The following is a 230,525-nucleotide window of genomic DNA, read 5'->3' on the forward strand; positions in this document are numbered from 1 at the left end:
CCTTTATTCACAACGGTCTGCTTGGCATGAAATGATGGGATGCAAGTTACAGCCTCTAAGGCGTGAGGCTTATTTCCAGAAAATGCTCAGTCAGAATCTTGGGCTTGGCACTGGGTGGTAAATGAGCCGTTGTGAAAGACAGCAGAAACCGGGGATCCATTTCTCAAAGTGCAAATGGCAAGTGGATGGAGTTCCAGGTGGGATAGAAGGCTTCAGGTTAGGCCACAAACCCATTAAGCCCTGTTGGGTTTTCAGTGGGGTTTCAAGGCAGGACAGATGACCCAAGGGTTCCCCTGGTCAATGCGAGGAAGCATGGTTGGAACTGCCATTGTGCACGACTCCAGAGCACATGATTCAGTTCATCATCCATGGAGGAACAGAAATGCCAAAAATGTGAGGTTTCCCCGGAGCCACCGGGCTGAGGGATGGGATGCGTTAAGTCTGAAAACTCGCTGGGGTGGATACTGCTGATGGGGGCTGAAGGAGGGTATCCCCCACACTCCTGGCCCACCCTCTAAAGAGGAAGGGAGGGCGTTCCTTCATGCTGGAGGCGGCCAGGATAATGATGAATACTACTAAAGAAAACCATGCACAACACCCATCCCAAGGACACCAGCCAGCAAAGGCCAATGTCCACACCAAAGTTGGGGACCGCTCCTTCAGCCCAGAGTGCTGCCCTGTTGGTCTTACTTGTAGGGCTCGAGAGGAGAGTGAAGTTCCCAAGAATTTGGGCAGATGGAGGAGGGGCGGGGAAGGAAGTTCAGGGAGAACTTGGATGTCTGATTCTAGTTATGATAAAACATGAATTTGCTGCTATGGACGAGTCGTGTCCTCTCCCAAATTCCTGTGTGGAAGCTCTCGTCCCTCAGTGTGATGGTATTTGGAGATGGGGCCTTGGGAAGATACTTAGGTTTAGAGGTCATGAGGGGCCCCCATGATGGGATGCAAGCCCTTATAAAAAGAGACACCAAGAATCACTCTCTCCATCATGTGAGGACGCCGCGAGAAGGCACAAAGAGAAGCCAGGAAGAGAACTCTCACCAGGAACCACATCTGCTGGCACCTTGATCTTGGACTTCTCTGGATCTGGAACCGTGAGAAATAAATGTCTGCTGTTTAAAGCCACCCAGTCAATGGTGTTTTGTTATTACAGCCCGAGGAGACTCAGACAACTGCACATTCAGCCCAGTGAGCTCTTTTAATAACTGGATTTGATTACAGAAATCACTTGAATGGATTAAAATGTAAACAAGAATAGCAGAGAAGATATGTATTGTTGTTGTTTGGAGTGCTCAGGACCCAGAAATGTCTACACCATCTTTTTTTTTTTTTCCTTTTGTCCTTTTATGGCTACACTCGTGGCATATGGAGGTTCCCAGGCTAGGGGTCTAATCAGAGCTGTTGCTGCCAGCCTACACACAGCCACAGCAACGCCAGATCCAAGCCACATCTGTGAGCTACAGCACAGCTCACAGCAATGCCAGATCCTTAACCCACTGATCGAGGCCAGGGATCGAACCTGCAACCTCATGGTTCCTAGTCAGAGTCGTTAACCACTGAGCCACAAAGGGAACTCCTACACCATCTTTAAGAATAAACTTTCATGGGAGTTCCCATCATGGCTCAGTGGTAACAAACCCTACTAATATCCATGAGGACGCGGTTTTGATCCCTGGTCTTGCTCAGTAGGTTAAGGATCCAGCATTGAGTGAGCTGTGGTGTGGGTCGTGGATGCGGTTGGGATCCTGCATTGCTGTGGCTGCGGCTGTGGCTGTGGCTGTGGCTGGCAGCTGCAGCCCAGATTTTACCCCTAGCCTGGGAACTTCCATATGCCACAGGCACCACTCCCCCGCCCCCCAAAAAAGAATAAACTTCAGCGTTCAGATATAGCCATGTGGGACTCCTCAGACTGGTTACACGGTGTCCCTAATGTTAGATCTCAGACCCAAAGGACAATCTTGTTATCTTCTACACCTAGTTTTGTTTGCAGCCTCAAATCTCAAATCCCCACCCACACCCACCCAGTTGCCCAAACATGAAATTGCCTGCATCATTGGCTCCTCCCTTGGCACACCCACCAGTTATCAAGCCATACTTCTTCCTCTTAAACATGTTTGGGTTATGACCACTTACCTTGTCTTAAAGGTCACCATCCCTCCCCAGACCTTTGCTATCATGTCTCAACAGATCTTCTGCTTTTCCTCTGGTTTGGACAAGGATGTTGGAAGCCCTGGGGTGGCCCAAGGTGAAATTCTGGAGTCTTCCTCAACAAGAGGAATCCAGAGGATTAGGAACAAACCAGCAAAGGATAAAAGGGTGGCCATAGAAGAAGACTAACCTGTATAATTTAAGGGTGGGGTGTGGGTGGGGATTTGGAGTTTCTAGAAAAGAGGTTAAGTGTGGGTTATCAGTCTATTCTTATTCAAATGATGTATGTATGTGATGGATGAGTGCTGATCATGTTAGGAGCTGTCAGTGCCACTCAAGATGGTGGGTCAGTTCAGCTTAAGTGACACAATGGCATCTATTCCTGTGTACCAGGTCTTGAGCAGTGTAACTTCTCATAAATCAGTAGACCTGAAGTCACAGAATCTGCAGGGGAGGCTGCTAATTGTGCTCTAATAATTATTTCCCCTTCTTGAATAATAAAACTCCTGAATTCTGGGTAGAGTGCCATTCAGAGTAAAGACTACATGTCTTATCCCTCTTTCAGCTAGGTGTGTCCATATGATCAAGTGGTGGCAAACTCTGTTAATCAGAGTAGGCTATGTAATTTTAGGAATTATCTTTAAAGGGAAGGGGCATTCCCTTTTTCTCCCTTTTCCTCTTTCCTACTTCTAGAATACGGATGTGATGGCTGGAGCTGGAGCAGCCATTTTGGTCTGTGAGGTGAAGGTGTACATTGAGGATAGTACCATGACCATGCTGAAGGAGCATGGGTCCCAATGAATGGCGAGCTACTGTACCAGCTCTGGACTCCTATGTTTATGTGAGAATAAACTTTTATTCTTCTACAACCACCTTTACTTTGGGTTTTGAATTCAGAATTTGATACATAAAAATGGGATGCTGCAAGTAACATCTAAAACGTGGCATTGGCTTAGTGGAACTGGTTAGGCAGTGGATGGCAAGGATAGCCTTTTATATAATGGCTAAATATTTGATGAAACTGGATAGACCACATGCTGACTGAGATCATGGCAACAGAGGAAATGGTGAGAGAGTGCCAAAAGTGTGAATGTTGTTCCTTGTTGCTCTTCACAAAGTCATAGAAGAGTGAGATGAACTGGGGCTAGCGCCAGACAGACTGCAGCAGAAATGGAAGGCAATCTTGCTTTCCTAAGGGAAGCAATCTCTGCAGCCCGTGCTCAAAATTGATTTAAGTCTTAAAGCAAAGAAAATGCCAGCTGCCTCTGTTCTCCAAACTGCAGCTACTAAGAGCAGTAGCAGCCTCAGCAGGAGGCAAATCTGGGGGCAGCAAGCCGTTTTTCAAGACTTTTCTATCCAAAAATGCAAGCCACTAGCTCCAAAGATCAGACTGATGGTCTTGCCTTCCTACCCAAATTTTTCTGACAGGTGGCCTCAAGCCTGCTACCTTTAAGTTAAGAAGAGGCAAGGGCAGAGCACAGGACACCGGTCTAGACCAGATCTTTGGCTGTGGGTACTTGGCGGAACTGTATTGGTAGAGAAACCACAACCCTAGGCAGCCCTAAACTGCCCCAGAAGTAAGCAGACTGCAAAAGCTGTGCTGTCCCTAAAAAGGCCGCCACTTTGGATGTGACCATGGAGGTCAATAGACAGGGAGTCCCTCCCGGAGAGGGGGACTGGGCTGTCAGGTGGCTGTCCAGGGGACTCACTGGCTGACCAGAGGTGTCCTCACTCTTCCTGCAGCAGAGCTTGGAAACTGCTTGCAGTGGTGTTTTCTGCTCCTTCCTCTTACGAATGAGTTTTCAGTGGCTGTTTTCCTGTTCTTACCTCACTACTGTTTAAGGACTTGTGTTGGGAGAAGATAGCTTGTTTTGAGTTTATGGGTCATTAGGCCACAAGAAGCCACCCAGAGCTGACGGAGAAGACCACAGACCACCCAAACGTGATTTTAGCTTGTGCTCCACGCTGTCACCAGATGGAGTCTGGGCTGTCTGTCCACCTTGGGGAGAGGAGGAATGGGCTCTACATGAGGCAAGATAGGTGACACCAAAGGGTGAGCCATAGCAGAGACCACTAATTGTCCCTCCCACCCATTCTCTCCTTGTTTCGCAGAACCAGAACTCCTGAATTTTAGTGAGGCATGTGGCTTCCTGGACTAAAAACCTTTCCCAGACTCCCTTGCAGTAGGTATGGCCCTGTAAGTTTGGATCAAGGAGATGGACAACATCCAGATGACATGGCCTAAGGGAAGGGTCTTGCTTCTCTCCTCCCCGCTCTTCCATTCCACCTGCTGGAAAGTGCGCATGGGTGGAGCCACCCTCGTGAACCTCAATGTAGATGCCACACACTGGGAAGGGCAGAGCAACAAGTTGGAAGGAACCTGGGACCCCATGGATCATGGGGTCACCTGGCAGCACTGCATGGTAGAGGGTAAAGAAACTCATGCTGCTGTCATGACAGCTGAACCTAATTCTTTGTTTGTTTTGTCTTCTTAGGGCAGCATCCATGGAATATGGAAGTTCCCAGGCTAGGGGGTGAATTGGAGCTGCAGCTGCCGGCCTACACTATAGCCACAGCAACACAGGATCCGAGCCACATCTGTGACCTGCACAACTCATGGCAATGCCAGATCCTTAACCCACTGAGTGAGGCCAGGGATCGAACCCGCATCCTCATGGATACCATGTTGGATTCTTAACCCGCTGAGCTACAACGCTGAACCTAATTCTGATCTAGAACTTGCCACATAAGGTCAAGGCTCTCCATGGCCATGCTTCTGATCAGAGAGAAGTGGAGATGGGCAGAAGAACACTCTCTTCCAAGAGGGTTAACATTTACTTAAAAAAAAAAGGAAACAAAATGAGAAACCATGTCCACAAATCAAGACATTAGAATAAAAATGTCAACACACAATGATAGTGTTGCATAGCTTGAATGTTTTTATATTGATCAAACCAGTTTTCAGTAGACTCACTGAAAGTACAGGTCAGAATGAAAAACATTCCAAATTTACAGACAAAATATTGCTGATCAATTAAAATACCTTTTAACACTACATGACAACACCAATCCCTTGGTTGCTCCAGACAGAAGGTGAATGAATTATACAGACACTGGGCAGCCCGGCCATCAGACTCCCCCAGGCTGAGGTCAGAGTCTTTGCCCTCTTTATCGAGACGGTTCTTGGTTTAGGATGCAAGAACCAGAGAGCAGCAACCCTTGCCTTTGCATTCAACAGCGCCAGGGTCTGAGGAACCAGTTCTTGGGGACAAGTCCCAGAAATACGATACATCTCCAATAGCTTGCTGGGGGCTTTGGTTTAGGATTAATCTTGATGCTCTGGAATATACACTCCCAGAACTGTAAGCGCTGAAAGAACCTGTGAGCTCATCTAGTCCAGCCCAACCTCCTCCTTTGACCTGAAAGTGAGGCCGAGGGGGGCACACCTTGTGTAAGTCTAGTCTAAACCCAAGCTCTGCCTCTTACCGCCTTTCCTCAAGGATGCTGCCTCTGCCTCTCTGATAACTTCTGAGGAAGAAATAACATCAACCGGCCACTTAGCAGTAATAGCATCTAAGCTAATCTCAAAGCAAGAGTCAGCATCAATTACCGTGATAGGAACTAAAGGCCAGCACACGTTTGTGATCCAACCAACCAAACGGAGTTGAATCTCTTTTTCTGGAAAGTCTAGACAGCAAGTGCAGGAGGGATCTCCATCTTGATTACGTCTGCACACCACCACGTCTAATTAGATCTTCTGAGAGTGCCAGAATAGAGGATGGGAGTCTCTTCTCCATTTCACACCCAAATTTCCCAGGAAAAATATTTATCCTGATTTTGATGAGGTTCTTCACTTTAGGCAAAAAAAAAAAAAAAAAAAAAAAAGAGGCTTCTTAGGTATAATTAGTTAAGTGTATAATAAGGTGGTGAAGCAAGAATCTTGAGCTCCAGAATTTAATCGGCAGAATCTAAGTTATCTACTTGCATATTCTGTTCCTTTAGATAATTCTCTTGCCTTGTTCTTCCCCAGGATTTTATGGGTTTTGTTCCTGGTAACATCTGCTGAGTCTGAACCACTGACCTGCACAGTGGCAGAAAAAAAGGCTGGTCGTAACCTTTGGTAAACTTTTTTAGAAGTTGACATAATGATACTGGCAGCATTTTTGGAACCATATTAAATAATGTGTTTCTTAAAAAATAATAAAACACAAGTCTCCAAACACATTTAGACTTCATGAACTTTTTGCACACAAGGTGATAATGCCTTTTTAAATCAAATGGCAATGATCCGCTCAGTATCTTGATGGCAGTTAAATTTATGTCAGCCTTCGCTCTTTTTTGGTGGTTGGCTGATTGAATTTTCGGAGTCCAGATTGAGAAGTACTTGTGTACTATTGCTTTGTCCCCTTGGTTCTTTCTAGAAGAAAAGTGATTTTCTCTTACAAAAACCCAGGTGATTCTCTCCTGTTTCCTGGCTCTCTGGGTCAGTCATTGATAAATTAACTTTTCAAAGTAATCCATCCAGAGCAGTTGCAGATTCCAGTTGAAAATTCACTTTAATAGCATGATCTTTCAACCTAAAATCCTCAGTATTATTACTTTTTCTATTTTACAGATGAGGAAATGGGCGTAAAGCCTAAGTGACTAGACCCAGGGCTAGATGGTGAGGGAGATCAGAAACCAAATCCCCCTCTAAACTCTGCTGCTACACTTCCCGAGCCTGGCATGATGCTGACAAGGCTGTGGCCTCTGTGGCTCCTATTGCACCGTGGGGGTTACGACCCTGCATAACACCTCCCTCCCGCCCCTGCCACTTAGTCATAAAACATCAGTGGGGAAAAGACAGGAAGAATGCAGTAACTATGCTAGGTCTGGAGACAAAGAACCTTTAGAAACGTGGCCACTACTGAAAAGGTCTTCCTTACCCCTCTTGCAACCATGAAACTACTCAATTGGTCCAGAGTTTTCTAAATACCAAAAAAATGGCTTCATTTTCGTGCACTTATACGTGAAACCATCCTTTTTCTATAAATCCTGTTCAAGAAATTGGGTATTTAGTTAGCTGCTGCTCCTGGATACATAAAACCACTATTTAAAAATACCACATTAGAATTTTTATGCAATTTATTTTCCTTAAATAATAATTTGCTACAGTCCTGTCACAAATTTTTTAAAAAATTTAACACAGTATTAACAAAGGCAGAATTCTTTAGGACAATCAAAATCATGGGGTACTTAGAATAAATTAACATCAAATTGTGTTTATATTCAGATAGTCTGATCCTCTCCTTTGAAATGAAATGGAGACCATTGTAACTAAGAGTGAATGCACACATTTGTTCTTCTATACAGAGACTCATTCTTTATATAAACTCAACTGTAATTTGAATCAACTTAGGGATCCTGAGAAACACTCACCCATGGGCACACGCACAAAACACACACACACACACAACACATATCCATAGGCCACCCTCTAGAAGCTGGGTTTCCCATGGTTCAATGACTAGATCTTTCCTCAGAAGGGCCAAAGATTCTGAATGTTTAGATGAGATCCCATCTCCCCTCAGGAAATCGTAATGTTTCAAGTGTAAAAAGCTCGAAGTAGCAGCAATCCATGTATTATTCAGTAGTCGATGATTCCTGGGTTCTGAGAGTACAGCAGGAGGCAAGCAGAGGCAAGAGGCACCTGCTCCGCAAACTGACGTGTGGGACGCCACCGGGAGTCCTTGTTCTCAGAGTCTCAACTGAACACTCGCGCGAGACCTGCGCCGCGCATCCGGTTCAGGCACCGCGTGGGAACCCGAGGAGGGTCGCCAGGGCAGGGAAAAGCAGGGCATCTGGACTCGAGTCTCAGAAACGCGGATACGTGAAGTGGCAGGGAGATGGGACAAAGGAAGGGAGGGCAGAAAAGGCACTGCTCTTTTCGGCCTGATGCCCCACCCCCTGCCGCTGACCACATTCACGGGGTTCCCTTGGCATCGGGGCCGGTGACCGCTGAGTGTTCCAGCTCCGCCCAGATAACCCGGAGAACTCAGCCCTTGTCCTCTACGCATATACACACAACGCATCCAAGCAACGCCAAACAGCCACACCGTCTTGCTTCTGGGAGGTCAACCGCGTTGCTGGAGTCCCCTCTCCACTGCCCCAGGATGGTTTACAGGAACGCGGTGACACAGAGGGAGGAAGGCATTAGGACAGGCCCCAAACTGAGATCCCCTTCTGCTTCTTTCTCTCCGGAGGAGCCGCGGGCCTAAATGACGCTTTAACCGCATGCATTATCTACACAGTTCTTATGTACACGATACCTTTTTCTCTCTTTTTTCCGCTTATAGAAATTTAAAGTGCCTGGGTTCAAAGGTGCTCATTTCTTCCCCACAGCCTGCAAAGGCCTCTTGCTGCTTCCAGAGGAGCTTCCCTTGGGAAAGAGGAATGAACGTCTTCACAGTTGTCCTAACTGGGATCCAGCATTTGGACTAGGCCTTCTTCATAAACACGAAGAATCGCTTCACACACAAACTTGTACTGGCTCTGGGAAGGAAAAGAAAGTCAGCAAACGGGCCCGCAGGCCCACAAACCCTGCCTCACCCCACAGACACGGCCATTCTTTCACCTCGTTCATCAACACCCTGAGCTCCAGCACAGGCCAGGCCAGGCCCCGGGCTGTATCAGGGACAGGGTGGAGAGGACACACTTGTGAACTCATTATTCTAAGTGCTGAGGGCTGGGGGGACACGTGGCATGGAACACAGCTGAGGGAGGGGCCGGCAGCCCGGAAGAGTTAGGGAGGAGGCGAAGGTTGCTGCACGTGGCCATTGCGGTGTACATGCCAGTGCGGAGGTTCCAACAAGGATGACCCATGCGGAGGAGCGAAGTCAGAGCTCGAGGTCTGGCCTGGGACACCTGGGTGGAGTGTAGTGTGGAGGGGGGCACAGGTGGGCTGGGACCTGGTTTTGGAGGGCTCTGCTCAGGGGTGAGGAGTCTGGATTCTGCCTTCAAAAGGAGAGCCACCAAGGAGTTCCCGTCGTGGCGCAGCGGAAACGAATCCGATAGGAACCACAAGGTTGCGGGTTCAATCCCTGGCTTGCTCAGTGGGTTAAGGATCCAGCATTGCCGTGAGCTGTGGTGTAGGTCGCAGAATTGGCTTGGATCCCGCGTTGCTGTGGCTGTGGCATAGGCTGGCAGCAACAGCTCCCATTAGACCCCTAGCCTGGGAACCTCCATATGCCATGGGTGCAGCCCTCAAAAGACAAAAGACAAAAAAAAAAAAAAAAAAAAGAGAGAGCCACCAAAAGCTGCCCTGCAGGATACGGTTCTTTACGTTACCAAGTACCTAAGAGATTTATTTTAATGATGGGTACAGGGTGAGTTAAAGCAGCTGGGCTGATCTACACCAGCAAGGAAGAAGTGTCAAGAAGAGGCACTTTAAACACCTTCTAACTAGGAGTTCCCTTTGTGGCTCAGTGGTTAATGATTCCGACTAGGATCCATGAGGATGCAGGTTTGACCCCTGGCCTCGCTCAGTGGGTTAAGGATCCGGCGTTGCCATGAGCTGTGATGTTGGTCACAGATGAGGTTTGGATCCTGTGTGGCTGTGGCTGTGGTGTAGGACGGCAGCTGTAGCTCTGATTCGACCCCTAGCCTGGGAACTTCCATATGCTGTGGGTCCAGCCCTAAAAAGCAAAACAAACAAAAAACTTCTAACTAGCAATGAGGTTCTCCATACTACAAAAGAGGGCAGAGAATAGCCTTCATAACCTGTTTTTTTCCATCTCTTACCTAGATTTCCTGGGTAAGCATGAATTTCAAACAATCATTAGAGAAATCTTATGAACTCTGTATACAAGCCTGTGAGGATACAGAGCTGAGTGCAAGCCCCACTCCTTGTGTGGCTCAGGCCTCCTCATCTCTCAGGGGACATGGCCTTGGAGGCCATGCCTTCAGGAAGCCTTGATGTTCCCAATTCAGCTTCTGATGCCCTGCCGGAGTTCCGAGACTCCCCTTGAACTTCTCCCACTGCTGCTGAGACTTAGAGTTGAATGGATGAATGGAGGAATATGGGATGGTCCTCATTTTGCAGATGCGGCTTAGCGGGAGGTTAAAGAACCATTCAAAGGTTGCCCAACATGCAGGTGAGTGTGAATCATGCACTTTCCACACCACACCTCGGTCCCTCTTGTAGCTCTGGGGAAACCACAAGATTGCCTCTTGAGGACACCTGCAGTGCAGGGTCCCCAGGTGTGATGCACACGGGAGCAGGTGGGGTGAAACCCTCCAGGGACCTTGCTTACTTTTGATGAACACATGATGGGTCAGGGGCTCGACAACGCACAGTGCAACCAGGTGCTCCCTGGCCAGGTGGCTGGCAGGAAACAAACTGTGAGGCCGCAGAAGTGGAGAGCAGCGAGAGGTAGTGGTCAGAGCGGGTGGGCATTGGAACCGCTCAGCCCCTAACAAGCTCTGTGACTGTGGGCAGGTCACTTGGTTCCCTGGTTCTTGCTTTCTTGACCTGCAAAGCCCTTTGTGAAGGCCCGGCCATTATGAGGATTTTTATTACTGGATTTCTACTCACTGATGTCTGCACCATCATGGCGCGCTGGTCTCGCATTTTCCGAACAATATCCAGTGGGTAAACGGGCAGGTTCCTCTCAATTAGGCACATGGCTGTTTCCATGGTGACCAACACACCGGTGCGACCTATCCCAGCACTGAGGGGAGAGGAGCAGAGACGGGATTTGCTCAGACAGCATTTCTGCACAGCCCGGCTCAGCTCCTCACCAGTTCTCATGTTTACTCAGCCAGAGCTTTCGTCCCCTGACCTTCAAAGAACACAAAACAAATGCTCAGGGTGCCCTCCAACAGGCCGGGGGCTTACAAACCAATGGGAAGAAACCCACCTTTCTGTGCAAACACCCCCCCCCCCCATCTTATTCATGTCTGCTGTGAAGGTCAGTTGACGTGAAACAGAGGGAAAGGCGAGGGAGGGACTGGTTCTCCAGCTCTGCGCTGCACTCAGAAGTTTGCGCTTTCGTAAGATGCCAAACCTTTTGCCAGAGTGAAGAAAGAAAGTGAATTGAGCTTTGTGAAAGCGTGGTGTGGCTTGCAGGGTTAGGAGGGTTGGATGCCTATCAATGTTCTCCAGGTCTTTCCCAAAGAGTGTATCAGAAACCCAAAGCCAACAAGCCATAGTACCTGCAGTGAACGACCACGGGCTCGCCATCCACTCTCAGGGACCTCACGTAGTTTACAAATTCCAGAAAATCCGAGGAGTCATCAGGAACGCCATGGTCAGGCCATGCCACGTACTGGAGATGCGTCACCGTGTGCTCTTCTCCGGTCTATGGGAGATGCAGAGTGGCCTTTCTGAGTCTATCTGGATGGCCTCTGGCAGGTGGGCAGGAGGACCCTGGCCTGGGCCTGGCCCTCCAGCCAGGTAGCTCCTGTCTCCAAACTTTCTTCCACCTGCAGAGCACTGCCCTGCCACGGCCCCTGCCAGCTCTTGCCTGCCCGCCACACCCACGCTCCTGGACACCTGCTCGCTAGGCCACCTCCTGCCCACTGGCTTCCCCACCACTTCTGCCCACAGCAGTTTCTTCCATTTACTCCTACGGTACTCGTGATCAGGGCCCCCTCAGACGGGCTCTTTTTAAAAATTAATTAATTATTTTTGCTTTTTAGGGCTGCACTCACGGCATATGGAGGTTCCCAGGCTAGGAGTTGAATTGGAGCTACAGCTACCGGCCTACGCCCCAAGCCACGGCAACTCAGGATCCGAGCCACGTCTGTGACCTACACCACAGCTGATAGCAATGCCGGATCCTTAACCCAGTGGGCAGGGCCAGGGATTGAATCCTCATGGATCCTAGTCAGGTTTGTTAACCGCAGATCCACAAAGGGAACTCCTGGATCTTTTTTTTTAATGGGCAAAATATCCTCAACAAGAAGTTTACCATTTGAGACATCACTCAGTGCACAGTGCAGTGGCATTAAGTACCTTGGCCATGCCTTACAACCATCGCCGCTCTTCCCTGGTCCTTTTCATCTTCCCAGGCTGAAACACTGTGCCCATTAAACACTAACTCTTCTTTCCCCTTCCCTGCAGCCCTGGCAACTGCCATCCTCCTCTCTGTCTCTGTGAATTGACTGCTCCAGGTTCCTCACACAAGAGGAGTCATACAGCATTTGTCCCTTTGTGTCTGGCTTCTTTCACTCAGCATAGTATCTTCGAGGTTCAACCAGGCTGCAGCATGTGTCAGAATTTCCTTCTTTGTAAAGGGGGAGAGGATGCCATTGTGTGAATACACCGTATGCTGTTTCTCCACTTATCTGTCAATGGACACTTGGGCTGGTTCCACCTGTCGGCTCTTGTGAACAGGGTGGCCGTGAACACAGGCGCTGGCCCTTTTCCAGGCAGTAACGCTCTCCAGGCGAAAGCTCAGCGCAGACCTAGGGCTAGAGCCCTATCTGGGACTGAGGTGGATGCTGACTGAGCACCAGCCCCTCGCCCACCCCGCCCGGCCAGGACCTTTCTCCACATGGGTGCGGCTCACCTCGGTGTTGGTGACCAGCATTTCCCGGAACACGTAAGCGATGGTGCAGTCCTCTGACCGACACCGGATGTGAAAGCTGCCGTGTTCCATGACGTCGGGAGGGTTGGGCCAGTACTGGTGGCATTTGGTCTGCAAGGGAACCAGTGGGTGTGATTTAGCCTTGGCCGTGGGCGGTGCACATGAGAGGTGTACTGGACAGACGGGTTGGCCATTCGGCCTGAGCCCTGTCACTCACACCAGACGCTCCGAGAGCTGCTGGGAGAAAAGAAACTCGGGCCAGGCTGATCTGCCAGAGCCTGTTTCCTGAGGGGTGGGCAGAGGAACCTCCCTGCCTCTTCTGAAGAAGGCAGTGGAGGTGGGGGGCAGCCTGCCAGGAGCCAAGCCACAGCTCTCACACCAGCTGAGGCTGGAGGATGAGTGCCCAGACCTTTCCTTGTCATCACCAGGGTCCCAGGGCCAGAAGAACGTTCGCGAGAGGCCTCAGACATGGGGCCTTGACTTAGGAGCCACCTCTGCACCCCACCCTCCATCACCCCTTCCAAACCAGGCCCACTCCAGTCCCTCAGCCCCTTCTGTGCTCTCAACAACCCCCTCTGCCTCACCCCTCCTTCACCCTCCACTCCTTACCCCCTTGAAGTGGAAGGCCTCAAGGCACAGCCCTTAAGAACACACATTTGGGAGCCAGATTGAAATCCACAGCTACGTAGAATCATTTTCTCCTCCACTGTAAGCCCCGGGACCTTGAGCCTACCGCGACTTAACCTCTCTGACTTTCTTCCCTTTTTAAAACGTTTTTTAATTTTATTTATTTTTTGGGCCACACCCACCACATGTGGAAATGCCCTGGCCAAGGCCTGAACCCACACCACGGTTGCAGCCTGGGCCATAGCTGTGGCCATGCCGGATCCATAACCTGCTGTGCCACAAGGGAACTTCCAACCTCTCTGATTTTCACATTCTTCTGCTGAAAGACAGGGCGGCACCTGCTTCCCACACAGATGATGGGTGAGCAGCACCAGGCTCACTGTGGGGGGGCAGGTCAACAGTGGCCATGACTACTGTTGTTGCTACGGGCCCCACAAAGGCCTCCCCATGTATGACTCATACAGAGCAGACAGTCAGCAGACAGCAGGAGAGGAAACCTGGGCTCAGTGGGATTAAGCGACCTGCCCCAGGTCACGGCGGCTGTGGCTCCCTGCAGGTTGAATGAGCTACTGCTCCACCCATTTTCTGCTCCCCCTTCCAGATCCTGGATCATGCTCCATAGCAGTGTCACTCCTGCCTCTGGCCTCGAAGCAAAGTTCAGGGCCAAGCTGTCCATCCCATCATAGATCCATCAGTCAAATTCTGACTCATTCAAGTAGCCTGTAGTTACATCAGCTTGGGTAAAAATTACATCCACTTACTGCTGAGGGGGGTCCAAGCCAAAAGGAGCACATACTTGGAAAGAGTTTTCTTATTTTCAAACGTCACAGTGAATATGTGAAATTAAAGCATGCCACTGGAAAAGTGGAGTTAAGAATTTACTTGTAAACCTTTAACACGGATATTCTGGGGAGAGGCCACTTCCCAGCTCCTCTGGAACATGCAGGATCACTGTATCCACAGAGGCCGAGGCACAGTCGACACCCACCGGGCCTGCATCTGCCTCCTGATCTCTGGGGGGCGTAGCTCTCTCTGTTACAGGCTCCCAAGGGTCCGGCCCACAGGACAACTGATGAGACGCTTCTCGCTGAAGTGACCAGCCCCTGCAGGGCAGAGCCACAGAGATCTCTACTTCCAGAGACTCCCAGTGACTCTGACCAGAACTGGATTCTCTTTACCCCTTGATCAAATTTAGACTTTAGGTCTATTTGGATCTCAAAGAATTGGGGGTACAGTGGAGAGTGCAAGAAGTTAGTGGAAATCCTGAGTTTCAATCCTGGTGAGTAAGTTCCACTAACCCATTGTGTGATCCTGGGCAAGTTACTTAACTTCTTTAAGCTTCCATTTCCCCATGAACGCTGCTGCCCTGAAGCGCGATGACTCAAAAGCCTATTATCTTTTGAACAGTATATTATATGCCAAGCACTAAAAGGTGCTTTCTTTCCTTCTTTTGTTTTTTTAGGGCCACACCTGTAGCATATGGAGGGTCCCAGGCTAGGGGGTCAAATCAGTGCTGCAACTGCAGGCCTACACCACAGCCACAGCAATGCCAGATCCAAGCCACACCTGTGACCTACTCCACAGCTCACGGCAACGCTGGATCCTTAAGGCACTGAGCAAGGCCAGGGATTGAATCTGCATCTGCATGGATACTAGTTGGGCTCTTAACCCACTGAGCCACAATGGGAACTCCTAAATGGTGCTGTTTATGGATGTGATTTTATCTGGGCTTCAAAATAACCTTATGAGGTTGATACTGTCACTGTCTCTGTTTTGCATATGAGTAAACTGAGGCTCCGAGAGTGAATTTACTTATGGGGCATATACAGATGCAAAACATAATAATCCCCTCCCCCCAAAAAAGTCCTTGATGGAAGGTGAAGGAGAACGACTTTTTCAATGGAAAGGCTACTCCTCTCTAGCTGTGTTTCCTCTTGGAGGAAACCCACGGACTTGAAGGGAGAACAGAATGAAAAATGTTCTCGGGGGGAATGAAGAGGGAGAAATGAAAGCAATTTTGTGGTGGGAGCGCCTCACTGACCACGTGAACGCAGCACAGAGCGGCAACAGGGACCCCGCCAGCCCTATGTCCGCGTGAGGCCTGCTCTGCTTATGGCACAACAGAGGACACGTCAAGAACGTCAGCTCTCAGAAAAAGCAGGGGGAATTCCTGTCATGGCTTAGTGATTAACAAATCCGACTAGGAACCATGAGGTTGTGAGTTCGATCCCTGGCCTTGCTCAGTGGGTTAAGGATACGGTGTTGCCGTGAGCTGTGGTGTAGGTGGCAGACGCAGCTTGGATCCTGTGTTGCGGTGGCTCTGGCGTAGGCCTGCGGCTACAGCTCCAATTGGACCCCTAGCCTGGGAACTTCCATATGCTGTGGGAGTGGCCCAAGAAATGGCAAAAGAACAACAACAACAACAAAAAAGCAGGGGACACAACTGCTGGCAGCAGTGACTGACTCCTAATCAGGAGGAACTCATGGGTGGTGACGAGGCCCAGAGAAGGGACCTCAGGATAAAGGGCTTGGGTCACCTGAGCGTGTAACAGGAGAGAGAGGAGACACGTAGCCTGGATTTGAGAAAAGGTTTGCAATCATCGATAAACAAAGAAGAATACATTCCCAGGGCCAGAGATTGCGCAGGGAACGCTCTGACTCACGGGAGACGGGCATCTCTGGTGCAAGAACTCGACAGAACCAGTCCGAAGGGGTTCAATGAGGAAGACAGAGCTGGGAAACTAACAAACCCAGAGGGTCACGCAGAGACCCTGGAGGAGCTCAGGTTTGGAGCGGACTCCAACCAAAGAGAGGAGGGCACGTCATCAGGACAGAGACCTGGGAGGAGGAGCAGGACATGAAAGAGCAGCCAGAGGGAGTAGGGCCTCCGATGGAAGAAAGGGCCTTTTCTCCAGAACTGGAGCAGGCAGAACGAGGGATAGAAGGGGCTGCCACTGGGACAGGCTGATCCTCTGTCACTAACCACGCCTGCTGGTGTTCCCTTTTCTCTGTGGAAAACAAGGGAAGGGCAGAGCCAGCTCTGAAGGGCCAGGAGCAGCCCAACACAGACGAGGAGGTGGCACCCGGCTGCCCCAGCCCTGGGTTCAGGCGTCGGCTCTAAGGGCCTGCAGCACCACTGCAAAACCTTATGGGCAGGGAGAGTGGCCCCTCCGTGGACAGTTTCTGAGAAGAATTCCAGGCCCCAAAAGTCACGGAACAGGCAGGCAAACACGGTACGGTTACATATGGGGAGATTTTGGAAACGACAACGCCATAAACTTGAGGTCTGCCATCTATAAAATACCAGAATGGCCCAGAACGAAGTCCTGCAAAGAGTGGGGTTTGGTAGTAGGTTAGGAGGAGGTCGAGCCTGTATTAAAGGGCACAGAACCACGTGGTGGGCAAGTGGTTTTTTCCACGTGTGCCATGGAGAGTGTCTTGATTTGGGTCGAGGGTTGCTTTAACATATCTCCCTCAAGGAAAGAACTTTAACTTCCTTTAGGAGAGAGCAAGCAGGGGTGGGGGCAAGTAGGCCTCTAGTTCAGAGCCTGGAAGTCAAGAATATTTATTTAGACTTTTTTTTTTTTTCTTTTTAGGGCTGTACCCGCAGCATAGGAAAGTCCCCAGGCTAGGGGCTGAGTCAGAGCCACAGCCACTGGCGTACATCACAGCCACAACAACACAAGATCCAAGCTGCATTCTGGACCTACGCTGCAGTTCACGGCAAGGCTGGATCCTTAGCCCACTGAGTGAGGCCAGGGATTGAACTCATATCCTCATGGATACTAATCAGGTTCTTAACCCCCTAGGCCACAATGGGAACTCCAGGAGATTTTTTTAAAGCAAGAAAAGGTGAGCCAATTTGAAGAAAAATAATAAGTAGTACTGCAGTTAAAAAAAAAAAATATATATATATATAGTTCAGTCCTGGCAATAACTAAGGTGATACCCAAACTACTATTACTGCTAGCCAACATCTGTGTATTTACTGCATTAACTCATTCAGTTCCCCCACAAGCCCACAACAGATGCCATTATTATCATTTTATGTAGAGGTTCCTAGCTTTCCTAAGCCACACAGGTAGGAAGGGACAGAGCAGGGATGTGAGCTCTGGAAGCGTGGCCCTAGCATCTGCTTTCTTATCCTGGACACCGCAGAACAAGATGGGTGCAGGTGCTCCAGAAAAACAGATGGATGGAGAGGATGGGATGAGACTGTGAGCCAACCGGGGTTCCCTAAGTTCCAAAAAGGTCCCAGTAACTTTCTTGCCTATTCAAAACAGGATCAGAAAATCACACACACATACAAAAATACAATATAAACAAAAACGTAAAATAGGCAGAAATGAGACCTCCAGACGAGGAGATCAGGTGATGCCATGGACCTGCTGCCTTGGGATTTCAGGAAAGCCTCCAAGAGGTCTCATGGCAACCGGGCAGACAAGAGGGAGGAGAGATGGCCGGGGCCGTGACCAGAGCAGGGAGAATTCACAACTGTTCCCCAAAGAGTGCCCTCAGCACCTCTGCTGCACAGCTCTCTAGGAGCTCTGTACTGCCCCTGGAGGACCTTTACAGTTTTATTTATTTATTCATTTATTATTTATTTACTTACCAATTTACTTATTTAGTCTTTTGTCTTTTTAGGGCTGTGCGCATGGCACATAGAGGTTCCCAGGCTAGGGGTCGAATCAGAGCTACAGCTGCCAGCCTACGCCACAGCCACAGCAACGCAGGATCCAAGCCACATGTTCAACCTACACTACAGCTCATGGCAATGCCAGATCCTTAGTCCACTGAGCAAGGCCAGGGATCGAACCTGCGTCCACATGGATACTAGTCGGGTTCATTAACCACTGAGCCACGACGGGAATTCTGACCTTTACATTTTGAAACAGTGGCTTAGGTGATGATTCTCATCAAGACTGTGGGTGACAAGAGGCTGAGAGTGACAGCCAACACAAGAAGGACAGACAGGAAACCCAAGGAGCCTGAGAGCACTGGAAAGGTCAGATCTGATGAAATCCTCCCACGGATGAAAATGATGATGATAATGATGGCCACGCACACAAACAACAGCTAACATTTCCCCATTTCCCCGATGCCTACAACCTGCAGCTCTCTAAGCTATGCATGTGTTTTCTCAGTCTTCACAAACCCTCCACGGTGGGCACAATGATCTGTGGTATATACCCAGGAAAGCTGAGGTCAGAGAGGTTAAGTAACTTGCTCAAGAGGAACCAGCCCTGCCATTGTGCTGCATGTGGGTTTCAGGAGTCAAATGCATGAGTACAAAATGGGGAGAATGGTTCGACAGCAACAGTGAGACAAAGACCAGACAACACCTGCTGATCATAAGCTTAATGGACGTCGAAGATTATTTTCAGCTATCTGAAAGGGCGAAGAAGAGACGGGGAACTTATTACTGTGTCTTCCAGGTGAGAGAAGCAGCTGGGGTGGAGCGTCAAAGCAATATGGATTTCAGCTTGTTGTGAGGAGGGGTTTTTTAAAACCCAGAGCTGAACAGCCACGGATGGATCCTGGAAGTGTTTTAGGCAAGGTGGGAGCCATCTGCCGGGACAACCCATGTGAAAGCCCTATGCAATCTACGGGGCTCTCTAGAATGAGCAGGAATCCTTATTTTGCTACTTGGAGTGAGAGGATGGACTGATCTCGTCGAACAGGCTCTCCATTCCAACCCTGTATTCTGAATTTCAGCACAGGTCGGTTTGGCATTCTGAACCACCTACCAAGGAGAGGCTTGGGAAGAAGTGTCACATCGACTGTTCAGAGGAGGTGGGTTGATTTTGGAATGCATTTCTGGATAAAAGTTTCCGAATGAAGATACCCAGCTGCACACAGAAGTTGGAGAACTCATGACACACAGTGTCCCTTGCACACTGACTTCGGCTGTATAACTAGTGATCTGTTCCTATGGAAAACGCACCTCAGCCTGAGCACTGCACGGTGCTTATCACTGTCCTAATTAAGCCCTTACCTTTTTTTTTTTTTTTGCATTGGGTTTTGCTGCAACACAAGCAGAGGCTGACAGAGGTAACTTCCCCTAATTTTCTTTTTTTTTGTCTTTTTTTGTTGTTGTTGTTATTGTTGTTGTTGTTGCTATTTCTTGGGCCGCTCCCGCGGCATATGGAGGTTCCCTGGCTAGGGGTCGAATCGGAGCTGTAGCCACCGGCCTATGCCAGAGCCACAGCAATTCGGGATCCGAGCTGCGTCTGCAACCTACACCACAGCTCACGGCAACGCCGGATCGTTAACCCACTGAGCAAGGGCAGGGACCGAACCCGCAACCTCATGGTTCCTAGTCAGATTCGTTAACCACTGCACCATGACGGGAACTCCTTCCCCTACTTTTTATGGTCACTGTGAGCCTGGCCCTCATGCTGCTCTTCTTAGGACCAGCCCTCCTTGTCTTGGATGGATGAGGCCACAGCTAAGGCAGGGGTTCTGAGGCAGGTGAGGCAAGGGGAAGCGCCTTGTAGCTGGTTCTAATGGACCTAGCCAGCAGTGGCAGGGGCTGTCTGATCATTCCTTAGCTTAGGAAGGCCAGGGAGTGGCAGGAAGAGGGCTGAGCTTCCAGTCACTGGGGTTGTCCATCTGTAGCTCTGCACGGATTTATGGGTCAGGTAGGGGCTGGACTGGGGGATATCTCATGAAGACCTTTTCCGGCACTGAAATTCACACTCCGCAGAGCTCAGTGTGACACGCACATGTTTGAATTGGAAATCAAGCCACTTACCCGCCCTCGCTCCGTGAGAGTTGTCAACATGACGATGAGTGATAACTTCTGATCCCAGACTACTTGCCAAAATTGCGCACAGGTATGTGGCAGGGGTCCCTGAGCAGCAATGTACTTATTCACAAGGTGAGCAGCAGGAATTTCCATCTGACAAGAGATGTTAAGGCATCAGAAGCTGTTACTGTCACAAGGAGGACAGGGAACTGGGTCTCAGACTCTTCTAGCTGGTGACTGTCACCACCACAGAATAACATCTCTATCAATTTATGGCCAACAAGGAAAATCGAAGAAAAATCTATTTAAAAATGCTTCAAAGATATTTGACAATAATACTAGCATTAGATATTTAAGACGAGGCTCTGTGATAGCCAGGAGGCAATAATCAGAAGTGAACTTATAAAATGACAGGAGATTTAAATGACCTTCACGGCTCTATCCTAAATATAATCAATACTGAGTATCTGCATTTTCAGCAACACATGCCAATCCTCATGCCTACATCTTTCCCTATGCAGGGTTTTCTATCAAAATATTTATTTTCTTTGAAGCATAAACCAAATTGGCTTCTACCACCAACTGTTGTCATACTTTGCTTTCTGCAGGGCTGCCAATGTTTGTGCCACTGAGTTGATCGATCTTCCCCCCCGCCCCAGCCTTACTAGGTATAAATGACAAATAATAACTGTATATTTAAGGTGTACAACATGATGGTCTGATATATGCATTGTGATATATGATTGTGAAATGATTACCACAGTCAAGTTAATGAACACACCAGCTCACAGAGTTACCGTCTGAGTTGATTTATGCTAAATGTTAAAATGCTTTCAACTATCCTCAGGGTCCCTTTCTGACCCTGCTCCGCTTCTATTTCTGTCTTTTTTTTTTCCTAGGGCTGCACCCTTGGCATATGGAAGTTCCCAGGCTAGGGTCTGAACTGGAGGTGTAGCCATCTACCTACGCCACAGCCACAGTGATGCCAGATCTGAGCCATGTCTGCAACCTACACCATAGCTCATGGCAACGTAGGATCCTTAACCCACTGGGTGAGGCCAGGGATTGAACTAGCATCATTATGGATACTAGTTGAGTTCATTACCACTGAGCCACAATGGAAACTCTCTACTTTTATTTCTAAACTAAGCCTTTTCTATGAAAGAACACTCAGACCTGGCTCAGCTTTGGAGTGGCACTGTGATTCACTCCTTCTTCGGTGGGGAAGGTAAATGGAGGTGCCTGGTTCATGGTTTGCTTGGCACTTGGGTTAATGGCTTCCTCAGCCTTGTTCTCAGCCACTCTCCACCACCCCCTGGAACTGCATGGTCTTACCCACCCCCATCGTTTCTGATGCTCTGCTTTCAATAACCCAGGAATGTTGAAGTGAGGGTCAATGAATCCCACAGATGCTCTGGAATAGGTGGAATCAGACCCACTCTTACTGGTAGTTCTTGATATCATGCTATAACCTGAGAACCTGAGAAGTCATCTGTTTATTCAGATCAGAGATTGATAAACTTTAGGCTAAAGGTCAGATTCAACTGCTGCTTTACAAGTGAAAGCGTTTTGTTTTCTTTTTGGCTGAAGTGTGCAGTGACCTGATACGGGCTCTCAGGTCCTTGACTAGGAACGGACCCAGGCCACAGCAGTGAAAGGACCAGATCATAACTACGGGGCCGTCAGCAAACTTCCCTGAAAAGTGTTTTTTTTTTTTTTTTTTTAATATTTCCACATGGTTGCATTTTAAATGGATATATAAGTACCTAATCAATATCCTCAACTTTGTCTTGTGGCTCGAAAAGACCAAAGTATTTACTGCCTGGCTCTCTACAGCAAAAAGTGCTGACTGATCCCTGATTTAGATGAAGAAACTGAGGTTCAGAGAGGCTCAGGTGCCCAAGAGGTATTTTCAGAGTGAAATGAATGCTTTTCCCACAACATGTGAAATCTTTTTACCTTTTGTTTTGGGGTAATTTGCCCAGAGGTGGTTTTACTTTTATTTTTAGGCAGGATGTAACAGTATAAACATGGGGGGAAAAAAACACAGAAGGTTACAAACATACCACTGGCCCAAACAACAAAACACCTCAATGTCAGCAGTTGAGGACAGAAGGCAGGTGGATGATGGAGTCAGAGAGACACAGAATGCGAGTTTTAGCCTCACCTTCTGTTAGCTTTGTGACTTTTCAAATTTAATCTCTCTGAACCTGAGTTTCGTCCTCTGTAAAATGAGACTACGCTGCCTTCCCTCAACGGCTGCTGCTGCGGGGCCGAAATGAGGGAGGGAACGGGAGAGCACTTCGTCGACCGCAAAGCACCACACAGACCGTTGGCCATGCTTGGTGACAAGGATTAATGTGCTTTTTTTCCTATGATCCAGATTTCTAACTTACGTTCACATAACTGGCATTAATATAATCTTCGTTTCCCTGCAATAAGACCCGGGTAGTGTCATCTGTGGGGGAGAAAGACATTCACCGATTATTCCGAGTGTTATTTTTATCACACCAAGTAAACAAGAGTGCAGTTCCCAGCCCCATCTGCAGCTCGCGCCTCATTAGCATAAACACTATTCCCCAACTGTTCAGAGTTTGAAATGGCTGCAATAAAGACGGTGGTGTTTACAGACACACTGAAAATCGTTCCAGAATACCAGACAATCTGTTTTAAAAAGGGAAACATTATCTCAGGATGTGCGGGGGTGGGGGGGCGGGGCTCCGGGAGGAGGCATTCACGACACCACCGGATACTCACAAGGCAGTACGTCTTTATATCGGTTTTTGTCCAAATTTTGAGGCAGCTTTGCAAACGTGATGGCCAAACCCGGCTTCTTTCTGTAGAGTTGCTGTAGGACAAATACAGAAGTTAAAAAAAAATTGCAAAAAACAGCTAGGAAGAGCGCGTGAAAACATACTTTAACAGTAAAGTTTGCCATTCACAGCACCAAAATCTTAACATTTACAAGTGATTATGTATTATATATTAAGAGAAGAATCTTCCCAATAAGGAATTCTACAATCTCATGAGAAACTGACTAAACTCTCCAATAATTTTTTTTTTTTTTAACATGAGGATCTTTGGGGATAAAAGTCACAGGAAGAGGTATGAGTCACAGATAATGGATCACGGTAAGTAAAACCTCATCTTTATAACAATTATTTGACAAGAGCTAAAAGCAAGTAGGGAAAAAAAGAAGAATTCTGACTAAAAATTAAATGCAAATCGTTTACATTAGTCTAAAAACATTTTCCTCCAGTTTAATGAAGTGAACCATATTTTCTGCTAAGAACAAGAGCATTTCATTCATCATTTCAGAAATATTCTTCCACAGTAAAAACATTTATTCCAATAGAGATAGTAAACTAGCAAATCACTAGCAAAATTTCAGTTCGAACCATTTTTGCATAGCTCCAAGCACGTATTAGACACATCTGTACTGTACCTGATGTGATGTTGACAACAGCTCTGTGAGAGGTATTAGCAGTATTATTTTGTATGCAAGAGGCAGAGATTAAATGCTTTGCTCAAGGAGTTCCCCTTGTGGTGCAGCGGAAATGAATCTGACTAGGAACCATGAGGTTTCGGGTTCGATCCCTGATCTCTCGCAGTGGGTTAAGGATCCGGCGTTGCCGTGAGCTGTGGTGTAGGTCGCAGATGTGGCTTGGATCTGGCGTTGCTGTGGCTGTGGCATAGGCCGGCAGCAATAGCTCTGATTAGACCCCTAGCCTGAGAACCTCCATATGCTGTGGATGGGGCCCTAAAAGGACCAAAAAAAAAAAAAAAAGCTTTGCTCAAGATTACAAACTAGGGGTTGAACTCAGATTTGACTCCAATGCTTGAGTTTTTGTCTTTGAAGCCTCATTTTATTGAGGTATGACTGACATGTAAAAAGTGGTATATATTTAACATATGACTCGATGAGTTTGGGAATAAGTATACACCCATGGAATCATCACCACCATAAAACCCTAAGACACATCCATCCTCTCTTAAAGTTTCCTCCTGCCCTTTTGAGTTTTCTTTTCCACACAACAGTATTCTCTACTTTGAACTAGAGAGTGAAATACTAGTCACCAGTGGTTTTAGTTAACTTTATGAGAATTTTTTTTTTGTCTTTTTGTTATTTCTTGGGCCGCTCCAGCGGCATATGGAGGTTCCCAGGCTAGGGGTCCAATTGGAGCTGTAGCCACCGGCCTACGCCAGAGCCATAGCAACTCAGGATCCGAGTCGAGTCTGCAACCTACACCACAGCTCATGGCAACGCCGGATCGTTAACCCACTGAGCAAGGGCAGGGACCGAACCCACAACCTCATGGTTCCTAGTCGGATTCGTTAACCACTGCACCACAAAGGGAACTTCCACGAGAATTTAAAAACAGTTTTTTTTCAGTGTTGGAAGTGATTTTTTTTTTTTTTTTGCAGAAAACTTGAGAAATTCAGACTAATATAAAGAAAAAAATTACCCTGACTCTTTTCATTTATTTTCTCCTGTTTTTTTATGCACACATGTATACAGACATGTGTAGTTATATATAAACACATATAATACACAGATACACCAAGTTTTTAAAAACAAAAAATGAGATTGAATTATGTATTACCACTTTCCATGTTATGTTCTACGGTACCCTAATATTTTGAAAGATGCTTATAGGTATTGCTCAGAAAAAGTTTCAAGATCAAACAAATTTGGGAAATACAACAAGTCATCTTATGTTTTATGAAGCCTTAAGATGGCAAGTGCTATAATGCATAAGCTTACTTAATTCTGATTAGCTAGGCATTTCTCAAGCTATTTTGGCCATGGAGGATCTCATGTCTCACAAGAAGTATTCTGGGAAATACCACCATAACTTTAAAGGCTGTTTTTCCTACTTATTATATAGTGCTTAGTTCCTGGTGTGATTTAAATACTCGAAATATTCTCTATACACATGATTTTTACCGGCTCAATAATCTACAGGTTTTCGTAGCTTAACTTTTATTCTACTTCTTGATTAGCTATTTTCAAATTTTTACTATTATAAACTCAGGAACAGAATGATTGCATCAAAGTGCATTTTTGAGGACTTTGATATCTATCCACACATATATGGTCATACAACTCTGGAAGTAACTTTTTGTTGCTGTTGTTGTCTTTTGAGGGTTGTACCTGAGGCATATGGACATTCCCAGGCTAGGGGTTGAATCGCAGCTGTAGCTGTTGGCCTACACCACAGCCACAGCAACGCCAGATCCAAGCTGCATCTGCAACCTACATTATGCCTCTCAACAATGCTGGATCCTTAAACCACTGAGTAGGGCCAGGGATCGAACCCACATCCTTATGGATGATGATGATAATAGTAATAATAATAATCCTCAGATTCGTTTCTGCTGAGCCATGACAGGAACTCCTGGAGGGCAACTTTGTATGAGAATGGTTAGTCTGCCAAATTGCAGCTGACATGGTCAACTAAAATGCGTTTGCCATTTGAATAGGGAGGCAGAACCATATTTTTCCCTGTATATTTTTGCAAATTATATTTCTTGCTTTATAAACCAGCCTGTTAGTCTGTTTTTCTCTTATTCTTTTATTAAGCAAACAAACTGTACAGAAATCATCAGGAAAGAATTAGCATAGAAATTTTTGGTAATTATGTTACATCTTATATAGTTACCAAACGTTTAGAATTTTTAATCTCTCCCTAAGTTCAACTACTAATCACCTTTACAATTTCAGTTCCTAACAATCAAGGAGCCACCGAGCAACTTCTTAAATAGCTGTGAGCTTTAACAGACTCTCTGGGCTACTTCTAGAGACAAATGCATGATTTATTGGAAGTTCTGTTTGATTCTGGGAGGAGGAGACTTATCTGAGTCAGTCAAATTCCCCTAAACGACATTTTGGTTCTAAGTGACTAACTGCATAGATGTGAAATCCAATTAAGTGAATATAATCAGCACGCTAACCTGGGATAAAACATTTTTCTTTTCCAAATAACAAAAATGTAAATGTAATCAACTTGAGATGGTCTAGCAGAAAAGCACAGCTCTAGTGAAAGGCTTTAATCCCGAGTACATGACTATATCTAAGCAGTAATGATCTATTGATAGGATTGGAAAGTAGCAACGGAAAATAAAAAATAAAGCTCTATGGCAGTATCTTAAAATTTTTAAATGTGCACACTCTGGGCTTTATCTGACAGAAGTGCATAAAGATACATATTGAAGAAATTTAACTGCAGCAAAACATTTTTTTTAGCACACAAGTATGCAAGGATACAAACCAAATTATTATTTGTAAATTATAACAGCAAGAAGGAGTCTAAGAGTTCTTGCTGTGGTGCAGTGGGTTAGGAATCTGACTGCAGTGTCTCAGGTTGCTGAGGAGGTTTGGGTTCAATCCACAGCCTGGTGCAGTGGGTTAAAGGACCCAGCAGCTGTGGCTCAGAATTCAGTCCCTAGTCCGGGAATTTCCACATGCCTCGGGTGAGGCCATTTGAAAAAAAAAAAGAAAGGAGATGGGGGTCAGGAGACTATTAATTTTACTTTGGTTATTTCTTAATTACTTGAATTATTGCAATGTGAATTTTTTTTTTTGGTCTTTTGTCTTTTTAGGGCTGCACCCCTGCATATGGAGGTTCCCAGGCTAGGGGTCTAATTAGAGCTGTTGCTGCCGGCCTATGCCACAGCCACAGCCACAGCCACGCCAGATCCGAGCCATGTCTGTGACCTACACCATAGCTCATGGCAACGCTGGATCCTTAACCCACTGGTCGGGACCAGGGATTGAACCCACAACCTCATGGTTTCCGCTGTGCCTCGACAGAAAACTCCCCAAATGACTGAAGTGAGAAAAAGAACAACAAAAGAAATCTATATATAAAATTTAAAAATATTTTCACAAAACACTGGGTAAACAAAGCTAAGATTTGGGTGGGGGGGGGGGCTGTATAAGGACGGACAACACACTCATTTTTCTGCCAGCCGTGCCAAGGCTAACATTGAATCCTATCCCCACTGACCTTCCTCCGTCCTATTCACACACTTAAGTTTCTGAAGGCGTTAGCAGTTGTTTTTCAAGTTCTTTAAATTCACTGACTCGTCTCCAGAGCTCGCGAGGTGCTCTGCGAGCTGGGTGTGAAAATTCTGCCCAGAGAAGGGTGGCCTGGGGGGGGGGGGCAGTGATGTGTTGGAAACACAGGTGTGTCTTTCTGGAAGGATCAGGATTGGGGGGATATGATTGGAAGGCTACTAGCCAGAACTTGAGACAAGGCTCTTTCAAGAACTACTCATTGGAGAAACACAGTTTGCTTTGTTCATTCCCTGGCTGAAGGTGTGTGAGGCAGGCCAGAGCTCCCGGTCTTTGGGATCCCTTTAATTTTGCCCTAGAATGGGAGCTATCAGGAGGCTGGAGACAGAGTCCCAGGGATGGAGGGTTATAAGACACTCCATTTTATTAAAATCTAAATTTTTATGTCCTTAAGTGCTTTGGTCTCATCATTATCAGAGTGTCATTCTAAGCAGCTCTGAATCTAAGGGTAAATTATAAGATCAGCTGAGAGGGTTTAATATGGAACAACTGTATTTAAATTACAGCATCATTAGCACCTCCAAAAACAGGAAACTGAACGGTGGGAGCTGGATTGTCCAGCGCGGTACAGGTAGGATGGATAAGACAGTATGTTTTTCCAGTTTAAACATTCCTCATTTGAAAAAAAATCATCTAATAGTAGAGGGAAGGCATCAGAGATGACTGTGCTCTCCTCAGCCTGCTGGCCCACGTCTCCCATAAAAAGCCCTCGGACATCCGATTGGCTCCAACCTGCGGATGCTGGCAAGGCCCAGCAAGGGGAAGCAAGCACCCCACCGACTGTATCGCCAGTGAAGGGGGATTTCTCAATGGAATTCCTGAAGGGCTGAGAACCCGAGAAGGGGAAAGAAAAAAGGGAAAAGTGGAGGGAGCTGAAGGGACAATGGATAAGGAGAGCAAATAGGAGAAACATGCCTTTTCATGCCCTTGGCAATGACCCAGACTCTCCTGCAGGGCAACAACTTCCAAAACAGCCATTTACTGTGCTTTCTGTTTCAAGCACTAAACTGTGGTCTCCAAGAAGGTGAGTATCTTGTTTGTTCCGTTCACCACCATGAAGTCTAGGCCAGAGTTGTATCTGGCACATAGTAGGTGCTCAACAAAAATGTGCGGTGTGGAGGAATGATCGGCTCTGCTGCTTTGTCTTTTTTTGCCTTAGGGCCACACACAGCATATGGAGGCTCCCAGGCTAGAGGTTGAATCGGAGGTGGAACCGCTGGCCTACGCCAGAGCCACAGCAACACAGGATCCAGGCTGTATCTGCGACCTACACCACAGCTCATAGCAACATCAATCCTTAATCCACTGAGTGAGGCCAGGGATTGAACCTGTGTCCTCATGGATGCTGGTCAGATCTGTTTCCACTGAGCCATGACGGGAACTCCTCTGCTGCCTTGAACAAAGGGCACAAACCACTTGAATAAAGCAGGACAAGAGGCCCCACGGAGCCATATAATTAAGCTAAGGGGAACCCGTATTTCACGAAGGCCCCAAGAGCTTGTTCTCCACTTTCACTGCTCATGGACAACTTGCCTACACTGGGGACTTCCAATCTCCCTTGGACTTGACCCAGTCAGAGGTCAAGGACACTGCCTTGGGGTGGGGGTAGGGGGGAACTCACGAGTCTCTATCTTTCCGTAAAGTTTTGCTGAAATGAACTGACATTGTTGCTGGCAATTTGAGGACTTGAAATGCACAGCCCCAGATGCAGATCCCAATGCTGGCATACTTAAGTGCTCTTGCAGGTCCCGTTCACAGATAAACACTTGGCAATAAACTTATTGGGGTGGCACGTGAGTCCCTGGCACTTGAAATGTAAAGGCCCCACACATAGCCATCCCAAAGCCTGCAGCTGGCTCCCTGTATTCCATGTGTTATACTTGATAATGTTTTCCTTTTTAAAGAGAAATAATATTTAGAAAATGGAAAAAAACTGTGGTAAGAATTCTGATCTTGAAGGTACACCTACATGTGTCAATTTAAACTTCTCATTAAGTCTTCAGCTACCTTTGTCTCTTACAATGTTCATAGGAGCCACTAAGTCACTTGTTTTGATACTAATGGATGTTTCCTATAATGGATGATACAGGAGTGAATTCAGGAAAAACAGGGGTCAGAAGAGAGAAAAGGGGATGGCTTCTGGGTTTGGTAAAGGAGGAAGATACCCAGGTGGGAGGGGTGGGCATCTGAGTTTGACATGACCTGTGGTGGAGCCTCTGCTGTAACCTGTCAGTCCTGCGAGGCAGGAGGATAGATGTTTCTCATTTTCTATCAACTGCATCCCACAAGTCTCCAAGAGGCTCCAAGGCCACTGGATGAGGATGGGCACAAGGGGCCTTTGTTTGCTGAGAAGCTGCTTCTCAGAGGAGTCAGCATCCTCACTTAGCCTTTATCCAGGGCCGTCTGTGCTGAATGCAGACCTGTTCCCTCGCCTACATGGAAAGCACCACTCTGGGAAAAAGCATAAAATGAGCCACAAGTTACTCTCAGGAAGGAATGGCCTTGGGGCTGAGTCAGCAAATTCCATAGAGGAGGAGAGCGTCCTGGAGGTGGTAATGGACTTGGAGCCGTGTGAACCCCAAGTCTGGGCTCCTTTACCCGAGAGACAGAGGGAACGCCCTACTTTGTCTGAACACAGTATTTAAGCAGGCTGAGCCGCTCACAAATGCTGGCAAAGCGCTCACGCCCAGGAGCTCACACAGCCTTAGCTCCTGGTGGGGTGGGAGGAAGGGCTCCAGTTGGAGGTTGGGTGAGGAACTAGGTCACACCTGGTGAGTTCTGACAATGGACTTTCAACACAGATTCTAATCCTGGCTCTATCTCTCATCAGCTGCAAGACACTGGCCAAGACCTTTAGCCTCTGAGCCTAGGTCTCCCTACCTATAAAGGAATGAGCCTACTGACTGTGGCCACATCTGTCTCACAGAATGGGCTGTGAGAGTCAACCGAGACAACATATGTGAAACACACTTGGTAGATTCCAACGTGCTAGAGAAATGCTAATTATTAAGTGTGGTTTTATTACAGCTGGGACCAAATGCTTTCTGGAACACATGTATAATTGTTTACTGAAAGCCATGGGAGGGACAGGGAATTCCGCTGATGAAAAAAATGCTTCAAAGCAAACTTTGCTGAAAACCCGGCTTATCGGGATCCAGCCCATGGCCCAGCGACCCCAGGGCAGGCCCTCTGTGCCTGGAGCGGGTGGCGTGGGCACCTGGAGGAACTGGCCCCACTTCCCGTCCCCCGCCAGAGCGCAGCCTCAACAGCCAGGCCGCCCACCTGCCGACGGCACTGGAAGAGCAGGTGGGGAAACCGGAAAAGCCAAGACTCTGGAGTCAGTCAGCCCTGGGCTCCACTCCTTGTGTGGAGACTGGGCAGGTTCTTTAGGCTCTTAGAGCCTCTAATTATAAATAAGAGTTGTTACTTTTTATTGTACTCTGACCGTGCGCCAGACAATGTATTAAGTATTTATCTTATCTGACCTGTACAACCAGCCTGTGAAATACCCAATTTATAGATGGGGAAGTAGAGGCCAGGGAGGTTAAGGGACACGCCTGAGGGCATACAGGAAGTGAGTGGTAGAACCAGGACTGAAAGTCTGCTTCGTTCCATGTGGCTGGACAGCATCTTAGATCTTTTCTAGCTCCGATGGCGTGCTGTTCTAACAACTCTCAGGTGGAAACTGTGTTTTGCTGTTCCCTGTATAACTACATAAAGCTGTTGAGAGAATAAACTCTGGGTTAAGCCTGCCTGGGTTCCAACCAAGTTGTGCCATTTACCCTGAGACAACCTCTCCGAGACTGATCCTTGAACTAGACAGAGGTGACATGACAGCACCAAGCACAGGCTGCTTTGGGCGTCCTGTGAGATGACTATAAAGCGCGGGGCACACAGTAAATGCTCACTAAAGGCTTCCCTGTGTATTAGGTTCTAGGTTAATCCTTCTTCCTTTAGGATTCCCCTGCTCTAGCAGCTGTATCAGACACTGTCCACTGCCTACACAGTGGTTGTTCAATTGTGTTCCACAGTCTAGGGACCCAGGGTTGTAGTATGGAGAGACTAAAAGGCCGGGAGGACTCTGTGGATCCCACCAGCTCCATCACAGAGCAGCTCTGCTGTTATCTGCTCTGCATTCTGGAATTCTGCAAAAGATGTTATTTAGAAAGAGGGTTTTCCTACTTACTTTCTAGGAAATGTTTAGATTTCATGAAGGAAATGTGTGTACAGAGCAAAAATTAACCCTAAAAAACTCTATGTTTTCCATTTCTTGTTTTTTCTGTGGTCCTGTAAGTCTTCTGTAAGCTCAAAAGGCAGGACTTAGGAGGGACAGTGGCGGGACAACACTTCTGGTACAATCTTTACTCTCTCTCCTTTGGATCAGCCAATACATCAAAACCTCCTGGAGATCTTGTTAAGGGCCAATATCCAGGGCCCGTCCCAGCACAGCTGATTCAGTAGCTGAGGGCTGGGTCCTTTTAACAGGCTCCTCTGGTGTGTTCCATACAGTGGTCAGGGTGTCCCTTTTTTTTTTTTTTTTTTTTTTGTCTTTTTGCTGTTTCTTGGGCTGCTCCCTCGGCATATGGAGGTTCCCTGGCTAGGGGTCCAATCAGAGCCATAGCCACTGGCCTACGCCAGAGCCACAGCACCGCAGGATCCGAGCCGCGTCTGCAACCTACACCACAGTTCACGGCAACGCCGGATCGTTAACCCACTGAGCAAGGGCAGGGACCGAACCCGCAACCTCATGGTTCCTAGTCGGCTTCGTTAACCACTGTGCCACGGCGGGAACGCCTTTTTTTTTTTTGTTTTTTTGTTTTTAGGGTGTCCCTTTTTGAGAACTACTACTCAAAAGCACAGGGGGCTAGGTGGGTACTTCTTTCTTTTTTTCTTTCTTTCTTTCACTCTTTAAGGCTGCACTTGCAGCATATGGAAGTTTCTAGGCTAGGGGCTGAATCAGAGCTGTAGCTGCTGGCCTACACCACAGCCACAGCAACACAGGATCCCAGCCACATCTGCGATCTATACCACAACTCAGGCAATGCCGGATCCCCAACCCACTGAGCAAGGCCAGGGATGGATCGCGTGTGCATCCTCATGCATACTAGTTGGGTTTGCTTCCACTGAGCCACAACAGGAACTCTTTGGGTACTTCTTTCTTAAGCATTTTTTATCATCCTGATGGATTTCAGTGCACATTGTTCAAGGAACATCTGAAGTGGGCTTCCCAGAGATACATCATGAAAGTGGAGCCACCCAAATGGAGGGGATTTTCTGGAGTACTGTTCAAGACCAGGTGAGGTCTGACCAGACTCACCAAAAGCCCACAGCGCCTCCTTGTGGACAATCTGATCAAAGAGACCTGGTTCACCCTCGGCTGAAGGACTTCCAGCACCTGGGGATGTCATCCAGGACCCCTTGCTGTGCTGCTCACCTAGAAGGGCCTGTTTTCCTACCCGACACCGGCTGGGCTTAGTCTGCTTCAGGCTGTGGCCCTCCTGGAATACCCCTTCCCTGCACACGCAAGCTCATCCACTCTCTACATTTCACCTCTGGTTCCTACGGAACATAGATTCTGGGTCATGAAATCTTGTCCTATCTTGGTCCTGAGCTGTTTCTAGGACTCAGGATGCATCTTACAAATATAATTTGCAAAACTAGACTGTAAGCTCCTTGGGGCCAGAAACCCTTCTCCTTCCCTCCCTGGGTTCCTGACCCAGTGTTTGGCACATCGTAAATACCTAATACACAGTGAATGAATGAATGAATGATTCCACGGTGCCGTTCCCCTGCAATTCCTCCCCTCCCCACCAAAAAGAATAAAACCGATATATTCTGTAGCTGGCTTTTCAGTGTTCCTTGTTTCAATTATTTTGGAGAGTACTTAAAAAATACTGAGTTTTAATGTTCAAAATGTATGTTTCAATTGTGGACTTTTTTTGCAATGCAAAGCCAGAGAAGGCACCCTCTCCATTTTCATCTTTTAAAAATCTTAAGCCTATAAAAAAATTTTTTTAAGTGAAAAAAATAAAACAAATAAAAGAATAAAGGAAAAAAAAAATCCTAAGCCTATACGAAGCCTCTTTCAGGCCACTGGAAAAAAGGGCCATTCCTCTTTCTAGATATTCAGTATATATTTATCAATTTTACCCAAGTAATTCTAGTATTTCTACCCTCTTATCCTGGTATCTTTATTTCCACAAGATACAGACTTATTTTTTATCTAATTATCTATGAAAGCTGTTGAGTTTAAAATCCCCTCTTGATTTTTTTGGGTGGGGTCCGTTACTTTCACCTTGAATTCACTTGTTGGTTTTACTTTCTATTATTTAACGCACATTACTCTACTAATGTATTTTTACCCTCTATTCGTTACACCATCACAAATGAACCCTTCCATCACTGAAGACCCCCTGCATCTTTCTTTTTAATAGTCACATTACTCATCCATTCCTGAATCAAAACGCAGTCACATGTATTTGACAAATTTCCTAGCTTTGCTTCTGATTTTTTTCCTTTACATGGCTTTCTAATGATGCAATGCAGATGTCTGCCTTTGCATCCTATCTGACACTCTCTTTCCTAATTTATGAATCCAGACTGTGTAAGCTGTCATTAATCATGATCCATTTTCTTTAATCGGCCTACTTGATGCTTCTTCTCTGTGCTCTTCTGTTATCTTTACTGCTTGAACTACTCTGTTTTCTACCACCTTTAAGAAATGTAGATGATAAACACAATCTATTTTCATTCTGTTAGGGGTCAGTAAAACTGACTCGAAAATCAAGTCTCCTCGGGTCCTACCTTGTTTTGTAAAGTCTCTGGGTGTGCTGTTGTCAACAGTCTCAATGCTGTGATTGGAGGTCCCTCCTGGGGAAGGGAGGCGGGGCCTGACCTTGGTTTCTGCTTGTGTTCTGATTCTCTGGGGCACTTGGGAAGCCGAGCCCCTGTGCCCTCATGGGATGATACGGATAATAAGTGGTCGCAATTGCAAAGTGTGCTTGGTGGGGTCAGGACCCGGCTCCTCCATCAGCCCTTCTCCCTCACCCACGCTGCCTCTCCACTACTTTTGACGGATGAGTGCTTCGAGCCTTTGCGTTGGCAGCAAAATATGCTCAGAGTCCCGCCTCCTTGATTTCTGACATGCTTCTCCATGACTACTGATCGTTACTAGAACAGGCAGGTCAGACAGAGTTCAGCCCCCGCCTTCTCTGAGGCCCCGAGCCCCTCCATGGTCCCTGGATGAGCACGGCCAGCTGGTGAGTTGAATAATCCGGCAGTAGCCAGGCAGCCCACGGAGGCACTGGGGGGTCAGCCCTGAGGTCTCTTACCTCAAACTGGATCAGCACCGTCCCGCTTTCGAGGCCCTTCTTTAGCTGTTCCATGGATCCCTCCAGCGTGTCCCCACCCTCCGGACACATGGGGAAAATGGCCTCTGGGAAGAGCTGGTTCAGTTCGTCTTCAGATTTGATATCAGCAAATGAGTGGACCGCTGCAGTGGACGAGAAGGAGCGTGTCGGGCCTGTGCAGCCACGCGCTGGGGGATCGGTTTCCTCCCCCCCAATTACACTTATGACACCTGAATGCAGATGGTTTAAAACATCTTATTAAATGATTAAGCACATGGTAATCATTTTCACCAACGACACTTCTTGTTGAATGATTCAATATGTGCTAATTATACAAAATGACATACTAATCTTTCTGGTTAGTTTTAAATGATGGTGTTTAGTACTCAGAGGCCTTTGCCAAAGGTATGAGAAAGGGAATGACTGTTTTTAAAGAACAGAGATCAGAATTCCTGTTGTGGTGCAGCGGAAACAAATGTGACCAGTATCCATAAAGATAAGGATTCAATTCCTGGCCCTGCTCAGTGGGTTAAGGATCCGGTGTTGCTGTCAGCTGTGGTGCAGGTTGCAGACATGGCTCGGATCCCAAGTTGCTGTGGCTGTGGTCGGCAGCTGTGAGTCCTCAACCCCTAGCCTGAGAACTTCCATATGCCCTATGGGTGCGGCCCTAAAAAGCCAAAAAAAAAAAAAAAAGAACGGAGATCTTCTCCTGTTACTCTCTCTGAGCTGGTTATTCTTCTACCCCTGTTCTTCCTGAACCGTGTCTTCGGCCTGACAGCTCATGGCAATGCCAGATCCTTAACCCACTGAGCGAGGTCATGAACCAAACCCGCAACCTCATGGTTCCCAGTTGGACTTGCTTCTGCTGCGCCACGATGGGAAGTCCCATGGGTCCCTTTTATCTGCTCCTTTAAAACAGGCATTTTCCCAGAAACTGGTGTGGGGTCTGGTGCTCTCTCCACAATGCCACTGTCCCACAGAGCTCAGGTGGTGTCTCTAACTCAGGCCACTGTTAGGAGGGAGGCCCCCAGGTAAACATCTCTAGTCTGTGTTTCCTCTTTGGAACAAATTCTCCCTTCACGCAGACTCAATATGAGTTTAAAAAAAAAAAAAAAAAAAAAAGGCCAAGGGCCCTTCCTTCCCCACCATACACAATATGTCCCGGCCTCATATGCTTCTTTCTATGTCACTTCTTTCTCCACTCTCTCAAAGGGAAGACTTTGAGCTCATCTCTGAATTTTTCCCTTTCTACCCAGAAACAGAAGTCACTCCCTTTTGCAAAAGCCTTCAATGGCTCCCTACTGCCTTCAAGATAACAGGAAAGAAGGAGGCAACAACTTTTGGTTTTCCCGCACAGTTGAACTGAATCCTCACAGTGCTGAAGCAGTTGTCATTATCCCCATTTTGCAGATGAGGAAACTGATTCAAAGGGCAAGAGTTTTAAGTCCACATCTGGCTGACCCAAAAGACCACATTCTTTTCACTGACCATAGAAGCTCAGTTCTTCTACTTATTTTTGTGCGTTTTGTCATATGTGCTATCCCCCCCCCCCCCATTACTATTTACTTGTTTTTCTTTCAATCATTTTTTACTTAAATGTTTATTTTAAAAATGAACTCACTGGAGTTCCCATCCCGTGGCTCAGGAGTAACAAACCTGACTCACATCCATGAGGATGAGGGTTTGATCCCTGGTCTTGCTCAGTGGGTTAAGGATCCAGCGTTTCTGTGAGCTATGGTGTAGGTTACAGACATGGTTTGGCTCTGGTGTGGCTGTGGCATAGGCTGGCAGCTTCAGCTCCAGTTTGACCTCTAGCCTGGGAACTTCCATATGCTGCAGGTGTGGCCCTAAAAAGACAAAAAAAAAAAAAAAGAACTTACTTTCATTACAGTTACAGGAAACCTTTTAGGCACTTCCCTTTAGGCTCTACTAGTCTACAAGTATCTGTTTTTCTCACCTCAAAGCGTATTCTACATTAAAGCCTGATACAAGTTCTGATTCTCCTTCTGTAAGGTCGAATGGGGCTCCGTTAGTTTCTGCTACAGACACCAGCCCCTTGCCATGGGCTGGTGGTGGGCCCCCTCCCTGGCTTGGCCAGGGTGCTCCTGGGCAGAACCCCAGATTGGCCAGCAGGTCACAGGGCACTGCATGTGATAGAGAGGTCTGCTCCCAACTGCTGGATTCCTTCCATCCCTATTATCATGGGGCCTCACCAGACACATGGCAGCAGGGCAACTTCACCTCTCCGTGACTGCTGTTCCCACTTAGAGATAATAACACTAACCTACGAGAACATTTTAGGAATTGAATGGGATAATTAGTAAAGCAGTTGACACGGTGTAGGCACTCTGCTGGTGCTGCAGAGACATCAGCCACTGTCACGAGTGATACCTACTGTGTGCCCAGCATGGAGCTGGGTTTGGAGGGGATGGGGTGAGACGAGGTGGGGAGGGTTTTGGAGAGATCAGGTGGGGCCCTCACGGAGGAGGTGGGATGAGAGCTGGCACTGGGAGCATCACCGGGCACAGAGAGGGCAGGTACGTGCCGATGACGGTGAGGCCACAACAGGGATGCAGGGCCAGGGCCTGAGCCACGTGCTTCATTTACCTTCAGTATTTGAAGCCGGGCAGGAGGATCCAAGGCTAACTGCTTTGTAACAACCACCACCACCACCACCACAACAGTAATAGTATTCAACAGAGGCTGCCCTTCAAATGCCCACCAAGTACAGGGCAGCATCCTTGTTGCTTTTCAGTATGAGTATTACTGAATCTTCACAGGAATCCAGAGGCAGCAACTGTGTTATCCTCATTTTACTTTAGTGGAAACGGAGACAGACTGGGCAAGAAACTTGCCCAAGGTCCCTGGGCCCAGTAGGAGGCAGGGTTAGAACAGCCCCAAGGCAGTCAGCCTCCTGCCCTACTCAGCTTACTGTCTCTGCAACAAATCCAAATGCACATGAATAAAATATAACCTGATCTGCTGAGATGGGGATGATTATGCAAAGGCAGACGGGGCCAGGCAGCTAAGCGGGGTGCGCGATGTGGGCTGAGTCGGGCTGGGAGGAACGGGGGGCTCGTGCCCTGTATAAAAGGGGGTGGGTGCTGCCTACCTGCCGAGCACTGGCCATGAGGGGTAGGGTGTTGGGTGGGCAAGTCTCCACATTTTTCAAGTGAAAAGTCAGCCAGCAGGTTGTCATGGGAAAGGTCTGGCTTGTCCGATGTTGGCTACGAGCTCAACATCTCAACACCTCGGAAGGGGCCGGAGAAGGCTCTCTTCGCCTAGGCGCCTCTCCGTGGGTGGCCCTTACCTTTCCTCCGGATCACCAGGACCAGCTCCCGCGTGTGTGACTCCCGGCTGGCTTTGATGAACATCACCACTTGGTCATGGGTGTGTTCGGAGATGTCCCGGCCGTTGATCAGCACGATTTGATCCCCTTCGTTCAGCTTAGGAATGCAGGTGTCCGCCTGCGTGCGGGGAAAGAGAGAGGCGAGTTTCTTCCGTTACCATAGCGCACGCCTCAGGGGATGAACCCGATGCTTTCTGAGCCCGGACACTTGGGACCGTGACCAAGTGCTCCTTCTCTCCCTCAGGCATTCCCTTCTTTATTCTTACAGCCACTGCTGTGTTGACATGGTAGCTGGTTGTGGGGTTTTAAAGAAGGACCTCAGGTATGAACCACTGCAGAATAAGGCTAAGAAAGAGACGGAGGTCATTTCTCTACAGTAGCCAGTCTGCACTTACTACTGTAATGTCGTAACGGCAATGAGGCCTCCATCCTTCGTTTTCTAGATGTGCTGTTAGAAAATGATCTGTCGGTTGAACATGAGAATTTTCTACCTGGTGATGGAGAAAACCTTTGCAAGCACAACCCCAAGGGCAGAAACCATTTTGGAGAGAAGTGATGCTCTGAACCGTGTGGGAATAAAAGCCTTCTTAACATGCAGAGGCCACACGCAGTTAGGAAAAAGTCGACCACAAGCTTAAAGGCTACTTAAGAGCAAAACCTTCAAACGGGTACCTTCTTAGGAAGCACAGGGTCTCTCTGGTGCTCACTGCTTTAAAAAGGCCAATCAGGAGTTCCTGTCGTGGCACAGTGGTTAACGAATCTGACTAGAAACCATGAGGTTGCAGGTTCAGTCCCTGGCCTTGCTCAGTGGGTTAAGGATCCGGTGTTGCCGTGAGCTGTGGTGTAGGTTGCAGATGTGGCTCGGATCCCGCGTTGCTGTGGCTCTGGCGTAGGCCGGCGGCTGCAGCTCCGATTCGACCCCTAGCCTGGGAACCTCCATATGTCACGGGAGTGGCCCTAGAAAAGGCAAAAAGACAAAAAAAAAAAAAAAGGCTAATCATCTCTTAGCTGCCTAGAGGCCCAGACACAGGAAGGGGCACAAGGGCTGAGTGACCCACGAGCCCACTCAGAGCGAGCAGAACACCAAACTCTAGGCCCCAGTTTCCATCTCTTGCGGGGCCTTCTACATTTTAACCTGCACACCGATCACCTGGAGATCTTGTTAAAAATGTAGATTCTGGTCCAGGAGGTCGGGGGTGGGGCCCGAGAGTCTGCATTTCTAATGAGCTCTCAGGTGACGGTGCTGCAGCTTCGGGGACCACCCTGAGCAGCGAGGTGCTGGAAAACACGGGTGCCATTCTTTCTTCCCATCTACATGTGTGAGCTTACACACACTCTCTGCTGCGGGTAAGAAAGAAGCAGGACACAGAAAACGGAAATCTTTTACATCTAGGGGAAAGCAAACTTGGGAAATAATGGAACACATTTACTTACAGGTGACTCTGGGTTTATCCTTGATACCACAAGAGGCATTTTTTGATCCACTCCTCCCTGTAAATATGTACATTAAAAAGAAAAAAAAAACACTTGGGTCGTTCACAGCAACAAAGACAGGCAGATATCTCTAACACAAGGGAGGGCTCAAATCTTCACCTTAACCCATTCTAATCCCAGGGGTTGGCGCCTTTCAGAATGACACGGTTTCTGACCCCCTGGTCTACTGGACTAGCCAGAAGGCTGCTCAGAAGCTTCCCACTGCCATCCCCACCTTCCCCCGACTAAAGATGCACTTGGAAGAACAAGGCTCCTTGCAAAAACTGCACATATCCCTGGGAGAAGGACTCTGAGAGCAAAGCTTCTAAGTGCTGCTGGAAAGGGAGTCTTCAGGGGAGGAGAGAGAAGCCGTAGAAAGGTGTCAAGCTGTGAGGGCTTCTGACTGCTGAGAACAGGTCGCCAGCAGGGCTGCTACGGTATCAGAAAGGAGTGTGTGATGACAGCTGCAGGGTGGGCAGCAAAGGCCACCTGCCCTCACTGTGCTCTAAGGAGGGGCTGGTAAACCTTTTCTGCAAAGGGCCAACCTTTGTGGGACAAAGGGCTCTGTCACATCTCCTCCACTCTGCTACCCAAGTCCCAAGGGAGTCATAAACCATTTGTGAGTAAATGGGTGTGGCTGTGTTCTAATAAAACTTTATTTATAAAAACAGATGGGACTTGGTCCACAGGCCACAGTTTGCAGAGATACAGAAGAGGGAGATGGCTCTGGACTTGAACCACGGCTCTCTCCTGGCAATGCTGAGGGGGTCCCATCTCTCTGAGCCTTAGTGGGTTTTAAAATAGGCTTAAACACACCAACTTCTGCGCTTAATAGAAGAATTCAATAAGGTGATTTAATAAGTACATGGCAGACACCAAGCACAGAGCAGGCAGTTGATAGGAGGCAGCTGCCGTGGCCACATAAAGAGCCTCCAGTTCTGAGGGCTGAGCCGATTTCCTCACGCAGCCTGAGGAGGTGGGTGGTACATTTCTGATAGAAGTTCGAAAGCCACCTAGAGGGGGCTTCAGAGCACAAAACGTTCTTTGAAATCACACACAACGTACCTTTAGATTAAATCCAAATTTCCCCTCTTCATCAGGCGTGATGCGGATCAAGACTAAGTAGCCGTCACCGTCGTCCTGGAAAATGATGGAAAATCATCCATTAGGTGATTTCCCTCTCCCGTGGGTGGTTGGAAGCTACTTTCTTGGAGTCACAACCACTCACTGGCCCATGAGCCCCCCACCCCCACCCCAGGAAGCCCGAGGGGTTGGCTGGCACACCTTATCACAGTAGTACTGGCTGGAGTCCTCAGTGGAGCCGCCTTTGGTCACCCTGTGGAAGTCCTCTAAGAACTGCTGATCGACGCCATCCGGGGAGCAGGAGCCTGGAGCGTTGGAAGATGGAGATGCAGAACTGGATGACTTCTGGGTCAGGCAGCCGTGTGCTGCGTTGTTCTCGGATATGCTCCTTCGTTGTGGGGAAGGAAGGGATGTATTAATAACTGGATGACTATTTTATCAGGGCAAACATTTCTGACTGTGGGTCCTAGCATCTCATGGCTGTCATCAATCCTTGGAACCTCAGAAGCGCTGCAAAGGTCAAGCCTACAGCTCGGGGACACCAAGAGTCCACGGGCTACTCGTGCCCCCATCTGGCCTAAATATCATCACTGTTAGTTTGGGGGAAAGGAGGCAGGAGGGCAGGGCAGTGCCAGGAACTGCTGAAAACTCAGCTGCCTCAGAAGGGTCATGGGAAAACATGCCCAGCTAGTCTGGTGCTTATTTTTTTATTTTTTTATTTTTTTGGTCTTTTGTTTTCATAGGGCTGCAACCGTGGCATATGGAGGTTCCCAAGTTAGGGATCTAATTGGAGCTGTTGCTGCCGGCCTACGCCAGAACCACAACAAAGCCAGATCAGAGACGCGTCTGTGACCTACAACCACAGCTCACGGTGGTTAATTTTTGACTCACTCCATGCCCTCTAAAAGCTTTTCCTTGTGGCATATGGAAGTTCCCAGGCTAGGGGTTAAAGCAGAGCCATAGGTGCCAGCCACAGCCACAGCCACAGCCACACCAGATCTGAGCCGGTGTGTGACCTGCACCACAGCTCACAGTAACACCAGGTCCCTGACCCACTGGTGAGGCCAGGGATGGAACCTGCATCCTCATGGATACTACTCAGATTCATTTCCACTGCACCACAACAAGAACGCCTAACAGCGCAGTTAGAGAACACGTCCATCATTGCAGGAAGTTCTACTGGGTGGTGTTGTCTTCAAGAATTATGGACTATTAGAACTGAACAGACCTCTGTGGTCATCTGGTCCAGCTCCCATTTCGCAGATGGAGAAATTGGTCAAGAGGCACTGAGTGGGGGAGTTCCCCTTGTGGTACAGCGGAAACAAATCTGACTAGGAACCATGAGGTTGCAGGTTTGATCCCTGTCCTCGCTCAGTGGATTAAGGATCTGGCGTTGCCGTGTAGGTCACAGATGCGGCTCAGATCTGGTGCTGCTGTGGCTGTGGCGTAGGCTGGTGGTTATAGCTCTGATTCGAACCCTAGCCTGGGAACTTCCATGTGCCGTGGGTTATAGCTCTGATTCGAACCCTAGCCTGGGAACTTCCATGTGCCGTGGGTGTGGCCCTAAAAAGCCAAAAAAAAAAAAAAAGAGAGATGCCGGGTGACTTGCCCAAGGTCACACGGCTTTCCCCTCACCTGACAAACAGAAGTCTGAAGACCATGAGTACCTGAGGACCCCTCTCCTCTCCAGGCCATCTACATGTGCTCCGAAGACCCTTTTTTCTAACCTCACAGGGCCTGACCGTACAGGACACGCAGCTTCTCTGCATCACGCACACCCACGCTGGACCCCCTCCAGAGCCACGGGCCTCACAAAAGATGCCTTAAACCGCCTACAGAATAAGGGCTGGCCTTGAGTTCCACATTCTCATCTCATTCAAGGTTAAGTGATGAGAAAGGTAAGTAGACAAGACATTCAGTGAAACAAACAGAGAAAAGACAAACCTTTATTTCAGGTACTTATCCATGGAGTGTTCATTAAAACAGTGCTCCTCTGTCTCTTAGTAAGTTCAAATTAGCTTTTTTTTTTTTTTGCTTTTTAGGGCTGCACTTGCAGCATATGGAGGTTCCCAGGCTAGGGGCTGAATTGGAGCTATAGCTGCCGGCCTACGCCACAGCCACAGCCACAGCAACTTGGGATCCGAGCTGCGCCTGCGACCTACACCACAGCTCATGGCAACGTTGGATCCTTAACCCACTGAGCGAGGCCAGGGATGAAACCTGCATCTTCATGGGTCCTAGTCGGGTTCGTCATAAAAGGAGCTCCAAAATTAGCTTACTTTAGATGTAAAACCCCTATCATAGTCACACAGAATGATTCACAAGCTCCATTCATTTGAATACAAACATTCAGTGACAGACTAGTGTAGAAACAGAGCACTTCTTGCAAGAGATGAGATTGGCCTTAAGGTTTTCAAGTTACCAGTCAAGGGGTGTTGTATATGGGAAGGCATTACAGAGGGCATTACATTACAGAAGGCATTACCTTTTGGAATGGAAGCTATATGCTAGTCTAAATAAGACTTTAATTTACTAAAACGAAGCTTAAAAAAGTCTCCCCAAGGGAGTTCCCGTCGTGGCGCAGTGGTTAACGAATCCGACTAGGAACCATGAGGTTGTGGGTTCGGTCCCTGCCCTTGCTCAGTGGGTTAACGATCCGGCGTTGCCGTGAGCTGTGGTGTAGGTTGCAGACGCGGCTCGGATCCCGCGTTGCTGTGGCTCTGGCATAGGCCGGTGGCTACAGCTCCGATTAGACCCCTAACCTGAGAACCTCCATATGCCGTGGGAGCGGCCCAAGAAATAGCAACAACAACAACAACAACAATAACAACAACAAAAAGACAAAAAAAAAAAAAAGTCTCCCCAAGAAGAGCAGCTTTGCTGTTTTGATGTTTACAAGAGCGCCTCCCAGTGGCATAAAGGGAAACTTGGCAGTTGCTAAACAAGATAAAGCCAAAGGGGTTTAGGAAATGCTATTTCTAGCACTAGAGGTGGACCTGAGCCTTTAACCTGAAGCTGCAAATAGCATTCATACTTCAAACATTTGAAAGAATCTGGAGATGGGAGCCACGGAAAGAGTGATGATCTGTAAACAGAAGAGCAAGGTGACAAAGCAGAAGAGGACAGACTTTTCAGTAAACTGCAATATATTTTTGTATGCATTATATTTACTTAATTTCTAAATCATGAATTTAGAATTACATGATACAGCATTATAATGTAATTAAACATCATATAAGGTTTTAGTTTTCTTTTTTAGTATAAAACGTAACGGTCGATCCAAAACAGCTCATGGCACTAAAAACCACATATTCACAGTCATTATGTGCCCAATCCTATATTCTATGTAGGGGTGGAGAGGTTACTTTTAGATGGTAATTTATTAAACATGACAATATTTTTTTTGGCTGATCAACCGTGTCCAGACGTGCCCTGCAGGCTGCAGTAGCGTTCTGCTCAGCGTGGAGGATGGACAGACAGATGCTGAGGAGGACATCAAATGACAAGAAGCAAGGAGAAGGTGGCAGCTGGACGCAGCTCAGGAATGCTGGGAGTGAAGATGGCAAAACCAGGTGGCCTTCCTCCTGCCTTGGGGCCCTTGGGATGGGATGTGAGGCATGACTGAGGGAGAACCTAGTGGGTGAGGAGAGAGAGGCACCCCCAGGGTCCCTGGTGGGGGGCGGGGGTAACTGTGCAAAGAGTGAAGAAAAGGGGAGAAGGAGGGATCAGAAGCAAGTGGTCTGCCCCTGAGAGGGGATGGGGGAAAAGAGAGACTGACGGACGGGCAGACAGATGCGCGTCCTCAGATCCCTGTAAGGGGGGTGGGCACTGGGAACATAAGCCAGGGCACAGCTCGTTTCTCTGAAGAAAAGCAAGGTTAAGGAAAGTTAAAGTGGCAGGATTTCCCGTGTGATGCTTTTCATACCACTGGTTCTTACACCCCAGAAAATTACAAAGACCCTGAGGACTTCACAGCTCTCACTGAGAGCCCGTGAAGAGGCACTTGTCATGCTGGCGACAGAATAGGGGCCATTCCAGGTGGCATTTCTCTCTTGAGCCTGTGAGCTTCTCAAGGCCAGGAGAGACCCAGTCCTCTGGCTATTCCTCTCCTAGTGCACTTAACACGCAGCCAGACAGGTGACGCGGATCCTTATGAAAGGATTGTGTCTTCGTGGTATGGGTTTTTATGATGAGGAGACGTTCTGGAGGTGATGGTCTTATCTCTGCCATAAATGCCAAGGGCCTGAGATCAAAACTTAACTCAGCAAGTTGCGGAGGTGGCTGAGGGAATGTGGGTCAGAAAGGCTGCTTTCTGCCTCTCTGTCTCATCACGAATGGAATCATGTGTCATCCATCTGGCCCCCGGGCGGCCCCTCAGACGTTAAGATACCTCAATGGCAAGAGAGTACTTGCTAAAGTTTCTTCAATTCTTGCTTGAGATCTCTGATGAGAGTTTCTCATGGACACATGTCCTGCAGCAGCACCTACCATGGGGCCCGGCTCACAGAGGACCATGTGCAGATGAGACAGACACCGTGCAATGGTGCTCCTGTGACATGGGTACCTGCCAGGGAGTCACGGGGCAGGCGCACCCTCTGGGATAACTTGGGACCTTGTTTGTACTTTATCTGAGGGCTGCATCCTACTTCACATGCCCATCTATCCATCTGCCTGTCCATCCATCTGAGTTGTCACTGAATATCTACTAAGCGCCAAGCGCCAGGTTCTGGGAGGAGGAGAAGTGAAGAGGGGACTCTCCCTGCCTTCAACGAGCTTGCTGTCTAGTTTAGGGTACAAAAGTCATCAGGTACCATCATCATGCTGTAGTGGAGATGCTCAGATGTCTGGGGTATGGTGAGAGGCTAGGAGAGGCTTCACAGAGGAGGAGACACTTGAGTTTGAAAGATAAATCAGTAGAAGTTTAAACAGGTAATCAAAAGGGAAGAAGAAAGTATTTTTGGCAAAATTCTAACAATGAAAAACCAAAACAGTGTCATGGACAGAGGCAAGAAACCTTGAAAAAGCACAGAAAAGGCATTTTAAGCAAGGGAGTGATGATGGGTACGGATTTCAGAAAGATAAGCCTGTTACTCTTGTTAAGGGTGGTCTGGAAGGAACAGAGACCAAAGACTGGAGGACAGGGAGTTCCCTTCGTGCCTCAGCAGTTAATGAATCCGACTAGGATCCATGAGGATGTGGGTTCGATCCCTGGCCTTGCTCAGTGGGTTAAGGATCCAGCGTCGCTGTGAGCTGTGGTTTAGGTTCAGAGATGCAGCTTGGATCCTGTGTTGCTATGGCTGTAATGTAGGCCAGCAGCTCTAGCTCCGATTCAACCCCCAGCGTGGGACCCTCCATATGCCACGGGTGCAGCCCTAAATAAAACAAAACAAAAAAACAAAAGACAGGAGGACACTCAGGACACCACTGCAGCTGTCCCTGCAAGAGCTTGTTTGGGAGAGAGAATCAACAAGGTGAGAAAGCAGCTAAGGAAGGTGGAAGAAGAGGGGGAGTCGGGGATGCCTCGAGTGCCAACAGGTGCCAACTGGGTGGTTCTGAAATGCGGCTGTGCTCACCAGGACACAGGAGGAGCCACAGGCTGGATGTGAAGAGGATGAGTTGAGATCGGGCCAGGCTGGGTTTAAGGTATTTGTTAGGCGTCCACAGACAAGTGGCCGGAGACCAAGCGAAGGACAGGCAAGGTGCAGGAAGAATAAACACAAAAACTCGTAATGAAACCTGGTCACTGTTGGTCTCCTCCGAGGAGCCAGTTTAGCCACCAGCAGGGGGACTGGTGACAGGGCTAAGGGAATTCTGACACTGGTGATGCAGTTGAAGAGGGGGATTCCCAAAGTTCCTTCCAGTGCACGGAAGCTATTAAATTAAAAAAAAAAATAGTGGTAAACTATACATAATGTAAAATTTACCATCGTAACCATGTTTAAGGTACCATTCAGTAGCATGACATGTATTCACACTGTCGTGTGTAGAGAAGTTTGGAAATAAACACCGACAGCTGCCTGTGTCCTTGGAACAAGGCAGGCTCTAAAGAAAGAGGAAAGCAAATAGCAAAGGCATCACGATGGCACCAAGCCCCGCCACTCGCTCCGAGGAGGAGAAGTTCTTCAGACGCAGCCCTCATCCGCCCTACAGCTTGTTTTCCTCCAGCTTCTGCTCTGCAAAGTCATGCTTCCTTTGGGACCCTGCCCCTTCTGATTTTTCTGGGTGGTGGGTTGCTTGTTTTTGGAAATTTCCTCTCTGCAGATTTTGGCCTTGGCTCTGAAGCAAGGAAAGGAACCCAGGATGACTGAGAGAGTGACAAGAGGGCAGCCGACTCGGGCACAGAGCAAACTGCCAAGGGTACCTCGTAACTATCATCATAAACGTGGCTGTGCTGCTATAAATACGGAACAAACCACGGTGACTCATCTGCTCGGGTGATGTTCAGAGAGGCTGAGCTGCACCGCTGGGTTTAGAGCCAACGTGGAACCAACCGCTCCTTCTCCTCCTTTCTCTCTTTCCTCCTCTTGTGTACATGGGTACAGAATGGTATGCTTCACTCTTCTTTCTCAAAGGAACCCGCCTTGCTGTCTGCGACGTTATTCATCTGATTTCCCTGACAGGATACTCCTTTTTGCCTCTTAACACACTCATTTGCTGTATAAAATACAGCCAACATTCCTTAAACATTTGTGCAAATAGTGTAGCCGACCCTCAGTATCTATAGATTCAACCAAGGTAGGATCGAATTAAATCCTTGGATACAAAGGACCAACCGTACTTGGCCATTTTACATAAGGGACCTTAGCATCTGTGGACTCTGGTATCTTCAAGGGTCCTGGAACCAGGACCCCACAGATACCAAGTGGGGACAGTACTCCCTGAAGAAACTACCATGGTTTTTTCACCGAGTACAGACCAACCTTCCCTTCTTGGCTTGGGCAGTGGAGGCACACCCCCTACTGCCTCCACCGCCCCGACTCTCAGAGAGGCCAGCAGCCTCTGAAGACCCAGCAGAAGGTGGCTTCCTGCCAGCAGGAAGGGGGTCCCCTACCTAAGGGAGGTGGCAGGGGCTGCACCTTTTCAACTGTTCACCCCACTTGTAAAGCACAGCCGCTAACTTGACTCCGTGAGCCGTCTATGGCTGCCTCACCTGGCAAAGCCCTGGCAAGGAAGTTGCCTTTGAATCACCATTATTGTCTACTTTTAACATTTTGCTGCAAAATAAAAAGTGCCCCAGGATGATGACATTTTTTTAGGTCTCACGGAAGAATTTCAGAAAGAACTGATGGGTAATGTTTAGGGGTGAGGAGGGCCAGAAATTACATAAAACCCAAAGGGCTTGGGGAAGTACATTTTCAATTCATTTTTAACAAACTGATATTTAAAGAGCCGTGTGTGTGTGGTGGCCTATGAAGGTCTAGGGGCTCTAGAATTCCCTGATGGGGGTGCACACCAGAAGATCTGCTGTAGGACATATAACCAGGCTTCTCAGGACCCTCGGTCCCCCAAACTCTCTTCTCCTTTCAGCAAAGTGACAGCCTACAGTGTGACGATGATGGCTGACAATGTGCTGCTGGCCCAGCTGGCCTGGAGGGCTCTGACGGCACAGACTCATCTAATTCGTCTTCCCATCCCTTCAATGAGCAGCCAAGGGTGTATAACGTGCGCTGCAGGACTCGGCAATGAGTGTAGCCCTTTAAGATGTCCACATACGACTGGACGGAATTCATCTCTCCTCCACCAGCATCTGGACACGTACTGGATCCGGCGCTGTCCGATATGGCAACCACTACCTACATGTGGTTCCTGACCCCCTGACATAAGGCTTGTGTGAGTGAGGGACTGAGCTTAGCTTTATTTTAAAGAATTTCAATCTGAAGAGCCACACGTGGCTGGTGGCTACTGGACCGCACAGGGAAGGTCCAGAAGCTCCAAAATTCCACGAAGGCATTGCAAACCACAGCAGGAGAAGCTGACACGGAGGGTGTGACTGAGCATCCCTGAGCCTGGGGCCAGTTCCCTAAATGGTCTTCCCCCTTCCACCAAAACGACACAGCAAAAGGGCTCAAGTCATGCCTGCCTGCGTTCCTGCCTGGCACACCAAGATCTGCTAAACCACCGTGTCACACAAAAGGAACTCACACCCTTCTACTGTCGCCTCGACAGGGCTGCAAGCTGGAGCAAGAGATGGTGATCATTTCAACAAAATGTTATCCAAGCTCAGGTCACAAAGAGATAATGACCAGAGGATTACTTAAGCAGAGGTGCTAAGAGCGGAGATAAGCTGGAAACGGTGTTTGCTGCTGCGGTCAGGGATGGCAGAGAGGCAGCAACCTCATGCAGAAATGGTTCACCTGTGATGCCCAGAGGACAGTCAGGATGCGTTTAATGCTTTAAGCCTCATGGCTAGAGTGGGAAAGATTTACAGATTAACTGAAGTGCCTTCTTGCTAATCCTTTGCTGTTAGGGGAGACATCATAGATTTCTGTCCTTTGGGCACAGTATGGGACTTAACAGAATGGACACTCAATGACTGTGGTTGACTTCCTAATAGACGGTCGTTTCCACACTTTATGTCATTTAATTTATGATCTATGTCTTGTCTATTTAAAAAATGATTTGAGATGCCTTATGCTAAAATGTGCTGATATGGCAGAACAGTGAATTCATGAAAACGAGAGGGGGGGGAAAAAAGACCCATTAATAAGGCAAGAAAGGAAGAGTAGGGGCTCTATCAGAAACCAGGGCTGTGGGAAGCTAATGCAACTGAGCATAACATGCAGCTCTAAGCTCCCTGGTAATCAAGTCAAAAAGGGAAGAAGTGGATTAGATATTACCTTACTGAATAGCAAAAGGACTCAAGCCAGTATTTTAGGAGAGAGATATTTTTTCCTGACCTTGAAATAGGAAGAGTTTGTCACATTAAAAAAAAAAAAAGAAAGAAAGAAAGGTGAGGACATAAAAGAATTTGCTGCAAACTGTCCTGACAAAAATTTAACAAAGAAAATCAGAGATGTTCTTGGCCTGTTTTTCCTTTATGCTAACTATTCATTAAGAACAAAAGGAGGAAAAAAACCCTGAGAGCATCTATGGTTCTGAGAAGGATTTCTGTGGACAGCTAAGAACATAAGCACATCTCCAGGGATGGGGAACCCTGCAGTGGTCAAGGTCTGACAATCTAGAGAAATCCTGCTTCAGTTAACAGGTCTGCAACCTCCAGAGCGGGAGAGAGTTTACACCAGGCTTTGCTCTTGAACCGCAGAGGACAAGATTCAAGAGTGCGAACAAGCATGTGGACAGGTGATCACTGTCATTGACAAAAAGCAGTGCCTGGAGTTCCCATCGTGGCTCAGCGGTAACAAATCTGACTAGTATCCATGAGGATACAGGTTCGATCCCTGGCCTCGCTCAGTGGGTTAAGGATCTGGCGTTGCCGTGAGCTGTGGTGTAGGCCAGACATGACTCAGATCTGGTGTTGCTGTGCTGTGGTATAGGCCAGCAGCTGCAGCTCTGACTGGACCCCTAGTCTGGGGACCTCCATATGCTGCAGGTGCAGCACTAAAAAAGTCCAAAATGAATACAAAAACAAAAACAATAAGCAGCACCCAGCTCCTGATTCCAGGCACAGAGACAGTCTTCCTGTGGTGGAAGGGAGAGGCTGATTTCTGCTCTCAGTCTGGCAGAAGGCACCCTGGGAGCTGGCTGCAGGCTCTGGCCCTTGTGGCCTCTCTTTTTGGTCTTTTTAGGGCTGCACCCATGGCATATGGAGGTTCCCAGGCTAGGGGTCAAATGAGAGCTGTAGCTGCCAGCCTATGCCACAGCCACAGCAATGCCAGATCTGAGCCATGTCTGCAACCTACACCACAGCTCACGGCAACGCCAGATCCTTAACCCACTGAAGCCAGGGATCGAAGTGGCATCTTCATGGATACTTCATGGATAGTTGGGTTTGTTACCGCTGCGCCACAGTGGGAACTCCCCTTGCCCCCTCTTAACTGCCCACTGAGACTGAGCATATTTCTCAACAGCCCAAACAAGCAGAGACAGAGACAGAGAGGAATAACATAAGTTTCTTACTCCCGGTGTGGGCTTCGGTTTTGAGAAACCTCAGAATCGCTGTCTTTAGGGGACATGGAGCCCTTGTAGGTGTAAAACACATCTTCGGTTTCTGTGATGTATGTCATTTCATTCGCAAGGTTGTCGGCAGAGGAGTGCCGGGGCTTTCGGATTTCGTGCCGGAGCCGAGGACTGCGCCTGGCGGGGAAAAGGTTCAGTGTCAAAGGCTGAAAAGCACATTCTACTTAGGAATTTTAGCAGACATCAGTGATTTAACTTTGTGTCCTGACCTTTCTAAGGATGGCTTCGCTGATGCTGCTGGAACTTCAGAGCCAGCTGGCCCTTTACTACACCAGAATCCGCCGAAGGCCACACGGTCCCAGATGGTCTTAGCCCTGTGGTACAGCCCCTCAGCTTTACAAAGAGGCAGATGAGACTGGGTTTTTGCCCTTTTGAGAAGATGGTGACTGCTGATTTGGAGAGAGTTACTCTTCCAGGAGGACTCAAGCTCTCAGTGGCATAAACAGGCCATACTGACTCCTCATCAGACAATTTTTCTTATGCATTTGGACAGCATAAATAAAGGATTTAGAAGCCAAAATAAGGGGTTTTTTGTTGTTGTTGTTTGTTTGTTTGTTTGTTTTTTTGCCAAAACTCAAACCTTATTTCGGATACATCCTCTCACCTGACTTTCACTTGACCCAAGAAAAAATGTTCTGCTATTAAAAACACATCCATAATGTAGTATCGGATGTGCATAGCAGCACCTTCCTGTCCTTTCAACAGCAGCCATAGCTGTGTGACATGAGGCAAGCCACACAACCTCTCTGGGCCTCGGCTGTACCTCCCTGGATCCTGGAACTGACTCAAAAAATGAGGCGATGTTCGCAGGATCCCTAGGGTGACATCAGGGGCCCACCTGGACCTTGGCTCCTTGCAGTGGGTGATCCCAAGCTGCTGAGCTTTCTGTTTTTTTTGTTTGTTTGTTTGTTTGTCTTTTTGTTTTTTTAGGGCTGCGCCCACAGTATACGGAAGTTATAGGCTAGGGGTCGAATTGGAACTGCAGCTGCTGGCCTATGCCACAGCCACAGCCACAGCCATGTGGGACCCAAGCAGCATCTGTGACCTACACCACAGCTCATAGCAATGCTGGATCCTTAACCCACTAAGAAAGGCCAGGGATTGAACCTGCATCCTCATGGATACTAGTTGAGTGGGTTACCGTGGAGCCACAATGGGAACTCCTGAGCTTTCTAAGTTTTATTTTCCGTTTTTCCATCTTCCCCTTCTCTGTTAGCTAGTTCTCCTTGGGACTGTCAGGGCCACCACCATGTGCAATCCCCTTGGGCCCAGATAATCAATAACACTCTGTCCCAAGTCGAGTGGAAAGGCTCCGGTGACCCTGCAGGAGAGGACCTATAAATAGCAGCAAGAGCTTCAGCCCAGGGGTGTGGCAACTCCAATCCTGCTGCTCTCCTGGATGCTGTCCTGGCCTCTGCTCTGGGGCCCTGGCATCACTACCTTAGAGACTTCCGGGCAGTTTAAACTGCAATTTTTTGGCATACATTTACCACTATACAAGGGGTGCCTAAATCCTGGAAACTAAGAAACCGATCTTCTCAGTCATGTTAAGATATCCAGCACTAAATACCAGCATCCTCTCTGCCCTGAGTATTTGGCCCTGGTGGAGGCTCCTTGTCCAGTGGCCCTGCACAGCATCTCCTTTTTCTGCCTTCCTGAGAATACTCCTTAGTCCTGGTAGATCGCTCCTAGAGATTTTACAGGTCCACTCAGTCTATCATGAAATGAACAGAAAGCCATACTCTTATTTCAGGGTGGAGGAGGGGCAATGTTTCTGGCTTGGTTCCCCTTCAGATGATGCCCGGTTGTTTCGGAGGCATTTACAAAAATGGCCTGATGTCTTTGAGGAACATTATAATAAAATACTATTCTTATTCCTCTACTTGGTCCTTTTCGTATAGCCTACAAGCACCTGTACATCATTATTTCATTCCACCCCTTTACACAGGGAAAGACTCAGGCCAGAGAAGTCGAGAAACTTGTTAATGAACAGAAAAGCCAAGATCTGAGTCCGGGTCTTCAGCTACAAACCCAGCACCCCTCCCACTTTGCCAAACTGCCACGTTCTTCCTCGTAAGCCAAGTCCATCATCTGAAAAGTCGTCAGGCGACTTTCCTATGTGCGTTTGCTGGTGGTGCCAAGGGTAACGATTTACAGCAGTTATATTACATACCTTGACTACATTTTCCCAAAGGTGTGTGACGTGATATTAATGGGAAACATGAGATGGACACGCTTCTTCATTACAGGACCTCTCAAAACATGAAGATGCTAATGCATCCCATAATTTCAGGAGGGTCATTTCAGTAGGCTGCAGGGCTCAAATTTATCTAGATCAAATAACTTTTTTTAAAAAGGACATCCTGGAATTATACATTAAGGAAAATGTTTAGCCAGACTTGTACATGTCACACAAACTAAAACCTCTGCAACAGTCAAACATGGAAACGTAAGCTCTGATCATAGGACGCCCAGAGTCAGGGATTTACCAAGCTGAGCTTTTTGTCTTTAGAAGAGATAAAGCGTTGACTGGTGGGTAGCACCAACAAGGGAAGACATACCAGTTGGGAGTTATGGGAGGAGACCGAGAAGGTAGACTCTTGGTTTCTAAATGTTCCACTGATAAAGATCTCCGCATGGCTGGATTCCAGACCATCCCTCCAATCACCTTTTTGCAATACTGGTTATTTACAGACCTGAAAAACCAGACGCAGGTTCACTTTCTACACTGACATGTTCAACAAGAAAGAAGTGACAGCCTAAGTGAAACGGTGTACATGTGGTCCCTCCCTGACCGATGGCTGGGTAACCCTTGCTGACCCCAGGCGAGGCTACCGGGAGCGGAGCGGGGGTCCACCGGTCAGAAGAGATTCCTTTCTGTCCTGGCTTTGCCTTATCCTTTCCTTTCGCATCCTTACTACGGCAAGTAACAAAACTGCTTTCAGAATATGACCAAACCTTATCAGATGAGAAGGAATTTTAGGATTAATGTAGAAACACAGCTCAAGTGGCTTCAAGGGATTCTCACTTTACTCACACTGGCGTGAGTACAGGCACTAACTATCCTTCCCGGTGTTGCCTGTCATCCTGGCTGGCAGAAGCCCGCACCGTAAATCACCAAGAACTCTTTAAGAGCAGACTGAGAAAATATGCTTAGACAGCACAGTTTCAGGCCATGTTCTTTGAACGGGCCACCTTGGGGGTTACTTCTGAATTTTATTTTTACCTAGAGCATTTATTTATTTATTTATTTGTCTTTTGAGGGCTGCACCTGAGGCATATGGGGGTTCCCGGGCTAGGGGTCCAATTGGAGCTGTAGCCACTGGCCTACACTACAGCCACAGCAACACGGGATCCGAGCCGCATCTTCGACCTACATACACCACAGCTCACGGCAACGCCGGATCCTTAACCCACCGAGTGAGGCCAGGGATCGAACCTGCCACCTCATGGTTCCTACTTGGATTCATTTCCGCTGTGCCACGATGGGAACTCCTACCTAGAGCCTTTAAATCTCAGCTATCTTGACCCTTCAGAGAATGCATTGTTTGAAAGGATGGAGGTTGAATCCAGTTTCGGAGAAACTCAGTTCTGGTCTTTCTAAATTTTAAACAATGTTTTCATGTCTTATTAAAAACATTCCACACATTTCCTTGCAGCCCCAAACCGGCAAACCAACAAAAAACAGGACAAAAAAGGTCAAAGAACACAGGTAACACAGGACACACCCTCTAGACTATCCAGGCACTAATTCACAATGGGAAATTCGGCGGGCACCCTGATCAAAATGCTCACAGCAGCAGCACCAGAAGAATCTTACATCAGAAACCAAGTGACTGCTGATCGAGAACACAGCACTGGAACCAGAGGGGCAAGTGGGATGATTCAAAGGTTTAATGCAGCAGTTCCCCAAAGGATGCAGGCGTCACAGGTTATTAAGAGGCACTCTTTGGAAAAAGAAGTGTTCTACTGTCCTGCAAGCATGGAAAATACTGAAAAAGTTTCTTTTACGTGGAAGCTTTCAGGGGGCCCAATTTGCAAATATATAACTGTATCTCTAGGGCTTGGACAAATCACATACCCTAAGCCTCAGTTTCTCCATCTATGAAATGGGGATAATGAGGGATGAGATTTGCCAGGATGCTGAAGCTGGTACTGGTGGTCAAGGACTGCTGACCTGTGGCCACGAGTCACCCCCAATGTCCCAAGTGACCTCCCCCAACCCTGCCCCCAGCGGCAGATTCAAGTTGGCTACAAACTCTCTGACTCTGGAATCCAGGCTACTGCTTTGACCAAGAGTAGCTGTGCTGGGTCTGGACCTAGCCTTTAAGATGACCGGCCGCTTCTGCCTTAGGCTCTTGCAGTCCTGAGCCTCTGTGTAAGAAATCCAATACCCTGTGAGAGTCCACACGTGGAGGCCCTGAGAACACACAGAGAGGATGAGGGGCCCAGATGAGCCCAGCCATCTGACTGTTCCATCAACACAGCAGGTGCGTGAGAGAAGAGGTCCCGGACCCTCAGATCAACCCAGCCACCAACTGCATCTCACTGAGAGTCCCCAATCTGTACATACTGTGTGGAACAGAAGAATAATCCAGCCATGCTTTTCTTGAGTGCCTGACCCACATAATCTTGAGACATAATAGAATGGTTATTGCTTTATGCCACCAAAATAGGGGTAGTTTTTGTTTTTTGGTTTTTTTTTTTTGTCTTTTTAGGGCCGCACCCACGGCATACGGAGGTTCCCAGGCTAGGGAGAGCCACAGCAGTGACAGATCCGAGCCGCATCTGCAAGCTACATCACAGCTCATGGCAATGCCGGATTCCCAACTCACCAAGTGAGGCCAGGGATCAAACCCGCAACCTCATGGTTCCCAGTTGGACTGGCTCTGCTGTGCCAAGACAGGAACTCCCAAAACAGGGGTAGTTTTTTATGCCACAAATGTAACCCCCCCCCCCCCAAAAAAAATCCTCTGTGTTGGCTGCATTTTACAGATGAAGAAAGTGCAGAAGCAAATTAAATTAAAACGGATGTAGATGGTGCTGTACAGCAGAAATTGACAGAACATTGTAAATCAACTATAATCAAAAAAACTAAAAAACTAAAAAAAAAAAAAAAACTGATGTAGGTGGGATTTAAAGCCAGGTTCTCAGTAAGAGTCCAAGCTTTCAGTTGCTTACTATGCTGCTTCTCAGCTGGCACCCAAAGTAAATGCTACATTCTGATAAGTTATGTTTCCAGTGTGTTTAGAAATACAGATATTGAGTGTATATAAAAAAAAGACAGTATTATCAGCTAAAAACTAGGAAAATATATTTGCTCCTGGTTCATCAGAAGGTGAGAGTGAGCATTTAGCCCCCAAAATACTATCACGGATCCTAACAGATACTTGCTACCTATTCAATCTAGAAAGCTACTGACTGACTACCAATGTAATAGGAAAAGCACTGCAACAGTCTGATACAATCCCCACATATTAGATAATGCGTCAGACAGGGGCATCATTTAGTCTGTAACAGCCACATTAATAAAAACAATCACAAAAATAACTTTTCAAACTAAAAAATTTAGACAATAATGTGTAAGCAATTTCTGCTACATCTTGTATTTAAAAGGCAGTTTTAGAATAAAAACATATACAAAGATAGAAATTACATGGTTGGTTTAGAAACTACACTTTATTTATTTGTTTTGCTTTTTAGGGCTGCACCTGCGCCATATGGAAGTTTCCCAGGCTTGGGGCTGAATCAGAACTGCAGCCGCCAGCCTATGCCACAGCCACAGCCATGCAGGATCCAAGCGACCTATACCACAGCTTAGGGCAACGCTGGATCCCCGATCCACTGAGCGAGGCCAGGGATTGAACCCGCATCCTCAAGGGTACTAGTCAGATCTGTTGCCGCTGTGCTACAATGGGAACTCCCCAGAGACTGCATTTTAATCTAAAAATTTTAAATGTAGATTTCTTCTACATACTTGCCATTGAATATTTAAAAATATCATTCCTACGGATAACAGTACTCATGGAATTGCTGTAAGAATGAACTAGAGTGAAGTATATGCATGTGCAAAGTAAGCACCCAACAACTGCCAGCTTAATTATTACTCTCTTGTGACTGCTGTACGGAGTACATGCCAAAGTCCTTTGACTCTGGAAATCTTTATTTCTGTTCATTCATTCATGCATTATTACAGAGCATTTTATGGAATTAACGTTCAGTAGGAGAGGCTGTCTTAGTGACATCAAGATGACCCTGAGTCATGGCCCTGTGCTTCCCTAATAGTGGAGCTGCTGCAGTTCTGGCTGCTGGGGAGCTCTGAGTGCTTCGGAAGTGAGGACATGGAAGTGAGCAACAGGGTTAGGAGAGGTACCTGCATGTGTGTGGAGACTTTTGTCCGTGGTCCTGAGGTCCACCAGCAGCTCTGGTCCCAGTGCTGGGGACCGTGGGCAAAGTCATCCCCTCCCTTGAGGATGTCCACGCTCCAGTGGGGACCGGGACATGCTGACATCCCAGGCTAGCGTGGCGACTGCCCCTACAGCATACTCACTTTTTGGGGTTCCTAGAGCCCATTGTCCAGTACTGAGACAGAACATTCTTTTCCTGAGGTAGTAGCTTCTTTGCCTGAAAGAATGTGTGGTGCTCGACACAGGATTTCCACAAGTTTTTGCAGGATCGGTAATTTAACATGTTGAAGGCCACTATATGTTCCCTGGATTCAGTCTGGGAGGAAAAACACAGTAGAGATTTCATCTGTACCATTGCAGGAGCGGGGGTCTCGAGCATTTTACGCCCACATCAGTGGTAATTAGGTTAAGATATAACAGACGGCAGAGAACTGGCTTCAAAATGCCCTGGGCCACAAACCAGGGTCATGAGAATATTCAACCCTGTTTGAGAAGAGCATCCTAGGAACTCTTTGGGAAACAAGAGATTTCAGAAGAATGCACTAACCATTCTGTGTCTAGACCTGCTCTGATCTAAGGAACCCGGACTTGATCCTGTTGCTGTTTGTCCTGAAGTCGGTGGTTTTTGTGTATTGACACCCCTCCTGGTTTGTCTCAAGTCTGAAGTCAAGGGGAGATTCCATCAGCAACCAACGAACCAAGGACCTCTCTGTTCAGTCCTGAGCTTTTCCTCCAAATGCAGGGCTTGTCCCTACATTTGCGTACAAAAGTAGAGTTACATCACCCATGAGATTTTCTGTTAGTATATTATTGCTGTGTTTAATTAACATTGCATCCTTAAAGCTCTCTGTCCATTTGTCTTCATTTCCAGAATCTGAACAATACGGCATGGCCAGCATTGTTCGTGAAAAAGTGATAAATAAAATAATACATCCCTCCCTGCAAAAAAGAAGAATATTCAAGAGCAGGATTTGCTATCCATCTTTGTGACTGTGGTAAAAGAGATGCCCAGAATCTGCTCTTTGTCTGCATCTGTGTGTCTTTCATGAATGCTTTTGTCTCACATCTGCCTACCTTTCCAGGTCGGATATATTTGGAGCAACCAGATAAGGGCTGTCTGGTACATTCCTTTTAAAATTTAGCTCTGGGCAAAAATCTCTCCCCTGAAGAAATAATCTTTCATCTATCAAACAGCAAGCATCTTATAACGCTTTGGATTTCTCTATTTGCTGTCCACAAAGCAGAGTTAAATCTGGCGCTCACTTACAATAGTGCTGCTCATTTGCTTTGCCTCCATCCGACCTGAGTTTGGGTTTTCTGTTCTCGTGTTAAGTTATTTGTGCTTTTTTTGTGGCACTTTAAATCTGGAGACTGGGAGATGCAGACTCCAGTCCTAGCTTGTTCTGAGCTTTGGTGTTCTCATTTCTAGGATTTCGCTGTGATGCGGAGCCATTTTAAGTATACATTATCTTGAAAAAACTGGGAGATGATGTAGTGACAGTAAGCAATAAATATTCGGCATAACAAGGCAGAGGGTAGTATCATGGGAAGGGCGGGCACCTCAGATTCATAATGGGCTCAAATTCCAGCCCCTCCACTACACACTGTGGGTTCTATCACCTCTAAGGCACACTTCTCCATGTGGAAAAGCAAACTGAGTTATCAGGAGAGCTGTGGACTCCTCCTATGAGACATATATGTAAGGCCACTGTGCATTTTTTTTTTTTTTCCTTTTCAAAGCTGCATTTGTGGCACATGGAAGTTCCTGGGCTAGGGGCTGAATCAGAGCCACAGCTGCTGACCTACGCCACAGCCACAGCAACGTGGGATCTGAGCTGCATCTCCGACCTACCCAGCAGCTTGTGGTAATTCCAGATCCTCAACCCACTGATCAAGGATCCAACCCGCGTCCTCACAGACACTATGGCGGTTTCTTAACCTGCTGAGTCACCACAGGAACTCCCCACCATGCATTTTAGACACGTCAAAGGTCATAGCAGACCTTTATGGCTGCTTTGCGGTGGGCTCTGCCAGGTGCTCTGACCCATGGCGCTTCTATCTAATCCTCACGATTCCCTGAGAGGTGGGTCTTGCTGCATTTCTATAAACAAGATAACTTGGACTAGGGGAAATTAAGTAACCTGACCAGCTGGTAACTGGAAGAGCTAGGATCTGAACTCAGCGTCTCCGACTCCAAAGCAAGTTACAGCTCCAGCCAGATAAATAGAGTGATTTTCAAAGAGAACTGCTGGGCCCTCCAGACCTGGTATCCACTTTCTTTCCACCCTATGCCATGCTCTTTCTTCCCCGTTATATGTACGGCAAATCCCTTCACCTGCGGAAGGACTAAGAGCCGAAGTGCCTAAGAACACAAGAACCAAAACAGCACAGGTACAACTCACCTGTTTTTGTCGCTGATGTATAAAGAATTTCTTCCTTTTGAAAGAAATTTTTAGAATGTTCACCCTGCAAAAAAATAAAACACAGCACACAAAAAGCACATCAGGGATCAGCCGGGTTGCAGCGGACGCCTCTCAATGTGTGTCGTCTAGACTGTGATCCTGATGGTTGCAGGCTCTCGGCTTTCTAGAGCTCTCAGTGCAGAAAGGATTGCGGCCCCATCACCTCAGCCAAACACCAAGTAGCTGACTGAAGCTGAGCAGCGCATAAGGGCCACTGGATTATGATGCAGCTCTTAAATGACAAGGACCATGGGCAATGCCCTCTCTTTGCTGTCAGCTGCTTCTGTGACACTGAAGCTCTGCGTGAGCTGGTGTGTACCTGGGGAAGACAGCTGAGGGCAGTGTGGAGCAGCAGCAGGACAGACAGACCTGGGTCCACACCCCAGCTCTTCCGCAACTTAATAGCCCTGTGTCCAAGCAGCCTCTCTACTGTTTGCGTAGTAACATATTTATAGCTACCATTAACCGAACATTTTTTTATATACAAGGTCCCCTACTTAAAGCTTTACAAGCAGCCCGTCTACGAAGCCTTGCAACCATCCTGATGTACATATATTATTCCTAGACTTCAGACGAGGAAACTGAGGCTGGGAGACATTCCTAAGGGCTCAAAATCACCCAACCAGGATGCTTGGAGCCAAGATCTGAGCCTGTGTTCTGAAGTCCTCCACCACGAAGCCCTCAGAACTGCCTTTCTCAGACTTGTGAGGATTTAAGTCTGCTGGATCTCCTTAGCTTTTAGACCAGAACTGGGTACCTGATGAACCTTCAATTAATAACTAAGGAATTGCACTGACAATTCAGCTCCTGCCCAGAAGAAGTTCTCTAAATCGTGGCTAATGGGTTGCCCAAGAAGGATGTCTTAACTCCAAACTTGCCTCCTGCCTTTTTGCTTATTTGTCTGTTTTTGTTTGTTTGTTTGTCTTTTTAGGGCCGCTCCCTAGGCATATGGAGGTTCCCAGGCGAGGGGTCGAATTAGAACTGTAGCCGCCGGCCTACGCCAGAGCCACAGCAATGTGGGATCTGAGCCGTGTCTGTGTCCTACACCACAGCTCATGGCAATGTTGGATCCTTAACCCACTGAGAGAGGCCAGGGATTGAACCCGTGTCCTCATGGATGCTAGCCGGGTTCATTAACTGCTGAGCCGCAATGGGAACTCCTTGCCTTGTGCCGTTTTATCCACATTTCACAGAACACCCCAAACCAGAAGGTGACTGAGCCGGAAGGGGATGCCCATAAAAACTGAACGAATTTTCCCAAGTACTGAATCTGGATTAATTGCAGAGATCAGAGGTAAAAACTTGGGAGGCAGTCTCTGTCCCTTTTTTAAGAAATAAAAGCTCAACATTAGAGGTACCATTACTTTTGTTCAGCATATTTTAAAAGCATGATTCAGAAAATAATTAGAACTGGTTTGCACTTACCAAGGATAGAAACTTGTGCAAATATATTTTCGGTACACGGCGATGCCCGCGGAAGCAATTCCAATCATTAGATCTAAATTGTGCAGATCCTGCAAAAAGGAAGATCTCAGATTCACAGTGTGTTACTGTCATGCTTATGCCCTCTGGGAACTCAAGCACCTACGCTTTTATAAATAGCACTATGTATAAGCTCCAAAGGGAAGATATTACAGAAAACAGGCAAAAATCTCCTCTTAAATACTTAAGATCCAAGTACTTTGCTCCAAATCCTTTTAAGTGCAGGTACATTGCCTGACAGCCACACCTGGGTTCCACTGGTTTAGAAACTTACAGGCAAGCTCGTTTATTCCACAGAATCATGGAAATGAGCATTTGCCATTACATTTTCAATAATTAGTATCAGATCCCATATTAAATCAGAGAATCCTCACCCCCCTGCACAGCTTTAACCAAATCTCAACTCACATCACTGAAAAGCCTTTAACTATTAAAATGAAGCGTAGAACTACTGATCTTAAATCCAACGAAGAAATAAATATGGCTTGCACATCCAGTCCAGTCAACATTTCCTAAGAGCCTGTGTGCTAGGCACTGCTACAGATAATGAAGATAAAAAAGTAAAGATACAGTGACTACAAGCTGTTTTAAATCCATTAGAGGACAAGTAATGAACATTTTATTCTTCTTTTTAGTGTATTCTTCGACGTGCATACCTGCAGCATATCGAAGCTCCTGGGCCAGTGGTTGAATTGGAGCTGCAGCTGAGGCCTACACCACTGGAGCCGGATCCGAACCACATCTGTGACCTGTGTCACGGCTTGTGGCAATATCGGATCCTTAACCCACTGAGTGAGGCCAGGGATTGAACCCAAAATCTCACAGAGACAATATCAGGGCCTTAACTCACTGAGCCACAATGGGAACTCCAAGTAATGAGAATTTTACAGGACAACTGTTTCTTCTCTTAAGTCATCTATATTGCTATTTACCCAATGAGATACTCGTGATTTTAAAGAAGGGGCAGAGTAAGCACTGAGTGTGAACCTTACTTAGGATTGCCACTTACTAGCTGTGTGGGTTTGAGATACTGAGCTTCAATTTTTCCTTCTGTACAATAAGGATTATCAAACCCACCTCTAAAGGTTTTATCAGGCTGAACTTAGAGAATGTAAGTACAGAAGGTAGACCAGGGCTTGGCATGTGGTAGGTTTATAATAAAGGTTCATCCCTTTCACCTCTCAGGAGGTAGTAGGACAAATCGTTTATGAATATGGGGAGTTGGAGAACCGGGCCAAAGAAAACCCTGCTGATACCGTGGAAAGTCCAGAGAATAAGCACCATGGGGCACCCAACTGAAGGCACACACTTAAAGCAAAACCACACGTGCAAGGTGAAAACCAGGGAGGCACTGAAACATGATACTTGGGATCAGAACAGAGGGAAATATTAAACAAGTGGGACAGAAAATTAGCAAACAAAATCAAAATCGAGCGCAGAATAAAGAATTTAAAAAATGCTTGGAGTGGGCCAGTGACGTGGATCAAACCTCCTGGCTCTGTGGTCTTCCAGTCTGCATGCCAGCCACGGCCACATGGACAGCTCTTGTTCACTAAGTCCCCGTGCCCCTCTCCACACATTGCAGCTCCTGCAGCTAGACCATTTGACTAGTTCTGGCTGATGAGCCACAAGATAGGAGCAGCCTAGGCTGCTGAGTCACTGTACAGAGGAGGGCTGCCCTGGACAGCCACCGGGACCCAGGCAGACTCTGAGCCACTGAGGAATAAGCTTTGTGAACCAAGATATTGATATTCAGAGGGTTTTGGCTGGTGCAGCCTAGCCAAGGGTAATCCAACTCCCTCTGATATATTGGGGGTGTCAGGCACGCAAGTGATCAACTGGCCTCAAGACCCTCGTGGGAGCCACGTGGTTACAGATCAACTTGGGCAGATTTAAAGCCCATTTCACCACTGAAGAAAGGGCTCCACAGCATTCTACCGGGCAAAATTGTATTTGCAAATGGAATAAAAATTAACAGGCAAATCACAAAGTTGATTTTTGTAATCTGTTTCCTACTTTATTATCTATGTCATATGCTCTCCACGGCATAGACTGAAGTGAGACAAGAGAAATGGAAGTGTTTCTATGAACTGCAAAAATACTACATAAATGTAAAGTTTGGTCATTCACTCCATCACCCTGAGCCTCAGTTTTCTCACCTGCAAAATGGGATGATTAGAACACTGATTTCCCAAGGTTGCTATAATCTTTAAGTGAGACATTATGGTCTCACATTAAAGAACCCGGACCAATGGCTAGTAAGCACTAGGTGTTCAACCAATATTTGCTTCCTTTGGATATGATGTGGGCTGATTATAGGTAGAATACATAAAAGGCCATTACTTATGTGCTGAGTAACCTTTGCTAAGTTCCTGAGTTTCAGTTTCTCCATCTATAAAGTGGGGGTGATGACAACACTTACCTCATGCCATTACAGTAGGAAATAAATAAGCTACTCTATTTGGCAGAGAGAAATTGCTCAGTAGATGACAGACATTAGTCAGTTTTATTTAAAAAGTTACGACTGATTCAAAATATTTGATTTCCATAATCATACCATCATAATAAAAAAACTATCATATTTGAGTACATAATCAGCTCCAATTTAAGCAGCAGCACTGAGATTAAATAGTAGAAACCTTGGCTCATTAATGGGTCACTTGGAAAATGGATTTCTATACATTTTTCGCTTCTTTAACCATGAGATCGTCTTACAAAAATTACTTGTTTCTACCCCCCTGATTCCACAAAGTAAAAAGTCTTCAAGTACAAAGGCAGACATGAAAAAACCCATTGGATAAGCAACTAGCTAAACTTAATGTTACTTTATAAACCTTTCTAGTGTCTTTTTAAAAAAGTGGTTTTTTTTATTATACTGGAAAAGAGGTAATTTCAAAGAAGCTTTCAGACTTTCAGGAATTAAAATGGAAGTAATTTTTGAATGACAGTGTGCCCAAGGTACATACCCTGCCGCTGTGCAGCTCCACTCCATAGAAGTCGAGGGTCCGTGCTATGTTGATAAAGCAAGATTCAGCTTCTGATTGCTTTAGCCCACTAAGAAGAAGAGAGAAGATGCAGAGTTCACTCAATAAACAGAACATGAACTCCAATTTTTACAAGTACTAAACATCTAAAAAACTGGACATTACTATAGTTATTAAATGCCTTGTTAAAATAAATAAATAAGGAGTTCCTGCTGTGGCTCAGTGGATTAAGAACCGGACTAGTATCCATGAGGATGCAGGTTTGATCCCTGGCCTTGCTCAGAGGGTTAAGGACCTGGCGTTGCCGTGAGCTGCGGGGTAGGTCGCAGACGAAGCGTGGATCTGGCCTTGCTCTGGCTGTGGTGTAGGCCGGCAGCTGCAGCTCCGATTGGACCCCTAGTCTGGGAACTTCCATATGCTGCAGGTGTGGCTCTAAAAAGAAAAGCAAGAGGAAGAAAAAAAAAAAAGCCTTGTCAAAACAACTGAACCCTAAATGTTACTAAACCAGGATTTTCTTCTTGTCCACTGAATATGACTTCATCAAGCCTTCTTACTCTTTCATTAAATAGTATCTCCCATTTAATGGGTTCTTAATACCCAGAGATAAAGACTGTCACCTTCCAGAATTCCTGCCCTACTTTTTCCCAGTGGCTAAATTAGTCTGTGCTCTTTAGGTCTTTCTGCCTTTCTCTATCCTTTTAGCAGCCACCTCACACTCCAGACGTCACCCTACTATTTTAGGATGCTGGCTCCTGCCTGGGGAGCAATTCTGGGTGAAAGGATTGGCGGTGCCTTTTTGAAGGGACCCTGGCTGCTTGGGCCTTTGTTTTTATGGCTTTTCTGAGAATGGGAGGCCCCTTTAGAGACTGGGCCTTCTCGGGCAGCGTGGTCCTTATTTGACATGAACTGAACAGAGCCCTTGTGGCTTTAAGTGAAAGGGGACAAGGGAAGTGGAGGCCAGAACAGACAGAATTTGCTGGAGTGGAGGCTTGGCCCGAGGCAGCTGTGGAAGGCTGGTGCTTCCTTCTGGAAGGAAGGCAGCCTTGGGGTTCCCAGACTGAACCCAGAGAGAGCTCCGCATGGACGTCCATCTGCCTGTCTATTCAACAGCACCTGAAGGAATGGTCACTGCATTAAATGCGGGAACCTGTTAAAAGGTTTGTCTGCTAGAGTCAATCTGCAGGGCAGTCACATTTAAAATGGGTATTTCCTTCAGGAATTAACAGATTTCAATGATATCCTGAAAGGGAACATAGTCAATCATCCTGGATTCTCACCGGATTTCACGCTTTACAGAAAGGCTAGTGATGCCAAATATATCTGCCATCATAAAAGCTCAAAGGTTCACAAACCCCCGACATCTTGAAAGAGGATTCATGAGCAAAAGCAAGAGGAGACGACATCAAACACAAGAGGATAGGAGATCTGACAGTGCCCACCCTGAGTTCCCAAAGTAGGCCACCTGGCCCTCCTCTCACCTGTGCTGCTCATGCAGCGACTCCACCTTTGTTAAAAAGTCATCGTTCTGATCCGGTATGAACTGACTATCAGAAAGATAGCCTGGAGGATGAATGGAAGAATCATGGTCTCCAAAATGAGCTGTCAAGACAGAATTGGGGGGAAAGCACCTTTTTCAATATGGTCTATATTTACAGCACCTGCAGCATCGCAAGAAAAACATTAATAGGAGAAACTCTCCCGAGACATTCTGGCCACCACCTGAACCTGAGCTTCTTGTAGCTCCAGAGTCCACCTTTGTCACCTGAAGCTTCACCAGAGATCAAGGACCATCATGCATGCTCCAGCGGGATCCTCTCTCCCCAAGGGCACACCAGGAGGAAACAGGGTGGCCTATTCCAACCTAGGTCCTATTCTAATCCCACACCTGGTTCCATACTCTATGGTCAGGATAGCATTTGTGCTCATACCCCTGGATACAGAAAAACAAGAGAAATCACTCAGAAAAATGCCATGCGCCTATGGCGGGTACTGTGCTGGCTCACTCTACAGTACTCCAAGGTTATTACAACACTGGACTACCGGCTCTAAAAAAAAAAAAAAAAAAGGATATGGGCAGAAGAGAGGTCACCATGACCCAACCACAGTCTGCATCTTGACCTATTTCCCTGGCATTCAGGGAAGTATGGGAGAAAGGGAACCAAGGATGTGTTCAGAGGCCACTTTGTGTGTGTGTGTGTGTGTGTGTGTGTGTGTGTGTGTGTGGAGGGGGGGATGGGAATGCACAAGGCTGAAGAGTCTGGAGTCAGGGAAATCATGCTGGGGGCCTGCAACTGCAGAAGGATAAGAAGAGGAGGGCTTTCAGAGGGACTCTCAGGCTGGTCCCTGGTCCTTCTCTTTTGACATCTGGGACTGCCATCTGCAGGCATGACTCATTTGATGTGTATGATGTGACAGGTATCCCTGAGAATTGTGCAGTGCCCAACGTGTACAAGTGCACCTAGCTACCCTAAGGACTCAAACCACCTGCGTATCTGGATTCCTGAGGAGACTAAGAAAAAGGACCCAAGGTGGGCAGCCAAGAATCTAGCTTGTGGAACCCAAGGATTCTTGCTATCCTTCTCCAAGACTGCTTTTCCATCTGCTATAAAAACTGGAGTGAGGTACCACCTTACACCAGCCAGAATGGCCATCATCCAAAAGTCTACAAACAGTAAGTGCTGGAGAGGGTGTGGAAGAAAAAGGAACCCTATTACACTGTTTGTTGATGGGACTGTAAATTGGTGCAACCACTGTGGAAAACAGTATGGAGAGTCCTCAGAAAACTAAAAACAGAACTACCATTTGATCCAGAAATCCCATTCTTGGGCATCCATCCAGAGAAAACCATGACTTGAAAAGACACATGTACTCCAATGTTCACTGCAGCACTATATACAATAGACAAGACATGGAAACAACCTAAATGTCCATCGACAAAGGAGTGGATAAAGAAGATGTGGTACATATACACAATGGAATATTACTTAGCCACTAAAAGAAACGAAATAATGGCATTTTTAGCAACATGGATGGACCTAGAAATTATGCTAAGTGAAGTCAGTCAGTCAGTGAGACACCAACATCAAATGCTTTCACTGACATGTGGAATCTAAAAAAGGACACAATGAACTTCTTTGCAGAACAGATAATGACTCACAGACTTTGAAAAACTTATGGTTTCCAAAGGAGACAGGTTGGGGGGTGGGGGGATGCGCTGGGGGTTTGGGATGGAAATGCCATAAAATTGGGTTGTGATGATCATTGTACAACTATAAATGTAATAAATTCACTGAGTAATATAAAAAAACTGGAGAGAGGCAGACAATTTCTAGCTCTGGTGTGCACTTAATCTAGTATTGTTTTCTTGACAAATTAAAAAAAAAAACCCTATTCCATCTTTTTCTTGAAATGTAACCTTGATCTTTCCAAAAGTTTTAATAAATTCTTCCTGCAGTTGGCTTCAATGCCAGGAAGCTTTCCAAGGACTCCTGATTGTTTCAGTATCCACTCAAAACAGAAGATTTCTGAATCAAACAACTCCTTCTCTGTCTCAAGGACAGGGGTTGGGAAAAGCCTCCGTGATGCTTTATGTCCAATCCCAGAAGGAAAGGACATGAGTGAGGTGGCTGCTGCTCAGGTGAATTTCATCCTGAAGTTGAAAAGTCAGAGGCAAGGGGATCTTTCTTGACATCCACTTGGCCTGGCTTGCCTTCAACTGCCATCATACACAAGCGCTGCTCCCTGAGATTCACACTGTACAGAAGGGATCTGTGTCCTCCTTACACTGTTCCTTGAGGGCTGGGAGCGGGTCAGACTCATCTTGAAGGCCTAGCATGAGGCGTGGCACACAAGAGGTGACCTGTGCAGAGGCTATTGCCAAGTTCAATTCTGGAAGGGGAAAAGGGCAGAAAGCCAAGTGAGCAACGCAGGCAGACTTGGTCAAGGGTAGACCACAGGCCATGAAGGCCAGCCAAATGCGTGTGGCTAAGCTGTGGACAGGAGTGTCAAGGCTATGTGATGTAAGCACAAGTGTGGCTCGTACGTGAGTCTGTGCATGAAGTGTATGACAGTGAATTTACGGGAAGTAATTTAGATGCCCTGATGCTGTTTCCCCAGTGAAGAAAGCTCAAGAAAACCTTGAGACTCGCCTCATCCAAACCCACACGGTAAGGGGGAAGAAACTTGAGGTCCAGAGATGAGAACGGGTCTACCCCATCACAGAGCCACTTTTAAGCAGTCAACACCAGAACCCAGCTGTGGCTCCTACCATTCCACCAGCCTGGCTGCCAGGCCTGCGAGCTGCTGCTGGATGTGCGCCAAGGACAGCGGCCATGTCCCCAGAGAGCCGCCAACCAAATGCTGCCAGTGACTTTCCTGACCTCAAGGCAGAGTCCTATTCAACGTTGGTCTCATCAGCTCATGGAGAGCCTCTTGGATCTTGATTTGGTCATCCAGCACATCAATGAACAGTCCCAACCCGTGCCTTTCTGCACACAGGAACAGCAAGCAAGGTTCTCACTTTCGTCAAGTCACTGACAAATGTCTGAACTTAACGCATGACCAATGCAGTTTCCCCATAGGATGGGTTCCTCTTGCAGGCTTAGTCAGCTGTGCAATGTCCTGGGCTAACCAGTAGGGGGAAACAAAGTTAAAGTCTTTGGAAACCATCTGTGAAGCACGGGGCCGTTTCGACCTTGAATTCAGTGATCAAGGACATCATCCCACTAGATGCTCTTGACAGCCTAGTGAAAGGCATTAGGTTTTTGCCCCCATTAAACAGAGAAGGGGACTGAGACTCAAGGAAGGGAACGATGGGCACACTGCTGCTCAGGCTGGTAACTTGGGGCCGAGACTCTGATCACAGTCCATATGCTTCATCTACTTACCACACGCCCTAAATGTCCCCTGTGTTGTGGGGAAGCAACACATGTGAAAGCTCACTATAGGAGAAAGAGAAGGAAATAAAAACTTAACTGGGAAACCCATGCATTCTTCTGGCTAGCATTTTATGTTTGGGGGGAAAGAGAGCATATCCCAGGTGCTCCGATGTATGGCATGCCAAGCTGTTCTGCTGGGAAAGCCCTTTACTTGCTATTCATCCAACCCCAACTTGATCTTGCAGGGTCTTCTCAGGGGTCATCCCTAGGAAGCTTTTCCACACTGCCTCCTCTTTCCCCACCCTCAGGAGAACAAGGTGCATCCTCTATGCTGTTCCTACCGCCAGCATCAGCTGGTCCATCTCTGCACCTGCCCCCCCACCAGGCTGCAGACCCCTTGAGGGGAACAGCTGAACTCTGTCAGTGCAACCCGAGGCTACTGCGGAATCCACGCATGGCACAGGTTCAGAGGACGTGACAGGGTCTGTATTTTCAAAAACTTCATTCTGTGACCTTCAGAGACCCTTGCCAGGCCACCAGCAATCTCCTCCCATCAAGTTCTTTCAGGTTCTGTACCCGCAGGTCACTTTACTTTTTATCTAGTAAGGAAACGTGCTTTTGATTGGCTGATTGGCTGACCACTGGGAGGCTTGTCTTCATATCAGCTGTCCCTTTGGGACAATCTGGCAAAGCATATGAGATAAAATTTAGGCTTACTGTTGGCTCCAGTAATTTCATATCCAAGAATTTAATCTTATAGAAATGTATGCACAGAAGTATGGAAAAATATGTGTATGTATCTATCTAATGAGGGTGGAGGAATAAGAAACTTGAACTTAAAACTGCTCGCCTGAGAACATATACTGTTATTAGCATGACGGTCACGCTAATATTTCCAGGGCAGCTAGTCCGGACTTTTTAGGTGCTCATAGTTTTCTCCTGTCCCCATTCTATCAGTTCTTTGCTGAAGGTAAGCTGACTACTGAAGCTTTGAATTTTTATTTGATGCTCTATTACAAAGAGTTTGTTTACAACAGGCTGGTTGATAGACAGCTTTCTTCTGGGCAGACAGGAAAATACAGTATGAGTTAAATACTACTTGCCAGGCACTATTCTAAGAGCTTTATGTATATTCAGGCATTTCATCTTCATTATAACCTCATGAAGTAGATACTGTTATCATTCCCCCCTGGACAGATGAAGCTGAGGCCTGAAGAGGCTGGAGATCATGAAGCTTTAAGTGGAAGGGAGAAGACCCAGGGGATCTGGCTCTAGCCTGTGTTCTCACTCACTCGGTTACTAGTAATGGTCCAGCTCTAGAGAGCATCTAGTTTTCAACTTCAGAGGTGATTTTTGAACCAAGCTGTCATAATCACCATCATCGCCTTCATCTTACAGGTGAGAAAGCTGAGATTCAGGGAGGTGACAGCACATTAGAAGTAGATGGAGCGCCAGATTTAAATGGAGTCTGGGAATTCCCATTGCAGCTCAACAGTAAATGAATCTGATAGCATCCATGAGGATGTAGGTTCAATCCCTGGCTTTGCTCAGTGGGTTAAGGATCCTGCATTGCTGTGGCTATGGTGTAGGCCAGTGGCTATAGCTCCGATTCGACCCCTAGCCTGGGAACCTCCATATGCCACGGATGCGGCCCTAAAAAGAATAAATGAATGAATGAATGAATGAGTGTCACTGCATCCAAAGCAACACGCTTCCTGGTCTTCCCGCCCTTCAAACCCTAAGCTCTAGCTGTGAGCCCCCAACCTGCTCTGAGATGTGGGCAAACCCAGTCTCCTCAGCTGGTCAGTCTGGCAGAGATGGAGTCCACTGGGTCCAGTGACCATAAGAATACAGGCTGACTGGTGACTGTGCTGTTTCCCATGTGGACCTGGCTGGGTCTGTTCTAGGGCTGTGGTTGGGGGAGAGGAACTTTCATCCGCCCAGGCTCAACCCTATGCCACCTCTTCTACGTCTCCCAGGGGGAAAGGAAGTGCGGGCTATGTGGGGAGATGGACACCAAGTCTGGCCTCACTAGTGAGCACAGTCACGGCTACCAGCCTCTCTTCTGCTTCCTGGTATCGTTCTCTCCCATGTCTGGTCTTTGCGGTTGGGGAGGCAGACCTAAGGCCACCTCAGGGGTCCCCATCAGCCCTCTCTTGCTTTTTGCCTCTTCTGAGAGCAAGGCAGGGTGAGCAGCTCAGCCAGTGCCTGCCGAGGCCGGTCTGCCCTGCCCTCTAAACTCCCCACCACGCAGTCAGCCAAGAGGGGAACAGGCCCAGGTGGCCTGGGCTCATGGGAAGGTGGAGGGGCCTTCAAGCTACCCTGCAGCCCTATACAAGGTCCAGCTGGTTACTGCACTGGCCCCACATAGCCAGCCAAGGACCAAGTAGTAGTTCATCTTCCACCTGGCTGTGCCCCTTCCCTCGCACACACCCAGCATCTAGCACAGGCCCTACATGGAAAAGAAGCTCAATCATCTTTTTTCTGTTTTGTTTTTGCTCTTGTTTTCTTTTTTTTTTTTTTGTCTGTACCTGAAGCATGTGGAGGTTCCCGTGCCAGGGATGGAACCTGTGCCACAGCAGCAACCCAATCTACTGCAGTGACAATACCGGATCCAACTGAGCCACAAGGGAACTCCTGATCCACGATGTTTTGCTGATTGAATAAGTGGATTCCTACCTGATGAAAAATTCCACCTGGACGTTCCATCCCACATGGCAGCCCGGAGCCACATGTGGCTACTTAGCATCTGACATGAGGCCAAGTCCAAACTGCGATGTGCTGGAAGTGTATGATCTGGGCTGGTTTCCAAAGACTTAGCACGAAAAAAATGTAAACTGTCTTAATTTTTTACATGGATCACACATTAAAATAACGTTTGGGGAGTTCTCTTGTGGTGCGGTAGGTTAAAGATCCAATGTTTGGTCACTGACCCGTGGTGGGGCTTGATTCCTGGCTGGGGAATTTCCACATGCTGTGGGTACGGCCAAAAACAAAACAACAAAAACAAACAAACCTCTACCCCCCACATTCTGAATATTCTGAGCAAAATAAAATATGTTAACTAATATGACCCATTTTACTTTCATATGGCTACCAGAAAACTTGAAACTACACAGGCAGCTCCCGTTCTGTGTCTATGGGCTCTAGGCTACTCTCTAACCCATCACTCTACTGAAATGGAAAACAAATTCCTACGATCCCAGCAGTATCTTAGAGTAGCAGGAACAAGCAGCGGGAGTGACCTCCAGCAAATTCCTGAACCTGTCTAGGTCTTGGTTTCCACGTCTACAAGAGGGGACCGGGAGAAATATCTGCCCCCACTGGGATTCGTTATAGAGTCAAATCCAATTGCGAATGAGGCCTCTGGAGAATGTAACATGTGATGAGTGTCTTTGCTTTGTGGGCTCCCCTGGGAGAAAATCCCGCTTTGCCTAAGGCAACATCCCTGAGGCGGAAGAGAGGAAGTCAGGATGAAAGAGCAACTATCCAGACAGACAGACATACTGCCAGAAAAGATTCCTGTCCTGGGGAAGAGGGTGAAGAGACTTGGTCAAACAGGGGGAGCCGGTGAGTTTCTTGATACACGGGTCAGAGCAACCTGTCCATCTGTGAAACGCTCCTTTGTGACTTACATTGTACTGCATAAGATGCTAGAACCACCGCTGAGTTAAGAGGGCAGGTTAACCTGTCAGGAGAAAAACACGTTAGGAAAGTCGCAACAACCCACAACAGCCTCACACACACATCGATCATGGGTAACATGCATTTTTTTTGTGGATTAACCACTAAAAAATATCACAGATACTAGGAAAGAATTTTATACCAACTCAAATGGCAAAGATAAATGTAACACATTAAAGAGTTTTTGAAAATTTTTTTCTTTTTTTTGCCTTTTAGGGCTGGACCTGTAGCATACGGAAGTTCCTGGGCTAGGGGTTGAATCAGAGCTACAGCTGCGGGCCTATGCCACAGCCACAGCCACAGCCACATGAGATCCCAGGCACGTCTGCGACCTACACCACAGCTCACGGCAACGCCAGATCCTGACCCCACTGAGCAAGGCCTGGGATCAAACCCGCATCTTCATGGATACTAGTCGGGTTTGTTTCCGCTGAGACACAATGGGAACTTGAAGAGTTTTTGAAATTAAGAGAGAACGTTTCCATATTTAAAATAATACCTATGAATACAAATACCAGAAGCTACAGGTCTAATGTTCACCAGGGTCTGGCTGGTCAAGAAAGGGCAGGCTCGTGTCACTAAGAGGACAAGTGAGAAAAGTGCACTCTTAGATCAAGAGGGCAGGCAGCTTTCGTCTCTTTCTGGTAAAGAGGTGAGACTTCCCTAGGGCTAACTGAATTCTTGAGTTCTGCTGACTCTGCTTCCTAATTACTGGCTTTCTAGAAGGGTGACATCCTCTTAGAAGGAAAACATAGGAAAGTATTCTGGATTTTAAAGCTCCGGTGAGCTTTATATCACCTAATTAAATTAGTTACAATGCCTTAAGATTCCTAAATCTATTCACCCTCCTGAAACGTTCCCTCTAGAGGAAATGGTCTGTCCACCTCTTACTTTCCTGCCGCCCCCCTGGAAACTCGTGACCCCAAGGCTCCACTTGTTCTCCATCTTTCCTCTTAAGCTCACCGCCTTCCCAAACACCCTGCTTGGACCACCTCTGCCTCGACCATATTCTGAATCATCTGGCTGCTCCCCTCTCTCCATTCAACCAGGGATTTCACGGTCTGCCTAGGAGCTCGGCCAGCAGATCTAGGGCAGGGATTGCTGCCAGGTGGAGGAACACACAGGGAAAAGGCTGAAGAGAAGCAGCAGGAGTGAGGGCTTGCTGGGCCGGGGTGGGCGGGGCGGGGAGGGACGGGACCACAGATTTTAAAAGTGTTCTTCCCAGCAACCCTGTGGGACGTGGAGAAAACATGCAGTTTCCATGGCAACCCATGAAGTTCCCAAGATATGAGTCACCCCCACCTCTCTGACTAATCTGGCTGGCTCACCAGTGTTCCCCTTCCGGTCTACCGTGCTGTTTGTTGGTCCTGAAGCTGCACATGAAGATGAAGGCAGCCTTCCCTGGGGGGGGCCCCATCTTTCAGGTAACTATGTGCTCCTGCTAGGACGTCTAAAGACAGATACCCCGCCATCTCTTCAATCCTCTGGAGACCCAGACAGACCGTGGGGAGGGCACACACCAGCATTCACTTTCCCACCAAGATGGGCTTCAATGAAACCTAAGCTGGAGTCCTTGCTCCAGGAAGAGCAGGTGCATGAGGTCTGGGGAACAGCTGAGGAGAGAAGCTGAGGGGACTCAGTCTAGAGGGAAGAAAGAACCCTAGGAAGAAGCCAGAAAGAACAACATCTCCAAAGAACAGGGGAGGATGAACAAGCCAAGCCCTTCCAGATCCGGGAGCAACGCTAACCAGATCGACCGAGTCTGTCAAGAGATCCACGGCCATCAAGGGCCAGATGCCATTCTGACTCACACCCCGAGAGAGGTGAGGGCCACACACAGGCCTGACAAGGATGCCATGGATCTAAGCCAGGACGTGGCCCTTAATATATTTCTACTGATTCACGTAACACTAGCGGCATATTGTTTGGAGAGGAAAAAATCAGGATGACCAAATTCTATTATCTGGAGAGCTAGACTTAGAAGCTCCCAGGGCGGCGGGGGAGCGGGTGGTGAGGTGGGAGGCAAGGAACCTCCTCTGACCAGCACAATCAGTGCCTGCCTCATAACAGGGGCTTGCAAAATATTGTGGGGCAACAAGTCAGCATGTAGAAGAGAGAGACACAACAAGGCCTACTGCCACTGAGGGCAACCTGGACCCAGGACAGGGGTGGATAGTTCCAACCTAGAGTCACCCTGAAATATGAGAATTTCCTGCCTCAGGAAAGGGTGGGCACCTGGTTCCCAGGGGTGTTCAAGCAGAGGCCCAGAGACCCGTGGGTTGTGCTGGAGAAGAGACTCGTTCCTCCCTTCAATGGGAAGATGAGCCAAATTACAAAAACTCTCTCATGCTATGGCTGCTAAACAAACTGCCAAGTTCTGGCAATCCTTCCCTCAAGGTGGCTCTCGTTTCTAACCATTCCTCCTCCTTCCCACTCCTGCCTCCACTGCTTTGCCTCTGCATCTCTGGCTTGGACGTTGGCAAAGGCTTCCTCAAGGGCTGAGCCTTTCCTTCCATGCAGACCAAAGCCCCTCGGCCTCGTTCATCTGACATCTTTGTAGATGCTGCTCTCGTCAAAGCCCTCCTGCTTAAAAACCTTCAGCAGCACTCCTCGGGCTGCTGGATCCAGGATACGTGCCTATGTTGGACGTGAAGAGCTCCCTCTTTTGTCTCCCGCAAGGCCCCAGCACATGGTCTCTGACCGGGACTGTTGCGGGGTGGGGGGCAGGTGTCCTCACTGCCCAGGGAAACTTAACTCCTCACTTCTCTGTCAACCCTGGCTCAACAGAGCAAAGCACAAAGACACTCCCAGCCCCCACTGGCATGTGCTTCTCCTGAAACCTGTGATGGCTGTGGTCTCCGCTGCCCACATTGGTCCCAACTGCTCCATGGGCTCATTTCCCCACCCAGACTGCAAGCTCCTGCATGGAAGCACAGTGGTGGCTTCTGAAGACCCTCCCGGGTAGAAGGAAAGAGGAGATCGGGAGGTTGGGAGTGAGATGGGGCTGTTCCCACCTGCTGACCTGCTGCAGTGTCTCCTATAAGTCAGGAAAAACCCCAGATCTGGAGGAGGTGGCTCAGGGACCCCTGGCTTGGAATGTTCCCGCCCTTCCTGAGCCTCTTGGACACCCTGCAGCCACTCAGACGGTCCTGACGCACCAGAGGTGCTGGACCAATGGTGGATGCTCCTGTCTGCCAGCAACGTTCCCTGGAAGAAACCGGTCACCTCGAGGCACTAAGGGGCTTAGAGGGCACCTAGCCTGGGTCTGACTTGCCTTCCTGAACGAAGCCTGTTTTACGCTCTGGGTCTCCCCCGCCCTCCCTTTAAAGTCTCTCAGGTCTTTACCAGAAAGATAGCCGTGCCTTTTGCAATAAAATCAAAACATGATTTATGAACCCTTAGAGTCTCTGAATCCAGACCGAGCTAGAAACAGATGTCCCAAGCATAATGTTGCACAGGAAGCTGCTTTCAACATCCATTCTTTGTTTACATTTAATACTGTTACCAGAAATGCATGCTCATTCGATTAAATCGAGGAATTTGCGTAGTCTGGGGCAACTGACAGGAAAAGAAGAATGCAAAATTCTCATTACCTTCCTTCACAAATATCCATCTTCAGTTGTAAGAAATACAGATGCCTATGAAATAATTGTTTTCATTAATTCATAATACTCAAAATAAGCAAAAAAAAAAAAAATTGATGAGTCAAGGACAAGACCCACACATTTGAAAAACAAAACACATAAAACCCTATTTTTGCCACCTAAGTCTCAACGGGCAGGTGGTGGGAGGTGCTTCCAGGACAACTGAGCAGGGATGGACAGGGGAGGTTCAGCCCACTAACGGCCGGCTGGCTGGTGCCACTACCAGGGAGCGCCCCCCGCCCTGGATCTTCCCAATCAAACACGGGGTAACGAGAACATCAGGACCCACAGGCAGCCCCCGCACACCAACAGGCTGCTGTTCTGAACATGGCATTTGGACACCCACGTTCCCTCTGTGTGAAGTTACTGAGAGGAGATGGGCTGATGAAGACGCCTCCTTGGCTGGGGTGCAAACAGCCAGCTGGGCTTTCACCTGTGTCCCAGGTGAAAAAGCATACACTTCAGTCGACTACAGGCTTCCAGGCCTCCAGGCTGAATTCTGCCCTTGTCTATGAGCTCTCAGCAATGTCACCTCAAAAGCTGGGGCTTGATTTCTAGGAAGAACTTGGTGAGTTCTTGATACGTCACAGGACCCTGCATCCAGGGAGCAGGGATCAGAAGGTGTCAACAGTGCTATCTATGCAGGCTGGGAAGGGTCCCGGAGAGGGTTATATTTTAGGGACGTGGCATACATGTGACACTTGGCCTCGGGCTCCCACTCTTTTTTTTAAAGCCTGGATTCACATGGGATAGACATTCCAGCGTCTGGCCAAGATGACAAAAGGGAAACCTCTTGAAACATAATACAGATGGAGCAGAAGAGGGATAATTTGGGGGCAGGAGAGGGATAATTGCGGCAATTTAAACAAATCGGTCTCAATATTCCTTCTAATTTCTACGGTTAAAGTCAAGGGGCTGGTGGTCTGAGATGGGGCTGCTTCAGATGGTGTCACAACCTCCTGTGTGCACAGCTCTGGGCTGCGTGTGGTACTTGATAACTGATCGCCTCATTTCAACCTCATAATACCCGTGAGGTGGGTACCGCGACCTCCACTTTTTACTGATGAGAACACAGATGTTCAGATAGGTTACATGGGGAACGCTATGTCTTATTTTAACCCGGGCACTCATGCCATGAAAAAAAATCTGACTATGCCACAAATTTCTTATGGGTCTAATGACTACAAAGCTTAGGATCTGATAGTACTCTGACTATATTGTTGCCAACAACTCGGTGAACACGAAAGCACTGAGAGACAGTGGGACACACTGATTTTGCTGATCCATGCTTATTCCATACGGGAATCTCATCTTTTCCACCTAGGAGAACGCAATCAGTCCTTTCTAGTCTGTGTCTATGTTTATCCAAGCTGACATTCAACTGGAATTAAGTGTTCTCTCCTCCCATAATGCTACTGAGAGAAAGAAGAGAAGGGAGAGAATTAGAGATAATCCAGTGGTGAATCTGGACTCTCAGGGATGAACCCAACTAATCAGTAGGTCTCCCTTGGGCTGGAAAGGAGGACGTGAACCTGGAGAGACCCCCACCCATCAAATGCTTTCTTGTCATATACTTAGCAGCATTTCTGAGTCACCCTCCAGGACCTCAGCCACAAAGAGATCAGAATAGTGGAATGATGCCCCAATTTAGGAGACCCCCTAGGAATCCTGAAGGAGCCCGATTCTGAGAGTGCCCGTGCGGGACGTCTGTTTATAATGGTCTAAATTTATCAGAAACACCCATTCTGGAGGCTCACAATCAGGGAGGCAGTTAGCAATGAGAACAAAGGAAGTCATTTAGAGAGATGCTCGGTGTGCCTGACTTCAGAAAAGTAAAGATCCTTCCCGCAGTGGACCTCATCCAAGACCTCAATCCCAGGAAAAAAAAAAAAAAGTGTATGCCTCCCTGCCTAGATCCTTTGTAAACAGGAAGCAACAAACACCACCTCTATACTCCTTCTCCGACCCCTGAGAGCTAAATTTTTCTAAAGGGGAACTTACTTTTGGATAGGCTACAGAGATGGGGCTTAAAAAAAGATACAATGTGTAATACTGTACATCAACTCTACCTCAATAAAAAATAAAAATGCTATGCGCCAGGAGTAGAGGTAAAATGCTTCATTTAAGTAAAAACGAAACAAAACAGTATCTTTTGAATTAATGGTGGAACCCTGGCCCAGCCTAAGAAGTTCTGGCAGTCCTGGCTGTTCCCCAGCTGTGTAGCAGCCACAGGAGTGGGTGTTGGCATGGTTCCTGCTGCATGAAGAGAAGTCTAAAGCCTGGTACCCACATCCTGGAAGGTGACAGCTATACTTGACTCTACACTGAGGATATCACCCATCTTAAATGGGAGACGTGGTGGTGGGGGTTGGATGTCAGTCCCGACTTTTAGGAGGGGCACAAACAAACTGAATTTTATCTGGGACATATAGGTAAGAAGAAAATTTAGTCTATTATTTGTCTTGAGCCAAAAATCTGCCTCCACCCACTGGCTGTAACTCTACCACCAAGCACATCTAATTCCTTTTTCCTATGACAGCCCTTTGAAGATCTGAAGGCAGCTTTCATTTCTCTGAGTCTTCTTTCTATCCTGAACTCCCTACCTTTCCTCAGAGGTCCCTCAGATGACAGGGAGGCTCAGCAGGAAGATTCTTTCCTGTGGGTATGAAAGTGGAATCCAGCAACCACAAAGGGCCCTGGAGAGGGGCTCCTGGATTGGGCTGGTGCCAGCAGTCCCCTCCCTTAAGCACCCTGGGCAGCCACACCCCTGTGGCTCTAGTATCTCAGGGATGAGATGGGGCGATGGGTGATAACCACTGGTTCAGGCAGTGCAGCTCACACCTGGGGTGGGAACCCTGTAGTAAAATCAATGTAATGAGCCACAACTGGCATTTTGAAAGAAAGAAAGAGAAAACTTAAGCGTGGGAGTACCCGTTGTGGCTCAGCGGAAACCAATCTGACTAGCATCCATGAGGACGCAGGTTCGATCTCTGGCCTCATTCAGTGGGTGAAGGATCCGGTGTTGCCGTGAGCTGTGGTGTAAGTCGAAGACGCAGCTCGGATCTGGCCTGGCTATGGCTGTGGCGTAGACCAGGAGCTACAGCTCCCATTGGACCCCTAGCCTGGGAACTTCCATATGCCGCAGATGTGGCCCTAAAAAAAAAAAAAAAAAAAAAAAGCCCAAAAAAAGAGTGCTTTATACCTACTATTGTTTTCTGAAACATATGCTTCAGCAATTTATATATATATTTGTATCTATATATGTATATCTGTGTGATGCATTATAAAGCAAAATACACATGTACTGTGGGGTTGTGATTTAAAAAAGGCCCCCTGCTTAAACCCGTCATAACATTTTTCGAGCATCCTTTGAACAGAACCTGATATTTAGTAATAGCCTGGGGAAATCCTAGCAGGGTCATTTCAAACATATTCTCTCAGCTCTCACCACCACTTTGCGTCTGCTGGCTTAGGAGCTGACCTGCAGGGCTGAGCGTGCCTACGCCACCCCTTAGTCCACCAGCATAACAAGCTGCTACGGGGACAACTCAAAGCACCAAGTGTACTTCCCGTGGTTACCCAACGGGTCACGTGGAACATCTTACATGGGCTTAAAATTTAACTTAATGGTAAACACAAGTCAAACCTCCAATGTCTTCTATCGCAGAGAGAAAAGGTGCACAAAGAAGACGAAACAGTAACAGACTAATATTTGGCCTTTACACAGATTACAAGTTAAAATGCGATCATGTGATTACCATTTTTTAAAAAAGGAGTTCCCGTCGTGGCTCAGTGGTTAACAAATCCAACTAGGAACCATGAGGGTGCGGGTTCAATCCCCTGGCCTTGCTCAGTGGGTAAAGGATCTGGCGTTGCCATGAGCTGTGTAGGTTGCAGACACGGCTCGGATCCCATGTTGCTGTGGCTGTGGCGTAGGCCGGGGGCTACAGCTCCGATTAGACCCCTAGCCTGGGGACCTCCATGTGCCACAGGAGTGGCTCAAGACAAGACAAAAAAAAAAAAAGGAAAAAAAATACAAAACAGCACGCTCTGTCCAAGTTAATGTCACCTCCTTGGTGATGGTCTCAATGGCCACAGTGAACACAGGATGGGATTCACTAATCCTAACATTCACTGCTTTTTTTTTTTTTTTTCCTTCTGGTGGAAGAGTTTCCCTCCTGAGCTAGGAAAAATAAACGTTTCAATAATAAAAGGGCTGGACACGTTGCCTGGGGGAGGGGAAGCAGAGGCCTGGGAGAGAGTTTGCCGAATCCGTGTTCAAACAGCAACAACTTCCCCGTGCCCGCCCCTCCATTCCAAACACGGGTCCCCACCCAGAAAACCCACGTGCCAGTGAAACACCAGAGCCAGGACCCAAGCCAAGCCCAGAGGGGTAAACAAGTCTCGCAGTCCTCTCTCCCTTATCTGGTTCACAGACTGCCTGCACCGCTGATTCACGGGGCGAGAAGCTGGCCCAGGCTGCTTTCCTTTGCAGCTCCTATCAACTGGGGATCTGAGAGAAAGTTCTTGGTTCAGAGGCCCCTTGTTCTCCTAATGAGCTTAATTCCAGCCCTTCAGGGACCCTGTGCTATTTGCCCAGCAGATGACTGTCTTACAAACTCCCCACCTGCAGGAGCAGAAAATCACTGCACACTCTGAACACAGGGGCTCAATACGCAGGAGAGGCTGGTGGAGGGGAGGGGAGGGGAGGGGAGGTGGTGGGTGGCAGTGTGCGGGGAACAGCACCCAGTCAGGAGGGGAGAGGAGCCCAGAGACTGAAAACAAACTCGCCGATGAAAATGTCAATATGTGTACCCCCACTTTTTACAGGGATCGTAACTCTTGGTGCGGTTATACCCACATGAAGTGTTTGGCCACAGTGATAAAGAGTACATTGTTAGTGGTTACTCATTTTTACCGACTAAATAGAAAACTTAAAAAAAAAAATGTGATTACCTGGTTTGTTCTTGCTGCAGTGTGTTGGGGTCAGGTATAAAAAATCTTACTCGAAAATGCAGGGTACAGGGGAAACCTCCTACAACATTTTTCAAAAACAAATTACATTTTTTCCCTTTAAAGAAAAGTCAATGTACGTAAGTGGCTACTCTTTCATAAGTGACACATTTTTTTCACTAAACCACGGCTTTTTCCATCAATAAAACGACTAATTTCAAAACAGGAGTGCAGAAGTTAGTTAACTGTTCAGAAATCACCAAGTCCACAAGAAGTATGATATTTTTTTGCAACCTCAGCACAGAATGAGATATGATCTACTTCCTATTACATGTTTAACTTTGGGATGTGTTCCAACAAGGCACTCCATTATCTGTACGAGGAACTTAAAAAATCCTTACTTCAGCAGATTACACAAAACTCACAAAGAAATAATCTCTCACATACAGAATGACTTCACACTTTCCAAATGTTTGCATGTACCTTCTTAAACACTGCCATGACTAGGAGCAGGCCAGGCTCCTGTCAGCTGCACAGTTGAACCAGTACGCCAACAGCGTTGGAGACGTGTTAAATGACATGCTTTAGGTCACACAGGTGGTGACAATACCAGAAGCACAGCACGGAGCCTTTTGATTCTGCATTGCCACATTTCAAAACCATTTTTATACTGAAAGACATTTCATGCTTTTCATGCAAAATGAATTCTAAAAATGATTAATACAGTAGCAAATATTACATGGCTAATACACACAATAATGGCTTTATGCAACGATACCAAGAGTCCATTCGCTTATAAAGATAAAATTAGCACATTTCTTTTGCTGGATATGGCAAATGGGGAAGATCAGATTGTGTTGCTAAGATCCCATGCTCTTCTTCATGTCAATTTCACTCCTCTCTCTTACTCAGGGAATCTTCACTGGCCCTTTCTAGCACTTCCTTGCTCTCAGAAACTCGAGCCTTTTCCACCCTGCTCTCCTCAGTGACTGCCTACTCTACGTTAGCTCTTTCTGGGCTCTACTCTGTATTCTCAATAGTACCTTGTGTCTTTATCTCTGCCTTGTATCAAAGATTCTACTGGGGTGTATGCACCCATGAATGTACCTCTGCACGGGTACCTGGGTACGAGTGGGCGGCTCTGTAACTCAGGGAGCAGGCTGACTACCTATCCATCAGGAGATAGTTTCATCCTCCCCCCGCCTTGGGATATCCTTCTGGCTTCCCTCCCCTGCTCTGTAACTTGTTATTTCCATGTCTCAGGCAGGCCTCCTTGCCTTTCCTGATCTCCTCAGTGCACCCAGAGCATCCTAGTCTGGGCTCAGGGCTACCCCAGAATGGCCTCATCTGTTGTCTACATGCCCCCACATGGTTGGGAGCTCCTTAAGGGCAGGGTGCAGATCTGATCTGAAATTGATTCCCAGAGCTCAGCCAGGTGCCCTGCCAGAGTCCGAGCTTGGGACATGTTTGCTGAAAGAGTGGGTGAGTGAATGAATGACAGCATCTGTCCAGCCTGTGTACGCTCACTCGTCTGTCAATTCATTCCCATAAAAAGAAGTGCAGGTTCCTGTGCTCCTGGCTGCTTTCTTTCACCTCTCCCTTCCTTGCCCACAGCTTGTGAGAACCCTTGGGCGCTGATCTGGAAGCATCTCTGCTAACTCGGAAGTCAGACCGGGAGAAGCCAGCTTACTCACGTCTCCTGGACCACCTGGAATCCAGGAACCAGCTGCTGCAGGTACGCTGAGGAGTGGAGGAGAGAAACAGGCCGAGCTACACTAACACCAAGGGTTCAACTGAAATGAGAAGGTCAGACCCACCTTTGAGCTGCTTCCTGATGGGTTTGCTTGCTTCAAGCCATCTCTGTGGGGTAAGAAAACATAAGATATAAAACCAAACCTTGCAGGAGCCCAGCACGTCTTCAGGGGTGGGTACTCACGGGAGAGTCCAGGGAGTCATCGCCGTGCTGCAAGCCAAAGTATTCCTTTTCGGTCACGCCCAAATAGTTGTACGCCATGTCCAGGAGAACCTGACCAGTATCTTGTTTCTAGGGAGAAAAAAAAAAAAAAAAAACCCTGAGTGGGTAGACATTTAAAGCAAATTAAGAACTGGTGCATAAAAGTCATTTATCAGGAGCAAGAAGGTATTAAAATGTGCAGGGAGATTTTAGGCACACATGTACCCCATAGTAAGAAATGCCTTAATAAATTTCAAGTTAAGAAACCACATGGTGCATATGGAAAGTAGGGCTAAGGTAAACTATGTAAATATGGTTTAAGACACTGAGATTAATTTAATTTTCTAAGATTTCTTCCTTCCCCGTGGCTGAGATTCCCAAGTCATACTGTCTCCATTGGAAAACTCGGATATCCCAAAGACAGGAAAGTCTCCAGGACCTACCCACGGATTAGCCACAGCAAAATGCTAATCCCACATCGGTTTGTGTTGCACAGGAAGAAAACTCTACTAACAGCATGAAGGACGATGGCTGAGAACCCTCGAATGATGCCATTCAAAATGCCCTCGAAGGGACTTGGCAGGGGACACTCAGGAGGATTATCTACATCCCCAGGCCCCGTCACCTAAAGTGAGAAGCCGGTGAGGACATTCAACCACATGTCACGTCCAGAACAGGGCTTGGTGTTTACAGAGCAGGCATGGTGCTGGGCGTGGGGACAGCCGGGGAAGCAGCGACTGTAACACGGTGTGTCAAGGGCCGTGAAACACTCGAGTGCTTGGCGAACGCACGGACATGGCACAAACGGGCAACTCAGCCCAGAAAAAGGACAGCAGCCCCTGACCTGGGTCAGGGAGGTGATGGGGCTGAGAGCCACGTCTTCCCTCCTCCAGGCGCCGGAGCTAAGAAAGCACAAAGGCACAGGGTGGGGGATCCGAATTCGAATGCAACAGGCAGGCTTCTGGGGAATTCTTTGAACCAAACCATTTTAACTTCAGGGCAGTGTGAGTCAGAGACAGACCATGTAGAGACCCAGCAAAGGTGGCTTTGATGAGCACCCGAGAGCAGATAATGTACCTGAAAACAGGTCACTGTGACCAGGAGGAAGAGGATGAGATAACTGTCAGCTGTTTCTGCAGCCACTTCTCGGGCAGTCTCACCTTATCTGGCCTATAGTGTGGGAACACGAGACACGCCTCTGTCCTGAACACAGCCCCTTCCTGCCCCAGGGCCCTGGGACCCACTTCCCCTCGCTTGCCAGGTCAGCTCCCATCCCAGGGGAAATCAGGACAGGGTGGAAAGGCTGACCCGGGCCTCGTACTCCAAATCATGAGGCAGCCTCCCCGCAAATGACAATTTATTCTTGATGCAAAGAGCTATCTGCTCCCCTGTTGAAATTGTTATCTGTACGGTTTTGTATCATGTTTCACAGTATATGTTATGAGTAACTATAAGCTATTGGGCATCTACAAGGAGCCAGTCACCATACGGTGCACTTTTCACATATGATCTCCGATCTTCTTCGCAGCAATGTTCCATTGCTGTCACCACCGCCCCCTGTGCTGACAAGCAGATGACAGTCCTGGAGGCTCTGTGTCCTGTGTCATCAGCCGGTGGATGGTCTGACCAATGCTCTGCCTGCCTGACTCAGGTACGCTTGTGGCCAGAGCCTGCACGTCCGTCCCCGCCACAGGGCCATCTCCCGACTCCGGACTGCCCAGTTCACCCATCACTGTATCCACACCACTCACCCAGTTCTCCAAGGGGATTGAAGAACAGTATAATAAAGGGCAATTTTAATAAGAACAGGCTTCCCAGCCAGGCTCCTGCCCTACAGGAGGTCATCAAGATGGGCTTGCTCTGGGGGCTGAGCTTAAAAACAGCAAAGGCCTGGGCCAGCTTCCCAGAGAAGGCCCGCTCCTGGACATGAGACGGTCTGGGCTGAAGAATCTGAACGAGACGGTGCGAACTATCCCCAGGAACAGAAATAGAGCGAGGAGATTTCCTGCTGCAACCAGGCCGTTGAATTTGAGTTCAGTGCAAGTCAGCCTTGACCAGGCTGCTGGAAGCTCGGGGAGCAGCAGGGCAGGCAGCAGCGTACTGACAATGACATTCATTACTGAGGATGCCCACTGAGCGCCAGGCTCTGCACTGAGGCTTTCTTGGGGGGGTGCCTGCCTCACCAGTTTACTGGGCTCATCATTCCTCCTCCTCCTCAAAGCCCACTCTCACCTGGGACTCCCTCCTGGTCTCCTCTCAGCCCCCAGGACAGTGCTGCTTGTTCCCTACCTTCCAGCCCTCAAACACCGAACCTCATCTGCATCTTCTGTCTCTTCACTTCTCAGGTGATCCTGAAACATCATCTCTGCCTGGCAGCGCCCACGGGGAACCCCAGCCGAGACCCTTTCCTTACGCTCCTCATTTGTACACCTAGTGCCATTTCCACGTGGATGAGCAACAGGCATCTCAAACTCAAGGTGTCCAAACCAGGACCGGTTCCCCCTGCCCACAAGCCTGCTCCTCTCTCAGCTTCTCCCATTTCCATAAACTGCATCTCCATCTTGCCTGCTCCTCTGGCCAAAGACCTGGGGAGTCACCATGAGCCGTCATCGTTCACATCCCAAATCCCACTGGTGCCACCCTCAAAGTGTTTCTAGACTTGGTTTGCTCTTGGCCACGTTACCACCCTGTTCAGTGATCCTCGTCTCTCCCGCAGACTAACCGTCTCTTGGCCCTTGTCGCCTCGCCCACCCTCCTCCCCAGTCTGATAGTGACAGAGCATCCACAGTGACACTTGCATTGGATCACGTCAGGTCTCTGCCCAAACCCACCAAAGCTCTCTGCCCCGTTCAGAACTGAGCCGGTGCCCTGGGAATGACCTATGAGGCTCTGTACAACCCCCGTCCCCCCAAATGGAAAAAAGCTACAAAAGTAATAAGCAAAAACAACCCACCTATTTTATTACCGAAAAAGTTTTCGTTTCCCTTCAGACTTAAACGGAAAAGGAGGGGAAAATGAGCTCTTTGCCCCGAAATGTTTTGTTTGGTTGCGACGTAGGAAAACAACCAAGCACAACGTTATATTCTTGTCGAGGTTCTCCCTTATCTGTACCATCTGCTGTGTGCATTCCTCTGGCCTCAGGGCCACCCTGATGTGGGAGTAGGGGACAGCTTGTCAAAAGGCACATGGGTGCATGTGTCTGCTAGCTCACTTGTCCGAGCAAATGTTTTACGATATTAAGCAACTTTTGAAATAGCTGTTAGGAAAAAAACAAAACAAACAAACAAAAAAACCAAAAAAAGTCGCCTGCCATCTCTCCGACCTCATCTCTTGCTACCCAACCCCTCCCTCATTTGGCTTTAGAGGCACTGGCTTCCTGCCTGTTCCGAAACCACACAAAGGGGATGCTGCCTCAGGGCCTGTGCTCCGCTGTTTCCTCAGCCTGGAAGGCACTTCCTCCAGAGGAACTACATGGTTCCCTCCCCTTCCCTCCTTCAGGTCACCCCTGAAATGTCACTGTATGAATGATGTCCTCCCTAATTGCTTCTATAAAATGACACATGACAAACCCACCCCCATCCTGTCCTGAACGCTCCATCCTCTGCATCCTGATTTTCCTTCTAAGTACATGACGCCCCCTGGACACCCTGCACCCCTTTCCTCCCTCTAGGAGGTAAGCTTTAAAGAGGCAGGGGTTTTGCTCTGTTTTGTGCATCGCTGTGTTCTTTGTACCCAGAACAAAGGCTGGCACGTCGTAGGTACTTAGTAAACATTTGCTAAATGGACATTCACGTTCATGTCAGGAAGAAGATATATGGCTGAGGAAGAGACAGATAATGTACATCTTTTTGTTATTGCTTTGCTTTTGAGGGCCACACCCACGGCATATGGAAGTTCCCAGGCTGGGGTCTAATTGGAGCTGTAGTCACCGGCCTACACCACAGCCACAGCCACAGCCACAGGTATCTGCAACCATACACCATAGCTCACTGCAATGCCAGATCCCTGACCCACTGAGTGAGGCCAGGGATTGAACCTGAGTCCTCATGGATCCTAGTTGGATTTGTTTCCACTGAGCCACGATGGGAACTTCAGATGATATGCATCTTAATGAGGGAGCTAGGTTGGAACTAAGCTGTGAGTTTACAGCAACTGGAAGACACTTCAGGAATCTCACAGAGCACCCACCGTGCGGTGACATCGTGCAAATGCCCTCATCTCTTGCCTGCTCAGCCATCCAGGTCCACAGCAGCCACCTGGGATCAGCGGGAGGCAAACTCGTGGGTCAGGGAAGACCCCAGCAGGGGCCAGCTTTTGTTACCCTTTAAATGCCGGTGGCCTTCTCTCATCCCCCAGTTGCTCTCCCTACCCTCTCTTCTGACACCTTCCCTTGCACGCTGGCCTTTCCAGGCTGGGGCAGAGGCTGGCTGCCAGTCTGGGGTTGGAGGTGACCCCCAGGACTGGCCAGAGGCTGAAAGAGTAGGACAAAGGTCATGAATGCTGGGTGAGTGGGGTGGGTGAGGCAGCAGGGACAGCTACTATTTAAGCATCTTACTGCTGAGGTCGGACTGGAGACCGAGTTTTTAGCCTTGCCTCTGCCACAGATTGGAGGTGGGAAAAGCCAGGCCCTCTGGGAAGCTAACCATCTCACTGTCCTCCACATAGGACTCACCATTTGCCATCTGCACATTTTCTAAAAAGATTTTTATTTTATTTGTCTTTTGTCTTTTTAGGGCCACGGCTGTGGCATATGGAGGGCTCCAGGGTAGGGGTCCAATCGGAGCTGAAGCTGCTGGCCAGCCTACGCCAGAGCCACAGCAATTAGGGATCCAAGTGGGGTCTGTGACCTATACCACAGCTCACGGCAACTCGGGATCCTTAACCCACTGAGCAAGGCCAGGGATTGAACCCTCATCCTCATGGATCCTAGTTGGGTTTGTTAACCACTGTGCCATGACGGGAACTCCCACCATCTATCTGCACATTTAATGAGCACCTGCTATGTGCCAGGCCCAGGGGGAAGGACACTATGCCCGTTCTCCAGGAGCTCACAGTTGAAAGAGTGACATGTAACCTGATAAGAGTAACTACTGTTAGCGCAATGTGACAGGGGCTCTAGTAAACACATACAGGACCCCATTACTGGAGAATTAGTTCAGGAAGTCAAAGACGTCATAAAAGCAGTGACATCCAAGAATCATACAGTTCGTGTCACAAAGAAGAGGGGGAAAGACACACCAGGTAGAGGCAAGAATGTGGGCCAAGTTTTTAAGGGTATTTCCAGTTCAATCTCAACATATAAGATCTGAGATATCAAGCTTTTTTTAAAAAATTGTTTCTCTTCATTTTATAAACCAAGAGATGAAAAACATTTTTCTTTCTTTTTTTCTTTTTACAGTTGCCCCTGCAGCTTATGGAGGTTCCCAGGCTGGGGGCTGAATTGGAGCTGCAGCTGCCGGCCACAGCAACACCAGATCCAAGCTGCATCTATGACCTTACCTACACAGCTTGCAGCAATGCCAGATCCTTAACCCACCGAGCAAGGCCAGGGATCCAACCTGCATCCTCACGGATACTATGTCAGGATCTTAACCTGCTGAATCATAAAAGGAACTCTGAAAAACATTTCTCAGGGAGATAAATTCAGAAAGAAATTAAATGTGGAGAACTTACATTAACTTTAAAGGTCTGTACCAAGCCATCTAGAAAGCGGATGCTGCAGACAACTTCTGATCGAGTTTTTTCTTTGGGTAATTCTGAGGTGCGTATGTTATTAATTCTTCCACCCAACGCACGTAACCGGGAGGTCATAACTATCGCTGAATAACCTGCAACAGAAGAGACATCTGTTAGCTCTGATATGCAAATGACGGGTTCCACGTGAGTGCACATCCCTTACTCGTCTGCCTTGATCCTCACAAAACTGCCTAAGAGCGCAGATAAATGAGAGCCAGATAACAGACCATGTTTCCATTTGAGGGTTTTTTTTTGTCTTTTTTTTTTTTTAGGGACGCACCTGCAGCACATGGAGATTCCCAGGCTAGGAGTTGAATCAGAGCTGTAGCTGCCAGCCTACACTACAGCCACAGCAACGCTAGACCCGAGCTGGTCTACAACCTACACCACAGCTCATGGCAATGCTGGAGCCTTAACCCAGTGAGTGAGGCCAGGGATCGAACCTGAGCCCTCGTGGATACTAGTCAGGTTTGTTACCACTGAGCCACAGTGGGAACTCCCCATTTGAGTTCTGACTTCTAAGTGGCTTTAAACAATAGTTACTGCTCAATTATAACATGTTTATAAGGATTGTACGGCTTATTTGTGTATCTCTCTGGTCTAAATCTTCTAATTTATATTCCTGAGGCTTTTAATTTTTTATGTTTTACTATGTTTCTATATTTGTGTAATTTACCCCCTAAGGTTTTACAGAACAAAATGTGATGCAAAAATGATTTAAAATATGAAGATATTTACTGATCAATTAGACTATATTAAGAACATTGATTCATTAAAAGTCTATTGAAAAGAAAAAGCAACCCACAGAAATATTTGCAATATAGATCTATAAAGAATATATAAGGAGCTTCTACAAATCAATAAGAGGCAACAACCAAACAATTATGCAGAAAATGGGAACATTCATTGTCAAAGAATGCAAACTAAAACCTCAAAGCAACAGTACCACACCCACCCACCAGAACGGCTAACAATGAAATCTGATAAAACCAAGGGTTGGCCAAGGTGTGGAGCAGCTGGAACTCTCAGGCGCTGCTGGAAAGACTGTAAATTAGTGCAACTACTCTGGAAAACCATTTGGCAGTTATCTACTAGAGCTGAACATATGCATATTTTGTGATATAATTCCACTCCTGGGCATATTCCCAACAGAAAGTATACATTTATCCACTAAAAGGCAGGCAGAAGAATTTTCATAATAGCTCCAAACTGGAAAAGACCCAAATGCCCATCAATAGACCGGATAAACTGTGGTGCAGTCACATCATACATGACTATGCAGCCAAGGAAATAAATGAACTACTGTGACACACAATGCAAATTTCTGCAAAAGCAGCCAGACTCAGTAACTGAGGGGTGCAGTAACTGAGGGGGTGTATGGGGTTTTCTGGGATACTTACAATCCATCTCTTGAATGGGGTGCTAACAACACTGGTATACGCACTTTGAAAACTCATCAAGCTCTACACTTAACGATTCGTACTCTTTTTTCATATGGACATTTCCATAAAGTTTACTTAAAAAATACATGAAGAGAGGAGTTCCCATTGTAGTGCGGCAGAAATGAATCCAACTAGGAACTATGAGGTTGTGGGTTCGATCCCTGGCCTCGCTCGGTGGGTTAAGGATCCAGCATTGCCATAAGCTGTGGTGTAGGTCACAGAGGCGGCTCGGATCTGGTGTTGCTGTGGCTCTGGCGTAGGCCGGCGGCTACAGCTCCAATTCCACCCCTAGCCTGGGAACCTCCATATGCCGCAGGTGCAGCCTTCAAAAGACAAATAAATAAATAATAAATCAAGAGGGAATTAGCGGTTTAAAATCTAACCATGGTGTATTCAGGGAACAATAGGGAAGTGGTCTTACTAGTGAACGTAGTTGAGGAGTATTAGACTAACAGACTAAAGAGGTAGGCAACCAAGCATATGGTCACGTGGTACAGGAAGCAGGGAAAAGGGTCCAGGCCAGCTCCTCAGCTTAGGCACAGAGGTGTAAATCTGACACGATTGGGTGAAAGAGCAGATAAGGATGAAGGACTTCAGAGCAATTTAATGTTCTTTTAAAAGTTAATTCTCTGCAAACTTTCTATGATGAGCCAGGCCTTTGCACATGCTAGCCCTTCTGCCTGGAAAGGTCTTTCTGCTCCCCTTCACCTGATTAACGCCTCTCCGGCCTCGGGGTTCAGCACGAGGATCACTTCCTCAGGGAAGCCTTTCCGGGCTGCCTTAACTACTCACATATTTGTGCTATAGGCCTTCCACAGTGCTTCATCATAATTTACAATTAATGATGTAGTTAATATCTGCTTTTGCCACTGGAAGCTGAGCTTCATGAGGGTCTGGTGTGGCTCACGGCATACACCTCGCTCTGGTAGGCAGTCAACAAATGTGAATGAATCAATGAATAAAATGAAAAAGGAAACCAAGACTCAGAGTCTGGGAAAAAAGAGTACAACCTGATAGACAAAGCTGGGTTGGTGGGAACAGGCAGGGGAAAAGGATGGGAGGAGAGTGGGGGCTTCGATGAGAACGCAGCGTGGGGATGTCCCCTAGGCCAGTGCCCTCACACTGTGACGCGCACACACGTGGCTTGGGGGTCTTGGTAACATGCAGACTCGGATTCAAGCAGGTCTTGGTGGGGCCCGAGAACCTGCATTTCCCAGACTCCTGGGTGACACCCACCGAAGCTGCAGATCCAGGGTCCACATTGTCAGGGGCAGTCACACAACCAGAAAAGCGGCACCAAAATGTCTGGGTGGGGCTAGAGACCAAGATTTGAAAATCGTTCACCAGGAGAGGAGGAGGACCAAGCTGACCAGAGGCTGAGCCTCAAGGAACCACAGAAGCACAGCGTAGTTGGGGGGTGGGGAGCAAAACCAGAGGAGGTGAACGCTGGAAGGAAGGTACATCCAGGACAGAAGGGTGACTTTGGACCCAACCCTATTGCAGAAGCTCCAGGAAAACCTCCACTCTTCCATAGATGGCGATAGGAAATTTCAAATATTAATTTCAAAAAAAGAAAGACTCTTGGGACCAGCAGTGGAAGGGAACTTGTTGTCACTTACAAAATTCCACCTACCCCACCACCTCCACCTTGCCCTTTCCAAGGAAAATGTCACCAGAAGCAGAGAGGCATTTTCTGAGTGACACCGAAAGTTATCAAAAGACAACAAATGTGTTCCATAATGCTTTCACTGTGATGAATTTTAAATGTCAAATTTACTGTTTAGTCCTGGTCTCAGAATTTCAGGTGGGTTATAAACTCACTTTTTTAAAGATACAATAGAACCATTATAACGGTGGTTCTTAGTGGGAGCTGCACATCAGAAGTACCTGGGGAGCTTTCAGAAAATACGCCTGTCCCTGCCCCTCCCACAGAGGGTGATTCAGCATCCTGGGGTGTGGTGCAGAATGACATTCCTTTTGGGAAGTCCTCAAAGGAAGGGCCAGGCTGGTGACGGCTAGAGGGACATGTTTTCAAGGAATCGCAGGGTGTGTTTCTGATGGTCAGACTTAGAAGAGGTCAACTCTCCATATCTAGGAGCTTGGCATCCTCAGATTCAACCAGCCGTGGATCAAAAAATATTCAGGAAAAAAAAAAAATTCCAGAATGTGGAGAACGCCAAACTTGAATTTGCCACAAGCGCCAACTATTTACACAGCATTTATGTCTTACTTAGAGCTATTTACGTAGCTTTTACTTTGCATCAGGTATGATAAGTAATCTAGAGATGATTTTAAGGATACAGTAGGTTACAGGCCAATATATAAGCCACTTAAACACCCTCGGATTTGGGTGTCCAAGGCGGGGGCAGTCCTGGGACACCCCTGGCAGACACCGAGGGACAAGTGCATAGGTTCGACTGGCCATTCATTGGGGGTACACATGTGAAAGACTTGGGCAGCTCCCCAGAGCAGCTAAAACTGAGAGCAAATCACACCATGATGCCGGACAGAGAGAAACCAAAGGTGGTTTCAAACAGGAGCCTCCAAATGAAAGTCACATGGGCTGACACAGCCATGGCCGGGCCCTCACCTGAGTCCAACACCAGCCTGTGACCCGTGAGACTTACTACCTAAGCCAGGGTTAACAGTGCTCCCAGCATGATCACGGAGCCAGCTGCTGAGAGACTCAAGTAGCCTAGCGACACAGAGGAGACCTGCTTTTTCTTCCTTGCATTGACCTCCCATTGTTACATAAAGGGCTTGGGACCCACCAACAACATCATCATAAGGTATTTCATGAAGGCTGCAGAAATGTTCCCTCCACAATTACTCGCAAAGCAAACCTTGGTAAGAGCGAGCCTGGTGGTGAATAACCACACAACTGGGCCATGCGGTGTTTCCCAATTGTCTTGAAATTATATCTTAAGCCGCTCAGGACAATGGACGCTGACTAACAGCCCTGTTTCCTGTATACCACAGCAATTGGGGAACTCGGGGTTTCTATGGCTTCCTTTATAAGCCTCTTAATTCTAAACAAAGCCACAACCTACCCAGGAACACACTGGCCTCTCCAACCACAGATGACGACAGCGGCAGCGGGTGCATTTTACAACATGGAGGCCAAGCTGGTTCTTTGGATAAAAATTAAAAAAAAAAAAAAAAATTCAATCATGGGGCTTTAGAAACTGTTTTGCACAATTAACAATAGAGGTTCTACTGAGACTATCGTTTTTAACAAAGATTATATTTGCAAAACAGTGTAGACTGAGTTGACATCTCGCTTGGGGTGGGGTGGGGCTGGACAAACACTGTGAGCCCCAGGGTCAGCATGTGTTAAGTGCCTACACGATGTGTGACTCGTCCCAGGCACTCAAGAGATGACATTTCACTAACAACCTATTGTGTACTGACTAACCCTTTGAAAAGCGCGTTTTTGGACAAAGCTGTTTGTGGTTTGAACTTGTTTTGAATAGCCTGTTTTGACTGTGGCTTTGAAGTTAGACATTAGGACTTTCTTATCCAACTCTCGTACTTGGAGTGGAGGGACCATCACACCCCAGACACCACAGTAATGGCAGTGGTGCCCTTCCATGATGGACTAAACACCAAGAGGTTGACTGGCCACTGGAGAGGGTTCGGACTGGGCAAGGGTACGCTTTGCTGATCTAAATAGCTCTCCAAAGGCCTTAAGACACTTGCTTCTGCCGAGACCAGGCTACTCTTGGTCGGTAGTGGTGTTAAACCTCGCAGTGGCGCCAGCCCTGTAATGGTTCCTGGAGTAATAACCTATGGAGCAGTGCACCTTGCCTGCCAACACTGGCGCAGTCGCCTGGAAACTACATGCCCGGTTAGCGAAGGACCCAAACCAGCAGCTTTTAGTTGGAAGGACAGAATCTACCAAGAACCACCTTGTAGAAACGTCTGTCTCAGATCCTCTAGACAGAAAACCAATAAAGCAACAGAGATCCTAAGGGAAACAATAGAAAAGTTAGACTTAATTGATATCTTCAGGACACCTCATCCAAAAACATAAGAATACACATTCTTCTCAAATGCACATCGAACATTCTCAAGAATCGACCACATATTGGGACAAAAAGTTAACCTCAACAAATTTAGGAGCATAGAAATTATCTCAAGTATCTTCTCTGACCACAACGCCATGAAATTAGAAATCAACCATGGGAAAAGAAATGAGAAAAAACCTACTACATGGAGACTAAACAACATGCTACTAAAAAACCAATGGGTCAATGAGGAAATCAAGAAGGAAATTAAAAACTACCTTGAAAAAATGATAATGAAGACACAACCTCTCAAAATCTATGGGATGCTGCAAAAGCAGTGCTCAGAGGAAAATTTATAGCGATACAGGCCTCTCTCAAAAAAGAAGATCCCAAATTGACAACTTAACCCTCCACATAAACGAATTAGAAAAAGAAGAAAAAAGACCTAAAGTCAGCAGAAGGAAAGCAATTATAAAGATCAAAGAAGAAATCAATAAAATAGAGATTCAAAAAACAATAGAGAAAATTAATAAAACCAAGAGCTGGTTCTTTGAAAAGGTAAACAAAATTAACAAACCCCTGGCCAGACTCACTAAAAAGAGGAGAGAAAGAACCCAAATAACCAAAATTATAAATGAAAAAGGAGAAATCACAACAGATACTGCAGAAATACAAAAAAACCATAAGAGAATACTATGAACAACTATATGCCAACAAATTTGACAATCTGGAAGAAATGGACAATTTTCCAGAATCTTACAGCCTGCCAAAACTGAATCAAGAAGAAACAGACCAACTGAACAGACCGATCACTAGAAATGAAACTGAAGAGGTCATAAAACACTCCCTACAAATAAAAGTCCAGGACCAGATGGCTTCACAGATGAATTCTATCAAACATATAAAGAGGAATTGGTGCCCATCCTCCTTAAACTCTTTCAAAAGGTTGAAGAAGAAGGAATATTCCCAAAGACATTCTATGATGCCACCATCACCCTAATTCCAAAACCAGAAAAATATACCACCAAAAAAGAAAACTATCAACCAATATCTGTAATGAATATAGAAGTAAAAATACTCAACAAAATCTTAGCCAACCAAATCCAACAACATATCAAAAAAATCATACACCATGACCAGGTAGGGTTCATCCCAGGTTCACAAGGATGGTTCAACATACGCAAATCAATCAACGTCATACACCACATTAACAAAAAAAAAGTCAAAAATCATATGATCATCTCAATAGACACAGAAAAAGCATTTGACAAAGTCCAACATCCATTCATGATCAAGACCCTCGCCAAAGTGGGTATAGAGGGAACATTCCTGAATATAATCAAAGCCATTTATGATAAACCCACAGCAAATATAATACTCAATGGGGAAAAACTGAAAGCCTTCTCACTCAAATCTGGAATAAGACAGGGATGCCCACTCTCACCACTGCTATTCAACATAGTTTCGGAACTCCTAGCCACAGCAATTAGACAAACAAACAAAAAAAAAAAATAAAAGGCGTCCAAATAGGAAGAGAAGAGATAAAACTGTCACTGTATGCAGATGACATGATACTATACATAGAAAACCCTAAGGACTCAACACAAAAACTACTTGAACTGATTAATAAATTCAGCAAAGTAGCAGGATATAAGATTAACATTCAGAACTCAGTTGCATTTCTGTATACCAGCAATGAAATATTAGAAAAAGATACAAAAATACAATACCTTTTAAAATTGCACCTCACAAAATCAAATACCTCGGAATGCACCTGACCAAGGAGGTAAAGGACTTATATGCTGAGAACTATAAAACTTTAATCAAAGAAATCAAAGAAGATGTAAAGAAATGGAAAGATATTCCATGTTTCTGTATTGGGAAAATCAATATTGTAAAAATGGCCATACTACCCAAAGCAATCGACAGAGTCAATGCAATCCCTATCAAATTACCAAGGACATTTTTCACAGAACTGCAACAAACAATCCAAAAATTTATAGGGAACCACAAAGGACCCAGAATCACCAAAGCAATCCTGAGAAACAAAAACCCAGCAGCAGGCATAACTCTCCCAGACTTTCAAGCAATATTACAAAGCCACAGTCATCAAAACAGTGTGGTACTGGGATCAAAACAGACAGACCAATGGAACAGAAGAGAGAACCCAGAAATAAACCCTGACACCTATGGTCAGTTAATCTTTGACAAGGGAGGCAAGAACATCAAATGGGAAAAAGAACGTCTATTCAGCAAGCATTGCTGGGAAACCTGGACAGCTGCATGCAAAGCAATGAAACTAGAACACACCCTCACACCATGCACAAAAATAAACTCAACATGGCTGAAAGACTTAATATAAGACAGGACACCATCAAACTCCTGGAAGAGAACATAGGCAAAACACTCTCTCACATCAACCTCATGAATATTTTCTCAGCCCAGTCTCCCAAAGCAATAGAAATAAGAGCAAAAATAAACCCATGGGACCTAATCAAACTGACAAGCTTTTGCACAGCAAAGGAAACCAAAAAGAAAACAAGACAACTTTCAGAATGGGAGAAAATAGTTTCAAACGATGCAATGGACAAGGGCTTAATCTCTAGAATATACAAGCAACTTATACAACTCAACAGCAAGAAAGCTAACCACCCAATGGAAAAATGGGCAAAAGACCTGAATAGACTGTTCTCCAAGGAAGATATACACATGGCCAGCAAACACATGAAAAAATGCTCAACATCACTGAGTATAAGAGAAATGCAAATCAAAAGTACCATGAGATACCACCTCACATCAGTCAGAATGGCCCTCATTCATAAGTCCACAAATAACAAGCGCTGGAGGGGCTGTGGAGAAAAAAGAACCCTCCTGCACTGTTGGTGGGAATGTAAACTGGTACAGCCACTATGGACAACAGTTGGGAGATACCTTAGAAATCTATCCATAGAACTTCCATATGATGCCACAATCCCACTCTTGGGCATATATCTGGACAAAACTCTACTTAAAAGAGACACATGTACCCACATGTTCATTGCAGCACTATTCACAATAGCCAAGACATGGAAACAACCCAAATGTCCATCAACAGATGATTGGATTAGGAAGATGTGGTATTTATATACAATGGAATACTACTCAGCCATAAAAAAGAATGACATAATGCCATTTGCAGCAACATGGATGCAACTAGAGACTCTCATACAGAGTGCAATGAGTCAGAAAGACAAAGACAAATACCATATGACATCCCTTATAACTGGAATCTAATATCCAGCACAAATGAACATTTCCACAGAAAAGAAAATCATGAACTTGGAAAATAGACTTGTGGCTGCCCAGGGGGAGAGGGAGGGAGTGGGAGGGATCGGGAGCTTGGGCTTATCAGACACAACTTAGAATAGATTTACAAGGAGATCCTGCTGAGTAGCATTGAGAACTACGTCTAGATACTCATATTGCAACAGAACAAAGGGTGGGGGAAAAATGTATACATGTAAGGATAACTTGATCCCCTTGCTGTACAGTGGGAAAAAATAATAAAAAAAAAGAAATGTAACAACAATAAAAAAGATAAATGACAAAAAAAAAAAAGAAACGTCTGTCTCAACTAAACCTAGACCCTTTCACCTCCCCATTGCCTGAAACAGTAGTGCAATGAATGTGTCATTGGTTTGGGGTATGTTATTTCTTTACTGGCTTATTAAGAGATGTTATCCTGTATGCTACTGGCTTGCAAAATATTATAAATTACAATTCCTGCAGTGAACCTGAGTTAAATAAATTATCAGCAAAGACAATCTCAGTCTCTGAACATGATTTGCCCAAAGCAAAAACAATGCTAAGCTTCTAATGCTATTGGGTGCTGACTGAAGATTCTTGATGTTGCAGAAACATCCTGGTTTTAAACACTTACAGACACACTAGTGTTCCCTGCAGTTGCAGAGGTGATGTAGCTTTAGCTGCTCTACAAAGTCAATGGACCCGGAAGCAGAAGCCCATTGCCCTGGGGAAGCTGAGGCACCATAGCCTTCGTGGCCAGGGCTGGGTAACAGGGCTTCTATCAACTATCCTGGAGCCCAAGACGGGGAAGAGGTGATGCTTTACTTCCTAAGGGTCTACATGCTGATCTGGGGATATTTGTTTTTCACAAGTCACTGAACCACAGGCAGGAAGAAGGGAAAGAGGCAACTCTTCTCCATTAAAAGTTAGAAAGCAACCCAATTCTGAGTATTTTAAAAGGACGGATTGAAATTATTTCACACCCTTGTTTTTATTTTTATTTTTTTAATATTTTTAGGGTTGTACCTGAGGCATATGGGGGTTCCCAGGCTAGGGACTGAATCGGAGCTGCAGTTGCCAGCCTACACCACAGCTATAGCAACGCCAGATCCAAGCCGCATCTATGACCTAAACCACAGCTCATGGCAACGCTGGATCATTTAACCCACCAAGCGAGGCCAGGGATCAAACCTGCATCCTCATGGATGCTAGTCAGATTTGTTTCCGCTGAGCCATGACAGGAACTCCCATACCCTTGTTTTTAAAAATAAGAACCAGACCTCTAATTTAAAAGCACAAAGATGTCAGAAAAAAGAAAGCAAGAAGTCCTGATTTACACACACTTAATTTGTGAATAAAGGGCACAAATGAACCACAGGTGGCTTAACCTGGAGCATCCTCAGGCTGACCTAGGCCAATGCCACCACCTAGTGGCCACCAGAGGAACACACCTCACCTCGTACCAGGACTTGGTACTTTCTTCCCTCTTCCTCAAGGGAAACGTGGACCTTTCTCATTTATCACCACAGTTCAGCTCATTTAAAACTGTCTCCTAGAATATATAAGGCCTTCTCTGTCACCCAGTTCCCTTCCTTTCCCTAGTGAACTTAGGATAATTCTCCTTTATTTAAAAAATTTTTAATTTTTTGGCTATTTATGAGCCCCAACAGATCAGCAGATGACGAAAAGTAACAAACACTCATACAATCAGCCATGTGAGATGGATGACTCAAACTGTATGCTTCTCAAATACCATGGAATGTATGTAAGATAAATGTTTAATTTGTTTAGCTGCTAATACCAATATTGCTTCCTCTCCCTTCCCACTGTAAACACAGCAGTTGGGTTGCTAAATTATGGGTTACCCGAATCTTCAGGGGGCAAACCGCAGCCTTAATAATCACTTGCATCACTCCCAACTATACCGCATACAGATAGGAAAACAACCACTTTCTGGTTCTTGGCTGCACCTCCCACAGGACAGCCTCTAAGCCTGGGCCTAAGAGCTCCTTACGTGCCTCTGAAGCAAATGGGGTACTCCCTCCTAAAGATAAAACTTACAAACATCTGGATGGGGATTCATCATTTATCAAGCACTAGATCAAGATGAGATCAAATGAAGAACGTATACTTAATATCTAAATTGCTAAAAAAGAAACAGGGATTAAAAGCAGACTCTTTTTAGCCAGAGACTTAAACAAAACTTCAGTGTTCTTAAGATTCATCTGGGGAGCTTGATAAAATACAGATTCTTGGGTACCACTCCCAAAGATGCTGGTTGAGTAAGGACCCAGGAAACTGCATTTTAAAATGCAAAAAATGGGAGTTCCTGTCGTGGCACAGTGGTTAACGAATTCGACTAGGAACCACGAGGTTGCAGGTTTGATCCCTGGCCTTGCTCAGTGGGTTAAGGATCCAGCGTTGCCGTGAGCTGTGGTGTAGGCTGCAGATGCAGCTCGGATCCCGCATTGCTGTGGCTCTGGCGCAGGCCGGTGGCTACAGCTCTGATTAGACCCCTTGCCTGGAAAGCTCCATATGCTGTGGGAGCGGCCCTAGGAAAGGCAAACAGACAAAAATAAATAAATAAATAAAATGCGAAAAATGTTTTGAGCTTCTAGAAAAGTTCCAAGAAAAAAGAGAATTCCTGTACATCCCTATTGGCCTGGATTCAACTTAACATTTTGCCACATATGCTTTCTCTCTCTCCTGCACACCCCTCCCCCATGCTTTTTACTGAACACTCAAAAGTGGTAGAGATCATGCCCTTTTACCTCTAAATATTTTAACAGGTACCTCCTGAGAACACGGACTTTTCACAGCCACAGGACAATGATCACACAGAGGAAATTTAACATCAGAAAAACACATACTGCCCATAAGAAAATGTTGCAAGCTATTCAGATGCTGTCTCTTTACTGCCTTCCTCCTGATCTAGCATTCAAACAAGGACCTCGCCTTGCTTTAGCTGTCAAGTAGAAGCTACATTTGTCATAAGCACCCCAATGCGACACTAATGCAGGGGGTCTGAGCACCAAGGCAGTGGAAAACCCTCAACCAGTTATCCCCTTTCAGTTCTGTGTGCCTACCGTGAAAGGCTTGGTTAGGTTGGCACCCCATGTCAGTTCTCCTGTCATACTGTAAGCTGCTTCCTAGAGCCAAAAAGGGTTTCTAGAGCTTGGCTGCCCCATCACTCAGTCTGGAGAAGCGCTTCTTAAGGCAATGCTGAAGTAACAGACCTTGCAGTCTGTGTGTAAGTGCTGGAGTTAATGCTGTAGTCATAACAGAGGAAGGAAGCCACAAGAAAATAAGTGCGGCTCAAAAAGGACTCTACTACGTGCTGCTTCGTAACCAGAGGTCTTGACTTGTTCGAATTAGTTCACATCTTTTAGAGACAGCAATTCTTAATTTATAACATCCAATATATAAACAATTCAGGAGTTCCCGTCGTGGCGCAGTGGTTAACGAATCCGACTAGGAACCACGAGGTTGCGGGTTCAGTCCCTGCCCTTGCTCAGTGGGTTAATGATCCGGCGTTGCCGTGAGCTGTGGTGTAGGTTGCAGATGCAGCTCGGATCCCGAGTTGCTGTGGCTCTGGCGTAGGCCGGTGGCTACAGCTCCGATTCAACCCCTAGCCTGGGAACCTCCATATGCCGAGGGAGCGGCCCAAGAAATAGCAACAACAACAACAACAACGAAAGACAAAAGACAAAAAAAAAAAAAAAACAATTCATCATATCCATAGGGCCATAGGGCCTTCTGTTGGGCGCTCTTTCACAGAATGGGTCAACCACCCATTCTGTCATAAGGAAGAAAAGAAAAAGAGATGCATGCATTCTGATTTATTAGGCTTTGCAGATGTTAACAAACTCACTCCAACTCATTAAAAACTAGTGATTTTAGCTCATCTGTGACATGCCCATATCTTAGAAAAGCCTTCACTTTATTAATTTTCAATTAGGTGCAGCTGAAAACCATATTACAACTTGCACATGGAATTTAATATTCCTCACAACTATCACTTTCATGAATTTATCAACACTGCATTCTCCCCCCGTTTACCTGGTTTTAATTTCCAAAATACACATTGCATCATAATACAAAGATAAATATACTAACTTATTTCAAAGATGAGCTTAGGATGTAAACATCATCACCGATGGATACTTACTAAATTAGAAAAATTTATTCATTAGGGGAGGCAGTTTCATGTTGTTAATCCAATGGTAAAACTAATTTGTTCTGGACCTATGCCACCCAAATTTTTATGTATTTATTTAGTCTTTTTTTTTTTTTGGTCTTTTTGCCTTTTTCTAGGGCCGCATGCACGGCATATGGAGGTTCCCAGGCTAGGGGTCGAATCGGAGCTGTAGCCGCCGGCGTACGCCACAGCCACAGCAACGTGGGATCTGAGCCGCGTCTGTGACCTACACCACATCTCAGGGCAATGTTGGATCCTTAACCCACTGAGCGAGGCCAGGGATCAAACCCGAATCTTCATGGTTCCTAGTCAGATTCGTTAACCACTGAGCCATGACGGGAACTCCCATGGTCATTTTTTTTTTTTTTTTTTAAGGGCAGCACCCACGGCATATGGAAGTTTCCAGGCTAGGGATTGAAATGGAGCCAGCCACAGCCACAGCCACACCAGATCCGAGCCACGTCGGTGACTTACACTGCAGCTCACCGCAACCCTGGATCCTTAACCCACGGATGGAGGCCAGGGATCGAACCCATGTCCTCATGGATACTAATTGGGTTCCTTACCACTGAGCCGCAACGGGAACTCCACCACAAAATTCTAAAGTACTATCTTTTAAGGCTTTATGCCTGTTAATGAATAAAATAATCATAGCTGACAATGGAACTAGTGGTGCACAGATTTAATTTGGGTATGCATGTGTGAGAGTACTTCGTACCTTTTACTTAGATGCTTCTGTGAGCACATACACAGTTTTCAACACTGACTTTACATTCATTATTCACCACATGGGAGAAAATACACAAGTCACCTTAATGCCACAGCTCAAGACTCAGATTATCTCACAATTATTCATCCTAACACTCCAGAAGTACCGTCGTGGGAGCAATCAAATCCTTCACTCCACAGATCCTGTAACTTGCTCAGGGAGTGGCTCTCCAACTGGGAACCCCACCCCAGCCCCTCCTCTCTGCCACCTCCCGCCCTGGGAAGCAGGGTGGAGTCATTTGTAGGATCAGTTGTGTTCCAACGGAGACCTGTAACTGGTGCCCTTGTTCTCATACAGCTTCAAAATGTCAAATAGTTTTCTTATTATGGAGCCTCGTTTATTTATAGGTTCGACACCATGACACTTGCAAAACTAACCAAATAAAAGTTATACTTGATACTGGGTGGACAACAAGAAGGAGTTTTAAGCTCCCTGAAGGGCAAGACAAAGAACGCTGTGGGAGCTGCAGGCAGTTTGGGGACCGAGGTAATGCTGCTATAAAGGGAAACCAACCTCTGATGTCCCTGGAGCCAGCGTCCAGGGCCGTGATGAGAGGCCGGCCACCTGGAACAGGCCGCTTGCTGCTAAGTGACCAGAAAACACGTTCCACCTGCGAGGACATTAAATGAAGTCATCGCCTTCTTTTTCCCCTTTTTGTGAAGCATCCCAGAGGGAAAAAGCACAAATCCCGGGTGTGTCGATGTCAAGAAGGCCAGCGGGGGCCCCCTCCTGCCCTTTCCAAACGTGACTCCCCCACCCCACCCTGGTGACCACACTCCCACACCTTAACACCATTTTCACGAGATTTTGTAAGTGAGAATTTTAGAAGTTTTTTAAAAATCTGTTTGAGGAAAGGCTGTCATCGTGCAGTGCTAAACCACACGTTCTGCGGGTCGCTCGCTCCCAGGGCCATTTTTCCATGCATGTGGGTGCCTCATGGGTGGCGTGGGCTGCAGAGAAATGAGAAAGGCTGCAACTCGGTCTCCCCGCCCCCAGCATGTCTGAACAGTGACTGGTCACCCAGAAACTTCAGAGGCCACAAGCCTGCCTTCTGGAAGAAAAGGGGGGCACCTGAAAGCCATGCAGGGACTGAAGCAAACCAGGCTGGGGAAGGGGACCCGTGGGCACTGCCACCAGACAGCCTCTGGGCCACCTCCTTACCCAGGACCGTAGTCTCACAGACCCCTCCACCCTGCTGGGGATGATTTCTGGCCTTGGTGATGACCTGGGCGGAGGAGTTCTGCATCATTTACTCACTCAATGTTCACTTGCTGGGCACCGGCTCTGCACCAGGCCAGCCGGTGGGGTGGGGAGGGGGTAGGCAGGGGTGCCTGGAGTTCCAAGTTTCAAGAGGGGTGGAAGCCGAGGTGCCAGATGAACAGCAAGGAGTGAAGCGGGCAGGATAAAGGGAACCTGGCCGGGTGGAGGCAGCACCAGTCCAGAAACTGTACACCTGTGGTTACACAACACGCTTACACAACTGAGTGTGCAAAGGCCAGGAGGGGAGAACACATGCACACTTTAGGAAGCCCACAGAAACAGATGCATTAGTAGGAGTGTCTGAGGAATAACTGAAATCTCAGAGAAATCTCAGGGAGGAGATGAGGTTCTTCAAAAATCCAAGAGGCTGTCGCACCAAAGAGGAACTGGGATGCAGTGGGAGGCTGTGGGAAGGTCAGCATCCATAGAATCAGGGGGAGATGTGTACTGGAACCCCAGCTAAGCACTTATCAGCTGTGTGAACTTACAAAGATCACTCACCCTCCCTGAGACTCGTTTCTTTATCTGTACAAGGGGGACATTCTGTTTTCCCAGAGTGTTTTTGTGGTTTTGTTTTGTTTTGTTGTCTTTTGAGGGCCACACCCGAAGCATATGGAGGTTCCCAGGCTAGGGGTCCATCAGAGCTGCTGGTGCTTCTGGCCTACACCACAGCCACAGCAACATGGGATCTGAGCTGTGTCTGTGGACTACACCGCAGCTCAAGGCAACGCCGGATTCCCAACCCACTGAGCGAGGCCAAGGATGGAACCTACGTCCTCATGGATGCTAGTCAGATTCATTCCTGCTGAGCCATGACGGGAACTCTCCAGGCTGTTTTACTGAAGGTAATACGTATGCTAACGGACTGGCACTAGCAGGGCCTGATCAGTGGTACTTATTAATGCTACCATCATTACACTGTGTTAGACTCCAAGGATTCAATAGGGGGAAAATGAAAAAAAGAAAACAACAACAACAACAACAAAAAAACCAAACCAACAGAAGGAAATGCCTGTGAAGAGTCAAGCCTACATAAATATGGAAGGGATGCCTTGGGAGTGAGGGAGCTCCCCATCACTAGAGATAATCAAGCAGAGAAAGCAGATGAGGCCCTTTGTGAGCAAGCTGCAGAGGACAGGCTGGCATTGGAAGAGGTAGGACAGATGCATTTCCAGCTCCCAGGACCAAGGTTCTATTTTGACTTCTGTTTCAACAGTGCCAAAACCCACTATTCAAAACTGGATTTCTTAAGTGGATGTCCCATGGGAAATAATCCTAAATGGATACCTCACCTTGGGGAAAGAAGAAAACAAAACTAAAATGTCCCATCAAACTATGAAATGGAAGATAAAAGAATATGAACAGACAAAAAGCAACAGGTAAAGCTCAAAATACAGACAATGGAATCTGTCTTACATGGAGCAGTTTCTACCTAAAATTAACTACCCATCTCCTCTCGTTCTCCCTCTGAATAGTTCCACTGGGCCCCAAACAGACTGGAAAACAGGATGGAATAAATTTACTCTACAGGGACATGAATCAAGTTGCATAAACTTTACAAAAATACTGTGCTAATATTTGCCCTTGGGGCCCAGACACGCCCAATTGGGTGTCAGTCCATGATATTTCCATCTTAGGCTCCAGCCCCCACCCCTTTACAGCTCAAAGCAGCAGAAGCCTTCAGAAAAGAAAACAGCGAAAGTCACTTTGAAAGGTTTGAGATGTGCTAATCGCAGCACATCCCAGCCAAGAATCTGGAATCTCACAACCGGACCATCCCGCCAGCTCTGTTGTTGCCAAGGAGCCTGAAGCCCACAGCAGCCTGGCCAGAGAAACCCAATCCTTACCACCAGCAGCCCGGGCCATAATTTTATCTCAAGGAAACACAGAAAAATACCCTCCAGCCCCTCCTGCCCAAAGCATCATCCTATTTGCCACCAAGCAGCCAAGTGACCTGGGAAGTTACTAGTCCACTTCTTTTCAGCTCCGTTTCCCAGTTTAGAGCCTTCTGAGGCTCCGTCCAGCTTTAAAATCCTCTGCCTGCAAGGTTTTAATCCGAGGGGCCATCTCAGGTTCTTTTAGGTATGGTAACCCTGCTGGTTGCCAGCAGGTTTAGAAACCAACATAAAAAGTCTTCTTATGTAGCCCAGTTTGAGTTCCCATGCTTTGGGCTTTGACTCCCTGAGATGCAGTGGGGGGTGTGGGGAAGGGGAGGGAGCTGTCAGAAAATTAATGAAGCCACATTAAGGATAAAAAAAAAAAAGACAAATTCTGCCAAAATGCTAATCAAAACAATATTTAGGAATAATGGAATGAAAATAATGTATCTTGCTGCTTTTTGATGCATTTATTTATTTTGTACAGAGGCCTTCCACAGGCTGGGAGCTAGGAATACAGACATACAATCCATTCTCTGACTTAAGGAGCACTCAGCAATTTAACCAGGGACACTGCAGCCCAGGGTATCTTGGCAGGCTAGGGCCAATTAGAGGTCTGAAGGAATAAGCCAGACCTGGGTTCCCACTCTGCTCTGCCACTCCCAAGCTGAAAGGACCCGGGACAAATTAATTTTCATGGTCTGTTTCCTCATCCGTAAGCAGCTAAGGAGCAGTGATCCTGCTGCCCCTCACCCCAGTGAGGGCCTGGCCCACAGGAGACACTTACCACCAGCTCCTCTGAGGATGGCCCCCTCCTACTCCCCTCCACCTTGGTCCCTGGGTCGTTTCCATTCTGAAGCTTCCCATCCTGAGGAGCAACCAGGGGTCCTACAGGGCTTCAGAGTTTTCTAAATACGTTCACGCCCATGACTCCCGACTACCCTCATTCTGTTGGGGCCTGGCAGGCAGCACTGCTGCTGGCATTTTATAGGCTGGTGGACAATACTCAGAGAACCCTGCCGGAGTCACACGGTCAGCCACCAAATGGGGAGATGGTCCCAAGCTCAACTCAGGGCACCACACCGGCTCTGAGTTCCCTGGCCGACACAACTGGGAGGAAGGTGAGTTACAGGTGATTCCCTGGAGGGAAAAGGCCCCACTTACTCACTGTTGTCTCTGCAGTTTACTGACTAAAAGGTGTGTTCTGGCCCTTTGAGATAATCTTCATCAACCCTCCCCAGAGCTCACGTGTTGGTAAATTTCCTCTTAGGAAGGAAATGGTCCAGAAAACTCTTTTTGTCCCTCTAGAAACCCGAGTAGTAATGACTGGGTATTTATTACCCTATTTCCTCCGTTCAAAAATGACAATTCACAGGTGTTTCAGAAGAGTTCTTTTAAAGGAACAGTACATCCGAAGGACCCTTCGTGAAGAGGATGATTTCAGAGAAGTTAAAATGTGGAACGCGAGACTTTCAGACTTGTGGCAACGCAGAGAGTGACTTCCTCTGGCTTTTACAAAAGGCGTGGGCGGGAGTTGGTGCACATGACGTCTAAGGGCCCTGCCGGCACCACACCACAGGCCGCCACCGCGGGTTAATTATTACCAGCGGGAGAGCAGGAGGAGGCCACCTCACTTCCTGAGCCAGTCCCTGGGTCTGGCCTGGGCCTCTCCTGCCCTGTGACCAACAACTCTCGCTCCAGGGAGATCCTGAGAGCGGCCGGCCAGCCCCGGGCCAGTCCCCCTTCCACGGCACCTGCCTCCAAGGATCACAGAACGGGGAAGGTGCCTGCAAGTGCACACTGCACCCCCAGGAGGCTGGGCTTCTCCATGAACTTGAGCTCAATCAGACCCCTGCCTGCTCACTTCTGGGGCACACGTGCCAGCTCCAGGCCAAGGATCTCACGCTGTGCGGTGGGGACAATGATAAACTAGGGGGCAGGGGCCTGTGTCTCCAGAAGGAGCCAGGACAGCCTCACAGCATCTGAACCTTGAGCTTCTTTCACACGGCTGTGGGTGGTGCTTGGGCAGCGCAGAACCTACCTCCATGGCCGTGGAAAAATGGGTCGGCTCTGACCACCGGAAGCCACCTGACCGTGGAGGCGAAGGAGGAAAGGGCAGCTCAGCCGATCAGCTGCTGCGAAGCAGGGGCTCTGATGCCCTGATATCCAATAAAACCAACAGCACAGTCTCGCTTTGGGAGGGTTTTCAAGTCGTACTCATAATGTCTATATAACCACACAGCCTACCTGTTCCCATCATCCCAGGATGAAACACCCGTCCAGGTATCTCAAATACTTCACTGGCATTTTTTGTTAAAGTTTTATAACATCCCACCAAGGGGAACCATAACCATGGCTGGGAGCTCGGAGGGATGGCTTCTAATCAGGAGGGGCCAGATCTCCTCAAGAACCCACAGTAGACCAGAGCAGGGGAAGGTGCACGTGACCCAGCGCAGGGACCAACATCAGGAATTGGGGGCCAGATGAGCCCTGCTACAGGGCAAAAAACAAAACCTAAAACCACCACTTGTGTAGGTGCAAGACTACAAAGTGACAGACAGGGGCTAGACCACCCTCTGAAGGGAAATGGTAAAACAGAGGCACAAGTCTTGGATGATCACATGGGCAAAACCACCATGCTTACTGCTGTCTTTTCTACCAGGCAGAACAATCGTTTTACACTGGGAAGAGTGGGATTAAAGGGAATGCGAAGGCACCTCCTGAGCACCTCCCATGATCCACCAGACACTATACCTGTCATCTCATCTGGCTCCCACATCAGACGAGGGAACTGAGCTAAAGACAGCAAGGACCAGCGTTCCCGCTGTGGCTCAGTGGGTTAAGGACCCAATGCTCTCTCAGTGAGGATGCAGGTTCTATCCCTGGCCTGGCTCAGTGGGTTAAAGATCCGGCATTGCTGCAAGCTGCGGTGTAGGCCACAGATGTGGCTGGGATCTTGCTGTGGCAGTGCCGTAGGCAGGTGGCTGCAGCTCCGATTTCAACCTTCTAGCCCGGGAACTTCTGTGTGCCGCAGGTGTGCCTATAAAAAGAAAACAAAACAAAACAAAACACCACACCAGAAAACAAAACCCCAAACCCCAAAATAAAAAGACAGCAAGGACCATGCCTGAAGTGACCTGGCACAGAACAGAACCTGGACCCAGTGGCTCCTGACAAGGTCATTCTCCTCCCAGATATCATACAACCTGCTTTGGTCTTTTTATTATTACAGTTAAACATAAAATGTGCCATTTCAACCATTTTTAGGTGCACAATTCAGTGGCATTCATTACATTCACCATGTTTTGCAACCACCCCCACTATTTATTTCCTGAACTTTCCCACAGCTCCAAACAGAAACTCTGTACCCATGAAGCAATAACACCCCAGTCCCTCCCTTAATGTCCGGCAACCTCTCATCTACTCTGTCTATGAATTTGCCTATTCTAGGTATTTCATACATGTGGAATTCTACCATATTTGTCCTTTTGTGACTGGCTTAGTTCACTGAGCATCATGGTTAAGGATCACCCATGCTGAGGCATGTATAAGAACTTCATTCCTGTTCAAGGCTGAGTAATATTCCATTGTATGGCAGGACCCTAGTTTGTTTACCCATCCATTTGCTCACACTTAGGCTGCTTCCACCATTTGGCTACTGTACTGTAAACAGCGCTACAGTGAACATCTCTGTAGAAGTGGCTGCTTGTGCCCATGTTCAATTATTTGGGGTCCTAGGAGTATGACTGGTGGGTCATACAGTAATTCTATGTTTTGTTTTTGAAGAGCCACTGAACTTTGCTACAGAGGCTGCAGCATTTTACACTCCCAGTAGCAAGGTAAAAGGGTTCCACATCCTTATCAATACTTTTGATCATAGGCATCCTAGAAGGGGTCAAGTGATATCTCACTGGGGTTTTAATTTGCATTTCCCTAATGACTGAGGTTAAGCATCTTTTCATGTGCTCATGTGTAGGTCTGCAGAGAAGCATCTACTCAAGTCCTTTGCCCATTTTTAAACTGGGTTATCTCAATTTGGATTGAGTTACAGGAGTTCTTTATTCTCTATGTTACGCTAAACTTTTATCAGATATTATTTGCAAATATTTTCTCCCATTCTGTAGGCTGTTTCTTGATAATGTCTTTTTTTTTTTTTTTGCTTTTTAGGGCCATGCCTGCGGCATATGGAAGTTCCCAGGCTAGAGGTGGAATCTGAGCCACAGCTGCTGGCCTACACCACAGCCACAGCAATGCAGGATCCGAGTATCTGTGAACTACACCACAGCTCATAGCAATGTCGGATCCTTAACCCACTGAGAGAGGCCAGGGATCAAACCCACATCCTCAGGGATACTAGTTGGGCTCACTATCACTGAGCCACAATGGGAGCTTGTGATAATGTCTTTTGAGGCACAAAAGATTTTAATTTTGATGAAGTCCAATTTACCTATTTTGCTTTTGTTCCATGGCGTTAGCTCGTATTTAGGGCATCAATCCTTGCTTTTTAGGGCCGCACCTGTGGCATATGGAGGTTCCTAGGCTAGGGCGCGAATCTGAGCTACAGCTGCTGGCCTACACCACAGCCACAGCAATGCAGGACTGGGCCACGTCTGTGACCTACACTACAGGTCACGGCAACACCAGATTATTAACCCACTGAGTGAGGCCTGGGATCGAACCTACAACCACATGGTTACTAGTCAGATTTGTTTCCACTGCACCACGACAGGAATTCCTGAACTTAATTTTTTTTTTTTCAGCACGTGGAAATTCCCAGGCCAGGAATCAAACCTATGCCACTGCAGTGACCCAAGCTGTTGCAGTGACAATGCTGGATCCTTAACCCACTGTGCCACAGTGGGAACTTCTAGACTGTGAACTTCTTAAAGGCGGGGTCTGGGTCTTTTAAAAATCATGACCCAGTGCCTGGTACCCAGCAGCTGCTCCATAATTAACTGTGGGATGAATGGCTAGTGAAGTGGATAAACTGCAGCCAAGGAGTATCCTCCATCCCCCGCCTACTTCTCATCACCACTGTGAGACCACTGACAGCTGGTCCAAAGACTCTTGTCTGTAACAAACCGGAGAGGCTGACCATATTAAGAACTAAATGTGCATGAGCAACTGCCTTACCCACTTCTATTCAACTAAAACAATCCAAAGTTAACCAACGCACTTAACTAAGGACAGAGCCAAGGGTCCTGGCCCTGGAAAGCTCAGCGTGTCCTAGTTCAAGTCTCTCATCGCACAGAGGAGGAAACAGAAGCTCCAGTGGAGCCAGTGACTTCCCAAAGCCTGGGCTTCCACTCCAGGGCTTTTCCCACCAAACACAGGCCTGCGTGGTCACCCGCTTGAGGGTCAGAAAGGCATGAGGGGAGGCTGAGCTGCTTCAAATGGTGGGAGTGGCCCTTGGGCTCCAAAACCTGCCAGTGGAAAAATGAACCCTGGATCCTGACTCATTCTGCTACATGAGGGCCCCCTCCCTATCCACGTCATCTGCTCACCCTGAGCCAGCCACACCGCCCCCTTCCCTGGACCCGCTTGTTACAGGCTGGCTCCTGCCACAGGTGTTTGCAGCTGCTGTTCCCTGTGCTCGGAATGCCCTTCCCTCAGACATCCTGCACCGGGCTCTGTCCCCCCCTGTCTGCTCAACACTTCAGCCCATCAGTGCGCCCTCCCCATCCCTCCTCTCCTCAGCATTCATCAGCGCTGGACCTAATATGTTCACTGCTTGTCTCCTCCCAATTTCCACGTCCCTACCTCCCACAGGAGTAAAAGTTCCTTAAAGGCAGGGATGTCACTGTCAATTGCTGCATCCCTGGCCCCTGGAACAGTGCCGAGCAGGCCGTGGGTACCCGGTAAGTATCTGCGAAAGGCGTGGAGAAAGGGACAAAGTAGGGAGCACCACACTCAGCATTTCTGTGTCACGAAAAGCGTTTACAGAGGTGGAGGCAGGCAGCTTCACACGCCCAGGTGAGCGCTGCCTGGAACCTGCAGCCAGAGGCCCACAGGCTGTCCCAGGCTCCTGCACCTGTGACCGGGCAGGTGGGGCTGGGACATGGAGTGCCATCAACACTCCCACGCATCTCAGCCAAGCCCAGGAGGCCGGCAGCTGCTGCGGTGCTGACCTGGCTGTAGAAAGCAGTCTCTCCCCATGGGTGCCTAATAAGTGCTTGTGAAATACACACACACATGAATGAACAGCTAGTGTGCACAAGGCTTACGCCTGCACTTCTAGAAGGCTCGTGTCAGCACTCCTAGCAGCATAGCATTCCAACAATGCCGGGAGGTGGTTGGACCCAGTAATTCCATTTCTAGGGACCTATGGTCAGGATACATCCAGACATGAAAGTTTTGTTTGCAAAGTTCTTCCTTCCAGCGACGTAACACTGAAAACTGCAACCCAAAAGCTGATTTCTAACCTTAGGGGGCCAGTTAAGTAAATCATAAACTAGCCACAGAACCTCCACAAAGATTTCACAATGACATGGAAACTATTAGAATATTAAGTAAAAAGGGCTAGTTATAAAATTGTACTTATGCTGTGACCACAACTACGAAGGGGACTCACAAGACTGTGAAAATGTGTTCATTTTTCTATTCTTTCAAACTTTCTGTATTGCCTAAGTTTTCTATGAGCAATAATGACTCCAAAAATCAACAGAACTTAAAATACTCTTACCTGATACCTCACTGGTGCCCAGGTTGCAACTGCTTAACCCTCCATCCCTCGACTGGGTCACGTCCTGGCCCCTTTCTGCGTTCAGCCCACCCTGCTCCTTCCTCTTCCTCCCATTTGCCCCCCACCCTGCCACAGCTCTGACTCAGTTGCCATACCTGCTGCCCCACCCCCCGAAATCCTGGTCCAAGCTGGGCTGCCCCACCTGATACCCTCCTGGCCCACAGACCCACGTTGGCGCCTGACTCTTCTTCCGCTTCCCCGCTGTGTGACCCCGGGTAAGATACTGAACCTCTCTGAGACTCCACATCCTCCTCAGGAGAATGAGGTTGAACCCAGCTCACAGGGACCTGAGGGCCCCCACCTCAAGGGCCTCTGAGGTTCAGCGAGTTAGACCCTCACCTCACCACGCCCTTTGCAGCTGAGGTGCAACATGCTAAGTGCTGTGAGGGTCTCTAAGCCCTACCACGGGATGGGCCCCAACCTACCGGCTCTACCTTGTGAAGCGCTGTACATAGGGCAGGCTGATGGATGGGGAGTAATGCCCTTATCTCCAATCTGCATAAATCCGGACACCTGTCCTCTCCTGAGGAGTGCAGAAAAGCAGTTTTGCTCTGGGATCCTGGATCAAAGCAGTGGTTTCTTGGCTGAAATGCCCATCCCCCGTGTCAAAGCCTCCACCACTCCAGAAAACTCACAGCCCAACTCTCATAGTGCTGCCCAAATCCAAACCCCGGGCGATCATCCTTTCTGAGCCTGGGTTCTGTCTTCTGAAGATGCTCCTGGCATGATCATTTGAGGTTCTGCTGACTCCTTACTCCATCTTCTCCCATCCACACCGACACTCACCCAGGCACTCGACTCAGGGCTTGGTTCTCCTGATCTGCCCGTCACAGGGCTTTACACACGCCTTCTGCGTGAACATCCTGCCTTCACCCCTCTATGGCGCCGCAGGCAGTTTATGAGCCCCGGCTGTGGCCAGGCTCCATGGCGGGTGCAGGGGTGCAGAGGTGAATAAGAGCCGTCTCGGGTTCCTGCTCTTGGGGAACCGAGAGGCCTGTCAGAGAGAGACTCATGAAAAATTAAATAACCACCTTTCCGTGTGGGAAGTGCTATGAAGACAGGTGTACCCCAGGCTGTGGGGGCCTTGTCTAAGGTGTGACCGCAGTGCAGCCAGGGACAGAAGGAAATAGCTTTTAAGGGGATTCTAATGGCAAAAATTGACCTTGAAGGATGGCGTATCAAACAGCAAAATCAAATCACCCACACACTACTTATCCCAAAGCCTGTAGTGGCCCCTACTGCCCCTCGTCCATCACCCACAATCTGACTCCGATCTCACCCTCCAGACCCCAGACCCCCGGCGGCACTTGCTCCGTGGGGCTGGCTAGAAAGCCAGGCAGCTGTGCTGACTTTGCTTCGACAGCCCCTTCTCCCCGAGCCTCGCCACCGTGAGTCACATTCCTGACCAATACCACTCAAAGTGTGGTGTCCAGCCTCGAGGCATCAGCATAACACGGGCGCTGGTTCGGAAAGCAGACGCTCACCCCGACCCCAGGCCTCCAGAACCTGAATCTTCTCATATGTGCACGGAAGTGTGAGAGGCCCTGCTCTCTGCCTCAACTCCACTCCCCAGGCCTTTGGCTTCCTCCTCTTCATGCTGTTGCCAGCTGCCACCTTTTGGCATCAACATAGACGCAGCGAGCTGACACCCCACCTCCAGAGCGTCCACCCCCTCAGTCCCACTGACCTTCACATCCCCCCCGGCCCCACCTGGCCCAGGACAGCACGTGCGTGTCACAGCCCTCGCCATCTGAGCCCCGGCCTCCACCTGTGGACAAGTGGCACACAACGGTCCTTCTGTCAAGCTCACTGAGAGGGACAGATGGCAGGCAGAGACTTTCTGAGTAATTACGTGCCACCAGGAGAAGCACGTGTCATTGTGGAATCTTCACCTGACCCTATGACATGGGGACACCTGTCATTCCCGCTGTGGAAGTGAGGGAGTGGAGGCTTTGGGAGGTCAGGGAGTAAGAGGGCTTCTGGAGACAACCCCAGCTTACGCCCTGCGCCAGGAGAGATGGTGGGCACCACAGCCTCGCAGAGCGAGCTCCCGAGGAGGAGGAGGAATGTCTGCACTTTAACTGGGGACAGTCATTTAGCCAGGACCTAGAAACATGGGGACAAGTAACACACAAGTGGGAGAGGTGCAGGGGCCAGACCGCGAAGCCCTTTAGTGACCGACTAAAGGGCTGAGACTTTCGGGGCGACAGGAGCAATGATGCTTTTGGAGTGGGCTGGCCCCAAACAGCCACCTCCTCCCTGACCCTCGTCCCATTCCCTCACCCACAAACCAGCCCCTTCACCATTTAAGACACGCTCCTCAGACCCTCCCAAAGCGGGAAATGCAGTCAGATCCCCCAGGCATGCTGGGCTCCATCGCTTGCCTTCTGCCCTCCCCTCCCTTCTCCAGGATAGGAAGCCCAGCGCCGGGGACACCAGCACTGGGGGTTTCTCCCAAGCAGCTCCCCCACAGCAAAGCCTTATCAAGAGTCATGAAATGGGCCCACCTGCCCCCCAAAAGGGCCCAGCTGCCTGAAACTTTCTCTCCCCCAACATGATGGGGCTCCCCCTCCAAGCCCAGTCTGCCCATATCAAATTGGCTGTGTCCACCACCATCTCCAAGAGGAGGGTTGGAGACCTGCCTCCTTCCCAAGGAGGCCCAGCTGCACCCTGGGGATGGAGCTAAGAGGCCGTCTCTACCCTGGGGGAGCTCACAAGATGGAGCCCAACCCTGAGGAGGGACCCCTTCAATGGGGAGACGTTCTCACACCGCCTCTGCCATACATTCACACACCTGGACCTATACGCTAACCCAAGAAATCAAAGCTTTCACCTTCGAAAATGTCTTTTAGGAGCAAATAATCATTGTAACAAGGAATCTGCTCTGCAACTGAAAACATTTAAGATTAACCTTGTATAAAACAGAAAATGTTAAAATTGCAACACAAAATTAATCCCTCCATCATTTACAGACTGGAATAGCACTCTGTGAGACGCAGGTCTGTACTGGAGTCCAGCTACTCAACCTGTGATCTCTGGGCCACAGTCTCAACACCACCCAGCTTGTTAGAGACGCGGAAGGCAGGGCCCACCCCAAACTCCTCAAATCGGAATCTGTATCTTAACACTGAAGCTTGGGAAGCCCTGATGTAGTCTAGGGTTTGCAGGGCTGGCCGTGGGGGGTTGAGGGGTGGGGAGGGGAAAACAAGGTCAGATGGAGGCAGGTGACACGGGACCGGCAAAGAAGAGGTGATCTTAGTGCTTCTGCAGGGAACACTTTCTGGAAGCAACGTGAGGGAGGTCTAGGTGTGAGGGGCTTGCTAGGGAGAGCAGCAAAGTGGAGGCAAAGGGGAAAAGCATGTGCAGTGACCCAGTCCCAGTGCGGGGTGGGAAGGAGGGGGCAGGCTGCAGGAGGGGCTGAGGTGTGACGGACGGGTGGGATCTGTCCAGCGCTGCTGTCACCGTCGGGGGAGAGAAGGGAGACCCTGCGGTTTCTAAGCTGGAAGATCGTGTCACTTACAGAGAGAGCTTTTTTAAGGAGGAAGGTGCAGAGCTCTGCTCTGGACATGCGCGTGCAAAGTGGGGAAGCTGAGGACCCTTGAGGGAGATGCTGGGATGTGATATACACAGAGATGATAGACCTGTGCGCCCCCGAGGATGGGATCGGGTGTGCACACCCATGAAAGCCTGCAGGAGGATAAGAGGAGAGGAAAAGGGGGCCAGATGCCCAGGGTGGGCGGAGAGGCAGGAGGGGAGCTGCGTCACAGAAGCTGCAGCACAGAGATCAAATGTGCTGAGATGTGCAAACTGGCCACCGGTCCTGACAAGTGAGTGGCCCTGGCCAGGTCCCACAGCAAGGGTAGTGTTGCTCAAGGGGTGGGGTAGCCTGGGAACACTGGGCTGAGGGATGCAGGCAGCAGATGAAGCTGAGACTGCAGGATGAATAAATTCCTAAACATCTCACCTGAGGTTGAAAGGCCCCTCTAACCACAATTACGGCCTTCGGCACACGTGTGTTCACAGCGGCACTGCTTGCAAAAGCCGAAAGGTGGAAGCAGCCCACTGACAGGTGAATGAATAACAGAATGTGGTAATGTAAGTCCACTGGAGTATTACTCAGCCTTAAAAAGCTAGGGATTTCTGACACATGTGACAACATGGATCAATCTGGAGAACATTAATGCTAAGTGAAATAAGCCAGTCACAGAAGAACAAGTGCTGCATGATTCCAGTTCTACAAGGTCTCTTTATAGTAGTTAAAATCACAGAGACAGAAAGTAGAAGGGTGGCTGCCAGGGACAGGGACGGGGGAGAAACGGAGTTTCTCTTAAAAGGGACAGAGTTTCAGTTTTGCAAGATGAAGTGTTCTGTGGATTTGTGGTGGTAATAGTAGCACAAATATGTGACTGTGCTTAAAGCCACTGAACTGTACTTACACTTAAAAATGGTTAGGATGGTAAGTTTTATGTCATATGTATTTTACCACAATTTTTATACGTCTTTTGGAGTTTCCACTGTGGCACAACAGGATCGGTGCCATCTCTGCAGCACCAGGATGCAGGTTCAATCCCCAGCCTAACGCAGTGGGTTAAAGGATCCAGCATCGCTGTGGCTGCAGCACAGGTCATAACCACGGCTCAGATCTGATTCCTGGCCCAGGAACTCCATATGCCCAGGAGCATCCAAAATTTTTTTTAAAAATGTCTTTCATTATAGGTATAGAAAACCTGAACTCCTAGAATTGAACAGTATGTCTGTGTCAAAAGCAGTGAGAGCAAATCCCTTTCAGAGACTGTCAACTATTCCTCCGGCAGGCTTGGCAGTGAAAGGAAGGGGGTGGGTAATGTGGCGGTGACCTAACAGTGAGGCCAGGGTTGGAGAAGGTTTCTTTTCTTCCCCCAGGTGATGGGACAACAGTCTTCAACTGTAACTGGAGCGGTAAGCCTGAACCAGCCAGAGACACTCATTTTCTCAAACTGGAAGAAAGAAGAGAGGAGCCAGAAAATGAAGGTGGGGGGTGGGGGGAGGAGACTCCCTGTACATGGCCCTCAGCATCTCATGGCTATAGGTGGGGGGGGGGGGGGGAGGTCACCTGGAGAAGGGAGGGCAACAGGTAGGAGACATGGAGAGCATGGAAAAAAAGTCAGGTTGGCTGGCATGGCAGCAACAAAGGAGGACAGAGGGCTGTTTGGGCAGCAGGGAGGGCCCAGTGGCTGCAAAGCAGAAAGCACACCATCTGAAACTATCACGAAGCCTGGAGCAGTGGTCCTCAAAGGAAGGTCCCTGGTCTCTGGACCAGCAGCATCATGGAAGAGCCTGTTAGAAATGCAAATACCAAAGCCCCACCTGGGTCTGATTCAGAGCCACTGAATCAGAAACTCTGGGGGTGGGGCCCAGCAGCCTGTGTTTTAAAATGTGATTTTTTTTTTTTTTTTTTGTCTTTTGTCTTTTTAGGGCCTCACCCTCAGCATACGGAGATTCCCAGGCTAGGGGTCGAATAGGAGCTACAGCTGCTGGCCTATGCCACAACCACAGCCACGCCAGATCCAAGCCACGTCTGTGACCTACACCACAGCTCACAGCCACACTGGATCCTTAACCCACTGAGTGAGGCCAGGGATCAAACCTGAGGCTTCATGGATACTAGTTGAGTTCATTAACCACTGAGCCAAGATGGGAACTCCTAAAAGGTGATTCTGATGGACTGATGTTTGAGAAACTCTAGTACAGAATATACAGATTCAATGGAACGTACACATCATCTCCTTTATATGAAAGTGAAAAAAAAAATCAGCCTAGCAACTTCTACATAAAAGAGCAAGAAATGCATAGCTGCTTCGACACCAGTATAGCTCATTCTTACAGTCAGAGAAATGTCAAAGGATGTTCACCAGATGAGAGGAACACACAGTCCATTTAATAAACTTCCTCAGATGAGATCTAGAAAACATACCCAAGATCTGGGGGCTGGAAACTGTATGATGCGGGTACCAGTCCCTGCTCTCTGACTACGTGCCCTGGACATGCCTCAGTTTCCCCATCTGTAAAGAGAGGGAGCTAGAAAAAGTTATCCTGAGGTCCCTACAGATGAGACTATGTGAACATCTCTGTAATGAAAAAGGTGACCTCAGGCTCAATGCTTTTACACAGCTGTGCTGGGGGGCTGGGAAGGAGGATTTAAACGAGTAAACACAGTACTGCAGTTCACTAGAAAATTTTCCAAAGTTCAGTAAGTGCTAGTACCCTGCATTCTATTAACTAGAGACTCTTTCACTAACTGGCTTTTCCATTACAGCCACCAATGCCTAGAGTTCTAAGAACATTATACTGTGCCGGATCACGTTCTTGAAGTCAGCAGGACTGAGCTTTCCCAGAAAAATCCCTCTATAGCTTCACATTTTCACCCTATAATACAGGCATACCTCAGAGACCTTGAGGGTTCGGTTCTAACGTGGCAATAAAGCAAATACTGCAATAAAGCGAGTCGCATACATTGTTTGGTCTCCCAATGCATATACAAGTTATATTTATACTAGACTGTAGTCTATTAAGTGTATAATAGCATTATGCATAAAAAACAATATACACACCTTAATTTAAAAACCTTATTGCTAAAAAATGCCAACCATCATTTGAACCTTCAGTGACTCATCTTTTGCTGGTGGAGGTTTGAAAGATTTTGAGAACTAATAAAAGGTGACACAGACACAAAGTGAGCAAATGCAGTGGGTAAAATGGTGCCAAAAGACTTACTTGATACAGGGTGGCCACAATCCTTCGATTTGTAAACAACAACAACAAACAAACAAACAAAAAAAACACAGTATCTTCGAAGTATCAACACAATGAGGGACGCCTACACTTTTTAACCCAGGAAGGCAGGGTTCGTGGTTTTTTGCCAGGCATTAAATGAGCCAAGGAACTGGACTAATCAGACCCCAGTGTCTGCCCCCTCCCCGGGACTGAGCATCTGACGACTCAATACTGCAAATCTAGGCTTCCTAATAAATGGCCCCATACTGGCCTTGGTACAGGAATCCCTAGCTACTGGTTTCCTGCCTGGTCTCTCTGCATCCAAGTCCTTGTCTACACCTTCTAGTCATTCAATGCCCATCCTCTTGTGTCTGGGTCCCCAATGCCAGCTTCTTGCTTCTGTGCCTCTGCCAAAGGCCGGCAACTCGGTTCTGATCTCAGAACTATGGTTGGGTGTCTGCACAGGAAAGAAAAGTGGATGTGTGGGCACTGTGGGGACTGGGGGGTAGATGGGAAGAAGATAAGGTCTAAGAAAACCCTGGCCTCCTGTCCTACCTCACCAACACACCCTAGTTCTTTTCTCTCTCTTTTTTTTTTTTTGTTGTCTTTCTGTCTTTTCTAGGACCGCACCCATGGCATGTGGAGGTTCCCAGGCTAGGAGTCTAACTGCAGCTGTAGCCACCAGCCAGAGCCACAGCAACACCAGATCCGAACTGTGTCTTCAACCTACACCACAGCTCACGGCAACACCGGATCCTTAACCCACTAAGCGAGGCCAGGGATCGAACCCGCAACCTCATGGTTCCTAGTCTGATTCGTCTCCGCTGTGCCACGACAGGAACTCCAACACACCCTAGTTCTTAAACTCCATTAGAACTGGGTCAGTAGAAAGCACAGCTGGCTCCCCCACCCCCCTCCCTGCATCTATCACAGACCACGTCCCGCCTCCATCCAGCCTGGGCATGGAAGTATGCTCCAGGCTCTCGCAGTCCCTGTGGTAGGAAGGAACAGGCGAGGGGAGGGCTGAAGTAAGGTTGGTGCAGCAGGAGCACGGCTGGGAGAGGCACACCAAGGGAGGTGGGAGACCACAAAGGGGTCCTAAACATAAGCCCAGCAGGCAATGCCAGGGAGGTTAATTGTCTTTGTCCCGGTAGAAAATTCCTAGTGCTAGTCGGGTTTCCTAGGCCGATCGCCACACTGATCTCCAATCTCAAAGTCACATCTGGGTAGAGCTACTTGATTAGATGCAATTATTAACAGCTCTCTATTTCTTCTCAAAATGTTCTGGTTCAGGCAAAGCCTGAAGGTCTGTAGATCACAGAACAGGTAAATTCTAATCACCCTATTTTTGGGCCCTTAGGCCTGTGAGGTCAGAGGCGCAGTTGGGGAAGGCTGCCCAGTGTCAGGAGGGTAGTCAGGCTGAGTCTTGCCCCTCATCAAATGTTCTGCTCTCCTCTCTAGCATCCCTGCCAAGCCATCACCCAGAGTCTGCTTGTATTCCTTCAGAGACAGTAGGCTCTTCTTCCCCTGGAAGAAGCCCCTCTTGGGGGAAGGGTGGAAAGCTGTGTTATAAAAAAAATAGCAGGATAGATAAATGAATAAAGAAGATGTGTTGTGTGTGTATGTACATACATACCACAACGGAATATTACTCAGCCATAAAAAAATAAAATCTTGCCATTGGCAGCAACATGGACTGATCTGGAGGGTATTACGCTAAGTGAGGTAGGCCAGACAAAGACAAATACCATATGACTTCACTTGTATGTGGACTCTAAAAAACAAATGAACAAATGAAACAAAACAGAAACAGACATACAGATATAGATGACAAACTGGTGGCTGCAGGAGAGGAGGAGGGTTGGGGGTTGGGTGACATAGGTGAAGGGATGAAGAGGTACAAACTTCCAGTTATAAAATCAATTAGCCAGGGTGCTGTAACAGAGCGCTTAAGGAATATAGCCCATACTACTGTAATAACTCTGTGTGGGAACATGCGGTCACTAGACTTATTGTGATCGTCTCATAATGTATGCAAATGTCAAGTCGCTATGTTGCTCACCTGAAACTGACATAATATTGTATGTCAATGACACTTCAACTAAAAAATAAAATGTGTAAAAATAAAAACGGCAATGTACAGCACATCGGCAATTAAACAACAACATCCTTCAGCAAGGAAAGGAGTAGGAATGGGGAAACTAGATAACTTGCTGGCTTTTTCCCTCCCACCTCCTTCCATTGTCATTCAACAAATGTTAACTGAGTGCTTTAGATGTTTCAGTAGCATTGAAGACACAATGGTGGGTTAAAACAGACTCAAACTGAGGAGCAATCTGCCAAATAACTGGCCTCCACTCTCCAAAAATGTCAAGGTCATTACAAAGAAAGACTGAGGAACTGGTCTAATTTAAAGGAGACTAAAGAGACAGGACAACCGGATGCAACACAGCATCTGGGGTTTACTTTGCTACAAAGGACACTATCAAGACAAATGGCAAAGCCTGAAGGTCTGTAGATCACAGAACAGTACTGTATCAATACTGATTTCTTAATTTCACGAAGTGTGCTGTAGTTATACAGGAAAACATCCTTGGTTTCAGGAAATACACTGAAGTAATCTGAGGGAAAGGGAAGAGTCTATAAATGATCCTCAAATGGTTCAGGAAAAATACATATACATAGAATAAAATAAATGTGATAAGATGGTAACACTTGAGGAATCCAGGCGAGGGTACATGGGAGTTCTTTGTTCTATTCTTAGAATTTTTCTGTAAGTCTGAATTAGGTCAAAATAAAAAGTTAAAAAAAAAAGTCTCAAAGAAGGTGTGTGTGTGTGTGTGTTTTAAAGGAAGACAGACAGGCCCTGCTTTCACAGAGCTCACAGGATATCGTAGGAGACAGGTACTAATACAAATGATTACACTAATTAAGCACAAGATTGCAACTGTGAAAAGTGCTGGAAATGAAGAGCGATCTGGTGGCCTGAGTGTTTACAGCAGGCGGTTTCACCCACGGCAGGAAGGCAGGAGGGGCGGAGGCACCTGCAATCACAGAGCCAAGGCCCAAAGCACGGGTTGGGTTAACCGGGGAGGAGGGGACGAAGGTCTCAGGCTCACACTGGCCCTGCGGGCAGGTGCGATGAGAGCTGAGAAGGTATGGGGATCAAAGCGTGCACACCGGTGCCCGCGGGAGATGCCAACATTAGTTTCGTCTTTTATTTTAAGGGCAAGAGGAAGCGGTGTTGAAAGACCCCCTTGGCAGCAGTAGGGAACAGGCTGGCACGTGAGAGGCGTGTGGCATCCACAGCGCCTCTGTGAAGAACGTGAATGACTTTTCTTCTGCTCCTGGACACCTTAATTTTCGACAACCACCGGGTATGAGGGGTTTGATAACCAGACCGGGGGAGGGAACTCCAGGGGAGCAAAAGGGGGTAAGACTGGGCTCGGGCTGCCATCCGGGTCTAGACCGAGGCAGAATCACCTGAGAGAAGTGAAGTGCAGGGGCCAGGTTTTCACACCCGTCTCTTTAAGTCAGACCAGCGCCTTTCATCAACACAGCATCCAGCTGGCCCTGGGGCCTCCCTGGTCCTGGATCCTGTCCCCTTGGAAAATCCCCTTAGCCTGTGAGCGAGCCCTGAGCCCTGCCCGGGGAGCGGGACAGTCACTCTGGGCATCGGAACGCTAACCACAGTGCGTGTCTGTGGCTTGAGGGCCAGACCACCGAAGGGAGGAGACCCTTTTCTGGGCCAAGTTCTGCCTTAGTGGGGTTTTGGTCCTTAGCTCCTTTGAAACGGTCAATTTAACGGAAAAGGTTCTATTATTATCCTCATTTGACAGTCAAATATTTGTCTAGAGACAGGCTCGAGTTCAAATCCTGGCTGTCCTCACACAGCAACATGCCTAGTAGTCACTCAATCCCGCCCAGCCTCAGTCTTCTCTTCCCATCTGTACACTGGGGCTGGCGAGTACTGGCTAGATTCTGGGACTAGAAGGCACTGTTTATTCCCTTTTGAGACTCCAACAGGCTCAGGACAGAAAATTCACTCCAAACTGCACATTGCCTAAATATTACTAAAAGCTTGTGTATCCTGACAGTAAATCATGGGACCTGAATTTTCCAGGACTATCCCAATTTCAAATCCTCTGTCCTAACTTTCCACATAAACCATCAAAACGTCTCAAAAATTCCACTCTCTCAGTATCCAAACAACACCTCCCGGGCCTCCTCTTGCACAAAGACGCCACACAAACATTCTTTCTCAGACTACAGATCCCAATCTTTGGTTCAGAAAATGCAGTCAGTGGGGCCCTACTGGCCCCCTGAAGATGATGGGGTCAGGGAGAAAAATCCAGGGCAGAGAACACTCCATCATGATGCTCAGATTTGGCTGCTTCCCAGCACTGTGGATGTGAACCACAGTCAGGAGAAGAGGTCCTGGGATTACAGCATCACCCAGAGGGGGACACAGACTGGGGAGATGAGCCCTGCCCCCACCTGCCTGCCCAGCAGCCAGGACATGGGGAGGCAGCACAACCAGAGGGCTGCTATGAGGGTCAAGTAAGGGGAGTTCCCGTTGTGCCACAACATAAACGAATCCGACTAGTAACCATGAGGTTTTGGGGTTCGATCCCTGGCCTTGCTCAGTGGGTTAAGGATCTGGTGTTGCCGTGAGCTGGTGAAGGTCGCAGACACGGCTCAGCATTGCTGTGGATGTGGTGCAGGCCGGTGGCTACAGCTCCAATTCAGCCCCTAGCCTGGGAACCTCCTATGCTGCAAGTGCGGCCCTAAAAAGCAAAAGAAAAAAAAAAAGGATCAAATAAGGGAGGTGATATTTGGAAAGCACTCAGAACAGTGCCTGGCAGCCAGAAAGTGCCATATCAGTGTTTAATAACTGAAACCAGAGGAATCCCTCACAGAAGATGCTCATGCCTCAGAGACAACCTAGAGGCATTGCTTCTATGCAGGGAAAATAAGGAGAATGGGCACTTACCCCTGGGCTGAGTGAGGCCAGGCCCCTGTACAGGGATGGGAGGGGTACCCCTAACTACAGGAGGTGGGTCCCGCATTAGCCAAGGGTAGGAGGCTGGGAAGAGTCACCACTCCTGGAATATAAGAGGTCTCTTCACACCTCTAAATCTTTGCATCTGCCATTCTGTCTGCCAGCATGCGCCACCGCCCCCCCCCCCCCGCCCCGCCCAAGCAAAATCCATCTTTTTCTACCTTCAAGGCTGAATTCAGTGCCAACTACTTCCTATGGTCATCTCCGACGCCCATCAGAATGTATGGCTGCCTCCGCTGGTATCTCTTGCATCTAGCTTTAGCCTCTTTTAAAGTACTTATCAGACAGAGAGAGCACACTTGTGCCCACAAGCCTACACACACACACACAATTGTCAGAATGTCACTGTCTTCCCAACTTTGCCATGAATCCTTCCAAGACAGCTTCAGCTTTCATCTCTGTAACCCTAGGGCCAGGCTCAATAGAGGTCTGAATTTGCTGTGAAATTGGTGCTCACAGCTGGTCTTCCCCTGGAGGCGGAAGGCTACCACAGGTGCATACAGAACCAGAATCAACGTGGATGCAAGATCTCTGGGTCGTGGAACCCATGACCAGATGAGATTGCAGCCAAGGACCTACCAAGCGCTCCCTTCCTTCTCCCTCAGACAGATGAAAGGAGACGTCGGTGAGGTCAGAGCCTGCGGCTGCGGGGACCTAGACCAGGGCAGAGTGGACACTGACCCCGGTCGGGTCTCGTCTCTGTTAGAGTTGCTAAGAAGAGCCCAGGCTTGGGAAGCTACACCAACTGGCTGCCCCACCTGCCCAGCTCGTCAGTGCCAGGGGGGCGCCTTCAGCATTCCAGCCCCTGCGAGGAGATGGAGAGGGATGGCCTTGCGAGGAATGGCCCTGCTTTCCAGGACCACTGTCTGATGGATGGAAGGGAGGTGAGCGCTGGGACTGTGGTCAATAGGCACTCCCCTAAGAGGAGACGGAAGGACCACAAATCCCTGGTCCCTTCCCAACATGCCACAAATCCCGAGAGTGTGGGGGGCAAGTACGGTGCCATGACTTCCTGCTCCCTCCAGTCCCCAAAGCTGAGCCCCTGGTAGGTTATGTCTGGGCCAGAAAACAGAATCCCTTGTGTGACTGGACCAGAGGTTCAGAAGGTCCCAGTTTGTCCCCCTTGCACCTAGTCCCACACCGTCTTTCCCACACTGAAATTAAACAATGCAGGCAGGACCTTCCAGCTCAAGGAGTTGGTCTCAATCCCATGAGACCAATTACCAGCTTGGAACCCCAACTTCTTTTAGGGTTAAGATTTGTCTCTGACCTCGTTCCTGACACTTGAGTAGGAAAGTTAAAAGCTACCAGAATACCTTCACTAGGATAAAAGCAGAAAGAAGGGTTCAAAGAAAGGATGGTGAAGCAGTGGGGAGTCCTGAATTTGATTCTAGTTAACTTAGGTTTGTTGTCCCGCCCCAAGCTGTCCCTGAGGGCCTGCCATGTGTCCAGGCTGGCCAGAACCTGCCCTCTCCTTGAGGAGAAGTGCCCCAGGCACCCCAGGTCCACTGGAGTCCACTGGCCCACTCAGCATCCCCACCCAGCACTGCATCTGCCGTATAGAAGCAGCTCAATAAACACTTGCTGAACGGAATGCCTCGGCCACTCCTGCCACTCTGAGATTCCTTCAGTAACTTGACCTTTTACATTCCAGCTAATGTCTAATTTGCATATAGGCATTGGTTTTCGAAGAGGGCAAATCACCAGAGACATTGAAGGATCAATACAGGGTATTAGGCACATTGTAGTCTACTCTAATTCTCTGCAAATTGGTATTCCATTAACTGCATGTGGGATTTATGGGAGCCCACTATAAACCAGAATATTTAACCAGAATGACCCACTCTCTGTCAGATAATAGCTGACTGTTGTTAATTTTCAACTAGTCAGAAAGGTTTCCAGCTTCCAATCTACTTTTCATCTTGATTTAATCATCAGGAAAGCCATCTCTTTGAAAGTCTCAATACCATAAAGGGCAGCCTGATGCAGAAGAAAAAGACCTGCCTGTGGAACTGGAAGACATGAGTTATATCCCAGCTACACCACATACTGTGTAATTGGCTGTGCAAAGCCTCTGTTTCCTCATCTGTAAAATGGGAATAACGCCAGCCTTATGGAGGAGTTGCAAAAATTAAATAAGTTGATGCATGTGGATGCACTCTGTGCAGTTCTACAAGGCTCTGCAAAGGTTGGTTATTACAGCAAAAACTTACGATGAAATTCTCAAACAGCTCAGATAACCTAATGACAGAAAGCAGGGTGGTTCTTAATCGGTAGTTCTAAAAGGATAGAAAGGGAAAACTGCTCCCTCCCAAGAAGAGGAGCAGGGGGGACATCCAGCCAGGTCTGGAAGCATTTCTGGTTGGCACAATTAAGGGACAGGGATTGCTACTGGAATCTACTGGATAGAGACCAAAGATGCTCCTAAACATCCTAGAAGCATAGAACAGCACCCCCCCCCCAACAAAGGATTACTCAACTCCAAATGCTAACAGTGCCAAAGTTAAGAAACCCTCATCTAAAGAATCACCAAAAGTGGTTTGGGAGCTTTTAGAACAGAAATCTTCCTAACTAGGCTTTACTTTCAAGCATCATCTGCTTAAACATTTGCAAGATGGATCATCTTGCAAAACAGCTCTTTTGAAAGTAAAGCTGAACTGCCAACTTCTGGAGTTTCCGAATGTATAAAACTGCTTGTAAAGAAGATGCTCTCCGATTACAATTCAGCTCAATTGTTTTTCCAAAGATTTCAGAAGTTCTCCTGGGCACAAAGACAGGGTCTGTCACTCTGCCACTAGGCCCAGAAGATGTTTTCGTAATTCTAATTTCCTAGTGAAATGGGAGCCACGAGGGTCTCTAAACAAATTAAATTCACATCACGCCAACTGCTCGCTTGCTTTGTGCCGGGCACGGTGCCAAACACCTCCACATAATTTATCCCACTTAATCCACCCAACAACCCAGTGAGGTGGGCATACTGGCTGTTTACAGAGGAGGAAACTGAGGATCGGAGAGATTAGACAACTCGCCCAAGGTCATCAGCTGGCCAAGGGGGAGCCCAACCTGAACGGAGGTCTCTGGTTTCCGAGTCACAAGCTCTTTCCACCATCTCGGAAAACCCAGGTGTCAAGTTGTCTCAACTTCCCATGAATTTTTAAGGCAACCGCAACTTCTTGGTAAGTTCAGGTTGCTGAAAATGGGAATTTCCGGGGGACTCGGCGCCTCTCACATACACTCCCCCACTGCAGCTGTCTCACCGCAGGTACCTGATAAATCATTCCATATCACCCGCGGAACGGGGAGGATTTATTGGCGCTGGAGTTCGTGCCAGGCCCAGGAAATGCCATCTTTGAAAGCCGAGAGGCGGATTCGCCCCGGGAGCCGAGAAGGTCTGGCCGCCGCGCTTGGCTGGCTCCCCCGCGGGCTGTGCGCCCCCTCGGCGCCCGGAGGCCGGGGTCGCGGTGTTGCTGAGCCCTCCGGTATCGCCGGCCGCTCCGGCTCAGCGAGTCGACCCGCCCCTGCCCGGGTTGGAGCACACGCCCACGCCCCGCCGCCGCCGCCGCGTCCCGGCTGCCTGCCCGCCCGGGACCTAGCCCCACCCGGCTCGGCCTGTTTCCCTCCCGACCCTGCCGCGCCAGGCGAGCGCGACCCAGGCGTCCCCTCCCCGACCGGACAAGGTGCGGGAACCCCGGGGCCGCCGCGTCCGCCCGCCCGCCCGCGCGTTCGCCGAGCGACTGGGGACGGGTGGGGGTGGGGCGGCGCTCAGCGCGACCCCGGCCCCAGGTCGCCCGGCGCCCTGCCCCCGGCCCGCTGGGGTCGCGCCGGCCCGTACCTGCAGCATCCGGGGGCGCGGGGCGCCCAGGTAGGTCGCGCGTGCGGGCGGCGCGGAAGCTCGCTCGCGGCGCGACCTGGCCGCCGTCTGAGCATGCCCAGTGCCGCCCGCGGGCGGCTCCCGCCGGCCCGGCTGGCCGCGACGGGCCCGCGCGCCGGGCTGGGGGCGGGCGCCCGGGCCGCCCGCGGGCCGCCCCCGCCCCCACCCGGGGGCCAGAGCGCTGGGACGCGTCTCCCAGGGCCACTGGGCCGCTCCTACCAAGTGCTGTGCAGCTCAGTGTCCCCTCGCGCGTGCACACCGGCATTCGTTCCATAACCATTTATTGGGCACCTACTGTGTGCCCAGCCCTCAGTGAGTTTATGCCTAGGAATGTCAGGCAGTCTGTGCTCCACAACCTTTGAAATGAGGAGGAGTCTTGCCCTGCAGGGGTCCTGCTGATTTCCAGTGCAGTGCCCATCCTGTTCCACTCATAGGCTTCTCGGTTTAAATCTTCTTCCCAAGACTTATGGGCCTCCCACCTGATCTGTGCCCCTGCCTTCTTGCAGCCCCATGAGCACCTTTCTGTCCATCAAACACTCGGAACTTGTTTGTTTGTTTATTTATTTATTTGTCTTTTTGCCTTTTTCTTGAGCCGCTCCTGCGGCATATGGAGGTTCCCAGGCTAGGGGTCTAATCGGAGCTATAGCCACCGGCCTACACCACAGCCACAGCAAGGCGGGATCCGAGCCGCGTCTACGAGCCACCGGCCTACACCACAGCCACAGCAACGCCGGATCCTTAACCCACTGAGCAAGGCCAGGGATCGAACCCGCAACCTCATGGTTCCTAGTCAGATTCGTTAACCACTGCGCCAAGGCGGGAACTCCTCAGAACTTGTTTAGCCTCAGATATTTCGCGTGCCCCTTTTCTCCTCTGTGTGGGGCGACTTTGCCTGGTATTTCGCGTGGCTGCAACCTTCTCATTGCACGTGTGCCCTTCTCAGAGAAGCTTTCCCTGACCACCCTGCTAAACATGCCCCCCTACTCCCAGACACTCTCCATGTCCTTGTTTTATTTTCTTCACGTTTATCGCCATCAATTTATTCAACAATTAATTATTGATCACCTACTCTGGTTTTCCCCGTGTGGTGAACAAATAGACAAAAATCCTGTCCCCTGCTGGAATTTGGCGGAAGAGAGGCAGGGGACAGACAATAAACATGCAAATAAGCAAACTTACAGTAGAAGGTAAGTTTTATAAGGGGGGGGGGCAAGGTAAGGGGACTTTGAGCAGAAGGAGTGCAATTTTCAATGAGGTGGTCAGATCCGGCCCTTAAGTAGGTGCCCTTAATCTACGCTGATAAGTTGGGAAGAGCATTCTTGGCAGAGGGATCAGCCAGTGCAGACACTAAGATGCAGGGCTGCTTAAGCAACAGCAAGCAGGGCAGAGTAGCAGGAGATGAGGTTGGTAACTGCCTTTTCCCCTGATGAGCTTATTATTGTGTATTAACCTCTGGGACTTCAGCTCTGGGGCCCTGCCTACTTTCACTACAGTGTCCCAGCCCCTACAACAGTACCTGACACACTGTAGGTGCTCAAAACCAATTTGTTAAATGAATATGTGAATGAAAGGATAGAGTCATGGCTGGAACCATCCTGTCCGGACCCAGATGTCCGAGGCTCAGGGGGGCCCTGTCGGCCCGTTGTCATTGGGGCGGCAGCCGGGCAGCACCTGGTGCCTCACTTCGGTCCTTGTCCACAAGTCCCATGTCTTTGGGTAGCGCCCCCACAGAGGACGCTAGGAAGGGGAATAACGACCCAGCCAGGCGTCTCAGAAACAGGCCCCGCCCCCTTCCCAGACCCCGGGTGGCGGGCAAAACCTGGAGCCCCGGCGCCCGCCCAGCACCATTGGGACGGCGGGGAGCGCACTGGGCATGCTCGGAGCCGGGCGGGGCCCGAGCGCCCGGGAGGAGGAGCCTCCTGGCAGAGCGGGTGACGCCCCGCCCCCAGCAGAGCCCAGCGGGACCCTCTGCCGCGGTCGGTTCCTCCCTCCAATTAGGGTGGGGTATGGGGGCGTTTTCTTTCAAAGCTCAGTGGAAAAGCTGGGAATTCAGAATCCGCCCAAGGCATTCTCCCTCCTCTCCCAGCCGTGTGATCTGGATTAAGCACCTTACCCTCTCTGTGCCTCGAATAAAGTGAATACTTAGCTGCTTTGATCTGGGAATGAAAGAACGTGAGCGTGTTTAGTCCACTTTAAAGATTCTTTTCTTGAGTGCCGACCTCAGTTATCGTCATCTCCTACCAGTTTGTCAAATGCTGAGATGAGGAAACCAAGGTTAATAAACATGTGAATTCTTGGAGTTGTCCCAGTTTGCTTTCCACTAGAAACTAGGCTGAAACTACCTTTTTTCCCCACAGTCGAGTGATTGGCTCACACAGTGTTCTCAACTTCGAGGTAGAAAATATCTATACACCTAAGGAAAAGACCTGGTTTTTAAAATCATGCTCAAATCACCATACCAGAAACAGAAACGAAAAGAAAGAATATTCCCCAAAGAATAAATGCTCAAATATAAAGGAATAATTAATTCAGTTATGGCATTTTTGTTGAAATAATAACTGTTTTGCACTAAACTAGACCATGTCGCAGCAGGAGGAAACTTTCAGTACAATGCTAAGTGAAAAAAGCTGAAAACACAAATAGCCTGTGCAATGGAAACATTGGAAAATGCGAATAGTCTGATTTGGGGGATAGTGGGGTCATTTTATCTTTTTATCTATTACTGTCACAGTGTTGTGTTTACCGTGATAAACATTTAAAAGATCAAATAAAAAATTCTTAAAGTTTTGTGTGTCTAATAATAATAACTACTTTTATCAGTCTCACATGTGATTAATATTTCACACATATTCTATCTTTACTCCATATTGTCACTCTGCAGAGTGGGTGTTTTTAGCTCAGTTTTACTGAAAAGGAAACAATCCAGGAGACTTTCACAACCAGTAAGAGACAGGGTCAGGATTTGAATGCAAGCTGGACTGACGGCAAAGCCAGGGTTTTAGGTTTTATCATATTGCCTCTCTATGTAGTAGCTTACCATTTATTGATCTTAAAGGAAATCACAGCTTTCATCTTGTGTCTTTTTGCCTTCTCTACACTTTGATGTGTTTATAGGCTACAGATTACCTTTACATGTTCTGGTCTCCCGTTACTGTTTCATTCTTGGGCCAAAAAGTTAAAGTCCATCCTTTTAAGCTGTTGCACCTGGAGTGACATGATGTTATTATCAGCAATGACAGTTGATCTTATATCTTAAGCTCCCAAACCTTATGCAAATGATCTTCTTAGTCTAAGTGATTGAACCCAGCCAGATATAGAGCAAATAGAGGCCCAGTCAGGAATAGAGCTATATCAAGTCTCAGATAATGAGGACTCACATAAATTATGGTCCCTGGGTGATCATTTTGGAGACAGAACCACAACATAAAGGAACCACATAGTCAATGGACCTTTCAGGATTCTGCTGTGATGAAAAAGTATAGAGCTGATAATCTGATGAGGTTTGCAGAGAGAAAGCCAGGGCCCTAAAAGCAGCTCTCCTGCTAAGCTAAGAAAACAACAACAACAACAACAACAAAAACAGCTAGCTTCTCTTTTAATCATGCTGGTAGAACTTGCTTAGCCCCCAATTCACTAAACAAACAACAGCCAGCACAAAAGCCGTAGAGGGTCATTTCACTGGAGAGGAAGCCATGCTGCATCTCTGGTACGAATCAAATTTACACAAGTTAAAAGAAATGAGATGAGCACCTGGATACAGTTATTAGCCACATTCCCAGAAGCTGCCATTTGAGTAGAAAATCTGGTGCCAAGTACGGCTCACAGGCAATCGGCTGAGGGTATTAACAGGAGGAGTTTCCTGGAAGAATCACTGAGGATTGTCATACATATCAAGACTCAGGAAGTCTGGGCACCACGTGGACGGTTTTCAGTGATTTACAAGGCAGGGTTCCCAGCTGAGATAATGCTCATCAATAATTTGTGCTGTTAATGCAAGCTCACGAAGGGCCCAAGAATCCGTAAATACATGGGCAAGTGATGCTGTATAATGACAAGTGATAAGAATACGATGTAAAGTTATATGCACAGTATGGCCCCTGTGTGAATGGCTACCCTATCTCATATACAATTGCCATTTTGTAGGTTAACAATGGTTGAACATTGGCAGCTTCCCAGATTTCAACTTAACACATGAAGAAAAAGGACAAGAGAGAAATGCACCAGTGCAGTAATGGTGGCTGTGTCTGAGTATGGCATTTATACACGGAGAATCAAGAAGATACAGAAGGTATCTTTTACAAATCAAATGAAGGGCATTTCAAGTCTTTGGGCAACTATATCTTTATAGTTCCCTAAATCTTGTTTTATGGTAAATGTGTTTCTCTTATTATCGGGAAAAATGAAACAAACTTGAAAGTTGCCAAGCCAAAGAAAGTGAGGGGAAAAGAGAGGAAATGACTACTCTGGAACTGGGCAAAAACGGGAGAGGTTCCTTTCACAGAGGCCTGTCTGTGCCTGTCCAGCGGTGCCTGTCCAGCAGTGGCAGGTGGTGACAGAGTGTCTGTCCCTGGCCCAGGAGGGAGGGAGAGGAAGTGGTCAGGGGTTCAAGTCAAGAGCCTGTAGAGGTGTGTTAGTTCTGACTTGGGACCCCTTATCTTGTGTTCTTGGAATTCTTGGACCTCAAGGATCTCATTTTGAAAAACACAAATTTTTAAGTGTAAAGTTTTAGCTCTAAAAAAGAAAAATGTCTTTCCATTGCAAATTGATCACTGCCCGAAGAGGAGTGTTGTCTGTAAAACTGATGAACAAACTGGGCAAGAGTACAAGAACAGGATGAGGTGACTGTTGTTGATTCATTCATTTATTCATCAAATATTTACTAAACACCTACTATGTGTCAGGTTGTGCTCTAAGTGCTTGGGAGACATCAAAGAATGAAATGAACAACAATTTCTGCTCTTCTGGGCATGCATTCTAACAGGACAAGCCTGACAGTGAACAATAGTCATTGTAAATAAGTGGGTATTATTTTATGTTGAGAGACCAGGGGTAAGGGTGATGGGGAGTGATGGTGAAGGGGAGTGATGGAGGTGGAGTAAGTGGGGAGTTGCAATTTTAAATAGGACTGAGAAATTTAATCACTTAAGCAAAGACCTGAAGGAGAGGGAGGAGTTATTCATGCAGGTATCTGGGGGAAGAATCTTCTGGGCAGAGGGAATAGCCAATTCAAGGGCCCTCAAGGGTGCATATCTAGAGGAAGGTGGCTGGTAGGGCAAGGGGCGAAGCTGCAGGAGATGAAGCCAAAGAGGTGGCAGGGGCCAGAACTGAGGGCCCTCCCCTTGTCACTCCCAGGAAGGACTCAGTCTTTCAGTCTCAGCCAGACAGAATCCAAAGTGACCTACCAACACATCAAATCTGAAGGCTGGCCCTTTAGATCGTCCCTTTGAATATGGGAACTAAATTCATGGAGTGGCCCTCCACTGTAAGGGAGTCAGCCACAGGATCCAGGTTATGCTTATATTTTTATTATCATCACAGAAATGGAAAGATAACATTCAATGATTATCTCAGAGGGTTTCCAGACCTTCAAGAACACGCTTCTGGTGCACATGCTACAGCTATGCTAGAGGACCCAAAGGACTAGTATAGCCCCATGGACCACCTCGTAGCTTTGCTTTGCATTTTAAAATGGAAATGTTAGTCTGGAGACTTTGAGGTCCAGCTCTGAAGCAAAGAGAAACAGTGAGAAATGCAGGGAATGAAAGTTGGTGTCCTGAACTGTGGCTGATGGTATTTAAGCAAAGGCCTTCCTTGAAAGGAGTGGTGTCATCTTTCAAAACCCAGGGAGAATGGGTTTGTCAAGTCTCCCAACCACACCTGGAAGGTTCACATGCCTGAGAACAGAAGGAGAGAGAGAAAAACACCCAGGCAATGTAGACAGGTCCGCGCACACACACACACACAGGTCACGGCTTTAAAAAGTCAGCAATGATGAAGGAAACACTGGGATTCCCTTAATAGAAGATTCCAGGGAAATGAGTCAGAAACAGTACTGAACACAGCATTTTATTTTATTTATTAAAAAAATTTTGGGAGTTCCCGTCGTGGCGCAGTGGTTAACGAGTCCGACTAGGAACCATGAGGTTGCGGGTTCAGTCCCTGCCCTTGCTCAGTGGGTTAACGATCTGGCGTTGCCGTGACCTGTGGTGTAGGTTGCAGACGCGGCTCGGATCCCGCGTTGCTGTGGCTCTGGCGTAGGCCGGTGGCTACAGCTCCGATTCGACCCCTAGCCTGGGAACCTCCATATACTGCGGGAGCGGCCCAAGAAATAGAAACAACAACAACAACAACAACAACAAGACAAAAAAAAAATTTTTTTTTTGAAGTTCCCGTCTTGGCACAGTGGAAACGAATCCAACTAGGAACCGTGAGATTGCAGGTTTGATCCCTGGCCTCGCTCAGTATGTTAAGGATCTGGCATTGCCACGAGCTGTGGTGTTGGTCACGGATACGGCTCAGATCTGGCATTGCTGTGGCTGTGGCATAGGCTGGCAGCTACAGCTCTCATTTGACCCCTAGCCTGGGAACCTCCATATGCTGCGGGTACAGTCCTAAAAAGACAAAAAAAAATTATTGTAGTTGATTTATAATGTTCCATCAATTTCTGCTATACAGCAACGTGACCCAGAATGTATACATAAATATACATTCTTTCTTTCACATTATCCTCCATCATGCTCTATCACAAGTGATCGGATATAGTTCCTTGGGCTATACAGCAGGACCTCATTGTTTATCCACTCCAAATGCAATAGTTTGCATCTACTAACCCCCAATTCCCAGTCCACCCTACTCCCTCCCCCTTCCCCTTGGCAACCACAAGTCTGTTCTGTATGTCCCTGAGTTTGTTTCTATTCTGTAGATAAGTTCATTTGTGCCACATTTTAGATTCCACATATAAGTGATATCATATGGTGTTTGTCTTTCTCTTTCTCACTTACTTGAAGGCAACATTTTAAGTTTGATCCAGGAAACACATGTCAAGATCACCTTGGGAGATGGAATCCTTGTGAAAAAGCAGACTCCTGGCTTCAAGGCAAGACCTTCTGAATCTCTAATTGTGGAACTCAGGAACCTGCATTTTATAATTAACTATAAGACTTATGTACACTGAAATTTTATGACTCCTGTCCCACAGCCCCCAATGTATGCACACCAAGAACATAGCCTGAGTAATAACGGAGAAAGACAAATATAATATGATATCACTTATATGTGGAATCTAAAATAATTGTGCAAATGAACTTATTAACAAGGCAGAAACAGACTCTCAGGCTTCGAAAACAAACATAAGGTTACCAAAGGGGAAAGGTGTAGGGGAGGGATGGAATGGGACCTTGGGTCTGGCATAGGCACACCATTGTATATGGAATGGATGGTCAATAGGGACCTGCTGTAGAGCACAGGGAACTCTACTCAATAGTCTGTGATAACCTATATGGGAAAAGAATCTGAAAAAGAATGGATATGTGTATATGTATAACTGAATCACTTTGTCACACAGCAGAAATTAACACAACATTATAAATCACGTGTAATTCAATAAAATCTTTTTAAATGAAAAAAAAAAGGAACATAGTCTGAGGGATAAACTAAAAGGATGGGAAATTTTTACCAAGAGATGATCTTCTAGGTTCTAAGCACCGATGCTTAGATAAATGGAACTAAGTACCAGAGCATCAGCTTCTTAAAGGAGGTACACATCTCTAGGGGTAAGAAGGGGAGGTGGAGAGAGGGCATCCCCTACAAGCCAATAGGGACCCCTAATAGAGGGCTCTCAGGCTCTCTACTCTTGACCTTGGATCTTTGACTCCATGCATCTGGCCACGCTCCCCTGGGGCCAGCAACAAGCTGACCACGTGACTGAAGAGGAGGCCGTAAGGGTGAGAGGCATAGTGGTGGCGATGTTTGCTAAGAGGAGTAGACCTTAATATAAACATGCTGGAGTATGTAGAGTACACACAAAACTGAAACAAGGAAGGTCTTTACCTCCCCGAGAGGCAGCGGACAAGCAGGGCAGAGAAGGGATGGGCGTTTACTTTTTTGCTATAAAGCTTTGTGTACCTTCGGAATTATTGACTGTGAGACACACAACCCATTTCAAAGTAAACCAGTCTCTCTGGGAAAAAATAAGGATGTGTACACAGTATTTTTTTTAATTGTTTTACATTTTTGACTCCCTCTAAGTGCTGCTAAGTCACGGCAGTGACTGTGACCAGGTCGTAACAATGTATAGCTTGCTTGAAAGAAACAGCTATGGGTCAAGAATTTTGCCTTCTGGAAATGCATGTGGCTGAGGGATGGAACAGAAAAGAAGAGCTTTGGATGAGGATGAAAGAGAAGGAAAAATCATTTCAGTGACCTTAAGATCAAAAGCGATGCTTTCCTGACAGAGCTGGTAACAAAATGGCCAGAAAAAGAAGAGCTTCAACGAGTCAGCAGCCACGAAGAGATGGTCACCTGAAACCTCTTCTAGCTTGGCTGACCATTTCATCTCTGAGATGCTGGAAACTCGATCCAGCCTGGGAGAAAATTGTGCTCCCACCCCCTGGTGACATTTCAAGAATGGGGGACGCTATTCAGCTGCCCGGTGCTCCGGTGACCTTCTAGCGTTGCATGGATGACACACCACAGGATTTCCTCAACTGCGCCCTGGCGTCCTGATAGGATGTCTTTCTCATTTTTTCCATGGTACGCACAATCACTGCATCACAGTCCAAACAGACTGTCCAGCGATGCCTCTGTAAACATGAGTCACCTGTGAAGTTAAAGAAATCTATGTTCGGGCAGAGACAGCAGAGTTTTTAAGACATATTGTCTTCACATAGGAGGTTTGGGTTGATGAGAGTTGTATGATTTCCTGCCAAGATGCCTGAGTGGTGCTTGGGGACTGACTTCCTGTGGTAGCCACCAAAGCCTATACAGATCCCTCTCTTGTTCATCCTAAGCTTCCCTTCCGGGGTGCAGTTCTCCAGCTATTGTCTGAGAAAACACTACTGTTTCCATTTTTTTCACCCATGGGCCTCTCTTGGTTTTTTTGTTTGTTTGTTTGTTTTAGGGTTGCCTCCATGGTGTATGGAAGTTCCCAGTCTAGGGGTTGCATTGGAGCTGCAGCTGCTAGCCTATGCCACAGCAACTTGGGATCCAAACCACATCTGTAACCTATGCCGCAGCTCATGGCAATGCCAGATCCTTAACCCACAGAGTGAAGCCAAGGATCGAACCTGAATCCTCATGGATACTAATTGGGTTCTTAACCCCCTGAACCACAATGGGAACTCCCTCAGTTTGATCTTTAATGACACCACCTTGGTCATGCCAGCCCAAGCTCAAGCACAAAACCCTTTATTTCCCCTTGAAGGATGAAAGTCACCCATATCAACTTGCAACAACTCATTCTCCCATCTTTGCCTGTTGAAATCCCACCCATCCTTTCAGGTCCATCTCACCAACTACCACCTCCTGGATTATCTCAGCTGGTTAAGAGCTCCTAACACCTGTACCCCAGGAGTCACCTCACTTTGGCTTGCATTTAGTTATTAACATGCATGTTCCTTTGGATGGCTCTTGGAAAAGCCCCTGAATGGGACCAAAGAACTTCCTGATGCCATCTGGGCTGCGACTATAATTTCTGAGCAAGTTATGCAAAGGGCTGTGAGCCCCTTCTGAAAAATTTCTCGCCTTTCTGCAATGAGCAAGAAGGGTTATATTGTATCTAAAGCCCTTCCAGAATTTTGTTTGCAAGCTTGATAATTAATTGACCAATAGAGAGACAGAAAAGAGACCCAGATAGATGTAGATAGGTAGGTAAGAGAACAAGGTGATCAGTGGTATCCCAGATAAGGTATAATTAATCTCTGATTAGCTATCACTGTGCACTCTCAATTTCTTTTTCTTTCTTTCTTTTTTCTTTTTGTAGTTCATTTACAACGTTATGTTAGTTTCAGGTGTATGGCAAAATGAATCAGTTACGCATAGGTATATATCTTTTTTTTTCAGTGTCTTTGTACTCTCAATTTCTATGTGAAACAATTCAAAGCAGTAGGACGTCACCCTGCCTCTTCACACCTGCGAGTCACCTAGTTGTGCTGACAGAAGGTCTCCAGGTCAAGGACACACCCTTTGTCAGCCTGAGTTGCTGAGTGTGTTAATTCCATGAGCTGAGTTCCGTCTTTAGACATCAGGACCAGGAATAACAGTGTGAGTAAAAAGCAAGGTAGAAATTACCAGGGACTAGAGAGGGGAGGGGGAAGGAGGCTAAACCCCACCTAGTGTCTCATGGTTTCAATTTCATTGCAGTCTAGGGTCATGCACAGTCTCAAATATGGGAAGCTTCCCAGTTTCGTCAGTATGATATTTCATCTGTAGGATGGATGTGTTGAAGGTGGCCTTCGTCTCTTCCTCAATCTTGGCCAGTCTGAGTAGCCTGCTTTCTCTAACTGTAGAGGCAGACTCAGGGGCCCCTTCTTCTGCATATATATATATATATATATATACACACACACACACACACTAATTTGCAGCTGCGCTATGGCATATGGAATTTCCCAGGCTAGGGATCTAATCGGAGCTGCAGCTACTGGCCTACGGCACAGCCACAGCAACACCAGATCCAAGTTGCATCTGCAACCTATGTCACCTCCTGTGGCAATGCCAGATCCTTAACCCACTGAGCGAGGCCAGGGATTGAACCTGCATGCTCGTGGAGACTGTGTCAGGGTCTTAACCCACTGAACCACAGTGGAAACTCCCCCTTCTGCATGTCAGTTCCACTAGATTTACACTCAATACATGATATACAATTGAGCAAGACTGCTACCTCAACCGTGAACTCAAATCATTTCTTCTTATGCTGGGAGCTTAAAGAGAAGCAGAAACCTAGCAAGAGTGTAATGTGAGAGAAAACCAGTTAATATTGGATTGCCTTATTGATATGCTCAAGTTGGGCCAAGTCACTTGACTTCCTAAGGCCAGGGTATTATTTTCCATTATTTTCCTTCAGTGGCATAAGAAAATGTGCATAATACTAATACATATTTCAAATGCCAGTTCACATAAGGGAACAATTTCCCAATAGTGTTATCTAGTTGCTTCTCAAGTTCCCTGGGTTGAGGTCAGTCTTTGTAGTGACTGTTGAGTTCCTGACCCAAACACAACATGTGCCAGTTATGAAATCAGTTTTCCAGGCTTTGGATAACGAGGGGACCGTGGGAACATGTACAGCTCTGTCTCCAGCTTTGGTGGAGCCACTGAAAACCCAACCTAGCCTGGCTGTTCTGTGCCCCCACCTGGAAATGGGGACAGACCTGGACGGTCCTATGGGAGGAAATGGACCCATTCTGCAAAGCCAGTCTTAGCCTATGGAAGGGAGCAAAGTATCCTTCCCGTTCAGGAGGAAATGTCTCTCTTTAGTTATTTATTAAGCAGCACTGAAGTAATCTTAAAGCTGTGCTTTAGAAGGAAAAAAATACGGACCTAATCTTTTCAAAGAAAAAAAAATGCAAAAGCAGATCAAGACTTAGGAACAAAAACAGGTTATTTTAGCACTGTTGGTAATTGTTAAAAATATAAATAAGGGACAGAATGAATATGTAGTAGTTGTGTCCTATTGATTATTATATAACTTGAAATGATTTTACATGGGAAAATACTAGTGATAAGTTTAGATAAAGACATAAAGGTATATTCACAGCGTGGCTTCATAAAGAAAAACAATTATGCACATAAAAAAGTCTGAAAGAGAGTTCACTAAAAAGTTGAGAGTAATTATTTCTAGGTAATGATAGGGCTAGGTCTTAGTTTGTTCCACCTGCTTTAATAAAATACCATAGACCAGGTGGTTCTAAAGAATAGACATTTATTTCCTGCAGTTTTGGAGGCTGGGAAGTCCAAGATCAAGGTGCTAGCAGATTGATTGTCAGGTGAGGATAAGTTTCTGGGTTCACAGACAGCCTGACATGGAGGAGTTGTATGGGGCCTCTTTAATTCTAAAGGCCCTAATGCCCCTCATGAGGCTCCAGCCTTATTACCTAATTACCTCCCAAAGCTCCATCTCCAAATACTATCACATTGGGAGTTAGGCTTCAACATATACATTTTTTTTGGGGGGGGGGGGCACAAGCATTCAGTCTAGAGCAACTGGTGATTTTAATTTTCTTCTTCATAGTTTTCAAAGCTTCTACAGCCTACCTATTGCACTTCAAAAACATGAAGGAAATATTTTTAAAAATCCACATCACCAATAGCAAAGACAAAACCTCAACTTTGCTCCCAGGTAATTGTATAGGAGCACACCTACCTTCCTTCCTTTCTTTCTCCCCTCCCTCCCTCTCTCCTTCCTTTCTTTCTTCCTCCTTCCTTCCTTCTTTTGTCTTTTTAGGGCCGCACCCACTGCACATGAAAGTTCCCAGGCTAGGGATCTAACTGGAGCTGCAGTTGCCAGCCTATACCACTACCACAGCAATGTGGGATCCAAGCTGCGTCTGCAACCTACACCATGGCACCAAGCTCATGGCAAAGCCAGATCCTTAACTGAGCAGGGCCAGGGATCAAACCCATGTCCTCATGGATACTGTTTGGGTTCATTACCACTGAGCCACCATGGGAATACCTAGAAGGACATTTTTCTATCAGAGTGACTACAGCATGGACCCCAGGAATTTCATGACTCCTCTATGGGAGGTTTTACTAGGGGGCCTAAGATACCCATCATCTCCTGCTCATCTCCCTTCCCCCTGCCCTGCCGACAGCCTTCCTGAGTCCTAGAATCCCCGGGAATTGGGAAGCCCATGAGCCATGGACATACTTAGCAAGAGCAGCTGGACTCCTTCAGGTAGAAATCTAGATGGGACAACACAGGGAAAGAAGTCAGAAGGTGCACTTAGAGATCCTGAGAGCAAGAGGCAGCCAGAGAACTGTGGTCAAATGTTGCACTTATGACCCCCCCCCCAAAGTGACTTCCTGGTATCCTACCCTGTGTAGATCCCTCCCCCACTGAGGCCGAGAGAGAGTGGCTTAATTTGGTTAATGGGAGAGCAGCGAACATGTCACTGATGGATATTTAATAGGGACTGGTCCTCATGGGACTCTGAGACCACCATTACCTTTAGGAAGCCTGGGATGAGGAGTTTCTGTCATGGCTCAGGGGTAACGAACCAGACCAGTATCCATGAGGACGCGGTTCAATCCCTGGCCTTGCTCAGTGGGTTAAGAATCTGTCATTGCTGTAAGCTGCGGTATAGGTCACAAATGTAGCTCAGATCTGGCATTGCTGTAGCTGTGGTGTAGGCTGGTGGCTACAGTGCCAATGTGACCCCTGGCCTGAAACTTCCATATGCCTGTGAGTGCAGCCCTAAAAGGGTTAAAAAAAAAAAAAAAAAAAAAAAGCCTGGGATAAAGACCTCTATGGAGAGAGGCCCCAGGCCAGATTCGTCTCAGCTGAGCCCAGAGAGGACCAGTAGAAGAACCAGCCAGCCAACACAGTGAGTCACAAGAAATTAAAAAAAAAAAGTCATCATTGTTTTCAACCACTAAGTCTTGAGAGGAGTTTGTCTCCAGCAAGAGATCTAAGGCAACCACAATGGGAACTCCTGGTGCTACGGTCTCTACCTTGTGTCCCTTTATTTCCAAACTGCTTTTATTTCTGGCTTAATCGGGGCCCAACTGAGTGTCTGTTCTGGGATTCTTCAAGATTTCCCTCTTCCCTATTGGCCCCTGTAGTCCTACAGCAATCACATGTTACATTGAGGCAGGAGCTGTCAAACACCAGCTTTAAAGAGCTGAGCTGAAATGTGAGTGTCTTTAAAGGAGGGTTGTTGTGGGTGTGTTTTACCCCTACACCCCATTCCTGGAATGGTGTCTATCTCGTCGTAAGACCTTCAGAGAGGAGTTCCCATTGTGGCTCAGTGGTTAACAAATCTGACTAGGAACCATGAGGTTGCGGGTTCGATCCCTGGCCTTGCTCAGTGGGTTAAGGATCTGGCATTGCCGTGAGCTGTGGGGTAGGTCGCAGACACAGCTTGGATCCCGAGTTGCTGTAGCTGTGGTGTAGGCTGGTGGCTACAGCTCCGATTGGACCCCTAGCCTGGGAACCTCCATATGCCGCAGGAAGTGGCCCTAGAAAAGGCAAAAAAAGACAAAACAAAAACAAAAACAAAAAACCTTCAGAGAGATCCATATGTAAATGAACAACTTGGGCGCTTGTTTAAAATATAAATTCCCGAGTGCCTGTTATGGCTCAGTGGGTTAAGACCCTGACATAGTATCTGTAAGGATGCGGGTTCGATCCCTGGCCTCACTCAGTGGGTTAAGGATCCTGTGTTGCCGCAAGTTGCAGCACAGATTGTAAATGTGGCTCAGATCCTGAGTTGCCATAGCTTTAACATAGGCCGACAGCTGCAGCTCACACTCGGCCCCTAGCCTAGGAACTTCCATATGCTGCAGGTGTAGCCGTAAAAAGAAACTCCAGGGTCCCACCTCCGGAGACTCTGATTTTGCAGATCTGGGTGGTGTCCAGGACACTGCATGGTTATGAAGCCACCCGAGTGATGTCAAGGCAGGAGGCCTATGGAGAACATTTTCACCACCAAGTCATCCTTGCAACCCAGAGGCCAAATGACCACTTTTCTAGCTGACTGTGAATCGGAATCACCTGGGGAGCAAAAACTCTTGGGTGAATCCAATGCAGCTGGTTCGCAGACTGAAGGACATTTGAAAACCTCTGGCCCAACCAACACAGTTCCCTAAAAGTCACTGGGCAGACATACAGGCTTTTCTTATTCCTGAGAGCAGAGAAGACACGCTTCCTCGGTTAGACCTTCTATGCTCATCTTGAAGGCTCTTGGAAAAGAGGTTTTCTTTATTTCTTTTTTTTTTTTTCCACCAGCCTACACCACAGCCACAGCAGTGAGGGATCCGAGCCGCATTTGCAACCTACACCACAGCTCATGGCAATGCAGGATCCTTAACCCACTGAGCAAGGCCAAGGATCGAACCCCCAAACCTCATGGTTCCTAGTTGGATTCGTTAACCACTGAGCCATGACGGGAACTCCTGGAAAAGAGGTTTTCACGATTAATGTGAGAAGTGTTAGTGAGGGACTCCTTCTAAGTCTAATGGTCTCATCTGTCAATCAGACGTTGGGAACACCTGCCTCTCAAATACCGTGAGGACGGGATGAGGCAAGATGTGTGATGGTACTTTCAGACTGAAAACCCCATGCGCATAATTCGTAAGCCTTTGATCATAAACATGTCATGCGGGGATTAAAATATCTATTTTTAGGTAATCAATCAGGGTTTATTATGAGTTGTCTTGTTTCTCCTAAGAAAAAGAAAGCCAGACATTTTTTAGGCTCAGGAAATCCTGGCTTGCTTTCCTTCCTTCCTTCTTTCTTTCTTTCTTCCTCCCTACTTTCTTTTAATTAAAGTATAGATGACTTACAATGTTCTATCAATTTCTACAGCAAAGTGACCCAGCCACATACACACACACACACACACACACACACACACACGCACGCACACACACACATTCTTTTTCTCATATTATCTTCCATCATGTTCTATCACAAATGATTGGATATAGTTGCCTGTGCTATACAGCAGGACCTGGCTACATTTCTAATTCCTTCACCTGGGGTTCAAAGCTATGCATGATCTGAGTCCTGCTTCGCCTTGGTCTCTCCTTCTCCTGGCCCCTCTCCTCCCCTTCCTTCTGTCCCCAAGGGATGGCCCTTCTGAAATACTAATGCAATTTGCTGGTTCACCTTTGTCACTAGCCCTATGCTCTATATATGGAATGTTCTTCTTCTTTTTTTTTTCTTTTTGGGGGTGCACCACGGCATATGGAGGTTCCCAGGCTAGGGGTCCAACTGGAGATACAGCTGCCGGCTTAACGCCACAGCCACAGCAACGCCAGATCCGAGCCATGTCTGCAAACTACACCTCTCGATTGTTCTTTATTATTGTCCGTCCCCATCCTCCTGGACCTTTCCTGAACCCCTGGTGTCTGTTATGATCTTCCACCCTGTAGTCAGAGAGAATCGACCAGCCCCTGTTTTTCAGGCCACTGAATATTTATCCAAGCTCCCGTATCACTTGGTTGTGCCTCATTGTGCCTAGAAGTCTCTCCCCTTCTCCCCTTGTCAAGGGCAGGGGCTTTTCCCTATTAAGGGCTTTTCCCCTTGTCTCTGGTCCTGAGCACAGTGCCTGGTATGGAGAGGGGACTAAGAAATATTTGTGGATTGTATGAAAGTCTTTGGCGGGGTTTAAAGTTCTAGAGAAAGAAAGGTGCTCATGCCTGGCAGTGGTCATGTGTCTCTCTCTGAATCTGATTTCCTGCTGTTGTCCTTTGCCCTTTTCTCTTCCATTGTAGAGACTTATGAAAACCAAACATCTTACCGACAACTGGTTGCCTGCCTGATCTTTAGCTGGAGGGGGTATCCAGCAGGCTTAGAAGAGTTTGCTACGTGGATATTATATGTAAATGTAATACTTGATAGAAATGAATACATAAAGATTTTCCCGAGAAATCTTTTCTGGAGGCCAGTTCTGGATTTTTGGCACCTAATAGACACCTCCAGCTGAATGTCCCATATGCATTTCCAACTCAACACGTCCTGAACTAATAGATCAACTCCACCCTACAAACCTGCTTCTTATCCACTGACCATCTGCCCATTGCCTGGGCTCTCAGCTCCAACACCTCCCTGTCTTGTCATCTAAGAAAATGACACATTCTCTCATTCTACCCCCAAGAGAATTCTCACACCCTTCCCAAACTCCACCTTCTATTTCAGGACCTCCTTATCTCTCACCAAGGCTCCTACAATTAGCCTCCCAATTGGTCTCCAGCTTGCTGTCAGCTTTTTCTTGAAATATAGTAATAGGTTGCAGAGTTCTCTGGTGGTGCAGGGGGTTAAGGATCTGGCGCTGTCACTGCTGTGGGGCAGGTTCAATCCCTTGCCTGGGAACTTCCACATGCCACAAGTGCAGCAGAACAAAAAACCAGTAACAGGTTAATCTTGCTAAAGCCTAGGTTAGAACAAGTTACTCCTGTGCTCAAAAGCTTACCATGGCTCCCTGTGGCCTATCCACTGAATAAAGTCCACTCTCCTCAGTCTGCATTCTGCACCATCTTTCATGTAGCAAAGGTATCTCATCAGACACCTCTTGGGAAGTGAGAATGTAAGGAGGAGGCAGCAAGAGGCATTTATTCATTCAACAGCTATTGATTAGCACCAATTGTCTGCCATGCACCACTCTAGGTTCTGGAGATAGAGTGAAGTCCTTGATTTTATAGAGCTTATATGTGAGAAGGCAAAAAATGGAGTCATTAATATCTGTCTCTAAGATGACCTCTATCCTGAAAAATGAAGAATGTGGTAAGGCGTGTAGTTGCATTGGTCCCCATTCTTCCCTCCTTTGTGCATCCAAGCTCTTTGCCACATGACCTTGAAGAGCCTTACACTAGAGGTAACTGGATTTCTCCCTGCTGAACTTTGTGCTGGGCCCTGTGACTTCCTTTGGCCAATGGGATGTTAGCAGACGTGATGCAATAAAAAGCTTGTAGCAGGCTTGTGTGGTTAAGCTGGTCCCTCTTGAACTTCTGCTTCTGCCATAAAAAGAGTGCCTCAAGTAGGCTGCTGGGTCCAGAAGAATGAGAAAAATGTGAAGCAGAACCAAACTACAAGAAAAGTTGTTAAGAAAAAAGTTGTTTTAAGACTCTGAGTTTGGGGGGATCATGTATTATACAGCATTATTGAGATTAAAGCTGACGGATACAAAGACCTTTAATTCTAACCTCCATGAGATCTGTTTATCATCCCTGCCTTGGATGTACCATTCTACAGGGACTGAGCTATTGCTGGGGTGGGGGATGGGTTCTCATACTTTCTTACGTCCTCACAAGAAACCTTCAGTGCAGGAAGTATTGCCATCTGGCCATTTCATCATCATCTCAGAAACTGGAATATGTCTTTTCCTTGCAGTGTGAAAAAGCCTTATTAAGAATGTCTCCCCTGCTCTTTTGAGGTCCTTGAGAGGAGAGATTGTTCTTGCTTGTTCTGCTGGCACAGAGCCTTGTGGAACCAGATGAAACTCCCCTCAGAACCTGTGGACTTAATGAAGCAGTCAGCCCTAGGTCTTCTTTTGGAAGATCTGCTTCTATGCAAGAGACTCTACCAATTCAGCTTCTCTGTCTACCTCCCCATCCATCCACTCCTGGGGACTGGAAGGTGCTCCATCAGCTCTGTCAGACACTGGGATGTAAAGGCAAATTAGGCATGACTGATCCTTGTCCTTAGAGAAACCACAGACTAATAGAAGAGACAAATAGACTATCTCTAGGCAGTGAGATAAAACCTATCAGAAATAAGAGCCAGATACCGAGGGAGTAGAGACTAATCCAGTCTGGTGGGTCAGAGAAGACTTCGAAGATAAGACAATTGGGAGGCAAGAAGGCGATGACTTTGATAGGCAAGGAGGCGTTGACCAGGTACAGAAGAGGGAGAACCTTCTGGGGAGAAGGTGAGCAAGTGCATGAATTTAAAATCTGTGATGAAGGGGAGTTCCCATCGTGGTGCAGTGGAAAGGAATCTGACTAGGAACCATGAGGTTGTGGGTTCTATCCCTGGCCTTGCTCAGTGGATTAAGGATCTGGGATTGCTGTGCCTGTGGTGTAGGCCGGCAGCTGTAGCTCCGATCAGACCCCTAGTCTGGGAACCTCCATATGCCGCAGGTGCGGCCCTAAAAAGCAAAAAAGAAAAAAAAATCTATGATGAGGCTCGTTAGGGCATGTGGGGTGGGGTGGGGGAGGGGGGATAAGATAGAAACTCAGCCTGGCCTCACCTGAAGAGCCTTGTGTGCTACAGTGAGGAGTCTGGGTCCCGAGGGCCCTGGGAAGGAAGCATTGGAGATTTCAAATGGGGGTGTGACATGTTTGGATCTTGCATATTTAAAAGACCCCTCTGGCAACAAGGCCTTAGGAAGGGACAAGGAAGCTTATTGGATCGTTGAGTAAATGAAGGCAGGGAATGGAGGTGACCTGAAGGGCTGGTGGAAACCTAGAGAAGGAAGGGGGTGGGAGAGTCAGGAGGCTGAACAGACAGGCCTGGTGACGGGGGTGGGGGAGTGGGGGCAGGGTGGGGTGGGGGAAGAGGTTGAGAATGACCCCAGGTTAGACAACAGGGTGGATGATGGCACCTCCCACGGAGGTTGGGAGCTTTGGGGTGGGGATGGGGCTGGAAGATGAGTCCCCTTAGGACTGTGTGGACCAGGGGGCAGTGTGGGGGCATCAGGCATATGGTTCATAGGCAGCTATACACCCCGACTCAGGAGAGAGATGCATTTGTGAGGGTGTTGAAATCATGGGTTTGGTTTGCTATGTGGCCTGGTGCTTGAGCTGGTGTTTGCAGAAATGCTGAGGAGCCAGCCCCACGTGGGAGGCATGTTTTTGGAGCCCCAGAAGAATGCCGACATGGCCGGGAAGAGCTTATCTAGGATGTCCCTGTGGGAAACATCCTGGTTCACTTTTGTGTTGCCAGAACTCTCCACGGCGCCGGGAGATTAGCACACGCTAGGCATCCTGGATGAATGAATGAATGAATGAATGAATGAGGTCCCCTGGTTCTTTGGAACTCACAGGTGGAGAACCAACATCATTAGGCCCCCTGCCTGTGGTTCACGTTCTGAATTAACCAAATCAGCTTTCCCATAATTCCACACTTCCCAGAGATCCCCAGGTGATTTCTAGAATCACCCTGGGACTTCCTGAAACTGCAGATTCCCGTGCCTCCTAGATAGAGATTTTGATTTAGGAGGTCTGGGCTGGAGCCTGGCAATCGGCTTCTGAAACAAACTCTTCTGATGCGGATGCAACGTGGATGAAATCTGGGGGGAAAACCACTTGGGCTGGATATTCCCCGTTTCCCCATCCAGATCTGCTCTGTACTTTCATTCACTCTGTTCTGGCACCAGGGAAGCTGCCTTCCTTGGCCTGCACCCCCCCACCCCCCACTGGGCTCCTTTGGCCTCTGGCTTCTGCTTGGGTTTGACCAGTGGAGGGCAGCAGCAGGAGATGGGTGGCAGGAGCAAGGTGGGCGTTGATTTCCCCAGTCTTTCCTCTCTTCCAAGCTGTGGTTTGGCAGGGGCCGCCTCCGCAGCTCTTGCTGGGCAGCCCCTCCCTGCTGGCTGCAGCTCTGGCCAAGGCCTGCACCAGCTCCCTTCCTTCACCCCTCCAGGCCCTGGCCCAGTAACAACTTCCCAAGCACCTAGCCTCTGGGTGCTTCGCCATCATCATTTGCCTTCACCTCACCCAGACCTCGAAACAATCTTCTCATTACATGCTCTTCAGTTACCTCTTTGCGTGTGCTTTCTGCTTCCTGCCAAGGCAGGAAAACAAAAACACAAACATTGACTGGAAAGAGGCAGGAATTCTGGGCCCAGTTCAGTTCAGTTCAGTTCAATTCAGCAAACATTTACCGAGCGAGGTCCTCTGAGTCCAGCTCTGTGCCAGGAACTGAGGCTACAGAAAGTGACTCAGGCCCAGGACCTGCCTGCAGAGAGCTCACAGCCTAACGGGAGGTAGAGCCCCAGAATGCAGGGTGATGGTGGCATAACTGGGGGGGACATTGGAAGTGCAGGGGGAAACCACTATGCCAGGAGTGGCAGGTAACAAGAGGCTTCCCAGGAGAGGTGGTGACACGTGGGCTTTGGGTGGGCAGGGAAAGGATGAGAAAAGAACAATTCAGGAAGAGATAGAATCACGAAGATGTGAGTGGCTGCTGGAAGGAGGAACAGAGGCTGGATCTTCACACCTGCTCTGCTGGAAGGCAGAGGGGTAGATGCTTTAGTCTTAAGATGTGCCATATTCCCCGTGGATGGGTGCTGGTCAGGGTGCCTCTGCTTCCAGGTGATCTGTATGCTCTGGGGAGGGGGGGATCTCCCATCTTTTCCAAACTGCCTGATATGGGCTCTTTCCTTCTTTTCTTTTTCCCTCCTCCCTTCTTTCCTTCCCTTCTTTCTTTCTTCCTCTCTCTCTTTTCTTTTTCCTTGCCTGCCTGCCTGCCTGCCTGCCTACCTGCCTGCCTGCCTGCCTCCCTCCTTTCTTCCTTCCTTCCTTCCTTCCTTCTTTCCTTCTTTCTTTCTTTCTTTCTTTCTTTCTTTCTTCTCTTTCTTTCTTTCTTTCTTTCTTTTCTTTCTTCTATTCTCTCTATTTCTTCTCTCTCTCTCTCTCTTCTTTCTTTCTTTCTTTCTTTTCTTTCTTTCTTTCTTTCTTTCTTTCTTTCTTTCTTTCTTTCTTTCTCTCTATCCACTGCACCCACAGCATGGACACTTTCCCAGGACAGGGATCAAGCCCAAGCCGCAGAGGTGACCCAAGCTACAGCAGTGACAAGGCTGGATCCTTAATCGCTAGGCCACCAGGGAAGTCTCATGGGCACTTTCCCTCCTAAAGCAGGTTTAATTCATCAGCCTGCCAAGGATCCCCTGCCACCCTCAGAAGGGGGCCTTAGAAGAAATGAGGGTGACTGGGTGGAGTATTGGGTCTGAGGTCCATGAGTTAAGACAAAAGAAAAGCTCTGGCTGGTACGTACAACAGACACCCCCCCCCCCCCATTTTGGACGCCTAATTCCACAAACTATCTCCACTGACTTAATTTTTTTATTTTTTTATTTTTATTTTTTTTGTCTTTTTGCTATTTATTGGGCTGCTCCCACGGCATATGGAGGTTCCCAGGCTAGGGGTCGAATCGGAGCTATAGCCACCGGCCTACGCCAGAGCCACAGCAACGCAGAATCCGAGCCGCGTCTGCGGCCTACACCACAGCTCACGGCAACGCAGGATCGTTAACCCACTGAGCAAGGCCAGGGATGGAACCCGCAACCTCATGGTTCCTAGTCGGATTCGTTAACCACTGCGCCACGACGGGAACTTCCTCTCCACTGACTTTAAAGGGAGATGAGTCTGGCAAACTCCTCTTCATCCTTCAAAAGCCAACTGAGATTTCTCCTCCTTCAGGAAGGCTTCCCGGAACTCCCTACCTAGTGCTCATTCTCTTTATTCACCGTAGTCTCTGGCACATTTGTGTGACCACCAGCCTGTCTCGCTCACTTGACTACTAATCCTCAAGTACATGGCTTTCATTGATTTGTCTTTCTCTCCAGGACCCTGCACTGGGCCTTGGGCCTAACAGGGCATCAGAAAATACTTATTGACTTGACCTAAAAGGAATTCTTGCTGTACTAGGAGAAGTAATAATCATAGCGATAGTATCAGCGATTTGAAGAATGAGGAAACTGTGGCCCAGGGCAGTGAAGGGACTTGCTCACAGTCACACAGCCCATAAACAGGATAGAAGGGGGTCTCGAAACCAAATAAGCCTGATGATGCCGAGGGCTAGAGGATACACGGCTGGGCTGCTCACGCACAGGGGCACAGTACAGAGTGGCTGCCCCACGCTGCCCAGTCAAGAGGTTATGAATAAGAGCCTGTGTCCATGGAGCAAGGGCTCTTCGCCCAGGATGGCGCAGAGCACTTTATTTATTTGCATTAGCTCCCTTAATCCCAACAACAGTTTTGTGTGTAATCGTGGCCCGTTTTGGCAGATTAGGATCCAGAGCCTGGAAGTGGTTAAGAAATGCATCCAGGGAGTTCCCATCCTTGCTCAGTGGTAACAAACCCAAATGGTATCCATGAGGGCATGAGTTCAATCCCTGGCCTTGCTCAGTGGGTTGAGGATCTGGTGTTGCGTGATCTGTGGTGTAGATCTTGGACATGGCTCCAATCTGGTGTTGCTGTGGCTGTGGTGTTGGCTGGTAGCTACAGCTCTGATTTGACCCGGAGCCTGGGAACTTCGTATGCAGCCAGTGCAGCCCTAAAAAGACAATCAATCAATCAATGCATCCAGGGTCAGACCAGTAAGAAGGCAGAACTCACAACAAACCCAGATTTATTCCAGAGGCCACACATGCTCTGACCCATTGTACTTCCCCAGGGAACATGACACCAGCCTCAGATTTAGGAATAAAGAAAAAACATTTATATAATCGTATTGTAAGAGGTTTATAAACTGAAATATGCCTCTACATCATGGCAAAAGATCCCCAAAAGATGTTTCTAGAAGCATTCTTAAATTATACAAATTGCAAATTTTGGGAAAATTTAGAACATCATAGAATAAACTGCATGGGCCTGTGGAATGGGCTTGTTCTGCTGCGTGATCCTAGCCACATCTCTTTCCCTCATTGGCTTCACCCATATTTCCTTCTTCATCTTCCAGAGACTGCCTCGTGTTTCGGAAAGGGTTGCAAAGGCCACGGCAGTTTGTATCAAGCACAGTCTTTTAGCGCCCTCTACTGTCCAGTTAGAGCACTATCAAGTTGGGTTAACTGTCAAGAAGGAGAGGCCGCTGATGTTTGAAACAAATGGTGAGCAGAGAAGTGCAGCCAGAGAAGACCATGACATAAAGCAAAGGAAAAGCCAGTCCTGTTCCACCCCAATGAGGACTTAGAAGCCCTATTGATCCTGCCCACAGAATTTCACTTGTTTCTGACAAGTTTTTTCCTGAGCGCACAGGTACTTACACCCTCCACGCCCACACACAGTATCACCTCTTTTATTACAGCATCACATTGTATGGTAATTACCTGTTGACACGTCTGTCTCTTTAAGCACGAGGCCTGGGGTTATTCACCTTTACTGTCTCTCTGCCCCATGAAAGTATATGATACACAGGCAATAACTCAGATTTACTGAATGGATGATGAATGGAGAGAAAAAGGAATGAATTAAGTAAAGAGAGAGCCCGCTGGAGAGAGGTCGTGGGGGAGGGGCAGGGAACACGGAAAGTTCTGCGTTAAGAACCATTGGGCCTCAGGTTCAGCAAGGTTCCCAGCTGATCTCACATTGCACTGGCGTCTTTTCAAAATCGGAGTGTGGGAGGGGAAAAGTGGAGGGCTTTTGGGGAGCTCTTATGGTGCGGGATACCTGTGTGCTCATCTTGAGAAAAATGCATTGAGCTGTACCCTTATATGTACTTAAAATCTGGGCATCTTCTGGAGTTCCTCTTGTGGCTCAGTGGTAACAAACCCGACTAGTATCCATGAAGGCGCGGGTTCGATCTCTGGCCTCGCCTAGCAGGTTAAGGATCTGGCATTGCTGTGAGCTGTGGTGTAGGTCGCAGATGCGGCTCGGATCTGGCGTTGCTGTGGCTATAGTGTAGGCTGGCAGCTGTAGCTCTGATTCGACCCTTAGCCTGGAACTTCCATATGCTGTGGGTGCGGCCCTAAAAAGAGAAAAAAAAAATTTTGGCGGGGGGCATCTTTCAGTATGTATGTTGTACTTTGATAAAATCCTTATGTGAATCTAATTTGAGAGAGGGGTGGGTATGTCTCTGTATACCCTGTTCCAGAGGTACAGGCAGGCTGCTGAATTTCTTTCAAAGAGCTCGCTCCATGTGGTGTCCGAGCATCTAGCTTCTGATGGCCCAGCTCTAGGAAAGTCCATCTCCTGTGGCCAGACCCACTGGACTTGATGGGTATTTGACACACTCGCCCACCCCCTCTTTCTCGAGGCTCTTCTGACTCTCAACTTCCAGGCCTTGATTTGTTTTTTATTTTTCTAAATTAATTAATTTATTTTTGCTCTGTGTTTGGTTACAGCTCAGTCTCCTTTGTGGGCCTCTCTTCCAAGAACATTCCTTGAAGTTCCCGAAGGGTCTGCACTAGTCCTGCCCTGTTTCTAACGTTGCAGATTCTCCCTGGATGATGTCATCCCTTCTCATGCCCAGCCCTGCGCTACTGACTCACAGATGCATATCTGGAGCCCATCTCTCTCTCCTGGGCTGTGGACCACTTATCCAACTGCTTCCTTGACATCTCAGCTTGAACATCTTACCGGAAACTCCACTCAACGTAGACGGGCTCGATTTCTCTCGGCACCCCTATTCCCCAACAGGTTCTTCTTTGTGTGTTCCTTACTTCATTGAAGGGCTCCACCACCTCTCTGGAGGTTGGGCTTCACACAGTCCCTGTGGCAGACTGTATTATTACCCAGCAAATGCTCACTCTCCCTTCCTTTCCATCTTGAAGCCGAGTATACTTCTGCACCTCATTGGCTTTGGGATTGTCTGTGTGTCTTTGAACAAAGGAATGACTGTGTGGCTGTTCCTAGTAGAGGATCTAGTGGCACTATGCTAGGAGCCGCCCGAGTTTTGCCTTCCCTGGCAATCTTCCCATCTGTCCCAAGAAGAACAGGCCACAGATGGCTGCTGCTCCTTCAGCCTGGGTCCCCGAATGGGAGACACGTGGAGCTTGACCGACAGCCTGGAGCTGAGCCCTGATGTGTTTGCTGGAGTCCAGCTGACCCACAGACCCATGTGCAAGAAATTAATTATATATTTTTTTCCTTTTGAGGGCCGCACCTGCGGCATATGGAGGTTCCCAGACTAGGGGTCTGATCGGAGCTACAGCTGCCAGCCTACACCACAGCCACAGCAGTGCAGGATCCGAGAGCCACGTCTGAGACCCACATCACTGCTCGTGGCAATACCAGATCCCCAATGCACTGAGCGAGGCCAGGGGTCAAACCCACGTCCTCATGGATACTAGTCGGATTTGTTTCACTGTGCCACAAGAGGAACACCCAAGAAAATAACATTTGTTATTGTAAGCTGCTGAGATCTCTATACTTTTGCAGTTCCTCACTCTTGGCATTCAGTCAAGACCTGCCAATTCTCCCTCTTCCATCTTGATGCATCCAGTGCTACGAGGTCTCACTGCTGCACCCTAGCCCAGCCTTTTCTCATCTCTTGCTTGGATCTTGCAAGCCTTTTTACTGGTTTCCTCACATTCGATCTTGTCCCCTATAGTCCAGTCTCCACACTGTAGCAAAAGTGATCTCCTAAAATCCAGGTCCGTTCCATCCCTTTTAGGGTTCTAAGGGCTCGCCATCACTTTTAGGAAAATGTCCACGTCCATGGCACCCAAGGCCCTCAACCCTCTGGACCCTGGCATCTCTCCCACTCCTTTTTTACTCCTTCTCCTCCAGGCTCTGTTTGCATCAACCTCTACCAAGTTCAGGAAAGCCCCATGCTCTTTCTTGCCCTTGGCCTTTGCCACGCCTTCCCCTCTGCCTGGACTACAGTCCGTTTCCATTGCCCAACCCCACCTGGGTGGTGCCTCTCATCCTGCAGGGGTCAGCTTAGGGATGAGTCATCCCTTTGGGAAGTGTCCTCTGATCCCCATCGAACTGGGTGAGAGCCACTTGCTATTTGTTCCCCTGGCACCCGGAGCTATACCTACATGAACACCTATCAAGTGTTTCCCCTGCTCTTAATAGCTTGTCTTTCCCACAAGAGTTGAGCTCCCTCAAAAGCAGGGAGTATGTATCAATTGTTCATCCTTATACAGTTAGCATAGTGAAAAGTGCCCAACTCATCTTTTGTGTTCAAATGTTGTTGGTTGAATAAATAGTATGTGACAATAATATGAATGCGCTAAAGATGTCCAAGATGGAAACAAAAACCATAGAAGGGACTCAGAGTGACTAGTCTCATTCTTCCATTGTACAGATGGGGAAACTGGGGCTCAGAGAGGGCTTGCCTGGACCAAGGCCCTGGAGGCTGTTCGAGGCAGAGCTGGAATTAGAAACTTCTGATGGGACAGCCTGGGCTATATCTGTTGTTTGATCTAAGGAATTTAAATGATTTCATTGAGGTTCTTAGGGCCTGCGGCATTAACATCACCTGTGGTTTGTTAGATCAGACCTGGCCCCAGACTTTCAAAATCAGAATCTTCAGTTCATCAAGATCTCCAGGTGCTTTGTAGATACAATAAAGTCTGAGAAGCACTGGTTTTAGGGATCTTGGAGTGGGGGTGGGTGGGTGAGGGGAGGTAAGCTAACCTGACTTAAAGTGCATTCCCAGGAGTTCCCGTCGTGGCGCAGTGGTTAACGAATCCGACTAGGAACCATGAGGTTGCGGGTTCGGTCCCTGCCCTTGCTCAGTGGGTTAAGGATCCGGCGTTGCCGTGAGCTGTGGTGTAGGTTGCAGACGCGGCTCGGATTCTGCGTTGCTGTGGCTCTGGCGTAGGCTGGTGGCTACAGCTCCGATTGGACCCCTAGCCTGGGAACCTCCATATGCCACGGGAGCGGCCCAAAGAAATAGCAAAAAGACAAAAAAAAAAAAAAAAGTGCATTCCCATTCATGCGGAAAAGCCAACTGGGACAGTGGAAAAGAAAACCCAGCCAATATACGGTGGCATTCAATGCATACTACAGACAAGTGGCACACTTTCCAAAGTTCCAGATAGTTCTGGAGTCCAGGACCTAGGCTGATGGAGAATGATGGATGATGGTTCAACTTCAGGTGAAGAAGGGGCCTTGAAAAAAGGGAAACTCCCAGAAGCCCAGCTGATCAGCAAGCCTGATGCGGCAAATTTCCCACTTTTGTAAAAGCTATCACATTTTTTTGAAATTTTGAATGTTTATTGATTTATGGAGCCCATGCTGCTTGAGGTGAAATTGGTAAACTCCTCTCCTGCAGCCTATTTGGTAAACACTGCAAGATGGAGTGACAACTATAACGTTGTTTATCTCCTTGGACTAAGTGATGCCGATCATGGGAAATAATCCTAAGGAGATAATTCAACAGAAGTGAAAAGCTGTGTGCGTGAAGATGTTTGTGACAGCTACAAGTGGAAAATACTAAATCAAAAGGGAATGATTGAGCAAATTATGATGTGATATCTTCACACCATTTGCATTTAGTTATCAAATACCTAATAGATCTCACGTCCTCTGCTTGGGGTGCAGTGGTGGTGAAGAGCATGGTCTCTGAGTTTCCCATTCTGACTCTACTATTTTTTTTTTTGTCTTTTTTGTTGTCTTTATATGGCTGCACCTGTGGCATATGGAGGTTCCCAGCCTAGGGGTCTAATTGGAGTGTTGCTGCCGGCCTACACCACAGCCACAGCAACTCCAGATCCGAGCCGCGTCTGCGACCTATACCATAGCTCAGGGCAGCGCGGGATCCTTAACCGGATCCTGAGTGAGGTCAGGGATCGAACCCACAACATTATGGTTCCTAGTCGGATTCGTTTCCGCTGTGCCACGACGGGAACTCCTGATGCTACTATATACCGTTGATCCTGGGTGAGTTCACTCAACACCTCTATGCCTCTGTTTCTTCATTTGCAAAATGAGAATAATAACAATACTTACTGCATAGGATTGCTGTGAGGATGAAATGAATTCATTTGTGTGATTATATTTTTAAGAGTCAAGTTACATGGCCTGATGCTCTCACTCCACCTGACCCGGGCATGTTCCCCCCCCCCCGCCCCCCGTCCCCCGTCCCCCGTCCTCAGGGCTGGACTTCCTGGGATAAGACCCTCAGGTGTTCCTGGAGTCAGCCCGGTTTTCCAGCCTCACGGAAAGAAAACAAGAGAATTGACCCAACTGGCCTACACATTCCGCCCTTTATTGGCTCTTGTTGCCGTCGTGATGTTGCTAATGAACCAGGTGACCCCGGGGCCATCATGAATTCTTCCTCCCTCAGAATTATGCTTGACTGTGGTACTTCCACCCTATACAGGCCTTTAATGCACGCACACACACCCACCCACACCCCCCTGCACACACACACACGTGCACTCATGGCCACCTTCTGTAAGCCACGCCCCCAGCACACCTGAGTCCTTGTGGCTGAGGTCCCTTCCTTCTCCCAACCTCTTGGACTGCTTACACCAAGTGGCCTAGAATGTCATTCCTTTCAGTGGATAACCCTTCCTTTGCTGACGATATTCACAGCTACCATTAATTGAAAGCCTGATGTGTGCTGCCCGGTATTTTGCTGCTGTATCTTCGCAAACATCAGTCCTCGGAATGAAACTATAAGGTAGGTACCATATTCCTATCGTACAGCTAGAGCCTCTAAAGTTCAAGTACGTTATGGGGTTTGCTGGAGAACCACAGTTGGTAGGTAAAAAAATCTGAGATTTTAACCCAGATTTGTCTAACTCCAGAGCCGACCCTCAGAACCACTACCCTAAAGTGCCCCCCATGTAGGGATTTAAGCAAGAAGTTTATGATAAATGGTAACTAAAAAAGGAAAAGGAAAAATTGCATCACCACAGTGCATAGAGTTGTGCAAAAATATGTCTGCATGTGTACAAAGCATTGAGCATATTTGCTGTGTAAGGGCAATAGGATTAGGTATAATTTTTTTTTTCATTGTATGTAATTTCCTTTAGTGGCAGTTGTTATACAGATTAAATTTTTTTTTTTAGAAAAAAGCTACCCCAGCAATCCCACTCCTGGGCATATATCCAGATAAAAAACTTTCCTTGAAAAAGACACAAGCACTCGTATGTTCATTGCAGCACTATTCACCATAGCCAAGACATGGAAACAACCTAAATGCCCATCGACAGATGAATGCATTAGGAAGATGTGGTACATATATGCCATGGAATACTATCCAGCCATAAAAAAGGACAAAATAATGCTATTTGCAGCAACATGTTTGGAACTAGAGACTCATACTGAGTGAAATAAGGCAGAAAGAGAAAGACACCATATGATATCACTTATATGTGATATCACTTAAAATATGGCACAAAGGATCTATCTACAAAACAGAAAAAATCATGGACATATAGGACAGACTCGTGTTTGCTGGGGCAGAGGGGGAGGGGAGTGAGGGAGTGGGATGGATTGGGAGTCTGGGGTTAGTAGATGAAAACTGCTGCATTTGAAGTGGACGGGCAATGAGATCCTGCTGTATAGCAAAGGGAACTATATATCTAATCACTTGTGATGGAATATGATGGAGGATAATGTGAGAAGAAGAGTGTGTGTGTGTGTGTGTGTGTGGCTGGGCCACTTTGCTGTACAACAGAAATTGACAGAACATTATAAATCAATCATAATACAAAATTTTAAAAAAAGTTACCCTCAACCTGCAAAAATGACGGCCTTTAGCCCAGTAATTCTCAACCTTGACCAACATGAGAATCACCTGGAGGGGTTTTAAAAGCTACCCAATACTGAGCTCCACCAGAGGTGAAGTAAACCAGAAACTCTGGGGGTTGAGTGAAAGCAGTAGTATTTTAAGAGAGTGTTCTTATTGATGTTGTGTGCAAAGAAGATTGAGGAACAGCTTCATGCAGATGCTTCACCTCCCACCCTCCTTCCAGAGAACCTGGCTGTCCCATGCTCTGTTACCCCATGCTAATTAACTCAAGCTTTTCTCTCAGTGCCCAGGAAAAAGCTAGCAGTTTTTCCCTCATCCTCTGTGCAAATGGGCACTGAGAAGAATCTTTGAGGGGTGGAGATATTTTGTATCTTGATTGTGGCGTTGGTTAGATGACTGCATACATTTGCCAAAACTCATTAAGCTGTATACTTTAAATTGGAGAATACTGTGATACATAAATTAATTTTAGCAAGCTGGTTTTTAAAATGGTATGGATATTGGCGTTCCCGTCGTGGCGCAGTGGTTAACGAATCCGACTAGGAACCATGAGGTTGCGGGTTCGGTCCCTGCCCTTGCTCAGTGGGTTAACGATCCGGCGTTGCCGTGAGCTGTGGTGTAGGTTGCAGACACGGCTCGGATCCCGCGTTGCTGTGGCTCTGGCGTAGGCCGGTGGCTACAGCTCCGATTCAACCCCTAGCCTGGGAACCTCCATATGCCGTGGGAGCGGCCCAAGAAATATCAAAAAGACAAAAAAAAATGGTATGGATATTGCAAAGGAAGAAATAAGTCACTAATTGTCACAGATTATATGTTTGAATGTGAAGAAAATCTAATCTAATCTAGAAAGCTTTAAATAAGTAAATTTAGTGAGGGAGCTGAATCCAAGGTGAATATACAACTCATTTGTATTTCTACATACTAGCAGCAAACATCTAGAAAATAAACTATTTAAAACATCATTTATGATGACAGAAAACACAACATAGGAATAAATCTAACAAAAGATTTCAAAGACTAGGATAATAAAATTCATAAAATAATTAATGAAGAATAAATTGAGGGATAAATAAACCATGTTCATGGATTGGAAGACACAATACGGATATTGATTTCCCTTAAATTGATCTATAGATTTAATGCAGATCAATAAACACTTCAAGAACCTTTTTTTTTTTTTTAAGTTGATATTGGTGAATTTATTCTAAAATTTATGTAGAAGCAAAGGACCTAGAATAGCTTAGGCAATGTTGGGGAAGATAAACAGAGCTGAGGACTTTCACTACAAGATATAAACATATTATAAAGCTACAGAAATTAAGACTGTGATGCATAGATAAACAAATAGACCAGTGAAAGAGAGTTCAGCCACACTCCCACCCATATATGGTTATTTAATTTATGATGAATGTTCTATTGCAAGTCAATGGAGAAAGCATCAGCTTTTCAGTTAATGGTGCTAGGTGCAATTGGATATTCATAAAAAATGAAAGAAAAAGAGATTGGACCTAAACACAAACATTCACAATAGGCCATAGGTATAAATGTGGGAGATAAAATAATTAAGATTCTAAAGGGAAAAATAGCAGAAATCTTTATGATCTTAGGGTAAGCAAAAATTTTAAAAATGGAATACAGAAAGTATAAACCATAAGAGAAAAGCTTGATAAATTGGACCAGATTAATATGAATAATCCCATTCATCAAGAGGCACCATTGAGAGAGTGAGAAGGTGAGCCATAGACTGGTAGAGAATATTAGCAACTCTACATATATCTGTCAAAGGACTCATACCCAGTATATGTAAGGAACTCTTAGAAATCAATTAGAAAAAGATATTAAAAAAAATAAGCTAAGGACTATAATGACTGCTTCACAAAGGAGGAAATTGGAATATCAACAGCATGTGGATGAGTGCTCAATATCATTATTCATCAGGCTAATGTAAACTAAATCCACATGATCCTTCATCCTCTCTGTTCATCGCTTGATGTAGTTAAAAGTATTAATAAGTTGAAGACTGTCCAAGTTATAGAGAAATTGAAATTCTCATACATTGATGGTGGGTACAGCTATTTTTGAAAACTGACAGTATTTGCCAAAGTTAAACATAAGTGAATCTTATATCCAAACAATTCCACTTGGTATATATTCAAGACAAATGAGTTCCCACATTCATCAAAAGACATGTTAAGAACACTCTCAGCCATACCATTTATAAGTGTCAAACTAGAAACACCCCAAATGCCCATTAGCAATACAGTGGAAAAATAATTGTGATATGTATATACAACATAGGTGTATTCATACAATGGAATACTATATATCAATGAAAAAGGAAAACAACTGCTACACACAATGAGGAGGATGAATCTTATAGAGTTGAGTGAGATAAGCCAGATGCAAGAGAGTAATATTTGTGTGAAATTCAGAAGCAGGCAAAACAAATCTGTGGTGGTAAAGGGAAGAATAGTGATTACTTTTGGGGGTTACTGATGGGAAAGGAAGCCTTCTGTAGGGCTGGATATTTATTTTCATCTGGATGGTGTTTTCAAGGTATATGCAAATATAAAAATTCTCTGAGCTGTGCTATTAATATTAGCACAGTTTTCTGTATACAACACATAATGCCTAAGAAAATCAAATCTCTCTCTCTGTGTGTGTACGTCTGTGTTTATCTCTTCTCCCCCTCTTTTTTTTTCTTCCCCTCTTCTCTTCTTCCTTGTGTGTGCGAATGTGTGTCTCTGGAGGCTATCTAAGAGTGTTAGTTATACCTATTATAGCATCTTTTAGTTTGATTAATTCTCCTTCCTTGTGAATTAATTCTCTTTCTTGACATTCGTGCTCTTCTTCTCTAGTACCAGCTTTCCTCAAATATTTGGCAATTCTTGGGTGCCTTCTCTTCCATGAGTTGTGAAATGTCTGGTAAGCTTACAATGACCGTAGGTATGGTCCATCATTTTGGGGGAGATAGGCTGTGTGCTGATCCTTGTCCTCCAGTAAAGAGGTTCCTTCTCTTCCACCCCTTGAGTTTCCTAGGAATCTGGGGCCTGAGAATCACACTCAGTGCTTCCACCTGGGAGCGAAGCTGCTGTTCGTCTCGTGATAAAGGTGAAAGAGTGGGGAGGGTTGTTAGGTCTATTTCCTTCTCAGAGTGATTCTCAGGTTATGGGTTTTGAAACAGCAGCCTCAGCAGCACCTGGAAACTTGTTAGAAATGCCAATTCTCAGGCCCCAGACCAAGTGACTCAGAAACTCTGGGATAACAATCTATGCTGGAACCTACCCCCAAGCTGATTGTGATGCCCATGCAGGGTTGAGAAGCACTGGCTTGCAAAGTAACCCGGATAGTCACTCTTTCGCTTCCTCGACCTCTTTTCACAGCAAGTATTTCAAGCTGAGGTTTCTTCCTTCCTGTTTCTCCTTTAGTCCAATTCCAACTGCTTTCTGTCATTCACAAATTTGCCAATTTTCTGGTGGGTCGATAGCACCTATTCTTGCTTTCCAGTGCTCTAGTGCGCTTTTATTTTTAACTGTGATAAAATGTATATAACCTAAAATTTACCACCTTAGCTCTTTTGAGGTGTATAGTTCAGAAGAGTTAAGTGCGTTCACATTGTTGTGCAATCCTCATCACGATCCATCTCAAAAACTCTTTTCATTTTGCATAACTGAAACTCTATACCCACTAAACAACTCCCCATCTAATGGATTTTTTAAAAAGATATTTTTTTTTCCTGTCATTACATGAAATTTTGGATAGATTCTGAGGTGAGCAGATACATGTGCTCTGTATGCCTTCTTTTTAAAAAAATTGTGGTTAAATATACATAGCATGAAATTAACCATCCTAACCGTTTTTATTGTATTTTATTATTTTTTCCTTTTTCTTTTTACGGTCAAACCATCAGCATATGGAAGTTCCTGGACTAGGGGTTGAATCAGAGCTGCAGCTGCCGGCCTACACCACATCCAGGGCAACGCCAGATCCGAGTCACATCTGCAACCTATACCTCAGCTTGTGGCAGTGCCAGAGTCTTAACCCACTGAGCAAGGCCAGGGATCAAACCCTCATCCTCACAGACACCATTTTGGCTTCTTAACCCCCTGAGCCACCACAGGAACTCCCCATTTTTAGATATATAGTTCAGTGGCATTAAGTACATTCATGCTATCATGCAAGATCACCACTGCTCATCTCCTGAAATTTTTCACCTTCCCCAAACGGAAACCCTGTGTCCATTAAACTCCAACTCCTCCTTCCTCCCTCTGCCAGCCCTGGGCAACCACCATCTACTTTCTTTCTCTGTAATTTGACTATTCTAAGTATTTGGAATTACTATTTGTCTCTTTGTGACCAACTTATTTCACTTAGAATAATGGCATCAAGTTTCAACCACGTTGTAGCATGTGTCAGAATTTCCTTCCTTTTTCAGGCTGAATAATAGTCTCTTGTATATATTCCCCACATTTATCCATTTGTCCGTCAAGGAACACTTGGGTTGCTTCCACTTTTTGGCTATTGTAATCATCCTGCTATGAATGTGGGTGTACAAATATCTCTTCTTGTCCCTGCGTCTCCTTCTTTAGGTTATGTAGCCAGAAGTGGAATTGCTGGCTCGTATGGTAACTCTATTTTTATTTTTTTGAGGAACTTGCATACTGTTTTCTGCAGCATCTGCTCCATTTAGCATTCCTACCGACAGTACACAGAGGGTCCAGTTTCCCCATGTTCTTGCCAACAGGTTATTTTCTTTCTTCTTTTTTTTAATGATGGCCATCCTAATGGATGTGAGATGGTATCCCATTGTAGTTTTGATTTTCATTTCCCTAATTGTTAGTGATTTTGAGCATCTTTTCATGTGCTTGTTGGCCATTTATGTAACTTCTTTGGAGAAATATCTATTCTAGTACTTTGTCCATTTTTGAAACAGTTTTTAAAAAATCATTGTTCCTGATGTATTCTGGATATCAATGCCTTATCAGATATGTAATTTGCAAATATTTTCTCCAATTCTGTTGGTTGCCTTTGTTAATAATGTTCTTTAATGCACAGACATTTTTCATTGTGATAAAGTTAAGTTTGTCTGTTTTTTCTTTTGTTGCTTTTGTCTTTGGTGTGTTATCCAAGTAAATCACTGCCAAATCCAGTGTCATGAAGCCTGATGTTTTCTTCTCCATATGCCATCTTGATCTAGCTCTGCTAGCAGTTTCCAACTGTCTGCTAGTTAGACATAAAAATCCAGCTTTCCCTCATCCTGCCTTTGTCATGAGCATGAATGTTTAAAACCTAGCAATACTGCTATCAATCCAGAATGTAGATACAGCTGCTCTCTGATGAAAGGCCAAGACAAGCTGGAGTCAGTTCTGAATGATCTTGATCCTTTTTTTTTTTTTTTAATTCTTAAAGTGTATTTTTAAAAAATTCTATAATGATTTTTACTTTAATCAAAGAAATTAAAGAAGATGTAGGAGTTCCTGTTGTGGTGCAGTGGTTAACGAATCCGATTAGGAACCATGAGGTTGCAGGTTCAGTCCCTGCCCTTGCTCAGTGGGTTTACAATCTGGCGTTGCCGTAAGCTGTGGTGTAGGTCACAGACGCGGCTCGGATCCCACGTTGCTGTGGCTCTGGCGTAGGCCGGAGGCTACAGCTCTGATTAGACCCCTAGCCTGGGAACCTCCATATGCCAAGGGAGCGGCCCAAGAAATGGCAAAAAGACAAAAAAAAAAAGACAAAAAAAAGAAAAAAAGAAAAAAGATGTAAAGAAATGGAAAGATATTCCATGTTCATGGATTGGAAAAATCAATATTGTAAAAATGGCCATACTACCCAAAGCAATCGACAGAGTCAATGCAATCCCTATCAAATTACCAAGGACATTTTTCACAGAACTGCAACAAACAATCCAAAAATTTATAGGGAACCACAAAGGACCCAAAATTGCCAAAGCAATCCTGAGAAACAAAAACAAAGCAGGGGGCATAACTCTCCCAGACTTCAAGCAATATTACAAAGCCACAGTCATCAAAACAGTGTGGTACTGGGATCAAAACAGACAGACCGACCAATGGAACAGAAGAGAGAACCCAGAAATAAACCCTGACACCTATGGTCAATTAATCTTTGACAAGGGAGGCAAGAGCATAACATGGGAAAAAGAAAGTCTATTCAGCAAGCGTTGCTGGGAAACCTGGACAGCTGCATGCAAAGCAATGAAATTGGAACACACCCTCACACCATGCACAAAAATAAACTCAACATGGCTGAAAGACTTAATATAAGACAAGACACCATCAAACTCCTGGAAGAGAACATAGGCAGAACACTCTCTCACATCAACCTCATGAATATTTTCTCAGCCCAGTCTCCCAAAGCAATAGAAATAAGAGCAAAAATAAACCCATGGGACCTAATCAAACTGACAAGCTTTTGCACAGCAAAGGAAACCAAAAAGAAAACAACAAGACAACTTACAGAATGGGAGAAAATAGTTTCAAACAATGCAACGGACAAGGGCTTAATCTCTAGAATATATAAACAACTTATACAACCCAACAGCAAAAGAGCTAATCAATCAATGGAAAAATGGGCAAAAGACCTGAATAGACTGTTCTCCAAGGAAGATATACACATGGCCAGCAAACACATGAAGAAATGCTCAACATCACTGATTATAAGAGAAATGCAAATCAAAACTACCATGAGATACCACCTCACATCAGTCAGAATGGCCATCATTAATAAGTCCACAAATAACAAGTGCTGGAGGGGGTGTGGAGAAAAGGGAACCCTCCTGCACTGTTGGTGGGAATGTAAACTGGTACAGCCACATGGACAACAGTTGGGAGATACCTTAGAAATCTATACATAGAACTTCTATATGACCCTGCAATCCCAATCTTGGGCATATATCCGGACAAAACTCTACTTAAAAGAGACACATGTACCCACATGTTCATTGCAGCACTATTCACAATAGCCAGGACATGGAATCAACCCAAATGTCTATCAACAGATGATTGGATTAGGAAGATGTGGTGTATATACACAGTGGAATACTACTCAGCCACAAAAAGAATGACATAATGCCATTTGCAGCAACATGGATGGAACTAGAGACTCTCATACAGAGTGCAATGAGTCAGAAAGACAAAGATAAATACCATATGACATCCCTTATAACTGGAATCTAATATCCAGCACAAATGAACATTTCCACAGAAAAGAAAATCATGGACTTGGAGAATAGACTTGTGGCTGCCCAGGGGGAGAGGGAGGGAGTGGGAGGGATCGGGAGTGTGAGGTTATCGGATTTACATTGAGATCCTGCTGAGTAGCATCGAGAACTATGTCTAGATACTCATATCGCAACAGAACAAAGGGAGGGGAAAAATGTATACATATAAGTGTAGTTTGGTTCTCATGCTGCACAGCAGAAAAAAAAATAAATTTTATAATTATTTTTATTTTTCCCTTATAGCTGGTTTACAGTGTTCTGTCAATTTTCTACCGTACAGCAAGGAGACCCAGTCACACATACATGTGTATGTTCTTTTCTCACATTATTGTGCTCCATCGTAAGTGACTAGATATAGTTTCCAGTGCTATACAGCAGGATCTCATTGCTTATCCCCTCCAAAGGCAATAGTTTGCATCTATAAACCCTAAATTCCCAGAAAAGAAAATCATGGACATGAATGACCTTGATCTTAACCCTGATCACAGAGAAAGGGACCTGGGAAGAGTAGAATAGGCAGTGTTTTTGGAATCAAAAGGACCTCATTCAAAATATGCCTGCCTCAGGAGTTTCCTTTGTGGCTCAGTGGTTAATGAACCTGACTAGGATCCATGACGATGTGGGGTGGATCCCTGGCTTTGCTCAGTGGGTTGAGGATCTGGCATTGCCTTGAGCTGTGGTGTAAGTTGCAGATGCAGCTCGGATCTGGCATTGCTGTGGCTGTGGCATAGGCCAGCAGCTGTAGCTCTGATTCAACCCCTAGCCTGGGAACATTTATATGCCTCAGGTGCAGCCCTAAACAGCGAGGAAAAAAAAAAAAGCCTGCTTCTGTCACTGTAGCTGGGTGGTGTTGGACAAGTTCTACCTCTTTGAGCTTCAGTCTTTTTTTTATTTTTTATCTTTAAAATGGGGGTAATACCTACCTGAAGGTGTAGTTGTAAGACTAACAGATAATGTGTATAAATGCCTGGCTCTTGGAAGCTGAGAGCTCTAATTAATAATTATGCTGTGTGAGACTCAATTGTCACCCAGTCCATTTCTGTTACTTGACCTAGTCTAGCCTATGAGTGCCTTCAGGGGACATCATAACAAGTATTTGTCTCTCGATCCCAACACTTGGTCCCAAGCTTGGTCAATGGTAGGGCCCTAGGAAGCGTTTGTTAACTGGATGGTTTGGAAGGTGAAAAAACACCCCCTTGCAGCCGGCCTGAAAGCCACATCCTTGTCATGGCACGGGGGTTTCAGAGTCTCAGAAGTCATATCCAATGCATTCTTGTTCTGTGAACATATTTCTTTCCACATGTGTGGATGTACATCAGGCCCAACTTTTCCTCTCTCTTCTTCACTGCTGCTGGTTTTTGCTTACTTTACAAATAATACTGATCTTGCATCCAAGAGGGATTTTTTAGAAAATGTCTTATTGGGAAATAGTTGATTTACAATGTTGTATTAGCTTCAGATTGACAGCAAAGTGAATCAGTTATACACATGCATATATCCACTCTTTTTCCCCATAGAGGTTATTGTCGAACATTTGAGTAGACCTCCCTGTGCTAAACAGTAGGTTCTTGTTAGTTGTCTACTTTGTATACCGTAGTGTGTATGTATTAATGCCATCCTCTCAATTGCAACCCCCCCATAGTTTCCCTTTTGGTAACCCTAAGTTTGATTTCGAAATCTTTTGAGTTTGTTTCTGTTCCAGGAGGGAATTTTGAAGAGGTTTCAGTGACGATAAAAGCCCTGTACCCAAATGTTCTGGTTTTGGAGCTGAAAGTCCTGAGTCTGGGAAACCCCTCAGTCCTGGGGTCTCTCTCAGAACAAAGGACAAGGGGAAGCTGACTGGCAGGTACAGAGTACAGAGTACAGAATAGATCTTTTGAACTCCTAACTTGATCAAAGTTTGTTTTGATAAATTCTGTATGTGAGTATGCAGCAGATCAGATTTTTGTTCTGGCTCCACGCACATTTTTATTCTCTGCACAAAGTAATGCCGTTTGGCAGCTTTAAAAGTGTTAATGGCGTGAAGTGTTTCTTGACATGCTAAAGTGGCCAGCATTGAGACTGAGGCAATAAAAGTATTAATTTTGGATCATCGCTCCTTTTCTAAGCCCATTTTTGGACGGCAGTTTGCTGTCATCAAAACCAAGTTTTCTTCCTCGGGGTGGTATTTGCTCAAAGACAAGTCTTTATGAGTAATCGTCAGAGGAAGGGGAAGCAGGTAAATTTTACTTTGAAAACTGTGCTGGGTGCCAAAGCAGATAGGTTGTCCAAAAATATAGGCTCGAACCGTTTCAAAAATGGGTTTTAAAAGAATTGTGGCTAATGTTTTTCATTCCAGAGATTCTTTCTCAGATCAAATTTAGTGGAAAATGAAATTATGGTTCCTTCACAGAAACACAGGCAGGTATTTTCTATCCTGGCACATCTTTATGATCTCTTACTGGGCCAGCAGACTCCCTGTGTCTAGTTCCCACGGATCCAGACCCTCCCTTGTGCTGCCAGCCCTCTAGGGACAATGTCCAGTTTAAAACACAGATCTGGGTAACTCACTCTCCTGCCTAAAAATCCTCACTATCTATCCCACTTCTCCCAGGATACAATCCAAAGACATCCCAGGCTTGTGTGAGCTGTCCCTCTGTTGAGCCTATAAGTTTGCTTCCTGGCTCTTTCACAGCTTTTTTAGAGCCCTCCCCTTATTCACATGAAAAAAAAAAATTAACAATTTTTAAACTAAACAGGTCAGTGGCATTTAGTACATTTCCAACATTGTGCAACCATCACTATGCTCAAGTTTCAGAAATTGTCAGCACCCCCCCGAGGAAACTACATACATGTTAAATAGTCACTCCCTGTTGGCCCTCCCCCCAGTCCCTGGCAACCACCAAGCTAGTTTCTGTCTCTCTAGAATTATCTATTCTGAATAATTTTATATGTCTAGAATCATTGTCTGGAATATTTTATGGAATCATATAATATATGATCTTTGTGTCTAGCTTCTTTTGTATAATACAATATTTTCGAGGTTGATTTGCATGGTGGCAGTCACTGTATTAGAAAGTCATGCCATTCTTAATCTGCAAAATATACAAACAGCTCATACGACTCAAAAACAAAAAACCAACCTAATCAAAAAGTGGGCAGAGACCTAAATTGATATTTCTCCAAAGAAGACTCCCAGCCAATAGACACATGAGACATCGCTAATTATTAGAGAAATGCAAATAAAAACTATAATGAGGTACCACTGTCACACCATCAGAATGGCCATCATCCAAAAGTCTGTAAATAATAAATGCTAGAGAGGGTGTAGAGAAAAGGGAACCCTCCTACGCTGTTGGTGGGAATGTAAATTGGTACAACCGCTATGGAAAACAATATGGAGGTTCCTCAGAAAACTAAAAATAAAACTAACATGTGATCCAGCAATTCCACTCCTGGGCATATATGGAGACAACATTATAATTCAAAAAGATACATGAACCCCTATGTTCATAGAAGCACTATTTACAATAGCCAAGATAGGGAAACAACCTAAATGTCCATCAACAGATGAATGGACAAGTGTACAGTGGAATACAACTCAGCCATAAAAAAGAATGAAATAATGCCATTTGCAGTAACATGGATGCAACTAGAGATTATCATATTAAGTGAAGTAAGTCAGACAGAGAAAGACAAATACTATATGATATAACTTATATGTGGAATCTAAAATATGACACAGTGAATCTAAAAACAGAAACAGACTCACAGACATAGAGAACAGACTTGTGGTTGCCAAGGGAGGGGGCTGGGGGAAAAATGAAATGGGAGGTTGGGATTAGCAGATGTTTGCTATTATATTCCAGAACGGATAAACAGCAAGGTACTACTGTATGGTCCAGGGAAATATATTCAATATCCTATGATAAACCATAATGGAAAAGTATTAAAAAGAGAATGTATGTATATGCATAACTGAATCACTTTGCTATACAACAGAAATTAACATTGTAAATCAACTATACTTCAATAAAAAAGGAATGCATGCTTTTCTATGTCTGAATAATATTCCGTTGTATGAATATACTATATTTATGTATTTATCTGTTGATGGACTTTTGGATTATTTCCACTTTTTGGCTCTTGTGACTGGTGTGTGAATAGGTATGTATTTGATTGAGTGCCTGTTTTCAATTCTTTTGTGTGTATATCTATAAGTGGAATTGCTGGGTGGTAATTCTAAGTTTAATGATTTTAAGAATTGCCAAACTGTCTTCTTCTCCTTTCTCTTGTTTTTCTGTAATACAATATACTCAAGGGAATTTCTGTTGTAGTACAATGATAAAATATCTTTAATTATAACAGGCTTTAGACATATCTGAGAGTAGGAATTGTGTCTAATTCATCTGTGACTCTCCAGTGCCTGGTACAGGGCTGCACAGAGAAGGTCCTCAGTACAGATTTGTGGAATTGGATTGACTATAGAGGGATTATATGTAGTTTTATTCTTTAGGAAGAGGTGGTGTATGTAGTAAGGCCTTGAATATGAGTGATGGGCTAAGTGGAGTCAGGGTGTGGGTGAGGTGAAGACTCTCTTATCTCCTTTGGACAAAGGGAAAGGAAGACCAATGCGGTAGAATTGGTTATTCATAGACCTGGCTTCCATTGCTGGTTTACCTTTAACTAACTCAGGATAATTTTCTATGAAGTTAAATTTCCTTTTTGGCAAATAAAAATGTCGAACATTCTAGGGATGTTTCTTTCTTTCTCTTCTTTTCTTTTCTTTCTTTCTCTTCCTTCCTTTCCTTTTCCTTCCTTCCTTCCTTCCTTCCTTCCTTCCTTCCTTCCTTCCTTCCTTCCTTTCTTTCTTTCTTTCTTTCTTTCTTTCTTTCTTTCTTTCTTTCTTTCTTTCTTTCTTTCTTTCTTTCTTTCTCTCTCTCTCTCTCTCTCTCTCTCTCTCTTTCCTTCTTTTGGAAACTTTATTCACCTGAACTCACAGATGGAAGCCCAGTGTACCTTGGAGGGGAGAGAGTTGAAGAGGGGGGCAGAGGGCCGAGCAGGGCACAGATCAGAATGCAGGGTTCCCCCTCTTCCTGCAGGCCCCAAACCTTGGCAAGACCCCAAGACCCCAAATTCTCCATCACATTCAGTACCTCTGAGAGACCTCTGTTCTAGAAAGATCAAGGAAGCATCCATGCACTTGAGTACCTATTCTTTTGCAAAAAAAGATTTTTTTTTTCCCCCAAGCCATAGAGGGTTTAAGGGTTGAAATAGATCCTTCAACAAGAAAAGAACAAAAGATCCTGATGAAAAATTATAGTGAGGAGTCCATTTGGTTAAAAAGGGGGTCCTCAACCTCCTCACCTCTTTATACTGAAAAAGAAAAGATGCTGCAGGTTGACTTCATGAACAGAATGGTCAAACATTTGTAGTCTCCTAACAGAGCGGATTCCTACACTATGAGAACATTTCCTCTGCAAACATCCTTCCTTGTCCCACAGCTGAATGTGGGCAGGCCTGGTCTGGTCCTTACTTTCCGAGTTTCCTTTTCCTTCGCTCTTTCTCTTTCTCCTGGCAGAAGGTCTTGAAAACATGACACTTGCACTCCACCCTCCTGTTATCTCTCCTCGCTGGTTCTTTGCTTTGGAACCAGGCTTCCACATCAGGGAGGGGCAGCTGAGTCCCCCCAGACCACTTCCTGGCCTGCCTAAGGCATGGGCAGGTTGTAACCTGTCTCTCCACAGGGATCCTTGTGGATGCTTTGGCTTGCTTTGGTCTTGTTCAATTTTTTATTTCCAATGAAGCTCATTGGTAGGCAACCCTTTTGAAAATATACTGCCTGAACCTCAAAATCCCTTCCGTTTACTCAGGCTGAGGCACAAAAGTCACTCAGGCACTAAGACCAAAGATGGTTTACGCAGACGTCTGAATAAGCCCCCAAACCGCATTGTTCTTCTCGGGGACTTTGCTGTTTGTTGTCATAGAAACACAGTTCAAGCAGTGTAACCACAAATACTATTCACATTCCACTCTCAACCCTCTTTCTTTTCTTTTTTCACCCTTTTCTCCCCCTGCCCCTGTTTTTGAAGCTCTTTTGGGAATTCTACAGCTTTTTTTAAAAAACAATTTCTGGACAATGACTGCCCCTTTTGGTGGTAGCACCCTATTAGAAAAATAGAAAGGAAGTTCCATGTCAATATCCCTCTGATTTTACTTGCTTAACAGTTGCTTTCACTCCAAAATGGGCATAAGCGTAAACTCAGCAATATTTTCACCATTTCTTTAAATGCTTGTTTGAAAAAGGAAACTTACAGTTTTCCGGAGGATGCCCGCTTGACGTTAATCCCTCTTGCTCCACCATGATGCTCTGGGGTAATAATCCTTTAAATAGCACTTCAAAAATGATTTAGAAAAGCCAAAGTCTGCCTCATAAACCCCAGAACTTGTCTCAGAAATCTTGCCTCGATCAGCTCCCAAAGAATAATGCAAGATGATTATTTTCCTCTGGGGAAACCTGTGAAACAGGTCTTTGAGCTCCATTGGATGTGTCAGAGCTTTAATTGATTCTTTACCATGTCTCTGCACCCCATAATAGCAGTGCTAAGTGCAGGACGTGTTTTACGGGAATAGTCACCCAGGGCTTAATTTGTTGTTGCACAGTAGACAAGAGTATTTCCCGATGAAGATAAATCTGCTTCGTGCCCTGAGAATTTCTTCCTGATGAAGTGTGCTCTGCTGATTATTGCGAGCGTAATCCTTGATAGCCTCCCATTAGCCCTGATGTGACTCCAGGGGAAACTTAGTTGCTGTCCCTTGCCAATTCTAGAAAAACACGTGGGTTGAGAAGAGGGGTGCCATTGAACTCTCTTCTTTGAGTTCATTTACCTCTCTTGCTTCTCAGATCATAAGATAGGGGTGATCCACACAACCTATATAAAGTACCATCACATATGTTATCTCATGTTGTCCTCATGATAATTTTGCAAGGAGGGTAAGGCATGTATTATTATGCCCATTTTACAGGTAAGAAAACAGAGTCCTGAAGAGCCTTGCATCTTATTCAAGGCACCACTGATCACAGCACCAGACAAGGACTGGAAAGCAGATATTCTTTTTAGCAATTACCTTCTTCCTTAGAGAGCAGCCAAGACTGCTCTACCTAGAGCTTACTGCAGCAGAATTTCTGCCCCCCCCCAACACCATTCATTCATTCAATCAACAAACGCTCTTAGTGAGTGTGAATTTGAGGCCTCCAAATTCAGATCTGTCAAACAAAAGTAGTTTATTCTGTTATAACTTTCATTAAATTCTCTCTTGGGCCCTCATTCCTCCTGGTGGTAGAAACCTGTCAATTCTAGGTTTGCTCAGCCAGCTCAGGGATTCTCCCTTCCGCCTTTTTTCCTGTAGTTGTAGGCATGCATGTGCATGCATGTGCTTGCATGCTTGCATGAGTGTGTGTGTGTGTGTGTGTGTGTGTGTGTGATAAAGATGGTAGAGGAATATGGCCTTCTGGGGTCTTCTTCCTACTCTGACTGCTGTTGGAGGGTGCGGCCCATCTGGTTTTCCAACATTTGATGAATACTAGCATTTATTTCTATGTGATTTGTTATTTTATTTATTTTTTAAATTTTATAATGCTTTTTATTTTTTCCATTATAGCTGGTTTACACTGTCCTGTCAATTTTCTACTGTACAGCAAGGTGACCCAGTCACACATACATATATACATTATTTTTTCTCACATGATCATGCTCCATCATAAATGACTATGCTGTGTGATTTTTTTTTCAAATCCTGATTTTTAAAAAAATTTATCTTAGCCATTTTCCTTTATTTTTAACTGCCAGGACAGTCTCTTCTTTGCTCTTTATAACACAATGCTTTATCCAAATTGTCACTTCTTAATCACTTTTATTGTTTCCAGAGTTTATTATTCTTAGTTTTGGCCTATTGATACCTTAGAAATTTTTCAAATATGTCCTATAAACATTCAAATATTCTTTCCTATGACTTTCATCAGAATGATTTTGGGTTGTAAAATATGGGCTCTGTGGTCTAAAATACTAAAGAATTATACAATCTGCACTAAAAATCCTGATCTTGGAGTTCCCATTGTGGCTCAGTGGAAACGAATCTGACTAGTGTCCATGAGGACGCAGGTTCAATCCCTGGCCTTTCTCAGTAGGTTAAGGATCCGGTGTTGCTGGGAGCTATGGTGTAGGTTGCAGATGAGGCTTGGATCCTGCATTGCTGTGGCTGTGGTGTAGGCTAGCGGCTACAGCTCTGATTTGGCCCCCTAGCCTGGGAACCTCCATGTGCTGAGGTGAGACCCTCCCCCCCCAAAAAAAATCCTAATCTTGAGGCATCTGTAGAACTGCTGGGCTTTCATGATTTTTATTTTATTTTATTTTACTTTATTTTTTTGCTTTTGTTTTCAACGGGGCCAGAGATTGAACCCACATCCTCATGGATACTAGTTGGATTCATTTCCTCTTTGCCACAATGGGAACTCCTTATTGGCTTTCACTCGCTTGCTTCTGTGTCCTCCTTCTAAGTGTGGGGGACACTTGGTTGCTCTTGTGAGCTACTCTGAGAATTTGGGGGGATTTCATAAGATTATCTCAGGCCCTCTTAAGGGTTTAGTCTTGTCATATGTCATTTTTACTCTGAACCTTCTCTTGCCTGCAGTACTGTGGGGGTGGGGGTGGGGAGAGGAAACTATTTGCCCCACCCCCTCAGGTTTCACCTGGTGTGAGGCAAAGGTCTCTTCTACCCCAAACCAACCTGGGCTGTATCTCATATCCCTGACCACGTGCATCACCCCTCACCCCACCTTTAGCTCAAAGGAAGGAGGTCAGGGGGAGGGGCATCATCTAAGTGTCTTGCTCTGCCCTCCGATGCTCTCCTCTAAAGCAGGTGATTTTTACTTCCTCTCCGTCAGGGGGTGGGATGGGGGCAGCAGGGGAAGAATTAGCCCAGCAAATATGTATCCAAGTCTGTTGTCTATGCCAGGAGCTCAAAAGTTTTGAGTTAACTACATTTATTCTATTTTGTTATGGCCGCCCTTACTTGAGGCACTAAGTTGAAATATCTTAGCTGTCTACGTTGAGAGGAGAGCCATGGGGTACAAATACCTGTGTCTGGGTGTGTATGTGTGTGTGTGTGAGAGAGAGAGAGACAGACAGAGAGACAAAGACAAAAATCTGTTAATCCTCAATAATATTAACCCAAATTTAGTTATTTTGCCTAACATGTTTCTGATTCCCTGCCAGATGGGGAATTTAGAGATGAGCAGACTATATCCCCTGCTCAAAGTGTTCACAGTCTAGTGAGAAAGGCAGAGACACAGAGGTGGGCCCTAAAGTGAGATACAGGCTGAGAGAGGTATGCACTATTTAAGCCAGATGGTGATTGGCAGATTGGAAGGATGTCTAACATGCCACTTGGACCCTTTCTTGAAGACCCAAGCGAAGACTTTACAATTCTACAGTGTCCCTGTTATCCAGACTGTTTGGTGCTTACCACTTTGGGTAACTGATTTGAACTAAGATACAAGTGGAAAGCCAGAGGGAATTTAATAATGAAACAATTATAATTTTGTATGATCTCATGGGACTTTCTCCATCTCAGTGAGAGCTTATAGGGTTATCTTCCTATGGCCATAAAAAGCCAGGGTTATGTAGGAGTTCCCGCTGTGGCTCAATGATTAACAAATCTGACTAGTAACCATGAGGTTGCAGGTTCGATCCCTGGCCTTGCTCAGTGGGTTAAGGATCCGATCCGGCATCGCGGTGAGCTGTGATGTAGGTTGCAGACGCGGCTCGGATCCTGCATCCCGCGTTGCTGTGGCTGTGGTATAGGCCAGCAGCAACAGCTCCGATTCGACCCCTAGCCTGGGAACCTCCATATGCAGGGGGAGCAGCCCTAGAAAAGGCAAAAAGACAAAAAAAAAAAAAAAAAGCCAGGGTTATGTAAAAATAACTTCTTCTGAGTACCATTGCTGGCTAAGAAACATTCATCTAGCATCATGAAATAATTTGAACTTTTACTTCTGTTTCTCAAAAAAGCCCTGAAAGAGAGTATGTTCAATACATAGAGCAAATTCCCTCTTCTTCTTTCATCTTCTTGTTTCTCCATCTCTCTCTTCCCCTCCTGTTTATATTTGTCCTATCTATCGATACATCCATCCATCCATCCACCATCTATCATTCATTCATCTGTCTCACACCCAGCTTTGCCTTTTCCCAGTCCAAACACCCATCCAAAAATCTTTTAAACTGAGCTAGCATAGTCTTTTGAAAAATTTTTTTCAACCATTTCGTTTTAGTTTCCTCTCTTTCTTTTTCTCCTTTTCTTCGTCCTCTCCTTCTTCAAGTCCAATACCAATCTGTTCTTTAAATACAAATCCAAACACTCCTTTATCTGCGTAATATAGATTTGGAAAAAACCCTGGTCAAGACAGAACCATTCTTAGCATGCTGGGGGTGGAGGTGGGGATTTGATGGAAGAGGCAGAGGAAGAGCACAGGGAAGCAAAGACAGGATTTTCCTTAGCGGATGGAGAAGGTGAAAGATGACTATTTGTAAACCTATTTTTTTTGGCCCCTGTCAAACAATTTTATAGCTGGGGAAACTGGAGCCTGGAGAATAAAATAAACAGCCTTGGGTCCCACAGCTGGTAGGTGACAGAGCTATGATTTAAATCCTGCATCTTTGACAGTAAGTCCAGTGTTCTTCCTACGCATGAGTAGAGTAAATTCTTGGTTTCTCCATAATTCAATTGAGAGGAAAATTAAGATGACAAAGATTGTCCCCTCACCCCACAAAAGCAGTAATGGAGAGTCTGTTAATGGAAGGAAGACACCAGGCCTAACATGAAAACTATGATGTATTGACATCTTGATATGGAGATAGTGATGGACTTCTGCTGCCAGAAGTGCGGCAAGAACCAGGAGCAGCGTTGAGAAGTGGGGGCGCTGCGGGCCTTGTGTAATACAGTACTGGAATCACATGGGTTCCAAAGTGTCAGCCATGGGGAAACCTGAGAGAGCTGGGTTACTGCTGAAGAAAAACATGTCAAACATTGAGGACAGAAAAACCCACTACTATTTCCTGATTACATAATAGCATACGGGCCTTGTAAAAACATAGCAGAAAGTGAATAGCCGATGTAATACCCCAACCCCCAACTCCCATGAAAGTCATAGGGAAAATTTCCATATTTTTTCTAAATGAATACTAATTATGGTGGTAAGAGAGCAGAATATCATTTGCAATCTGTGTAATTTCAATTTTTTTTAAACAATTTGTTAAGTTTTATTGTATGGCCCAAGATATCATCTATCTTGGCAAATGTTCCCTAGGAACTGAAAAAGAATGTATATTCTGCTGTCGTTGGGTCTACAAATGTCAATTACATTAAGTTGGTTGAGAGTGTTGTTCAGGCTTATTATAATATGACTGGATTTATCTATTTCTCCTTCAGTCTTAATTTTTTTTTCTTCATTTTAAAAAAAGATCTGTTTTAAGTGCATACATTCTTAGGGTTGTGATGTCTTTTTTGTGAGGTGGTCAGGTGACCTTTTCATTATGATGTAATGCTCCTCTTTATACCTGGTAATATTTCTTATTCTGATGTCTATTCTGTCTGATATTAATATAGCCATGTTAGCTTTTTTTGATCGGTATAGCTTTTCTCATTCTTTTACTTTTAATGTCTGTGTCTCTATATTTAAAGTGGGTTTTTTTTCCCCCTCATACACTGTTGGTGGGAATGTAAATTATTATAAGCACTATGGAAAACAGTATGGAGGTTCCTCAGAAAACAAATATACAACTACTGTGTGATCCAGCAATCCCACTCCTGGGCATATATCCGGACAAAACTATAATTCAAAAAGATACATGCACCTGTATGTTTATAGCTGGACTATTCACAATAACCAAGGCATGGAAACAACCAAAATATCCATTGGGATTAAGAAGAGGTGGTGCATACATGCAATGGAATACTACTCAGCTATATAAAGGAATGGGATAATGCTGTTTGCAACAACATGGTTGCAACTGGAGATTATCATACTAAGGGAAATAAATCAGAAAGAAAAAGACAAATACAATATGGTATCACTTATATGTGGAATCCAAAATATGGCACAAATGAAACTATCTATAAAACAGAAACAGACACTCAGACATAGAGAATAGACTTGTGATTGCCATGGGGGGAGGGAGTGGGATGGGCTGGGAGTTTGGAGTTCATAGATGCAAACTATTACATTTAGAATGAATGGGAAATGGGGTCCTGCTGTATAGCACAGGGAACCATAACCAGTCTCTTGGGATAGACCATGATGGAAGATAATACAAGAAAAGGTATATATGTATGTATGAATGTATGCATGTATGTGTATACACACACACACACACACATACACACACACACGCGACTGGGTCACTTTGCTGTACAGCAGAAATTGGCACAACCTTGTAAATCAACGTACTTTAATAAAAAATAGATAATTAAAAAAAATAAAGTGGGTTTCCTGTAGACAGTGTATGTTTGGTTCTTTCAAAAAAATCCAATCTGACAACCTCTGTATTTTAACTGGTGTGCTTAGACCATTTACATTTAATGTAATTATTCATATGGGCCTACCACTTAATTATTGACTTTCTGTTGTATCTCCCAATATTTTTGTTCCTTTGTTCTTCCTTCCCTGCCTTCTTTCAGATTATTTAGATATCTCTGAATAACATATATCAGATATATATTATCCCATTTTAATATATCAGTTGGATTTTTGGCTATATCTCTTGGTATTTAAATGAATGGATGAATAATAAATAAATATTTTTTTTCTAAGATCACTGCAAACATGCCTAAAATTTTATAGTCTACCTGGCATTAATATTTTACTATTTCAAGTGAAAAGTAGAAATGTTTAATCATTGATTCCTTTACTTTTATTCCTTCATGTTACAGGTATCATGTTTATTACATCTATATACATTGAAAACCCCATTAGATACTTCTGTAATTATTGCTTTAAACAGTCATACATTGTTTTAAAGAGCTAAAGAGATGAAAATTAGTATCCATTTACCCAGATCTTTACCGTTTATGTTGCTTTTCTTTCATTTTTGAAATTCCAAGTTTCCCTCTGGTATCATTTTCCTTTGGCCTAAAGAGTTTCCTTTAGCATGTATTTCAGGACTTGTCTTTGGGTTACAAATTCTCTTAGATTTCCTTCATTTGAGAATGTCTCTATTTGCTTTCATTCCTGTAAGATATTTTCACTGAAAATGGAATTCTGGGTTCACACCTTTTTGGGCCACACCCATGGCATATGGAAGTTCCCAGACCAGGGATCTAATCTGAGCCACAGCTGTGGCAACACCAGATCCTTAACCCATTTGTGTCACAGCAGGATCTCTGATGCTTTTTCTTTGAGCACTTTAATGATGTCTAGCTGTCTTCTGGACTCCATGGTTTATCATGAGAAGTCAGTAGTCATTTGAATTATCTTTCCTCTAAAAAAAGTGTTCTTTTTTCTCAAGATTTTTTAATATTTTTTCTTAGTATTTAGCAGTTCTATTATGATGTGTCTGGGCATAGTTTTCTTTGACTTTATCTTGTTTGGAGTAAATTTATGTCTTTCACCAAATTTGGGAAATTTTTACCATTATTTCTTCAAAAAATGTTTTGCACCAGTATTTATTCTTCTTCTGGGACTCCAATGACATGATTGTTAAAGATTTTGATATCGTCCCACAGATCTCCACCACTCTGTACATTGTTTTCTAATCTTTAGTTCCCCTGTTATTCAATGTTATTCAGATTGGATAATTTCTATACATCTGCCTTCCAGTTCACTGACACTTACTTCTATCATTTCCATTCTGTTATTGAGTCCCTCTATTAAATCTTTTATTTCAGATTATATATTTTTCAATTTAAAATTTTATCTTTTTATTTTTCATTAAAAAAAAGTTGTTTTTTTTTTTTTTTTTTGCCATACTCGCCACACATGGAAGTTTCCAGGCCAGGGCTCAAGACTGCACTGCAGTTGTGACCTGCACCATAGCTTCAGCAATGCTGGATACTTAACCTAATGTGCCAAAAGGAAACTTCCAAAATTTCTTCCTTTCTTTCTTTTTTTTTTTTTTTGTCTTTTTGCTATTTCTTTGGGCCGCTCCCACGGCATATGGAGGTTTCCAGGCTAGGGGTCCAATCGGAGCTGTAGCCACCAGCCTACGCCAGAGCCACAGCAACGTGGGATCTGAGCCACATCTGCAACCTGCACCAGAGCTCACAGCAACGCCGGATCGTTAACCCACTGAGCAAGGGCAGGGACCGAACCCGCAACCTCATGGTTCCTAGTCGGATTCGTTAACCACTGTGCCACGACGGGAACTCCATCTTTCTTTCTTTTTTTTTTTTTTTTTTTAACAAGTGGCCACATCTGTGGCATATGGAAGTTCCCGAGCCAGGGGTCAAGCCACAGCCACTGCAGAAGCAATGCAGAGTACTTATATTGTGAGCCACAAGGGGAAGTCCCCAAAATTTCTTTTAAAAAATAGTTTCTGTTTCTCTGCTGAGGATGTTTTATCTTTTCATTCAAGACTGTTCTCCTATATCTTATGGACCATGGTTATATTAATTGCTTTAACATCTTTGCTTAATAATTCCAACACCTGGATCATCTAGGAGTTGGTTTCTTTCTTTTTTTGTGTCCTTTTCCTTGAAAATTAGACACATTTTCTTTTGTCTATACTAAATAATTTTGAATTCTATTCTGGATATTTAAAAAATTATGTCACGAGACTCTGGAGCCTCTTAAAATCCTCTGAAAAATGTTCATATTTATTTTCAGCAGACCTTATTAAGTTCAGATTGCAAGTTCTATATCCCTTCCTGTGGGTGATTGTTACAATGTTAGTTTTCAAGCTGTTGCTATGGTGTTTTGGATTGGTGCCATGTTTGTGCTACTCAGGGGTTAATCTGAGACTTGGGTGGCAGTTTAAATCATAATTCAGTCCTCAAAGACTTTTCTACACTGCTTTGTATCTGTCCTCTGCATGCACAGATCAGAGTTAATCCTTAGCCTTGTGTAGGTTTATACATAGAAAATTCCCTTTTCTGGCTCTTTTCCCTCCAGGATTCCTCTCTGTGATCCAGCTCATTGAGGAGTCTTTCATGATCCTCTACTCATAAAGACAAGGTTTTACTTAGGGATTTACCTTCTGTATCTTCATAGCTATACCATAGCCCCGTGACTAGGACCCACACTCAGGGCAAAGAAGCAAGGGAAAAAAGAGAAAAAGAAAACAGGAATTCTCACATACTTTTGGGATGACAAGAGCTTAGTCTACCAGTTATTCTGGTCAGAGAAAAAGAGTTTCTATTGCAGGTTCAGCGCCTGCACTACCACTACTCATTTCCATGACTGGGACTTGTCTTCAGGTCAAACCTGGGGAGCTCATTCATGGATAGGTTGCTGCTCCAAGTTTTCACTCTCCTTCTCTATCTGTCTCTTCTATTTGCTTTTTAGGTTCCTCGGGTAGTTGCTCTTTATATCTTGTTCATAGCTTTTAGTTGTAATTAGAGAGAGGAAGGCTGTTGCAGGCTTTATCCATCTTGACTGACACCAGAAGTTCCTGTAATCCCTTTAATGTTTCTTCTTTTTACTTTTAAATCTTTACTCTTTCTGGAATTAATTTTGATGTATGGAATAACAGTATATGATTAGAATTGCTGTTGTTATTATCATAGGAATTCTTTGATAGGATAATAAATTAGAAGCTGTAGTGGGAAAACCATGGGATTCGCAGTTGAATCAGTCTGGGTTCGGATGACTCCGCCACTTCCAAGTTTGCAACCTTGTGAATAACCTTCCTAATCTCAGCTTCCTCATCCCTATAATAGGGATAGTGATAGAATCTGCTTCACAGAATTGTTCTGAATATTAAATGAGATAATGCTAGTAAAGTATTTTGCACGGTGTCTTGCACTTAGTAGGGACCTAATAAATGGCAATTATTATGGCTCTGATAATGGTGATAATTATTGTTGTTATAGAAGTAATGAGACAAAGTCAGCACACTTGTGAGTCAGGTGCACTGACAGCTTGGGGAGATGTTACTTAATCACAGTATGTTATGTCAAACCACACAGAAAGATGCTCTCAGTCCCAGAACTTGGGTGAGATCTGGATCAATGATATGTATTTGAGTTTGCAGGATCAGAAAATATGACTTGGAAATGGAGACCATTGCAGGTAACATTCATATATCCCTCAGTTAATGTTTGTAGACAAGGAAAATGAAGAATTCTACATCTTTCTAAGTAATGTTTTTAAAATTGGGATCAGAATTATCTGGTAGTTATTAAGATGCCGAATCTTGAGCCCCACTCCTGACCTAAGAAATTAGAACTGTGGGCAGAACCTGAGAATCTGCATTTATCAGGATCCCTAGGTAGTTCTTTTGTGCACCAAAATTTGAGAAACACTTCTCCAGGAAGAAAAGGAAGAAGGTACGTGTAGGGATGAGAGAAGGAAGAGGAAAGGAAAGCAGGTACAAAGCAGGAGAAGAATGAGAAGAGAGGAGAACGACTATGTGAATTAGAGTATTAACATCTTCCCTTTCTAAATCTTCACTGGTCCACTGTTACCCAACATGATAAAAACACAACCTGGATCCTAATTCTGATAGATGGCTCAAAAACTCCATTTAGTTAACCCAAAGTTTTTGAGACCAGCTGTGGATCAGAACCCTGGAGAGAGACAAAGGAGACATATAATCCAGAGTGGAGACAGACACACCCACACTCACATCCCACAGGCAACCACAATTCAGTATGGAGGTGCTGTGATATTGGCATAAATGAAAGGCTGAAGTAGGGGCACCAAAGTCAGACCAAGGAGATCAAGAAATGGTATCTGGGAAGATAGTTGCCTGGACTGAGTATTGTAGAGAGTAATCAATCATTCATCAAGAAGAGAGGAGAAGAATTAGCAGGGAAAGAAAGGGAGGGTGAGAGCTAGAGACTCCCAGAGACAAACAGTACATTATGTTCAGGGATGTGCTGCCAGCTCAGTGATCTGAGGGGACAGTGCAAGGTGAGGCGGTAATTCAGTTAGAATAGTGGTCAGTAGCCAATGTTCTCATGATAATAGCCATGAAAGACCCTGAAGGCTGTGCCAATGAGCTTGGTCAATGATGAACCATCCAAGAGTGGAAGAAGAGAGTGGCTTGGTTCGTTTCTCATTTGTATTTTTTATTATTAATTTTTCTTTTTAGGGCCATACCTGTAGCATATGGAAATTCCCAGGCTAGGGGTCAAATCGGATCTGCCAGCCTACACCACAGCCACAGCAATGTGGGCTCCAAGCCACGTCTGTGACCTACACCACAGCTCATGGCAACACCAGATTCTTAACCCACTGAGTAGGGCCAGGGATTGAACCTGCAACCTCATGAACACTAATTGGGTTTGTTTCTGCTGAGCCACAAAGGGAACTTCTCATTTGGATTTTTTAATGTTGTTTTTTTCAAGATAAGAAATAGCTTTATTGATTTTTTCTGACTATAAAGGTAATGCATGCCCATTTTGAAAATAAAAAATTTAATTCAGAAAGATATAAGGAAGAAATTAAAAGTCACCTGGAATTCCAACACCCAGAGAAAATCTGCAGTTAATGTATTGTGTTTACATTTAAAGACTTGCTTCTAGGTGTGTGTACATCTGCCACATACACATACACACAGCATGTTTTTAAATGAAATCATTTTACCCATGTTGTGAAATACTGTCTTTTTAAAAACATTTTTTATTATAGTTGATTTATAATGTTCTGTCAATTTCTGCTGTACAGCAAAGTGATCCAGTTATGTATATATACACACATTCTTTTTCTCACATTAGCCTCCATCGTGTTCCATCACAGGTGATTAGATACAGTTCCCTGTGCTACACAGCAAGATCTTATTGCTTATCTGCTCCAAATGAAATACTGCCTTTTAATGCCTTTTCACTTGACAATGTTGAATGGACATCTCTATTTGTCAATTAATATAGACAATTAGTCCTAATTTCTAATAGTGCTTTTGCTCACTCTGATCTCCTCACTTCCTCTCCAGGCTGTGGTCCTCTTCCCACTTGGTCTCACTCCAAGTTTCAGCTCAGGGGTGCAGCACCCAAGTGCATCAAGCAGCTGAAGCTGCTCTACTGTGTGACCTTGATTCTGGTAGGGCTTCTGTGATAGTTTCTTCTATGTGTCAACATAATTGAGCCACGTGGTGCCCGGATATCTAGTTAAACATTATTCTGTGTGTGTCTACAAAGATGTTTTTGGATGAGATTAGCATTTAAATCAGTAGGCTGAATAAAACAGCCTGTTTGGGCTGAAAAATGTCCAAAGTGGTGGGCATCATCTAATCTGCTGAAGGCCTGAATGGAACAAAAATGTGGAATAAGGGAGAATTTTCTCTCTCTGTCTGACTCTTTGAACTGGGACATCTGTTTTCTCCTGCCTTTGGACTCAAATTCAAACCACAACTTACATCATTGGTTCTCCTGGTTCCCAGGTTTCACAATATGTCATTTTAAATATATATTTAATATGTTTATATATATACTGCATATATATATATCTCCTGCATATACACTGTATATATATGTATATATGTGTACATACTGCGTATGTATTGTATATATGCAGAGAAACAGTATATATGTGTGAGTATATATGTATAAAGTTTTATACACACACATATATACATACACATATATGTACACATGTATACACACATACACACATTCATACATATAAACATATATACTGTTTTTCTGGAGAGCCCTGCCTAATGCAGCTTCCTCCATTGTTCCTCTGTATCTTCAGGGCCCATTACATATCTCTGGGCCCAAGTCCCTTGCTTTGTCTATCTCTGTCGTAGCAACTTAGTTCTCATAATGCTCTTCTAGTCCCATCACTCTCACCTTTTAAGGTTTCCATGGCTCCCCATGGCCTTCAGGATGAAGTCTCAGCTTTCCTAGGCTGGCCCAGGAAACTTTCTTAACCACTCCAGCCTCCCCTCCCATCACCTGCAGCCACCCCTCCCTGACTCTCATCCCTGATTTGTGGCAGCAACTTAGACTTCCTGCCTCGCATTTCCCTGCTGTTGCTCTTGCCATTCCTGCTGCCTAGAATGCCCTCACCCTCCCAGTGTATCTGGTTCACCTGGTTAACTCCAGTTTACCCTTTAAGACTCCACTCAGTCATCACCTCCTCCAGAATTGTCCCTGACACAACTTAGCCTGGATTAGCTGCTCCTTCTGCTGTTCCAAGAATACTCTGTTTCCTATGTTGTTTTTCTTGTCAGATTGTATTATAATTACTTGGTGTATGCCTGTCTTCCTCATTGGATTGTAAGCTCCTTACCTTATTTAACTGTGTATTCCTAGACCCTAAAATGCAATTGGTACTAAATATATATATTTATTGAATGAACAAAACCAGGTTTTTGTAGAAGGGCCTCTTTATTACCAGCTATCACCCATCTCATTCCACCTGTCCCAGTGGCTCAGATCCAAGTGGTTTCCACAAGGATCTCTGCTGACCACCTCTTTCTGCTGCCTAGATGGGCTCTGGGACCTTATACTTAGTTTGGACTTTGGCTCGTGGTGCTTATTTCCTGCCTCTTGCCTTCTCACTTTTATTGATCTTCTGCTTTGGGCTTCTGTGTCTTACCCTTTCCAATAAACCAGTGATCTCCTGTCATCTGGGTCTACTTGAACTATAAGACTCAGCCCTCTCCATCTAGCCCATCTTGTCACCTCAAGCCCCCCCCCCTAGTTATCTTTAAATTCATGCTATACTTCCTAGATATTAAATATTATTTTAAATTTTATCTTATAATAATACCATGATGAAAATGTCCTTCATGACCAAACAAGAACAAATCTGTGCATTAATGTGGCTATCTGAACCTTACAAGGTACTTTCACACAATTTCATTCAAACCTCATAACGACCTCATACAGTGGGTTATTATCTCCACTTTACAGACAAGAAAACTGGGGCTCATAGTAGTTAAATGATCTTCTTGCCATGTCATAGCCAGGGAGTGACAGAGCATGGACCTTAGTTGAGATCCTTTGACTCCAAAGCTTTGAACTCTTTGGAATCCACCATGACGTTAAAACATTAGACATAGCCGATGAAAAACAGATGTATTTGATTGTAATCTTTAAAACATGTTCTCTTCAAATTAATCTTCTATCCTCCTGTTAGCACAATTAAAGAACTTAAATTCACGTCAGATTTCTTCCCTTATTCCAATCCTTCAGTGGACCTGACCTCTCATCTAGTTACACAGGGTTCCCTTGAACCCCTGACCTCAGTCTTACCTTAAGTTTTTGCAGTCCCTACCTCTTGCCCTGCTCTAAAGGCCAATGGGCCACACCTTGGTGCTCTTTGGCCTAATTCCCCACCCTATTTTCCCCACCCCACCCTTGGCCAGCACCTCCTTCCTGTCTAGCTCAGGTGTCTACCTCTGCTCTGGACTCACTGCAACACACCCCCATCCTCACTCTCCCTACTGCCTCCTTCACAGTGCCATGGGGTCAGCCACACACATTTGTTCCATCATCTCTAACCATTTGCAGTATTGTTTTGATTAGCTTTCTGCCTCCCTCTGAAGACCTCTGTATTCCTTCAGGTTACAAATGAGGCCCAAGTCCTTCTGTGTTTATAGACACAGCACTTAGCACAAGTTCAGCACAGGGTAAAAGACAGTGGATGTTTACTGAATGGACAGATAGATGGATAGTTGGGAGGATGGATGGTTCAATGGGTGGATGCAATAGTGAACTCCAAGTTCCCCTTTCAAATCCAGGTTTTCCTCTTCTCTATTTTCTCCAGGGACAAAGTAATCAAGTGTTTCCAGTAGAATACAGAATAGAAGATTAATGCCTTCCCCTCTGGGACAGTACACTTATTGAGCCGTAGAGGAAATACAAAGTCACCTCTTTCTGCCCCTGCCTTCAGACCAATGGGCCAATCATTTTATTCTCAGATTATACTAATAACATTCTAGTTGGTAGAAAGAACCCCTTGTCCTGATCACAAGTCTGCCTCCCTGAAACTTCTGCCCTTGGGTCCAGTTTTGATTTTGTGAACCAATACAGGTGACTAATCCCTCTTTCACAGGGTAAACTTACACGTATGAAATCATGGCCTACACTATTCAAGACTCTGTTAAAAGTGATGGAAAACTCAGTTCAAACCAGGTAAATAAAAAAGGATGATGATTCCTGTAGAAAGCTGAGGATAGAGCTTTCCCCACGGTTATCTGGATCAGGCATTCCATCTCTCCATTTCTCAGCTTGTCTTTTATTTGTGTGTGTGTGTGTGTGTGTGTGTGTTTTGTCTTTTTAGGGCTGCACCTGTGGTATATGGACGTTCCCAGGATAGGGGTCTAATAGGAGCTGTAGCCACTGGTGATGCCACAGCCACAGCAACGCAGGATCTGAGCTACGTCTGCAACCTACACCACAGCTCATGGCAACGCCGGATTCTTAACCCACTGAGCAAGGCCAGGGATCGAACCTGCAACCTCCTGGTACCCAGTCAGATTCGTTAACCACTGACCCACGATGGGAACTCCTTATTTGTGTTTTGTTCTGTTATTTCAACTTCTTCCAGATGCCTGGGGATCTAAGTACCATCATCTCTGCCAACCTATCCTTTAACTTTAGGGGGAAAAGACAAAAACCCTAGGGTAGGGCTTTAATTAGTCTGGTTCAGGTCGCAAGCTACATGTCTGTCCCTGTGGCGGGAGGTCAGAGTACTGTAGTTGAAACTCCTCTAGAATCATAAGGAATAGGAAGGAGCAGGTCCTTTACAATTCAGGGGAAATAGTTACCAGAATAAGGAGGCAAGGGATTTTGGTTAGACCAAAATAAGATGTCTGCCACAGACTGAATTCCCCTTATCTTTATGCCTTATGTTTTTTTTTTAAATTTTAATTACAGTATAGTTGATTTACAGTGGTCCTTCAATTTCTGCTGTACAGCAAAGTGACCCAGTCATATGCACGTATGTATGTATATATATACATATATACATTCTTTTTTTTCCTACTATATTCCATCATGTTCTAACCCAAGAGATTGGACATAGTTCCCTGTGCTGTACAGCAGGACCCCATTACTTATCCATTCTAAATGTAATAGTTTGCATCCACCAACCCCAAACTCCCTGTCCATCCCACCCACTCCCACCCCCATGTGGCAACCACAAGTCTTATGCCTTATGTTTTTGAGGCTTGAGATTTGGGTGTGGCCCAGACATTTGCCATCCTAAGTTTCCCTGGATATGCTTGTTTGTTAATATCCTGCTCACAATGCGACCCTCTTCCCACCGTGGAATCCCAAGGAACACACTGCTCCTCAAGTGGTCTGATCTGCACTGGACACAGCAGAGCCCTGGGTTTCCTTGCTCTGAAAATAGCAATCACAGTGCCAGGTGTATAGGTGCTCCAGAAATAATGAATGGATGAAAGGATAACCAGGATTCTCCAGCCAATCCTGCTTAAATGTTTTCTCCCAAAGGCAGGTAAGGCAGCTGTTTTTGCAATCAGTAAAATATAGCAAAAGAGACAACCAGTTGCACTGAGAATGTGGGAGGCTATGGCTGGAATGCCTCACCAGTATGCATCTGGCACACCTGCTTCAGGGGAGGCCTCTGTCCTCCTCTAAACTTTCAGTTCACTGAAATGAACCCTTCCTTTTCAAAGTCAGCGACCTGGGAAGATAAAGATGTTTACAAAATAAATGCAAAAAACTGCATGTCCTTTTCCCACCTAGGACTTGGGCTTTGAGGGACAGAAAATTCAAAATGACAGTGACCTAAATATGATAGACTATCATTTAAGCCAAGGGCAGAAGTAAGAGGTCAAGCGTGGTGTGACAGTCCCACAGTCACCAGGGACTAAGATTTGCTCTTTCTTTTGTCACCACCATCTTGTTTGTCCCAGGTTCCCACCGTCACACTGTCATTCTCGCTATAGAAAGCAGGAGAGGGTAAAGGAAGGAAGAGGTGGAGGTACATTTCAGCAGTCTCTTAAGATTTCCAGAAATTTCCCACAACACGTCCATTTACATCTCATGGTTGGAACTAAGCTCTAGTTAGGAATGAGGCTGGCAAGTAGGGTTTTTATTCCAAGCACTTGGTGCTCTGCTAAAGCCAAGAGGTCCGTCACTATGTGAGAGGCAGGAAATGGATACTGGGATAGGCAACTGGGATCTCTGGCAATGCTGCCAGGAAGAAAAAGGCGATTCCTGGGTGTGAAGGCAAAGGCAAGAAGATTAGAGCGTGTTCTGCTGTGGCCTGGGCTACAATCCTGGTTGGGATTTCGGGGAGGAAGCTTTCAGTCCATCAGCCATGTTGAGAGAGCATCTTCCTCTGCAAAATTAACCAGATCAGATCCAGGATATAAACTCCCAGGCATGGTATGCAAAGCATCCTGCACCTGGGCCAGTTCCTCTTCCTTGTAGGAGCAACCTGCCACTCTCCTGTGCTACAGCCACGCCCAGCTCCTCGTCATTTCTAGGCGTGCTTGGGCTGGTCCCATTTTCCTCCCTCCACACAGGTACTTCCTGGTGCCTGGAGTGCACTTTCCTCCCCTCCTTGAAAACTCCCCAACACTGAGCTTTCACACACAAGCTCCTTAGGACTTCCTGCGTGGGTCCATGGTCCACCATTCCCTCCTTTGTGATTGCTGGAAGGCTTCCTCAGATTTCCCATGCTTTGTTTTTATCAGTTTTCCTCATCGCCAACCATTCTATTTAAAACAGCAGCCCTCATCTCCCTCTAATCTCTTATCCTGCTTTATTTTTCTTCCTAGCAGTTAACACACCTGATATTTTAAGTATTCATATTTTTTTTCCATATGTTATTGTCTGTCTTCTCCCATTCAAAAGTAATGTTTCCAAATTCCTGGTAGATCTTTGCCTTAGGGATTTCAGAAGAAAAAAAAGGGCAGGGTTCTTGAAATTCTTGGGAATTCTCCAAATCATGTTATTCCTCTAAAAAAAATCTAAGCAATAATTTCTCATAACTTTGCTTGTTTTAAAATGATAATGGGTGACCAAAGTAATAAACAGGGAATCATTTTTCTGGGGATAGGATTTTTACCAAAATTTCAGAGATGTTCTGTGTGAAAAACCTGACTCATTAAAGAAAGATACAAGGATCGCTAATCATGAACCAGTGTTGCAATGAGATTGCATATTTCAATGACATACAAAAATAATTTCTATCTGATGTCTTTTGATAAAAGATGAACAGAAAACATGAACACAAATTATTTATTAGATGACAAATATTTCAAGTGTAAAAGAATTTTTGTGTTGCCTTGATTTCGTGGAGTTGAGTCCAAAATCATTGTCAGTTGAGTGCATATCTCTTCATACAAGCTCATTTCCTTAATAGTGAAAATATCATGCCTGCCTTCTTTGTTCAGCTCAAATGTTACCTCCTCCGAGAGGCCTATGGGGGCTGCAGGATTCAAAGCAGTAGCGCCCCCTTCCTGTCTGCTCCTCTTTCTCCCTTCCTCCCTTACCAATGGGAAGTAAGTTCTAAGAGAAGAGGGGCAACAGCCTGTAAATTTCAACCAGGCCTGCAAAAGCTGCAAGTCCAACGTGAGTCCACACTGCAACAGGGCCAGCCCTTAAGATATGAGCGGTAGCAATACTAAGTCGTGATAGTGATAACAACAGTAAGAGCTATTTCTTTTTAGCTCATATTAGGTACAGGCATGGTTTAAGTCTTTAAAACTAGTCATGTCTAGGGGAGGAGGTAGGATTATTATCTCCCCATTTTGTTGCAAAGGTCCAGAGAGGCTAAATAACTTGCTCAAGGTCATGCAGCTAGGAAGCAGGAGAGCCAGGTATTGCATCTACAACGCGTGCCTCCGGATCTCAGACTTCACACTCTGACATCTGCCTGCCTCCAGAACAAGTTCATTCTCCATACAACATGGTGTATGTTGCCGGGGCAAAGCTGAGGTCTGTACTCATAGCCTCTGTGCTAGTTAAACCACACAGAAGAAGGCTGTGTTTGGTTTCAGGCTCTGCTAACCGGAGCCCTTTGAGAGAGGGTCCAGAGATAAACTGTGAAAACCAGGGCTGAGAGCCTGGTGATGCTTGACCCGGGGAGGAGAAAGTGTGTGATTGTTTCCCCTACTTTTTTCAGGTCCCTTCTTAGGGAAGAGAGAGGCTGTTCCTGACCACCCTGTTTAAAAGAGCAATACTATCACCCTGGCCCTTCTCGGGTTTAATTTTTCATCATAGCACTTATTACCACCTGTCATTTTCTGGCACATTTATTTTTGGCCAAAGTCATTGTCTCCCCCACTAGAGAGTCAACTGCATGAGTTCAAAGAGTCTGTCTAATACCTTCGCTCCAGGTATGAGAGCAGTGCCTGGTATAGAGTAGGCATTCAATATGTTTGTTGAGTGAATAAATAAAATCTGAATCCCCAGACTGCTGATATCCTGTTCTAGTCCTTGTCCAGGGGTAGATTCAATTTGTATTTACCTACAGTAATATCACAAAGAGAATTTTATATCTTAAATTTTCCATGGATATTGAGGTAGGCATATATATATATATGGCTGCATTGGACTGCATTTAAATATTACTTTCCTTTCCCATCTCCATCCTCCCAAAGGTAATTAGTGTTAAAAGTCTCTCTTCCCACGTCTCTCTCCATGCTCATATAATCATGTACTTATATGACATGTTTTTTCATCGTTTTACAGGATGGATACATATCTCGTCCATTCCGCCTTTCTCACTTACATGTAAGTATATACTTAAGATACTTATCATTTATGTAAGTATCTTCTAGGCAAAGGTATAGAAAAAATGTTAAAAAAAAAAACAAAACCCCACAATATCCTTCCTGGTATAACCCTTTCAGCAATTTATACAACATTTCTTATGGACAGGAATTTTGATTGTTTTCTGATTGTTGCCATTTCTGCCAGTCCTGAGATTTGCATATTTAGGTGTACATTCTTTTGACCTCATGTGTCCTTTCTATTTTTTTACGTTTTATAAAGTGGGATTTCTGGACTTCCCATATGGCTCACAATATAAAGTGGGATTTCTGGAGTATTTACGCTGCGTGGTCAGCACCAATTTGCTAGGTTACTTCCTTCAAAGTTGTAGTGATACATTCTTTTATCAGCAAAGGATGCCCTTTTGTCTCTCCCACCTTGAGTGGGGCAATAAATTGCCCCTGGATTTCTCAGTGCTCCTGAGTCAGAGAAACATACTCAGTGCAAAGACAGAGGATGTCTGCCTTCTCTTCTCCTGGGCACGTTTTGTTTTTCAAACACTGTGAGAATTAGATCTGTGGCCATTCTTCTCATCCAAAAGATAACGAAATTTCTCTTCCCTTCCCAAATGGGACAAATGATTTTAACCCGGGTGAGATCCCTAGGTTAAGCTTCCAAAATATTAGGAATACGGTACCACTCTCTCTCCAGGGTTTACATTTCAAAAAGGAGGAAGCCCAAACTTTGGCATCAGCTCTTGGTTGTAACAGCCTGAGACATGGGGCTTGGAGAGATGTTTCTTATATTCCACAAGGTTAGAGTGAGAAGCCAGGATCCTTCCCATCCCTTTTCCCAAGGGTTTTCCTCCTTCCTTTTTCCACCACTTTCCTGTATACAAATGGAGGAAATCTTTTTCCCACCCCTTGTCCTTGGGATGAAAGCTGCCACTCAACAAGAGAATTTTTATCAGCACTTACAGCATTACCTATGGGTCTAGGTGTCAGGGTCTGACACGGCACTTTATTGATCTGATTGTACCAATAAAGAACTCTTTTCCCTGACCCAAATGCTCGTGCTTCTACAATATCCACATATATAAAGTAAAAAAAAAACCAAACATACAAGTGGGAAAACATTCCAGACCCCTCATAGTCTTTGATAAAGCATCCTGCCAACTCTGGGAAGGATCACCCTTTTTTCAAAAAACATTTTTTTCCACTCTAATGGGTGAGAACTGTTTTCTCACAGTTGCTTAAATTCTATTTTTCTGGCTATCAGTGAAATGGAATATATTCTACTTGAGACAGTGCAGTTGCATTGTATGTGTGTCTATGTATTTGTGTGAGAATTGCCTTTTCATCAATTCTGCCCATTTTTCAAAGTTGCCCTTGAAATTTTTCAGATCGGTTTGTATGGGGTGTTTTTATAGTAATAGCATAGTTATGAATAGAGGCTGATGGGGGCTTATCAGCAAACACTTTGCAAAGACTTTTTCTACCAGTCCACCTTTTTTTTTTTTTTGCATGGTGTTTGTCCTCATCCTGCAAGCTTTGTCTGCTTTCTGTGTGCCATCAGGCAGGAAAAGGGTCCTTAATGCCTACTACTTGCAAACCCGAATGCCAAAACAAGTGCCAACTCCCAGTTTGCGAGAGAGGGGCTAGGGTCACATGGAGTGAGGTCTTGCCTGAGGGGTTTACTGGAGGGAGGATGTATTCATTGAAAACCTCCTGTCTGACACTGAGTCTGATATGGAGGAGCAGACAGAGAAAGGGACCCAATCGGTTTCTCTGCTCCCAAAAGGGAGACGAATATACCCCTGCCTGTTGGTCACTGTAACTTGGGCTTGGGATGCATGCTCCCTCCTGGCTTAGCAACAACTTGGGCATTTTGACTCCTACTTTATCAAGAGTCAGCTGGCATGCCATCAGAAGGCAGAGCCTCCTGCCCCCTCCTCACGCTGCTGGAGTAGGGGGTGCCCAGAAGAGCCAGCGGAGCAGGACTCACAACCAGCAGGAAAGAAAAATGGTGCCAGGAGGTGTGTGGACCAGATGGATGGGATGCGAAAGGGGAGCGAGGCTGCCGAGGCAGAGACGGGGGAAGCGCAGGGTTCAGACTCTGTGGTGGATGCTGAGAGCAAGAGACTGACAACGAGGAGGAACTGGGTATCCTTGGGGAGTGTGGTTCTAAAGGCAGAGGAGGCTCAGCTGAAATGCTGCTGATGGGGAGCCAGCAGACCGCCTGCTGGGCGCATTCCTTCAGTAAAGTTTATTTCTAAAAAAACCCATGTGGTCGTTGAGCAGAGGATGAGGTTTCCTTTCCGGATGCAAGCTCTGAGTGTAGAGGAGCCAAGAGGAATCCAGGGCTTTAGGAAAAAGCGATCTTCCTTGGCCTTAAAACTTCCAGAAGCTAGTAAGGGCCACGTTTCCAAAGGTGATTGACTGGAACACACTTTTGTGGTCATGAGGGCACACTGCTTCCTGGGAAACCGCGGCAATGTCCAGGTTGAGGCTAAGGGAGCCCACGCCTCACCTGGGCCATGGCTGGGGACGCACTCACTGTCACTCTCCTATTGGACTGCCACCGCCACTGCCACCACGTGTGCAGGGAAGCCCTTGTCGCACAGTCTCAGCCCTCAGATCTAGTTCTTTCCTTGTATCTCGGTGGCCAGGGTTCCTGCCACCCTACTGGAGACTGGACAGAACTGGCAATAAGAAAAGAAAGACAAGTCAGAGCCACACAGCCGTAGAGAGGCATTTGGGGGTATTTTGGTGAAGGGCTGGGGTAGCAGTGGGGGCCGTGAGCCGGGCAGTGACTTTGCCCAGATATGTAAGTAAAAAGCACCAGACATCTAGCAGAAGTTGCTGCAAGGCGGAAAGGTCCCATAGTCTCTCTCTCTGATGTGACAGCCACTAGGCAGGCATGGCTAGTGAGCCCTTGGCCTGTGACTGTGAAGACTGAGGAAGTGGATTTTTAACTTTCCCTGATTTTCATTAATTCAAACTTAAACAGGAGTTCCCATTGTTGCTCAGCAGTTTAAGGACCTGATGTCTCTCTGAGGATGTGAGGTCAATCCCTGGGCTCGCTCCGTGGGTTAAGGATCCTGTGTTACTGCAAGCTGTGGCATGGGTCTCAGACGTGGCTTGGATCTGATGCTGCCACGGCTGTGGCTTAGGCCTGCAGCTGTGGCTCTGATTTGACTCCTGGCCTGGGAACTGTAAATATTAAAACAACAACAAAAAAAACAAAACAAAAATGTAAACATAAGTAGCCATTGTAATGGCTAGCGGACCTCCATTGACCAGCCCAGCATCCGAGCATGAGGGCCAGGAGTTTGGGCTCCAGAGTCAGACAGAGCATCTTGTGTCCCTCCCTCACCTCTCAGTCCTATGAACTTGGAGAAGCAGCTTAACCTGTCTGTGCTTCTGTTTCCTTTTACCTGAGCTGGGGCTGCTGGTACCAACCTCTCAGCCTTGCTGGGGGTGTTGAAGAATGTCACCCCGGGGGGAGTGAGGAGAAAGAACCATGCCCACAGGTGGAAGTGCCCTGTAGAGACTGGCTCCTAGTCCCAGAGGCCTGTTCAGATACAGAAACACTAGACAAACATGTTCAGATTATCCTGTCACAGTCCTGGGAATCCAGACCTTTTGGTCGAGGTGGTACTGCTGGGAACTAATAATGTGGGAAGCCCCTGGTGATGCAGGCAAGCCGGGAAGGGATGCTTTCTGAGAAACAGGCTTGGAAAGAACTAAGTTAATGCACTTCTGTGTCTCTGACCCTGAGGATTCCCCGGGGGTGGGAGGGTGAAGAGGGTCCTGGGAGGGGGCTTTCTTGGAAGGTGACAACTTAGGATGCTCCCCTCTGGGTGGGCTTTTCTCTGAAAATTGTCCCCAGGGCCAAATCCTGTGCTGCTCAAGACTTTGACGGATTCTAATGAGACCCCAGGGGGCAACAGGCATGGAGTGGTGTTAGAATCCGTGTCCACTGAGTCTCAGCTTGAGAAAAGAGAGAGGTGACAGGCTGGGGAAACATCCCTGCTTCCCAGGCTTGTAGTGTCTTCTGCAGAACTGGAAGAAAAAGTCAGTCCTTGGCAACTTGCCATTGGTCTGAAGCCAGTGATGGTACCAGTCTAGGAAGGAAATAGGTACAGAGAAGCCAAAAGCCAGAAGAGGGCAAGGTCAAGTCTCCTTTTCCTGTCTGTTGCTGTGAACCTAGAAGCAAACTTCCAGCCCAGCTTATCAAGCAAAGTCTCAGGTTGGGGACAAGATTTCACAGCAAAGTGTTTTCTTAAATTCCAGAAGCGAGCTCCACCCCTTATCTGCAGATGACTATGAGTGTGTCCCCAAGGGCTGGGAGCTGTGTCGGGTCCTGTTGAAGACCGAGTGACATGATGATTTATAATAGGATAGTGATTTATAATAGGAAATATATGCTTGGCCTTCTTCCCTATCCCTTGTTCTGGCACAGAGCTCCCCAAACCCTTGGACTTTCCTAAGCGGTGAGAGCAATAAAAGCGTCTTCTGTTACATTAATGAGGTGATGTTTGGAAAGCTTCAAAGGATGGGAGCTGGATGCCCACCATGAGATTAGAGGGTCAGAACTTTTAGTCTCACTGCTGGGACCTCCATGGACAATGCCAAGGATGCAATCAACAATGCCTACGTAATAAGCCTCCACAAAGCCCCAAAAGGATGGGGTTTAGAAAGCTTCTGGGCTGGAGTTCCCATCATGGCTCAGAGGTTAACAATCTGACTAGGAACCATGAGGTTGCAGGTTCGATCCCTGGCCTTGCTCAGTGGGTTAAGGATCTGATCTGGCATTGCCGTGAGCTGTGATGTGGGTTGCAGATGGGGCTTGGATCCTGCATTGCTGTGGCTGTGGCGTAGGCTCTGATTAGACCCCTAGCCTGGGAACCTCCATATGCTGCGGGAGCGGCTCCAGAAAAGGCAAAAAAGACCGAAAAAAAAAAAAAAGAAAGCTTCTAGGCTGGAAATTTGGGGATAGCACTGTGCCAAGAGAGGGCACGAGGCTCTGAGCCCTTCCCCCATGCCTCGCTGGGTGTGTCTCTTTCCATCTGGCTGTTCCTGAGTTGTCTCCTTTGATAACAAACCAGTTCCCTAGTAAGTAAAGTATTTCTCTGAGTTCTGCGAGCCACTCCAGCAAATTAATCAAATCCAGGGAGAGGTTTTGTGGGAAGCTCCCATCTATAGCTGGTCAGTCATCAGCACAGGTCACAGCCTGGACCTGTGGTTGGTGTCTGAAGTGGGGAAGAGGGGAGTCAGTCTCATAGGACGGAGCCCTTGACGTGTGAGATCCTGTGCTACCTCTGGGGACATCGTGCCAGCACTGAATCCAGTTGTAGGCCACCCAGTGGGTGATGGAGAATTTCTTGGTGTGGGGGAAAAACCCACATGTTGGAATGGGTGACAGCCTGGACCTCCTAATTGGACTCTGGCTTCCAAGCCTCTCCCTGTCCCCTTTGTCCAGCACAACTTGTGAGTTTGACTTTCCTGGGAAGCTGCTTTGCTCATGGCACAGGCATGTTCCTTCCCACTCCAGCCACTTGGCTCTCCAGCCCAGGCTCCCAAGAGGTCCTCAGCTACATCTCATGCCTCTAGCCTCTTCCCTCTGGTCCTCGTCCAGTATGACTTTTCATCTGTTCTCTGCCAGAGATGTCCTCCTTACCCAACTCCTGCCCCTTGGTTGAAGGGTCTCTGCCCAGAAGCCTTTCCCACTGCCCTCGCTCCCACCCCCTTTCCCTTGGACTTTCTCAGTACTTACATATTGACCCTACAGCAATCGCTGGGACATGCGGTTCTGCATAAGGGAGCACCTCATTACCTTGCTGCTCCTCCGCTACCCACTCCCTGCTCCCACCAAATCCAGCCTCATGGAGGGGCACTGATAGCCCGGAGAGTGGGTGCAACCTCTGCTCAGGAAAGCACTTAACGCCACATTCCATGTGCACACACGGGGATCCCCGTGAAGCCCCTAAGATTTGCACGGGAACAGGGGAAGCAGAACACAGTCAGGAAAGTTGAGGCAAGAGACCCTGAGAGCCTCTCTCTGCTTCACCAGATCCTTAGCACGACTCTGCTGGGCATGGAGCCCAGGTGAAGCCACTAAGATAAAAGCCTGGGAGATCCTGTTGTGGCATAGCAGAAACAAACCCAACTAGTGTCCATGAGGATGCGGGTTCGGTCCCTGGCCTTGCTCAGTGAGTTAAGGATCCGGTGTTGCTCTGAGCTGCAGTGGAGGTCACAGACACAGCTCGGATCCTGAGTGGCTGTGGCTGTTGTGTAGATTGGCAGCTGTAGCTCTGATTCAATCCCTAGCCTGGGAACCTCCATGTGCTGAGCATGCAATCCTAAAAAGACAAAAAAAAAAAGAAAAAAAGAAAAGATCAAAGCCCAGCCAGTTGCCACCCCTGGCAAACAGGATCATTGCCATCACATATCAGGATACCAACGATAGATAAAAAATTGCAGTGTGATTTAAGTGAAAACCAGTTTCCTCTTCTCTCTGGCAGAAACTTACTTCCAGGTTAAGCTGTTCTTTGAGACCCTCTTGGACAGAGAAGGTCACTTGTCTGAGTGGGTGTTAACAGAAGAGCATATGTCTCAGTTGCCAAAATGTTGTGCCCACAGCATAGAGGCTAAGAAAAGGTTCTCTTCTGCATTATAATCAGTGACGACGAGGTGGTGGCGGGAATAACAATTAGAACAGACAGATCTGAGTTCAAACTCCTTCACCGTAAGACTCAAAGTCGGAGTTCCCTTTGTGGCTCAGCGGAAACGACCCCGACTAGTATCCACGAGGGTGTGGATCTGATCCCTGGCCTCACTCAGGGGGTTAAGGATCCGGCAATGCCACAAGCTGTGGTGTGTGTCACAGACGTGGCTCGGATCTGGCATTGCTGTGGCTGTGGCGGTTGGCCAGCAACTGCAGCTTCCATTCGATCCCTAGCCTGGGAAGCTCCATGTCCTGTGGGTGTGGCCCTAAAATAAATTTTAAAAAACCCCTCAAAGTCTAAGAGCCTCAGTTTCCTTACTTGTGAAATGGGGATAAATAACGGCAAGTACCTCACAGAGCGTCACGGGCTGAAGGGAAAGCACGCATTTTAAACCCTCAGCACAGTTCCTGAGTTAGTGTGAGTGCTTGGTAAGTGTTAGTCATGATTGACATTATTTGGGGAGTCGTATCATAAGGCGAATCTGCAGTCTCAGAATACAGACATTTTTAAGGTTTGGGTAGTAAGTACATGAAAGGTACTTGGGTAGATGGCTGTGAAGTTTTGGTTTTCTCGTGCTCTCAGAAGTGAAGTGAGCCAGGGACATGCGTGGAATGTGACCCCGGGGTCATGGCCAAGGGCAGATGAAACTGAGCATCCCTTCTGGTTGCCTGGGTCTTGAGTTGCCTCTTGATGCTGATGACATCATGATGAGTAAAGCTTCTTCAGATGAAGTAAATAGCCATCAGGTGTTGAGCACCTGTGTCTCCTGAGGCCCCTGAAGGAAGGGATTGGTGGCGTTGGAAGGGGGTGCCAGGGGCCATTTGCTGATACTCCATGGGCACGAGGTGAGCTCTTGGGCCTGGAATGTGAAAACCTTTTGTGCATGTACCTGTCTATAGTTTCTCTTCCAGGAAAGGCCGAGACTTTTATTTATTTATTTATTTATTTTTGGTCTTTTTGCCATTTCTTGGGCTGCTCCCATGGCATATGGAGGTTCCCAGGCTAGAGGTCCAATCGGAGCTGTAGTCGCCGGCCTACACCAGAGCCACAGCAACGTGGGATCCGAGCTGCGTCTGCAACCTACACCACAGCTCAGGGCAACGCTGGATCCTTAATCCACTGAGCAAGGCCGGGGATCGAACCTGCAACCTCATGGTTCCTAGTTGGATTCATTAACCACTGAGCCACGACGGGAACTCCAGGCCAAGACCTTTAAAAACAAACTCCAGCCCCTAGTGTATCCTGCTTGCTGTGCCAGGGCAGGAAGAACACGGTTTGGGAGAGGGTGGCAGTCCCTCCTCCAGTGGCTTCTGTGCATGGGCTTAGGTCGCTGGCAACTGTGGCCATCTGCTGCCCTGTTGCCTACCTTGCCTTTTGCTACTTCTCAGGAGGGCAAAGCCTGCCAGTGTTGGCGGGAAGGTATTACTGCTGGTATACTGTTGTTACTGCTCCTGGGGCCACTACAACTGTCAGTTATATGGCTGGAAAAGGGTATTAGCTGGGTTGGAAAACTCTCATCGTGTGTACACAGATTTCTCCACTTAGATCCAAGAAGGAAAGAGAAAAGAAAGGAGACATGAGTGGGGCTGTAAGAGACAAGAATGAACATTGAAATCTATTTATTCAGGAGCAAAGGCCAGGGAAGGCAGCATCGTGTCCAGGGCTGCCCTCTTCCCGGGCTGATACAACACTCCTCCTGACTCCAGACCATTGTTGGTGGCCGGTTATGTGCTAGAGACCCTGCAGGTGATGTCTGCACATTGTCTTGTATTATTCTTGGGACAGCCCCATGATGTAGGGAGTCACTGTCCCATAGTGAAGGCCAAGGAGACTCAAAGACCTTAAGAGATTTGAACTCAGGTCTGACTAGATTGAACGTTGTCCAGTTCATAACTTGAAGGTCACCTCTCAGGGTTCCACTTACCTTCTCAGTAGAAGGAGGGAGTGAAATTGGCTCTAAGGCCAGCCTTTGAACCCCAGTGACCACACGTGGCTGTCAAGAGTTGGAAAAGGGAAAATACAGGAAAGAACCCCGTTCAATGAAACAGCACTTCTCTGTCTGAATTGAGTGATCAGGGCAAGAGGTGTGAGCCAGGGGCTGGCATTTGGCACAGGCAGCCTTTGGGGGTGGGGGGAAGATCTGCGAAGGGAGAGACTGAGACACGTAGAGCCTGTCTTCCTTGGACCACTGGAAGATACTATCCTTTCTTGTGCCTCGTTACTCTTTCTTGTAGCCATCCTGCCTCGCTAGTTTTGGGTCACCAGACCGGACTCTCAGATCTCAAATCTATGTTCTCCTTGGGAGTTCTCATTGTGGCTCAGCGGTAATGAATCTGACTAATATCCATGAAGATGCGGGTTTGATCCCTGGCCTTGCTCAGTGCATTAATGGATCTGATGTCGCTGAGATCCCATGCATTGCTGTGGCTGTGGTGTAGGCTGGCAGCTGTACTGTTTCAACCCTAGACTGGGAACTTCCATATGCTGCAGGTGCAGCCCTAAAAAGCAAAAAAAAAAAAAAAAAAGCTATGTTCTATGGTCTCCTTACCTCTGGATGTTTCTCCTTCCATCCCTCTTCACTTATGGACCAGCATCAGCACCAGGGGGTTCCTGGAAAAGTGGCTGGAGACTCGATCCCCTTGTCTTCGTCGCTGGGCAAATCTTATTTTTCTGGCAACTACTGTGAGGGACCCAAGTACAAAAGTGTAAATCAAAGCCCCCTGATGCTTGGAGACTTCCAAATTTTCACTGAACTGGCAATATCTGCGGCACTGTCTGTGTCCACTGTGCTGGTATGACCGTTAGGATTCAAACTGTCACCAGAGTTCCAGCAGACAGGATCCTCACCCATGATGCCAGAACATTCCATGGTCCAGCCCAAACTCGTATCCAGCAACTGTAAGACCCGCCAAGGCAAGTTCTTTTTTCTGTTGAAAACCCCATGGATGTGCACTCGTGAAAAATCAATTTTATTAAGGGACAATTTACGTATTAAAATGAACCCATTTTGTGTGAGCATTTGGTGACTATTGATATATTTATACACCTGTATAATCAATATCATGATCCATATAGGGAATATTTCATCATCCGAAAATGTTCCCTGTACCCTTTATCAGTTGGTTTTCCATCCTTGGCCCTAGGCATTCACTGATCTGCTTTTGTCTTGATAGATTTGTCTTTTTAATAGTTTCACGTAAATGAAATCATGCAGTATGTAGTCTTTTATGTCTGGCTTCTTTCACTCAGCACGAGGATGCTGAGATTCATCTGTGCCATTGCATATAACATAGGTCATTTTTTTATTGAGGTATTGTTGATATACAGTATTATATAAGTTAAAGCTATACAACATGTATAATTTTTAAAGATTATATTCCATTTAGAATTATTGTAAAATATTGGCTATATTCCCCATATTGTACAGTATGTCCTTGTAGCTTATTTATTTTTAAGTTTTACTGAAAGACAGTTGATTTACAATGTTGTGCTTATCTTATTTTGTACATAGTAGTTTGTACCTCTTCATCCTCTACCCCTATTTTGCACCCCCCTCCTCTTTCCCCACTGGTAGCCACTAGTTTGTTCTCTGTATCTGTGAGTCTGTTTCTTTTTCACTGGTTTGTTATATTTTAAGATTCCACATATAAATAATATCATACAGTATTTATCTTTCTCTATCTGACTTGTTTCACTTAGCGTAATACCCCCCAAGTCCATCTATGTTGTCACAGGTCATTTTTATTACTGCTGAGTAGTTTTCAATTGTACGGATACACTTCAGTTTGTTTATCTATTCCCCTGTTAATGGACATTTGGATGGTTTCTAGTTTTTGATTACTATGAGTAAAGTTGGTATGGGTATTCACATACTAGTCTTTGAGTAGATGCGTGTTTTAATTTCTCTTGGGTAACACTCAGGGGTGGAATTGCTGAGGCTGTGGTACATGTGTATTTAACTTTATAAGACATGGGTGTTAAGTTTTGTCAAATGATTTTTTTGTGTGTCTATTGAGCAAATCATATGGGTTTTCTTCTTTGATTTGTTCATATGGTGAGATGCAGCATTGAATTTCGAATCTTCAATATTCAAACACTTGGTCCGTGACATATTATCCATTTGATACATTGCCTGACTTGATCTGGTAAAATTTTGTTTCAATTTTTTCATTCATATTATGCAGGATATTGGTCTTGGTTTTTCATGTCTTTGTGATGTGTCTGCCTGGTTTAGGTATCAAGGTGATGTTGGTCTCACAGAATGACTTGGGAAGTGTTCTCTCTTCCTCCAGTTTCTGGAAGAGTTTGTGTAGAATTGGTATTATTTCTTCCTTAAATGCTTGATAGAATTGATCAGCGACGCAATCTGGATCTGGAGGTTTCTTTGTCAGAGGGTTTTATTTTATTTATTTATTTTTTAATTTTTATTTAAAATTTTTTTATTTCAAAATATTTTATTTTACTTTTCTACTTTATTATTTTAGCTTTTTTTTTCCCACTGTATGGCATGAGGACAAAGTTATTCTTACATGTATACATTTTTCCCCCACCCTTTGTTCTGTTGCAATATAAGTATCTAGACATAGTTCTCGATGCTACTCAGCAGGATCTCCTTGCAAATCCATTCCAAGTTGTATCCGATAACCCCAGCTCCTGAGCCCTCCCACTCTCTCCCTCTCCCCCTGGGCAGAACAGGTCTATTCTCCAAGTCCATGATTTTCTTTTCTGTGGAAATGTTCATTTGTGCTGGATATTAGATTCCAGTTATAAGGGATGTCATATGGTATTTGTCTTTGTCTTTCTGACTCATTTCACTCAGTGTGAGATTCTCTAGTTCCATCCATGTTGCTGCAAATGGCATTATTTTGTTTTTTTATGGCTGAGTAGTATTCCATTGTGTATATATACCACATCTTCCTAATCCAATCATCTGCTGATGGACATTTGGGTTGATTCCATGTCTGGCTATTGTGAATAGTGCTGCAATGAACATGCAGGTGCATGTGTCTCTTTTAAGTAGAGTTTTGTCCGGATAGATGCCCAAGAGTGGGATTGCGGGGTCATGTGGAAGTTCTATGTATAGATTTCTAAGGTATCTCCCAACTGTTGTCCATGTGGCTGTACCAGTTTACATTCCCACCAACAGTGCAGGAGGGTTCCCTTTTCTCCACACCCCCTCCAGCACTTGTTATTTGTGGACTTATTAATGATGGCCATTCTGACTGATGTGAGGTGGTATCTCATGGTAGTTTTGATTTGCAGTTCTCTTATAATCAGTGATGCTGAGCATTTCTTTTCTTTTCTTTTTTTTGTCTTTTTGCAATTTCTGGGGCCGCTCCCTCGGCATATGGAGGTTCCCAGGCTAGGGGTCCAATCGGAGATGTAGCCTCCGGCCTACGCCAGGGCCACAGCAACGCAAGATCCGAGCCGCGTCTGCAACCTACACCACAGCTCACGGCAATGCCGGATTGTTAACCCACTGAGCAAGGGCAGGTATCGAACCCACAACCTCATGGTTCCTAGTTGGATTCATTTACCACTGCGCCATGACGGGAACTCCTTGAGCATTTCTTCATGTGCTTGTTGGCCATGTGTATATCTTCCTTGGAGAACAGTCTATTCAGGTCTTTTGCCCATTTTTCCATTGGGTGATTAGCTTTCTTGCTGTTGAGTTGTATAAGTTGCTTGTATATTCTAGAGATTAAGCCCTTGTCCATTGCATCGTTTGAAACTATTTTCTCCCATTCTGTAAGTTGTCTTGTTGTTTTCTTTTTGGTTTCCTTTGCTGTGCAAAAGCTTGTCAGTTTGATTAGGTCCCATGGGTTTATTTTTGCCCTTATTTCTATTGCTTTGGGAGACTGGGCTGAGAAAATATTCATGAGGTTGATGTGAGAGAGTGTTCTGCCTATGTTCTCTTCCAGGAGTTTGATGGTGTCTTGTCTTATATTAAGTCTTTCAGCCATGTTGAGTTTATTTTTGTGCATGGTGTGAGGGTGTGTTCTAATTTCATTGCTTTGCATGCAGCTGTCCAGGTTTCCCAGCAATGCTTGCTGAATAGACTTTCTTTTTCCCATTTTCTGTTCTTGCCTCCCTTGTCAAAGATTAACTGACCATAGGTGTCAGGGTTTATTTCTGGGTTCTCTCTTCTGTTCCATTGGTCGGTCTGTCTGTTTTGATCCCAGTACCACACTGTTTTGATGACTGTGGCTTTGTAATATTGCTTGAGGTCTGGGAGAATTATGCCCCCTGCTTTGTTTTTGTTCCTCAGGATTGCTTTGGCAATTTTGGGTCCTTTGTGGTTCCCTATAAATTTTTGGATTGTTTGTTGCAGTTCTGTGAAAAATGTCCTTGGTAATTTGATAGGGATTGCATTGACTCTGTCGATTGCTTTGGGTAGTATGGCAATTTTTACAATATTGATTTTTCCAATCCAGGAACATGGAATATCTTTCCATTTCTTTACATCTTCTTTGATTTCTTTGATTAAGGTTTTATAGTTCTCAGCATATAGGTCCTTTACCTCCTTGGTCAGGTGTATTCCAAGGTAATTGATTTTGTGAGGTGCAATATTAAAAGATATTGTATTTTGTATTCCTTTTCTAATATTTCATTGCTGGTATACAGAAATGCAACTGAGTTCTGAATGTTAATCTTATATCCTGCTACTTTGCTGAATTTATTAATCAGTTCAAGTAGTTTTTGTGTTGAGTCCTTAGGGTTTTCTACGTATAGTATCATGTCATTTGTGTACAGTGACAGTTTTATCTCTTCTCTTCCTACATGGATGCCTTTTATTTCTTTTGTTTGTCTAATTGCTGTGGCCTGGACTTCCAAAACTATGTTGAATAGCAGTGGTGAGAGTGGGCATCCCTGTCTTATTCCAGATTTGAGTAAGAAGGCTTTTTCAGAAGGTTTACTTTTTATTATTATTTTTTTAAATTACTCAGATGAATTTATCACATCTGTAGTTGTATAATGATCATAATGATCCAATTTCACAGTGTCAGAAAGTTTTAAATTAAAAGTAATTTTCTTTGGAGTTCCTGTTGTGGTGCAGTGGTTAACGAATGCGACTAGGAACCATGAGGTTGCGGGTTTGATCCCTGGCCTTGCTCAGTGGTTTGAGGATCCGGTGTTGCTGTGAGCTGTTGTGTAGGTTGCAGATGTGGCTCAGATCCTGCATTGCTGCAGCTCTGGCATAGGGTGGTGGCTACGGCTCTGATTAGACTCCTAGCCTGGGAATCTCCATGTACTGTGGGAGTAGCCCTAGAAAAGGAAAAAAGACAAAAAGCCAAAAAAAAATTAATTTTCTATAACAGATATTTGGATACTCAGATTTTCTATTTCTTCTTGAGTCAGTTTTGTTCATTTGCATCTTTCAAAATGCTTGTCTATTTCATCTCAGTTGTTGAGTTTATTGGCAAAAATCTTTTCACAGTATTCTTTTATTGTCCCTGTAATTACTGTAAACTTAGTAGCAATGTCCCCCTTATCATTTCTGATATTGATAATTGTGGGTTTTTTTTTCTTTTGGACTTGATCCATCTGGCTGAGCGTTTGTCAAGTTTGTTGATTTTTTTCAGGGAATGTGCCTTTGGTGTAGGTAATTTTTGGGGGGGTTACTATATTCCATTTCATTGATTTCTGCCTAGACATTTAATCTTGGACTTTACTTATTCTTGTCCTGTTACATTGTTAAAATTTTAAATGTAGAGGAATTAAAACCTTAGAAAGTAAGAATTTCCCATGGTCCAATCCCCCTGAGGTAACTGTCTTTTTACCAACACTCCATTTGCCAAAGACATACCAAAGGACTTGACTTTCCTCTCATCCATTAGCTGCCTTTGAACGTGTGTGCCTTTGCTCTTGCCATTCCTTCAGAAAGGAATATTCTGCCTACCTTTCTCTACCTGGTGAATTCATAGTTATTGAGGTCCATCTCCAAAGACACCTCCTCCTTAAAGTTTCCTTTAGTTCTTCTCATCAGAGTTTGTTCTCTTCTCTGTGTACCATGAGTCTGTACATGATTATGTGGCCGTGTTCATTGGAAGGGTAGAATTTGAATATGGTCCATTTGCTCCAAAGTCCACCCTCTTCTGTCCTGTACTCCTTCCTTGGAATTTTTCTTTTTCATTTTGCTTTTGGGGCTGCACCTGAAGCATATGGAAGTTCCCAGGTTAGGGGTCAAATTGAAGCTATAGCTGCCAGCCTACACCATTGTCACAGCAACGCAGGATCAGAGCTATGTCTGTGACCTACACCACAGCTCATGGCAATGCCAGATCCTTGACCCACTGAGTGAGGCCAGGGATCAAACCTGCATCCTCATGGATACTAGTCGGGTTTGTTTCTCCTACACCAAAACAGGAACTCCCTGGAACTTTTCTATTGTATTTTAGAGCAGTTTTCTATGATTCTTGACTTGTCATACTCTTTTTGTTTATTTCTTTTAATTGAGATATAATTCACAGACTATAAAATTCACCTTTTTTTTTGTCTTTTTGTTGTTGTTGTTGTTATTGTTGCTATTTCTTGGGCCGCTCCCGCGGCATATGAAGGTTCCCAGGCTAGGGGTTGAATCGGAGCTGTAGCCACCAGCCTACGCCAGAGCCACAGCAATGCAGGATCCGTGCCGCATCTGCAACCTACACCACAGCTCACGGCAACGCTGGATCCTTAACCCACTGAGCAAGGGCAGGGACCGAACCCGCAACCTCATGGTTCCTAGTCGGATTCGTTAACCACTGTGCCACGACGGGAACTCCCCAAAATTCACCTTTTTAAGGTGTACAACGATTATAGGATTTTAATCCCAAATTTCTTTATGGAAGGAATTATAGTTTCCTTAGTATTTCCAGTTCCTGGTACAGCACTTAACACTCAACAATAAAACACTCAATAAATGTTTTCTGAATAAAGAAAATAAATGTTTACTATATGCTCTATGCCAGCATTTCTCAAACTCAACATGCATACAGATCACCCAGGGAGAGTGTTAAAATGCAGATTTTGATTTGGAAGCGGAATCTGAGATGTAAATTTCTAATAAGGTTTTACGTGATGCCCATGCTGCTGAGCAGAGGTCCACACTTTGAATTGCAAAGCTCAAATATTCCTACTCTTGCAGTTCCCAATGTGGCTCAGCAGGTTAACACCCAACTAGTATCCAAGAGGATGCGGGCTGGACCCTTGGCCTCACTCAGTGGGTTAAGGATCCAGCGTTGCTGCAAGTTGCAGCATAGTTTGCAGAGGCCGCTTGGATCTGGCCTTGCTGTGACTGTGGCATAGGCCAGTTTTGTTCCTACTCTGTAGAGTAAAGGTAATTCTGAAATCCCACAAGAGGGCGCAATAGGCAAACATTTCTAGTGCTATTTATACTTGCAGTGAATGAATTCATGTGAGTGTTCCCTTCAGCAGCTATTTTGCTAATTATTATTTATTTCATGGAACAGGCACAGTAGATATCTCTGTATACTAAAAATAGACTTTCCTTTAAGCCACTTCATTTGAAGAATTCACCGAGATTATGCTCATAGAAACTGGAAACGATACCTGTTTAGAAGTGTCAAGTAAGAATAGCACTAATAAATGATTATATATGAAAGGTCTGAAAGATGTGGAAATAATGATGATAGTAATAATGATAGTAGCAGTTATTTATTGATACCTATTAAATGTATAGTATTGTACCACCTGCCTCAGATAAATGATTTCACTTAATCCTCACCACCACTTCATGAAATAGGTAATATTGCCCTCATTTTATAGGTAAGAATATTGATGCTAAGAGAAAATTAAATAAAATGCCAAAGTCTGGAAGTCATAATTGGAAGCAAAGAATTTTATCATCCTCCATCTTTTTCCAAAGTTCACTCTGCTATGTGCTGTGTTGCTTCCTGGGAATTTTCTATTGGGGTTTAGAGCAGTAATCTATGATTCTTCATTTGCCATACCCATTTAAAAAAATTGAGATATGATTCGTATGCTATACTATTCACCCTTCTAAAGCACGTAGTTCACTGGCATAAACGTAAGATTGTACAACCATCATCACTACCTACTCCCGGAATATTTTGGTCACCCCCAAGAGAAGACCGTGCCCATCACCAGCCTCTCCTCATTTTTCCTTCCCCAACACCTGAAAAGCACTAATTTACCTTCTATTTCCATCTCTATGAGTTTCGCCTATTCCAGGCATTTCATGTGAATGGAATCAAACAATATGTGGCCTTTTGGGTCTGGCTTTTTCCACTGGCATAATGTTTTCAAAGTTCATCTGCGCTAAAGCATATATTGGTCCTTTATTCATTTTAGGTCTGAATAATATTCCATTGTATGGATGTATTGCATTTTGTTTATCCATTCATTGGTTGACAGACATTTTTTTTCCCCACTTTTTAGCAATTATGAATAATGTAGCTCTGAACATTTAGGTACACTTTATCTTGTTGACATAAGTTTTCCGTTCTTTTAATACCAGGGAGTGGAATTGCTGGATTACATGTTAACTCTGTGTTTAGCTTTTTGAGGGACTTCTGGACTGTCTTTCATAGTCACTGCACCGTTTCACATTCCCACCAGCAGTTTTTTCCATATATCCATCAATCCTTCTTATCGATTTATCATGCTCTAGTGATAATGAATTAACTGAAGGGGATATCATCAAATTCTTAAATGTGTCTACATGAGATGCCCTTAATTTTTTAAAGCCATGAATGGGCTTCTGGGTACTATTGTGAAAAGATTGCTGAACTGGCTTCTTTCTCATTAACTATAGTTCTTTGTCATGAACTGTGTGACCCTGTATCATGATCTAGCCCTTTGGACTCTCAACGGTAGATCTGGGATAATAAAACTTGCCTGGTTTCCCTGGTGGTCTTGGCATGAAGTTAAAACCCTACAGTAAGGCAGGGGAAATGAGAGAGTTGCCACAAAGTTAATGGATTTTAAACACCAGTGCCCCTCTCTTGCATGGCCCCTTTCCAAGGCTCCTGTCTCTGGCTACTCTGTAACCCTTCTCCTCTAGCGGGGTGGCCAAGGGCTTGTTGAGTCACAGTGACTTTGTAGCAAACGGCAGGAGTTCATATTTCTTTTACGGCTGAGTACTATTCTAGTGTGTGTATGTATGTACATGTCTATCTATATCTGTATGGAATTTATATGGATTTTTCCATAGGGAATTTCCCAGGCCAGGGATTGACTCTGAGCCACAGCTGCGACCTACACAACAGCTATGGCAGCGCCAGATCCTTAACTCACTGCGCTGAGCTGGGGGTCGAACCCTCAGCACCAGCATAGAGACAAGACAGATCATGAACCCACTGCGCCACAGCAGGAACACTTATGTTTTTGAAGTAGTGTTTTCATATTCTCTAGTTACATACCCTGAAGTGAAATAGCTGGATGCTATCGAAGTTCTATTCTTAGTTTTCTGAGGAATCTCTCTCTTGTTTTTTTTGCTTTTTGGGGCTGCACCTGAGGCATTTGGAGGTTCCCAGGCTAGGGGTCCAATCAGAGCTACAGCTGCTGGCCTACGTTAACAGAGAGCAACACCAGATCTGAGCCGTCTGCAACCTACACCACAGCTTATGGCAATGCCAGATCCTTAATCCACTGAGCCAGGCCAGGGATCGAACCTGCAACCTCATGGTTCCCAGCCAGATTCATTTCCACTGCACCACGATGGGAACACCTGAGGAATCTCTTGGCTGTCTCCATAGTGGCCACACCACTTTATATTCCCACCAGCAGTGCGTGAGTGTTCACTTTGCCCCACATCCTCATGGCTGTGGCTGGTTGTGTGCTGGGCACTCTGACTGCAGTGTCTGGTGTGATAATCCCAGGGAGGGTGTGAGGAAGGCACCCCCTGACACATGCAGAGACTGAAGTTCAGAGGCTTTGTATGACCTGCTCAATGTCACACGATTACAAAGTCATGCTCATCTCTGATCATCCCAAAGTCTAGGTTGTTCCTCTGAACCTCAACTCCAACTTCAGAACCTCCTCTCTTTTTTTTCAAACTGCCTGAAAAAGAAATTCAAAAACACCTACTACATAGTAACTCCTTTTAAAAAATAAAAATGCCGAACGTCCTTAGAACTGTTGAAGAAGCAATCACTTGTTCGTTGCAGAACAACCTGGGGACCTCAGAAATGTGAAAAGCATTAAAAAGAAAAATCGCTGTGCTTTCTTGGGCTGAGAGTGAACAGAAAAATGACCTGCCTTTCCTACCAAAGCCCCGCGTTAGGGGAACAAGGAAACTTTGTGCATCCATCAGTCCCAGAAAGGGGGGGGGGGGTCATGTCTGTGAGTAAATGAGTAAAAGAGCAAGTTTCATCTTAGCCTTTGAGAATGATGTCTTTTCATGTCTTCCTGGGGTACCTGAAGCCCTGCCAGACTCGTGAGTGAGAAACCAGACCCACTCACCCTGGCCGTCTGCACCAGCCCCTCCAAATCTGAGGCTCTTTCAGGGGCATGAGTGCACCCTTGTCCTTGGGGCTCTATTCACATGTTATTCTTTACATCACATGCATGCTCTTTACAGCCGTCTCTACGTGTGGAACATTTCATAATGTGGTTCAAAAGCTCTGCTTACAAATGTAACACCAAGTAAGACTAATATTTTCAAAAGAAAGAGAGAAAAAAAGCTTTGAATAGCAGAATGGATAAATGAAACAGAGTCATACATTTCTTGGACTACTAGACAGTTAAAAGAGTGGGCTTGGAGTGTTGTGGCTCATCAGGCTAAGAACCTAAGCAGTATCCATTAGGATGCGGGTTTTGTCTCTGGCCTCACTTAGTGGGTTAAGGATCCAGGGTTGCAGTGAGCTGGAGTGTAAGTTGCTGTCGTGGCTCAGACACCACAGCACAGTTGTAGCTGTGGTGTAGACTGGCAGCTGCAGCTCCAATTGGACCCCTAGCCTGGTAACTTCCAGATGCCATGGGTGCGGCCCTAAAAAGACCAAAAATAAAATAAAATAAAATAAAAACATTGTTGTAAGAAAAGAGAATGTTGCAAAATGACATGCACAGCATATTTACATACATGTAAAAATAATAAACAATCTATAGATTTTCAATGGATATTGTCATAGGTAAAACTATGCATTAAGGATAGAATACCAATCCTAGAATGGTGGTTACTTTGGCGGTTGCACCGTGGTGGATGTGCTGTGGGAACCGAGATTAAAGGACACATAGGAGGACTTCAGCTTTGTCTATAACAGCTGTTCAAAGTGCAGTCTGAGGATCCATAAAATCCCCATGACCCCCTTGGGGGTTCTTTGGATTCAAAACTATTTTCATAGCAGCACGAAGATGTTATTTGCCTATTTCATGGTGTTGACATTTGCACTGATGGTGTAAAACCAGTGGCGTGTAAAGCCATCCCTTACTGGGAATCAGGGAGTCATCATTGTATACGCTGCTGCCGAGCATAGGAGTGAAAAAACAAACCTTCCAGTTTCACTTAAGGATGGTCGAAGGTGGAGTTCCTGTTGTGGTGCAGCAGAAACGAATCTGACTAGGAACCATGAGGTTGTGGGTTCAATCTCTGGCCTCATTTAGTGGGTTAAGGCATTGCTGTGGCTGTGGTGTAGGTCAGCAGCTCTAGCTCTGATTATACCCTTAGCCTGGGAACCTCCATATGGCATGAGTACAGCCCTAAAAGGCAAGAAAAAAGAAAAATAAAAGAGAATGATTGAAGGAAATGGTGAGAATTATTAATTTGATTAAATCTTGGCCTTTGTGTTCATTTTAAAACTATTCTGAGTGCTGGCATGTATGGGTGCGGAGACCAGCTCAGCAGGATGGGGCTGAAGAACGGGTGCTGTGAAACTTAAGGAAAATGTTAACATAAAACAAGACACAGAGACATTTATCTTAAGTAAAGGTGGGAACCGGGGGACTCAAGGTCTCAGGGACCAAGAGCCCCACCTCAAGAAACCACACTGCTTTCATTGTGCTCTTTAGGATTATTTCAAGTGAGGAGGGGGCTATGGGTGGAGGATATAGGGTTTGTTTATTATTTCATAAGTTCTTTTATTATTTTAAAAGTCACTTAGCTGGTAGAAGGTTAAGCTTTTACTCTGACCTTTGGGCACATAACAATCATTAGCATTTGCATTAGCTATCTATGCACAGCATTCCAGAGAATCCCCACTGTGCTTCCGCAAACACAAATGGCATGCCTATTTGTGGTAACCCAACGTGCCTAGGTTTGCACCTCGGTTCTCTCTGCTAATGCATATTCTGCTAATGACCGCTCATAAACCACTTGGCCACGAGGTTCCTTATTCCTTAGAGGCCGTATCATGCTTGTGCAAACGGCATGCCAATCTGCACAGGTCCAGCGCGCCTAGACCAACGCATTATGTCCTCATTCAGCTGACCCTATGAATAGCTTATGCCTTTAGGTCTTTGTTCTTAAGCTTAAGTCATTTACCAGAACCATGACTGTTTTTCAAGCAGGAGGATGGGATAACATAAAGTAGGAAGAGGCTAAGAAAATATTGTAGAAACATGTCTCGCAACATACGGGAAATACCTTTGCTGCATTTGAGAGATGATGGTTGTCTTGAGTAAAAGCGCTTGTGTGTTTGAGCTGAGAGCTCAATCAGTCGCTTGTTTCTCACGGAACACCATTTTTATTTGCTGGAATGACTGACAGATGAACAGTGGTTATTCCGACTAGAGTATTTGGCAGGTATTGTCCTCAACAGGAACAAAACGATCCTGCCACTTTGAAGAAAACAACTGACAGTGTTTGTCACCTACGCTGAAAATACAAATTTTCAAGCAAAAATGAGAATTTGGAAGACTTGTTTCTGCCACCATGAGCTGGACAGTTTCTCAACACTTAAAAAGTTTTCTGCTGAGGCTGATAGTCATATTAACACGCAGGATTTTTTTGATACAGTATAATAAAACAAGCCAAAGTTGTTCCCACTCTGGTGCAGTGGCTTAAGAATCCAACGGCAGTGGCTCAGGTTACTGCAGAGGCATGAGTTCGGGTTCAATCCTTGGCGTGGTGCGGCGGGTTAAAGGATCTGGTGTTGCTGCAGCTGTGGTGTAGGTCGCAGTTGTGGCTCAGATTCGATCCCTGGCATATCAAAATTCCATATGCCATGGGTGCTGCCATAAAGCTAAATAAATAAATAAAATGAGCCAACATTTGGAAGATCTGTGAAAGGCAGCACAGGAATATTTCCCAAAAGAGCAATGCATTTTTCTTACAAAGTCATTTTATTCTTTTTTTTCACCCCTTCATTTTCAACTTTAAAAAAAAAGAACTATTTTCTGTGAGGTGCCTATCTCAAACCTAGATTACTAGAACTAGTGTTATTTAGGAGCAGGGCAACAAGTCACAACATCTGTAGCTTATAGCTCCAAAGTCTTATCCTTTTCTCCCAATTATCTTATATTTCATCTTCCTTCCCCCCACCTCCCTCCTGTCCCAGTTCCCTCTTTTTTTTTTTCTCCCCAGGCTCTCATGTCAAAATGACAGATGCGGCCAAGAGTTGTTGATGTTGCCTGTAGGGTGTGTGTGTGTGTGTGTGTAATGCGTGGGGTTCAGTTCTACCAGTGTTTGGGGCTGTGTGATTCCTGAGATCCCTTTCAATCTCAAGCGGGAATGAGAAATGTGAATTTCAGCATCATCCTTGCCCCCAGTTAAGGGACCGAGGGCTCTGCCGCGTACTTCTGTTCCTGGGAATTGCTGAGCAAGAGGCAATGACCCCCAAAGTGACTGAAACTCCACCCCCAGTGTGGCTGCTGCCCTATGGCTGGACTCCAGCCCTTATCTGGGCTGCAGAGGGCCCGGCCACGGAGGACGAGGGATGCCAGCCTATGTGAGAATGTAACTCCGTACGATGTCAGCTTTCCCAAGGATATCAGTTTCGGGAGGCTGGCAGGATGTGACAGGAAAACAACCTCAGGTGAGCTTCCCTTGCTCTGGGAGGTCCCTTCTACCACCAGCGCTGCCCACCACTCCCCGTGTCAGCCAGTTTACCAAGGCTGGCTTACCTTTTCCCTCGTAACTGCATTAGTGTGGAATTGCATGTACGTGAAGCCCAGGCAGTGGTGGGGTTCATGTCTGTGTCCCAAGTTCATATCCATCCCTTTACTGTGTGATCTCAGGAAGTAACAGTTAGAATGTCGGTGTTCAAACAGAGCAATATTTGGGTTGACACTCTCATTGCAGGAATGTCTTAATTTTCTGATGGAGGCCAGAGAGACGTGACTTGGTGGCAGTCCTATGACTTGCTGGTGGCATATTTGAGCCCCTACGTGATGCCAGGCATTACCTCATTGTTGCAGGAGTATGTTCCAAGGAAACAGACTCTAAGACCTTAAGGCTTTGGCGTAAGAAATTTATTGGATAGTGCACTTGGGAGCGCACAGGTTAGGGAGTAAAAGACGCAGGACTGGGCAGCATGACTTGAACCAGGGGGCAGAGACTCAAGCTGATTCCATGGGGAGCATTGAAACTGAGGTGGCCCTTCAGGGATGTTCCATACTGAGGCAAGAGGGCTGAGAATCTGTGGCCCAGCTGGACCAGATGTGATGTGCTGGGAGTGGTCATCCTGGCTGGCGAGGCAGGTCCCTTTGTCACAAGGCAGTTTCCAAGGAGGGGCTGCATCACAAGCTAGTGAGATGAGTGTCCCAGTCCTGGGTCCCAGTGGGGAGCTGGATAGAAGACCGCAGCACTTGCTATGCTTATTTATATGCATAGTGATGCTGAGGTTCAGATGATGGAAATTGAAGGCTAGGAAAAAAGATGTCGCTGAGGTCACTGAACCACTGAGTGAATTAGAAAAATTCAGCTCTCTGGTCTCAGACTTTCAGCTTGAAAGCTCAAAGTGGTTGGAAGCATATGATAGAGGACAGACATGGCTGATCTTGAGATGGAGTCGGGGGTCTTCTGGTGTAAGAGAGTGGTCCCATTGGGATGCCTGGCTAGGGCTGGGTTGACCACTGAAGTGTGTGCTGGAGGAGGAGGGGGAGGGCCGAGGGGACAGGGGCAGAGGAGGGGACGAACTTGGCAGTGGGAGCAGAGGATAGGAGGGACCAGCTTGGTGCTGAGTCCAGGAGGAGTCGGTAAACACTGAATTCCCATTTCCCTGCTGTGGGGGCCTTGATGGGCAGCAATGGGTGAGGTGGATGGGGTGGGGCACCCTAATAGTCCTGAGGCCTGAGGGAGGACACCTCCACCCCCAGCAGTGCCCCTCTGCCCCCCACCATGGATGTAGATGCCTTAGATGATTGGTGATGTGTAAGCACATGGTCCTCACACCTGGGACGTGTATATTCCACCAGGAAAAATTGTGAATGACTTTGAAATGGGCCCCAAAGACTACTGGGTGTCTTGCCTAGTACTCTCTTCCTGTTATCACTACCTTTGATTGCCTTGGAGCTGTTTTGTAACTCTGTCCTTTTTGGGGAAAACTGATTGTGCTGCAAACAATTCTTGCCCATAGAAATGCAAATGAATTTTGTCCAGTGGAAGTGCCCTCCATTATGGTTACTGCGCTGTGGATATTGACTGGTTTTGCATTTATTTATAAATTCATTTCAGCCTTCCGGATTGCCAGGATATATGTGCTCTTCATATGCGCCTTTGATCTGGTTGTAATGCCTTACTGGTTCTCTTATTAATGACTTAAATAAATCTTTGACACATGCTCATTTGAAAAAAAAAAAAAAGGAAAAATAAATCCAGGTCCCCTTTCTCTCCATGGAGTTGTCCTAAAATTAGGGAAGGTTAAGCTGGACTCTGCAGAGACCTCGTACAGCCTGTGGGGAGGGGGCAGGGCCAAGAGGCTTGGTGGAGACTCTGCAAGCTCATGTCAATCAGAGAAGCTCTACTTTTCTACTTTGGCCTCACTTTGTCTTTTTTCCCCCTACAGGGAGCATCCACATAAGCTTTCACTGGAACCCAGGTGTTATGGGTTGAATTGTGTTCCCTCCCAAAAAATGTTTAAGTCCAAATAACCAGTACCTATGAATGTGACTTTATTTGGAATGAGTGTTTTTGCGGATAATCAAGTTGGGATGAGGTTACTAGAGTGGGCCTTAGTCCAACATGAATGTGTCCTTATAAAAAGGGGGGTTTGGACACAGAGATGGACACACACACACAGGGGGAAAACCATGTGAAGAAGGCACAGATCAGGATAATGCGTCTATAAGCCACAGAACATCAGAGATTTCCAGCAAACCACCAGGATCCAGGTGAGAAGAATAGAAAAGTGTCTCTCTCAAAGCCCTCAGAGCTGGGTGTTCCCCTTGTGGCTCAGTATGTTAAGAACCCGTCTAGTATCCATGAAGATGCACGTTCGATCCCTGGCCCCACTCAGCGGGTTAAGGATCTGGTATTGCCCTGAACGGTGGTATAGGTTGTAGATGAGGCTCGGATCCTGTATTGCTGTGGCTGTGGCATAGGCTGGTGGCTGCAGTTCTGATTCAAATCCTAGCCTGGGAACCTCCGTATGCTGCAGTTGCAGCCCTAAAAAGACAGAGAAGAAGAAGAAGAGGAGGAAGAGGAAGAAGAAGAAGAAACCAATTTTGCTGATACCTTGATCTTGGACTTCTTGCCTCCAGAGCTGTGAGGCAATACGTTTTTGTTGGTGAAGCCACTAGGGTTGTGGTACTCTTGCTATGGAAGCCCTGGGAAACTAACACACACCAGGCTTCCAAAGCTGCACGCTGTGTAAACTGCTAGATGTTGGCTTACTGACCCTCTCTGCACTGGGAGAAGTGGAATAAGGACTGCAGAGTGCTACCGGGCCTCTAGTACCTCAAATATAGCCACCATTCAAGTGGGGGAAGGTGCTCCATCTTTTGGGTTGTAAAACTCTCTGGAAAAAATAAAATCCAAAATAGCACGCCCAGCTGCAGTTTGACATTGCATAATTATAGCTCTCCTGTTTGTGGTAGGCAAAAGAAGAGACCCTCCCAGTGTCTGAACAAAAGGAACAGGCTGTTGCCTGAATGGCACCGGGTTACTGTGTCCTCAATTTCCCAATCAGAACTGCCAGAGGTTCCACTTAATTAAGCTGTCTTCCCAGCCTCCTGGCATCCAAGAAATTCTCATAATAATTACTGAGATTTCCAAGCAGGGCTGGCTTTCCTGCACCTCTGAATGTTCTCATAGCAGGCAGGGGCGGTTTGGGCTCTGATGACATCTTGGCTTTCCCCTCAGGATTTACTGGAATAAACACTGATTGATTTTGAACATGATATCAGCAAAACCTTGGTTTATCCAATTTTTCAGCAAGAGAATGACTGACTACTGGGAGTTCCCTGGTGGTTAGTGGGTTAAGGATCTGGCGTTGTCCTTGTGGCCACGTCTGGCCCAGGAACTTTGGTATGCCATAGGGATGGCCCAGGGGGAAAAAAAAGGGAATGTGACTACTGAAGAGAAGACACCTAGGGTTTGAAAGGGGAGTGACCCATGTACCTTGCAAAGGGCTCTCTGGTGGTTCTCTATGATGCTGGGGGCCCTGGGGAGAGGGTGAGTGGGTTGTGAACCTGGGGAATCAGCTTCAAAGTTCTCTTAGGCTGAATTTTCTGCTGAGAATTCTCCTCTCTTCTTGGTGATCTGCCAGGTGCCTATCAGAAACCCTTGCCTTGCCAGCATTCCCCAGATTGAAGTGTTTCCCTCTTAATGGAGATCTGATCAGTTGTCGTCCTCTGAGAGTTCAAGTCAATTCCAAAGTTGGATGATGGGGAGTGCTGCCGAGGTATGGCAGGAAGAGAGACTTATGATTCTATGTTGCATCATTTTTGCTTGAACAAGGCACTTGGCACAGCTTCCTATGATGATCATGTAACCGAGCTAGTGCCCTGTGGGGCTGCTTGGCACACAAGCCTTTCTGTGTCCTCCATTTCTTCTTTTTAGGGAATAAGCCTCAGCCTCCTTGAGTTCTAAAGGGCAGCTGCTAATCAGGGAAGGCAGGGGATGCAGAGACCAGGGAGGAGCAGTTCAGCCTTGGGACAGGGTCCTGGTTCCTCCTTAGGGAATATACATAACAATATCTTTGAGCCTTTCTGTAGAACCAAAACCCCCAACAAATGGAAGAACTAGTACTTGATGAAGCATTCTTCATTCCAGGAAGAAGGAGGGACCACTAGAATCAGTCCTGGGGCCAGCTCTGAAAGACAATGAAAGCTTGCCTCCACCCCATCCTTATTCCATTCCCCAAACTATAAAACCACCTCCAGATCCCTTCCAAAAGGGTCACAGTCTTCAAGCCTGCTGTGGCCTCCTTTGCTTGGCAAAGCAATAAAGCAATCTTTTACTCCTTTACCCAAAACTGTCTCTGAGTTTCAATTTGACACTGGCAGACAGAGGCTGAATTTTGACAGCAATCGGACCTCATTCCCAACCACCCCTTCTCTCATTTTTCCTCCCATAGTCTTCTCTTTGGGCTTAGAGTTTTCCACTTCATCTTTGGAGTAGGAGAAAATGTCCTAATAAAAAGGTAGAAAGGAGAGACCCTGGCCCTGATGACTAAGCAAAGTCCAGCCAACTGCCCCTAACCATCCCCGCCCACATCTGCTTCTATAAACTTGTTTCCGCATTTACTGCCTTGCCTGACCTCACTCCGGTCCAACCAGCCAAGCACGGACCCAGAAGAGGTAGCCCATAGAAGCCTTGTGAAACCCTTCTTCGGGGCTCAGACTCCAGAGAGTGATCTCGTCTGAGCCCGCTGGCGTAATAAACCTGATTTCTCCAAATCTCCGAGTGCTCGCTTGGCTTCTTGCTGGGTAAAAGAGCTGATACACTGCAGCCACAGAGCTGCTGGAGCTGGTATACTACAGCCGCAGGGCTGTCGCTAGAGCTGATATGCTGCGGCGCAGGGCTGCTGAGCAGCTGCCGGAACACTGGGACCTGGCATACCTGCCCCAGAGGAGAAAGCCTCAGTCCCATCTTGTGTCCCATACATCTGATACTTTGGTCTTTAGCGGGAGGCTGCTGAAAACTCTGGTTGCTCCCGAGTGTGTCTCAGGTGAGTTCTTTCATGGACAGTCTTTTTGCCACCTCTAAGCTTTTGCTCATGAGCTTCTCTCCTGCCATCAGGGGAGTGGCCTGGTCCCTTTTCTGGTGAGACTTCATACAGTGGTTCCTCACTCCTGCTGTCACTGTGGGTGCCCACAGTGACTTTCACGGCAAGGGATCAGCCTCCTAAGGTTGCTGGAGCTGCCAACTCTCCAGGGGCAGCTGGCGTCGTCACCACACTGCCTGGCGTTGTACTTCTGGGGGTGATTCAAGAGAAGGACTCCTCCTCACTATATGCCAGGCATTGCTGTGGTCTCATTTTCAGTTTAGGTTTACTCTACAAAGCACATGTGTGCTGGGCTGGCTCAGCCCCAAGCCTACCCCAAGGCCAGTGCCAGCACACAGGCGACAGCTTAGTGACGTGTCCATGGTGGGGCCTGGAGCTGTGGCTGGGAAGTCCTGTGACCGTAGGGATAAGGTAGGCTGAAATTGTTGCCTAAATTCAGCCTTTGTCCACTGTTGCTGAATAGAAACACAGAGACAGAGTTTTGGGTGAAGGAGAAAAAGATAGCTTTATTGCTTTGCCAGGCAAAGGAGGGCACAGCAGGCTAATGCTTTGAAGACTGTGACCCCCTTGGAATGGATTAGGAGGTGGTTTAATAGTTTGGGGAGTGGAAAATAGGGCTGCAGCTAAGGATCAAGGTAGAGGCAAGCTTGCCTTGTCCCTCAAATCTGGTGTTTAGTGGCCCCAGGACTGGTGCTGGTGGTCCTCCTTCTTCCCCAAATGAACAATGCTTCATCAAGTACTAGTTCTTCCATTTGTTGGGGTTTTCAGTTCTGCAGAAAGGCTCAAAGATATTGTTATGTATATTCCTTGAGGAGGAACCTGGACCCTGCCCCAAAGATGCACTATTGTCTCTTGACGGCTCCTCCCTGGTCTCTGCATCCCCTCCCTTCCCTGATTAGCAACTGCCCTTTAGGACTCAGGGAAGGTCATGGAGGCTGAAGCTTATTCCCAAAAAAGAGGACATGGAGGACCCGGAAAGGCTTGTGGGTATAGGAGCCCCATAGGGCACGAGCTTGGTTCCAAAATGAAAGTGCCGGATCCGTTGTGGACCTGCCTCACTCACGTAGCAGCTCATCTCAAAAGAGATGATATACAAGGTGCTAGCTTTTCCTGGCACAAAGCCCAAACTATTCCTTGAGCCCTTCTGACATACAGACTTAATGGTGCCAGTTGCTTTGTGGCTGCTTGTAAATGTCAGCATTTGGCCAGAAAGTCATAAGGCCAAATATGTCTAGTCACTTGTGTTCTCAGAGCAGAAACTTCCATTACGTTTCTTCTGTTAACTACGAAGAAGCTTCCAGAAGAGACAGGCCTATTTCGAAATGAATTGAGCAGAAGCAGTAAGCTGGACTGGCAAAGACAAAATTGCAATTCAAGAAGCCACCCAACAGGAACTCATTGATAGGTTCCCAGAAGGATGGAGAGACACCGCCCCCGCCCCCCACCACAAATGTGGCTGTTCATCTTGGAGACCGGCTGCAGACACCCTCTCCTGGAATGTGGGTGCTCAAGTTGGGCAGCAAGAAACAATGGCCTGCAGAAAACAACTACCTGCATAGATTAACCTCCTACAAGGATTAACTGCCCTCTGTCATGGGACTTGACCCCCTACCCCTCCCTTGATCTTCCCCTCCTCCTTCTTCATCATTCTTGCCACTCTTGTCTGACATGAACTCCAGCCACAGATTCCCGCCACAGATCCATTATAAGCCTATCACTTCCTCACAGTCAGGGCTGGCACCATCTTGAGCTCAGCCCATGCCCCTCTAATGCCTCAATAAATCTCTTTTTCTTTACTAACTTGGCCTTGCGCGTTCCTCCCTTGGCAAACCTAACACTCATGTGTTTTGGGGGAGCTGGAAAGCTACTCTGAAAGATTTTCTCCTGGGTTAACAACCATTCCTTACCCTTGATTTAGACAATCTTTATGTTTCAGTTACGTGGCAAGGTGACCCAAGAATGTGGAGGTTATCCAGACTTGCAGATTTCAGTCTGTTTTGAGAAATCCAGTCTATATCGAATACGAGGCTTGATGTTCGTTTACCCTGCTTCACCCCCTAGAATCAGCAACAGGACCTCACTCAAAGGGGATGCTTAGGGCTCCTTATAGAGGGCTTTCTACAATGGGGTTTACATCCTGATAAACCCATCATAAGCTGAAACTATCATTAAGTCAAAAATGAATGTAATACCCCTTGACCGATGGAACATGATAGCTTAGCCTGGCCCTCCTTAAACTTGCACTAGCCCCCAGCTGGGCAAAATCCCCTAACACAAAGACTATTTTATAATAAAGTATTGACTATCTCCTGCCATCTATTGAATACTATACTGAGAGTGGAAAAAAAGAAGGGTCTTATGTGTACAGACTGGTTGTAAGTATATCGGATGTTTCTCTTTGTGATCACGTGGCTGAAGGAAGCTGTGGCTGTCACAGCTCAGCATCACGAGGGAGGATTGTATTGCATGTCGCTAGCTTGAGAGAAGATCAAAATCCAAAATTCTAGGTCTAGTTTCTACCCAAAGCATATTGTTTCACACTAGCGTAAAATTGAAATGTTGGGTGAACTGTCATTTTAATGGTGTTGCTGATGCGTTAGTGGTCAAGGTCCTGTCAGGAGACAGAAACTACGTTTGTTCTTTTCTTTCTTTTTTCTTTTCTTTTAACACCGTGGGCAACATTCACGGTCCAGAGCCTGGTTTTGGTGGGTGGAGTGTAGGAAGGGAAGCTGGATGTGGCCAGAGCCCTCAAAGTCCACTTTGATGCCTTAGGTATGTGTGTGGATCCAGACAGAGGGGCAGGAAGAGGACGAATGGGATTGGAAACAGCCCAGCATCATGGCAGAGATGGCTCCCAGGTCAGTGTGTGGTGTTAACAGCCTTCATCTGATGCCCCAGGCAGCCCTTCTCGGCTCCCACCCGGCATGTGGGGTCCCAGACTATCTTCTCTCTCTTTTTTTTCTCCCATTTTTAAAAGCTTTTTTGAAGTATAGTTGACTTACAATGTTATGATCATTTCTGCTCCACAGCAAAGTGATTCAGTTAAACATGTACACATATGCATTTTCTTTCAGATTCTTTCCCCACAGAGATTATTACAGAATATTGGGTAAAGTTCCCTATGCCATACAGCAGGTTCCCGTTGGCCAATCATTCTATATACCTCAGTGTGCATGTGCCAATCCCAAACTCCCAGTCTATCCCTCCCCCACCATCCCTCACCTCCCCTTTTTTTCAGATTTCACATGTAAGTGACATCATATGATATTTATCTTTCACTGTCTGACTAACTTCACTTAGTATGATAATCTCCAGGTCCACCCATGTTGTTGCGAATGGCATTATTTCATTCTTTTTTATGGCTGAGTTGTATTCCATTGCATAGATGCACCACATCTTCTTTATCCATTCCTCTGTGGGTGAATATTTGGGTTGCTTGACTATTGTGAATAGTGCTCCAATGAACATTGGGGTACATATAGCTTTTGAGATTGTGGTTTTCTTTGGAGCAGGATTGTTGGATCATATGGTAGTTCTATTTTTAGTTTTTTGAAGAAACTTCATATTGTTTTCCATAGTGATTGTACCAATTTACATTCCTACCAAAAGTGTAAGAGGGTTCCCTTTCCTCACTCTCTCCAGCATTTATTTGTAGACTTTTTATTGTCTTTTTAGGGCCGCACCTGTGGTATATAGAGGTTTTCAGGGTAGGGGTCAAATTGGAGCTGTAGCTACCAGCCAACACCACAGCCACAGCAACTCTAGACTTTTTGATGATGGCCTATCTTCTCTTTTTGCAAGAATTTGAGGCTTTGCCATTTGTCCCTGAGCCTCCCGACCACTAGAGTCCAGGCCCAATCTTCTTGGCTCTAGTTTTTGTCCCTGAGTTGAGCTGTGCATATCTCCCCGTCATCATATCTGTGGATTTTCCTTCTTGCTTTCCAGTTCCTCTGTGTATGTAAAAGCTCCTTATTCGGTGGAGAACTTGTGCGTTTTGTCCTGGATTTTTATGTGCTTGTAGTTGAAGTGGGGAGCCCATTCTGCGACAGGTGAATTTGTTTGTCATGGTGACCAAAGAGCCCCGGAAGAGTTCTAGGAGGATGAGAGTGAGAGAGATGTGCTAAGGACATGTTAGGATGTTTGGCTGGGGATGAAGAAGGTGGTCTTCTGCCGGCTACTGGTAATGATTTGAATTGTTTTAAATTATTCTTGTTTATCAAACTGTGGTTTATGGTTTACTTTATGACAACTCCACGTATAAAACGGAGTCACCCAGGACTCCAGGTATATGTGAAATATGACTTTTGGTTTCTAATGATGGAGAAGGTGAGTTTCTTCATCTCGTTTGCTGTATAGGAGATCCTCAATCCATACCTGTGGAGCAAATGCATGCATGCATGAATGAAAAGGTGTCACTTTACTAGGACAAAAATCTTACAATTGGGGTCTTCCATCCTCAATGATTTGACAACTCTTAGGCTTGAGGAGGTGCTGTGAAATGAATGTTAATGACAAACAATGGCTTTTCCGCCAGAGGGAGACAAGTGGGAAATACAAACAGCAAAACTAGAAAGAGGGTCCTTGAAGGAAAACATTTCTCCAGGAAGTGACAAATTGAAGGTGAATTTAAAAAATAAAAGGAAAGGCATCGATGACCTTATGGTTGAAAGGCTTTATTGTCTCTGTGGAAAAAAATCAATGAGAACTTTAGAGTGAAAAGAGAGGAATGATGGGCTTTTCAGCTCATGCTGTCTATCCAGGGTAGTGACATCTTTGCCTCAGGGGAAGCTTTCATAGCGACAGGAGGAAGGTGGCTTCCAGGGGCAAGTCACAGGCCTGCTGGGCACATTCCTGATGGACTGAACAGCACGTCCGTCATTCAGAACAGGAAAAAGACTCAGAGAAAATTTATACTTAGGTGATGGAGGGGAAAAGAAAAGGGACCCAGTAAGAAAGAGCTTTGATTCTCCCCCCTCCAAAAAAAAAGAGGAAGAACTTGATAATCACATTAAGTTGATGAGAACAAGTAGCAGGGAGGCAGGTATGAGAACAGAAGCTAAATCAATGGCAATTACCAGTGACATGGGATCAGAGAGGAAGCCGAGGACAAGGGACAGACAATACTGGACCACCCTTGGGAGGAGAGTAGAGACAGCTTGGGAGGAGGAGACCCCAGGCTGCATAAAATGAGCAGAGTGATATTGTTGCCGGAAAGGTGTTATGGGAATCTGTGTTCTTGTTCACGGAGCTGAAGAATGAACTTCGTGAACACACATAGGCAGCAAACAAGCAAACAGTCTTTATTATAGGAAAGCAAATAGCTCCTAGCACAGATACTGGGAGGGGGAGGAAGAGGCCCCCTCTCTATTGTTCTATAGGGGTTTTATCTCCTAAAGATGGGAGTACCAAAGTGAGGTCCAGATATCCTTTCTTTTTCCCATTGGCCTGGTTTACCTATATCAGTCCTTGTCCAATAGAGGTCTTAGAGATGGAAATATCCTGTAAGTCTCATGGTTCCTTTGTTCTTCTCTTCCTTAAACTGGGATTTGCCATTCCTCCTGTTCCTTTTTTATCAGTTGAGGCGTGGGTTAGAGATTAACGTCCCTCTGGACTTAAAACAGACATATTCCCTATGGTAAACAAGGCCTGTGAGTTACTCCCTGGAACTCTTAGGTCAAGGATGTTAATCAAGGACCGTATCAAAGAATACAACGAAGCCCATGTTCCTACACTAACTGCCTGAATTACTATTCGGCCTCAGTATGGTCACAGCCTCGGGGCTGTTGCCAAAGAAGGCAGGGCGATTCCAACCTGCTCCTCCATCCTCTTGGAGGATATGATCTTCCATCTGGAAAGCGTAGAGCAAAGAGTGTGTAAAAAGATTGGTAAGGAGATGGTGAGAACCCGGTCCTGGTGAACTATATTCCAGAGATTAAAGGAGCTAGAACTCTATGATGCTTTGTCAGTGATCTGTGAGAAATTGTAGAAAATTGGCATTGTTCAGCGGATAGGAGGTGAGTTGTTTTCATCCATTTGGGATATTATAACAAGATACCATATGCTTGGGGGGTTTATAAAACAACAACCAAAAATTATTTCTCACAGTTCTGGGGGCTGGGAATCTAAGATCAAAGTGTCAGCAAATTCAGTGTCTGGTGAAGACCATCTTCCTAGTTCAAGGATGGCTGTTTTCACTGTGTCCTCTCATGGCAGAAGGGGACAAAGAACTGTCTGGGGACTCTTTTATAAGGGCATTAATCCCATTCATGAGGGCTGTATGCTCATGACCTAATCACCTCCCAAATGCCTTGCCTCCAAATACACTCACATTGGGGATTAGGTTTCTTTTTCTTTCCTCCTTCCTTCCTTCCTCCATTCCTCCCTTCCTCCCTTTCATACTCCAGATTTAAGGATTGAATTTCATAAAAATTGTTCTGGCAGAAGACAATAAAGTGTCCTATCCTTTAAAAACCATATTATGATAATTTTCCAGCAGATGGAAGCAAAGTTTCTTGAGGAAGAGGTGCCTTTCGCTAAATCACACTGGCCCAAGCTTCCATATGTGTCAGTGGTAGCTATGCTGAAGATTGTGTTAACTTGTGGTATAGACTGAACATTGAAACCTAATCCCTGGAGTACCCATCATGGCTCAGCGGAAATGAATCTGACTACATCCATGAGGATGCAGATTCGATCCCTGGCCTTGCTCAGTGGGTTAAGGATCCCGCATTGCCGTGAGCTCTGGTGTAGATTGCAGACAAGGCTCGCATCTGGCATTGCAGTGGCTGTGGCGTAGGCCATCAGCCACAGCTCTGACTCGACCTCTAGCCTGAGAACCTCCATAAGCCATGGGTGTGGCCCTAAAAAGACAAAGAAAAGAAATAAAGAAGCATAAGAAGAAAGAAGAAAGAAAGAAAGAAAGAAATAACGAATAAAACATGTAATGAAGGAAGGAAAAGAAGGACGAATGAGGAATGACAGTACACGTAATGGAAGCAAGAACTAACTCCCGCCCTCCCTCCACCCATCCACTCCCTCCATACCGCCCCTCCTCAATACTCCACTCACCTCCCCTCCTTCCCTCCCTTTACCTTCCTTCTGCCCCTCCTCTCCTTTCTTCCTTTCTTCCTTTCTCCTTTCCCTTTACCAAAAGCAAACCTATCCCAATGTGTGATTGTATTGGGAGCAAGTCATTTGAGGTTATAGGTCATAGCATACACCCTCATGAATGGATTAATGCCCTTATAAAAGAGTCCCCAGACATTCTTTGTCCCCTTCTGCCATGAAGAGGACACAGTGAAAACAGCCATCCTTGAACTAGAAGATGGTCTTCACCAGACCTGAATTTGCTGACACTTTGATCTTAGATTCCCAGCCCCCAACTGTGAGAATAATTTTTGGTTGTTGTTTTATAACCCCCCCAAGCATATGGTATCTTTTTATAATATCCCAAATGGTGAACTGTGACTAGAAAAAAACAAGAGTCATATCTACAACAAGGCTCTTACATCGAGATTCTAGACAAATAGAAGTGAACTGGAACAGGAGGATCCCAAATGGATGAAAACAACTCACCTCCTATCCGCTGAACAATGCCAATTTTCTACAATTTCTCACAGATCACTGACAAAGCATCATAGAGTTCTAGCTCCTTTAATCTCTGGAATATAGTTCACCAGGACCGGGTTCTCACCATCTCCTTACCAATCTTTTTACACACTCTTTGCTCTACGCTTTCCAGATGGAAGATCATATCCTCCAAGAGGATGGAGGAGCAGGTTGGAATCGCCCTGCCTTCTGGCAACAGCCCCGAGGCTGTGACATACTGAGGCGAATAGTAATTCAGGCAGTTTAGTGTAGGAACATGGGCTTCGTTGTATTCTTTGATACGGTCCTTGATTACATCCTTGACCTAAGAGTTCCAGGGTAACTCACAGGCCTTGTTTACCATAGGGAATATGTCTGTTTTAAGTCCGAGGGACGTTAATCTAACCCACGCCTCAACTGATAAAAAAGGAACAGGAGGAATGGCAAATCCCAGTTTAAGGAAGAGAAGAACAAAGGAACCATGAGACTTACAGGATATTTCCATCTCTAAGACCTCTATTGGACAAGGACTGATATAGGTAAACCAGGCCAATGGGAAAAAGAAAGGATATCTGGACCTCACTTTGGTACTCCATCTTTAGGAGATAAAACCCCTATAGAACAATAGAGAGGGGGCCTCTTCCTCCCCCTCCCAGTATCTGTGCTAGGAGCTATTTGCTTTCCTATAATAAAGACTGTTTGCTTGTTTGCTGCCTATGTGTGTCACGAAGTTCATTCTTCAGCTCCGTGAACAAGAACACAGATTCCCATAACACCTTTCCGGCAACAATATCACTCTGCTCATTTTATGCAGCCTGGGGTCTCCTCCTCCAAGCTGTCTCTACCTCCTCCCAAGGGTGGTCCAGTATTGTCTGTCCCTTGTCCTCGGCTTCCTCTCTGATCCCATGTCACTGGTAATTGCCATTGATTTAGCTTCTGTTCCATACCTGCCTCCCTGCTACTTGTTTCTCATCAACTTAATGTGATTTCAAGTTCTTCCTCTTTTTTTTTGGAGGGGGGAGAATCAGCTCTTTCTTACTGGTGCCTTTTCTTTTCCCCTCCATCACCTAAGTATAAATTTTCTCTGAGTCTTTTTCCTGTTGAATACGGACGTGCTGTTCAGTCCATCAGGAATGTGCCCAGCAGGCCTGTGACTTGCCCCTGGAAGCCACCTTCCTCCTGTCGCTATGAAAGCTTCCCCTGAGCAAAGATGTCACTACCCTGGATAGACAGCATGAGCTGAAAAGCCCATCATTCCTCTCTTTTCACTCTAAAGTTCTCATTGATTTTTTTCCACAGAGACAATAAAGCCTTTCAACCATAAGGTCATCGATGCCTTTCCTTTTATTTTTTATCACCTTCAATTTGTCACTTCCTGGAGAAATGTTTCCTTCGGACCCTCTTTCTAGTTGCGTTTGTATTTCCCACTTGTCTCCCTCTGGCGGAAAAGCCATTGTTTGTCATTAACATTCATTTCACAGCACCTCCTCAAGCCTAAGATTGTCAAATCATTGAGGATGGAAGACCCCAATTGTAAGATTTTTGTCCTAGTAAAGTGACACCTTTCATTCATGCATGCATGCATTTGCTCCACAGGTATGGATTGAGGATCTCCTATACAGCAAACGAGATGAAGAAACTCACCTTCTCCATCATTAGAAACCAAAAGTCATATTTCACATATACCTGGAGTCCTGGGTGACTCCGTTTTATACGTGGAGTTGTCATAAAGTAAACCATAAACCACAGTTTGATAAACAAGAATAATTTAAAACAATTCAAATCATTACCAGTAGCCGCAGAAGACCACCTCTTCATCCCAGCCAAACATCCTAACATGTCCTTAGCACATCTCTCTCACTCTCATCCTCCTAGAACTCTTCCGGGCTCTTTGGTCACCATGACAAACAAATTCACCTGTCGCAGAATGGGCTCCCCACTTCACTACAAGCACATAAAAATCCAGGACAAAACGCACAGTTCTCCACCGAATAAGGAGCTTTACATACACAGAGAACTGGAAAGCAAGAAGGAAAATCCACAGATATGATGACGGGGAGATATGCACAGCTCAACTCAGGGACAAAAACTAGACCAAGAAGATTGGGCCTGGACTCTAGTGGTCGGGAGGCTCAGGGACAAATGGCAAAGCCTCAATTCTTGCAAAAAGAGAAGATAGGCCATCATCAAAATTAGAGTTGCTGTGGCTGTGGTGTTGGCTGGTAGCTACAGCTCCAATTTGACCCCTACCCTGAAAACCTCTATATACCACAGGTGCGGCCCTAAAAAGACAATAAAAAGTCTACAAATAAATGCTGGAGAGAGTGAGGAAAGGGACCCTCTTACACTTTTGGTAGGAATGTAAATTGGTACAATCAATATGGAAAACAATATGAAGTTTCTTCAAAAAACTAAAAATAGAACTACCATATGATCCAACAATCCTGCTCCAAAGAAAACCACAATCTCAAAAGCTATATGTACCCCAATGTTCATTGGAGCACTTTCACATAGTCAAGCAACCCAAATATTCACCCACAGAGGATGGATAAAGAAGATGTGGTGCATCTATCAATGGAAATACAACTCAGCCATAAAAAAGAATGAAAAATGCCATCGCAACAACATGGGTGGACCTGGAGATTATCATACTAAGTGAGTTAGTCAGACAGTGAAAGATAAATATCATATGATGTCACTTACATGTGAAATCTGAAAAAAAGGGGAGGTGAGGGATGGTGGGGGAGGGATAGACTGGGAGTTTGGGATTGGCACATGCACACTGAGGTATATAGAATGATTGGCCAACGGGAACCTGCTGTATGGCATAGGGAACTTTACCCAATATTCTGTAATAATCTCTGTGGGGAAGAATCTGAAAGAAAATGCATATGTGTACATGTTTAACTGAATCACTTTGCTGTGGAGCAGAAATGATCATAACATTGTAAGTCAACTATACTTCAAAAAAGCTTTTAAAAATGGAGAAAAAAAAGAGAGAGAAGATAGTCCTGGGACCCCACATGCCGGTGGGAGCCGAGAAGGGCTGCCTGGGCATCAGATGAAGGCTGTTAACACCCCACACTGACCTGGGAGCCATCTCTGCCATGATGCTGGGCTGTTTCCAATCCCATTCGTCCCTTCCTGCCCCTCTGTCTGGATCCACACACATACCTAAGGCATCAAAGTGGACTTTGAGGGCTCTGGCCACATCCGCTTCCCTTCCTACACTCCACCCACCAAAACCAGGCTCTGGACCGTGAATGTTGCCCACGGTGTTAAAGAAAAGAAAAAGAAAGAAAAGAACAAACGTAGTTTCTGTCTCCTGACAGGACCTTGACCACTAACGCATCAGCAACACCATTAAAATGACAGTTCACCCAACATTTCAATTTACGCTAGTGTGAAACAATATGCTTTGGGTAGAAACTAGACCTAGAATTTTGGATTTTGATCTCTCTCAAGCGACACTGCAATACAATCCTCCCTCGTGATGCTAGGCTGTGACAGCCACAGCTTCCTTCAGCCACGATCACAAAGAGAAACATCATATACTTACAACCAGTCTGTACACATAAGACCCTTCTTTTTTTCCACTCTCAGTATAGTATTCAATAGATGGCAGGAGATAGTCATACTTTTATTATAAAATAGTCTTTGTGTTAGGGATTTTTGCCCAGCTGGGGCTAGTGCAAGTTTAAGGAGGGCCAGGCTAAGCTATCATGTTCCATCGGTCAAGGGGTATACATTCATTTTTGACTTAATGATAGTTTCAGCTTATGATGGGTTTATCAGGATGTAAACCCCATTGTAGAAAAGCCCTCTATAAGGAGCCCTAAGCATCCCCTTTGAGTGAGGTCCTGTTGCTGATTCTAGGGGGTGAAGCAGGTATAACGAACATCAAGCCTCGTATTCGATATAGACTGGATTTCTCAAAACAGACTGAAATCTGCAAGTCTGGATAACCTCCACATTCTGGGTCACCTGCCACGTAACTGAAACATAAAGATTGTCTAAATCAACTACTCTT

General features: G+C 46.1%; 1 protein-coding gene across 3 annotated transcripts; it reads right to left on the bottom strand.

Moving 5' to 3' along the window:
• Positions 1-5,064: 5,064 nt before the first annotated feature.
• On the bottom strand, positions 5,065-128,059 carry PTPN3 (protein tyrosine phosphatase non-receptor type 3). 3 transcript variants are annotated; one of them, XM_047768118.1, is made up of 26 exons: positions 127,971-128,059; positions 88,681-88,835; positions 82,990-83,097; positions 82,871-82,913; positions 81,057-81,135; positions 76,050-76,094; positions 72,408-72,460; positions 65,374-65,494; positions 63,878-63,965; positions 60,855-60,943; positions 59,370-59,433; positions 57,111-57,283; positions 53,122-53,256; positions 50,501-50,677; positions 40,625-40,811; positions 40,406-40,480; positions 39,302-39,358; positions 37,829-37,985; positions 34,501-34,661; positions 22,849-22,939; positions 22,488-22,549; positions 20,098-20,244; positions 12,699-12,827; positions 11,341-11,486; positions 10,721-10,856; positions 5,065-8,679 (listed from the first exon to the last, which is right to left on the bottom strand). In XM_047768118.1, exons 2-26 carry the CDS (start codon positions 88,816-88,818, stop codon positions 8,602-8,604), a joined length of 2,739 nt encoding a protein of 912 aa, XP_047624074.1. In that variant the 5' UTR covers positions 88,819-88,835; positions 127,971-128,059; the 3' UTR covers positions 5,065-8,601. The 3 variants fall into 3 exon arrangements, with proteins under 3 accessions (XP_047624074.1, XP_047624075.1, XP_047624076.1); XM_047768119.1 differs by lacking the exon at positions 53,122-53,256 and having other exon boundaries at positions 127,971-128,050; XM_047768120.1 differs by lacking the exon at positions 127,971-128,059 and having other exon boundaries at positions 81,057-81,070; positions 88,681-88,816.
• Positions 128,060-230,525: the final 102,466 nt, after the last annotated feature.

The sequence above is a fragment of the Phacochoerus africanus genome, chromosome 2, assembly GCF_016906955.1.
Source record: "Phacochoerus africanus isolate WHEZ1 chromosome 2, ROS_Pafr_v1, whole genome shotgun sequence".
Taxonomy (NCBI): domain Eukaryota; kingdom Metazoa; phylum Chordata; class Mammalia; order Artiodactyla; family Suidae; genus Phacochoerus; species Phacochoerus africanus.

Bases quoted from the DNA above. Each gene is read 5' to 3' on its own strand.
- PTPN3 (XM_047768118.1), bottom strand. From the start codon at position 88,818: ATGACCTCCCGGTTACGTGCGTTGGGTGGAAGAATTAATAACATACGC. The intron at 53,257-57,110 runs GTGAGTATGCTG...CTGGTTTTTCAG, and splicing joins GGCTCTAGGAACCCCAAAAA to GTCTGTAAATAACCAGTATT. The intron at 22,550-22,848 runs GTGAGTATCCGG...TCTCCCCCACAG, and splicing joins ATATAAAGACGTACTGCCTT to ATGACACTACCCGGGTCTTA.